Raw genomic sequence first — 287,418 nt, forward strand, 5'->3', positions numbered from 1 at the left:
TTTAATGCATGACTAAAGTCATGAGTGTCTTAATTTTTTCCTGTTTAAAAAGTGACACCCCCCCCATCCTGGAATCTATTTTACACTCCTAACTAAAGTACCCTTCAGAGCTAACCTTGGTCAAATGGTGGTGGTGCTCAGTGGGATCTGAATAGAAAAGGCACCCAACTTTTCTTACATCAGTGACAACTCCAGTTCTAGCTTTCTGATATTTGGGTGCAGGGGCATGTTGGCTTGTGGCAGTCAAAATGAGCTCACTTTGAAACTCCAGTTCCTTGTTTGATCTCTTATTTGTGTTGCTTGACGACTGTCAGTCCTAGAAGGGCCGCCTTTACATAGGGTGCAGGGGGTGTGGGACACCCGGGCACAAAATTATAGAGGGTGCAAGACACCCACCGCTGAAGCTGCCTAAGCTCTTAACCAGGGGTAGGAAAACTGAGGCCCAGGGGCCGGATCTGGCCCCATCGCCTTCTAAATCCGGCCCACGTACGGTCCGGGAATCAGCATGTTTTTGCATGAGTAGAATGTGTCCTTTTATCTAAAATGCATCTCTGGGTTATTTGTGGGGCATAGGAATTCGTTCATTTTCCCCCTTCAAAATATAGTCCACCCCCCCCCAAGGTCTGAGGGACAGTGGACCGGCCCCCTGCTGAAAAAGTTTGCTGACCCCTGCTCTTAACTATCTACCTGTTATGAAATAATAAATAATTTTGATCAAGCTAGAAAAAAACAAAATACATATATACCTAGGTATAAATGAAATGTGTACCTACTATTTAACTAAAGGGCTTTCGACTTTGTGCGCTCATTTACCAAAGTGACGGTGCTTGTCATTCACAACGGTGGCGCTTGTCAGACTCAACGACGGTGCTTGTCATTCACAACGGAGCATGCAAAATTAACTCTTACATCAAAATATTATGTTACTTATTGTATTGAGCTGCTGTGCAGCAGCAGGGTCAGCGGCACCTTTGACATAACTGATGTTTCTCCTGAGTAGATGCCTAAACAATACTTATACGTTTAAGTGTTGTGTTACAGTTATACCTCCGTTTATGACCACAATTGGTTCCGGGGAGCCGGTCACTCCCCGAGTTTGTTGCTCCCCGAGGCATGATTCTGCGCGTGCGCAAAGCACCGATAGAGTGCTTCTGCGCACGCATGCGCTGCGCAGATCGCTTCTGCACATCCGAGTGCTGCGGAACCTGGATGTAAACACTTCTGGGTCCGCAGTGGTCGGAAACCAAAGCAGTTGCAAACTGAGGCGGTCGCAAACCGAGGTTTGACTGTATTGTATACTTAGGTATAAGTGTATTGTAAATAAATGAACAAAAAAAATTGTTTCTTTTCCCTCCCTTCTTTCGTAAACAAGAGATAAGGCATAAGCATGGTTTCTGACATAAGCATAATAAAAGTTAATTTGGGGGCTAAACTAAATTTGGGGGGCGCTGGGTGGATCTTTGCACCCCGGCGGCGCATATGCTAAAGATAGCGCTGAGTCCCTGGATGTTCCTGGATCCCTGGATGTTCGTGTGGATGCCTGATTATAGTCTTCCAAAGCAACTACTCTATTCCGAACTTTAAAATGGAAAGCGGTCAACAAAAGAGGTTGAAAGACTCTCTCATGGCAAGTCTTTTAAAATGTAGTATAAACACCGACAACTGTGAAACACTGGCCTGCGAGCGCTCCAATTGGAGAACATCCTTTACCAAAGGTGTTGTGGACTTTGAAGACACTCAAACTCAGGACGAAAGGGAGAAATGTGCTTGGCAAATCCACACCATGATCAACTCCCGCCCGGAAACCAATGTCCCCACTGTGGAAGGACGTGTGGATCCAGAATTGGCCTCCACAGTCACTTACGGACTCACTGTGAAAACCATGTTCATGGAAGACAATCTTACTCGGTTACAAGGCGTCGCCAAAGAAGAAGACTTGGATTCCAGTGGCAGCACTGGGGCCAGTGTGTTGTAGTGGTTAAGAGCCGTAGACTCGTAATCTGGTGAACCGGGTTCGCTTCCCCGCTCCTCCACATGCAGCTGCTGGGTGACCTTGGGCTAATCACACTTCTCTGAAGTCTCTCAGCCCCACTCACCTCACAGAGTGTTTGTTGTGGGGGAGGAAGGGAAAGGAGAATGTTAGCCGCTTTGAGACTCCTTCGGGTAGTGATAAAGCGGGATATCAAATCCAAACTCCTCTTCTTCTTCTTCTTCTTCTTCTTCTTCTTCTTCTTCTTCTTCTTCTTCTTCTTCTTCTATAGCAATGATTCGAGAGGGGGCTTCTCTGAAGTTTCTCGTTTGAGTAGCTTCAGGCTTACTTGGCTGGGGTGGGAGAGAAGCAGAGGGAGAAAAATCACATCTGGCTGGCTCTTATCCCAGATGTATTCTCTCCCCTCCATTCATGTTTCCTGCGGCTTCAGGACCATCAAACTAAGGAATGTTTCCATGAGCGTACCTTTCAGAAAGCACAGTATGTGAGCGATATGCCCCAAGAGCACCCCTCTGTTTCTTCCTTTCCTCGGCTTCCACGCTCTGCACAGCTTTCTCCAGCAATTACGTGAAACACTGTCAACATCTTGGCAAGGCTCAACCCCTGGTAGGATGAAAGGCCCTGATTTCCAAGTCCTTGAAACTGAGGAGAAACAAGAAGCATGGTTTATCTATCTGGGAGTGCCAACCTTCACACACAGCTCTGCAACTTAAAAGACTGAGAGCCGTATTGTGAAGAAGAATGTATCTTTAAGATGGCTGTTCAGAGGGCAAAGGGCTTTGACAACAACAACAACAACAACAACAACAACAACAACAACAACAACTTTATTATTTATACCTCGGCCATCTGGCTGGGTTTCCCCAGCCATTCTGCGTAGCTTACAACACACACACACACAATTGTAAAACATTAGACATGAAAAAAATTCCCAATACAGGGCTGCTTTCAGATGTCTTCTAAAAGTCAGATAGTTGTTTATTTCCTTGACATCTGATGGGAGGGAATTCTACAGGGTGGGTGCCATTACCGAGAAGGCCCTCTGCCTGGTTTCTTGTAACTTAGCTTCTCGCAGTGAGGGAACGAGTAGAAGACCCTTAGATGAGGACAGTGTCCAGGCTGAATGATGGGGGTGGAGATGCTCCTTCAGGTATACTGGGCCGAGGCCGTTTAGGGCTTTAAAGGTCAGCAATAACACTTTGAATTGTGCTTGGAAACGTACTGGGAGCCAATGTAGGTCTTTCAAGACCGGTGTTATGTGGTCTTGGCGGCTGCTCCCAGTCACCAGTCTAGCTGCCACATTCTGGATTAATTGTAGTTTCCAGGTCACCTTCAAAGGTAGCCCCACGTGGAACGCATTGCAGTAGTCCAAGCGAGAGATAACCAGAGCATGCACCACTCTGGGGAGACAGTCTGCGGGCAGGTAGGGTCTCAGCCTGCGTACCAGATGGAGCTGGTAGACAGAAAAGCAGGGAGAGGAGTAAATGTTCACATTTGATACCAGAAGGACAAATCATTGGAGTTTAATCCTTGCAAACAGCCTCATTCCCCCACCCAAAGGTGTAATGGGGCAGCAGATCACAGCTTGGGGAGCAGCTATAGTTGAGAGAGCACATACTTTGCATGCAGAAGATCCAGGTTACAAGTGCAGTGGTACCTCGAGTTACAAACACCTCGGGTTACAAACACTTCAGGTTACAAACTCCGCTAACCCGGAAGTAGTACCTTGGGTTAAGAACTTTACCTCAGGATGAGAACAGAAATCGTGTGCTGGTGGCGTGGCAGCAGCCAGTGGCGGAGCTTCATGCTCTGGCACCCGGGGTGGGGGCAGGGCGTGCCTCCCGGAGGGATTAGGAGAGTCCAGGCATTCAGTATCTGTGGAGAATGCACATCAAACACCCCCTATTCGGTCCATCCAAATGCCAAAACAGAACAATCTTTCTTTCCCTATTTTTGTGCGACTGATTATTTGCTCATAAATGCCAGCAGGGTACAAAAATAACCATTGCCAACTAAGCCCATGAGGACCAATTTTGTATTATTTTTTGCACGTGCAGCCATGCTACATTTATTCCCCACAAAAAAAAAAATATATTTTACTCTAATTGGAGCCCTGTTTCTCATCTGTGACTAAGCCCTTCTAATTTTTAGCACCGAATAGTTCAAATTCTGGCATAGGATAAAGGATACCACTTCAGTGCATTACCCCTCCAGAAGAAAATAGGTTCCCTTTTTTGTTCATTTTAAATCAATGGTAAAACAATAAGGCAGAGGCATTAAGGTAAAACATTGTGGTGAAGCCAACTGACAAAGTCACCTTGGTGGGATATGGAGGTGAAACGCCAAATGCACACACCAAGAGGCCCATTTACATATTTAGGGTTCACTGAATAGAACCTGGGGTCATCTAGACAGTGTAAAAAATGGAAGTACCAGGGTAGCATAGGTAAAGGGGCCCCTGAACATCAGGTCCAGTCGTGTCTGACTTTGGGGTTGTGGCGCTCATCTCGCTCTATAGGCTGAGGAAGCCGGCGTTTGTCCATAGACAACTTCCGGGTCATGTGGCCTGCATGACAAAGCCGCTTCTGGCGAACCAGAGCAGCGCACGGAAACGCCGTTTACCTTCCCACCGGAGCGGTCCCTATTTATCTACTTGCACTGGTGTGCTTTTGAACTGCTAGGTTCGTAGGAGCTGGGGCAGAGCAACGGGAGCTCACCCCGTCGCGGGGATTTGAACCACCAGCATGCCCAAGAGGTTCAGTGGTTTAGGCCACAGTGCCACCCGCAGTGTGCTCCTGGGGTGTTGGAAAACATCACATACCAATGGTTTTTTTACTTTTACTTTTTTTAGTTGTTGAGCTTTTTCTATGGATTTTTTTTTAAAAAAAACATTAACCTCCTCTCCACCCCAATGCCACACATCCAGGTTTTCCCAGACATTTTGTCAATTTGACAAAAATCTGCCCAGACGTCATTCTGCTGCCCGAATCCCGGTTGTGTCCAGGAAAATCTGGGTGTATGGCAGCCCTGCTACTCAGAAATAAAAGAATGGTCAGTGAATCACCCTCTTTTCAGTGAACTGCCCTGAGACCTCTGTGTATAGGGTGGTATATAAATTCAATAAATAATAGTACAATTAAACTGCACTCAACTTTTTTCCCTGTCCCCCCTTTCCCCTCTCAAAACTGCTGTCCTCAAACTGCTTTTCTCCCCATACGGGTAAATGCACAGAAACCGATATGTTTTCCTTTCTGAGGGAAAAAAGAAGCTTTAAGTGACAGCTTTAAGAGACCTTCTTGGTTGTGAGTCGTGGAAGACCTGCTCCCTGGTTTGCTGGCCTGGAAGGCGAGGCCTTGACTGACTTTAGTCACAAAACCCGAGGCTGATCTTTAGTGGTTTCTGTCATTATTGATATTCACTTTTTGCATCTTTAGACCTTATTATGATTTAATGCGCTAATGGTTAATTTGGTTCCGTACTTTTTTGATGCGTTTTAGTTATTGTGTATTACCATTTTTCTTATATTTATTTGTAACTAGCTGTTCCCGGCCACGCGTTGTTGTGGCAATCACGCGTTGCTGTGGCAAATAAACAGAACACACGTGTTCTGTTAAATCACCCCACCCCACCCCGACCCATTCATCCTCCCCAAAGCCACGGCTCTCCCCCACTCAGCACCAGACGTCACAACACCTCTCTCTCGGATCCCCCCGTTGTGTGACATCATCTTCCTCCCGTGTGATGGCACCCGTCACCCCGACCCCTCTCTCTCTTCCATCTGCACCCCCCATGTGCATCCTGGGAAGGGCCTGGTCTGTTCCCCTGGCTGGGCAATGCTGGGCAATGCCATGTTATTGTGATGTCACAGATACTCTGTAGCCAATGGCAGCAGCTGAGACATCCTCAGCTGTGCTGCTTTGCCATCCAGCAGATGGTAATACAACTAACTTTGAAAGAAAGTTTTACTAAAAAAGGAGGTCACAGGTGAGACATCTATATAATCTAGGTATATAAAAACACTCGTGTATGGTGTGGCAACATTGTGTCAAATTTTTAAAGCAATCGGTCAAGCACTTTCGGAGAGCATAGATTACCGTAGTCACAAGGTCATCTTTACATTTTTATTTATATAGATTATGTGGCTTTTTTTCATGTTGTAAGCTGCCTCAAGTGTAGCATGAACTATGGAAAGGCGGCATACAAATGAAATGATTTAGGATTTATGCATTCTGTTTAATGATGGGTAAATGGTCAGTAGGGAAAGGGTTAAGCACCCCCTCCCCACCCCCTCTTTTTTCCCTTCCTGATTGCAACAGCTGTTTTTCATATTAAACAAGCAAACAAAAAATATGACTTTTTTGAAGAGCATTTGTTGACAGCCTAATCAGCAAAAGTCCTCTGGGCAGTTGCAACGGAGTAAAAACAATATACAATTAAAACTTTACAATATTAAAACATTAATTAAAACGTTAAAACCCAATCTATTTCCTGCCTAAAAACCAGTGTGTGCAGCATAAGAGCTTTTAGAATGCAGCTTAGACAATATGTCCCAAGAGCAAAAAAACAAAAACAAAACACAACCCATAGTTTTAAAAGGCAGGGCAGAATAAAAAAATCAAGAGAAACCTACACCGAGCTATGCCTAACATGTAGTCTGATCTTTAATCCCAAATGTTAATACATCCAGAGTTCCAAAATGCCATGCATGCTAGCAAAAGTTATAGAGAAATATTGGAGCAAGGAGATTCAAACTTTGATGGAAATCCATTCACCACCAAAAAATGAAACAAAACAATCAGCTGGGGGGGGGGGGGAACACACCCACTAATTGGTTCAAATATGACAAACATTACAATTCACTATAATGTTTCCAGAGACATGAGAAGCTTGCTTTTGGCATTGTAGATCAAATACTGAAAGGTTAAGGTTAAAGCTTACTGGGAAATGATATATAATGAATTGAAAAAGATGTTTAATATAACGTTTGTTTAAAAAAACAACAACCCAGAAGCCTTTCTCTTGGGAATTATAGGGATAGAACTACTGAAACTGTATAGAAACTTACTCATGTAGGCTACTACAGCGGCAAGAATGTTACTCTCCCCAGAATGGAAAGAAACAGAAGTCCCAGCAAAGGAAGAATGGATACAAAAATGTATGGAACATGCGGAAATGATGAAACTTACTGGAAATAAAATTAACAAACATTTTATAAAAGCATGGAAATGGTTTATTGAATATTTACAGATAAATTGTAAACAGATGAGAACATTAGCAGGATTATTGTAACAACCTGCAGTTTTATAAGAGTATATATTTAAAGGTGGTGCTGTGGTCTAAACCACTGAGCCGCTTGGGCTTGCTGGTCAGTGGTTCGAATCCCCGCGACAGGGTGAGCTTCCATTGCTCTGTCCCAGCTCCTGCCCACCTAGCAGTTTGAAAGCACGCCCAAAAGTGCAACTGGATAAATAGTGTAGGTACCGCTCCAGCAGGAAGGTAAATGGCGTTTCCGTGCGCTGCTCTGGTTTTGGTGTTCCGTTGCGTCAGAAGCGGTTTAGTCCTGCTGGCCGCATGACCCGGAAAAACTGTCTGTGGACAAACACCGGCTCCCTCGGCCTGTAAAGTGAGATGAGTGCTGCAACCCCAGAGTCGTCTGCAACTGGACTTAACTGTCCTTTACTTAACTGTCCTTTACCTTTACCTATATTTAAAGCAGATAAATAAATGAGAGCAAATTAAGTTAATTTGGATCTGCAGAAGATAATAATAATAATAATAATAATAATAATAATAATAATAATAATAATTAATACCCTGCCCTCCCCAGTCAAAACCGGGCTCAGGGCGGCTCACACCAATAAAATTACAATAAAACATAAAAAGCAATTGATTAAAATACAGTATTAAAATTTAAAATGCAGCCTGATTTTAAGTAGTCCATAAATCCAAGCCATGAGGGAGGAAAACACAGGGGTCAGACTAAGTCCAACCCAAAGGCCAGGCGGAACAGCTCTGTCTTGCAGGCCCTGCGGAAAGATGACAAATGCCGCAGGGCCCTGGTCTCCTGTGAAAGAGCGTTCCACCAAGTTGTGGCCAATACAGAAAAGGCCCTGGCACTAGTAGAGGCCAATCTAGCCACCTTATGGCTCAGGATCTCCAGAACATTGTTGTTTGTGGACCTTAAGGTCCTCCGCGGGGCATACCAGGAGAGGCGGTCCCGTAGGTACGAGGGTCCCAAACCGCAGAAAGAGGGGGAAGGAAGTCGAGTTTTGAAATGTTAAAATGATTGTAAAATCAGCAAAATGTATAAACCTGAAAAGTATAAATAAAAAGTTTAAAATAAAATAAAAATAAAGAACACCTGTAGCACTGAATATAAAATGATGGTTTTCTCTTCACTGCACCTGAGGCAGAAGGCCAGATCAGGTTGTCCCAGGACATACCATGGGACAAAACAGGACTAGCTAGGGAAGGTTTGGGATGGACAGCAGCTGTCCCTTCTGCATTTACCACCTGAAACAGTCACCAAACTAATGCTAATGGGAAGGATGGACCTGTGATTCCTCTTTCCTGAGTCTCAGGGTTTGAGGCTCCCCACGGCCACCCAACTCATTCTTGTTCTGAATACGGATGCAAATTTCCCAAGAAATTCCCAGCCATCCCAGCCTCTTCATCTCCGGCATATGATATGGAAAGCAAAAAAGCCATCCTATCTATTTCACGGAACTCTTAGAAACAGCATGGTGGGTTCGGCCAAGCCTTAAGCTGCGAGGGAGAAGCTGAAAGCCTATCCGTAGATCATCTGTGGCATGCCTGAACTTCTGCCAAGTTGGATAAAAATAAAATAAGAGAAAATAAGGTCATTTTAAAAAAAATTAAAAATGGGGGTGGGGGTAACATTACATTTGAAAATAGGAGTAATTGTGTTCTATATCTGAAATGGCATCTGAAAATGATTTAGCTGAACAATGTGGTTTCTGATTGGTATTTGAATTGGTTCCAGAACATTTTTAACAACCATCATAAAGATCCCAATTATCTGATCCTTCCCCCTCCCAATCCACCCCCCAGCCTGGTTAGAGAGTTAAGTTTCCCAGAGGGAGATATTTTTCCTCCTTTGCTTTCTGAACCTTCCACACAATTCCAGGACTACACAGGCACATTCCTGTCTAAGTGAAAGCTACTCATGTGCGCAGTAAACGCTTGTTAATGTGTTTGAAATAGCAGGGTTTGCAGACGAGCGCATTTTGTACTCCGGTCTGGTGAATGAGGCCGCCAATTCTAGGCCCACTTGCTATTCCAAGGGCTGCCCACGATTCATTTATGAAGCACTGTAGATCTCAACATTCCTCAAATAATTCCTTACTTAAACAGCACTGTAAAAACCCAACAGTTGCAAGAAATACGAACCAGGAAACCTTTCCTGCTTCAGCGGTATCAGGTCTGAATATCAGACCAATTTCTGATGTGCTTCCCCACAAACATCACCCCCTTTATGTCAGTACAGAGTCCTTAGTACCGATAACAAACCTTGAACATAAATCTGGGCTGGCTGGGAGGTGGAGGTTTTCTTTTCTGGACCAGTTGCCAGATTTTGTGTGTGTGCAGGCCAACGTTTGGGTCTGATTGCCATAATATGTTTGACTACAGCTGGAACTGGAAAAGTTGGCAGAATCGTGTTCACGTGCTTGAGCTATGTAGCTCACTAAGGCTGCAAGCCAAGCTCCACTTACCTGGCAGAAGACCCCCCCCCCCCCAAAATAAATTCAGTAGGATTACAGTGTAAGGACGCTCACAGTGCCGAGCTCTGCTACAACACACCATTGCATTGCATTTCGCTGCCCTCCCAGCTACACTTAACAGAGGCCAGCTGAACTGGTGGTGGAATCTCATATGAATGCTGGTGACAGAATAACATCCTCTACCACATGGGAGGGAAAACGCCAGATCATGGCAGGAGACAGGCAAGCCCACCTTCCCAGGGGCTACTTAAGACCTGTGTGTCCTGGGAAACAAATTGTGTCCTCCCTAAAAGAGGGCATGTGTTGCGGTGAGACCTGGAGACCGACCTCCTGTGTTGTGGGTGGCTAAGATTGCTCAGCCACAACACCCAATCCGTGGGTCCCTCAATGTTGGGTTCAATCTGGCCCATGGGGCGCAGTCTAAATGGATTGAGGGACCTATATATACCCATGCTTGTGACCCAGAACTTCCTCTTTTGGCGCATGCATTCGGAATACACACCCACCTCTCCCTACTTTTAGGGCTTTTGTGCTTGACCTTGCTATGCCGTAGTGTGTCGTCTGTCATTTGGACAGGGGCACGGCAGGAATTTTCCCCACGGCTGATTGGCTGGTGCCATTTGGGTTTCGTCTGCCGCATAGCAAATCGTCACAACTTGTAAGGTTGCGGATAGGCTCTGGTTCAGGTGATAGGGGTGGCAGAACGGATACAAAAACTTACTGAAAAAACCAGAAAATGGAAATGGTTTGTTGAATATTTACAAATAAATTGTAAACAGATAAGAACATTGGCAGGATTATTGTAATAACCTGCAGTCTTATAAGCATATATATTTAAAGTAGATGAATAAATGAGCAAATTAAGTTTATTTGGAATATGCAGAAAATTTAGAAAACCACATTTAAGGAACCGCAGAAAGAGGGGGGAGGAAGTCGAGTTTTGAAATGTTAAAATGATTGTAAAATTATTGAAATATATACAACTGAAAATCATAAATAAAATAATAAAAATGAAGTGTTTTGTAAGTAAACCATTTTATGACTTACTAAGCGTGTGGTCTAGCTTTGTGCTGGGGAAGTGGGATACTTTGGAGAGAAGTATTAAAGGTGGGTTACTTTCAGAGTTCACTGGAAAGGGCACATTTCAAAGATTTTGCATCCCATATTTCCATGCTTTTCTTTGCTGCATGTTTTGCCATGTTAAATCTCTGGTGGGGTTCTCTCACCAAAGAGCCGTTGCCCCCATACTTACTTGGTTTCCAAGGATTTCCCAGCACTAGTAGGGTCAGCCCTGCAGTGTTGCAGGAGAGAATTGCAGGGTAGAATCAGAATCAGATGGGTTCCCTTATGGCTCTTCTTTTCAAAAATTCATTTCTATTAAAGACTAGCTGGCCCTGCACATGTTGCTGTGTGTTAGTCTGTCAAATGGAGGGTAATAGCCCCCCTTCAGATCCCCCTGAGTCTCAGAGTCCCCCTGTTTTACAGGATCTTGTGGCGGAGGCGGGGTTTGTGGGTGTGGGCTAGACTCCATGGGAAGGGAGGAGGAGGAGCTGTGGGAATAACGCCACTTGAGGGCGCTGTTTTAGTTTGTGGAAAAGCAGGTTTTTACCTGCGCAGGTATGAGATGTGAGCAATCCGAGGTTGTGCAAACACTCGGGTAGTGGCATGGACCGTTGTGTCCAAATTCCAGGACAATCGGTCAAGTGGTTTCGGAGAAAAGTGGGGCCCACAGTTTCACCTTTTTAACATTTTTATATAGAGAGATTAAAAGTACATGCCAACGTTGGAAGTCTAGATTTTGGATAACTTTTTGAAACATGGCAACCCTAAAACAGGAGCAACTCAAGAACGTGGGCAGGTCGGTTGGTGGAAGCATGGGGAGGGGTTCTGTTGTTGTTGTTGTTGTTGTTGTTGTTGTTGTTGTTGTTACTATTTATTAAATTTCTATACCACCCTTCAGCCGAAGGTGACAAGATGGTTTACAACAGGCTTCCTCAACCTCGCCCCTCCAGATGTTTTGAGACTACAATTCCCATCATCCCTGACCACTGGTCCTGCTAGCTAGGGGTCATGGGAGTTGTAGGCCAAAAACATCTGGAGGGCCGAGCTTGAGGAAGCCTGGTTTACAATATAAAAACACAAAATACATACCAAAATAACAAAAGGGAATAGTACCCCCCCACACACACACACATACACAGTTTAAAAGGCCATAAATTGTCACCAGTCATCTAAAATTTCGAATAGTCTCCCCTCAGCAGGAGGGGAGCAGGGGGAGTTGAAGAGCCGTTTTCTTTTTTGCTCCTGCTGTTTCCTTTTAGATGGTTTCCAAAGAATGGAAAAAAGGTTCTGGGAGTGGAGAGATGGAAAAATGAATGCTGACCTCAGCATCCCATGTCACCCTCTTTTGTTCAGGGCTTTGCGCATAATTTATGAGGTGTCAGACCAAAATGGCTTTGGGCAGGGCCCATTTTTACACTTCAGTTGCGGTTTCTCTTTCTCCCGCATGGTCTGTCTCCTTAATCAGTGGAGCCTCGCGCCTTCCAGAGATTATTTGTACAGCAAAGTAACTCTACTAAGTTGCAGTTACACCAAGACATGTGTGATCCCCTCCTTTTTCCTTACAGGCCTTTTCATCCCTGATTAGATGGGAAACTCCCTTTTCTTGGGGCTTGGCCATGGAAACGCTCGCTTTGACAAATTGCTCTCTGTGTGTGTGTGTGTGTTTTGAGAAGAGCTGGGAGGGAGGGCACGATTCAGGATTCCTCCATATACTTGAAGAATCAGGAACTCGGGCAACCACCTTCATCAAACCGCAGCAAGCCAGATGCATCTGGATCCTAAGGTTTCTTTGCTGGGAATTGGCGGAAAAAAGGAAAGGAGAGAGAAAAAGAGGCCCCAGCTCAGCCGTCTCCTCCAAATCCGCTGCACGTCTCTTGTCTCTGTAAAAGCGTTCTTGGGACTGAAGCCCTGTTTCCCTTGGCTGGCATGCCCGGCCTCCTGGCTCCTCTTGACATGCAAAGCTGTAGACATTCTGCGGAGTATCTTGCAACCTTGCTTGCCAGGAAAACCCAATGTCTCCACAGAGAAATCTCAGTGGAGGCTCTTCGTATTAAACCTCGGGGAAAGCGTTTGTTCCTGCTTTTTTGGATTTTGGATTTTGGGCCTTTTGAGAGAGAGAGAGAGAGAGAGAGAGAGAGAGAGAGAGAGAGAGAGAGAGAGAGAGAGAGAAAGGAAGGAAGGAAGGAAGGAAGGAAGGAAGGAAGGAAGGAAGGAAGGAAGGAAGGGAAGGCCATGTCAATGGGCTAGCGGGTTTGGGAGCTGGGGGCACTGTCATACAGTGGTTCCGCTCCTTCCTCCTGGGTCGTGTTCAGAACGTGGTGGTGGGGGATGAGTGTTCAGACCCCTGGGCTCTCACTTGTGGGGCGCCTCAGGGTTCTGTCCTCTCCCCCATGCTTTTTAACATCTATATGCAGCCACTGGGAGAGATCATCAGGGGGTTTGGGCTGGGTGTTCATCAGTATGCGGATGATACCCAGCTCTACCTCCCTTTCAAATCAGAACCAGTGAAGGCAGTGAAAGTCCTGTGTGAGTGCTTGGAGGCAGTTGGAGGATTGAGGTTGAATCCTGACAAGACAGAAGTACTGTTTGTGGGGGACAGGAGGCGGGCAGGTGTGGAGGACTCCCTGGTCCTGAATGGGGTAACTGTGCCCCTGAAAGGACCAGGTGCGCAGCCTGGGAGTCATTTTGGACTCACAGCTGTCCATGGAGGCGCAGGTCAATTCTGTGTCCGGGGCAGCTGTTTATCAGCTCCATCTGGTATGCAGGCTAAGACCCTACCTGCCTGCGGACTGTCTCGCCAGAGTGGTGCATGCTCTAGTTATCTCTCGCTTGGACTACTGCAATGCACTCTACGTGGGGCTACCTTTGAAGGTGACCCGGAAACTACAGCTAACCCAGAATGCGGCAGCTAGACTGGTGACTGAGAGCGGCCGCCGAGACCACATAACACCGGTCCTGAAAGACCTACATTGGCTCCCAGTACGTTTCCGAGCACAATTCAAAGTGTTGGTGCTGACCTTTAAAGCCCTAAATGGCCTCAGTCCAGTATACCTGAAGGAGCGTCTCCTCCCCCATCGTTCTGCCCGGACACTGAGGTCCAGTGCTGAGGGCTTTTTGGCGGTTCCCTCGCTATGAGAAGCTAAGTTACAGGGAACCAGACAGAGGGCCTTCTCGGTAGTGGCACCCACACTGTGGAATGCCCTCCCACCAGAGGTCAAAGAAAACATCAATTACCAGACCTTTAGAAGGCATCTCAAGGCAGCCCTGTTTAGGGAAGCTTTTAATGTTTGATGGATTTCTGTATTTTAGTGTTTTATTGGAAGCCGCCCAGAGTGGCTGGGGGAACCCGGCCAGATGGGCGGGGTATAAATAAATTATTATTATTATTATTATTATTATTATTATTATTATTATTATTATTATAGAGATGATCATAGAGGTGCTTCCTTCTTGTTTGGTCGGTTTTAGGTAGGGGCTTCCTTGCCTCTGCAAAGCAAAATGTTGGGAGAGAGGGGAGGTTTCTCAATCCGAGCTCCCAAGCCAAAAGAAGGATTAGTGGAAGGAATAGCTCCTGATGGATAAAGTTCTCGCATGGATTTCTCTTGGCTTTTCACCTTGGCAGGCTTGGCTGGGGATTCTGTGCTACTGAAGTCCACACAATGCTGCCTCTGAAAAAGCCGACCCAAGTGCCTGCTGGGAAGAAGTCTCTGACACACCACCAGTGCCGAAATGTTTAGACAGGGATTTTGCTTGGGGTGAAGCTTCCAGTGGGCGTTAGGGATGCTCTCAGGACGCCAGCCAGTCCACAGGGAGCCATGGGCGCAGGCAGGAGGGCAGGAGGGGGCAGTTGCCCCCCCTAGAAGCAGGGACACTGGCCAGCCTGCCCCGCTGCCCGCCGCCGCCCGGTGCCGTCTCCCTTCTCCCTGGCTGGCTGTGGGGCGGGTGGAGGGAAAGCCCTAGAGCCGCGCAAAGCGTTTGGCTGGCTTTCCCTCCGCCCGCCCCACAGCCAGCCAGGGAGAAGGGAGATGTCCCTTCTAGCCGGCTGGCTGTGGGGCGGGTGGAGGGAAAGCCAGCCAAATGCTTTGCATGGCTCTGGGGCTTTCCCTCCACCCGCCCCACAGTCAGCCAGCTAGAAGGGACCCGCCCCGGCGATCGTGGAGGGGGAGGAGGGGATTGGAACAGCCCGATTTCGGGCTGATCCTGGCGCCCCCTCGCCCCTGAATGACCATGGCTTTCCTTGCCCCACTGTGGCCCCTCCCCCCGTGCCTTGCCCCCACCCCTTGCCCCTTGCCCCCCCTAATTTTGATCCTGGCTACGCCCCTGCAGGGAGCCCTGGCTGTTTCTCCCCATTTCACTGTCTGGGCTTCTTTCCAGCTCCCTTCTCTCTCTCTCCCTTCCCTGCAGCCCTGGGACACCCCTTCACCCCCAAAACAGGGAGCTCACCCAACCCCAGGAGGGAAGCACCGGTGCAACCCTTTGGAAAGGAGAAGGCAACACAGGCACACACAGCAATGCGGGACAGACACTGTGGCTCAGGCGCTGCAGGCCCAGTACCTCCCGTGGGGCCAGCGCATGCCAGTTATGCTAGGGTTACCAGATGTCCCCGTTTCCCAGGGACAGCCCCCGGATTTGCAAATAAGTCCCCGGACAAATTCCATCCCCAGAATGTCCTCGGATTTCATCTAACGTCCCCGGGAAATGCAGCAGCGGCAGTCTCAGCAGGCCGGAGCAGTTGACTCTGGCTGGCTTCAGGGGCTGCTCCCCATATGATAGTAGTGCAGGGGCTCTAAGATGCAGCTTCTGGGCTGCCTCCACCTTCCCTGACCCCAGCAACTAAGCTGTGAAGGGAGGCTTCATGCTGCCTATTGGAAGAGCCTCCCAACTCCTACTTGCATGCAAGCAGTAGCGGGGTGGGGATCTCTCAGTTAGGCAATGGGAAGCCTCCCTTCCCAGCTGAGGGATCCCCGCCCTCTCCTGCTTGCACGCAAGTAGGAATGGGATTGGGGCTGCTCCGATGGGAAGGGAGGCATTGCGCTGCCTGAGAGATCCCTGCCCGCTCCTGCTTGCACGCAAGTAGGAGTTGGGATGGATGTGGCTGCTCCGAAAGGCAGTGTGGCAACGTGTCAGGAGTATGGGCAGGAATCAGGCTCTGGGGCCTGTAGTGCTTTGCAGGACTGGGGCCTGCCTCAGCTTGAGCTGGAGAAGCAAGGAGTGGCCACTCAGGTGAAGACCTCAGCTTGTGCTGGAGAGGCAAGGAGTGGTCACTCAGGTGAGGCCACTTGATACCTCACTGCACCAGGTGGCAGGAGCTGGGAGGGATAAAAGCTCAGCATTTCCCTTCAGCTCTTTGCCACAGCAACGCTATCCCTGCCTGGTTGCCTCTGGCCTCTTGCTCCTTGGACGCTTGCCTTGCCGACGCCTTGATCCTCGACCCTTGGACCCTTGCCTTGCTGACGCCTTGCTCCTTGGACCCTCGCCTGGCCGACGCCTTGATCCTAGACCCTGGGATCTTTGACTTGCCGACACCTTGCTTCTCGACTCCCAGACCTTCGCCTCTGCCTTGCTCCTTGACCCTGCGACTGCCTGCTGCTGGACCATCAGCCCTGCACCTGTTCCTGCTTCTACATCCCCATCTTGCCTCTGGTCCTGACGTCCTCAGGGCTTCAACCGCCCGCCGACCGGACCGTGACACGCTTCCCCACCACCACCACCGAAGAACCAACAACTCAGGGGCTGCCCAGGCTCATGGAGAAAGGAGATAGAAGCCTCGGAGGAAGGGGAAACGTGGCGGTTGAGGTCAAGGCGGCGGCGGCCCCTCTGCCACTGCCATCGCTGCGGCATCAACATCCCGAACATGTAGTGTTTATTTATTTATTTTTCATTGGGAAAAATCTGGTAAACTTAAGTTATGCCCATCTCAGCCGCCCTCTGGCAGCTGGGGGGGGGGGCCACAGCAGCTCGGTGTGCTGCAAGCTCAGCCCTGGCCCGAGCTGCTTTGGGAAGCGGCACGTCGCTGGGCTCTGGGGCATGTGGACTTGCACACAACCTTGGGCTCCGGCGTGCTGCCCCCAAAGGTAAGTGCCACCGGGCACACACACACACCCCGGCTATGCTTACTGAAGCTGCCCCCCAGCCATGGCAGCAGCAGCAATCATCGGTAAACAAACCCCTGTGTTGCAATGTAGACAAGCTGAACAATATAATACAACACAATGGCCAATAAGAATGGCACTAAACCCTATAGACTAATACAAATGATCAGAAATTACAACCAACAACTCTCACCACCAAAGGAAAACAAATGCACAACAAGGAACCTATGCAAGCGTTGCTGACAACCCCCCCCCCCACACACACACACATTAAGTAAAACAGAAACATTGCCACACACACACACACCCTTCCCTTATCTACCACTCTCCCCCTTTTCCTCCCCAATGTCTCAACAATTGAAACTGATCTGTGAAAATGTTATGAGAGACATTGTACACGTCTTTGTAAACTGAGAAAACCTTCAATAAAAAATATTTAAAAGAAAAGAAAAGAAATTACAACCAAAGTCTCTAAATCTTCTTCACCAGTCGCAGTAGAACAATTCAAAAGTTCGATATATACATCATCTGTCACCAAATATCACCGGAACAGAGTGTGCAGGTAACTAATCTGTTTCGGTCAATCAGCCAATCTTGATCAATTCTTCATCAGCCAGACTTGTAAGAAATAATATGAGAAGGATGCAGTTCAATTTCTTAACAAGCCAATCTTACAGGTAAGCAAATATAAACACTGTAGAAAATACACTGTAGAAAATACTCGAGTTACGAATGCTTCGCCTTCCAAAGGTTTCGACTTACGAAGTCGACAACCCCGGAAGTCTTTTCGCCACGCGCGGTCCGCGTGCGCGTTCTGCGGCTGCGCAGAAGCGGCGCACGCGGTCCGCACATGCGCAGAAGCGCAAAATCACGCTTCTCGCATGCGCGGAATGGGCGCTTAGACATCCGAATACCTCGACTTACGAAGAGCGCCGCGGGACGGATTGTCTTCGTAAGTTGAGGGACCACTGTATACTGTACTCTGGATCAGTGCTCCTATGATACTGTACTCACTGATCAGCAGCAGCAACAACAACAGGAGGAGGAGCCACCAGCCACCAAAGGTGTGCTGCACCTGGCTTCATACCCCCCCCCCGAACAATTCACACTCCTAAAAACATTGCAGGGCCCAAAGTGCCTTGGCCCCTAGGAGTTGGTGCCTATGCAGGTTTCTATGGAGGGCGCCCTGTGTGTGTGTCTGTGTGTCCCTGCAAAACAAATCCCCCCCCCATCCTGCAAATTCCCTTCCTCTCTAGGAATCTTGCTCAGCTTATCTTTAACCCCTTGAAAGGAAGGCCATGCAGCACTGCCGTCTCCCTCGGGTGCTCAGAGGAGAAGCCAAGGAGGAAAGAAGCCCAGTCTGGGATGCTCTTGCCCACCCTACGCCCAAAGAAATGCACAAGCTGGTGCCCCTGCTGAGGGTCATCTCTGTGGGATGGAACACTGGGGCAGACAAGTCACAACAGTTCCTAGAGTGTCCACTAAGTGGAACTCACCTGACTAAGCTCAGTTCCTGTTCCTCCAGATATGCAGATGAGATGGATTAGCTGGCAGACAAAAGCCCCTAGCCAGCAGCCATTCTCTCTCTTAGCCATTTCTCCTTCAATGGGAACACATCTCCAGAGAATCTCCAGTTAGGATGGTTCTCCCTCTCGGCCTGTTGCCAAGAGAGAGACCAGATGGAGCCTCACTTTACTAAGAAAACTCCAGATGTATATATTTGTAACTTTTCTACGTAAACCTGCCTTTCTGAGATTATGCTGTTAACTCAGGATGAACCTGTAAGTAAACTCTATCTTATTTTATGAACACCGTGTTGTGTATGTCTTTTAAGAGGGACAAAGGGGATTTGTCAGGAAGTATAATATTGTTGTATAGGTTCTAACGAACCTAACACTCACGTTTTGCTGCGCACAAAAGGGGAATGTCACTCTGCTGATATTGGAAGCTTGCTAACACAAGCTTGGATAGGATCTAATAATATATCCTAATCCACATCCCTAACATTCCCACAATCTCACCCCATTCTGCTCATGGCAGCCCTGGAGCCTCAATCCCTCCTGGTCTCAATTGTGTGAGGCTCCAGCAAAGCCCTCCCCACCCCACTTACAGTGGGGCTCCCTCCAGTCTCCCTCAGGAGCATGGGTGGGTTGGTGTCTTGCGGAAAACGAATCCATGAAGTCTTTGAAGACAAAGTTTTGTTTTTCTATATAATAATACGTCACCTGCTTTTTATGCCCTTTAAGAACAAAAGTGTTGCGGTGTATGTGCCAAATTGAGTCTTTGCCTGGGTGAAATAAAGTCTAGTTTTACCTCTGTCCACACAGTCTGCAGTCCACCAGCAATTTGTCATCATGATCGTCATGGTTTGTTGTGACTACTCTTGAGTAACGACCGTCCACATGCTTGTCTTTCAGATGTTATTATTGGTGCACATTATTTACAGTGTAACGGATTGCTCATTTCATGTCTACCCGCTCGAGTCAGATTCCTGCACTAAACTCTTCCGTGTTTTTGACCAGCATAAAAGCCTCGGAACTGAGAAGCGCCTCCCTTTCCTTCTCTTTCTCAGTTCCGGCGTCGGAGGTACTGGTCTTCTGTCTGCCCTACTCCTGTCCACTCTTTCTGCCTCTCTCTCTTCCTGCCTATGGAGCAGGGGCTCTCTAGTGCTGCCAGAGCCCTGGCACTCCTCCTCCGCTTCCTGACTCACCTCTTCAGACCCCTCGCTCTCATGACTGCTTGGAGACGGGCTGTAATCCCTCCCCCTTACAATGATCTATGTGCATTGATGTATTATTGGTGGCAGGTAAATTGTCCTCAACCAATAGACCTTGCACAATTCCTCCAGAGAGCAACTCCATCAAGGCCCATTGCTTCAAAAGGGACTTGCTCTGGGGGTGCAATTTGACGATACAATGCTCTCCCCCCCCCAATAATTATTTCATGAAATGTGGATATGCTGTCACACAGTATCAAATCCTATGTTCTCAAGGTTAAGGAAATTAACGTAAACCTTCGCCAAGTGCCTCAACTCTTCTCTGCCCAGTGATGGATGTAAATGGTTACTCAGTTTCAGCAGCTTTCACATGTATCAGGATTGGGTCTGTAAAGATGGAAGCAGTTTGCAGGTGATTTGAGCGCTGAAAGAGACACCTGGAAAAAGCTGGAACTTATGTCTAGCCCATCAACACAGTTTTTATGTTGTGATGATAACTATTTTCCCTAGATGAAAGGAATTGCTTCAACCAGATTTTCCATTTATTTACCAGGGTTATGATGACCTTCCAAAGGAAGAAGGGAATGTTTGCAAATGACTGCAGTAGCCTTTTCTTGAGTTTATCACGCAATCATCAAAGGAGGAAAAGAAAAGGAGGGAATCAGCACAACTGGTTTTAATCACACAGTTAAACGCATCTGACAGAGCAACAGGAGATGCTTTATAAAGGAAACAGAAAATCATGACGATGGCAACACTAGTCAGGATACACATATCGTAGATGGCTTTATTACATTAAATGTGAGACTCTGGTTGTGCCCAGTTTGTGTGTCCAATACAAATAGCTAATTATTCCCATGGATACTTTACGTACGTTGTTGCTATAGTCACATTGAAGGCCATTAATTTGGCTTCATTTCTGTGTGCCAAGGAACAGCATGAGTTACATACAGTGGTACCTCTACTTACGAATTTAATGCGTTCCGAATGCACATTTGTAAGTCGGAAAAAAATGTAAGTCAAATCCCATAGGAATGCATTGGGAGAAAAAAATTGTAAGTCGAAGCAACCCTATCTAAAAATTCGTAAGTAGAAAAAAATCCTATCTAAACCACATCCAAGATGGCGGACGGAGCTCCATTCGTAAGTAGAAACATTCGTAAGTAGAGTTATTTGTAAGTAGAGGTACAACTGTACAATTTGCTACAGCGAACTCAGGCAGGCAGCAGACAGGTTTGGCCCATGTGGCCCAGTCCATTATCTCCTACTTGGACTACTGCAATGCGCTCTATGTGGCGCTACCTTGGAAACTACAACTAATCCAGAATGCAGCAGCTAGACTGGTGACTGGGAGCGGCCACGGAGGGCCATATAACACCGGCCCTAAAGGATCTTCACTGGATCCCAGTGCGTTTAAAATCACTGTATGCCTGAAAGAGCGTCTCCACCCCCATTGCTCCGAAGGTCTTCTGCAGGTTCCCTCACTGCGAGAAGCAAAGTTACAGGGGACCAAGCTGAGGCATAGCTGTCAAGTTCTCCCTTTTTTAAAGGGAAATTCCCTTATGCTGAATAGGCTTCCTCGTGAGGAAAGGGAAAACTTGGCAGCTATGAGCAGAGGGCCTTCTCAGTAGTGCCGCCCTCCCCGTGGAACACCCACCCTTCCGACGTCAAGGAAATAAACAACTAACTGACTTTTAGAAGACTTCTGAAGGCAGTCCTCTATTGGAAAGTTTTTGATGTTTGACCTTTTACTATGTTTTTATATGTGCTGTAACCTGCCCAGATGGACATGGTATTATGTTGTTGCTGCTGCTGTTGCTGTTGTTACAATTAGACAGTTCTGAAATGAAAAGAGCAAGAGATTAATATAAAATAGGCTTATTTAGGAGAATTCGTAAATAGATTGTGCCCTGTGTGCCTGCTATTTCGTACGCAAGGTTTTTATAGCTGAGGTGCCCAAATTTTGTCACCAAATCATAAGGTGTAATAATTTGTTTGCTATTTTTTCTGACAGTAAGACAACATGCCCCTGTTGGAATTCTCCCTTCCCTTCTGACCTGACATTTCACATGTCATGAGGATTTCTCATGACACCTGCAGAATGACATGTTTTGCTGGAGGGATTCAGATGCATCCTTCAGGTTTCCACATTTGAGGTGGGTTAAAGCAGCTGTGGCGCTGTGGTCTAAACCACTGGGCCTAGGGCTTGCTGATCAGAAAGTCGGCGGTTCGAATCCCCGAGACGGGGTGAGCTCCCGTTGCTCGGTCCCAGCTCCTGCCAACCTAGCAGTTCGAAAGCATGCAAGTAGATAAATAGGTACCGCTCCAGCGGGAAGGTAAATGGTGTTTCCGTGCGCTGTTCTGGTTCGCCAGAAGCGGCTTAGTCATGCTGGCCACAGGATCTGGAAGTTTTCTGCGGACAAACGCTGGCTCCCTCGGCCTGAAAGCAAGATGAGCGTGCAACCCCAGAGTTGTCAGTGACTGGACCTAATGGTCAGGGGTACCTTTACCTTTACCTTTTTTAAAGCACTCTAGCACAATAAATTAACATAGATAACTTTTTTTGTAGTGATGGGAAATGCATTGAAAAGTTTGGGATGGAGGAATGGACGAATGATTAACAAGAAGACATATAAACACCCTCAAGAAAATCTGGATGAATGCTCACTAAATCAGTTATTGATGAACTAGAGCTACTTTAATTGCTGTACTAAAGATGCAGGCAAAAGATCTCTATTCAACCAATAGGCATACATTTTGCTGTATGATCTTAGCTAGTTACTATATCTTGGGTTTAACCCACCTCATGGGACTGTTGTGAGAATAAAAGGGAGTGAACTACCCCAGGGTCTTTGGAGAAATAAGTTGATTACATGGAATAATTAACTAAAATTTAGCTTTAAAAATGGCTCCAACCACCTGCTTCCATTTATACAAAACTAGATGGGAAGGTTTGGCCTCTCTGGCCACCCTGGACTCATTGGGGAGGAATGGTGTGGTATAACTTTGATAAATTTTAAAATAAACCTACACTTAATGCCTAGGCTCCTACAAGTGCTTGGGTACAGAATATTTTAAGTGTCATCGTCAAAGAAATAACTAAATTCCTCATCTATTGTCAGATAACCTTGTAGTCATTTGACTGAATTTTCCTGAATATGTAGCATATGGACCATCCTATCAAAGCCAGAGGGAGCTAATCTAAAACATTTTCATTCCACATATTTTGCTTCTATTTCTTCTGTGTGTTGTTTAAAGTTTGAAGTTAAATGCGCATAAAATGCTGTGTTTGAATACACTGTATTTAAAACGCTGTAAAGGGAAGAGGCTCCGCTATGGCAAAAGCTTCAGGGAATACCGGTATTTTACCATTTCAATGAGCTAAAAACCAACTGAGGACTTATTGCCGGAAACAGGAGCTTGCAGGAAACTGAAATTTGAGAAGTCTATGTGTGTGCTTGTTGGGGATGGCTAGCAGCAGCAGCCATGGCGGAACAACTGCACATCTATGAACAAGCTTAGCATCTCTCTCCAGGACCAGAGAGAGGAAAGTTTACTGAACTACAGTGGTACCTCTACTTGTGAATTAAATGCATTCCGAACGCACATTCGCAAGTCGAAAAAAAATGTAAGTCGAATCCCATAGGAATGCATTGGGAGAAAAAATTCGTAAGTCGAAGCAACACTATCTAAAAATTCGTAAGTAGAAAAAATCCTATCTAAACCACATCCAAGATGGCGGACGGAGCTCCGTTCGTAAGCAGAAACATTCGTAAGTAGTTATTCGTAAGTAGAGGTACCACTGTAATTAAAGGGCTCCATCGCTTGTTTGCAACCTGTTACTTTGCTATTTTGTAACTAACATCCATCTTATTGTAACTAGTATTTAGGACTGTTCTGCAGTAAAGCTTTGGAGCTCATTTTGTGGTGGAGAGAATTTGTCTGAGGGGATAAGAAACTACGAACTCCCAATTGCATGCATCCAGGTTTTCAAGTGACAATTGCCTCTGGCATTTGATTTACTCATCCCCTCCGAATCTCAAGCTTTGTGGAAACACCGCAGAATGAATACCCTGAATACTATTCTAGATAATGCCCAACAGAAAGGAGCAGCATGTGAAGAAGAACAAAACAAACCAACAAAAATAGCTGTACATTTTCTCTTGCAGGGGAAAAAAATGCAGTTTAAAGGGGGCAGTTTAGAGCTGGGGGAAAAAACCCCAAAGGTGAACAGATCAAGCAGCCTCTTAAGTAACCTCTCCTTCTTCTGCTCAGATGTGAAGACTGCCCAAGCTGAGATGAAAACCCAAAGGAAAACCCAAAAGGAAATCATCACAAGGCTCCAGGTAACTCTGTCTTGGCCCTCCTAGCCATAATGAGATATTTCAGGAAACATGATCTGCACACTTCCAATCACAATCACATGTGCACACCAGCAGCTTAAAACTCAGGTAGTTTCTGCTGCCATGTTTCAAGTCCTTGTTGCTGTACACACCTGAGTGGGGTGTCGGCAACGCTGTTTGGAAAGAGAAGGGTTAATGGGATCAGAGTTGATTTCCAAGAGAAGAGAGGCAAATGACAGAGAAGGAAATGGCTAGAGTAGATGCCATTCCAGCCATTATCAGACTGCATAGGTTAGGATAGCTGTTTGATGGGTCCTCTACACCCATTCCGTTAAAAAGAACAACAACCATTCTCCTGAGCTCCGAAAACCGCGGAAACCGAAAAGGGAAAACACGGGAGTGCTGCTGCTGTTTTACAACGAGAAATCCAGTCTGGAAACACTACTTCAATCCCCCCCCCAACTTTGTTGCCCTGAATTCCAGCCGTATGTCAATGGCCCTTACAACATCCCATTTCTCACGTGGATGGGATTCCTCTGCATGGCTATCATCCAGACTGGTACACACTGCTCAGGGAAGCCCCCTTGCTTTTCCTGCCTCAGGATGGTGAGGCCGCTCTTTTCAATGAGACTGCTGAGGATGTTCAGATCTCGGATGACACTGCTGTCCAAGGGATCGAGGACACATCCCTCCCGTGCCACGTTGTCCTTGAGGATAATAATGCCGTTCTCCTTCAAACCATCCTGGCAGCGAATGAAAAACCCCAGTAAATCCTTATCTGTCAGGTTTCCTGCAGGAGGTCAAAACAGAACAGGGCTATACTTTTCATTGGAAAGGTGACTTCAGCCTTGCAACAGTATGGAGCATTGCCTTACATCTCTGATTTCTGTTTTTTTTTTTTTAATGAGAGCAGGGGGCAAGCTAGTTATCAGAGGAGTAGATTGCACACACGCCCTTGCTTAGCACCATCCATGAATGTCTAACAAATAACTATACTTATGCGAGGAGCGGTTACAGGGAACCAGGCAGAGGGCCATCTTGGTAGTGGCGCCCGCCCTGTGGAACGCCCTCCCATCAGATGTCCAAAAAAAATAAACAACTATATGACATTTAGAAGACTTCTTAAGGCAGCCCTGTTTAGGGAAGTTTTTAATGACTGATGTTTTAATGCATTTTTAATCTTTTGTTGGAAGCCACACAGAGTGGCTGGGAAACCGAGCCAGATGGATGGGGTAGAAATAATAATAATAATAATAATAATAATAATAATATATTATTATTATTATTATTATTATTAGTGCTGAATCAGAACATATGGCGGATTGCCATTTGTTCCAATTCAGCACTAAAGAGCGTGTTTTTAGGAGGAAAGCAGTGAAGCAGAGACAAAAGTGCTCCTAGCCATGCTTAGAAAGCAGACAACGAAACAAGCAGAAAACCACTTTGACCCATGCTTTCTACGTACAGGAAGAGCAGAAGCGTAGACAGCCCCTCGCTGCTGCATATCCTGTGTCACTCGCAAACATGACCTGCGATGGGCCCTTCCCATAGCGTCTCTTGCTCACTCGTTTTTACATGGGGGACCAAATGGCGGAACTGACCTGAAACCCACTGGATCCAGATGACGTCGTATTTCCTAGGCATTGGCGTGAATTCCTGGAGGCTGCAGCAATAGTACATGTCAACTTTTTCTCCCTGACCCTGCAAGTAGTTCTGAGCTTCTGTCAGGAAAACATCCATCATGTCCACCAGCTCCACATGCTTGAATAAGGGGAGAAGGACATGTTTGCTCACCCTCCCGATTCCTGAGCCGCAGTCAAGAGCGAAGTCGGTGCCCGCTTTGCCAGGCCCCTGCGGAGAGCATGAAAAACAATGCTTGGGCGCTCTGACCTCTCACATTCATTCATTACCTCAATAAACCTTACGGAAATCTTGCAAGGTCAGTCTTATCCTTCTGTTATTGTTGAAAGATACAAGGAAGAGAAATAGTGGATTGCACCAGATACAAAACCCTTTCCTTTTTTAAACAACAACAACAACAACAAATAAATTGTTTTTGCATTTTCTATTTTACAAACAATAACCAATTACAAACAATAACCAAAAAGCAAAAGACAATAAGAAACAGAATACAAACAACATATCCCAGGGGTCAGCAAACTTTTTCAGCAGGGGGCCGGTACACCGTCCCTCAGACCATGTGGGGGGGGGGGGCGGACTATATTTTGAAGGGAAAAAATGAATGAATTCCTATGCCCCACAAATAACCCAGAGATGCATTTTAAATAAAAGCACACATTCTACTTGTGTAAAAACACCAGGCAGGCCCCACAAATAACCCAGAGATGCATTTTAAATAAAAGGACACATTCTACTCATGTAAAAACACGCTGATTCCTGGACCATCCGCGGGCCGGATTTAGAAGGCGATCGGGCCGGATCCGGCCCCCAGGCCTTAGTTTGCCTACCCATGACGTATCCCCTTTGACTTCCCTCCCCCACCTTTTGTGGATCCTTATGCTATTATTTTCCCGCTGCATCTTCTCAAAAAATCCAATTATTATAAAGCCTTAATCAATCCGTAATTCAGTTTATTTACTACAAGGTTTCTGCCAATCCCACTAATGTGTGTATTTGTTTGCAATATTTTTTTTCAAATACATTATATATTTTCCCCATGCCTTATTCAAGGGGGTTGAAACCGTTTCTGCCCCCTATAGCTGGCACCCCTGATAGACCCTATGGGGATACATAGAATAACAACAGATTCACATGGAAATGGCTTCCCTGTTGCTCCACGATACCACAGGAACGATGAAGTTGAAGTCCCTTCCCAATCCCTGGCGCCACATATATAGGAGCTATCCCAGGGCAGAGTTTGGCTCTAAATAGTCTCCCTCTAACATTACTAATAGTGGTAAATCATGTCAGGTGCCCATATGCCATTTCTACTTGGGCTGTGCTTCAGTGATTAATTCAGCAGATTATTAAGGTCAAACCAGGGGCAAACAGACAGGGTCATAGCTATAAATATCCCTGGTTGCAAAGAGTAATTGTAGAAATGTAGCTCAGCATTCTGCACCTTCCCACTTTGCTCTGCCGATGGTACTGTCCTCAACATAAGCAAGCAACACAATTTAATTAACATTTTGGAGGAGGAGGAGGAGGAGGAGGAGTCCTTAATTCTTGCACAGATGTCATGGGACCAGATGTCAAATCCTGAGGCAGGTATAACAGGTGGTTTTCACACCCAGAGGCAACAATCGTAGAAACAACTGGCTGTTTTGAATATCTATTATCCCCTTTAGGACAAGATCCCATTTTAGAAGTACACAAAGTCTCTAACTCAGGAGTGGCTAACCTGTTCAATCAAAGAGCTGCCACCCAAAGTGGGCGTACGCACTTTGCATGCACACACTTATGGAGAATACACACAGACGCCACCTCCTCGACTGTTCTGTGCTGCAAGCGGAGCTGCGGGGATCATTCGGTGTGAATCCTACCAAGTTCAAGTTGTTGCAATACGATAAAACACCATATGAACAAATGGAAAGCAACTTTTAAAAACCAATCAAAACTCATAGGGCATCTATCACATGACAATGGCTACAAAGAGCCTCAGCAATTTTCGAGGCGTCTATGCGGGGAGAGGGAGGCGTTTGGTAAACTCTGATTTTGCCTATTCCCACATGGTTCCACACTTCCAATTATATTCATAAAGCAGAGTATTTTGTATAACATCCTGAATAGGCATGCAAATCCATCTGAATAACAGAGCACGTGGAGTCATTTTAATTTACACTTAAGCATACTCACTGAATAGACAGTGTTGGGAACGGGAGCATGCACCACTCTGGCGAGACAGTCTGCAGGCAGGTAGGGTCTCAGCCTTGGAAGGGATCCAAATGGTCCGCTTCTTCCAGGCGTGCCTGGAGTTGTTCAGCAACCACTCACTCGATCACCTTGCCCAGGAATGGAAGATTTGAGACTGGGCGATAGTTGGCCATATTGGCCGCATCTAAAGGTGGTTTTTTAAGAAGAGGTTTAATAACCGCCTCTTTCAGCGGGTCTGGGAAGGCTCCCTCACAGAGAGAAGCATTCACCAACCCGTTTTGGCTCTAAGGAATCATGAAATGACAACACAGCATGAGAACGAAATCTAAATATGTAAAATCATAAATGAGTACCCCTTTGGAATTTCGGATTGATTAAATTCGTAACTTTTTGCTGTACAAGCAACCATATAAATGTGACTGTTTCCAAGTCACTGAACGAACAGTTTGCTCATTGCTAAAAGTCACCGTGAACACGGTGACTGAGTGAAAGGATTAAGTACCACTTGAGAGCTGTTTAAGATAACCAAACAGCCCTGAAGTGGAATTTATTACACTTAATCCTTGTTCTGGCTCCAACGCCGCTGAGGAGTTACAAACCTCTACAACTAAATTATGGTTATTATTTCAGATATTTCTGATTGATATTGTAGATTGGGACCTTTTGACATCTTCTCAGAAAAGTTTTGTTACAGTGTTTTCAAGCAACTAAATTTGTTTATATTGCTACATGCTACCCCTGTCTCCAAGTGGTGTGAGATTTCAGGGGTTCCAGGCCCTTCATGTTTCCCTTTGGGAGTAAGGCACAGCAGAGTCTGCGGTGGCAAACCTGTGTGGCCCTCCAAATGTTGCTGAGCATATTATGCATTCCTGGCTGGGGCTAATGCAAGTCGAGAGTCCAGCAACATTGAGGGGGGGCACATTTCCCCCACTCCTGGTCCATGCTGCTCTGCCAGACAACTGCAGAATTTTGATACTGTTATCTGTGTGCATGTTTTCAGTTGTCGTTTTTAAAAAATCTCCTTTATATTTAACATGGATTGATTTCTATTCTGCAGTGTATTTCCAATTGGTTTTAAATTGGGTTTGTTTAAATCTCTTTTATTGGTTTCGTACATTGCTTTGGGGGCTAATTTTTTGCAGAAAGGCAATTGAGAACTGTAATAAAATACATAAATAAATCAACTGGTTGTCTGAGAAACATCTTTCCAGTCTGTTTAACTTTTCCTCAAATGAGTCCCAGGCTTAGTGGGTTCCCCCCCCCAAAAGTTGTTTTTCCTTCCTATAGGTCTATTCCTTCTTTAAAAATTAACGAAATACTGATAGCCAGACATCTCAGGGCAGCCAAATTATATTATTGCATTGCCACACCTAGTGGAAGGCATGAGAAGCGCACTGAAGGAACATAAAACTGCTCCCCAGGAAAACTTGCAACCAGTTCAAGTCTCTGAGATAAAGAGTTGCCGATTGTCATGGCTGACCGGAACAAATTTACAAAAGCTATCACTGCTTTCTTGCAAGGAGCCATTGAAATATCTTGTCATTGGGAAAAAGTGATTTCCTGTCCTTACCCTCAGCGAACATGTATACAGCCAGTTAAGACCAAATTCTTCTCACCAAGGCCAACTAGATTTGAGCCACACACTTCCAAATGCAAGTTTCAAATTTGTGGGCTATTTCCCCTCAAAGTCCTTTACACACACACATCCCTCGGAAAGACAAGAGGAATGTGGTCTCCATATTTTTCTTGCACAAAATGGAGGCACAATCATAAAACCAAAGGGGTTTATAACAAGAGATGTGAACTTCAAAGACAGACACAACTCACCCCTACAAAATTCTTAAGAAATTCCCTGGAGGACTCAACATCTGTGTTGGACAACTCGATGAAATCCCCCATCATGCCTTCTTCCGATGCTGGCACCTCTTTGTAGAAATGTTTGGCTCTGGCATAGAACTGCATCTCACCGTTGATGACTTCGCTTGTCAGAGCATAAAGTTTGACTACAAGGAGACAAAAGCAATAACTGTTTGCGGTCTTTCCCAGTTGTATAAACATATATATATATATACACTTCTTGTTAGAAGGCAGCAGAGCCGGCCCAACCATTAGCCTCAATGAATCAATTGCCTCAAGCGGCAGGTTGCAGAGAGCTGGGGGCAGGGGGCTGCAAATCTGGAAAGGATAGAGTGGGGTGTCCTTGCGTGCCTTTGCCACTTCTCTGGCGGCTGTGGCTGCAGAACCAAAGGGATTGACGTATTGGTGTCATACCCTCCAACATTTCTCCGATGAAAATAGAGATTAACAACTAAATAATGTTCAACTGTGGGCAAACAAGGAGTCTCAGTGCATAGAGAAGGCCCCTTTTCATTATGCTTACCCTGTACAAGTAACATATGCAGAGACAAAAGTCACTTGTCATGATACATATTGTTGGAAGTGCAACAGCAGTTTGTTATGTTATGTTGTTATGTTATGTTTTATATGGGTTAATTTCGTTCTTGGTGAGTCAGCTCACCAAAAGGAAAGGGTAGATGTGTTGTCTGGTAGAGTGGCAGAGTGGTCTGATCTTCACTGAGGTAGCATATACCCTGATTGGCTATGTAGTTTTGAGGGAATTTTCCCTCTGTGTTTTGGTTGTATGTCTCCCTGCTTTGTACAAGGTTTAAAAGTAAGAAAGAGGAAAGCCTCTCTGTTCCTTTCTCCTCAGATTGCATTCTTTTGTGTTCAGTTTCCTCAGTAAAATGTTATCAGGATTCCTTTTCTCTCTGGACTCCCTCTGCATTCTTCAAGTGATTTTGCTAACACATACATTGTGAGAAGGACTAAACTGCACTCTTAATTGGTCTTTATAGTTTTATTTTCTTTTACATTTGCTACTGACAGCAAATCCAGAACACAGTTTAACAATGACGACGTCTCTTGCAAGCATCAAGAAAATGTAATGGGAATAATTCACAGCAAGGCAGACTGTGAGAATAGGGCTCTTAAGTTTCATCTAAACAACATGCCTGGGCTGTTGCTCCTTCCAACAAAAGCAATGTTCCCAGCCCTCCTTGTCATCACCTGCTTAAGACAACTGCTGAGCGGATACTATTAAACCTTTAATCCATTACACATTTATGTTATGCCTGAGAGATGTATGCTGCAAGTGAGTGCTGAACTCAGCACAGGTCAGACCTGGGTTGTTTTTTTACACCCCCTGGTGATTTATTTTTTGCATCCTCCGCCACAAACAATTTTGCAAATGCAAACAAACAATGGCAGATGATCCCCTGGTTGTGGTGACTGGGCTGTAATGGTTGCTGTGCAATTCTGGGAGCTTCTCTTTCTCCTCTCCTGACACTTATATAGCCATATATGACCTGCGGAAAGAAAACAGCATCTGATATATTTTATCTGTATCTTGAGTAACCATTCCAGTGGAGTGGGTGTAGTAGCCTGGAGCACAGCTGTAAAATCCTCAAAGGCAGGAGAGAGAAAGTTGTGGAAATGGTATGATAGAGACACGATTGCAGCTCACGTATTTTGGGCCACTTTTGCCTCCACTCAAACATGCTTCACGGGTTTGTAAGCACTATCAAAAAATGCTGCAAAACTTGTTTACAGAAATGGACAGTGGAATAGGTGCGCAATGGACAGCAATTACTCTGCCGTGCCACTTTGCAGATGTAGTTAGAGCATTCTAAAATGTGTCTGACAGTTGTGTCAGATTTTTGCCCATGGCATAGACCATGGGTAGGTAAACTAAGGCCCGGGGGCCAGATCTGGCCCATCGCCTTCTAAATCCAGCCTGCGGACGCAGGGCCGTCTCAAGCCGGCCGGGCGCCCTGGCGCCGTGGGGCGGAGATCGCTCCGGCGCCCCCGCCCTGGTGGGCGGGCGCAGCGCGCAGCACGGCTTCCACGCGGCTTTGCCACGCAGCACCCTCCTGCCGGCCTGGCGCCCTGCCACCCCGCACCCCCGAGACTAACCCTAGAGCCGGTCCTCCGCAGACAGGCCGGGAATCAGCGTGTTTTAACATGAGTAGAATGTGTCCTTTTACAGTATCACAGAATCATAGAGTTGGAAGAGACCACGAGGGCCATCCAGTCCAACCCCCTGCCAAGCAGGAAACACCATCAAAGCATTCTTGACATATGCCTGTCAAGCCTCTGCTTAAAGACCTCCAAAGAAGGAGACACCACCACACTCCTTGGTAGCAAATTCCACTGCCGAACAGCTCTTACTGTCAGGAAGTTCTTCCTAATGTTTAGGTGGAATCTTCTTTCTTGTAGTTTGAATCCATTGCTCCGTGTCCGCTTCTCTGGAGCAGTAGAAAACACCCTTTCTCTGTCCTCTATATGACATCCTTTTATATATTTGAACATGGCTATCATATCACCCCTTCTCCAAGCTAAACCTACCCAGCTCCATAAGCCGTTCCTCATAAGGCATCGTTTCCAGGCCTTTGACCATTTTGGTTGCCCTCTTCTGGACACGTTCCAGCTTGTCAGTATCCTTCTTGAACTGTGGTGCCCAGAACTGGACACAGTACTCCATGTGAGGTCTGACCAGAGCGGAATACAGTGGTACTATTACATCCCTTGATCTAGATGCTATACTCCTATTGATGCAGCCCAGAATTTATTTAAATTATTTATTTAAAATGCATCTCTGGGTTATTTGTGGGGCATAAGAATTCATTCATTTCCCTCACCAAAATATAGTCCGGCCCCCCACAAGGTCTGAGGGACAGTGGACCGGCCCCCTGCTGAAAAAGTTTGCTGACCCCTGGCATAGACGTAGCATCTCAAATTATGTTACACATGAGGATACCATGATAAGCAAATACTGGACAGGGGAGCTGTTTCTGATACCAAGATGGAATGTCAGTCTAGACTTGCTCCACATTTCCCTGGTAGGCTGCTCATCTTATAAGGGAGGCGGGTGGCGCTGTGGTCTAATCTTATAGGTAGGCTGGTAGGCTGCTCATCTTATAAGGGAGGCGGGTGGCGCTGTGGTCCCAGTAGTGATGTATGGAAGTGAGAGCTGGACCATAAAGAAGGCTGATCGCCGAAGAATTGATGCTTTTGAATTATGGTGCTGGAGGAGACTCTTGAGAGTCCCATGAACTGCAAGAAGATCAAACCTATCCATTCTTAAGGAAATCAGCCCTGAGTGCTCACTGGAAGGACAGATCCTGAAGCTGAGGCGCCAATACTTTGGCCACCTCATGAGAAGAGAAGACTCCCTGGAAAAGACCCTGATGTTGGGAAAGATTGAGGGCACCAGGAGAAGGGGACGACAGAGGACGAGATGGCTGGACAGTGTTCTCGAAGCTACGAACATGAGTTTGACCAAACTGCAGGAGGCAGTGCAAGACAGGAGTGCCTGGCGTGCTCTGGTCCATGGGGTCACGAAGAGTCGGACACGACTAAACAACAGCAACAAATATAAGACAGTGTCTTATTTTCGGAGAAACATGGTATATGTTTATTTTTCAAACAAAAAATAAACGATTTTTTTTTTTAAGGCTGCAAAACTACCCTGACAGTTGGCGATATCGTAAGCCTCAGCCAACGCTAGGATGCCCACGACATGCAGATTTCTGCTGACACAAAAAAGGAGTCTTGCTGTAAACCTGCAGAAAAACCCACTCAGCCCCCCACCTGCTTCAAAGCTCATCCCAGAACAAAAGAAAGAAGTAAGTGGGTTTGGAGGACCGTGACAAGGTTGCCCACCATTCTCGAAGTGACATGTCTGCCTTTCAATTGAGAAAACTACCCCCAGTCTCCACCCCAGCTGAATGCAATTCTGGTGTTCTAGTTATTGTTTAAAATTGTTTGGTAGATGAAGTTTCTCCTTTGCTTGCTTCATGGTCGCTGCATGAATGACAGTTCTGTGCTTATTGCGCTTCAGATATTTAAGAGGTATGTGACAGCTATTGCAACCAAGCGCCTGGGTGTTTAGCTTCACGAGATCTTGCACCACAGGGGTTGCTCTGCAAATGTGTTAAGCATTTTTACTAGACAATGCGTCTGGTCATTCTCCCTGATGTAAGAAAACGGAACTTTACAGGATGTAGTACAGGCATCCCCAAACTTCGGCCCTCCAGATGTTTTGGACTACAATTCCCATCTTCCCTGACCACTGGTCCTGTCAGCTAGGGATCATGGGAGTTGTAGGCCAAAAATCTGGAGGGCCGCAGTTTGGGGATGCCTGATGTAGTAGGTACCACTAGTGGTATCTATCCATGTGGTGTGTATCCATGCAAACGGGGGGTCCCAAATGGGATATGTGTCTCGACCGTAGACCCTGTGGGACACCGTGTACCCCAGTCAATGCTACTACAGTGGAACCTCGGTTTATGAACACCTCGGTTTATGAATTTTCGGTTTATGAATGCCGCGGACCCATCTGGAACGGATTAATTCACTTTCCATTACTTTCAATGGGAAAGTTCGTTTCAGTTTATGAACGCTTCAGTTTATGAACAGACTTCCGGAACCAATTACACCCATGCTTCAGTTTATGAACACTTCAGTTTAAGTACTCCGTGGACCCGTCTGGAACGGATTAATCCACTTTCCATTACTTTCAATGGGAAAGTTCGCTTCAGTTTATGAACGCTTCAGTTCAAGTACTCCGCGGACTGTCTGGAACGGATTAATTCATTTTCCATTATTTTCAATGGGAAAGCTCGCTTCAGTTTATGAACGCTTCAGTTTATGAACAGACTTCCGGAACCAATTGTGTTCATAAACCGAGGTACCACTGTATAGGCAGCAGCAACAAATGCATCCAGACAGTAGTCCAGATGAAGGGAAGTCATAGTACCTCTCTATTCTGCCTTGGTCAGACCACACTTGGGAGTCCTGTGTCCAATTCTGGCCCCACATTTTAAGAAGGATGTGGACAAGCTGGAACATGTACAGAGGAGGAGGACCAAGATAATCAGGGGTCTGGAAACCAAGCCTGATGAGGAATGATTGAGGGAGCTGGGTATGTTTAGCCTGGAAAAGAGGAGACCGAGAGGAGATAGGATAGCCATGTATCTCAAGGGTTGTCACATGGAAGATGGAGCAAGCTTGTTTTCTCCTGCTCTGGAGGGTAGGACACGAGCCAATGGCTTCGAATTGCAAGAAAGGACTAAAAATCCTGGTCTCGCACATTCCCTTTGCTCTAGTAACAGTTTACACTGTGTACATTAGCAGATCTTAAAAGCGAGCAGCGTACAAGTGAATTTCAAACGCAAGACACAGCAGGATCATAGAATTGTAGAGTGGGAAGAGACCCTGAGGACTGCTCTCCGCAAATTCTCTTTTCTTCCTGGCGTTACTCGCTGACCTGGTCCATATGACACACTAAGGCAAACCATGTAGGTCCCCAGGGAGGAAACGGATGCTGCACTGTTGCCAGCTAAGCCATGGTTTGGCATAGTGTGTTATCCAAACCTGGGCTTGTGGTCTGCCTTGCCCGAGACAGGCCATGAGCTGTAACCAAAACTTGTTCAGTTTGTCTGGAGGAGGCAAACTACAAGCCCAGGTTCAGTTGACATTTGACGCCAAACCATGGCTTAGCTCATAGCAGCATAAGGGCTGGAGAGGCGCAGCAACTGCGATATCCTCTCTGGGGACCTGCAGGCTTGTGGTATGTTTGCTCTAAGCCAAGAGTTTGACTTGGGGCTCGTCTACACGTCCCATGCATAGAAAACATGGGTCTGAGTGGCCATCTGCGGAAAACCCAGTTGCTATTTGTTCTGATTCAGTGCTAAACTGGTGGCTTTCCTAGGGGGAAATAACAAGGCAAACAGAAATGTGGACGGCCCCTTAGTGTTATGTGAGAACCAACCCACTGCCTCATAGTACTAGCTAAAGCAGGCTGTGTACCTTTCCAACACAACCTTTCTAACCGTACCTTTCTAACACAACCTGCAACTATAGGGGCATGCAAGAGACAGAAGCAGGCAGGCAGGCAAGGGAAAGGGAACCTGGTCAAACCTTGGTGATGGATTCTGGGGGTGGTCCAATATTGATTTTTAATCTGTAGTCGGGCCATTAACAACTGGTCAGTGGCACTGACTAATGGATCTTACAGACACTTCCTTCAGAAATAAACAAACATGTGGAGACGTACCGCCAAGGTCTATTTTGCTGGTTGACTACCATCCATATCACATTTAAAGATGACTGCAAATCAGTATTTCAAGAGCAAACAAATTAAGTTCACCTCTGTGAAAACTTTCCAACCAATATGAAAAGAGGGTGGGGCTTCCAGGGCAGAGGTCCAAAAACCCCTGTCTGCTCTTCTTTTCAGAAGCCAAGCATACCCTGGCAAGCCACTCCACACTGCTGCTGCTTTTCAGCATACTCACCCAGAGGCAGCCGCTCCAGAAGGTAGAGGTAACTCTGGAAAAAATCGTTCCGAATTGCCTTGTGGAGGATGAAGGACATGCTATGTCGACAGAGTTCCTCGTCTGTCTTGTGCCAGCGCGATTTAAAGGCTAAATGGGCCCCCATATACTCCATGCTATTCACAATTCCCTGGAGGAAGTTGCCTGGGTGCCAAGTGGGACCTGTCTGCCCTCTCGGAGGGCTCCGGTGGTGTCATTTAAGCCACGTCCATCTCTGTCATTCTATATGTGGCTGTCTGTCTGTTTGCCCGAGTCTCCTGACACTTGCTCGGAATAATCCCCGAAGTGTCATGCTCTTGCACTAGCAGGTGCTGGGAAGTGATAAAAAGCCAGATTGCTTAGACAGGGGAAAAGTATATCTGCTCTTAGATAGGTCACTTTACATCCCATCTTAAAACTCGTTAGCTTCCTCTTGAAAGGGACAGAGACATTGTCCCATGGCTATTCCTGCACCCCTTAGCACTGTTGTTTCCCAATACAAAGGCCATGTCTTTAGGTTTATAACTCACCCGCAACCACTAAGGGCTCAGAGCCATACAAAAATAACATGATAATGCACTAGGGGATGTGGGAGGTCAGCTACATTAATGATAATGTATCTGTAGCATAAGAAAACCATAAGGACTTCTTCAGATTGTAGCTGCTTGCAATCCCATAAACTTTCCCCTGGAGGTTCACCAAACCTAAATTTGCACTTTCATTCATTCTGCACTGATGCAAGACCTTTTTTTGTAAAAAAAAAAAAAGCAAGCGGGCATTTAGTGGCCATGAAAAAGCATATGCTAGCCACATCCTAAATATCTGCATGGGCATAACTGCCTGTTGCACTGCTGCTGTTGTTGTTGTTTAGTCATTTACGGTAGTCGTGTCCGACTCTTCGTGACCCCATGGACCATAGCACGCCAGGCACTCCTGTCTTGCACTGCCTCCCGCAGTTTGGTCAAACTCATGTTCGTAGCTTCGAGAACACTGTCCAACCATCTCGTCCTCTGTCGTCCCCTTCTCCTAGTGCCCTCAATCTTTCCCAACATCAGGGTCTTTTCCAAGGATTCTTCTCTTCTCATGAGGTGGCCAAAGTATTGGAGCCTCAGCTTCACGATCTGTCCTTCCAGTGAGCACTCAGGGCTGATTTCCTTCAGAATGGATAGGCTTGATCTTCTTGCAGTCCATGGGACTCTCAAGAGTCTCCTCCAGCACCACTGCTACATGGTGAAAATGCTGACAACGTCACATCATTTTGTCATGTTGTGCGGACACAGTTGTTGACATGCCATCTCTTCCACCCCCCTCCCTTTTGCATTTATGTTAGCCTACGAAGCACAAAGTAAATTGATGGCACCAAAACATTGCCTCCCCCCCCCCCTGGCGCCTGTGTGATGCTGCAGCAAGACACAGGATGGGGCATTTATCAATAAGTTCTATTTATTGTTTTAGGGTATTTGGGATGTGTCTGTAATTTTTCACAACACTGCAAACTGGGGTTTTTTTTGGAGGGGGGGTTATACTTAAACTAGGAGTGGGCCACATTTTGGCCACATGGGGTGGTGAGTGAGTACTCAGGGGCCACATAGCAGAGGTGTGGCCATAACTGGTGGTGGACTTTGGGTGAACACACTCGCACTCACAGATACAGTTAGTCCTTACATTCAAGGTCCATTGTGGTGTAGTGGTTAAGAGCGGTAGACTCGTAATCTGGGGAACCGGGTTCGCGTCTCCGCTCCTCCACATGCAGCTTGCTGGGTGACCTTGGGCTAGTCACACTGCTCTGAAGTCTCTCAGCCCCACTCACCTCACAGAGTGTTTGTTGTGGGGGAGGAAGGAAAAGGAGAATGTTAGCCGCTTTGAGGCTCCTTTGGGTAGTGATAAAGCGGGATATCAAATCCAAACTCCTCCCCCTCTTCTTCTTCTTCTTCTTCTTCTTCTTCTTCTTCTTCTTCTTCTTCTTCTTCTTCTTCTTCTTCTTCTTCTTCTTCTTCTTTGTTGTAGCCAAGAAAGGCAGACTCCATCAGTGAGAGGAAAAACCACTTTGAAAGAGGGGATTCTGCAAATAATCTCCAACAGGACCCATTTGGTGGAATGTTCATTACCCGTCTTCTGGTACTGTGTACGAATTGTTTGTCCTCCAACTTGTAACTAATGCTGGATTACTCCCTATCCAACTGTAGTTCTCTGGATAATAGAAAACCAGCTGCTCATTATTGTACTGCCTTGGAAGGATAAAGAGTTTGAGGTTCTGAAAAAGGTATGTGCTGTATGGAAGGGCAAAAAATTGTTTGCTGAGTGGTGTATATTTAGAACATACATTTTATAATGAAAATCTCCCCCCCCAAAAAAATATGGGAATTGTTCAAAGTTAATATTGATCTCTTGCAGGGCGGCGGCGGCGAATTGCTTGAGGTCACTATAATATTTTTGACCAGAAATTTCAAGGAGCAAGAACTATTTCATATGGGCATGTGTTGCCCTCTGTTGGTTAGCTCCTATTCAAAATGGGGCTTGCTTGCTCCTCTAAGGTTGAAAACAGGTAGTAATAGCTTTTAGGTGTTATGTTAGAGCCATTATTGGTTCAGTCCAATGATTTTAGACCAACTGAAAACAATAGTCCACATGCCTCATTGATTTCAATATTTCTGCTCCAAGTCTGGATCCAAGGCTCCAAAGGGCATTCATCTCTTTTGTCCCATTTTTTATTCTGGGCAAACAGCATTCAGCATGGCAGATTTTTTTAAAAAATACCGGTAGTTGTTTTAATAAATAAAAACAACCAATTAAGTCGTAAATTCAATAATGGACACACCACAAAATAAACCATCATGCCAAATTTTATGGTATGCCACTTGTTATTATTATTAAGCTGCTTTTTGTATACTATATAGTTCTTTCAGACTCAATCCTGATCCTTGTGTTCATTCTTCCTTTACTTTCTGATGCCTTGCTATCTGCGTTCTTCCCTTGAATCCTTTCCCCCTCCCCTCTTTTATCAACAGACTTTTCCCCTTGCTCGTTCCCAGCATTCAATGCTTCCTCTTTATTAGGCTCACATTCTGTGACCTTGTAGGAGTTGGCATCACAGAACTCACTCCTCAGAGAGCCTTGCCAGATATGTTCCACTGAGGCCATTTCACGTTTACTGCTAAATCAATTACATTATATGCAGAAATACCAGAAGAAAGGCCTTGTTTCTTCAGTCCCAGGGTTTCAAGGTAGGATTGCAGATATGAAACCTGGAGCACAGAGCCTTAGGTCCTATCAGAGCTGTGTAGGTGATCCTTTCGCACAAAGCAATGCCCTATGTAAGAGCTCTCTTGACAACCATTCCAGTTCAGCTGCCATATTCAATCCATGACTGCACAGCCAGTGACCGACAAAGCCAAATGCAGTCCACCAGGCATGGGCCATGGCCTACAAAGGGCTTGACATCCCTTCCCAGCCTGTGCACTCCTAGACAGAGATCAAAACAAGACATTTACAGTGGTACCTCTACTTACAAATAACTCTACTTACAAATGTTTCTACTTATGAATGGAGCTCCGTCCGCCATCTTGGATGCGGTTTAGATAGGATTTTTTCTACTTACGAATTTTTAGATTGGGTTGCTTCTACTTACGATTTTTTTGTCCCAATGCATTCCTATGGGATTCGACTTACAATTTTTTTCGACTTACAAATGTGCATTCGGAATGCATTAAATTCGTAAGTAAAGGTACCACTGTATTGTGTTCCTGGCAGGCCATGTGATACAGCTAACTGAAGGATATTTTAGCCTGGTGGGTCACAAGTTGTGCATACAGTTTTATAATTTGAGAACTTGCCTTGAGTTGTTTTGGATGCCTGTGTGTGTTTCTAAAGAAAAGTCAACAAACTGTATATGCCAATACAGTGGTACCTCGCAAGATGAATGCCCTGCAAGACGAATTTTTCGCAAGACGAATGCATCTTGCGATCTGATGGTGACTCGCAAGATGAATTCGTTTTGCGAAAAATTCATCTTGTGAATCGCGGTTTCCCATAGGAATCCACTGAAATTTAATTAATGCGTTCCTATGGGCAAAAAAAAGAAATTTCAATGCATTCCTATGGGAAACCGCAATTCGCAAGACAAATTTTTCGCAAAACGAATTGACTAGTGGAACGAATTAAATTCGTCTTGCGAGGCACCACTGTAGATAATTTGTGTTGGAAGACAGTGGCTTTTTAAATGTTCTATCAAGTGTGAGGATAATTTTACTACTCATATGTATTCTATCAGACACTTATTTGGAGAGCCAGGTGGTGGTTAAAATAAATCCTCAAAACTTGATGGAATGTAGTAGAACACTACAAATGAACAGCTTTTGATATAGCTACATTTAGAGCTTGGGTTGTTATTAGTTGGTAAGTGGTCATTTGTACTTATTCACTGACCTTAAAAAAACATATTACAAACCATGTTATCTGCTTTTATTTTTAGTAGTTTACTATTACTGTATAATCATCATAATCAATAATAATAATAATAATAATAATAATAAATAAATAAACTTCTCTTCATTTGAGGATCACAGAGCGGTTTAGAGTATAAAACCACAATAATACATAACGTAATTAAAAATACTTCTATCTGTTCTTTCCTTGCATTGACATGACTCTCTTCAGCTCTGTTTAACTCAGGACTAGGAGTTAAAATACAACGCGGGTGGCGCTGTGGGTTAAACCACAGAGCCTAGGGCTTGCCGATCATAAGGTTGGCAGTTCGAATCCCCGCAACGGGGTGTTCCGTGTGCTGCTCTGGTTCACCAGAAGCGGCTTTGTCATGCTGGCCACATGACCTGTACAGCGGCTCCCTCGGCCAGTAAAGCGAAATGAGTGCCGCAACCCCAGAGTTGGTCACGACTGGACCTAATGTTCAGGGGTCCCTTTACCTTTAGTAGTTAAAATAACATTTGTATCAAGTCGTCCCCAGTAACTGAAATCATTGTAACATGAAAAGACTAAAGATTTCCTCCAGAGATTGGGGAGTCTGATCAAGTAACAAATGTAAATTTAAGAAAACCGCTTGAAGTGACCTGACAAGGGAAGCATACATTGTATTTTTAATGGGTTGGGTTGTACAAAGCTGTCCCAGGAGGGCTGTATCCCACTAAGAAAGCACCATGTTAAGTTTATCAAATATCCAACACCTAGATATTAAGCCTTGGGGACTCATAGTACAGCATTTCCCCTGGATTAGTAAAATACATATTAGTAAATTTGTATGGATACAATCTCATGTGCCAGAGCTTTTAAGGTAAACATTAAAAGTGTTCTAGTTACAATGGAAAGCTCATTGACAATCCCTGCTTCTTAGGTTATACTGCTTTTCCTTGAGAAAGTTTCCATAATTATGTTTTATTTTGAATCATTTCTTTGCAGGCCTTTCCCCCACCCAACCTAGGAGGGTGAGGCCGTGGATGACTACAACTACAAAAAAATGAATCTTGGGCTAGGATATGGTGGTTAGAGTGTTGGACTATGACCTGGGAGACCATGATTTGAATTCCAACTTAGACATGAAGCTCACTTGGATGATTTAGGGCCAGTCTAACCTACCTAAAACGTTTGTTGCAAGAATGAAACAAAGTCCTTGGAAGATAAAGATAAAGGTGGTTGGTAAATGAATGAATGAATGTTTAGGGTTTTTGTGGGAGGGGGGAGCTTGTTGCTACTGTTGATTTTTGTCATCTTTATTTGAGAACTTATTATGATTTATGTGGAAATTGTTAAATTTTGTTGTGTACTTTTTGACATTTTATTCTTTATGACATCTTTTATTGTGTTTGTAATTATGTATTTTTTCATGTTGTAATAGACCCTGAGCATGATTAGAACTATCAAAAGATAGCGTACAAATTAAACGATATATGATGTATGATGATGTAAGTATTTAGGGCAGCATTCAACATCACACCCCTCTCTTGCTGTTCTGAGGGTTCTCCTGACCCCCCTGAACAAATTTGGAAAAGGCAGAGGGGGAGGATAAGGGAGGAAGTTCCACTGCACTAGCAAGACTTCTTGTGCTGGCTTCCATAAGCACAACTTAGTTAAATCTGGCCCACTGTAATTAAAATGTTCCCTTAAAAATACATCCTATGTATAGGGAAGGAGGAGAATTTCATCTGGTTAACATTTTAAAGCAGATGGACTCCATTTAGATGAGTCAGAACATAATAATCATTTAGATTAAAATGTATCCAAATCTTACAAATTTGGCTGGAAAAAGGAGCAAAATTTGTAAAAATAAATAAATAAATGTTATTTTTAGGACAAAATATGTTTAGAGATGCATGAAAAACAAAACCCCAGAAAGACAAAGAGCACAAGTTAATGACCACTGTGACTTTCCTTTTCTTACCAGCAAGTAAGTCTGGAGTTATAGTGATGTCACAGTTCACCGGTCACTAAGATGCTGGGTTTCAGCAACACCAATGCCCTTTTCACTAAAGCTGCCTTTAAAGTATCAATTCAGGCACATGCTGAACATCATAGACCATCATGATGTGCGAGGTAGCTGGACATCAGGAAGCCTTGGATCCATTTTTCAGCATCGTAACTAGGTAGGACTGCAATAATTCCATTTTATGGGCAGAAATCCCTTTTATGTTCATTTTTACCAACAACCATTTGTAAGTTGACTTCTGTATTAAATTAAAGACTATCAGTTAAAGTAAATTAAACAAACACTACAGACACAAAGTAAGGTTAAGGTCTTATCTTGTATTAAGCAAACTTGGACATTCTCCCATCACTTGCAATGCAGATAAATTCTGAGTTGAATTCTAACACTATGCAATTTATAACTTCACACAGAAAGATGTCCCATTTAAAAAAATCATTCCTGTCATTCAAGTATCTATAATACTCCATTGACTAGCAGTGAGATAATGGATTTTTTTAATGGCCCACCCATCTTCATGGAGAACAGTTTGATATCTAGGGAGCCATTCCCAGAATATTCCAGATAATGAAAAATTGTTTGTCTTTTTGCATATATGAACTCATATGGACCATTACTGGCATGTATAGGACTGCTGTTTCAGTTTCCCAGTCTGTAAATGGAAATCTTTCATTAGAATGGGCACTGGGACTGCTCACTAGAAGGACACCAACATAACTTATCAGGATTACTTACCAAAGTCCCTCCAGTAATCCTTTACTCTTCTGTCTGCTAAAAATCAGAGCTGTACAGTACATCCGAATCCCAAATTAAAGATTAGACTGAAAGCTATGATAGCCATTTTCAAATATCTCAAGGTCTGTCACATGGAGCAAGCTTGTTTTTCCCCTTCTCCAGAGGGGAAGACCCGAACCAATAGCTTCAAATTGCAAGAAGGGAGAAGGTTTGCATTCGTGCACAGGATATTTTGCACCCGGAAACCCCAACCCAGCATTGGCATAGACAGGATTTTTGTGCTCCCCCCCCATTGTTGACCCTAACCTCCCAAATGTTGTTAATTGGGTGCTTTTAAAGCTCGCCCAAAAAGTTGTTGAGCTTTGGGATTGAGTCTTCAAAGTTTGTCCAAAAAGTTGTTGAGCTTTGGGGGACTCCCCCGAAAAGTTGTCAATTAAGTGTTTTCATTTTTTTTAAAGGATTTGGGGGGGGGGGTAGGCCAGTTGCCCTCCCTGCCCCCATGCATGCACCAGCCTACAACCCCCCTAGAAAATCTCCTCTATTATTATTATTTATTTATATATATATACCCCCCCCACGACAGGAACACAGAGCGGCTTACATATTAAAAACAGGAAAAGTTAAAAACACAGAGGAATAGAAACCCCGTCATTAAAAAAATAATATTGTTATTATTAGAATCAGAAAAATCTTTATTTGCATCAGCCACTAGCCATAGCAATAAAATAAAATGTACTGAAGATAGAGGTAAAAACTTTACTATAGAAAATACATTTTGGGGGTTTACATCAATAATCAAATATATTATTATTATTATTATTATTATTATTATTATTATATACCCCGCCTCCCCCCGCCCCCACGACAGGGACTCAAGGCGGCTTACAGACTAAAAACAAGAAAAGTGAATAACACAGAGGAATAGAAACCCCAACATTAAAAAAGCAACAACGAAGCATTAACTGAATTAAAACTCACTCACTCACAGAGAGACATAATAGGAACATATTCCAAAACTGACAGAGCTCGACCGCCTGAGAGCCCTTCGCCCCGCCCCCTCGTGACGCCTAGCGCGCCTGCGCAGTTCGGAGGCCACCGCCTGCGCCTGCGCCTTGCTGCCCTCAGCGTCCGCCTGTCGCTTCTCCATCCCTCGCTCTTTCCGTCTCCCTGGCAACGGCGCCCTCCCCGCCCCCTCTGGCCTCCCCCGATGTCCGCCGGCGACGGGCGCCCCTCGCAGCCCCCCTCGCGCTTCAGCACCGCGGCCGCCGCCATGCAGGGGGAGGACGCCCGGTACCTCAAGAGGTAGAGCGCCTCGGGGCCTGGTGTTTAGGGAGCGGCAGCGAAACGGCCCCACCTCCCCCCCCCCGGCCGAGCATCCTCCCCTTCTCTCCCCTCACCCCCCCTCCTCAGATGTCAACGAGTTGGGGGTGCGGGAGGGGCGCCGGTGAGGGGGTCGCGGAGAGATTTGGGGTCGGGTGCTGTGGGTCATGAGGTGGTGGGAGGTGGAGAAAAAGCCGGGGTGGAGGGGGGGAGAAGATGGCGGCGTGTTTGGGGAGAAGGTGAGGGTCCTTGGGGTGGGGTGGGGGGAGAGGGTGAGGGTGGGTTTGGGGAGAAGGTGAGGGCCCGTGGGGTGGGGTAGGGGAGAAGTTGGTGGTGGGTTTGGGGAGAAGGTGAGGGTGGCTTTGGGGAGAAGGTGAGGGTCAGTTGGGGTGGGGTGGGGGAGAAGTTGGTGGTGGGTTTGGGGAGAAGGTGAGGGTCCTTGAGGTGGGGGAGAGAACTTAGTGGGATGAAGGAAGCTCAGACCATTGGCTCATCTTGCTCCGAATCACCCCCCCCCCCCGGTGTTTGATGGAACACAACTCCCATCATCCTTAGCCAACTTCTTCTTTGGCGATCATGGTCTTCCATGAACACGGTTTTAACAGTGAGTCCGTAAGTGACTGTGGAGGCCAATTCTGGATTCATGCATCCTTCCACAGTGGGGACATAGGTTTCCAGACGGGAGTTGATCACGGTGAGCGTTTGCCAAGTGTGCCTTCCTCTTAGCACGTTTCTCCCTTTCATCCTGAGTTTGAGCGTCTTCAAAGTCCATGGCACCTTTGGTAAAGGCTCTTCTTCAGTTGGAGTGCTCGCAGGCCAGTGTTTCCCAGTTGTCGGTGTTTATACTACATTTTTTTTAGATTAGCCTTGAGAGCATCTTTAAACCTCTTTGGTTGACCACTGGCATTGCACTTTCCATTTTTAAGTTCAGAATAGAGTAGTTGCTTTGGAAGGTGATAATCAGGCATCCGAACAACATGAACAATCCAACAAAGTACATGTTGAAGAATCATTGCTTCGACATTGGTAATCTTTGCTTCTTCCGGTGCACCGGCATTAGTTCGCCTATCTTCCCAAGTGATGGGTAAAAATTTTCAGAGACACCGTTGATGGAATCTTACGAGGAGTTGCAGATGGTGTTTATAAGTGGTCCATGTTTAGCCAGCACAGCCAGTGGTCAGAGATGATGGGACTTGTAATTCAGGGACATCCAGGGTTTCAAGCAGGGATCTCTCCCAATCCTGTCTGGAGAGGCCAGCCCCAGCGTAAAAACTAGGTGCAAAAAACGGCTCTTTAAAACCAAAGGTTGCTGTCACCGAAACAGAGTGTCTGGTTGCTGTTTTGGGGGAAAGACAACTCTAAAGTCTTATTTTCCAAACGGTGGGCTGACCGCAATCGATTAACAGTTCAACGTCTGGCTGGTTCAGAGGACGACCTTGAGCTGGGTTAAGAATGCTGAGAACTTGAAGAAGAAAAGTCCCTTGATCCAATAACAGTTCACATATATATTGGTCTATTCTGAGCTCTCTCTTTTTAATGCTGACTGCTCCTGCTCAGGGCTCAAGCTGCACAGAAAAAGCAATTTGGTTCCAGAAATTTATTCTGATTGTGCAGATAAAAGATAATAATAATAATAATAATTTTATTATTTATACCCTGCCCATTTGGCTGGGTTTCCCCAGCCACTCTGGGCAGCTTCCTGCACATATATAAAAACAGATGTCTTCTAAAAGTTGATACCGTGTTTCTCCTAAAATAAGACACGTCTTATATTTATTTTTCCTCCAAAAAAACACACCATGGCTTATTTTCGGTGGATGTCTTATTTTTTCGAGCGGGAGCGGGGTGTGCAGTTTTGCTAAGCAACGGTAGAGATATCGCAAGGAGTTTGCTGCCTTAATTAGTTAGCTAGCGTATGCATAGTCAATAAGGCACTCAGGAGGCCAGGCATTTCTATTTTGAATCACAATGTGCAGAGTCGAAGAAAAAAAGGGCTATCAGAAAGAGCCAAGCACTTATAATTTCTTATAGTTTGGAATATGCAGAGTCAAAAATTAATCCTCAAGAAAAAAGACAGTCCGAAAGGCAATCCTCAGCTGATCGGGCGCCTCTTCTCCACCGCCGCAGCGCTCAGGGCGTTCGCCCCCAGTCGCCCACGCAGATCCCGGGCTTCACCTGCAGCCGCAGCTGCCTCTCACTAGGCTCTTCGCACTGCGCTGCGCTCCTCGAAGCGGCTCCCACCCCCGGCTTATTTTCGGGGGATGTCTTATATTTATTCTAGTAATTAAAAGCCTGACATGGCTTATTTTTGAGGACCGTCTTATTTTAGGAGAAACACGGTAGGACTTCTACAGGATTGGCTAGTAACTGATAAGACTTCTACAGGATGGGGTATTAGTGTGTGAAAAGAGTCCGGATCCAATGATCCCCAGGCAGACACCTCCAGATGGTGAGAGATTAAGTGCCATCCTGGCACCCAGACATCTTCACTTGATCGCAAGTGGTCGAAAGCTTAGTGTAAAATGTGCCTGGCACCTTGCTAATTTCGAACACTGGCCAGTGGGGGATTGGACCTAGGGGGACAATCTGCTCACAAGGCACATATTCTCTTCCACTAAGTGATAGGTGATAGTGCTTTTGGAAGCTTTTGCACTGCATCATGGCAAGAAGAAAGCAGACAGTACAAGGGCATCTTTCTAAGGCATGATACTTAGCAGAATAAACTTTAAATGTGAGGGCACTTTTCAGTGGCTGCTAACAAAGATCATTGTTAAACGGAGGATAACAGATATAGAAAGGCAGAAGGATTTGAGTAGAGTACCCCACTTACGCAGGAGTCAAAGAGATACTTACCCCGCCCTGCTGCATATTTTTGCCATTTGGAAATACCATCTCATAGAGGAGCTTTCATGTTAGCCCGATACCGCATAATGCCCTCAGCAGTTCTTCAAGGGAAGTACAAATGGACCCCAATGTGTGAGAGATGCTGCCCGTGTGGATCTGGGGAAGTGGAAACTATTGGCCACGTATTCCTGCGATGCAGCTTCTACGAGGAGGTGCAAGGCGAGCTCACCCCCCGATGCTGGCTGAGCTTCCTGGACACTCGGACAATTTCTATATAGAGTGACTCCTTTCAGATGCTAACTCCAATGTGACAACAAGGGCAGCCAAGTTCTGTGCTAGAGCCATAAAAATTTGGGCTGACCTAGTTAGTAGTGCTCATAAAATTACAGGACAGAACTAAAGATGCTCCTGTGCCACTATTAGATGTACTCTCCCAAATAGTGATACCTGCTTTTATCTAATAATTTTATAATGGTGAAAGTTTAGATATATTATTTATATGCGTACCCTCCCAAGTAGTGATATCTTCTGTTATCTAACAGTGTTTACAAAGGTTAAAGTTTATATTTATTGTATATATTTTAGATTGTCTTTTGGATTGTTTGATGTATAAATGTGTGTGCTAGTCGAGAACCATAACAACAAATTAACTAACTAACTAACTAACTAACTAAGTGGCTGCTAACATTCATGTCTCTGAATGTTAGTCCCTGGGGAACAAGCAACGGGAAGGCTGTGACCTTCATTCCCTGTTTGTGAGACTTCTTTCTGATCACTGTTGGGTTATGAGCAGTCTGGCAGTCCTTTTTATATTTTTATGATCTTGTGACTTGATAGTACACCTGGTAGATGGAAGGCCAAGTAGTGTGCTCAGCTTTATTTCTCATCCGTTACTGTGACAAATAATAGGTGCTGATTGCTACCTGAAGTGTCATCCATGTATACTCTGAGACAGCTGCTTGAAATAATCTCCTGTATCAGTGGTTCCCAAACAACCCCTCATGAAAATTGTTGAGGGTTTTGGTGGACCACAGTGCTTTTTTCTGCCTGTTGTAGTAACTGAAATGTGTTGGGCTAGATGACACACTGTGGAGCACGTCAATGAAGCTCATGGGTGATGCATGATGCAAATATGGCCTGGAACTGGTAGATACCATACTGCTTAGCTAGAAGCATCTGCATTTTGCTATCTCTCCATTTGCCAAAATGGGAATAGTAGTAACTGCCTCAGCTGACTATTCCGAGGATAAACAAAACAGTCTTGAGTACATTTTGCACTAATAGTTCTCTGTAGGTAGCAAACAATTCTACTCACCTGAAAAGGGTGGGGAGAATTGTATCTGCTTGTTTTGGTGATGGGAAGTGGTCATTGGCTCTGTCATTCTTTTTGTGCTAAGATCAGACAATGTTTTTCCTTACTGCTTTTTCATTAGAAATTGTTTTAATAGGAGTTAGTTGTATCCCACATTTCAGGAGCAAAAAATGAAAGTAAGGCTTTGTACTGAGAGATAAAGCCAAGAAGATCAAATATCTTGGCAAATATCTAGGCATTGTTTAAAACAACAATAAACTCAGCTAGAATATATATCACAGATACATAACTGTACCACCAGGGCCAAGAGGGTGTCTTTGTGGCTTCCTTCAGAAAACTGAAGTCTTACAAAATGAAGAGAACCAAAAGGAATATATACTTTGGCAAAAGAAATGCAAGCAAGACAATAAGGGATGCTAAAAAGAAAGAAAAAAGGATTTTAGGAGCATATTGCTTAAAACATAAAAGACCAACAACAAAACAGTCTTTAAATAAATACATTAGTAGCAGGAGACCGCTTAAGGAGGGCCGTAGGACCTTTGAATTTCAAGAGGGTCAAATATATGTTTTTCTTATTGTATCACGCAGCTAAATTGCTACACTTAATTTTTCTTACTTAACAGGAAGGTAAAGGGGGGAAATATTGATGTACATCCATCAGAAAAGGCACTTATTGTTCACTATGAAGTGGAAGCTACCATCCTTGGGGAGATGGGAGATCCCATGCTGGGAGAGCGAAAGGAGTGTCAAAAAATGTAAGTTCTTGTTAAAATACCTTTGATGTCCACCTTTTTCATTTTTAAAGTTTCAAAAAGTTTAAACCAGGAAATTTTCGATAACCTAAATCAGTTGAGACTTGATATAGTAAACCATATCAACTCTACATATTATATAAAAAATTGGGAGGAGCGTTATTGGTTTGGTTTCGCTTTTGTTCATTTTTATTATTTATTTTGTGTTCTCATTTTGTATATTAATGTTGTGAACCACCCTGTGATCTTCGCATGAAGGGCGGTAGACAAATTTAATAAGAATAATAATGAAATGTGTCAAAAATATTTTCAAAAACAGGAACAAAAACAAAAAGCATAATATTCTAACCCAAAATGGCAGGGGAGAGCTGGAAAGTCCTTATGGCTCACTAGGAGACCCTCCCCTGAGCCCAAAGAGGACACCAATGAGCCAAAAGTCCAGAAGAAAAGACTCTAAGGGCTCCAAAATGGCATGTGGGAGCTCTCGCTGCTGCTCTGCTACCCCACTCAACAGCTGGGGGGGAACTGTATGTAGTGCAGTGGGCTCCCCACAGAATGCAACCCCCACGTAAGTGGGGAGTCACCTGTACAGTGAGGGGGGGAGTATTTGATCCCCTGCTAAATTTTCCCGTTTGCTCTCTGACGAAGAAATGACCAGTCCATAATTTTAATGGTAGGTTTATTGTAGCTGTGATAGATAGAATAACAACAGGAAAAACCTCAGAAACCCACAAGACAAAAGTCAAGAGATTGATGTGCATTATAATGAGTGAAATAAGTATTTGACCCCTTTGCAAAAGATGACTTAGTACTTGGTGGCAAAACCCTTGTTGGCAATTACAGAGGTCAGATGTTTCTTGTTGTTCGCCACCAGGTTTGCACATATCTCAGGAGGTATTTCGTCCCACTCCTCTTTGCAGATCCTCTCCAAGACAGTAAGATTTCGAGTCTGATGTGTAGCTACTCGAACCTTCAGCTCCCTCCACAGATTTTAAATGGGATTAAGGTCTGGAGACTGGCTGGGCCACTCCAGGACCTTAATGTGCTTCTTCTTGAGCCACTCCGTTGTTGCCTTGGCCGTGTGTTTTGGGTCATTGTCATGCTGGAATACCCAACCTTGAACCATTTTCAATTCCCTGGCTGAGGGAAGGAGGTGCTCACCCAATATTTGATGATATGATTACAAAGAGCTCGATTTTGGTCTCATCTGACCACAACACTTTCACCTAGTTCTCCTCTGGGTCATTCAGATGTGCATTGGCAAACTGCAGACGGACCTGTACATGTGCTGTCTTGAGCAAGGGGACCTTGTGGGCTCTGCAAGATCTCAGTCCTTCATGGTGTAGTGTGTTACCAACTGTTTTCATGGTGACTATTGTCCCAGCTACCCTGAGATCATTGACAAGTTCCTCCCATGTAGTTCTGGGCTGCTTCATCACCGTTCTCCTGATCATTGCAACTACACGAGATGAGATCTTGCATGGAGCCCCAGACCGAGGGAGGTTGACAGTTATTTTGTGTTTCTTCCATTTGCAAATTATTGCACCAACTGTTGTCACCTTCTCACCAAGCTGCTTGTAGCCCAGTCCAGCCTTGTGCAAGTCTACAATCTTGTCCCTGACATCCTTGGACAGCTCTTTGGTCTTGGTCGTGGTGGCTACTTTGGAATCTGCTGGATTGATTGCTTCTGTCGACAGTTGTCTTTTGTAGAGGTGTCCCCAGCCACTCTGGGCGGCTTCCAACTGAATATTAAAAACAATACAGCATCAAACATTAAGAACTTCCCTAAACAGGGACCTCTCCCTTACAGCAGGTGATTCTAATCTCAGCTCATTACATACAGTGAAGATACCAGGTAGCCTGACATCTGGCTGGTTCATAGGGGATCAAATACTTATATCACTCATTATAATGCACATCAATGTCTGACTTTTGTCTTGTGGGTTTCTGGGGGTTTACCTGTGGTTATTCTGCCTCCCACAGCTACAATAAACCTACCATTAAAATTATGGACTGGTCATTTCTTCGTCAGAGGGCAAACGGGCAAATTTAGCAGGGGATCAAATACTTTCCCCCCTCGCTGTATATGAGATCTGCATCAGCTAAAAGTGAAAAATCTTGGATTATATTTTACAGCATCCGACTGAAGAGTCTCAATGCAAACACAGACATTTCTTCCCTGGCTCGGAAGGTGGTGGAGGAATGCAAGCTTATTCACCCCTCCAAACTAGCAGAGGTAGAACAGTTGCTGTATTACCTGCAGAACCGCAGAGACACCTCATCGGCAAAAGGTGGGCAAAACAAGATGAAATGCAGACTTTGAAACAGTCTGTGGTGTAGGTACCTCTCACTTTTATCTGTTTATTGATGGGAGAAGAGCAGTGGTGAAGGCAGCCTCTCTTTCCACCAGATAAACAACTTTCTGGGGAAAACATAACCAGCCAAGTATAAGAAAACTAAAATATGAATACATTTTTCATTAATCAAGCAATATCGCTGGCATTTTTGTTGTTTGAAAATTCTTTCCCAAATGTGCATTTATTGAGATAGAGAAAGATGTCGTATGATGCTTTCAACTCTGATCTGTGGTTTTTTTGGGGGGGAGGTGGTAGGGGTGGTGGAGAGGGAAGGTAGAAGGAAAGTCCCTAAGGTTGGGATCCTAAAAGATTGCATTAAATTGTAGCCCCCTGCAATGTCCTATTTACAGAGTATTTTACCCATGATTCCCAAGCTCAGCAATGGCCCCCACTAACAAAAATCCTGACTACACACATGCTGCCTTTCTAATGGCAAATACAGTGGTACCTCGGATTACGAACGCGATCCGTTCCGGGTCGCAGTTTGTAACCCGAAAAGTTCGTAACCCGAAAAAGGCCCGAACCGCCATTTTGCGCATGCGCAAAGCGCTAATTTTGATATTTTCGCGCTTTGCGCATGCGCAAAGCGTACACGCCGCTTCTGCGCACGCGTGCACGGCGAAAACACTTCTGGGTTTGCGCAGTTCGTAACCCGAGGTACGACTGTAATAACAATTGTAAAGTTATTTACTAGAAACTACTTCTCAAAATTAAATATAGTTTCTCATAATGTCAGAATCAACACCGTGACATAACATATTAAAATGTAGCTTATTCAGTTAAACACCAAGTCCAGTATGTACAAAATGCAATTCCTATTTTGTCAGCCCCGTAGTATGTTCATTTCTTAATCTTCTCTTGTATATTTCTGTCTGGCGGAAAGTACCATGGAATAGTCTTCTAAGTGTCTAACAATGATGATAAGGTTGGTAGACATAAGAAACTGGCACTGGTAGATGCTGGCACAGGCAGACAAGACAAGGATTCCTGGATATTCCCCCTGTTTCGCCCCATTCATTCATTTCAGTTGGTTTTGTGTAATATAGGCATTCTAGTGGTTTTGCCTTTCTAATGGCAGCTGCTCCTCTGGAATGTCATTCTTTAGGTTACAATGAGCTGCTGCTAGGAGGGATAGTGTCCCCTTAGGTGTGCCCAGAGAAGCAGGTTGTGTGCATTTTCTTTTGTGCGTAACCTAAGTGGTAATCTGTGATAATGGACTAGACTGATACCCTGACCTCAAAATACGTCTACCTAGAAATAAGTAAACTATGGATTTCAATGGAACTTCCCCGAGCATGCATAGGCCTTTGGCATGTATGGGTGCGACTGACTCAGCACTTTTCAGTTCTCCTGAGCTGAACATAAAGAGGCAGTTTAAAATAAAGCGAGAACATTAAAGAAGCCTTTATTGCTATGACTCTGTTTTCTTTCCATAGAAAAGAAGGAAAAATCCAATAAGCCAAAAGATCCACCACCTTTTGAAGGGATGGAGGTAGGCATTGTTAAAGTTAGAGGATTTTAAATACTGTGTAGTTAAACTTTTCTGTCATCTCATTGACTTGTTTGGAATGAATTCATCTATTCTATATGAATTAAAAAATTATTGCAAGATGCAGTAGTACATGATATGAATGTACTTCATAATCATTTTGTAAAATTTTAAAATGGTGATTTCCTTCCTTGAATGGGTTTTAAGCTGAGGTTGGGTGGCCATTTTTCATGGATGCTTTAGTTGAAATTCCTGCATTGCAGGGGGTTGGACTCCATGACCCTCAGGGTACCTTCCAATTCTACGATTCTAAGATTCTATAATGCTCTTGGTTGTTTTTTTAAAAAAATAATTCAAACAATGTTTGATATAATTTTATGCTGCTTAACTACTGTGTTTAATGATATGGAAACTGACACTTTACAAAATAAAATGACTAGTTTGGGTAGCACATTCATGTTCATAATGGCTATCTTCCCCACCCCTGAAGTTTTTATTCATACTTATCTCTCAATGTCTCATTTCAAACCTGTTTATACAAGATTTCATTCCTCACTAGCTACTCATACAAATTATCCTTTAAATGCAGTGGGGCTACTTATATGAAAAAGAAGGAATGAATTTAAGTACTTGCAATTTGTTTCCTGGCATGTCTGCAGTACAGTGGTACCTCTAGTTATGGACTCAATCCATTCTAGGGTGCCGTTTGCACCCCGAAAAGTCCGTAACTAGTGGCGCTTTTGCGCATGCGCGAAAGCGTGATAGAGCACTTCTGCGCATGTGCGCGGGGCGAAACCCGGAAGTAAACACTTCCGGGTTTGCCGTGTTCTTAACATGAAAAAACGCAACCTGAAGCGGCCGTAACCCGAGGTATGACTGTATTTTTCTTTTTCTCTGCTTGATATTTTCAGATTGATGAAGTAGCCAATATCAATGACATGGACGAATACATTGAACTACTTTATGAAGATATTCCTGATAAAGTGCGTGGTTCTGCACTCATTCTGCAGCTGGCCAGAAATCCTGATAATCTGGAAGAACTTCTGCTTAATGGTAATTTTAGGCTTATTTCTAACTTTCAGCTTGTGGTGGGAATTTTGCCTCAGTAAATGGAGCAGGCTTAGTAGTCAGATTTTCAAATAAGCTTTTCAGATTTTCAGTGCTAGCTGAAGGCCTTGGCATCATCCAAAGAAGGAAAACAAAAACAAGAATAGCAGTCACTACACATGCAATAAAACCATGATCAAATCCACCAAAATTTCTTATTACACAGAATAAAAAGTAATTCTCCACAAAAAAAGTGCAAATTAGTTCTCGGAGTCCCCTTTGCAATTGACCGCTAGCTCATCCAGTTCTTTCTTCCTAATCTTCCTAGCCAGTGCTTTTTTCTGGGGGGGGGGGATGACGCAGGGGTACACATACCCTTAAACATTTTGTGAATCTTAAGTTTGGCCTCATTGAGGGGCAGTATTTCAATATGAATAGGAATATGAGAATACCCCTAAACATTTTATAAGAAAAAAAGCACTGTTCCTAGATGCTAGGGCATAGACAGGCACCTTATAAGTCACAGAGTCATCAGTATCACTCAGCAGCCATTTCACCCTCTCCACCCTGGTTAGACTTAGTATGTTTGTTAGGTTTAGCTTAATTACTTATTTTTTTTAATAACAACAACAACAACATTTTATTTATACCCCGCCCTCACCAGCCGAGGCCGGGCTGAGGGCGGCTAACACCGGATATAAAACAGCTGAGACAGAGTGTTCCACCAACGTTGAGAAGGCCCTGGTTCTAGTTGAGGCTAATCTGATTTCGTTCGGGCCCAGGACCTCTAAGGTGTTACTGTTTATGGATCTTTTTTTTAGTAAACATTTTTATTAGATTTTCCTATTTAAATACCTAATCCATCTTCCAATTATACAAATTACAAAAATATCAATTAAACATTTTCCCAAATCTTCTGCCAAATTATACGAATTTATCGACTTCCCATGCTCCAGACTCAGAAGGCCTCTGGCCCTCTTTTTACGCTGCAATTCTTTCCTGTTGTCCAGATCTTATTCCATGATCTTGTTGTTTTCCCATTCCTGCTCTCTGTACCTAACGCAAACCCACTTGCCATTTTTGTGTGCCCAGATAGCATAGATTAAGTGATATTGTAAAGCAAGTTCTAGAGGGATACTAATCTGAAGTAACATGGCAGGATATATTTTGTGGCTAAGTGCATGTTTCAGATGGTCTTATGGGGCAAGAATGTTTGCTTCCTGATGCAATGTAATCCGCAGCTGAGACTGATCATGCTCTCTCCCTTCTTTAGAAACTGCACTGGGGGCTTTGGCCAGAGTTCTACGAGAGGACTGGAAACAAAGTGTAGAACTTGCTACTAATATCATTTATATTTTCTTCTGCTTCTCCAGGTATGTCACATAATTTAAAATGTATATGAATGTATTCTGAAAAATTAATATATATATTTTAAATGAGGAAGCTGAAGCATAGAGTAGAACCTCTCTTGTTGCAACATCACTGATCTGTTTGTGTGTGTGAGTGTTAGATTGGCAATAGAAGTTTTGTTTCAAAGCCAATCACACTGGTCTGATTTTTTTTTTTTGGTATTTTTCATAACATAGTTTTTCTCAGTTTCATGGACTTATCACACACTACAAGATTGGGGCTCTCTGCATGAACATCATTGATCATGAATTGAAGAGGCATGAGCTGTGGCAGGAAGAACTCACCAAGAAGAAGAAAGCTGATATCCTTTCTGTAATTTTATCTTAGCCCTCACATTAGCTTTGTTATCTGTAGTAGACAAGTGGGACATAATATTGTAGCATTTAGTGCTCCTGTTCAGAGTTCCAGCCAGTCAACCCCCTTCCCTTAAAAAAATCTAGCCATTACTGTGTGTTCCTTAAGCACGCTCAGTCTCCATTGGAGTATTTTGGGGTCCCCTCTTAGGGTTCCTCTCCTAAAGTTCTGCAGGCCATCAGACTGCTTGTACTCATGACTACTGAAGAGTTTCTGTTCTTTTTTTTCCTTCCTGATGTATTAAGAATATTCTTAACTCCCAATAGTCACTTGATGAAGATCCTGATAATCAGACCCTGAAAAAAGAATATGAAAAAACCTTTAAAAAGTACCAGGGGCTTGTTGTCAAGCAAGAGCAGCTACTTCGAGGTACAAATTCCTATTGTAGTAGTTACTTTCTCAGTTCTTTAGGGAAATGGTTGACAAGGACTCCAAGGTTCTTCATGTCCTTTTAACACTGAAGCTATTTGGGCTACTCAGAGCTGCTATTTCAGTGAAGCTTATTTTGGTTTTGCAGCTATTAATAGCAGGTGGGCACCTTTGCTGAACTGGTGTTTTTTTTTTTTTACACCTGTTAAAAACATTTTTATTTCAGCAAGCTTACCCAGACTTGTTACTTTGTTATTGGAGTGTCATTGGTTGTTCCCAGAGTTAGTGAGGCCCATGTGCTAACAACAAAAAACCAGAGCTGTGTCCTTGACCCAGTACTGCAGGCATCCCCAACCTGTGGCCCTCCAGATGTTTGGCCTACAACTCCCATGATCCTTAGCTAGCAGGACCGGTAGTCAGGGATGATGGGAATTGTAGTCCAAATCATCTGGGGGGCCGAAGGTTGGGGATGCCTGCAGTAGAGGTTCCGCAGGCGCTTTTTGTTGAAAATGTAAATGCCTGCTGAAAACTTTTCTATTCCACAGGCCTATGCAGGCAATTAAGGACACATTTTTCTGCAATAGCTAGTTGATTTTTTAAAAAATAAATAAATGTATTATTATAAACCGCTTTGTTTTGTAAAAAAGGAAATACCAGTATGTAAATATTTGTTATAAATAAATTACATTTATTTATTTTAAAAGTTTGATTATTTTATTGATTTTTAAAATAAATTTTTTAGACTCTCTTATGTAAAGTGCTTAATATACTTTTTCATTAAACAGTCTATGAATTTTGTTAAACAGCCAATCATTTCTATTTACAAATTCATCTGTTGAGAAAAGCCCCCTGCTTTCAGGTTACATGAGGCCTGCATAGAGCTAAGGTCCTAGCATACTACCAACATTAACTAGGTATCAGCTAGTGACCATCAGAAAATGAGAAATTTCTAGCATTTGTTTAAGAATTTGTGTACAGTACTGTAAGTGAAAAGGAAAGGCACTGAATTGATAGAATATATTGAATAGATAAAATTTTCTATGGAAATTTGATACTAGATCATGGATATTAATAGTACAGAAAAATGTGGACCCCAATATCCTCCTAAATATTGTTGGCACAGTCAAACCACTGTGTTAGCAATACCGAAGTGACCTTCCCTGGGCACTATGCCAAAAATGTTATTTGGAAGCATGTATACAATTTGGAAGCATGTATAATCTTTTGTGGCACTTGGTGGAAGTATAGATAAGGCTATACATCAATAGTTTATGAAATCTCTTAACGCTTTGTTCATTCATATAATTCAACTGGAGAATTGAATTTGCCTTTCCTTATGAGTTATAGATTCCATTGATTTCAGTGGGATGTGTAACACATAATACTGCCTGAGTATAGCTTATTATTATTTATGCTTATGGTAGAATGAACTTAAACCTTCTCCTATAATTTATTTGAAATGTTTCCCTTTTACTGTAGGTAGCAGGTTTAGAAAGAGAGCCCCTTTAAGACTAACAGCTAGTTTAGTCACTAGCCATCAAATTCCAGCTCAACTGAAAGGTGTTTCTCTGCCTCTGGAACCTCCAGGGAAACAGTTCTGAGCAACCACTCATGAAATGTGCTAGTCCACCTTTGCTGCTTAAATATGGTCCACTGATGATTCTGTAAAGAGATAGGTGTTGCCCCGGGGAGGGGGGAGGTCAACAACTTTGTCCGTATTTTCATTTTTGGTAATATGGCAACCCGAGGTAGGATGTCTAATATTGTTATGATGATTGGTGTAAATATTTGAGTTTATTTTTAAAAGGCCAAGGCACATTTTTCCAGTAAACTAAAACACTTGAAATATATGCAGTAGCTTACTTCCACCTTTTTGTTGTTGATATCATTTAAGTGGCTCTCATTTCACTGCCATACACAGGAGATGTTTGCAGTGTCCAAAATCCTTGGAAATATTTCACATTCTTAGAAATGATTGAACGCTACATTTTTTGTTTCTCAGTATTGTGATTTCTCCTCTCTCTCTCTCCCGCCCCCAATGTGCCAGTTGCCCTTTACCTGCTGTTGAATCTTGCGGAGGATACTCGTACTGAGCTGAAGATGAGAAACAAAAACATTGTCCACATGTTGGTGAAAGCTCTGGACCGGGATAACTTTGAGCTGCTGATACTGGTTGTGTCATTTCTGAAGAAACTCAGCATCTTCATGGAAAACAAAAATGATATGGTAAATCTTCTAGCATTTTGCTGAAACCATGTCTATGGAAAGCTAATCAACAAAAGGCAGTATCATTGCTTTCCTGTTCTCCATTTGTAACTAAGTCTACATTTGCAGTTTGCTTGAATTGGGATGGCATTAAATCAATTACGTGGTTCACAATGCCTAAGTACCTGGGAACTTGCACCTTCATGTACCTCACACAGGGAAATATAAAAGCTCACTGGAATGTGCATGTCTTTCATGTGGAGGAGCCCCTCACAACTCCAGGGCTTGGAAAGGTCTCTGTCTGATATGTTGAAATGCTATGACCAATCACAGTAGATTTCTCTGCGATCAACGGACAAATGGCTGACTTGGTGTATGCAGGCTTGCCTTTTATCTGAATATATTAGGTTATTCAAGACCAGCAATAGGAAGCCTATAGCCCTTCAGATGTTGTTTGACTGCAACTCCGATCATTTATTTCAGCAGTTAAATAAAGGCAACTCTCCTCTTTTATGGGGGTTACGTTCCAGTGCCTCACACACCTAATGGGGAGCACCCTCTAGACACCCTTTCAACGCCCTCCCTCCCGCACTCTTTCCACCTAGATAAAAAATACCGCACCCAAAATATCCACAACTGGAATTGAAGGAGACATTGTGTTTAAACTCTCTGTTTTTTGCATCATTCTGAACTTTATAATATTACTATGTTTAAAATTCTGCAACAGGTGCCTTGAATTCAGTTACTAAATTCTTGCATGTACGAAGAGATTCTGATTGTTTTCTTTCCGTTTTGCTTCTTCGATTAAAGAAATAGGCATGCTTTTGCATAAAACTAGACACAGTCTTGACATGTATCAGAGAAATGTTGCTGAGGAGAGAAATCTTGTTTACTACCAGTCATGATCAAATGTCTCTCTTTGCCCTGTCCTCTGTGCAGAAAACATGATATCAGGATATGATACTGCTCATAAGTCTTTGGAATATAGCTTTTAAAATGAATTAATTAAATCGTTGTGGCATTTAAAATGATATGCAGTTGAACATGACCTTCATACATCTGTTAAAGGGTAACATTTTGCTGCCTAGAATACACGCAGTGTCTTGGTAGTTATAGTTTCATATGGTTAATTGTTTCATCTCACTCCTCCACCCCAGTTTTTACTAATTCTTGAATTGCATTACTAAAGTTCTAAGCCTGTAGTATCACTTGAACAGGTTCTCTTTCCAGATTCTAAGCAATGCTGAGCTTTGACTTAAGTATTGTTTATGTTTTGGTAACCTTCAGTCAGAAGCTATTCATGAGGAAACTTCAGCAGACCTCTTTTTAGAAAAATAAAAATCACTGTATTTGAGGAGAAAATGCTTTGGAAGCCTTAAGCTTTTGACTGTTGTTCCATTGTATGAAATCTTTGCAAGAAGGCTTTCAGAATTCTTACTTTCCTATGCTTCTAACACAGGTTGAAATGGATATTGTTGACAAACTGGTTAAAATGGTACCATGTGAACATGAAGATTTGCTGAACATTACTCTTCGACTTTTATTGAACCTTTCATTTGACACAAGCTTGAGAAATAAAATGGTACAAGTTGGGCTTCTTCCAAAACTCACTGCATTGTTGGGTAGGTTTCAGTCTTTTTTTCACTACTCACTTTAACCCTAGAGCTACTGAAAGCATTTTGTTAGTGAAATATTTTCTGGAAAAATATGTATTTTTGCTACTGATCTCCTAATTATTACCAATTCTCTAACATCCCCCCCCTTAAATGAAGCTGTTTCAGAATATAGCAAGCATAGTTCAGGGTATAATTTGAGTTGAAGATCTCAAGGTAGGGGGGAAATGAAAATAAGATGTAGGGAATGGGAAGAAATTTGGTTTTGTTTGCCTTTTAATGAGAAGCAATCTAAGATGCACTTCTTGAACACAGCTAGCCTCTAAAATTTGCACTTCTCTGATATTTATATAATGTTTTCCAACCAAACAATCTGTACAAAAACATTTATTATTGTTATTAAAAATTGTATACTGCCCTTCATCCAAAGATCACAGAGAAGTTCACAGCATAAAAAAATGAGAACACAAAATAGTGTGTATAAAATGCATACATTCATGAAAATGACAAACAAAAATGCATTAGGTTGGAGGAAATTGCTTGCAAAAATGTGTACAGTGGTACCTCGGTTTATGAACACAATTGGTTCCGGAAGTCTGTTCATAAACTGAAGCGTTCATAAACTGAAGCGAACTTCTCCATTGAAAGTAATGGAAAGTGGATTAATCCGTTCCAGACGGGTCCGCGGAGTACTCAACCTGAAGCGTACTTAACCCGAAGCATGGGTGTAATTGGTTCCGGAAGTCTGTTCATAAACTGAAGCGAACTTTCCCATTGAAAGTAATGGAAAGTGAATTAATCCGTTCCAGATGGGTCCGCGGCGTTCGTAAACCGAAAATTCGTAAACCGAGGTGTTCATAAACCGAGGTTCCACTGTATATTGGTCAAACATGCATTCAAAAATCTATTTATTAAGAGAAATTCATATTTCAATTTAGACAAGTATCTCTCTAGACTGTAGTTCATTCATATATCTCTGTAATAAGCCAGCTTGAATTAGGTCAACATTTGGAAATAATTTCTTCTATGTAATGAAGTTGAACAGCACTTCTAGATGTAGTATTAGACATGATATGGCAAGTTCTTAAAGAAATGGGAGTGCCTGATCACCTCATCTGTCTCCTGAGAAATCTCTATGTGGGACAAGAAGCTACAGTTAGAACTGGATATGGAACAACTGATTGGTTCAAAATTGGGAAAGGAGTACGACAAGGTTGTATATTGTCTCCCTGCTTATTTAACTTATATGCAGAATTCATCATGCGAAAGGCTGGACTAGATGAATCCCAAGCCGGAATTAAGATTGCCGGAAGAAATATCAACAACCTCAGATATGCAGATGACACAACCTTGATGGCAGAAAGCGAGGAGGAATTAAAGAACCTTTTAATGAGGGTGAAAGAGGAGAGCGCAAAATATGGTCTGAAGCTCAACATCAAAAAAACCAAGATCATGGCCACTGGTCCCATCACCTCCTGGCAAATAGAAGGGGAAGAAATAGAGGCAGTGAGAGATTTTACTTTCTTGGGCTCCTTGATCACTGCAGATGGTGACAGCAGTCACGAAATTAAAAGACGCCTGCTTCTTGGGAGAAAAGCAATGACAAACCTAGACAGCATCTTAAAAAGCAGAGACATCACCTTGCCAACAAAGGTCCGTATAGTTAAAGCTATGGTTTTCCCAGTAGTGATGTATGGAAGTGAGAGCTGGACCATAAAGAAGGCTGACCACCGAAGAATTGATGCTTTTGAATTATGGTGCTGGAGGAGACACTTGAGAGTCCCATGGACTGCAAGAAGATCAAACCTATCCATTCTTAAGGAAATCAGCCCTGAGTGCTCCCTGGAAGGACAGATCGTGAAGCTGAGGCTCCAATACTTTGGCCACCTCATGAGAAGAGAAGAATCCTTGGAAAAGACCCTGATGTTGGGACAGATTGAGGGCACTAGGAGAAGGGGACGACAGAGGACAAGATGGTTGGACAGTGTTCTCGAACATGGGGTCACGAAGAGTCGGACACGACTAAACGACTAAACAACAACAACAACATCTGCAAAATTAGTTTCTGGATATTCTCAATCAGTGTTCGAAACTCACATTGTTCTAGGTGCATTTTGTGACAGGGAATTTCATTAGCACAAGCAGTTTCTGAGCTCTGGGTGCAGTACTGCGCCTAAGATTTCAGATTAAAACTGCAGAGTGGAAGGAAAGGAGGACCTTTTTCTGCCTCCCCACTTCCAGCTACTCTCTGAAGACTGGAAAAGAGACCCTCTTAAAAGGGCAGGGGAAGGACTAGACTATGTGAAAAATGAACATAATATTTTAGCTGCAGGTCATTCATTTTCAGCTTTGTATTCTTATTATTAAAAAAGCATGCCTAGACATTCCATTGTTGCCTTATAACCTCGGTTTAAGGTGCCATTTAGCTCCTAGCTTTCATATCTCAGTTTCTAACACTGTTCTCAATATTTATTTGTGTGGCAGTTCTTTAGTACAGGAATATAACAAGACTGCATATTTATTTCTCTGTCCAGATCATCACTTTACATAGTCATCCAGCTAAAAGATGTATTTTGGAGGGACATCCAATCTGATGAAGTTCAAACAGGTCACTGTTTGTAGTAATATTGAATTACCTATTGGCAAGGGCATAACATTTATAATTCTGAACCCTCACTTACATTCTGCTTTTTATATGATCATCATAACAGTTGCTTTAAGTGGCTGAAAGTCCTTTGGTATATTGACAAAGGCAGCACATATCACAAGGTCTCGAAAGACTTCTGCTGATATGCCCACACAGATATTTAGCACCTCATGAACCTGTTTGTCTCCAGAAAGAACCCAGCTTGCTTTCCGCCAGCCAGTTCTGTCAAAAACTTCTACCACGCATATCAGTTAGTTAGCTGTACTTTTCTTTTGTTGGCTGCAAGTTTTGTGCAGACTGTTGTGAAGCTGGGCAAGGCAAATCCTACAGAGATGGCTTTTTATTCCCCTAACAGCTGAAAACCCAAGCCTTGGGAGCCTGTTTCCATCTAGCCTTGTCCAGAGAGGTGTGAGCAACAAAATATTTCCTCATAATTCTCTTGTAATCCTGGCATGACCCTGTTTTGTGTTGGTTTGAAAATAAGAGGAATGGCTGTCGGCCTGTCTGAAAAAAGTAGGTTGGGATCTCAGTGTGCTTGAAACACGCTTGTGGATACTACACAGACAGACACTTGGGGTGGATTTTTGCATTCTGTTTCTTGATTTTTGCGTGGTGCCTTATGGGTGCTTTTTTATATAGAAAAAATTGTGTCCGTACCCACCACGAAGTTGTTCTAGTAAGTGCCACACTTTTAACATTTGGAAAAGAAGGTGCTGGTACTGTGTGCCTCAGAGTACCCCCATGGGAAAAAGCACTGGGCCGTCAAGATAGCAGGGGGAGCTAATGGGTTGCTCTCTAGAAGTTATGGACTACAGCTCCCATTACCACTAACCATTACTATGGTACCTCTACTTACGAATTTAATGCGTTCCGAACACACATTTGTAAGTCGAAAAAATTTGTAAGTCGAATCCCATAGGAATGCATTGGGAGAAAAAAAATCGTAAGTAGAAGCAACCCTATCTAAAAATTCGTAAGTAGAAAAAAATCCTATCTAAACCGCATCCAAGATGGCGGACGGAGCTCCAGTCGTAAGTAGAAACATTCGTAAGTAGAGTTATTCGTAAGTAGAGGTACCACTGTATATGAATCAGGTGGCTTGATAGTCATTGGAAGCTTAAACAAAAGGAACTGTAACAATCTAAGTGCACCATTCCATCTTTTGAAAGGACAGGAAGGCCTTTCTTGACAACCTTTCAGAACATAAAGAGGATTGTGGCAGAATGAATTGATTATTGTAAGTTAGTGCTGGGCCCAGATAAATTATGCTTGAGTGGTGTTATACCGTAGTCCAGGGTTAGAGAGCTGGCCAGTGGACTGGATCCTGATCTCCCCCAACCCCTGTGGGTCATTTTAACAGGTCATTTTAACAGGTGAGTGAGGGTTGTCCACCTATCATTCCCTGCTTCCTGCATCATTCTTTGCAGGTTTAGGGCAGGTGGTTTAGGGTTTAGGGCAGGTGGGTGTGGCTTGGAAGAAATGGCCTTCCCAGCCAAACCACAGAGCCTAGGGCTTGCTGATCAGAAGGTCAGCGGTTCAAATCCCCGTGGCAGGGTGAGCTCCCGTTGCTCGGTCCCAGCTCCTGTCAACCTAGCAGTTCGAAAGCATGACAAAGTGCAAGTACAGTGGTACCTTGGTTTAAGTACACAATTGGTTCCGGAAGTCTGTACTTAACCTGAAGTGTACTTAACCTGAAGTGAACTTTCCCATTGAAAGTAATGGAAAGTGGATTAGAATCATAGAATCATAGAGTTGGAAGAGACCACAAGGGCCATCCAGTCCAACCCCCTGCCAAGCAGGAAACACCATAAAAGCATTCTTGACATATGGCTGTCAAGCCTCTGCTTAAAGACCTCCAAAGAAGGAGACTCCACCACACTCCTTGGTAGCAAATTCCACTGCCGAACAGCTCTTACTGTCAGGAAGTTCTTCCTAATGTTTAGATGGAATCTTCTTTCTTGAAGTTTGAATCCATTGCTCCATGTCCGCTTCTCTGGAGCAGCAGAAAACAACCTTTCTCCCTCCTCCATATGACATCCTTTTATATATTTGAACATGGCTATCATATCACCCCTTAACCTTCTCTTCTCCAGGCTAAACATACCCAGCTCCCTAAGCCGTTCCTCATAAGGCATCGTTTCCAGGCCTTTGACCATTTTGGTTGCCCTCTTCTGGACACGTTCCAGCTTGTCAGTATCCTTCTTGAACTGTGGTGCCCAGAACTGGACACAGTACTCCAGGTGAGGTTAATCCGTTCCAGATGGGTCCGCGGAGTACTTAAACTGAAAGTACTCAAACCAAAGCGTACTTAAACCGAGGTATGACTGTAGATAAATAGGTACCGCAGGAAGGTAAACAGTGTTTCCGTGTGCTGCTCTGGTTTGCCACAAGCGGCTTAGTCATGCTGGCCACATGACCTGGAAGCTGCTCCCTCGGCCAGTAACGCAAGATGAACGCCGGAACCCCAGAGTCGGTCACGACTGGACCTAATGGTCAGGGGTCCCTTTACCTATGCATTCTAACACTGTGACACCAGATGGTGCTGTGGAGTTCTGTTTTTGCTAACTCGATTTCTCATACAAAGTTTGAGATGCATTTAATTGAAACACTTCTTTGATGTGTCTAGATCCAGCTTTTGTTTCCCTAGGAAAAATTTTCTTGACAAATATAGTGTAATAAGGCCTGTCTCTGAAGTCACTTGATCCATCTGCCTATAAAGTTGAATTGTTCATCAAAATTGGGGCATCGTAAAACTATGTTAACCAAGATGATTTTTAAAGTTAGTAAATAGTTTTTAACCTTCTTTTGACTGCAAAACCTTGTTCTTTTTCCTGAATCAGTTCTATGAGGGGTGGTGCCGTTGGTAAAAAAAATGAATGAGAAAATGTTTGTACAATCCCAGTTCAAAATGATTCTCCACCTCAGCTACATAGTTTCACATTTGTGGCATAATTGAATGGCCTTAACTTTGATTGTGGTTATTTTTTCTAAACCCCCTTCCGAGAAAGGCCTGGTCTTCAAAACCTGTTTGCTACTTCGGATTTCTCTGAAGGAAAGTATTGCAATTTGTTTCTTTAATAAGTGGTGATTTAGAACCTCGAAACAGATGATCATATTCAAATCTGGAGATAAACACGTTCATGGAGTGCCGAAGTGCTAAATATCTGTTTGGGCATATCAAGTTGTGCTTATACTGTAACTTGTAACTGCTGCCTCCTGTGCTTTTGCTGTACTTGCAACACTGAAGTGACCTCGTAGACGCAAACTTGGGTAGTGTGTATGGAGGTGCTGGGCTGCCCAAGACTTGCCCCTGCCTTGCTGTTGTGGTCCAAAGAAAAGGAAAGCAATACATTTGGTACCAGCTTGGTGGCAGGAGTTGCCCGAAGGAGGCATATCAGACACTATCCAACAGCCTTAGGGACTCCACTCCAGATTTGTGTAGGGTTTACTCCTTAGCCTTTTATTCTCCCAAAGATGTACTGCAAGACATTTTTCCTTGGGGTTTACAACCAAAGCCTTTTTAATGAATGAGTGTGTAGCCACAAGGCTGCAGTGGTTTAGGGCCTGAGTTTTCCTTCTCCTAGTTGGGCTACTTTGCCAGGTTGCCCATCTGCGCTTCAAGCTTAACTTGTTCACAAAGTTTAATTGATAGTCAAAAACAACTGCAAATAAACTTTGTTTTTATGTCTTTACACATGTATTGTATATGTGTAAATATATGCTGCTATTGTGTTCAGTTTTATCTTCAACTTTTAAAAAGTTGAATGCCTTCTTTGTCTACCAGAGCTATGATCTTTTTTCTTTTTTAAAATAAAGGTTCCATTATTTTTATGAACATTTATTTCCAAGAAGTTTTAAACCAACTTTTCCTTTATGCCCTGGCTTGGCCTTTTCATAATGAATTTAATATGCAGTTTCACACATTTGTTTGAGAAAGGACCTTCTTATGGGCTACAGCAATGTTGTTCTAATTTTAATAAGCCTAATTTATCCTATAAAGAAACATACATTTTCCAACCCGATTAAGTGAGCAAACAATTGGGGTTAGATGTGGCAGATCGTAACAGAAAGCACATGTCCTGCCCTGAGAGCACAGCATAGTCTCTTATCAGGATTGCTTGAAGTTATTCATGGTAGTAAAATGTTATGCTTCCTCCTGTTTTCCCAATTAAATGAGGAAACCTTTATTCCTATGGCAGTCCTACCACAGCTGGTTTCAATATTTTGTGTGTGAACATTGCCTAAGGTGTCCTTTTCTTTCTAGCAGTAACTAGCTGAATCATATTAAGAATGAAAGGGATTGGCCTTGGGAAAACAGTAATTATTCAGAGATTTATTCAGAAGGTGGGTTTTGTGCTATTTGCAGCATGCATGGCTTGGAAAAACATTTGCCTCCATAATCCATGTAGGTCTAGAGTTGTCTAGATAGAAGGCCCTATGGCAAAAGAGATCCTAGGCTATGCTTGCACTGAAGTTTCAACAGTGCTAGATTACGTCATTCAAGGGTGGGTGGGATTACAAATTGCAGTTTTGCCTGTTTTTGAAGGGAAGCTCACCCATATTGCAGGATTTGGTTCTAGTGCTACTTGGATGGTCATTTCCAGAAGGTGATGCTTGGGGCCCCATCATAGCTGCCAAGTTTTCCCTTTTCTCGCGAGGAAGCCTATTCAGCATAAGGGAAAATCCCTTAAAAAAAGGGATAACTTGGCAGCTATGGGCCCCATGGAGCCTTCAGTTTGGGGTTCCTCGGGGTTTAATTTTATTCCCTGTGCTGTTTAACATCTACATGAAACCACTGAGTGAAGTTATCTGGAGTTTGGGAGTATATTGTCAACAATACCGGTATGCTGATGACACACAGCTCTACTTCTCCTTTACCCTTTCTGGTGAGACAGGGATGAACGGGGACCATGGCCTTACCTCAGTAATGAAGATGAGAGCCAACAAACTGAAACTTAATCCAGATAAGACCTAGGCCAGGCATAGGCAAACTCAGCCCTCCAGATGTTTTGAGACTACAATTCCCATCATCCCTGACCGCTGGTCCTGCTAGCTAGGGATCATAGGAGTTGTAGTCCCAAAACATCTGGAGGGCCGAGTTTGCCTATGCCTGACCTAGGCACTGTTAGTGGGGTGATAGATGAAAGGTTGCTTGCTCTTGATGGGGTTACACTTGCCCCTGAAGGAGCAGGTATGCAGCTTGAGGGTATTCCTGGATCTTTTGGTGTCACTTGAGGCTCAGGTGGCCTCAGTGTTGTGGAGTGCCTTCCATCAGCTTCTGCTGGTGGCCCAGATGTGACCCTTTCTGGACAGGGATAGATCAACTTCTGTTTTCTTTGTTCTGGTAACCGCTAGGCTGGATTACTGCAACACATTATACGTAGGGCTACCTCTGAAGACGGTTCAGAAACTTCAGCCTGGTGCAGAATTCTGCTGGTTAATTCCACCGTATCTTATGCTTTGTCATACAGTCAGTGAGAGGGACGTTCCTTGTGTCTCAGTTCCAGGGCTGGTGTAAAGTTGCCCCATTGACAGGGCTCATGGTCTGGAGAGGTATAGCATATGTGTGTGCCTCCCTGTGTTGTCTCCCACCCTGTCCCACTTTAAGGTGTTTTCAAAGGCATACTTTTGCCAGCAGAACTGCTACACTGATGAAGTTTTCCATTGGCCTATCTGCCATGGTGGCAGCATATTTCATGTTCCATCGGCATAGTAGGACTTCTGCCATATTGCCTCTTGGCCAGTGTGACTTTTTTTGCGGAATTCCTCTGTTAATCTAAAAATTATTACATGTGGGAAATAAAACAAAAAGTGGAAAAATAAGCTCAATAGGGTACAGGCATTGTCTTGTTCTGTGTGGGAGCAGGCAAAGGTGATAGGATGGTATGCAAAGGAAGGCATACATTTCGGGGTTTCATGTAGTGATGTGCACATATTCTTTAGCGCAGATGCGTCACATTGGTTCTAATGAGTAGGGCGTACAAGTCACAAAATGTAGAGAGAGGATTAAAACCTCAGTGTTGCATTGCAGCCCTAGCATGGTTAGGGATTGTGTACTAATGAGCAGAATAGAGTAGTTTTGGTCCATAATTGCTGCTACATGGCTTGCTTAATGTTCAAAAGCTTAAAATAATTTTGAACTTTGGATCCATCATATGTGTAGTTGGAGCTTTTAATTTGTTTAAAACTTGTTGTGAAAACAGCCCAAGGGACACAATATTTTTCCACCCCAGCTGTTCCAGATGAACTGCAGCTGCAAATTTAACGGTATTATTTCTATAAACCACTGAGTATATTTTATAATGGCAATAATTTCCACAGAAAAACCAGTTATTGCTGCTAATGACTGGGTTGTTGAGCATTAACAGCCTTCAGCTGGGAATGACCAAGTGTTCTGGAATGGTAGTATAAATGCAAAGGACAATTGAATAACACTTTGGAATAATGATTTGATTAATCAATGATAAATTCCTGTGGGAATAAATTCAAAGTATTTCTGACCACCCAGTTTATTAGCCAGTGAGCTCATCATTATTTAACCTTATTACCATAATACATAATGTCCAGGCTGTTAGTTGCTAGAGCTGTCCTTAAGTGTTTTGGCCAATGCACTGTTAGTCATTAAATGCTGTTGTTTTTAAGCAGCTTGTCTCTCTGCAAGGCATCATATGACTATTTTTATCCTTGTCTTTTAAAAACCTTTGCATAGAATTGGCATTTGTGTTTGTATCTGAATTGTTGCCTTGCTACGACTTTCCCTATGAAACATCATGTAATCTTGCACTCAAATTGGGTCAATATGGTGTGCTGTGCTTCTCCCTTCTCTTTGCCTATCTGCCTTCCAACTTTGTCCACTCATAGTGCAAATAACTGGCAGATGCACAATGACATCAAAACTCCTTGTGATAGAAATTGATGTGACAGTTATTCGTGCTCTCCGAATGTTGTTAGTACAAAATGAGTGTTGACCACCCATAATGTCTTGGTCTACTTGACCAACTGCGTAACAAACCAAAGAGCTACCAGTCCCATAACCTTTTTCTTGCTCTTCCCGTGCTTTCAGCAACCTGCTGCCTCTAGCATATTGCAGTGGTTGAGAAACTCACTTTCAAATTGAGATTGGCAAAGGGAAAATAATCAACATTGGACTGTTATATGGAACGTGCCCGTGATTTATATTAGAGCAGTGTTCCTCAACCTTGGGCCTCCAGCTGTTTTGGGACTACAACTCCCATCATCCTTAGCTAGCAGGACCAGTGGCCGGGGATGATGGGAGTTGTAGTTCCAAAACAGCTGGAGGCCCAAGGTTGAGGAACACTGTATTAGAGGACACAGACCTGCGTAAGGAATGACAGGGTGTATGTATTCCTCAAGTTCTGGGACAAGGTCTAGAGTGGGCAAAGATGTAGGTTGTACAACTGAAATAGCCTCCTTTTCACACTAGATTTGGAGGAGGAATGCGTTGATGCTGTAGTGCTTATACTAAGCTATATTGCTGTGTGCAATATCATCCCCCTGCTTTGTTTTTTATTTTTTTATTGGGAGCGGGGCAAGAGAAGGATTTGCCACATGATTCGGTGGAAGGAGTGAGTGTGGGTTTCTAAGCACTTTGAACTTAGATTGGACTTGCAGTAGGATCTTTACAGATTCTCTTGCCAGTTCCCTCTTGCTCTTCACCACGAAACCATTAACAGTACTAAGGAAATTTTCTTTAAATGGTATGCATATTGGTAAAAGGGGTGTGCATATTGTTAATTGCCCCTATAATAGAGCAATTCTCTCTTATCTTCAGAACACAGTGGGCATGATTAATCTAAAATTAAGTACTTTTCAGTTTCATTGATTTCCATAGGAAAAATCCATTACCTATGCAGCTAGACTGTGCTAAATCTATTTTTGATTAGATCTTTAATATGGAACGAGTTGCCTACTAATACTCTAAAAGCCTTCATCCCCAGTTCTTTGTTGAATCTTCAGAATCAACTGTTAGAATTCCCATGATAAATGGCAGCTCCGTAACACTAAGCTTATCCTTAGCTTACTGAGTTGAAAGGGTTGGGACGGGCAGGAAATGGCAAAGACAGGGGAACAGTGGGAGTGAAGAGACCTGGTAGCCTGACATCCTGAAGTATTAGAACCTAATACTAAGAGAGAAATACTTGGGAGCATGAAGAATAAATCAGGAGAGACAACAACTGGCTCAATGTGCTATCAAGGTGTATCCAAAATGATTCTTTCTTTGATTCTGCCTGGTGTTGCATTTACTTCAAAATGTTTTCTTTGTTCCTTTTTTATTTTTAAAGGGCAGTAACGGTGGAATAGTACAAATGCTTGTCTCCGAAATGGTAAACTCTGAAGTCTTTTAAAAACCTGGTTAAATGTGCATTAATGCCAATTCAAACATGATGGATTCATCTAGGTTATCCTTTTTGTCCATTTCTTTTTCCGTAGCTAATGAAAATTATAAGCAAGTGGCCATGTGTATTCTCTACCATATAAGCATGGATGATCGCTTTAAATCGATGTTTGCATACACAGACTGCATACCTCAGGTAGGTGTGTTTTCTTTTCAAATGGCCTTTTCACCCATACTGGATTAATCTTCAGTTTCCTTGTAGCAGAATTCATAAGGACATTACAGTAAAAGTGACAATATTTTCTCCCTTGCTAATGCCTTTCAATGGCTTTTTTTTGGGGGGGGGGTTAACCACCCATTTTTCTTCTAGGCAATAGGATTTGCCCATTGATTTAGCAGGGAAATGCTTCGCCTCTGTTTTGTTGCAGTGCTGCTCATTATCATTTTTAGAAATTGTAACGGCAAAAAGCTGCTGCTGCTTCAGAAAAATCTCAGTGAGCAGGAAGGTTTTGAAATTTATCTTTCTTGTATGGTCTTGGGATTTTCTGCTGTTTTCAGGCAACTTATGTAGTTTTGGATTTCTATACTTTTGAGCTTTCACTGATCAGTGGTAACAGGTTACTCTCCTTGGTTCAGGCCATTCATTAGTAACTTTCCTGAAAAAGGAATATTTAAAAGCAAACTAAAATTTGTAGTAAGATATTCATGTTTATTACGTCTTTCAAGCCATGGTATTTCAAACTGGGTTCACCTAACTTAGACTTCTTTTATCTCCTGCATAAGTTTATTTTGATATGTTAGTTCTCCCAAAGTCCGCATCCTTTTCCCTGTAAATTGGACCTAATTGTTTGGGTCTTACTTTCTGTTGAAATTGATATTAAACACCCCATAACCTACTTAGACTCCAGTTATATCTAGGTCGGTTCTTACTGCACATGCCAGTGGTTTGACATGGCAAAAAATAAAGCTGTTAGCGAACAGCCTTGATGAGTTCCTGAAGAGCCTTTAATAGTCTGATTTTGTACTGTTTGTCATCACAGAGGTACTACTTACCTTTAGTATTTATATTCCGAACTGGTTACGTTCAATTTTAAAAAGTTAAGTCTGCCTAATCAGCATTTTTCTAGGGCAATAAAGAGTTGTGATTACTGTTCTATTTGTTTGTAATCCTGCTAGTTGTTTCGGCATCCAAATACATATGCAGCTGTGAGAACTTGCGTCTTAAAAGAATAAATTTGAATTCTCAGGCTTGTAACTGGAGGTTATACAAAAGTGCTACATGGACTGCAAATCAACTCACTTTTGTGAGTTAGACGCTTCTGTGGGTTTTTGGTTTGCAGCCTGTAGGTTCATTGGGTTGCTATCTTTTTTAAAACCATTTTTAGTGGCTGAAAGGAATGCAGTATCACTGGAAGGCTCTCATGCCTTGCCCGAGTTAATGGGTGCTATTGTAGTAAGAGTTAAAAGTGAGCATTAACAGTCCATTCTTGTTTAGACCCCAGCAGTGCATGCTTTATTTAAATAGGTGCAAATGCCATCCAGATGTTTATAAAAGCATTTATAGGTAATAGCCTGGCCAATCAAAGGGCATGGTTGCACTGTGATGTCATAGTGATATTCAATATTCCTCCACAGAGCAGTATGCAAACTCCTCTGCAGCTTACTTATCCACATGTTTTTCCACCACAGTTGTCAGTTGGGCCTCTCTTTGATCTGCAAGCTTCTTTTTAGCTTAATGCTGGTAAACGTTCTCTCTTGACAGCCCCCTTTGCTTTTGTCCACCATTATCTGCTGAAGTTCAGAAACCAAAGCATCACTTCAAACATTAAGAGTGAGGGAGTAGCCAGTCAAGAGAGATTCTTGAGGCATGCAGTTCTTGAGGCATAATCATTCAAAGATGTTTGAGCCGGGGAGAGGGAGAGGGCTGGACTGAGGTGTATGAACGGAAAGCTGTGGGGGTTGGCCTCTGGTCACTGGTAAATAAGTGAAGTCAGGTGCCAGAGAGTCTAGACACAGTGATTTTAGTCCTGGGCTGTGGTATCTGATACTCAATATGGGACTTGTCTGATTGAAAACTACTGCCTCTTCATTGCACACGCTGCAGCCCTTTTACTGCTTTCCTGCTAAATGAAGAAAAGATGACAATGGACATAGTAAAAGCAGAACAAATTTAATTTTAATATTTCCTATTTGGCAGCAATTACACTCCCCTTTGAAGTGGCATGAGTAGCAATCAAATTAAATGAAGACATAATGGGAAACATGGAGCTTGTACCAAAGGATTATTCTAAAAACTTGAACTACTTTAGATAAAATTACAGGACTTCCCTCCCTTTCTACAGGAATGCAGTTCAGCGCTGGCAGCACACTTTAACTTCAATTCATTTTTCATTTAATTAAGAGAGGACAATTTTATCTTCTAAATACAATAGATAATTTACAGACAAACTACAGGTGAGCTTTAGTCATAGTCAGAGAAGACCTATTGAAATCATTTAATTCAGTGGGTCTGCACTGTGTATGACTTAGTTGGATTCCCTTTTGCAATTTTAGATTAAGTCCTTTGCAGATTCAAGTAGGTAGCCATGTCGGTCTGCCATAGTCAAAATAAATTAAAACAATTCTTTGAAAAGATAGTTTAAAAGAATGTTCTTAGAAGCCTAAAAACTCCCTTAAAAGAATCAAGTTTTCAAAAAAAGTTATATGATCTAAGAAAGTGTTTAAAAGAATCCTTCCAGAAGAACTTTAAAATTATAAAGTAGCACCTTAGAGACCAACTGAGTAGTTTTAGGTATAAGCTTTTGTGTGCATGCACATCTCTTCAGATACATCCTTTGCAGATGTTTTGTTTAATTCCTGCTCTATAGCATTACCCATTCTTGATATGAAAACCAAGCATCAAGGACAGGTAAAAGGAAGCCCTCCTTCACACAGTACATTGTGAAATTTGCTGCTACAGAAAGGTTTTTCTGACTTCCTAAACTCTCTTCTGTTGCAGTTCTTTATTACATTATCTTTTTCTTCATTGCTCCAGTACGAGTTCACAAATATTAAACTGCTCTGGCAGTTGTGTAGCTGAAAAGCAGTATATAAATGCTTAAAATAAAATAAAAATATAAGGTGTTGCACTCTAAGAGACTTCTGGGCATACTGAACATTAAAGGAGTATTCCAAGCATGTGGAATAGTAAGGAAGAAAAGACTTGAGGGCAGGTCTGCACCATACATTTAAAGCATGTGACACCCACCCCAACCAGATCTTGGGAACTGTAGTTTCCCCACCCAGAGCTGCAATTCCCATCCCATAAAAACTACATTGTTGGGTGGGGGGAAGCTATATGTGCATTTCAATGTGCATTGAATGTGCCTTAATATATGGTTTGGATCTGTTCCCACGTGTGTTACAAAGTCTACCAGCAGCTGAGGATGGCAGACCTGCAGGAGCATAAGGGGGGGAACAGGGCTACTGAGGGTGCCAGAGGTAAAAACAAAAGCTATGTGTTGGATATGATATAGAACAGGCACCCCCAAACTTCGGCCCTCCAGATGTTTTGGACTACAATTCCCATCATCCCTGACCACTGGTCATGTTAGCTAGGGATCATGGAAGTTGTAGGCCAAAACATCTGGAGGGCCGCAGTTTGGGGATGCCTGATATAGAAAAATAGGGGTGGTTGGCTTTTGCTGCCCAACTGAGTCCCCTAAGTCCATGTTCCGTCAGAGATGAATTGACGGAGGCAAGATGCAGGGAAAGCAAGGCAGATCTTTATTTTTCTGTTGCAAAAGAGTTCCCTCCCCTCCGTGCAATGAGGAAAGAGAGACCCAGAACCAATAAGAAACATCTCTTTTAAGGGTTTGCATCCCCTCTATGAACAGTCAGAAATTACATCACACATAAGGTGGAGTTACTGTGGCTCAGGCAGGCCAAGGAGTGATATTCCTGAGGATCCTAAGTTTCACATGGTTCCAGACACAGTTTACACAAAACTTTAGCGTGTGAGACATCCCTCAGTGCAGAGCATCTGGGCAAACAATGACAATTAATGCCAAGGAGGTTCATAGATATAGGAGAGGAATCCCTTCAGGAACTCCCCCTGACTGCTCTCTGCCTGCGTGTTCTCAGGCAAGGGGGATTAAAGGAGGCAGAGGAAATATAGAGAGTCTTTAGGAGAGACAAGATGGCTTTTGGCTTGCTCTCATGTACTATTTTAGACATGTGGGTTATATACCGTACTTATGTATGCGTGTTTACCTTGTGCAAGTATCAACATTTATTCTATATTTGATTATTCTATATTTGAGACCTTAGAATTCCTATAACTGATAGGTGACTGGATTGAAGCTAGCGTAGAAATCATAGGAGTGTCACACAATGTGAACTCTTTGAGAGATGCAAATGTTTCTGGTGGTGAAATTCTGTATCTAGGTAAGAGGGACGAGATGTGACAATGAAAGGCCAGAGTGGAGAAAGTTGCTGTAGAATGAGAACACGAACCAAAGGTTTCACCAAGGAGATGGAGAGGTAGGGTGGTATAGTGTTGGACTAGGACCTGGAAGATCAGGGTTCAAATCCCTGCTCAGCCATGAAGCTTATTGGATGACCTTGGGCCAGTTGGCTTAACGATCTCACAGAGTTGTTATAAGCATACAACAGAGTAATGTACAAGTTTGTACAGTACATTGCCTGAGCTCCCTGGAGGGCAGGTGGGAGATAAATGTAGGAATAAATATGGCAAATAATTTTTGTCACTTTCTACAGAAAGAAACAACAGTATTTGGCAGCAAACGGAAGGTCAGTTAAATTTTAGAGAGTGGGTTATCTTTAAGGCATTTAGATAAAGATAAAATCAGTCCTTTAGCTGGGAAGATTAAAAGCCCTCCTTTTATGTATCTTTGCAAAAGCCCTTAATTATCCATATTAATCAATGAGTCACAGCCTTAATGATCTCATTAGGAGCATATTATGGATGACAATTTATCTTGTAAAATATATGTGTTAGTTAAACCAGGTTTAACCTCATCACTGTGAGGCCATAATATAATTACGGAGCCAGAACCCACTTTAGCAATCTAACTGATGACATTTTACAGAACTGTGCCGTTTTCATTTCTTCCTGGAGGGAAAAATACTCTAGCCCTCATACTGGAAGACAAAAGGGTAAATACCACATTAACATTTTTGATCCCTTAGGATTGGGAAGCAGAAAGGATCTGAGCACTGGAACTCATAAAGGAAATATTTACGTAAACTGGATTTGTAACGCTGCTGAAATGCTGCTTGTGCTGATAGGGCACAGAGGATGTCCATGTTACAGAGGGGAAATAGGTTGAGAATTATTTTACTGCATTGTAGTGCAATGCAGTGCTGTGCTGTATTGTTGGAGGAGAAGGTGGGGAAATGCAGGGCCCAATTAGGGGTTGTGGAGATGGGTTAGTTGAGAATGTTTATGTGAACCTGCTTCCCTGTATTTATATGGGGTGTCCAAATCTTGCAAGATTTCCTGGGTCAAATCAGAAGCAGATAAAAAGTCTTGAAATCACATATTCATTGTCTAGAAACAATAATATAATTCATGGTTCTGTTTGAGACCATTTCTCTCTTGCAAGTGACAGCTGCCTCAAATAGAGAAATGCAACATTTTAGCATAACTGTGATCGGGCAGCGGTTTTTCTTCTTGCAAACCAAGTATGGCAACGAAAAGATACTCATCATGTTCTTTCTGACCCCAGCCTTTTTGCAACTGAAATATGTGGTGTTAATTTTGTTAAGGATGAAATGCTTTAAAAACTGCCTTGCCAATGCAAAGAAGGTCTATCATTGTGATTCCCATGATCGGACAGAGAAGAATGGATAGAGGCAGGATCCAGTGAAAGCAAGGCAGATCTTTATTTTTCTGTTGCAACAGAGTCTCCCCACTGTTGGGCTTTCTTTGCCAACCGAGTTTGCACAGTGACTGGGGCAATGGAATAAAAACTTGCCCGCAATATCTTTGCTTACTTTATTTTTAAATAATAATCAAACAGCTGGAACTCACCACTCTACACCAGCCATACAAAGACCATACAAAGCATTTGGTCAACTTAAATACAGTTTTCAAAATAATCAGTTACCCTATCACATCGCTGCATCACATAACTCCACCTCTAATTAGTTACATTGTTAAGATACAGGTGTGCTGAAACGTTGGTAGTTCACAGGTGTGCTGCCATGCAAATCATTATTACAATCAAACACATTCCACTGAGTAGCACTGTTGACCACATCAATATTAAGAAATATTAAGAAAACCCAACACTCAAGGAGGTAAGAGAGACCAAGAATGAAGTGTTCAGGAACCTTTAAGGACTTTTGACATTGCCCAACCCCATCCTGTACTGGTTGTGTTTGATCATTTATATTGGCCTATTACTCTGTCCATCTTCCATATACTTTTTTGTGCTAGGACTAGTTTACTGCCTTTCTTTCCCTGCCTAAAAGTTGTCCAACAACACCATCCACAAAGAGCTGCTGCACAACTTCCACTCAGGTTTTCATTGGTGACCAAGGTCTGCCACCATATTTGAGCAATGCATGGGGCAGATATGTTGAGATGATGTGGCTGTCTTCTTCTTTGGCTATCACTCGTAGCTGAGTAAGATTGTCTTCCATGAACACGGTCTTAACAGTGACTGTGGAGGCCAATTCCTGATCTACATGTCCTTCCAGAGTGGGGACATAGGTTTCCGGGCGGGAGTTGATCACGGTGAGAGTTTGCCAAGCGTGCCTTCCTCTTAGTACATTTCTCCCTTTCGTCCTGAGTTTGAGCATCTTCAAAGTCCATGGTACCTTTGGTAAAGGCTGTTCTCCAGTTGGAGCACTCACAGGCCAGTGTTTCCCAGTTGTCAGTGTTTATACTACTGTACTTTTTTTAAAAAAAATGTGCCTTGAGAGAGTCTTTAAAGCAGGCATCCCCAAACTTCGGCCCTCCAGATGTTTTGGCCTACAACTCCCATGATCCCTAGCTAACAGAGGTCGGTGAAGATGGGAAATGTAGTCCAAAACATCTGGAGGGCCAAAGTTTGGGGATGCCTGCTTTAAACCTTTTGTTGACCACCAGCATTACACTTTCCATGAACAACATGACCATCTAACAAAGTTGATGTTGACGAATCATTGCTTCGACACTGGTGATCTTAGCTTCTTCCAGTACACTGGCATTAGTTTGCCTGTAATATGGGTTTCATGTAAGAGATGGGTTCATTTCTATTGCTGATAATGCAGTTGCTTGACATTTATGTGTTGATAGTTAATGAAGATGTTGTTTGAGTGCCCTGATGAACGCGTCGACCTCGAGCTCATTTCGTTTTGCATTAACCTGGCAGCTAACAAGAGAAATGTACAACTCATTTGTGAAGGTGAGTATTACACTATGGCTGAGGAACTGCTTAACTATGAATAATGTCATGGATCAGGATTGGCTCAACCCTGACTTGATTTAGAAATTGAACCAGTTCCAATACAGATCTTTAAATAACCTTACTTCCCTTAGTTGAAGGAGCAGCCAGCTTATGTCTACCTTCTTGTTCCATGTTTCAGATATGCAACAGAACCTGTTCTCATACCCCATGACTGCTAAGTTTATTCAACAGCATTTAGTTAGTAGGTTCTGTCAAAAGCTTTTTGGAAGTCCGTGTGTACAATGTCTACCAGATTAGCCCTGTCTGCATACTTTTTGACACTTGAAAATTTCCAAAGGCTGGAAAATTAGACTTTCCTATGCAGAATCCATGATAATTCTTCCTTAGAAAGATGTAGTATTCTGTATATATAAATATGTAGTTTATAAGATAATAAAATTGTTTAATATATTTTGTGTATAAGATGCTTGTTGTTGTCATCTGCCCTGCAACCCTGGGAAGAAGGATGGGATATAAATCTCAATAACGAATGAATGAAGGGAAGTTTTCTACCAAATTACTAAGCCAGTCTTTTTCCTTTCTTTTTTTAAAAGAGTCTTCTCCCCCCAAAAACATTAAGAAAATAAACAACAAAACATGCTGTCATTGATAGCAGCTTACAGGAGAGCAATCTAATCAAGAGTACTACCTTTGCCATAAATGGACTGCTCAGTAGGTCTACTCTGAGTAGGACTAGCATTGAATACCACCCTTTGTTGACTACTTATAGCAAGCCCCTACCATGATGTGATGTTGTTTGTCCTACATAACCAGAGTAGGCATCATGTACAGTGGTACCTCTACTTACGAATTTAATGCGTTCCGAACGCACATTCGTAAGTCGAAAAAAAATGTAAGTCGAATCCCATAGGAATGCATTGGGAGAAAAAATTCGTAAGTCGAAGCAACCCTATCTAAAAATTCGTAAGTAGAAAAAATCCTATCTAAACCGCATCCAAGATGGCGGGTGGAGCTCCATTCGTAAGTAGAAACATTCGTAAGTCGAGTCTTTCGTAAGTAGAGGTACCACTGTACAATGTAAATGGATTGGATGGTATCTTTGTTAATGTTGTATACAAAATGTTATAATCAATTAGTTCATACATTTCTCTCTCTCCCCCCCCCCTTTCATTTGGGTCGTTTCTTTTCAGGAAATGGACTGAAGATGCTGATGAAGAGAGCACTGAAATTCAAGGACCCATTATTGATGAAGATGATTAGGAACATCTCTCAGCACGATGGGCCAACCAAAACCTTGTTTATTGTAAGCATGCCTTATAAGTAATTTCTACCCTTCATAAGGTGGGGGACTTGTTTCATTTTAATGAAATTGAATAATGGATAAAATAACTTCACGTTGAACACCGCACTTGATCGTTTGCAGCTTTGCAAATGTTTTCACTTCACATGACTTAATTATGTTGGAATACTATAGTAAACAGTGTAAACTCACTTCTCTAGTTGATATTACCGCATGCCAGTATTTTTTTTTAAAGATAATTTCTTCTGTCCTTCCTGTTTCGTGTGTGGTAGCTGATTACTGAGCCTACAGATCTCAGCATCCCTGCCATCATCTGTCTTATAACAATATCTGGCTTGCCTTTATAAAGCTGTTACCATGTGTATGGAGTGCTTTGAATACTGGGAATGTATTTGAAAGTATTTTTGAAAGTGCAGTTGACATTCATATAGCACTTTTTTCTAAATTTAGATTTTAATATATAAAAATGTGTCTGTTGGACTGGATAATTAGTCTGGAACTGAAAATGTATTTATTAGCTTGACACAGTTAAGGGTTTCTGTTTGATGTTGGATCCCCAATATTGTCTGTGTGTTGTCTTTCTAATATAACCAGCAGTTCGGTAACCACCTAGACACACCTGCTCATTCCAGATCACCAGCATTATAACAATTTCAAAAAGTGGGGACAGACCATATTAATGGGATGGCTGTCATTCACTGCTCCAATGTCTTTTCCTTTATGCATGCAGTGTATTTGTTAAATGTTTGCTTTATTTCTTTGTTTAGGATTATGTTGGTGACCTAGCTGCCCAGATATCAAATGACGAAGATGAGGAATTTGTGATCGAATGCTTAGGAACACTGGCCAATTTGACATTGCCTGATTTGGATTGGGAACTTGTCTTGAAAGAATACAAAATGGTTCCATACCTCAAAGATAAATTAAAGCCAGGTATATATTATGAATGCCTAGTAATTCAAGATACTTTCTTTTGCAGTGTGGCATGGTAGTAGGTCCATTAATTGGCATGGGCTTTACTTTGAATTTTGGGAAGTTGAAGAACATAAAGTAACACTTCAGCAAACTTTCATAGTTGGGCTAAAATCCCAAATGACAATCCAGGCACGGTCTATTTCTCAGTCAGATGAAAACATCAGATATCCTAGTCAGGTTTTTGAGACTATATAGGGGCTTTTCACCACATCCAAAAAGCAAGTTTTCTAGAGGTATAAACCAATAATCATATGTTTTCATTTACTACCCAGATTTCACATTTCACATCTTTAAAATATACTTTTCCTATGAATAGCCAGCGGCTTCCATGCTCAAACTCTTTCTGACCAGAAATCCAAAGAAGAGTCTGATGGTGTGTGTTTTATGACACATGTGTGCTGATTTTCTTTGCTGGTGGCAGCTGTTTACACCTTATGGATTGCCATTCCAGAGGGTCTCCTGACCTTTAGGGGCAGCCTTTTAGAGGTTACGATAGAAAGGGTACAGCTCTTTAAATCCTGATTTCTCTGTTTAGCTAAATAAACCAAGAACGCTGACTTTACTTTGCCATATGATTAACAAGACCCAGGTGGCGCTGTGGTTAAACCACTGAGCCTAGGGCTTGCTGATCAGAAGGTCGGCGGTTTGAATCCCTGTGACGGGGTGAGCTCCTGTTGCTTGGTCCCAGCTCCTGCCAACCTAGCAGTTCGAAAGCACGTCAAAATGCAAGTAGATAAATAGGAACCGCTACAGCGGGAAGGTAAACGGCGTTTCCGTGCGCTGCTCTGGTTTGCCAGAAGCGGCTTTGTCATGCTGGCCACATGACCTGGAAGCTATACGCCGGCTCCCTTGGCCAATAATGCGAGATGAGCGCGCAACCCCAGAGTCGGTCACGACTGGACCTAATGGTCAGGGGTCCCTTTACCTTTACCTTTATGATTAACAAATACAGTAACACCTGTGGGTTATCTAGACTTCCTTCCCTTTCTCCAGTAATAATGATTGTGACACATTACAGTAATGCACTTGACCATGCATGTGCTCTCTTGAGCTCTGTCCCTCTTGGCTAATCAAATGTAGCTGCCAAGGTTTAACCAGCTGGCTCCAGGAGGTGGTAATTGTGTCTTTACCTAAGGCAGTGATGACCAAACTTGGCCCTCCAGCTGTTTTGGGACTACAATTCCCACCATCCCTGACCACTGGTCCTGGTCAGCTAGGGATGATGGGAGTTGTAGTCCCAAAACAGCTGGAGGGCCAAGTTTGGTCATCACTGACCTAAGGGGATTGTCCCCACTGCCCTTGAAGAGGAAGCAATACAGCCACTCCTAAAGAAGCCCACCCTGAACCCATGGCTTTGTGACAGCTTTCGACCAGCCGCAGATACCCTGTTTGGGGGGGAAGGTGCTCAAGGCGGGGTTGGTGGTGCAACTGCAGACATTCTTGAGATATACCAGTCATTCTAGACCTATTCCAGTCTGGTTCAGCACTGACTTTGGAATGGAATCAGTCAACGTTGCCCTGATTAATGACCTTTATAGAGAGAACAAGACAAGTAAAGCATGACCTTACTGCTTCTCCTCAGTCTCTCTGCAGCTTTTAATATCTTTGAGGATGGCATTCTCCTGGACCCAACTGGGTAGGGTGGGTACTGGGGGCATGTTTTACAGAGGTTCCACTCCACTCCTACTTCCAGGGTCAGCATAGTATTCAGGAAGTGCTCTTCTGCTCTGTGGCAGCTAGGCTATGGCATTCCGCAGAGCACAATTTTGTCCCCAATGCTATTTAACATATATATGAGGTCATTGAGAGAAGTCATTGGGGGATTTGGAACATACTGTCGTCAGTACACTGATAGCATTCAGCTCTATTTCTCCATAATATCTGGATAATGTGTAGTGGTGCAGGAACTGGACTGGAGTGTGGATGCACTGCTGGGCTGAATGAGGACCAATAAACTGGTAAGACTTCTGGTAAGATGGGTGCAGAGCTGGTGAAAATGCTCTGATGGACCCATGGATCTTACCAGTGCTTTTTCGGGGGGGCACGGGGTACACATACCCCTAAACATTTTGTGAATCTTTGTACTTTTGTCCATTTACTGTATTTATTTTTCCCGATTTGAATTATAAAATGGTGATTTTCTTGAGTCAAAATGAGAGTACCCCTAAACATTTGTTTAGAAAAAAAAGCACTGGATCTAACAATCCCTAACCAGATACTGTGACACCCAAAGCAATGGTTGTCTCAAAAAACCTGTGACATAGGTCCGGTCCTAAAGCCTTCCTGGCTATTAGCCCACTGCATCAGTTAAAAAAGAGAGAGTCTAGAATGGGGCACAGGAGTTACGATCAGCGACCCTGTTGTACTTTGTTGGGGCTGAAGGCTAAACAAGGATGTTGCATCAGTATAACAGCCACCTCAAATGCTTGCTTGCTGCTAAAAAAAGGAAGTTTTATTGAAAGATTCTCTCTGGGTGTGGCTTTCTTCCAGCATGAATTCTGGTGTGTGTCTGTGGGATTCAGCAATACCTTCTTTCTTTGTTAAATTTATCAGGTTCTGCAGAAGATGACCTTGTTTTGGAAGTGGTGATAATGATTGGCACAGTGTCCATGGATGATTCTTGCGCAGCGCTACTAGCTAAATCTGGGATTATTCCGGCACTAATTGAACTACTAAATGGTATGTTATTAAGTATTTCCTATGGATGTTGGAGTGTGTGTGTGTGTGCGCGCACACACACACACACACACAGTTCCTAGTTCCACAAGTCTGTAAGCACTTTATTGAACCTATGTTGTGAATGCTTATTTAATGTTAGAATTGTTTATTGCCCTCTAATGCTCATCCAAGACAAATCCTATCAGAGGTTATACCACTTAAAAAAAACAAAACAATAATATTCAAGGGGTTGGGACTTGAAATGCTAACTTTCCTCTGCCCCTTCTTCAAGAAGGCCGGCTACTACTCATGTTAGGATCCATCTACTTTTGACCTTGGACAAGCTAGAAATGGGGCTTGTACCGTCCCTCCACTATGCCCCATCTCTTATCCTTCCCAACCCTTGCCTTTCCCCAAGCTAAATAAGTTTTCCCTTGGCAAAGGAGAAGGGGTAATGATCTACAGAAGACTCAGCTGTAATGAAAGGGTGCATTGGTGAAAAGCAGCAGCTCACATGCGGGGCATGGCTTAGAGCTGAGAAAGGGATACATGCTCTCTGGAGAGCTGTTGTCAGTTCAGCTCAAAGGAGAGCGGACCACTAACCCAGAACTGAGCTTCAGATGGTTTTGACTCGGGAATTCAGTCTGACTTTCAACAAAGGACCAGCCCCTCTGAGGTAGTAGGGTCCTGGGAACCACATATTTCAGGAGAGTGACTACTACCAAGGCTGACCAGAATTTGAGGACCCCACCCTTCCACAATTTATGGATTGTTTTAATTTTTTTTTACTTGAGGAAGAGGGGTGTCTAGTAGTGAAAAGGGTGTGGTGAATAAATTGGATTTTTCAAGTCTTCCAGATGAACACTCAAAAATCCCTTGAGATTTTTTTAGTTTTGAATTGGAACACTTTAAAAGCCCAGTTTATTATCTTCAGGCCAATCTGGCACCGGTTCACACATTCCTGACTTTCCAGATGTGAGGTGGACATGTAGATTAAGCCTGAAAACTGCACATTCTGTCTACTTCACGTCTTGAAACTTGTGACTGCTACTTTCCCTCTGCAAAGTGGTATCAGGGCATGAGTGATTAACAGGAGAGAAGAAATTTAGGAGGTGGGGGTGTCTAACCTTTTCCTTGCCTACCATTTTCCACAATTCTCTTCTTAGTGGTTTTTATTCCATCTGTGGTACCTGTGCCTCCGTCACTAACACAGCTCTGGTATGCCAACTGGAAAGTAAGTGGCAGGGGTGTGGAAAGTTTGCAGGAGCATGATTAAATTCCTTTCTCCAAACTACCCCTTCTGCCTACATATTGCTTCTCTTTGGTGCTGCTTTGCTCAGGAAAAGTGGTGCCCAGATTTTCAGGATGTGGGGTTGGAACGCAATGGGTAGTTCTGTCCTAAAGGCAAGGAGAGTTGTGCTCCAAAGGCCTGCCTTCAATCCTTAATGCAGGCAACCACCTCTATTGTCCACCTCTTCCTCCTTCAGAACTAGTTTAAAAAACAAACAAGGAGTCACTTTTTATTTCAAGGAGACCAGGGGCTCCTAGTGTACAGTGGAACCTCCGTTCTCGAACATCTCTGTTGATGAGCAATTTGGAACCCGAATGCCTGAATGCTTCCGTTTTCGAGCACGCCTCAGAAGTCGATCAGCTTTCTCCATTTTTCCAATGGATTTTGCTGACTGCCTTTGATCTTTGGTTTTCGAACGTTTCGGAAGCCGAACGGTCTTTCGGAACAGATTATGTTCAAAAACTGAGGTTCCACTGTATTTGCTTTGAGCTAGGCTGGGTAGCAGAGCTATTTGGATTTAGAGGGTGGGATTTTCACTTTTGCTTTTTTATGGAAGTGGCCTGAGCAAAGACAATTCTTGGGGTTAAGTGGGTGGAGCAAAGCAGTGTGCTAACTCAGAGTGCCTATCTTCCGAATCTCCAAAAGTAAAATGGGGTGGGAAGATTGGTGGCATATTCTGCCCTCTCCCCACCCCCCAAAGCAAGAAGAATATGTAGAAAGATGTAGAAAGTAGTGGCGTTGGGTTCCTTCCAATGAAGGATGTCCCTTGAAATAATAAGCACACGCTTCTCCCCTCCTGTAAGTAACTCTGGAGGACCTTCAGACAAATGCCACTCCTGAGCTTTGGTTAAAACTGGTGTTTTTAGTGTATATGTTCATGTGGATTATGATAATCTAGTAAATTTAATGCATCATCTTCATGATTACAAGTCGTTGGGGATTTAAAGTTTGACGGAGCAATTTTTCCCCCTTTTGTATAGCTCAGCAAGAAGATGATGAGTTTGTGTGCCAAATCATTTATGTGTTTTACCAGATGGTCTTCCATCAAGCCACTAGAGATGTCATAATCAAGGAGACTCGTATCCTTTTGTAGATCAAATAGTCCTGCTGCAGTGCTTTTATTGGTTATACAGAATATGCAGAAGCTCTTATTTCAAGGTAGCATCACTATAGGTTCACTGCAGACCATGCATTTCTATCTGAAATTGAATTGCTTGATATTTTAGGCTCAATCTTGGTGTTTTTTTTAAAAAAAATTAAATAACCAAACATTTTCTAGAGGTGCAGTGAAGCAATTGAAGCTAATATTGATGTTGTATCTTAAGCTGCTATTTATTGAGGAGGAGTAACTCCTTTGTGACGACAGAGGGCAAGATGGCTGGACAGTGTTCTCGAAGCTACAAACACGAGTTTGACCAAACTGCGGGAGGCAGTGTAAGACAGGAGTGCCTGGCATGCTCTGGTCCATGGGGTCACGAAGAGTCGGACACGACTAAACGACTAAACAACAACAACAAACTCCTTTGTGGGGTTACTAGTTTGGTCCTCCAAGGATTCCTGTGCCTTCCCAGGGGCAATGTAATGACGGCAGCCATGCCTACCAGGGAGATGCAGTGACTGTGAAAGTGTAATTGCTACTCTTCTGTGTGTCATGCAGCTTTCTTAACAACGGGAGCTCTGCAAAAACAAAAGGGCTAGCAATTCCATTCTTCCGTGTTGCCTTCAGAAATGGCCCCACTTCACAACTGTGTTTCTGTTCTTATGAGGGATAGCAAACAAAAGAACATGCCTCCTCTTCTGTCCACCCCCATCACTGTCACTAATCTTGGATGTCTTCATTCACAACAGGAGGAGAGGCAGTAGGTGGTCAGTTTCAAAGGATGATGGCAGGAATAGCTGTGGTTTTTGATCTGTAGTTTTTGTTTCAAAAGCTGCTGCTGCTCTTCTGTGAACTCTGCTGCTGTCGGTGCATGGGATCATAGCAATGTACATTTCATTGAGTCTGTTCTGAGTAAACCACAGTATGTTATAACACTCATTTTTGCTCTGGAATAGAAGTTGTTTAGTGTAGTCAGATCATAGAATGAGCTTATTAGCATGTGTGCTAAACTATCTCCATAACAACTGTATATATATTTTTGTATCCATAAACGTTTACATGATTTTGAGTAAGGCTGCAAGCTTTAATAAAATGTTCATATGATCTTATTTAGATTAATGGGTGGCGCTGAGAACATGTAAATATGCAAAGCAAATGGCTGTTCTTTCCGTTTTGCATGTGATGCTAGCATATCTTTATGCTTTCAATATCAGTTACTATGGGCGGTAATGTAATAGGGGATTAGGGAATGATCTGTATTCCCGCTTTCCAAATGTGATGAAAAGAAACACCTGAAGGTTGTTTTTCCTTCTAGCATTGTTAATAGCAAGTCTATCTCACATTTAAAAAGCACACTCCCTTTTCTTTAGAGTTCTCAGTAAGGTGCCTCAATTAATGTTAACAGATGTGTGTTTCTTCCAAGCCTTATGAAGATGGTTGAAGGAGCTGGGGATGTTTAGCCTGGAAAAGAGGAGACTAGGGGGAGATAGGATATCCCTCTTCAAATACCTTAAGGGCTGTCAGGTGGAGGATGGAGCAAGCTTGTTTACTCCTGCTCTGACAGGTAGGACTCAAATCAATGGCTTCAAGTTACAAGAAAGGAGATTCTGACTCAACATTAGGAAGAACATTCTGGCAGTAAGAGCTGTTAGACGGTGGAACAGTCTCCCTGAGGAGGTAGTGGACACTCCTTCCTTGGAGGTTTTAAGCAGATGTTCGATGGCCATGGATGCTTTAGTTGAGATTCCTGCATTGCAGGGGGTTAAACTACTGGATGGTGCCTGGGGTCCCTTCCAACTCTACGATTCTATGATTTATTTAAATGATTTCTTACCTACCCTTCACCACAACGTTCCAGAATGAATTACAGTAATTTAAAATGCTACATTAAAATAAATTTGAAACAGTTTCTTCACCCCTGGCATACACTGTTAACACCAAAATTGTATAGAACACAGTTTGGAGGCATCCGTAATTGGTTTACGTCCTTAACTATATCTTCGTAGAGGCTCCAGCATATCTTATAGACCTGATGCATGATAAAAATGCTGAGATCCGTAAAGTCTGTGACAATACACTGGATATAATAGCAGTAAGTGACTTTTGTCTTCCTTCCTTCTGAGTATTCATGAAAATGACATGCACCTTTTTTTCTGAAAAGCAGTTGTATTTTCTGACGCGTGACAGTGAATACTATGTCAATTATATTGCAAATATGTTTCAGTAAAATTTGTTCCTCATATTTTACTCAGTTATTTTTGTTTCCGAAATTATAGGTGCCTTCAGAAAACACAGGATTGGTGGGATGCTTGTATTATGTGTTTTCTTTTGAAACTTCTCTGCTAAGTTATATGATTTAAAAAAATAATTCAGTGTGTTTATTTTAAGGCACTTTCTCCATTCTTATATGGTGAATATTTTCTTATAAAAGAATAATTGTTATACCATGTGGATCAGATCAGATTGAAATATTAGGCAGAAACATTAACACATGTGCACTGAAACACTGCCCTGAATGTTTGTGTGCATAAAAACTAGTAATTTTTTCCCCCAGATTATTATTTTTAAAATGCAAGTGCGTTCTTCAAATGACTGTTTACAGTATTTTAAGACTTGGATATTTTAATGCATGCAATATCATATTATAGTCCTAAAAAATACCTAATTTACCCATGTGGGGAAGTGGCAATCAGTGGTGTTTTGTAACATTTTTGCATGTATGTATGCAGTTCCCCACACCTGGATTATTTCACCTATTTTGTACTATGATATATTTCATGAAAATAAATGTTTCATATTTAGTAAGGCAGAGCTGTTTCTCCTAGACTTTGGATTATTTCTGTAGGTCATTCCTGTGTAAGTATTTGCACATAGCATGGTCGCATCCCCTCTGTGGCTTCTCCGGGCCTCCTGGGTCCCCCAGCTTCTGGCTCCAGTAGCAGCTCACTGAGCCTGTGGCGATCGCTATCTTGCCAGCATTTTCTCTCTTCAGAACCTGGATGTTCTGCTCAAATCCGCTCTGCGGCGATTAATGCAGTGAAAGCTTTGGAACTGATTTTAGGGCTGGGGAAAAAATGGGGTGCGACTAATATGCAGTAGCAACAATTCTTTGTCTCTCCATTTCAACTGTACTTTATTGCCACATGGCAGATAATAATACTACATCAGCCTAATTTGTTGGACAAATTGTGGTTAGAAGCTATGTGTTGACACAGTTTTAAGAGAAATAACCCCCAGAAGTAAAATTCAAGGTGGCAGTTTTGTGATACAATCCTAATGGTTTCAGGGATATTGTACCTTGTCACAGTAGCTGTGAGCTTATGTAATGTGCATATATATGTATGGCTGTATAACATTTCAAGTGAATATTTTTTTTGCTGTGCTTCCAACTTACTGCATTGCAGCTTTAATTTAGTTGAGCAGTTGTCTTTAATGAACCTTATTACTGACCAGATTAAGGACCTGCCACATTAAAGAAAAAAGGGGGATCTGTTTTCCATCAGACACAGCGAAACACAGAACAGATTTATACAGTTCTCTCTTAGCACCGAGTATTTTAATTAGATAAGAGGTGTGACGGAAACCAGTGACATAGGGGACCCCGATGGATAGCACCCAGATTTTGAGAGGCTACTTAATGCTTCGTAATGTGTTAGTGGTTTAGTACTTTAAGGAAAGGTTTAGTCGTTCAAAAAGAATGGCACATATCATGCAGAAATAATTTGTGTATTTTCCACAATGAAGGCGCTAATAAAGGTAGAGGACAATAACAAGAACTGACTAAACTTGCAGCAGGGGGAAGAACAGTATTTTCACTGCTATACATGCTCAAACAATGGTCTTGCCTCCCATGTTCCTATCTTCTGTTTTGGCTATTTGTCAGAAATCCCCACACATCTGATTCAGACGGGTTGAAGTCACCCCCCCCCCTTCAACCCTGCTTTCTGCAGGAATGATCTGTGTCAGAGATTTCCAAACTTATTTGGCCTACTGTCCCCTTTTCAAAAAAAATTACTCAGCATCCTGCCCCATAAATCTACCTTCTTTAGGCGAACCAACAGAAATAGGCAGTAACAAATTTGCGTTCTTTTATGTATCTATATTTCTACCTACATCGTACAATACTAGGTCCTATGTCCTCCATGCTTGATCTGCACACACCCCACCTGCCAGACCTCTGTGACTGCTCCTTTCTTTATCCCCATGACTGATCTCCATTTTCAGACATTGTGATATATCGGAATATCGCAATGTTTAACTGCTGATATATCACGATGTTGAAAACCAGATATCGCTCAGCCCTAGTCTTTTTTTTTTAGTATGCCTAAAATCTTTTGCTTATAAGGGACTACCCCACATTTTGTCCATAAAATTGCTTTGCAGAGGTAACCACCATAGAGCTATCAAAAATTTCAAAAGTAGGGTGTCCGTGGCTTGGCTTTTGAAAAATAGGGGGGCCTCAGTAATTGGCTAATTGGGAACCACTGTCCTACAACATAGGACGTGCAGGTGAAACAGGGAAATCCCTCCCTCCAGCACAATCATCAGATCCAGGGGGAGGAATTGTTGCCATCTTGCAACAGCGCCTGACCTGGCAGTAAGTGTCATTACACAACAGGCGAAACATGTACAAACAGTTTTTCAAAATTCTTTCTTTCTGCTTCCGCCGCCCCCTTATTTTTATTCAATGCCCCCCAATTGCACTTGAGGCTTCTACCGCTCCCCTGGATTGTTCCAGAGCCCCCCAGGAGGCATTATTGCCCACTTTGGGAAACACTGATCTTTGCGATCAAGTTCCCCATGGGGTACTCAGCTGCACAGCCAATCCAGCCACTTCTGTACCTTCTCCAAACTGGACAACAAGTTAGGGGGAAATGGGACAAATTTGGCCTAAGGGCTGGAGGTTCTCCTCCCCACGCTTTAAACAAACTGCAAGCAGTAAGCTGAGAACAAAACATTGGCTTTTCCTCATGATTTGTTGGCAGAAAAGTAAAACCTGAGCCCTGGGTTCACACAAAATTACAAGCCAGACTCTTGTGGGAAGCATATTGATTTTAGCTTTTAAGGTGCCTTTTTTAATTACCTATCCAAGAAATTTAATTGCAAAAGTGAAGAACTAATAACAGTTTTTACTTTAAGGCTAGCTAGTATTAAAGCCTTTAAATCTCCCTAACAGGAATATGATGAGGAATGGGCCAAGAAGATCCAGAGTGAGAAGTTTCGATGGCACAACTCTCAGTGGCTAGAAATGGTGGAAAGTCGGCAGATGGATGAAAATGAACAGTACTTGTATGGGGATGACCGCATTGAGCCGTATATTCATGAAGGGGACATTCTTGAAAGACCTGATCTTTACTACAATGCTGGTAAGGCTGATACAGATAACATAAAATCCCCCACTGCACAAGCTCCCTGCAAGCATTTCATGGAGTTGATTCCCTGTACACCCAATCTCACAGAGAGGTTCAGCTAAAGTTATTTTGCTGGGAAAGAAAAAAAGTTGGCTAACTTTAAGTTTGTTATTATAGGTAGCTGAATGCATGTTTAGCAACTGGCATAAGTTCAGAATTCACATGGTTTTTACAGTGATGAAGTTAAATTAATACATGCACCGTTATTGTACGATGCAATCACGTTGCTTTTGATATGCATGTTAATGTATTATGGGTGGCACTCGACTATGCTTTACTTTGAGTAGAACCACTGAAATTAATGGACCATGGTCACGTTCATTAATTACATTAGGTCTGCTCTGCATAAAACTTAGTTGAATACCACCCTGAATCTCTAATAAGGGACCCAGGTGGCGCTGTGGGTTAAACCACAGATTCTAGGGCTTGCTGATCAGAAGGTCGGAGGTTCGAATCTCTGCAACGGGGTGAGCTCCCGTTGCTCGGTCCCAGCTCCTGCCCACCTAGCAGTTCGAAAGCACGTCAAAGTGCAAGTAGATAAATAGGGACCGCTCCGGCGGGAAGGTAAACGGCGTTTCCGTGCGCTGCTCTGGTTCGCCAGAAGCAGCTTTGTCATGCTGGCCACATGACCCGGAAGCTGTGTGCGGACAAACACCAGCTCCCTCGGCCTATAGAGCAAGATGAGCGCCGCAACCCCAGAGTCATCCACGACTGGACCTGATGATCAGGGGCCCCTTTACCTTTACCTGAATCTCTAATACAACACGTTAAAATGATTAATTTTTAAGAGCGATCAGTTTGGTAGGCAGTGTTTGTTTTTCCCCCCAAAATGTATTTTAGTATATAAAAGAGGCATTGGATTTTCAATACATTCTCAAAAGCCTGTGGAAGGAGATCTTGCTCCTCTCTCCCCCCCCCCCCCCAGGAATGGTATAATAATAGTTTTGTCAGCTGCCTCCTGCAAAACACTCCTGCCAGGAATGGGTCCACAAAGCTGCCCTATTGACGGTGGAGTTGTATCACTTAACTGGGATGGGGCACGGCATGATGGCAGTGACGGGGTGGTACGACTGCAACAGTGGGAGCACTGGATTGGCTGTGCAAGTGTGCCCTTGCCACCTCACCTGCACCTCTGCCCTACCCCCCCCCCCTGATGTTGGTAAGCACGTTGTGTATGCCCCCCCCCCCCAATGCTTGCTTTGATTCTGAGTCCTAGTTGTGAAAGAATGCAGTGGTAGGATATTGGACCTGCAGGTAATTGATACGCAAAAGGGATTGGGACTCACTGAGAGCAAAACTGAGCTGTGAAGACACCCACCTGCTACGTACTAAAAGCCCCAACTATAGCATTGGTCAGTTCAGTTGAAATGAGATGGTACTGCTGCGAAAAAATATATTGTCTCTCAGTTGCTCCCTCTTACTCACCACCTTCTTTGTCACACCTTGTTTATGCTGAAAGCTTTCTTGGGGATTTCTTGGGTATCTGAAGAAGTGTGCGTGCACATGAAAGCTCATACCAATGACAAACTTAGTTGGTCTGTAAGGTGCTACTGGAAGGATTTTTTTTAAATATTTTGTTGGGGATCTCTGCGTTGCAAGGGAATTTGCGTTTTTTTACTACAGTGTTCATTTGTGCTTAATTTAGGGTAGTAACCATGTGGATCTGTTTATCTACTGCTTAGTAATGAAATTGTCACCATGCCCTGTTGGCTTGTTCCTTAGATGCAAATTGCAATTGTGGAAAATAACAGTCTAATGGGAATTGGTTTAAATTGTTTATATTGCTGGGACTGAATTTACACAAGTTTGCTAAGACTTCCTAGGGTAGGGTAGGATAGGATAGGGTAGTGGTCAAAGGATCAGACTAGGTTCTGGGAGACTAAATCTCCTCTCAGGCTTGAAGGTGACCCCAGGACAGTCCCTATGTCCCAGCTTAACCTACCTCACAAGGTTGTTATGAAATGAAGATGCATATACACCACCTTGAGCTCTTTGGAAGAATGGTGGGATAGAAATGTAATAGTAAATAAAAATGAATAAATAGCACACTCAGCTTTACCTCTTCTCTTTATATAGAGGGACTGATAGCACACGATGGAGCAGTGAGTCCTGATTTCTTCAGTGATTACCACCTTCAGAATGGAGACCTTGTGGGTCAGCATCATTTCTCCAACAGGTAAATTGATTCTGCAAAAGACTAATCTTATATTAATTCAAACATTATCAATGTCACATCTTAAGCTTTGGATTTGTACATTTTCAAACACGTGTTTCAGGGTAGGTGCAATTCTGTACTCGATCTCTGCTGCCTGAGGGGCTGTAGGATTTGGTGGAAGCCTTATGTCAGGAGAATATGGCAGCCATTCTCTTTCTGTATCTCTCCAGTCACCCAGTGCATAACGGAGTATAACTGTCAAGTCAAGCCACTTTTACAAAGCATAATATGGGAACAAAGCTGCAAAGTATAAACCATTCACCAAACTTCACCATTTTGTTATGTTGGAAATCCCAGCTGTCAGTTGAATCCTGGGTTTCTTCTAACAGATTGGTATTTCTGATAGCTTCCCAAAATCAATAAAATAGAACATAAAACCAGACCACACAATTATTTCCGTGTTGTGACAGGCATTGTTATTTGGAAACTGGTCTGTAGATATATTTGGAGTTTTGATTTACTTAACAGAGATGTTTTCAGTAATTTTAAATGAGTTGTTAAATGTAAATTTCTCTACTGCCGTTATTATTATTTTAACTAAAATCTTCCTACCTAACGGACAGCAATATTGCTGATGCCCTGGGATCCAAAAAAAGCCACTCAGAGTAATTTTAAGCATTGAGCTGAAATGGGTGATAGAGGCACGTTTTCTTCTACAAAACGACCCTCCCTTTACTGATTTTCCACATCCTTTTAAGAGAGGCTCTTTGCAAGAGTGTGTCAAGGAAGAGAGGGTGGGCTTTGTCATTGATGGTGTGCTCTCCCGACCAGCCACACACCCGATTAAGTTAGGTGAGTTGTGAATGAGAAGACACATTCAGAAGTGCATCTCCCTGTGTATATCTTAGCTCGTGTAGCCATGTGTGTTATATGCTTCTAGGTCAAGGCAGATGCTGTTGAGTACAATAAAACAGCAACTGCAGTGTGGCAAAACAAAATGTTTCCCACATGTCTGTGCAATCAGTGGGAGGGCTTTTTTTTGCCCTTAGTTGGGTTATTGCAATATTAGATCTGGCTGGCTGTGTACTGCCAGGAAAAGTGAACCTTGATTGGCTGAGATCACAAGAAGCAACGTTTAAATGATAGAAAAGCAACCATATACATCACTGAAAAGAGATGCAAAAGATCACTAAGGTAGGGCTATTTTCCCTAGGGCTTTAAAAATCACTCAAAAGCACACTTTTCATCTTGAATATTTAATATCATAAAAATCCATTCCCACACTAGTTTTTTCAGAAATGTATGTCTGCACCTCTCCAGTCTCTTCCATTCTGATCATGCGCCAACTTTTCTGGGAAGACCAAGTAGGTGAACTTTGATTTTGCAAAAGATTTGGCATTGCTTCTTTGCTGGAATTATGGAACACCTTTTATTTAGGAGACATGTTTGTGAAATAAAGAGATGGGTTTGGAAGGTATCCCGTTGAACAGTGCATAAAGAAACGGTAGTATTTTCTCCAGCAAGGTAAGTCAGGGAGAAGTGCATTGTATGTGAATATTTCCTAACAAGAGAATGTCACACAAAGGAAGAATCTGGATGGTAAGAAATGGCACTGGAACTTTTTCCTGGAATACTACAACCTGGAGGTGCTTTAAAATTTTGGTATAGAAGTGTGAAAGCCCTGAGAGCTGAACTGCCTTCATGTGCTTTATTTTAGACACCTAAATTGCCAACCAAAGAAATATTTACTATTTACTATTACTATCTTATGGAGTCTGAAAGTGAGATTCACAGATCTGTATTTTTATTTATGGCCCATTGAGATGACAGATTTCAGCAGGCAATAATCCATCTCGATCAGCAAGGTCCCTCTTGGCTGTATATTCTTATGAAAGATGATGATGGCTGCAATCAGGCTGTGTGTGTGTGTGTGTGTGTGTGTGTGTGTGTGTAACATCTTGTCTGTTTGCCAAATGACGCCTTTTTCTTCAGCTGTGAAAAAGCAAGTTGTCCTCACACGATAGTTACATTTGCTTTCAGGACCTCGAATTCAAACGTATATATATAAAAATGAAAACAGGTGCATTTTGGTCCCATGCACTGTAGAGTCCAAGTAGCATTAGTGCTGACTGAGGGCCCTTTTCACCAAACCTTTTACATTCTACAAAAGTGCCTCACTGTTTTGGTAGATTTAAGGAGGTATGTGAAAAAAGGCAAAATGTTTCTCTCCATTCCAGTGGCTGCTTAGAGCTGTGTGATACACACTTTGGCCCCTCCCCTTCTCTTGCTTGCCAAGTGGAAGAGAGATCGTGATGTGCATCGTTCAGAATGAAAAGCTGGCGTCTTTTGGCAAAATCTCTCCCCCCCCCCGGCTCTTAAAAAACAAACAAACAAACAAACAAATCACATGGCAGCATTTGCACTGTAAAATGAACCCTCTGAAAATTCAGTGCAGTGCTAAATCTACATAGCTAATATTTTGTGTAATTAATTAAAAAAAATATTTCAGAGATCCGGATTGATTTAGAGTAAAATGGAACATAAAAATCAAGAGTTGACACTCCCTTTTCAAATGTGGCCTGGGGGCACTCCCTGCACTGTTACTTTTTCAAAGGATTGAACACAATGTGAGGGGCAATTGCAGGACAAGAACTTTGGGTGCTGCCTGCCGAGCAAATTTTTGTTCATTTTATGGTGGTGGGTATTGCTTTAAACTGCTTTAGGTGCTAATTTTGCAAGTGTCACATGGAGACCTACCTTAGAGGCATTCACACAGATTGCTGCAAATATTTTTAAAGGGTTTTTAGGTATCTGATACATAATTATTCGGATACTGTGTTATATGGAGGCCTCTCGTGTGCAGAAAAGAGTAATGCAAGAAGCACACCCAACTCAAGTCAAAACCAGTCAAACACTTGCAAAACATCAAGGATTTTTGCAAGTGTTCAACCAGCAATGCTCACAAAGGAGCTGGTCGTTTTTGTGGGTCTCTTCCTTACCCTGCCAATTTTTTCTCCCTTCCTCACCTCCAAACAATACAACATTGTTCTGTGTATATTTAGGCATCATTTCCTGCTTGTAAATTATTATCATTAAATTTATTTACCACCCTTCATTCGAGGATCACCTGGATTACTGAATTTGCAATACAGTTTGTACTGTAGGAATGACAATAAATTGCCCTCTTGAGCACCCTCAAAAGCACCATTTCAAGCTCAGAAACTGAATAGGTAACCCCATCAGTGAGCCCTCGCTGTTGCTGGTTTCCCCTTCACAATGTATCAGCACACAAATGTTTCATATGGGATTGACAAGTTGTGATGTTATGATAATTATGCTGCAATATTGCTAATGTACAATAATATATGACTTACAGATTGTAGCTTTTCAGCCAAATATTAGAATTGGGGCAGCATAGCAGGAGATGTGCACAAAACCTGTGTTATGATTTTCCAGTGCATTCCTTCTTTCTGGGAATACTTCTTATATGGTTATCCGCAGAGCTATTTGTAAGACAAAAACTACCTAATTGAAAACATGTTCTGCTGCAAATATTCCGTTTCACATAGCAAAGGAGGGGGAGACAGTGATTTGCTTGAAAGAATAGACAGCAGCATTTGAATAGTGAATCCCAGTTTTCAGACATGTGTCATTACAGTTTTGAACTTCTTGGCGCCAGAAGCCAGGATTTCCTGATGTTTGAGCTTGATGTAAAATGCATTAGTGCTCTGGGGCATGAACAACAGAATTGCTATTCCCTAGTGTTCGGAGTTCAACTGCCCATCTCTTCAAATCTGAGTTGGTGTTGGAAGTTAAAATCATACTTAATAGGATGGCTAATTAAAAATAATCGCAGAAAGGCGGGGTTCTCTTATGTAGTGTGCATTTCATTCATTCCATATCATTCTAGGGCATTTTAATGCTTAACTGTTTACAACCTAATAAGAATCATATGTTACTGTGCTTGAGGCTTCCCCTTCTCAATTTGAGAAACACTTTCAGCATTTCATCAGCTGTTACTGCATTTAACACAGTACTACCACACACATGTTTCTCGCTGTCTTTTGGTTCTTTATTAGATAACTTCCATAAAATAACTTGACCCAGGAGATTGTAACTTTGGGCTGCCCTTGTATCCAAGCCAAATATTTTAGCCACCACCTCTTAACAGAGTAGTATAGTAGCAAATTCAGAAGTTCAGGGTTCATGATAGTCACACCTCACCCCCTGCCAGCCATGCCCCCTTCTAAGATTGTGGAACCTTCTAGACTACAATAAAAATGAGCTTTAAGTCTCTTACTTTGTTTGGAGTTCTGTTGAACTCCGATGGAGAATGAGGGTGGTATTTCTTTCTGAGCTTCAGCAATAATAAGAGCAAGTCTCACAGACACACTCAGAGCAAACGTGTGTTTTGCTTTATTTTGCAAAGTAATGCAGGTTTCAAAAGTTTTACTAATGCAGCCCCCAAGTGAAACATACAGGGTAGTGATATAAATGCGCATAAATGAAAAGCCCTGCAATTTCAGAATAACAGGGTCCTTGCCGAAGTAATAGCAATTTTGCTTTCAAATGAATCCAGTTTCCAACACTTCTCAGGAGAATGGAGGGGGAAAGGAGAAAGCAGAGAAAAGAATTTTCAGGTAGCTCAGGAAAATCATAGCCAGAGTAGTCCATTGTTCTAACTAAGTCATTGTTTGATGCTTCACACAGCTAAAACAGGCTAACCATGTACAGTAGAACCTTGGGTTACGTACCGTCCTCCTTATGAACGCTTCGGGTAACGAGCTCCACTAACCCAGAAGTAGATGCTCCTGGTTGCGAACTTTGATCCGGGGGGCAAGCGGAAGTCGCATGGTAGCAGCGGGAGGCCCCATTAGGAAAAGCGCTCCTCATGTTAAGAACGGTTTCGGGTTAAGAACAGACCTCCGGAACGAATTAAGTTTGTAACCGAAGGTACCACTGTACTAGAAGGGAAAATGTAGGAGCCACAGCCACCCCAGTAGTAGGTGAAAAAGCAAATAAAATAAATATGCTTAACCCAGGCCTTTCAGCACAAATGGGTAGATCCATTTGAGAAGCAGTATAGTGTAGCATTTAGTGTTGGACTGGGACCTGGGTGGTATTTAATTAATTTGAAATGCTCATTGCCAAGGCATTGTGTTCCATTTGTGAATGGAGGTTTTAAAGTAAAGTTAGTGGTTTGTGGGGTGGGGTGGGGTGGGGTAGAGTATTACAGTTTCGAGATGGCAGATGTGTCATAAAAATGTAAGGCTGTCACAAAGCTCTTCTGTATGTACAATTTATAAGCTGGTAGGTTAAGACCGGGACCCAGGTGGCGCTGTGGTTAAACCACTGAGCCTAGGGCTTGCTGAACAGAAGGTTGGCGGTTCGAATCCCTGTGACGGGGTGAGCTCCCGTTGCTTGGTCCCAGCTCCTGCCAACCTAGCAGTTCGAAAGCACATCAAAATGCAAGTAGATAAATAGGAACCGCTACAGCGGGAAGGTAAACGGCGTTTCCATGTGCTGCTCTGGTTTGCCAGAAGCGGCTTTGTCATGCTGGCCACATGACCTGGAAGCTATACGCCGGCTCCCTTGGCCAATAATGCGAGATGAGCGCGCAACCCCAGAGTCAGTCACGACTGGACCTAATGGTCAGGGGTCCCTTTACCTTTACCTAGGTTAAGACCAGGCTTCCTTAAACTCGGCCCTCCAGATGTTTTGAGACTACAGTTCCCATCATCCCTGACCACTGGTCCTGCTAGCTAGGGATCATGGGAGTTGTAGGCCAAAAACATCTGGAGGGCTGAGTTTGAGGAAGCCTGGTTAAGACGTTCTAATAAGGAAAGCTGGTATGTCTTAAAAACAACACAGGACATAGAGTAAAAAAGTGAAGACTTTGCCACACATCCTTTATTATATATTTGTCACACTTCTATCTATCCCCAGCTAATGACAAGTTGTTTGTGGTTTGTAAAAGCTGCTGTTACCGTGGTGGTGTTTCCTTACCTTTTCTGGCCATAGTAGAACAAGATATGTCACAGTCTTTAAAATTACTGCAGTTGCTTTTGTTTCAAAACCAACAAATTATTTAATATTTGTAGATAGTGGGAACCTAATCCCAGTATACAGTGGTACCTTGGTAGTCGAATGCCTTGGCTCCTGAACAAATCAGCCCCCAAACGCCACAAACCCGGAAGTGAGTGCTGCGGTTAGCGAACATTTTTTGGAAGCCGAACATCCAACGCGGCTTCTGGTTGAGTGCAGGAAGCTCCTGCAGCCAATCGGAAGCCGTGCCTTGTTTCGGGAGTCGAACGGACTCCTGGAACGGATTAAGTTCGAGAACCAAGGTACCACTGTCCTGTATTTGCAGTGGAGTGTTGTCATGCAGGTGGGCAGCCCAGATGGGCAAGCAGATGGGCAGGTGACCCAGGTGACCCACATAGGAACTGTCAGGACAGACTGACTACCTTCCCAGCAACTGGCTTGCTCTGCCACTACCTATCTCAGACTGATGCCGCTGTTCCAGCCTCTACAGTGGCAATGGCCAAGGAGGCCTATGCAAGCCACAGAGGAACAGGCAGAACAGAATAACTCCTCAGCACCTCTCCTCTTCTGCTACTGTCATCGGCCACTTTCTCCTTCCTCGTCCTCCACAGCTGAGGCTGAAATGATCATTGTTTGAGGCAAGCAGTAAGGAGAGGGGGGGTGAACTGTTTTGGGGTACTGTTATTGCCCAGTGATGTAACATGGGAGCTTAGCATGGTGCATGGAGGCAGGAGCTTTGGATTGGCTCTACCACCATGCACTGAGGTCCATGCCCCTTTTGGTAAGTGGTAGGGGCCCGCAGTGTTGGCAAGCTGGGAGAGTAACTGAACCCCACCCATGCCAGCTCACCAGCCACTACCAGGATCGGGCAGTGGCTTGGACGAACTGTAAGAGGGTGGGGGGGGGGGCTTTGGGTGAGCTATAAGGGCAGGGTTGGCAAGATCTAAGGGAAGGGGGCTTGGTGAGGGCAGGCACAGCCCATAGTATTCATTTACTAGTACTATATCATTATATAGAACCATGTATGTGCCTTTATTCAGATAAGGAGAACTTTAATGGGGAAGCAGACTCATGTTTGCAGGTCAGCAAACATATAGGTATATCAGATGCATGTTTCCATGTGCATTTGAAGATGGATAATACAATCCACACTACAGCACTTTTAGCTGGTTGCAGATTTTGATGCTTATCTGGAGTTGCTGGCCATCATAACTTCACGTAGCCAGAGTGGGATCCTGGCGGTATGTGGCTATGTTGGCAGTGACTCTTAATCATTGCAATATAATGTGCATTTTTGTTGAATGTCCTTAAGACACTTCTGAGTTCCCTTTAAGTCCAGTGAAATGAAGTGATATTCAACTTATAGCACTTGGACATCATTCATTTGCCTACCCTCTCCAGGAAGAACTGAATTAGATTTTATTAGCAGATTGGGCCTATAAACCAGTAGTAACGTTTTATTAGTTTATCACACATCAGCATTAGCAAACTGTAAATCTACTTCAGTGAACAAGAAAAGGTCTCTAGAGGCTTTGAAAAACTGGTGTTTCCAGAGGAAAGAATGTTCTAATCTGAAAAAAGGTATGACCTTAACAGGCAAATATCTTCCTTCCCTCCATTTCCAGTGCCCAGGTTGGGAGTCCTGTTGCATTCAGAATGCAACCCCCACATACAAGGAGGTGCTATTGGAGGTTTTGAGGGAACCCAAATTCAGCAAAAATCCAAAAAATATATTTAGACAAAAGTACCCTAAGGAAATAACCCCCCCCCCCAAAAAAAACAGCCTAATGAGGATTGAATCATAGAATTGTGGAGTTGGAAGAGACCCAAGAGTCATTTAGTCCAACCCCCTGCAATGCAGGATCTCAACTGAAGCATCAATAACAAATGGCCATCCAGCCTGCTTAAAAACCTCCAACGAAGGAAAATCCACCACCCCCTGAAGTGGTCCAGTTTACTGTTGAGCAGCTCTTATCGTTAGAAAGTTCTTCCTGATGTTTAGTCAGAATCTCCTTCCTTGTAACTTGAATCCATTGGTTTGGGCCCTGCCCTCCAGAACAGGAGAAAACAAGCTTGCTTCATCATCTGTGTGACAGCCCTTCAAATATTTGAATATATTAGATATCCCTTTCATGTTTTCCCCCCTTCAATTCAGGGCAGAGCCTGTGGGGGCTCTTTCTCCTCCTCCACCAGTGTCTTATCAGTGGCTCCCAAGCAACACCGGCTTCCTATCTCCCTTCCACTGCTGAGGAAGAGCTGTAGCTTCTCAGGAAAGCATCCAAACACACTTGCAACACAACTTTCAAGTACCACCCATGTCAATGGCAACAACACCAGCTTGCCTGCTTTATGCCCAGGTCTTGCTGACTTAATACAGTGGTACCTTGGTTTGCAGACATTTTGAATCACAAACAGGTCAAACCCAGAAGTGCATGTCCCGGTTTCCAACCTTTTTTTGGATTACAACCCTTTTTTTTATTACGAACAAAAAAAATTTGGGGGAGGCCCCATTGGCGAAAGCACGCTTTGGGTTACAACCTGTTTTGGTTTACAAACGGACCTCCGGAACGGATTATGGTTGTAAACCAAGGTACCACTGTATAACTAAGACAGTTTTATTCTCATGCTATTTTTTAACACGTCACATTTTATCAAGGATCTTAACTTAATCCTTTGTACCTACTACTTAATCCATATTACAAAACACATTGGATTGTGTCCATTGTTAGTTATACTTTGTGCAGACCTATTGAAATTAAAGGATCCACTAACTTGGATCCATTAATACCAGTGGTTCTTCTCTGAGTAGAATTTAGTTGGATGCAGCCCCTTTCTTGAAAGTGAAGGTACCTGGCAGTGAGAGCAGGCAGTGAGAGCAGGCAGGCATACCACAAGAAAAGACAACACAGTGGGTTGGAGGTCAACTGATGCGCTGCTTGGCTGTAGGTGTAGGAGTTCATTTTTTTAAAAAAAAAGTTCAAAATTCTATTCACTGTCTGAAATGCTTGCAAAAAAACAGGACCCTTCTCCGTGATTCCAAATCTAAAAATAAATGTTGGAACCTTATTATTTAGTGAAACCTGTTTGATCATCATCAGGACATTTACAGTACTTATTAATGGTATCAAGCCTATTAGTCAAAATTGCTGCCAATGTTTTTTTTATATCACGTATGGCATAAGATAGTATTGGCATTCTCCAGGAGTTCTGGGGTGGGGTAGTCTTTACTTCCAGGTCATCTGGCCTCTTGGCTGATGGGCAGGGCCTCTAGCAAGAAAGCCACACATAAAAGTGGGACTTCCCCTTAATGTCCAGCACAGCACTGTTTGGTTAGCAGGCAGCAGGGTTCTGACCATTGTTGTTGTTTAGTCGTTTAGTCGTGTCCGACTCTTCATGACCCCATGGACCATAGCACGCCAGGCACTCCTGTCTTGCACTGCCTCCCGCAGTTTGGTCAAACCCATGTTCGTCGCTTCGAGAACACTGCCCAACCACCTCGTCCTCTGTTGTCCCCTTCTCCTCGTGCCCTCCATCTTTCTCAACATCAGGGTCTTTTCCAAGGATTCTTCTCTTCTCATGGGGTGGCCAAAGTATTGGAGCCTCAGCTTCACGATCCGTCCCTCCAGTGAGCACTCAGGGCTGATTTCCTTAAGAATGGATAGGTTTGATCTTCTTGCAGTCCATGGGACTCTCAAGAGTCTCCTCCAGCACCATAATTCACCATACACCTATCTAAGCCATTGTGACTCCACTCCAACTGCTTATTCCTTTTGCAGGAAAGAGGCGCTTTCCTGGACATGGAGTTGGGTCATGGTTTACTCGCATTCTGACCTCAAAACTTGAGGAAACACTGTACCTATGGAGATACGGCCTTTTGTATCTCAGCTTTTCTCCTTCCTTTGAAAAACTAAACTCATCCAGATTCAGCAGTGCAATGTACAAGCGTGCTCAGGGATCTTCATTAAACAGAATCAAGCAGAAACAGAATGCTGCTTAACTCTGAGAAGTTATTGCTATTATCATTGGTCAATGATGCTGACAACCAAGAGGGCTGGGAGCAGCTAAGCTCTTGGGAGAGTTCAGCCTAGGACAGTTCATTTATAAATCCTCCCATTTCTGAAACGCTTCTCTAGCCTTACTCTCAGTTTTTCCGTTTGTGTCTACAGTTGTCCAAAGACTGTGAAACCAGAGATCTGTCTGCAGAGTTCTCGGTTTAGATGTTGTTTCTCCAAAGACCCTCCCGCAGCTTATTTGGTGGTACCTCTGCGCTTCTAATAACTTTTTTTAATTGCTCATGTATATTTTCTGCACTTCAGCCATGTCGGGGTGTGTGTGTGTGTGTATGTTTGTAGGTGGGAGGCAAACGTAGTCCTGGAGTGGCCACATCATAGGTCTGTTCCTGTTAAATTGTGCTTTTAGTATTGAACTGTGGTGAAAAAACGGGGAGGTGGCTGTGCAACACTGAATGAAACCTGCCAGGTTTGGGTTAACACGTTTCCAGTTACATGCAGGTCCAGATGCTCATTATACAAAGATCCACTTATCCGAACACAAGGAGTTAGTACCCAAACTGCGCTGTATACAATACAGATTTAGATTGTCAGCCAGACTTGTGTCTAGTACCGTAAGCAAATAAGCAGCCTTAAACAAGACTTACTTTGGGTGTTTTGCTGGTCCACAGCAGCGATTCACCAGATCCCATGGTGGGAGATGGGGAGGAAGTGGGAGAGATCAGACCAATAAGAGAGTATCCCCCCCCCCCCGTTTGCCTTTTGCAAGGTTTCAAGAAGGTTTTCCCAGTTTTTTCTTATCATATGGGAGTCAAAATTCTGCGGTTGGGAACACATTAGAAATGTTCTCATAGGAAACAATGGAAATGGTCAACTCATGTGAATTGTCTAACAGACAATTTACTGAGAATGCATTGTGTTTGGATAGCAGGTCCTGCATTTAGGCCTTGTAGCAGTGTGTCTTTGTGTGACTGAGTGACAGATAGCTCTGACAATGAATTTTGCTAAGAAACTAGCAGTTTGTAGAAGTTTCATGATTGCTTCAGCAATTAGTTTTTAATTATTTCATAAAATATCTGTGAACTGTGTAGTGAGTGATGATAATTCTGAGCAGAATATTTATCTGATGCTTTTTTCAAGGAGACTCTGTATTCAGCTGTTAATCTAGCTCAAGTATTTAGCTGCATTGTTTTCTCACATGTGGCTCTTTAACTCACTCACACCTGCAGTCTGGTCAGCATTAATACATACCAAAACTGGGTCTTGAATGTTGGTGCAGTAATTTCAGGTTCCTCCATGTCCTACGAGTGAACAAAAAAATTGTCAATTTCTGAAACTTAGTATTAATTAATTCCCATGTTCTTTCTGCTCCCTGAACTTCCTCCAGATGTGGTGCTTGGAAAAGACCAGCTCCTGGGTTACAAGCCATCTGGGCTGTGTAAACTGATTTGTGCCTATATTAAACAATAATTGAACAGAATGCGGAAGACTTAATAAAGAAAATGTACACTGCCTGTAAATCCCAAAAATAAAATATTAAAATGTAGTAAATGGGCATGGAATGTGCAAATGAAGACCTGCTTATTTTAATGTGTTTAGCTGTGACCTTCTCAATTTCAGCCCAGAGGAGGGGGGGAATCTATTTTTCTCTTTTTAAAATAAAACTCTCCTATAAAACTGCTTACAGAAGTATGTGAGACAGAAACAAGGAAATATAATGTTCTGAACTTGACTGGTCCAAACCACTTGAGCTGCTGTGACAGCTCATAAAACAGAACAGTTTTTAGGTGGACTCTGTTTTAGTTGCCAGAGTGAATTTTCTTGCAGGAAGTAGCCTGAAGGTTTATTTTAGTTTCCAGACTGCAGCTTTGATCTCTCTGTTCTGTCGCTTCTCAGGTTACATAGCCCTTTTTCACTGCAGTAAATCTGCAACAGTTAAATGGAATAAAATTTCCTCCTCCTCACTGATCACATGCTGTTAAATGCCAAGCCACAGCCAGCAGAACGTTTGCAGAGCTCCACTGCATGGTACAAAAGCAGTACAAAAGGTTTAATCGCCTTGACTTTCTATTTTCCCTTCACTACGAGTTCACAAATTCACTTCACTATAGAGATGCACACAGTGGAACTCGGATTTGCTGTCTGCCTGATGAAAGGGCAGCTATGTGCATGCTTTACACATGCGTAAGAGCAGGTTTGACAGTGAGCCAAACCACAAGGACAGCAAAACGTCTCACCAGGGGCCCAACTCAACATAAAGGCTTAAAAAGAGGATTGGACAAGTTCATGGAGGCAAAGTCTATTGATGGCTACAAGTCATGGTGACTCTAGTGTGCCTCCACTGTTGGAGAGACTGAGCTTCTGAATATCAGTTCCTGGAAACCACAGGACAGGAAATTGTTTGGGTTCTGCTTATGGGCTTCCTATACGTATCTGGTTGGTCACTGTGAGAATGGGATGCTTTACTAGATGGGCCATTGGCCTGATCCAGTGGTCTCTTCTAATTTTTTTATAATGCAATTCCATGTGTTCATGCCTAGTTAGCGCTTTCCCAGCTTTCCCGGGGTTTGGGAAGGCAGCATGAGGACTTCCTTCTGAGTAGACATGGTTTGTTGTTTAGTCATTTAGTTGTGTCCGACTCTTCGTGACCCCATGGACCATAGCACGCCAGGCACTCCTGTCTTGCACTGCCTCCCGCAGCTTGGTCAAACTCATGTTTGTAGCTTCGAGAACACTGTCCAACCATCTCGTCCTCTGTCGTCCCCTTCTCCTAGTGCCCTCAATCTTTCCCAACATCAGGGTCTTTTCCAAGGATTCTTCTCTTCTCATGAGGTGGCCAAAGTATTGGAGCCTTGGCTTCAGGATCTGTCCTTCCAGTGAGCACTCAGGGCTGATTTCCTTCAGAATGGATAGGTTAGGATTGCAGTATTAAATCAGGATTGGGAAATGTGTCGCCGCCGCCCCCCCCCCCCCAAGTTGTTCATGCCTGTCTACCAACCCTGCTGGTTGGGGAGAGTTGTAGACCTGGAGGGTCAAAGGTTCCCCATTCTTGATCTAAATAAATTAGGTGAATTGAGGTTCTTTTTAAAAAAATAAGTGGAGGAAAGAAAAACTATTATTCCTAGAGCTTACTAGAAAGGCTTCTAGCCTGTTACCTTAAAGAGCACCTCACACCTTATAGACACCTGAGGCTCTTTTAAATGTTGTGAAATTATTGGGTTTCTGCTTTTGTTTTTATTATGTATTTTGTGTTTTTTATATTGTAGTTTTGTGTTGTGATCAACCCTGAGATTTATAGGGTGGTATACAGATTTAATTAATAATAATACTTAACAGTGTTGGAACTTAGCATGTTTTGATAACTAAGGGATGCAGGGAGGATGATGTTATTGTTACACCTATCAGTAGTTGCAAGAATTCAGCCCATTGCAAAATTTAGCAGGAGTCTTAAGATGTATGTTGATGGAAAAATAACAGCTGAGAAATAGGCTCAAGTTCGGTGTGTATTTATTATTGCATAATGTATCAAATAGTGTAGAGACCAAATTCAGCACTTTAGGAAGCGTTCAAACACTAGGTGTATTTATCTGTAGCAGAAGCTACAAAACTAATGATGATTGATACTTCCTCTTGTGGATGGTTTTGTTGGTGTGCCACTTATTTATTTACTTTTACTGTTGCTGGCTACTTTACTTTTTATTTATGTATTTATTTAGAAATTTTCTAGACCACATCTTCATCCAAACATGAATTCCAGTGTAGTGTATGTCATAGTGTTTTGATGATTTAATTTATAAAACAAAAACTGACAATCAAAGCAACAAAATAAGATTTGAGAAGTAGTAAACCAAAAACCATACAGTTAGCTAAATTAATATGGTGAATTCTTAACAGCCTAGACAAATAAAAATGTATTAACCTGGCAGTGTCAGCACCTCCCTTTACTTCCTCTGGGAGGATATACCAAAGAAGGCCCCCTCTCCTTCCTGGATGCATAAAATACAGCTCTCCTACAGAAGGAACTCAAAGAAGGGCCTTGTCTGAAGATCTTAATGCATGGGTAGGCAAACTAAGGCCCGGGGGGCGGATCCGGCCCAATCGCCTCCTAAATCCGGCTCACGGACGGTCTGGGAATCAGCATGTTTTTACATGAGTAGAATGTGTCCTTTTTATTTAAAATGCATCTCTGGGTTATTTGTGGGGCATAGGAATTTGTTCATTTTCTCCAAAAATATAGTCCGGCCCCCCACAAGGTTTGAGGGACAGTGGACTGAAAAAGTTTGCTGTTCCCTGTCTTAATGCATGGGCAGGTTAGTATGGGAGCAGATACTCCAGCAGGATTTGGGTCCAAAGCTGTTTAGTGCTTGAAATAACAGCAACAGCACCCCAAAATGGGCTTGGAAATTAATAGGCAGCTGATGCGGTTGCTTTAGAAAATTTCAGACTTGAGTGGATGCGGCTGTGCAGAAACAGAGCCCATCCACGATCCACTTTGCAGCACGTTGGGTTTTGCTTTCGTTCCTGTTTTAGACTCTGGTTCTTTTAGGCTTCAGCATCAGTCTGCTTTCAAACTGAGCAGGAAGATGCCTGCCCCAGCTCCCTTGCGTATGTGCCCCGTGGTGCTAGGCCAGGCCTTTGCACCATGAATGTTGTTCTGTGCCAGGTACAGAACCAATATAGGTGACAGGTGAGCACTCACATAGCCGCAGTCTCAGGTAAACAAGCTCTCTTTCCCCTACTCTCTTGAGGACTGGAAGAAATTAGATTTTGTGGGCCACAACGAATTATTGTAATTTATTGGTGTAATACTCTCCATTTTAACAGAATCATAAGAGTTGCAGTGCAGGAATCTCAACTAAATATCCCTGGAGAGTCCACCAGTCCTTGTGGGAGTCTGTTCCACTGTCAAACAGCTCTTGTTGTCAGAAAATTATTCCTGACATTGAGTCAGGATCTCCTTTTTTGTCACTTGAAGCCATTGGTTCAAGTCCTACTCTCCAGGGCAGGAGAGAAAAAGCATCTTCCCGCCTCCATGTAACAGCCCTTTAGATATTTGAAGATGCCTATAGTATCTCCTCTCAGACTCCTCTTTACTACTTTGATGTGTCTCAGCTGATTTAGGAATCCTGAACATATGTGGTATTTTTATTTGCTCTGAAGCAGTGCAAGTCCCAAGGACTTTATAAAATGCATCATGTATTTTTGGAACATTTCCTCTTTTGACAAGTTCTCACGAGCAAATTAGAAAGCTCAGCTGCCATTCTGAAGAGGTCCTAGATCATGCTAGCAGCCTGAGTTCTCCGAGAGGTTTTTAAGTATTGGCATTTAGTTTACAGTGCAATTTGCTCTTGACAAGGCTGGCAGACCAATAGGAAAAAGAAATATTTGTGCTCAAGGGAAGTGCACATGTAGAGACCACAAGCATAACTGATGGCTGGAAATGATTTCAGACTAAAAAAACAAATCATTAAGAGTGCAGAGGGGGGTAAAGTATACAGTCCTATTTTAACGGATCTCAAAATGATCGAGCAACTGAAGTTAGTATTACACAGTAATTAGCTAAGCTAAGCTGTTCACTACTTTAACTCCATGTCTCCCAGTCACTATAAAGGTTCCAGGGTGCAACTAGACCTGAACCTGTTTTGCTTGTCAGTATATTCCACCAGTGGCAAGAAGCTTGTGAAACCTAAACTCATTGATACGTACTCTAAAAGATGATGATAAATTACTGTTTTTTTCCTCTATTTATAGCTTTTTGTTGGATTTCACAGAAGTCCAACTGCTGTTCTGAACAGCAGGAATTCTTACATCCAAGACCAGTAATTTATCCAAGCACACTTTGGCAGCTATATAAAAATTTGCATGTCTGAAAGGTGGTGATTGTTGAATATTAACTTTGAATTAGATTGCTAGCTTGTTAACACAGTGTGGAGGAGGATGGGGCTTGAGTAGCCTATGGTTTTGAACCATGAGCATGATATTGTACAAAAAAGGGGGAAACCAACAGAGAGGAATTCAAACAAATAGCAAGCACGTGTAGAGACAAAGTCAGAAAAGCTAAAGCACAGAATGATCTCAGGCTTGCTAGAGAGGTTAAAAGCAACAAAAAGGGCTTTTATGGGTATGTCCGTAGCAAAAGGAAGAAGGAAACAGTGGGGTCAATTAGAGGAGAAGATGGTGAAATGCGAAGAGGGGATAGAGAAAGGGCAGAACTCCTCAATGCCTTCTTTGCCTGTCTTCTCCAAAAAAGAAAACAATGCCCGACCTGAAGAATATGGAGCAGATGATTCAGCAGGGGAAACACAGCCCAGAATAAGTAAGGAGGTATACAAGAATACTTGGCTAGTTTAGATGTATTCAAGTCTCCAGGGACAGATGAACTACATCCAAGAGTATTAAAAGAACTGGCAGAGGTGATTTCCGAACCACTGGCAGTAATCTTTGAGAATTCCTGGAGAACAGGCGAAGTCCCAGCAGACTGGAGGAGGGCAAATGTTGTCCCTATTTTCAAAAAGGGGGAAAGAGAGGACCCAAACAATTACCACCCAGTCAGCCTGACATCAATACCAGGAAAGATTCTAGAGCAGATCATTAAGCAAACGGTCTGTGAGCACCTAGAAAGGAACGCTGTGATCACTAAAAGTCAGCATGGGTATTCTGCACTGGTCAGACCTCACCTGGAGTACTGTGTCCAGTTCTGGGCACCACAGTTCAAGAAGGATACTGACAAGCTGGAACGTGTCCAAAGGAGGGCAACCAAAATGGTCAAAGGCCTGGAAATGATGCCTTATGCGGAACGGCTTAGGGAGCTGGGTATGTTTAGCCTGGAGAAGAGAAGGTTAAGGGGTGATATGATAGCCATGTTCAAATATATAAAAGGATGTCATCTAGAGGAGGGAGAAAGGTTGTTTTCTGCTGCTCCAGAGAAGTGGACACGGAGCAATGGATTAAACTACAAGAAAGAAGATTCCACCTAAACATTAGGAAGAACTTCCTGACAGTAAGAGCTGTTCGGCAGTGGAATTTGCTGCCAAGGAGTGAGGTGGTGTCTCCTTCTTTGGAGGTCTTAAAGCAGAGGCCTGACAGCCATCTGTCAGGAATGCTTTGATGGTGTTTCCTGCTTGGCAGGGGGTTGGACTGGATGGCCCTTGTGGTCTCTTCCAACTTTATGATTCTATATTCCTTACCATGTGCACGTTTTGTTAGCAAATTCTCGTACTGGTGTGGATCCATTGCCTGTTGGTCCAATTGTCTTGTCCCCATATACAAAATGGGGATTATGGTGTCACTTCTATCTGCAGCTTTAGAAAAGGAATCGTTAGCTGAACAGCTTTTATAATTATATTTTCTATTCCTGTAACACACCATGGGACCTTAGCTGAAGGACAGGCAAGAAATATTTATAAATAAATAAATGAAACCTTCAAATAATTCAGCGATGATGATGATGATGATGATTATTATTATTAAAAAGAAAATTAAGGAGATCTACAACATGGAAGGGCATTGGTGCAGAGACAATGAGTGATCTTGCCATAGCTGCCAAGTTTTCCCTTTTCTCGTGAGGAAGCCTATTCAGCATAAGGGAAAATCCCTTTAAAAAAGGGATAACTTGGCAGCTATGGATCTTGCTGATTTCTTTCTGCCACTTCTTTGTAGTTTTTAATGCGTTACTTAAATATTCATTCTGGAGTTCCAGCTGCAGAACACATTTTTATGTTCATATAAACTTATTTTTTAAAAAAACAAACCAAACCAAAGCTTAAATTCTACCACATCATGGAGGCCTCAGAATCTGCTTTTATGACCCTGGGACATGCTATGATATAACCAAATTTGCAACTACTCTGAGCACATTAATTGGTGGGGAGAGTAGAAACATTGAACTTTTATTGTACAAATTCTACTATCCCTTTTAGAAGTCAGAATTTGTGCTGATAGGCATGAAGAGATGAAACCTTCATTAGTTTGTAGAATAACTTTTAAGGCCTCACTGGTACTTATTTATTAACTGCACAAAGGCTTATTCTTTGCATGGAATAGTTTAAGGGTTTCTGCTAGTCTGTTGCCTGGAATGTGTATTTTTCTGCTTCTGTCTGAAGCTTAAAGATTCTCTTGTGTGGGGAAGAAAGGCAATGAAGAGCAAAGGCAACACATTTTTAGACAAGCACCTCCGAGGTGTATTACAGATCTGGGCTGATTATCAGGGTGTCCCGCAAATTAGTGACAGTCTTTACTATGCTTGTCCCCAACCAGCCACGAAGTTATCTATGAGTTATGTATGAGGGTCCCCTAATTTATATGTTAGTGTTTGGGTATGATTGCTCCTCCCTCGTTGTTGTTTGCCACACAGACTAAGAAATGCCTAAAAAGTTCTGTACCAGCGCCATGTCTCCATTGGATTGCTGACACTGGCATTAGAACTATCCTTACATTTAAAACTTTAGACACCAGCATTTCAATGTGGGAATTTACCATAAGAGAGCAGCAATTGTGCCACAAAAGTAACATGTAAATTAGGCCAGATTCACAGCCTTCCCAGTGATCTTCCGAGTGATCTGAATGTTTTAATATTATGTTGGTTTAATGTCTCAAATTGTCATAGTGGAGCCATCACATACGCAAACCATTTGGAAATAACCAAAATGTCTTGAGCTCTGAACTGTAAGGCTCTGCACCTAATTACTTTCATGTTTATTGAACTAAAGGAGTTGATTTGATCGGAATGTAATTGAAACCATGATTTCCCCTCCCTTACCTAATTAAAAATATGTTCAGGAGTAGTTTTGAGTAGGTTGAAGTAAATTGAAAGTGACTGGAAGCAGCTTACAGCATCCAGAGATGAGGAGAGAGTGCCATCTACCGGTTCAAAAGGGCTTCTTCTGGCTTGACACCCTGCTCCTCTGCCCCTTTGTACCCAGCAAAGAAATGCATGGAACTGGGCACAAAAGGTTTTGCCAGCAGGGCAGCTTCTGTTCAGTCTATGGAAGATGCTTCCAGATGGGCGCTTAATTTGCAGACGGGGTGTCACGATATCACCCATGGGCCACTGGCTATCAGGTTGTCCTCCAGAAGGGTAAATCCAGATTAAAAGGAATGTGTGGAAGTATGGGCTGGCCTTTTGATGATAACATGTGGATGCTGCAAAAGCTTGCACGTGTGAGAAGCACCAATTCCACAGAGGGCCATCATTTAGCGGAACCAACATTAAAGATTTTTGAAGCCAAGATTGTGTCTCACCTCTTATATGGAGTTACCCATTGCAGGGAGGAACTTGATGTGCTACTTCAAAATACAGTCATACCTCATGATATGTCTGCTGCGGGTTGCGTCTTTTCAGGTCACGGACGCGCCAAACCCAGAAGTCCCGGAACGGGTTACTTCCGGGTTCGGCGTGTCTGTAACCTGCGCGCATGCACAGAAGCGCCGCATTGAGTCATGCACGTGCACAGATACAGCGATTCAGGGTGCGGCCTTTTCATGTTGCGAACAGGCCTCCGGAACGGATCCCGTTCGCAACAAGAGGTACCACTGTAGATTCCTGTGTACAATATTGGCAGTGCCACATAGTACACCTGGAACACTACCAAGGACTGAATCAGGCCTTCCCTCTATAAAAGCTCGTACAGTATACACAAATCCATGTTTCTGTATTGGGGAAAAATATCATTGCAGCCAGAACAACACTTAGCCAAAAGATGCCTTTTGGATATGCAGAAAAGAGAAGGCTTGGTAAAATCTCGTAGAGATCTGGTGCAGAGTTATTTGATCTCCCCAATATTGGTAGTTGCTCCTGGTCACAAGAGATGAAATATCGTGTTTAGCAAAGATGCAAAAAAAGATATTGAATATATAAAGAATTAAAAAGGTAAAGGTAAAGGGACCCCTGACCATTAGGTCCAGTCGTGACCGACTCTGGGGTTGCGCGCTCATCTCGCATTATTGGCCGAGGGAGCCGGCGTATAGCTTCCAGGTCATGTGGCCAGCATGACAAAGCCGCTTCTGGCAAACCAGAGCAGCACATGGAAACGCCGTTTACCTTCCCGCTGTAGCAGTTCCTATTTATCTACTTGCACTTTGACGTGCTTTCGAACTGCTAGGTTGGCAGGAATATAAAGAATTACCACCCTGCTATTTGGTACACTAAAATTAAATCAGACCACAAAAGGGTTATATGTACTTGTGAGAATTAACCTTTTCCCCTGTTATACGAGCTTTCACTCAGCTTAGATTTCAAACAATGCCTACTGAATATCTGGATGGGAGATTTACTAACAGATCTGTAAAAGAGTACCTTTGTATATGTGGATCAGGGCTTATTGAGGGTCTGATACTTTATATTGTCCATTGTATGATTCACTCTCCCCTTTTCAGATTGCCTTAGAACAGTGATGGCCAAACTTGGCCCTCCAGCTGTTTTGGGACTACAACTCCCATCATCCCTAGCTAACAGGACCAGTGGTCAGGGATGGTGGGAATTGTAGTCCCAAAACAGCCAGGTTTGGCCATCACTGCCTTAGAAGGTCACCCAGATGATTTGAAAATTAAATGGCTGCTGGCAGATGTTGATAATTGCACCAGCTCTAAGGTGGCACCATTTGCACTCGCAGCAAGAAAGATAAGGGCAACATTTCCAGATAGTGCAACTGCCAAACCCCAGGGATGCTGACCAGAAGGAACGTTTTTACATTTTGGACATTTGGTAGATTTGTCCTGGTCTGGTACATGAAATGCCTTTTGCTTTGTAGCTGTGTGATTTGTGATGACTATTGGCTATAAACAATAATATCTGATGAATTTATTGGGTATGATGGACCAACGGTTTGATTGAATATAAGGCAACATTTTCCATGCAACTCCAGCTACGCCTGTGTTAATTGCTGCTTCCATGTTACACTGGTCACCCAAGTAGCCTTAATTTGCTGGAGAGATTTGAACATAAGAACCAGTTCTCTAAGACCAGCATATGCTTGATACTAAATAGGTACATTTCAATATATTTTTGCATTCTGGAAAAAGTCAGAGGGACCCTTGCACTGCGTGATGTCTTTTTCAAATGTCAACTCAGGTGTTTTTCTTTTCTGTATAGCGTTGCCGTGGATGGATTTGGCCAGCCCATGGGTATCCCAAGCCGCCCCACCACTGCTTACGGATATCGGCCAGATGACCCGTACTACTACACCTTTGGAGCCCGATAAAACATCCTGATGTATTAAACTATTGCCTTCCCACATTCTTGAACTGTAGTTAAATTAAGACTTTTCTCCGTCTTCTTAGTGCATGGTTATACAGTTTACAGGTATTTGTGGTGCATTTTCTTCTGTATGTGTTGCAAAGAAACGTTAGTCGTTCTGTGACTCCCTTTTTGTACAGTTTGTGCTGTATGTTGAAATCTATTAACTGGAATGTCAACACTGTTATGTATATTAAGCAACTAATTTAATTGCTATTAAATGCAGGTCCTGTAGACTGTGGTACTGAATACTGAGGCTCTGTGAGTTTTTAATTAAGCTTACTACTGTTTATGATCAATAATTTTAACTAGCTTCTGAAAAAGTAATTGATTTATCCTTTTTAATGTCCTTGAAGAAGGCTGAATAAGACCCTTAAATCCAGGGTTGGCCACCTATTTTCCATATTCATATTCTAGAGGAAAGCCGTTGCTGTAGGCTAGAACTTTCCAAACTCTTCACGTTAGTGACACATGCTTTGGACATGCATCATTTCGCGACATTGTAATGCAGTTTTACTAGCAAACTGGAGGTTAAACTAACCCCTTCCAGCCCCAGGAGAAAGTTCGTGTGACACACCTACACACTGCAGCCGACACACTAACATGTCGCGACACACGGTTTGGAAAGCTCTGCTCTAGACAGAATGTGCCTTTCAAAGGACAGGTGTATCTTTCTGCTTAATTATATATGCAAGGAGCTGCTTTGCCAAGAAGCCCAGCTTATGCTGCATGGAACAATGATGTGCGAATCAGGACTGACTATATAGTAGACATTAACAGAAAGATTCATATTTGAAACCCAGACCCTCCACCTTCATTTGTGCCAGGTCTCTCTTAACTATGCTGCACTTTGTATATCATTAATATGGCAAAACGATACTAATCCTGTACTCCATTTTATAAACTGCAATGGACATTTTGACTTCTCCTGTATTTGAGCTTCAAAATGACTTGGCAAACCACATCCTAATGTCTCCATATCGTATGGAGCAAGGATAATAGTTGAAATGAAAAATGTGTGCTGGAAGAAAAAAAAACCCAGACCTCCCACTCTGGTAATTTCTTTCCATGTTCATTTTGCTATCCAAAATACTCCCAGGAAATACCTCCCCAGAGTCCTTTTACTACATTTAATGGAGAATTATTTGTTTTAATGACTGTAGAAGCTGTCTGTTTGTGTTGCTTTTTTTGTTAAAATGCTGAAGCAATTGAGTTGGGGGGCCTTAGAAATATGCAGACCACCTGCCTTGAGTGCTTGGTTCTCACCTCAGCGGCTCACACTTCAGACCCCAATGTGCATCGGGACTGAATACACAAATCCCACAGAAAGGAACTATGGAAATAAATTTTAATAGCAGCTAGACTGGTTTAATCTGATCCTGGATTCAGTCCCATAATATATGAAGCAGGAGGGTTTATTAATTTCTGTAGTACTTTGGCACTATATTAAAATGCCCCGGCTCATGCTAGCTTTCGCCAGATGCTGGTGGCATTATAAATGTTACTGACCCTTACATGTTGTCCCACTACACAGAATACATCCTTCACCTGGGCTTGTGTCTGATACTAAAAGGAAAGATGGATTGTCCATAAATTACTAAGATGCAATGCGACAAGCACACAAGAGTTTATGTGTGCAGAGTTAGACCAGCATCTCCTAGAATCTAGGGGCTGGATTATGACTTTCAAATACTGGCTAAAAATTCATTTTAATACAGACACTAACTTCTTTATTGAGAGATACACATAATTCTACATGGTGTTCTGATATTACCCTCAAACTCAGGCAAATAGGGATTGCAATAGGTTCCCTTCTTCTATTGGATGACTCACAAATCTCTCTCATCAAGCAGAGGCTGCTTGATAATGAAACCCAAAAACTCTACCCCTTCCCAGCCTTTTTATGTTCATCTGGTTATTTAGGATTGCAGCCCCCTCATAGAGTAATGCCTAATTACTTTTATAATTTAGAAACTCCATTGCAGAACTTTTATGCTAGCTCGTCTAAATACATTACCCTATCATCTATATTGTTTGGAAGGTTTTAAAAAAACCTTCCAGAACAGATTCTGTCCCTGTAATAAGAAAACACCAATTACAATACATCACCTAATTTTGGATTGCCCTCTTCTCTACATCCGTTGCAGAGATATCCTAGTGACTCCCTTACAGCTCAAAATATTGATTTCCAAAGAGTCTAATCCAATATTTGCTGAGAGAGGATACTCCCGAAACCAAGATTATTTCTGGGTACTTAGCCAAGATCTTTAAAGCTAAAGCTAAAGTTGCCTGATTTATTCAGTGGTGGTTATCTAGTCTTCAATGGCTTCAAGTTGCAAGAAAGGAGATTCCGACAACATCAGGAAGAACTTTCTGACACCAAGAGCTGTTCGGCAGTGGAACAGACTCCCTAGGAAGGTGGTGGTCTCTCCTTCCTTGGTTTTTAAACAGAGGTTGGATGGCCATCTGTCATGGATGCTTTAATTGGGATGCCTGCATTGCAGGGGGTTGGACTAGATGACCCTTGGGGTCCCTTTGAACTCTTAAGATTCTATGCTTCTGTGATTATCCCTTCAGGAAAGAGAACTTGCAAGACAATACTTCCTAATATGTCTGGTAAGTTGCTGCTCGGAGCAACAGTTCTTAGGAAGAAGGGTTGAAACCTGTGCCAAAGTTTTGCAGTTTTTTGCAGTAGAAAACCCTGGGTTTTGCAGCACCCCAAAAACGGAATCTGATATATCAAACACGGGGCTCATACTTAACAACTATGAACCCCAACATTTGAGATCCCCTGGAAACCAGTGCCAAAGTTTTGCAGTTATTTTGCAGCAGGTTTTTGTGGGGTGTTTTTTTTTTGACAATTTTATTGAAGGTTTTAAATATATTGAGCACTGAAATCCAAACTCATTTCTAAAAAGAAAATAGAAAGCGATGTATCAAACAATAAAGAGAAAGAAAATATAAAATGGAATACTCATGATCTTTGCAAAACTCAATTATATAAAAAGAAAAAGAAAAAAGAACAGAAGAAAATAACTAAAAGGATAGAGAGGCAGGAGTTCTTCTTTTTATCTATCTGACCATTATCTGTAACAACAATTATTTAAATAACTTCATGGCATCCATTCAGGTGTTATTCAAATTTTAAAGGCAGCAAGATTTAAATAATGTCATCTTTACAGAGGTAAGAGGAATTCAATATATTTCCTGAATGCCTTCAGGGAGCAAGAAAGCTCTTCATGGAAGGTCACCTGTAGGATTTGAATTATGTCAAGAAAAATGGAGACGGAGTTTATTATGAAGGATGTAAACTTGCCATCTTGTCCCCCTTTATCCAGACCTGTTTCCCCCCCCAAGGGGGCACATTTTTGTTGTGGGACGTCATGCCTCATGTGACCTCCCCTTCCCAACACAATTATTCTGCTGACATGCATCTGGGGAAGGAAAAGATGGCACCTGCATAGCCAATTGTTCTTTAATGGCCCTGCACTGGTGTTTTTTTCCATTGTGACCTGTTATGTACTAAGCTTGGATCCTAGAACATTAGGCTGGTAGCATTGTAGAATGCTTCAACTGATTGGCCTGCAGGAAAAGACCAATCAGGCTCCAGGAGGGAAGCAGAATCAGCCAATCAGACGGGACTCATTGTGTATATAAAAGCCTGGTGGTTTTTTTTGGGGGGGGGGTGCGGTTCCATTCACTGTTTTATGAGCTTCACTAAAGAGCATGAAGTCACTCCAGGACTCTTGAGTATTGAGTATATTTCATGTTTTTAACTGCATCGCTATCAGCCACCTTCTGAACAGGAGAAATGGTCCAGCCTGTGTTTTAAATCTAACACCCGGCACATTCCCTTCAAATTGTGCATTTATTTCTTTGCAACATCCCCTTACTCTAGCAGTTATGGGTGTGCCCTTGCAACACCCCCCCCCCCAAAAAAAACCTTACTGCAGATCTGTAACCATCTAAATAATGGTAATAAAAATATACAGTACACAGTTGTGGGGACAGAGGTGCCCTCTCTGAGAAATGCAGAACATTCACTGAGAGTCATTTGGGGGCTGTCAGTAGATTGAGGACAGGCTTCTTATATATTCATTGATAAGAATATTATTATATCCCCACCCCCCACCCCCAGACTGATGGGACACCTGATCATGGCAGGATTACAGATTGAAAACAAGAAGGTGTACACTGTACAGTATGTTGGAAGTGTAATGAAATTGAGGGATTTTTATTCATGTGGCAGTCCTGTAAAATAATTAAGGAATATTGGGAAACTATATATAATGAATTGAAAAAGATACTTTAAAAAATCTCCCCAAACCACGTGAGATTTTCCTCTTGGGGATGGTAACAATAGAGGTCCCCCCAAAACAAAAGCATTTGCTTTAATACGCCACCGCTGCAGCTAGAATCTTATTGCCACAAAGGTGGAGAACAAGTCTAGTAGCCACCAAGGAAGAATGGCTGTGTAAAATGTTCAAATATGATGAACTGGCTGGTCTGACGAGCAGGGTAAGAGAAAACGAAGATGAGAAACGTAAGGAGGAATGGATAATCATTGAATATTTCAAGAACCAGTATAGACAAAGTCATAGAGTATTTAATAGATAACAAATTGGATGATTAAAAAGATGTGGATTACGTGGAGCAGTAGAAAAGCAAAAGGAACCAGGAAAAGGATGGAAGGGAAGTCATATGGTATATGTCATATGGGAAGTCATATGGTATATGCTGTGTATTTGGTATGAAGTTGTAAGTGGGACAGCAGGAGGGGAGGGGCGCTCAAGATGCTCTCTGTTCCTGTTTTTGAAGATGCAAATAAAAATTAAAGGAAAACGAATCACGGGAAACACCACGTAGAATCAAAACCATCCACGTATTAAACCCGTTTGAAACGGGGGATATTATTGGATTGTTCTTTTATTGTTTTTATTATATACATACACATATATATAATCTCTCTCTCTCTCTCTCTCTCTCTCTCTCTCTCTATATATATATAGTGGTTTTTATGTTGATCTTGTTCTGCAAACCGCCCTGACACCTCTGGGTATAGGGCGGTATAGAAACCCAATACTGCAAATAAAATAAAATAAACAACAACAATAATAATAAAATAAAAATTAATAATAATAAAACATGCAGATTAATTGCAATGAAAAGAACACGGCACCAGTCCGTTCATTTAAAGCCAGCCCAGTTCCTAAAAGCCCGCTCTCCTTTTTTCTTTTAGGACAACGTACAGACGGGTGAGGGGGAGGAAATAATATTTTTTTTAAAAAAAACAACCCGAAATAGTCCCGGGAAGGGGGTTAGCCGGAACCAATAAGCGCGGGTTATGTGTTGCTACCGGACGCAATCAGCCTGTGCTATGTGTCGCTGTGCCCTGTTGCTATCGGATGCCAAGACAGGAAACACGTCACCCCCGCAACATGGCCGCCCCCTGGCGGCCGCTTTCCGCCAAGTGGGCGGCCGCGGAAGCTCTTCTACGCGGCTGCTGTGGTGTAGACTCTATGGTGCTCATCGGACCGGAAGTCCGCCTCCTCGTCTCGCAGCGGGAAGCGCTTCTGTGCGGCCGCAGTGGAGACTTTATGGTGCTCCTCGTCCCGGAAGTCCGCCTCGGAACTCGCATTGACGTGAGAAGCGGCGGTGCGGGAGCGGAGAAAGGAAGGGCGGAGAAGGGAAGGGCGGCACGGGGGGCGCCCCCCGCCCTCGGGGCAGCGGCGGCGGCGGCGGCGGCAGGTGAGCTGAGGGGGCGGGAAGGGGGGCGTCGCCCCTCCAGGCCCAGTCCGCCTTGGGCCCCGACGAGGGGGCTGCTCCTTCCAGCTCCGCTCTCGGGGGAAAAGGGGGGTGGAATTGGGGTCGCCCCCCAAAAAACAAACCCTTTCGATCACTGTTTGTGGGGATCTAGATCTGAGTCCATTGGAGGAGCTTGTGTTGCACGTGTGTGTGTGTGTGTGAGAGAGAGAGAGAGAGGTGGGTTTTTTCCCCGTAATTGCAAGGTGGTTGTTTTTGTTTTGGTTATGTATTTCGTGGTTTTGGTTTTACTCCGTGGACCGCCGTCAGACCTCCGGGTAGAGGGCGGTATATAAATTCAATAAATAATAATAATGATGATGATGAAATGGTAAAGAAAAGGTAATAATGATAATGACGATAATGATAAAAGGTAAGAAAAATAAAAGGTAAAGAAAAGTTAGTAATAATAGTAATAATGGTAAAGAAAAGATGATAATAATGATGATGATGATACACGTCAGTTGATGCTGCTGCCTGTCAGTGTCGTGTTGGGGCTCTCCTTTAAGGCCTGCTGGAATGTAACTTATGGTAGATATTCCCTTCAAACACATCCGTTCACATTCGTTTGCTCCAGGAAAGAGCTGTGACTGGAAATTGGAGAAAAACACCAAAGTCTTGCAAGACCTTAAACATGGGACAGCTTCATTATGGGAGAATCCCTTGCAGAACAGAGCCCAATCAGACGCATAGTGCACCCTGAACTATATGCGCAAAAAAATGTGTACGTACCATGTTGCTGTTGGTGGTGGGAGTTAAGAGTGGGACCACAAGGCCGCAAAATGCAATAGGCAGCGGTAGGTCTGTGACACAGAGATGCATCTCCTGTGTCCAAGAGCTGCTGTTGCCTCTGTCTTCATAGCAGCTGTGCACTTGCTGGCTTAGAACAGCCCTTCCTGCATCTGAAAAGTAGCTCTTGTCCTTTGAAACTTTTATTACAGAAGGCCTGTTGGTTTTTAAGGTGTCGCAAGACGTATGAGTGTGTGTGCCTGTTAACTGAAGACTTCTCCCTGATGACACAGTTTGGCCAGAGAACAAACGCCTTCCCATCAGATGTCAAGGAAATAAACAACTATCTGACTTTTAGAAGACATTTGAAGGCAGCCCTGTTTAGGGAAGCTTTTAATGTTTGATTCTATTTTTAATATTCCATTGGGAGCTGCCCAGAGTGGCTAGGGACACCCAGCCAGGTGGGCGGAGTATAAATAAATAAATAAATTACTACTACTACTACCACTACAAAGTAAAGAGTTGAGAAAATCAAGGGTTGTCAATGAGGTGTTGTTGTTTTTGTTGGGTAGGGTAAGCAAAATAGCGCAAATGGTGGTAAAACCTCTGCAGTGTGTCGACATGAGTGGCAGATTTTCTTACCTGGGTCTGATATAAAGCAGCACGTAATTACTGGCGCTAAATTCCAGGTGCTCATCAAACTTTGCTTAAATGACACACACGAAAATATCAATGGCTTAACGTAATACTCTTCTGTCTGATTTTGTCCGCACACAAAAAACAGGTGGGGGTGGTGTTGTGTAACAAACACATTTTTCCGGGGTATTAAAAAAAAAACTCATTTTACAAGCTTAAGGCTGCAGAGGAAAACCAGAAAATACAGCCGTGTTCCACACCTGAAACCTGGTGCTCTAAAGGCAGTACTGTATAGAAGTAGTAAGCCCCCAGGGGGACGTATGCTGTCTGGTCAGTGATGTTGCCAGGACTTTAGAGCAGGCAGAAAAGAAAGACTGCTTCATACCTGAAGTACACAAAAGTGCTTAGAAGACAAGAGGCCGCCACTAGAAGTAGGTTGTTTCTGTATCCTTCAGAGCCAAGGACAAAAGAAAAACTTGTGCAGCCTTTAGGGATGGTTAGAGGTTTCAACATTAGACTCAAGGGGCAAATCCACAAGTGATTTACCTGTACATAGCCTGTTGCAGATGAACGCAACCGAGTTCTTTATTTCTTAATACAGCGTGTAAACCGTTTTCTTATTGATTTGCTTTTCTGGTTCTCTTCCTCTCTCATTGGCACAGGTTTTTGAAAGAATTCAATTTCAAAATTGTAAATTTTTCGAGGTGTCTGTGGATAGCTCAGTCAGTAGAGCAGGAGACTCTTAATCTCAGGGTCATGGGTTTGAGTTCCACGTCAGGCAAAGGTTTCCAACTCCACAATCCTATGATTCTGTGAAATTCTTTGGATACATTTATAAACCCCGAATACATGATGTTAATGGGGAAGTTTAAAGTGGACTTCTCGCCTTTGCTGCTTTTGATTGAACACCCCGCCCTCCCCCCCTTCAGCAATATGGGCTGGGCAGTGAACACAGCTAATCTGCTTCCAGAGAATGCAGATTCTGGTGCTTTCCTCTGTACATTCCCACTTCTGGCTTTATGTTTTAGCATTAACTGATAGAAATAGTGTGGCTGTTTCTTTAAGATGAAGAACTGTTAAAAGTTGATGATGTCTTTTGAACCTTGGAATCTGTGCTTAACACGCTGGATTGGAATTCGAACCCTTTGTCCCAAGACTGATTCAAGGCAACCCTATGCATGTTTACTTGAATGTAAGTCTTATTTAGACTTATTTAGAATTGCATTGTTTTGTGTGTGTGAGAAAAACCAAAACAATATCTAAAATTATTTATTGTGTCTTTCATCTTTGTGCAGAGAATGCTATGAGGAATTTACAGTAACGTCTCTTGGGACTAATTTGTCTGGAAATGCTTCTCTTTAAAGTTGCTTTGACACTAGAAAACGCCCGCTGCAAAACGGCTTGAGTTTACAAGGTGATGGGCTCAGAGAACAGCGCTTTAAAGCGTGATGCGTTGCAAGAGCCTCCATTTACTTTACCCTCTGGAGTCAATATTTACCCAGCGGTACTGCAGCGTGGCAAACTTGCTTCTGTGTTTGTGTACAAGAGAGAAAATGAAGACAATGTTAACAAAGCTGCCAAGGTATTGTATTATATTTGGTGTATTATTATTATTAAAAATTAGAACTTGGTTCACCAGCAGTTTCCAGGGTGGTTCATATAAAAACTGCAGAGACAATGATAACTCTCGGGTTGGGAATGGTACAATATCCTCCTTTTGCAGCAGGCTTTCTCTCTCCCCTACTGACCCAACTTAGAGCAGGAGCCAAACCAAACTAACAGGAATTCTAGCTAATTCACATCGCCTTGAGCTGATATGACTCAGCTTCTTTCAGATTTGGCTAACCAACGCAGCTCAAACTCACCAGTGCAAAGCATGAGCCGAAACTGGTGAAAACTAGAAATACGTTATTGAGCTGTCAGCCTTGGACAAGGGTACACAGAGCAAGAAAAGAAAATGGCAAAGGAAGGAAGAGCTGAGAGTTGAGAAAGGCCCTTTCCCCATCTTCTGGATCCCTGGGAAAACTCAGCCAACGCGCTGCACCTGGAACTGGGTGTGGAGAATGGGGCACAGCTGTAGGCAGCCTGAGCACCACCCACTTGGGGCCTGTTTATGAAAAGCAGATATAGAGTGATAGACCTATGGCGATGTCTGCTGCTTCCAGAAATTCTTCTCATTGTGCGGCTTTTGTGGGTGGGGGGTTTGTTTGAACCCGGGGTGAGAACCTGGAGGCTGAGAGGGGAGGGTATGTCAAGGAAAATGAATTGATAGCGATTTACATAAGTAACTTTGTATTAATGCAACTTTTTAATATGTAACTGTATTTTTGTAATATTTTCTTTGGCTACTGTTGCTTCAGGGTGTTGTTGTTTTTTTGTACACTGCTTGGATATATTTTAAATATATTAAGCAGCGTAGAAATTAAATAATCAAATCGTAACATGCAAAAATCAAGCTGTGCCAAAAAAGCAACGTAGACTGCTGTTCCTTTTCACTATTTTAATGTGTGATGCATAAGCTGATGCCCCATATACTGAGTGGCTTTATCTTGCGTTTTGGAAGCACCTGAAAACTTTACGCCACCCTTGCCTCCTGCGCTTCCTTTCTTGTACTGTGGAAACAGATGGGATCCACCTGGTTACAGAGCGCGTTCAGCCACTGGAGAAAGTACTGGAGACCCTCTCTTCTCCAGAGATATGTGCTGGTATCTATGATGTTTTGCAGGCGCTTGTCTTCCTCCATGATAGGGTGAGTTTTTGGTTTGGTTTTCTCTCTACTTCTAGGAATAGAGGTGAATGTTTAGGATAGGAAAGCCTTGGGGCCCTCTAGGTAGTTTGACCACAGTTCTCATCAGCCCATGGTTAGATATTATGAGAGTCCACAACATCTGGAGAGCACCACATTGATTGGCATGGCCTAACCAATTGTAATGTATGGAGGGAGCTTTGCTTGAGGAACTGGACTTGGTCGTTGCTACTTTGAATGCAAGATATTGGACCTGTAAAATCATATGTCTTCAGTCTGCTTGTTTTTGTTTTCCAAATGAGCAGTTTCAAAGCTAAATTAATTAACTTAATGCTAACTGTTAGCAAAGCTACTGGGCTGCTTTCAGATGGCAAGGAGGATTGATGAGTTCTTCGGAGGCCTCATTCAGTCTTTCAGGTTAATATATTGATGATTGTCACTGTCTGGTTTTGAAACGGCATATCGAGAAGACCCCTTGGATATGCATGTTGCGTAATACGTTCCAAAAGTAAAACAAATTCTTTATTGCAAGACCTCCTTTGAGCACACTTTTTTGCAGATATAATAAACTTCTACTTTTGCATAAACTTGTTTTTTATATGCTTTGTTTTGAACTAGAAATGCGATTTTTAAAATAATGCATTGAATTTCGGCTGGTGTGGGAGAACAGCAAGAGGAGGAGGTTTATATGTATGTGACATGTAAAGCTATGCTAGGTGAAATTAGTAGCATAAAGAATTGTGTGATCTTCCTATGCTCCTGGAGTTGGGAGTTCTGGGTTTTGCAGTCGAAAGGAAATTCATTTCTGCTAGGCAGTTGGCAATATTACAGTCATTGGGGTCGGAATAAGGGAAAATGCCTTTTGAAATGCACAACAGATCATGTGCCTTCTGAGGCTGGCTTTGTATTTTTCCAGGGTTTTACATGATTCATTGCAATGTCTCCCATCTGGTTTGTTCAGCGGTTGTTTTGTGCTTCTTCTGCAGATTTGAAGGGAGCACACCCGGAGGCAGCATAAATTTCTCTCCTTGCCCAGATATGGTGTGCTGGGAGTAAACTGAGTTATGCTAGTTAAATTTGGCCTGGCATACAGCTCCTCTCCTTGCAAGAGCTCTCTGGTGGCATATAAACCTCCTCTGTGGTTTTGGCAGCTCTCCTCTGGAGTCTCATGACACCCAATTAGTACTAACAAGCGTTTTATGCCTACAATTATTCCCAGTCTTATTGTATGTTTTCCCTTCCTTTCAAAATGTATTCTAGGGACACCTGACACACAACAATGTTTGCCTATCTTCTGTATTTGTGAGTGAAGATGGGCACTGGAAACTAGGAGGCATGGAAACTGTCTGCAACCAGAGTGAAGCAACAGCAGAGGTAGAGTTGCATAGTCCACTCCTTGGCCATGCCCAAGGAGGGCATTCCCTGACTTCTGGGTGGTCTTTGCTATTGAGCTCGCTGTGTCGGGTAATTTAAAGTTTCTCAAGCTGAAATGTGTGTGGGCTCATTAGCAAGCCTTGTTGCCTTGAAAGAAAGGGTGAAGCAAGCTTGCAGATTCCCTGAACCAGTAGTAGCAAACATGGACCCCACAGATGGCGTTGGACTGCATCTTCCAGCAACCCTGACTAGCTGGACTAGAACATTGTCTGAAGGGCCCCACATTGGCTAATGCTGCCTTCAGTGATGGTGTTCAACAAGACTGGGAGCTAATGATCTTTTAGCCAAAAGTTCACTAGCTCCTGTTAGGCTGCAATGAACAAGCTAGTCATTTTCTTATTTGGGCAATTTATATCCTGCTTATATCTGAACAAAGCAAGTGGGTAACAACATAGGTTATACCAGGCATAGGCAAACTCGGCCCTCCAGATGTTTTGGGACTACAGTGACGCCTCGCAAGACGAATTTAATTCGTTCCGCGAGTCAATTCCTTTTGCGAAAAATTCGTCTTGCGAATCGCAGTTTCCCATAGGAATGCATTGAATTTTCTTTTCTTTTTTGCCCATAGGAACGCATTAATTAAATTCCAGTGCATTCCTATGGGAAACCGCAATTCGCAAGATGATTTTTTCGCAAAACGAATTCATCTTGCGAATCACCATCAGATCGCAAGACGCATTTGTCTTGCGAAAAATTTGTCTTGCAGGGCAAGAGTACAACTCCCATCCCTAGCTAACAGGACCAGTGGTCAGGTATGATGGGAATTGTAGTCTCAAAACATCTGGAGGGCCGTGTTTGCCTATGCCTGGGTTATACAAACAATACCAGGGAATTTCTACATTTTGTAAAAGTACGACTAAATAGAGCATCTGCTTTAGTATCAACATAAAGTTCAAAAGCACGTCAAAATGCAAGTAGATAAATAGGAACCGCTACAGCGGGAAGGTAAATGGCGTTTCCATGTGCTGCTCTGGTTTGCCAGAAGCGGCTTTGTCATGCTGGCCACATGACCTGGAAGCTATACGCCGGCTCCCTCGGCCAATAATGCGAGATGAGCGCGCAACCCCAGAGTCGGTCACGACTGGACCTAATGGTCAGGGGTCCCTTTACCTTTTAAACATTACACATAAAATCCCAAGGACAAAAATACAAGAAGAGATTGACAATAAACATAGTAAAGAAGTATACAAAATGTTTCATAAATGTGAAGTAAAATATCATAAATGAAATCAACTCAACCTTTTTTAATAACATGGCAGACCTGAGAGTAATGCTATTGCCATTTGAGTTTTCTGGATTTATTCTTGGCTGCAGCTCATGGTTATTGGTGACAGAGTTTAATCAGTAATCCTAGTTCGGTCCACCCAATAAGGCAAATGTTGGTTTAGCTCAGCACAGCACGAGAGCACAAAGGAATGTAGAGGCACAGTGCTCTGCTGTTGTGTGGAGCAATTTTCCTCTGGTGGAGCCATAAAAGGAAACTTAACTCCACAAAATAGAGGCAACCTGAGTGGTTTTGTTCCCACTTTAATATATCCTGTTGCAGAATCCATGCTTCTACAGAGCACAGATTGAAAAGCACTGTGTTGGGCAAGGCATTCTGCATAGCCGCTACTTCAGGGGTGAAACAGAGGAAAGACACAGCTTCTTGAATATTTGATCAGTGTATGGCCAAGATGATACGGATGGCAGCTGACGTGTGAAGACTTCTGTAGTATATGCTTTTCATAGTTTGTCATGTTTCAATCCTCCTGAGATCTACCAATGAAGGGTGGTGTGCAAATTCAATAAGTAATAGTGTTGCTATAATCACCATTCATTGGCTCAAAGGCTTCTTCTCTCTTTATAGTTCCTGCATAGTATCAAGACAATACGGGAGAAGACTGGCATTCCCCCTGAAGAACTGGTAAGTTTTCTCCATTGTTTATGTGGGAGATCTGAAAAATAAGCTCAGAAAACTCTCCATTTTTAATTTGATGGGTGGAGCCAATAAGCAGCTAACTTACCGTTGTCTTCTGTGGGGAAGATACTTTAAAAGATGCTAAGATGAAGTTGCTGTTAAATTTCTAGTTTGGAATTGCATGGGGAAACCCTCAAGAACGTTGTCTCTGGATTTTCTGTCTGTAAACATTTTTAACCAGAGTCCAACTTTGGCACCGCAAAATACCTGCTTGCCTTTTCAAGTCATATTTTAACATGTAAAGTGTATTTAAAATTCAATATCGTGTCGTTGTTTTTCCCAATTTGTGACTAGACTTTTACGCTTTTGTATTTTTTAGACTCCTTGCTGCTATATAGTCTCTGATATTTTCCATTGTTTTTGTATTTTGTTACGGTATTGTTCTTAGTTTTTGTAATTTGCATTGAACACCTTAATGGAAAGGCAGGGATATAAAACAAACTGTGTACAAACTGTCTGGAGTCAGGGGTGGGAAGTATTTTCAAAGGGACTAAGCCAGTTTCTGCTGTGTGATCCTCTTTCTATGACTCTAGTCTGAAGACTTCCAACTTCTTCCTGACGGCCAAGGGCATTCCCGCGATGCCTACTCGTTTGGTGTAATGGTTGAAAACCTGCTGACTTTTTTAAATGAAGAGGGTAAGAGTTCTTGGAATTGAAATGGCATCATTGCAAATAAGCAATCCCAAGTTTCCTTTGTGACTGAATCTTCTGATGAGCTGCTTTTGGTATGGAAAATACATCCTTGCAGTTAAAATTGTTGCCTTAGATTAGAACATTCACTCTGGAGGAGTTGAGTTGTCTATTATTTCCCCGATAGAATTTGGTGATGTTGTTGAACAGATGTTCTGGTTCCAGATAGGAAATGACTTATTAAGTGGTATGATGGTTTTGTTTGCAAATTTCAGGGACAACACGCTGCCTCTTAAAGATGGTAATGAATGGTATCGAGGGACTTTAATATACAAGGTTCCTCCATGAGAGATTCTACAGTGGTACCTCGGTTTGCGACCGCAATCCGTTCCGCAGAGCTGGTCGCTCCCCGAATCGGTCGATCCTCGATGTACGCTTCTGCGCGTGCGCAAAGCGTCGATAGAGCATTTTTACGCACGCTGCGCAGATAGCTTCTGCGCACCCGAGCGCCGCGGAACCCAGATGTAAAAACTTCCGCGTCTGCGGTGGTCGGAAACCGAAGCAGTCGCAAATGGAGGCGGTCGCAAACCGAGGTTTGACTGTACTGTAATGAGTCTGAGAAACAACTGTCTTAAATGCAAGCGCTGTGCAGTAGCTAACAGTGGTTTGCTATTTAAAATGGTTTCTCTAGAACACATGCAGAGTGCATACATAGCAGTAGCTTAATTACCCCCTCTGCATATATTAGCTAAGGGTTTAGATAAATAGCATGGTAATCTGCATTGAGGTCCTTATGGCATATTCCTTTTATTTTATATTATTGGCCCACTTGGCGGAAGAGAATCTGCCCTAAATATTCCCGGGCATTGGTGCCACATACCTGCGGAAGCTCCACCAGCTAAATGGCATGAGGAATGACTTCCTTAAGAGTACTTCCCCGTAATTTATCCACTAGGACTAAGTCCTAAAGTGGAAGCCGATATTATTTTTAAAGGGTTTTCTCTCCTTGTGTTGGTTTGGAAGGCTATTTCTTAGCACACTTAGTGCTTGCATTGCCATCTGGCCAAACCTTGTTTTCTGCATTTGTAAATCACTGCAGGAAAAGTCATTCCTGTTGCTAAAATTGTTGCTGTTATGGGGCAGAAGAACGAACCTTAACTGCCCCCACTATTGCTTGAGCCTGTCTTTTTGCCCTGAGTTTCTAACATAGATTTGATTGCTAAACTGTCTTTCAGTTTCAGAGGATGTTATATCAAGCTTTCACGACACCTTACGGTCTACTTTGCTGAACCCAGATTTTATGGGCCGCTCTCCGCTGTCCAGTTTATTGTTGCATGAATTCTTCAGGTGAGCAGACTCTTAGAATGTGTGCTGATGCCTTAAAAGCTTACCTGAGTATGTAATTCAGAGGTCATTATCAGAGGTTTCTGGAGTGTGGGTAAAAGGAGCCATACAACTGGGGATATGTAACAAGTGTACTCCTTAAAAGAATTTCATTACGGATTAGGAGCGGGGGAATAAAGTTACCATCATATTCTACAAGGGCAATCACTCCAATTTTAGTGGTGTGATAGGAAACGATGCTCTTCGAAATCCCGATTTTCTAAGTTACATTTGCCGACATTTCTCACACCTAGTAGTCGAAATTGCCTAAATATTGGCCTCTGATAAACAAAATATACTTTCCAACCATAATTGCAAGAAGTTATGATTAAGAGAAATGTCACAGTATCTTCTTATTAGAATTGTTGCGTAATTCAGTTCTGTCAGTTAATATACAGTGCTCTCTCAGGTTGTGAACGTGATCCGTGTGGGAGGCACGCTTGCTGCCTGCAGTGTTAGCAACCCGCAGCGACGCGTCTGTGCACGCACAGGTCGCGATTCGGTGCTTCTGCGCATAGTGCGATTTAGCAATTCTGTGCGAACGGCGAAACCCAGAAGTAACCCCTTCAGGTACTTCCGGGTTCACGCGGTGCGCAACCCGAAAAGACGCAACCTGAAGCGTCTGTAACTCAAGGTATGACTGTACAATCTAAAGTTTTAAGTAATCATCTGAAGACTTAAGTAGGCTAAGGCCAGGTCCTATAATTTCCTTCTAAAGATAAAAGAGTTGTATCCACTGTTGGTTGTACTTTTCCTAGACCCAATTGAAGTTAATGGGCATGACTAACAAAGGTCCATTGTGCTGAGCAGAACATCATTGGATACAACCCCAGATTTTAATTCTACAGTGGTACCTTAGTTGTCAAACTTAATCCATTCCAGGAGTCCATTCGACTCCCGGAATGGTTCGGAAAAACAAGGCGCCGCTTCTGATTGCAGGAGCTTCCTGCACTCAAGCGGAAGCTGCGTCAGACGTTTGGCTTCCGAAAAACGTTTGCAAACCGGAACACTTCACTTCCAGGTTCGGGGTGTTCGGGAGTCAAATCATCCGAGTACCAAGGCGTTCGACAACCAAGGTACGGCTGTACTAAGAATGTAAGAAAAGACCTGCTAGATCAAGCCGTATGCCCTTCTAGGCTAGCATCCTGCTCTCGTATTGGCCAACCAGATGCCTGTGCCAAGTCCCTAAGCAGGACCTGAGTGTGGCAGCCCCCCCCTCTTGAGATTCCCAGCAAGTGGTATTCAGAGGTATACTGTCAATGCAGGTATCATGACTTGCAGCCTTTAATAAGCTCCTCCTCCACGAATGTCTCACCCCCTTTTAAAGCCACCAGGGATGGTGGGGGCCATCAATCGCTACATCATGTAGAAGTGAATCACATACAAAGGCGCCAAGTCACATTGGTGGGGGGGGTGCATCACATGACGCATCCGCCCCAGTGGGACGTGCCGCGGGGAGGAGGAGGGGTGCAGTGCTGGGCTCTGCCACTCGCCCTCACTTGCCCCACCCCCCTCTTGGCTTCTGGTGTGGAGTGGGGTGCCTAGCGGCAACAGGGATGTCGCCCCCCCTTAATATTGGGGGGGGCTGGACCTCCTGGAGCCCCTAGCACCCCCTATACCTGGCGCCAGTGATCTCATACCACCGTGTGAAGAAGTACTTTTGTCCGTCCTGATTCTTCCAGCATTCAGTTTCATTAGATGACCCCTTGATTTCCAGCAGCATGAAATGAGAGAAACAAGTTTACCCTTCTTTCACTATCTCGACTTTACTTAAGCGTTTCTGTTCCTTTGTGGATACTGAATTCCTTTTGCTTCTGCTTCTCAATTCTTGATGCATAGTGACTTTTTTTTTAAAATTATCAGAAATGATTTCCTGGAAGTTGTGAGCTTTCTGAACAGTCTAACGCTGAAAACGGAAGAGGAGAAAACTGAATTTTTCAAGTAAGTGAATTACTTAGGTTAGCTTGCCACTATTCTTAAAAAGTCTTCTTTCCCATAGTATTTTAATTAGTATTTTTTCTGGTCACTGTGGGCGTCAACTGTGTGATTTGGTTTTAATGCAGATTGAAAAGGGGTCCTTTTAACTCCCAAAACGCTGTGGTAACATTCTTGAAATACGTTCTGTTTTGTGTCTGTCAGAGCAGTAGTGTGTTTCAGAAAAATATCTTCCTTTTGCAATGACTGCAAGTGCTGTCTTGTCTAATTACTAGTTCCCATGTATGTTGTTGTTGTTTAGTCGTTTCCAACTCGTTACCCCATGGACCAGAGCATGCCAGGCACTCCTGTCTTCTATTTTGCCAAGAAAACTCCTATGTATATGAGGGTGCAAATGAGAATCGCCGTCTCAACTAGTTCATTTTAGGACTGTAACTTAGTGGCAACAGAGCCCCCACTTTAGACATTCGGGTATTAGTTCAGATGTGAAGCATGCAGTGAACATTTCTCTCCCCCATGCCCATTCCATATTTTCAACATAAACAATAAGCACCATTTTGTTGCAAAAAAGAGGATACTACATTTTAAAAGTAGAAATAACCAAAGGTTGGGGAAGTTAGCTGGTTGAGTGCTGGTGGTCTGATCATGCAAATAATCGTGCAGTACTCAGCTACGATATGTAGGACCGAAAGAATTGCACTCTGTAGATGTTTAGAGACACTTGATGTTCCTCACTTCAAGCACGCCAGTACTGTGATGTGTAGGCTTACACAGCAGGGGCATAGAAATCTTTTGCTTTTGAGGGCTACATTCCTTCTGGAGAAATCACTCGGGGCCAGCATGGGTGAGACTTAAGCAATCTTCAAGAATGCAGATGAATCAGAACATCTAGGAGCTATACATGTGACCAAATAACAGTGATACAAACTTCAGTGTAACAAAAAAAATGAAAATGATCTCTTCAAATGCCTTTATGGTGCAATCGAATGCATGTTTATTCATGAATAAATCTTTACTGCATTCAGTGGGACTTACTCCCCGGTGTGTGGATTGCATCCTTAGTCCCTGAAAAATGTGATCAGGGCTGCAAGCTGAGAATAAATAAATGGCAAGTACAGGGTAACGGAAGGAAATTCCTCGAGAGAGGGCATTGGGCTGGCAATGCCAGCAATAGATTTGCCATTCCCAAAAGGATTGTGTCCACTGCTCTATTGCCATAGCCCTGGGCTCCCAAGTCACTGGGCATTTGTACAACTGATACACTCCCAGTGTTTGGGTTGTAAATGGGCGAGCAAGAAAGGAGAGGGGAGGAAATTGGTCCGGCAATTGCATTGCGAGGCAATAATGGCGAAGGCTGAGCAATTTCTCTCTCAACACAGATTCCTGCTGGACAGAGTGGCTGGCTTGTCAGAAAAGTTGATCGCTTTGCGGTTGGTACCCCTGTTGCTCAATCAGCTTGTGTTTGCTGAGCCAGTAGCTGTCAAGAGTTTCCTTCCCCATCTCCTTGGTCCAAGAAAAGGTGAAATTTTTTATTATCTCTTCAGATTAAGCGCAACACATTAGAAGTGTGAGTGGATGAAGAATTTCAAGCTGTGCTGAAGGGGACAGCTGTACTATATACCTGCCCACAATACAGCCATTCTTCCCTGTTGCTGCCTCTCCTTCTCGCTTGATGCTCTAACTCAGGGGTAGGCAACCTAAGGCCCATGGGCCAGATGCGGCCCAATCGCCTTCTCAGTCCAGCCCACGGACGGTCCGGGAATCAGTGTGTTTTTACATGAATAGAATGTGTCCTTTTATTTAAAATGGCTCTCTGGGTTATTTGTCGGGCCTGCCTGGTGTTTTTACATGAGTAGAATGTGTGCTTTTATTTAAACTGTATCTCTGAGTTATTTGTGGGCCATTGGAATCTGTTCATTTCCCCCCCCCCAAAAAAAATAGTCCGGCCCCCCACATGGTCTGCAGGATGGTGGACCAGCCCATGGTTGAAAAAGATTGCCGACCCCTGCTCTGACTCTCTTGTAGAGATTAGCTTGTCCTCTGGCCTAAATTTACCAGGCAGAAGAAAGGTACTCTGCTTCTCACCTACTGATGCCGTTCCTTTTCCCGTAAGACTCCAGACTGCTTTTCCTAAAGTGCCTGCCCACCTACAACCACGAGACGAGTCAGTAGGTCAATGCAGAGCACTTGCCGCTGCTTCGTCATTTATTTGTGTCCCATCTTTAGACCACGATTCTCGAGGTGGCTTGCTGTAACTCTCGCAGAGCCCAGCAGCCCTTAGTGCCCTGGGCAGTGTGTGAGACCTGAGCATGCTTTCCTTCAGTTTTAGAAATCCCAGGCCAACTGGGAGTTTGAGGGCAGAGAAGAAGCATTCCCTGCAGCAGACGGAAGCGCTAAACTTCTGCTCCCAGCTTGCAGCATCACTAGAGAAAAGCTACCACACATTACTGTAAGATCGAAGGCTTTGTGATAGTAAGAGGCATTTTCCTGTCCGTGCTGGCAGTTTCAAATCGCTAACTTCCGCAGACCCCCCTGTTGACCCTCCCAACCCTTTTTGCTTTAGATAAAGTGGGCGAGAGCCAAATCAATGGCCTGCTGTCTCCAGCTGTGTTCCAGGCGCACGTCAGCCCCGCGTTGCTGAAACTGTTTGAGGTGCATGAAGAGCATGTTCGGATGGTGTTGCTGTCTCACCTAGATGCCTATGCGGAGCTGTTCACGCAGAAAGAGCTGAAAAATGTAATATTGCCACAGGTGAATATGACAAGGCAGGAATCTGGGACTAACGTATCAAGAAAGCACTTGTGGGGTTCCCGACAAAATAAAGGCTGTCCAGCACTGGCAGAAGTCAATCTTATTATATCCACATGTCCTATCTCCCCCCTTCCGAAGCTTTGCTACTGTGTCCGTGTGTCCGTGTGTGTGTGTGTGTGTGTGTGTGTGTGTAACCGCGGAAACAAATGTGCCCTTCTGCTAAAGCAGGGCCAGGAAACATAGGCCTCCATCCCTGTTTATTGGCCATGCTGGGAACTGGATTTGAATCACACCTGAAGGGCTACAGATTTCCCACCCCTGTCGTATAGCCCATGCTGTGCAATCATAACCCTATTTCCCGTTTAGACGACACATCCTGCTTATTGGCATGTTGACTCACACTGAACCTCCTCCTCCAAACCCTTATGTCTGTGATCAGGGTTAGAATCCACCATAAGCAGATGCTAATTAGTGACTCATTATTACTGGTTTTGTGAAGAAGCCAGGGTGTTGAAGGGAGGTGGTGCTTGCTCACAACCCACATTGGTTTCAGAAGGAAGTTGGCTAGAGGAATGAGGCATGCCACAGGGACTTTTCTCCCAGATGGTTGGGCTGTCAAGAGAGGATTAAGAACCTGCAGCAAACGGTTCCCCAGTTGAATGGGCTTGTGCTTGATAGCCTGTCCTTATTCTAGGTTTTACTGGGGCTGCGAGATACCAGCGACTCTCTGGTGGCTGCAACGCTGCAAAGCTTAGGCGTCCTGGTTTCACTGCTCGGACCAGAAGTTGTCGTGGGAGGCGACAGGACAAAGATCTTCAAAAGCTCGGCACCAAGCTTCACGAAAACCACAGACTTTTCCCCAGAAGGTAAGTAAATAGCAGCAGCAGGTTTCAAGCTCTCCTACAAACCAGTTGAGCTGCACATAGGCCTGCTTTGCTCCTCAAACCAGAGTAGATTGTAACTGGAGCAACAGATTAATTAGTGAACTATATTTCCTAAAACACAAGGCATTGATGCTCTAATGAGGAAAGCACCAGGGCTGATGGTTAGCTCTCAGCTGGGAATAGGTGCTGAACCCAGTGATTTTCTCCTCAGGGTTAGGATGGTGTTTAGGCAACCAGTTCTAAACAGAAAATTTACTTCTGGCATGTGAGTCAAAAGTGCACTGGGTGACTAGTGGTCATTGCTGCCATCAATGGAACAAGCCTAATAAAAAATACAATGCGCTAATTGTAATAGGCTCAGCTGTTCATATTTTGTGTACATGCCAAGCAGCTGATCATCCCCCCCAAAGCTCCTGAATGTCTATTTTGAATGGAACCGATACTTAAAATTTAAGTGCGTATGGGTAGAATCTCTCTTGGGTCGGGGGGAACAAACTCTCATTTAGTCTTCCACAATCTTGAAATTGTCTCTGCAAATGATCCTCCTTTCTATAATCAAGTTAATTGAGTTGAGTCTGGTGTTCAGTTTATAGTTTATGCAAAAGGTTCGATGCCTACCTTCCTAAATTCATGTTTGTGTTGTCACTTAACACTTTTTAATGGGTTTATGACAACATAAGTGCCTAAAAGCCCAGCCTAGGTATCTTTCATTCCACCGAGGGCACATGGACTTTGGGCAACAATGATGAACAGCTTTCATCCCTCTCCAGCTCTCACTTCCGTCAGTTTGGAGATCTTTGCCCAAACTACAACACAAAGGAAATAAATCGGCTCCTGCTCCCCCAGCTAGGCTTGCAGTATTTGAAGGTTTTTTTTAAAGCATAACAAGACTCTGCTGTTTCTTACTGTCTTCATAGCCTAACAAGTGTGAGAAAATCATGTCTTTCCCCAAGACCTGTTTGTGGGAAATCAACGCAGAATAATCAAATGTGCTTGGTATGCTAAAAAGTGCAACTGACAAAAATAAATTCCAGTTAAGAGTGCAAATACTAAATGTATTCGGCTTGCTTGGCTTCATTAAAGCATGCCAGAATTCGAAATAAATTTAGCTATACTTTAAACTGCTTAGAATTATACCTTTGCATATGAATAGGTAGACGTTTTGAAAAGCAAATATTGTTGATAATGATTTTTCCATATTTTGGTTTGTGTATCCTTGTAGACTCTCCTAATCATGTAGTAAGTTGCCAGAGAAGGCTGATTTATCAGCCCTTGCAGAAGAATAACTCTATGTTTCTCAAGTGCCCAAGCTCTGGGAATCTTCCCTTCAGTAGCAGGAACCATGTGCCAAGGCAAGATTCTAATGTCGCCTTAAGGGAAGGTAATCCTGGTCTTTCTTTTTTATTGCCACAGTCCTTGCTTGTAAAAAGGCTCTGAAGATTCTATAATGCCTTCTGCCCTATGGAAAAAAATCTAGCATTTATAGTTCTTAGCCACTTTAGACTGCAGGCCTTTCCTATCATTGAACTTAATATTTTTAACAGGTTAGCTCAGGTTGATAGCTGCAAAGGGATGTCAGACTAGATTAATATGTTCTGATCTGGTGGACTGTTCTTCAGCTTGGATTACTTTTTATGTCTCTTCAGTGCAAGCAGTCATGCATGTTGGTGTGTTTTAAATTTTTATAATGCATCCTTCCTCAAAACAGACATATGCTCTGTGTCTTTCACAGGAGAACAAGACTCTCTGCACTCAAGCAATGTTCCTGGTGGATTAAATATATTGAGGAATGGTGGAAATTACCAGCATGCAGTTGAGAAGATAGGAGAGGAATGGCCAGACTGGAGCGAGTGTGAAAAGCCAGAGGCTGACAAAAGTGTAGTAGAGAGCCAAAGGAAAGAGTTTTGTGTCAACAGCAGCCCCTGTCTTGCCGGTCATGATGTAGACGGCAAATCTTGGGACGGTGCAGCTGATAGCTTTAAACTCCCCTCAGGAAAAAGCCTCACTGCTGTAGGGTTAAATGATATCGCAGAGCTGCAGCTGCCTCCAACTATGTTTGAGATCAGAAAAGAATTCAGAACTCTCAAATGTAATCCATCTCCGGGACCCAGCACCAATAGTGGCAGCTACGGCCACAGGGACCACCAGGAAGACAAAATCGGTTTGCCCAAAGCAGCACTTTTAGAGAAGCCTCCCAAGTTGGAATGTGGTTTAGGGGAGGAGTATATGATCCAGGTGAAGAGGAAAGAGTCGCATGACACAGAGCTGGACTGGTTTGCTGACATGGTCCCGGACATCAAACCTCCGTCAGCACTACTGATTCTGCCAGAGCTAGGGCCCCATCCTGTCATTCAGAACAACTTTAACACAGTCTCTGGCAGCGAATGCGATGCACAGTTCTCTTCTAAATTTGCAGCAGCTGAAATTACAGAGGTGAGAATTTGGATACCTCTGGTATCAAGGTACTGTTTGTTTAACAGGTTGTATCAGTTTAAAAAAAAATATAGACTGTTTAGGATACAGCCCTAAGTCTTTCTCAAAGTAATGCTAGAAAAAAGGAATCGTGAGGTTTGTGAGCAACACTGTGTTGGCCGCCAGGACTGCCTGGCTTGGAGGAGAGGGATGGAGTCTCTGCCTTCAGCATCCTTTTTGTACTACTCTTCTACATAATGTGTATAAACCCTGATAGCCAATAAAAAGTAATGGCTCTTAGCAGCTTAGCTGTGCAACATTTATTACAGAGCTTGCGGTTAGAATTAATGCATTTTACCTTTATTCTAGGTGGATGTTGGCTGGGAACAAGATGAGCTGAACTGGGAAGATGATGCCAACTGGTGACAGATAAAAGACATTGAGCTGTGTTCTAAGTTAGATAGCTGCTTCTGCAATGCCCTGGACAAATCTTGCCCCTCCAAAGGCACCAAGGCCTCACAGGTATCTTCAAAGTCCGTTCAGGTGCTTGCCTTTTCCACCTGCAGCATTTAGGCCACAATGACAATTCATGCAGCCAGCCCTGTGCGCTTGGAAAGAGGGATAGGCTGTGTGGTCTGATATATTTTTCCACCAACCATTACTGTTTATGGAAAACTAGGAAAAATAAATGGACAATTCACTGGTTAAATGCTTGTGTAAGCTATTTTTTATGAGAAATCTAGACTTTAAAAGTGCTTACATTGATTCAACAGGTAGAGGTGCGAGAGATTCTAGGCTGTCTTTTACAAAGCTATGTTTTTGTACCGTGTGAGAAGCTGTGAACTTAAATTAGGGGAGAGTAGCATCACAGCAAAAATTAGTTCTCACAGTTTAGTTTCCATTACATGTTTGTAATGCTCTTGGTAACCAAAAGAGGCAGGCTGAAGTCAAAGGAAATGGCATAGAAAAAATGTATTTTAATTCTGTGTTCAATTACTTAAAGCTTCGCTCAGTATCTTCACTCTTCAAGCCAATAAGACCCTGTAAACCTTTACAAACCGACTATACAACATGCTTACTCTAAAATTACCACTGGGCTGCACTTTGTTTCTTTGGCTTTGAGCTGTGAATCTGGTGGGACTGCAGTCTGCAGTACTGAAGTCACGCAAAAGGTTGCATTAAATTATCAACTTGTGCTGTTCTTCAAACTGTTCAGCGTCATCTGTAGTGTTTCCAGTTTTTTTGCGAACCAAATAGGGGGTGGGCCCTTTTGTAGTAGCGCTTTCAAAGCCTCCAGTGTCCTTCCGGCAGCGTCGACTGCAGACTTATATTGCTCTTCACTGGCTGAGTAGCAAATTCTTTTTGCGAAGGGCTATAAATGGAAAACAGCAGTTTTATAATCCGACACTTCTGAACCCAGTCACTGCTCAACACACAAGATGGAATCTGATTTTCAAGATTTTGATTCATAGCCATTAAGCATGCTAAGTAGTGCTGCTTAGTCAAAAATGAAAATGATCCACTTTCAAATTGTATGGAGACTGTCAGGCACTATCTTCTTGGCCTGTAATTGCAAACTCCAAAGAAAAGTTGCAATATTAAGAGGAGTCACTTCTCATGACAGTGCTTATTTTTAAAAGCAGCTCTCAGACTACTAGTTAGTTACTTGTCACTCCAACAAACAAAAAGCCCCAGCATGGACTATTATATACATGCAGGTTGTGTTTACTGAATATAATGCATTCCTGGAAATAAATAATTACACAAGCTTTTGCATAACGTGTCAACGATTCCTATGAGGAAATTTCTAATGCGTTTTCGGAGCATGGAGTTTTGACCCCAAAACGACAGGAAAACCCTCTAAAAACATTGCAAAAGGCAAGCAAGGAAACAAATGCTCTCTTATTTGTCCACTCTCCCCCTCCCTCTCATCATGGTTTCCGGCAAAATGGCTATTGCAGACCAGCAAAATGCAACAAGGCTTGTTTAAGCCTGCTTATTTGTTTACTGTACCACACACAGGTCCAGCTGTTTGTCTGAATCTGTGGCATATACAGCACTAATTCCTCATATTCATATAAGTGAAGTTTTGTATAACAAGCATCTGTAGAGAAAGTTCTAAGTATACCAGCAAGACTATAAAAGCAGCTGTGGCCCCATCACTTACAAACTCAATTACAGCAATATGATTGAAGTTCAGTAGTCAAAAGAATGGGTCTTAAAACCTCTTGCCTTGCCTAAAAAAGGCTCTGCCTAACATGGCCCTTTAAAGTCTGCAATCCAAGCTACACTGAACTCAGGGGCACTTATGTCAGAGTAGACCGGGTATAGTTAGGCAGCTATTGTTAGAGGGAAAAAAATCTCTTCCCTGTTCTGGGGGGTAGGACAGACTGAGAGACTCTTTCTCCCCATGAATTGCAAGGGTTAGAAATGTTTAGTTTGTATCTACAGTAATAATAAAGAAGTAGGGCTTGAAGGTAAGAATATACTGCAATGCAGAACTATCCTCACTTCCTAATATCAGGATAAAGTGTCACTGCCTGAACTGGGAGCCCACATGTTCCAGACTGCCTTTCCTCAACAGATGAGAACGATTAGCAGGTGCTATCTTCCCTCCTTCAGCCAAGAGTCCCTTTCTTCCTTATACCAAAAGCTACATACCGGGATATAAAATGAGGACTAATAAACCCCAAACTAGTATTTTTGTTTACCTGACTAGTGACTGCCTCTGGGTCAACATTCACATGCAAACTATGAACTGGAAAAGAAGAAGTGTGCATGCACATGAAAGCTCATACCAATGACAAACTTAGTTGGTCTCTGAGGTGCTACTGGAAGGATTTTTTTTGTTTTGTCTGGAAAAATACAGTTAGGAAGCAGCAATTCCTATAAACTGCTGTGATCATGTGATGTGACTATTGCTTATATATACTGGTAGTTCACACAATAAATGTATTCTCACGAGCGCACAGACTTGCTCAAGTTAACAACAAAAATGTACGTTTTAGCCCTAAATTTGCTGGCACAAATTTAGCACCATCTTTGGAACTCTGTGAAAATGATAGCAGGAATCCCTTAAGACACGCATTCCCAATTCCGCAACATACCTCCAAGGTCAGGCTCCTTTGTCTGTCTGCTGTGGCTTCTAGCAAGTGGCACTTAAGACGAACATTTTCCTTTTTTATTCGTTCTGCTCTTGCTTCTGCTGTCTCCTCTACAAGGCGGGTCTGAGAGAAAAGCCAGAACAGAAATAACCTACGGGAACTATGCAGTTAAATTCATAGCTGCTGCTACTACTGTCAAGAGTTTGGAAGAAAACTGTTTCTAACATTACAAGTTCAGTTTTCCCTTAGTTAGAGCTTGGGTAAAGGGACCCCTGACCATTAGGTCCAGTCGTGACCGACTCTGGGGTTGCGGCGCTCATCTCGCATTATTGGCCGAAGGAGCCGGCATACAGCTTCCAGGTCATGTGGCCAGCATGACAAAGCCACATCTGGCGAACCAGAGCAGCACACGGAAACGCTTGGAGCAGTACCTATTTATCTACTTGCACTTTGATGTGCTTTCGAACTGCTAGGTTGGCAGGAGCTGTGACCGAGCAACGGGAGCTCACCCCGTCGCAGGGATTCGAACCGCCGACCTTCTGATCAGCAAGCCCTAGGCTCCGTGGTTTAACCCACAGCGCCACCTGCATCCCACTACCGGTAGTTAGAGGTTACTGGGTGCCTTAAAGAAGGCCCGTTAGGCTGAAAGGTGTGATCTAACTATTTCAAATAGATAAGCACAGGTATGACTGCAGAGACCACAAAGAAGTGATTTAGTGTCCTTACTTGTGTAAATAAACAAAAGTCCATCTTTTGGCACACGCACAAGCTTTGTCGTCTACATATCTTTGTTTCAGGTTATGCCTTTTGTTTCGATAAAGGCTCAGTTTAGTTGTAAACTCAATATAACTGTATTAACAATGTGCATAATTTGTTCAGGAAACATTAAATTTCAAAATGGAAAATCTGGCACTAGCAGTATACCATCCATTTTATATTTTAAGAAATACCTTTGATAGGAAGCCAACAACTTTGCTTTTAATTTCTTCAGAATTAAGGCACTGGGAAAGTATGGCTTCATGGCTCGTCTCCTTAATACAAATACAAAAACAAAACAAAAAAACAAATGGGGATAAGAGGGTTCATTCCTACCACAACCTGGTTATGTTAACACAATAATCAAGCAGATTTGTGGAATTTTTGCTAAACAACTGGAAATGTTCAGCACTATTAGAACTAACAACAAAAGAGCATGTAGTTTATTCAAAGTCAGGTGCTCCTAAATCTTTCTGCCCTGAGTGAGGTTACAGGGAACCAGACAGAGGGCCTTCTCGGTAGCAGCACCCGCCCTGTGGAATGCCCTTCCATCAGATGTCAAGGAAATAAGCAGTTATCCTAATTTTAAGACATCTGAAGGCAGCCCCGTTTAGGGAAGCTTTTAATATTTAATGCTGTATTGTTTAAATATTCAATTGGGAGCCGCCCAGAGTGGCTGGGGAGACTCAGCCAGATGGGTGGGGTATAAATAATAATAATAATAGTTGTTGTTGTTGTTACTATTATTTTACAATTCTAAGCCCTAGTCTTTCACTGTACCCAAGTATTTTATGAAAGCAGAGCTAAAATTACAACTAAAATACCAATCAGTAGAATTTACGCAATTCCTTCATCAGCTCTTCAGTTGCGTTTCTCTTCTCTTTAATAACACAAACATCTACAGATCCAGAAAAAACTAATCTGTAATATGTTGTGACTTAACACTACTTATCCAGCCAAAGAGAAGCATCTTATCTAATCTAGCTAAGTACCACTGAATGTGATGGGAGTTAAGCAGTGGTCTGCAGACCCTAGCTTTGCTTACTAGGGGTGTTTCTCATTTGGCCTGGAACACGGAGAAAGCAAAGGGATAGATAGTGGAAGAGACTTTAGCTTCTTTTGGGGTTCCCCCCCCCAAAGAAAAAAACAACTTCACCAAACCTCAGAACGAAATAAATCCCTACAATCTTTTCAGGTTGTCCTACTGCAGGCACCCCCACCCTGCGGTCCTCCAGATGTTTTGGCCTACAACTCCCATGATCCCTAGCTAACAGGACCAGTGGTCAGGGATGATGGGAATTGTAGTCCAAAACATCTGGAGGGCCGAAGTTTGGGGATGCCTGTCCTACTGTTTCTCATTTTCTCTAAACTCCAGAAGACAGTGCATCTTCCTGAAACCATGTGGCAAGGTTTTGGAAGAGTTGTGGGCTCTTCTCTCGCTACACTGCAGTTTGGATAAGATAAGAAAAAGTCAGAGAGACTTTTTGCTGCTTCTCGTTTCTCAAAACTGCAGTGCAAATGAGAACTTGAGGGAGGGAGTGTGCTACTGGCAGTTCTTTCCACCAGAGGACCAGCACACTTTCCTCTGGAATTTCTGGATGCCAGGAGCTCAGTTACTTGTAGCCAAACTTAGCTGGATCGAGCCCTTTACAGACACCAAGAGTGTTAAGAGTGAGCTGAAAACTAATTAATTTTAGCGGGATCATGTGCATTTCTCCCCCAAACTGGAAACCACAGCTGGACTTCAACTTACCTGTGCAAACTGTGTGAATGCCTCTATGGCGTGCTGATGAATCAACCAGCTACTGTTGGCCAGCAAAGAAGAAAACAGGTAGGACAGCTTGGACAAAACCTGCTCCTAACAAGTGAATAATGCAGTTATCATTTGTGTTTTAAGCCTATATATTTCCCTCCTCTCATAATTTCCCTGGGAATCATAATTAAAGACAGCCCAGATACCCCACTGAGAATGACAATAATGAAAAGCTCATGGCAGCCTTTACTGAGAAAACGTATCGAAGAATCTTGTAACAATTTACAGGCTGACAATTTTATTACAGTTTATGCATCAGATAGAAGACAAGCACTTAAGTCAGGCATCCCCAAACTGCGGCCCTCCAGATGTTTTGGTCTACAACTCCCTTGATCCCTAGCTAACAGAACCAATGGTCGGGGAAGATGGGAATTGTAGTCCAAAACATCTGGAGTGCCGAAGTTTGGGGATGCCTGACTTAAGCCATAATACATGTGTCAGTCTCTTAAGATACCAAAATATTTTTTGTTTGCTGCAACAGACTGATATGACTATTTCTCTGGACTCTGCTGACGAATAGGCATGTCCAGCCCTCCAAATCAAACCAGCAAAACGTCCCACAACATGCCAAGTCCAGTTGTCACACTGACCCACTTCCATTCAACAGAAGCGTCAAGAAAGTGACTTAAAAATGGAAAATTCCAAGTAAAAATGCATTTCCAGGCTAAAATAAACTCAGGGGCAAGAACATCACCAAGTCCAGGGATAATGTAATAGTGATATATTTCTACCCCTAGGGGACTATCAAGGAGTCCCTGTACCTTTCATTACCCATGTAGGCTTTCCATGTAGGCTTTCTTAAAAGTATTAGGAACTTGACATTCTCATGATTAATGTACTTTGGGCCTTAGCTACTCAGTGGCCACCACTGAAAAACATTGTCTCAATGTTCTCGTACTACAGCCATTATTTTCACCCGTAAATGACACCTGCAGAAGGTTAATGAAAGAACAGAATCTTGTTCTAGTGAATTTACCTGGAAATCTGGTGGAATAATGGGAACCCCCATTGAAGAGAGACAATCTAAGATTGCAGTGAGAACATGATCTGGGGGATTAAGTTGAAGGAGGGAAGTTTGCAATGTGAGTATCTGCAGGAAGAGAAAACAATGAAGAGTTTTGTCACATTTTAAGATTATGATATACGCTCTTTTGGTCCGTTTCATCCAGTGAGATACAGCTACATACACACATTGGTGGAGTAAGGTTTAGAGGGGTTTAAAATGCAAGAACACGAAGTGACAATTCATATAACCTGGCCTGCATGCAAAAGAAGCACAGCAACCTTTTATAACAGAAATAATAGATTAAACAATCAACATAGTAGTGGGACAGGAAATCTTGTAGTTTAAAGTATGATCAGGAAATTCTGTTTCACTGACCAACCCTGAAGGCTCCTGGCACTGTTTGCTTCTCCCAAATCCGTCAACCCTCACCAGAGTAGCATTGTTTATGCAGTATGCACAGGTGCTAAATATGCTCAACCTCAACTAATTGGCAAATTCTAGCCTTGACAGTAGATAGGCCAATAAAGGATGGAAGTGGGGGAAATTCAGGCCAGAGGTGTTGTGGCAGCATTGGGCCTGGGCAAGAGGTATGTGCCTCCAAATATAAAACACTGTTTGAAGGCCCTTAAAATCATGTAGGGGGCAAAACACTCTTCCTCCCTCTCACTATACTGTGAACATCTGTGAGTGAAGATGCAGGCGGTTGTTTTGTGAGTATGTTGCAAACCAGCTGTAACTTCATAATTACACCTTATGAAGCAAACTGTAGCTCTGCTTCATGAGGGCTAGGGTTTCTAAATAGCCAGGAACTAGGATCATGACATTCTTGTACTACTGTGGCTTATGCTTACCAGGATCATTCTCTGGTAGAAAAATTATGTGTGGATACACCTGTCATAACTAGCAGCAATCAGCTGTGAAAAGTACCTTGCTAGACACCCACCTGTGTATGCAAGGCAAGTCTGCTCATCACACTATTTCTTACCTGAATTAGCAGTTGAGGCTCCAATATTTGGATGAAGAACTGCATGAGTCGAAGCACCAAGCTAAAGGTCTGCTGCAGACAGGGCAGACTGGAGACCTTCATTGGACAAAAAGAGCATATTATAGCCTCACAGTGTCCTCTATTTCTGGCTCGCTAAACTAGGTAAAGATCCACTGCAAAGTGAATGTTTAATGATTCTGCTGTGCCCTGCCTCTGTCACGGCAGCATGAAAGGCTGTCTGGCTAAGGAAGTCAGTGTTGTTGATCTACTCAAAACTCAAGCTGACAGAAGGTGCACTCCTCTCACAGACGGAAAGTGTGAAGTCAGCTTCATCTAAATATGAGGACTGTTACAAACTACCACAAACTGCTGCCTCCTAGCCCAGTTCCCTTTTGGGGTCTTTGCCAGATGAGAGTAAAGCACAATGTTTGGTGATTGTAGGTACCAAAAATCTCACACATGATTAGCAAGTGTTAACAACAATTCATATTGCACTGAAGTATTATTAAATTCACCCTGTACTGTAAAGTGGTACCTCAGGTTAAGTACTTAATTGGTTCCGGAAGTCCGTACTTAACCTGAAGTGAACTTTCCCATTGAAGGTAATGGAAAGTGGATTAATCCGTTCCAGACGGGTTCGCGGAGTACTTAACTTGAAAGTACTCAACCTGAAGCGTACTTAACCCGAGGTATGGCTGTATATCAAAGCGGAAACACTTCTTTGCCCGTTTCTATGGCTATATGGTACAAGGCAAAAATACCCCTCTCTTTTGGCACATAATGGAACTAGTACTATTGCAAGAGTCAGCAACACCTTAAATGTTGTCATTTGTATGGCAAGAAAGATGCAAACTGCATGTTCCTGCTCCTGTAAAAAACACCGTCGTTGTCATCATCTTCTTCTTCTTCTCTCTCTCTCTCCTGGAATTCTGCTTTCTCCTCCTATAGCCCTCCCACAAGAACAGGAAAACTGCAGCTATCTCTGTTCTGACATATTATTGGACTTGTGGAGAAGGGAGAACTAGACGGAGCAGCAGGAAGTGAGAAATGAATTTCCTCACCTGTGTGGCAGGTAGAACTACCAAGAACTGGCCAACAATTCCAACAAGTGCTGTTTGCTGTCCCACCTCTAGTGACTTCCCAGCAGTTTGGCACAAGGACAACAAGGCAGAGAGAGCAGTGTTCTAACGGAGAAGAAAGAGCTGTGAGGAGCTAGGAACACTTCTTGTTGTATCTCTGATCACTAGAAACACCATCTAGATCTGCAAGCATTTAGACACAGGGATGACTAGCCTGTGTCTCTCCAGAAGTGGGACTCCTGTCAACCTCAGCTAACCAGTAGTTTGCGGTGGTGGGAGTTATAGTCCAGCAACATCCAGAGAGCCACAAGTTAGCACCCTTGTTTTAACAGAAAAAGTGTGTGCACCTTCAGGCTTCCCTCTGCAACTATAAAGGCAAGGAAAAAATAAATGCATTCTCTCTTTAAAGTGCAAGTCTTGAATCTCAGGAATCTGAAGCCCTGCATCCTTTGCACCAACACTTGATCCCAGTCATGCAAACTATTGATAGACTCGGCACAAAAAGTTATATCCCTCTAAATTATACTATTAGCACAAAGATGCAAAAAGCTGGGCTTACTTGTGGGTATCCCCATAACCAGGGGTCAGCAAACTGTTTCAGCAGGGTGCCGGTCCACTGTCCCTCAGACCTATAAGCCCACCGACTCTCCCCTCCCTTCTCCACAGCACTGGACGAGCCCTGGTGGCTGCTTACCTGTGTCTTGCGAGCAGCAGGGGCTGGCGGCACGATGAGCAGCGCGCGAAAGGGCTCCGGAGAGGGGCTGCTTAAAATGGCGGCCGCTCAAGCACTGCTGCTGCTGCTGGCGCCAACAAAGCCCAGCCCCCTTCCTCCTCTAGGCAGGGTGCGGAGAAGCCAGGAGGAGGGAGGGAGGAGGCGGTGCCGCCGTGTGAGGGAGAGGGAAAGAATGTGTGCGCTGGCAATCCACGCGGCAATTCCCGGACCGTCCACGGGCGGGATCCAGAAGGCAATTGGGCCTGATCCGGCCTGCAGGCCTTAGTTTGCCGACCCATGCCCATAACAGAACCAAAGAGGACAAGAAAATCCTCACCAGAGTTTTTCATCCGGAAGTAATTCATTCAAGCCTTTCCTTACCACCTGTGGAAGTTCCTCCAGAGACCTTTTGCTGCTCAGCCACTCTTGACATTGTGCAAATCCGGCCACAAAGAGCTCATGAGCAACTTGCTGCCTGAGGGGAGGGATCAGGGCCTGGAGAGAAAGATGCTGCCACAATATCAGGTTGTCTGTTTCTCTGGAAGGAAATTGTTGGGTGAACCTCACCTGCAAGGAGGTGAAGGCAACATCAGAAAGAGCACAGGAGAGTTCAATAAGCTGTTTCCCAAATATAGGAAAGTAATAAACTAAACAGAATATCCTTTCTGTCGAATGACAGAGTAAGATGGCAGGCTAGAGGAAAGTATTTCTCCCTCTCAAAGGCAAGGTTTAGACTCTGAAACCATCCCAGCAGCTTCTCCAGTCCCCAAACCAGAATGTGACTTCAGCCACTCTCTTTCCAAGACAGACAATTAATTATTATCATTATCATTATTATTGAATTTTTTATACCAAAGGTCTCTGGGCGGTTCACAGAAAACCTTAACAATACCCATAAAATATGTCTACCCTTTAATTACATAACAGACAGGTGCACAACTTCAGTTAGTATTGAGGGAGATTCCTGAGAGGTTTAATTGCAAAGACACTCCACACAATGATTCCTCTGGGCTAAATTCAGGTAGTACGGCTCTCACCAAAATGTTTTCACAGAACACCAGGGGTCAGCAAACCTTTACAGCAGGGGGCTGGTCCACTGTCCTTCAGACCTTTTGGGGGCGGGGGGCTATATTTTGAAAAAAATATGAACGAGTTCTTATGCCCCACAAATAACCCAGAGATGCATTTTAAATAAAAGGGCACATTCTACTCATGTAAAAACACGCTGATTCCCGGACCGTCCGTGGGCAGGATTTAGAAGGTGATTGGGCCGCATCCGGCCCCCAGGCCTTAGTTTGCCTACCCATGCTGTAAGCCTTTTACCATGAGGAAAAACTCTAAATGCCTGGGCTGCACATTCAGTGCAGCAGTTGAAAGGGAGACCTTCTGGATGGTAAGATTAATCTAATCGCACAAAATGAGTGGAGGCCACTAAAAAGAAACATCTTTGACCACCTTCCTATGGTGAGTGTAGTATTTGAATGAGCCCTAAAAAATTGTTCTGGTTCTAACAAAGCAAGTTGAAACATATGGCTCATCTTTTACTAAACAAAAAGTGCTTACCACCTTGAGTTCCTTGAAGGAAAGATGGGGTACAGTTGGAATCAATAAATAACCTTTTTGGCAGTACTTGCCTGGTGATCAGCAGTCATTAGGAAGAGCAGACGCCTCAGCAGGACTCCAAGCTGAGAAACTTGAAAATGCTCTGCAGGACAAGCTTTTATCTGAATAGGGCAAGAAATTATTAGGTCACAAAATTCTAACAATTTAGCAACATCTAAGCATGTTTGTTTGGTTTTTTTAGAAAGAAAACAGTTTTGATGCAGAACCTATAGCTATACGTACCCCGGGTCCTATTTTAAGTAACAGCAAGTCCAACATTACTTACATATTCCTTTTTTAACATTACTGATTCTCCACTTGACCACAGCCAGATGTCTGTATTAACGAAATACCATTTGCACCCATTTGTGTGTCCCTCCTAAACTACTTCAGAGTAGCCTGTACCACACAAATTATTCTGTTACAACAAGCCTAAAATTAGGAATTAATCAAAGTGGCACCATGTTAGAGTGGCATATCAAGGCCAGCATTTGTTTGTTAAAACCATCCAGATAGCTCAAACAAATGAGCCAAACCACATACTAAAGAGGAAGGTAAAAATAAATAACAAATTAATTCCCCGTCACTAGGTAATCAGACCTAGAGAAAAATGCTTATCAAAATGAAGCAAAGCTGAACAACCAAGCATCTCCTGAAGAAAGCACCATGAACATATTTAGGCTTGTTTAAAATGATTGAATATGACATGATTCCCAGATTTTATTGTGCTATTGTTTATTTTAAAACAGTGTTGATAATTAATTTTGTATGTACATTTCCTTGGAATCCATGTTTGGCTGAAGACATGGGGTGGAAATATTTCAAAATATATAATGAGAGAATCAAGCTGGCAAAAGAAAGAAAGAAAGAAAGAAAGAAAGAAAGAAAGAAAGAAAGAAAGAAAGAAAGAAAGAAAGAAAGAAAGAATATAATCATCCCCTAACTTCACTGCATTTTGACTAAATTCAAACTAAATTTGACTAAATACTGCTATATTAAAGGTAGAGGTAAAGGGACCCGTGACCACTAGGTCCAGTCGTGACCAACTCTGGTGTTGCGCGCTCATCTCGCATTATTGGCCGAGGGAGCCGGCGTATAGCTTCCAGGTCATGTGGCCAGCATGACAAAGCCGCTTCTGGCAAACTAGAGCAGCACATGGAAACGCCGACCTTCTGATCAGCAAGCCCTAGACTCAGTGGTTTAACCACAGCGCCTATATTACAAAACTAATATTTAGCCCTTATTATACAAAAGAACCCAGGTGGTGCTGTGGTTAAACCACTGAGCCTAGGGCTTGCTGATCAGAACGTCGGCGGTTCGAATCCCTGTGATGGGGTGAGCTCCCGTTGCTTGGTCCCAGCTCCTGCCAACCTAGCAGTTCGAAAGCACGTCAAAATGCAAGTAGATAAATAGGAACCGCTACAGCGGGAAGGTAAACGGCGTTTCCATGTGCTGCTCTGGTTTGCCAGAAGCAGCTTTGTCATGCTGGCCACATGACCTGGAAGCTATACGCCGGCTCCCTCGGCCAATAATGCGAGATGAGCACGCAACCCCAGAGTCGGTCACGACTGGACCTAATGGTCAGGGGTCCCTTTACCTTTACCTTATACAAAAGAAGGCTGATCACCGAAGAATTTATGCTTTTGAATTATGGTGCAGGAGAAGACTCTTGAGAGTCCCATGGACTGCAAGAAGATCAAACCTATCCATTCTGAAGGAAATCAGCCCTGAGTGCTCACTGGAAGGACAGATCGTGAAGCTGAGGCTCCAATACTTTGGCCACCTCATGAGAAGAGAAGACTCCCTGGAAAAGACCCTGATGTTGGGAAAGATGGAGGGCACTAGGAGAAGGGGACGACAGAGGATGAGATGGCTGGACAGTGTTCTCGAAGCTACCAACATGAGTCTGACCAAACTGCGGGAGGCAGTGGAAGACAGGAGTGTCTGGCGTACTCTGGTCCATGGGGTCACGAAGAGTCGGTCATGACTAAACGACTAAACAACAACAACAACAATACAAACACATCGGGAAATGGGGGGTGGGCTGAGCATTTCCCCTGTTTTGTAAAACAGATTTTCCCATAGTCTTCAAGAGGCCTGGGGTCACAATCTGCAGCTATGTAAACTTCATGTTGTGCTATGTTACATTTTCTGCTCTGCTAAAATACCTCTGCTTATAAACAAACCACGTTCTGCTTACCAAATGTGCTATTATAAAAGCATGATGAGCACACAAGTCCGCTCTTCCATACCTGGGAGAAGAAAAAAGAGCAAGATGAACAAGTGAGGCAGCAGATCTCTCCTTGGGGTGCTAGTCTGTGTTGACCTTGAACTGGGAAGGCCTGGGTTCAAATCCCTGTTTAGTCATGGCACCTATCAGCATAGCTCTTGCAAGTCATTCTCTCTCAGCTTAAAAAGTTTACTGTGGGGAGAAAAGAAATTCCCTGTATGATACTCTATCTTTCTTGAAGAAAAAGTGGTATCTGTACGTAACGTAATTTTTTTTCTTGTCCTACTGCCTAGGGGGCGGGGCCCAGACTCATCCAGCCCTACTAAAGAGGCTCCTCATGAGTCCGGAGGAACATTGCCCGGCTGTTGTTTTATTGTTTTAATATGCTGTAAGGATTTCTTTTTTTCTTACCGGGCAAGGAAGCACCAAACATCCATAGCCAGGAGATCAGTGATTGTGTTAGAACCAAGTACAGCCTCCAGCAGAGAGCATTCCTGAAAGAAAACAGACACATGTATACACAGGCAAAAAGTTGCTTAGAAAGAAGTTACAACTGCTGTTTATTGTCATCCCACCAACTAACAAGAAAAAACAAAGCTGTCCATGGAGGCACAGGTCAGTTGTGTCCGGGGCAGCTGACTACCAGCTCCATGTGGTATGCCTGCGCACTGTCTCAAGATAAGATCACCAAGGCAACTATCTGTAAATAAACAATAAGCATCCATAAAAATGGCAAAAGCAGTTTCATTACAAAATAGGTTTTATCTTAAACAATTGCAAATGCAGTAAAAAAGAGTCCACTAGTGGTTCAGTGCTCTGACATCGTTCCGGTCATCAAGACGTTTCATTGCTAAAGAGCTTAGTCATAGAGCAGTCAAAATCAATCGTAACGTTACTGTGCTTACAATTGTTTAAGATAAAACGTATTTTGGAAAGTAAGTACATTCACCATTTTTATGGACGTTTATTGCTTGTTTACAGATAGTTGCCTTACAGATAGTTGCCTTTGCCCCTTGCAGACTCTCCTCCCCACTTCCTTTGCCCCTCAACAAACTCCCTTCCCACTCCCTGTGCAACTCCACCAACGCACCCCTTCCCACAGCTCGAACTTCCAGAAGTGGGGAGGACAAACCCCTCATTCTCTTCTTTCCAGGGTAGAGACTCTTAAGGCAGTAGTGTGGAAGAATGAATGGACAAAGGGAGACTTTCTCCCCCATTCCATGGCAGTGGCAGCAAAGATGGAAAGGCAGGAGAGGACCACCCTGGACTGATCCTCTGTAGCTAGCCTGTGGCAGCTACACAAACAGAGGTCATCTTAAGGTTTTATTATATGGTAAGATATGCAGTGGAGAAGAATGACTTATATTGGAAATCTTGGTTTTAAAATCCACCAGCTGCTCCAAGTCAGCAGATGGGGCTTGTCTTACAATACTTCTCCTTACCAGTAGATGGAAATGTGAAACCGAGAGGGATGTGATAAAGGCACACAAATGGACACAGACATAGTGGTAAAAGGTGACATGATCCTCAGCTTGCCCTGTCCCCATTGCTGCTGGCAAACAAACAGGAAGAAAAAGCTCTCCAGGACATTGCTGAAGACTGAGGAAGAGGGCTGCAAACAAGGAGACTCTACAGAGAAATGGAGAACATCAGGATTACTTCCTCTTACCTAAAGCTAACTCTTTGCAACAATCCAACATGCATCACTAAAACGAATAATATAGAGATAGTGCAGCCCTAAATTGTGCTGGGTGGATTTTATGCTACTGACTGCTAGATTTCCAGATGTTGCAAAAGTCTACTCTCAGTGATGTATGCCTAACAGAAGTAAGCATCTTAAATCTGGCAAGAACTATCCATAATACAGTCAATTGACAATACTGAGGAAATTCTATTTAGAATTAATCATGCTGACCTTCACTAAACCCTTCACTCAATACAACAAATCTTTTTATAAAACATGTTCAAAACAACCTGAGGATGGCAACACCAAGTATGTTAATCACAAAAATGCTTCCCTACTAATATTAATTTACTACAGCAGCAATGAATTACCTGGGAATCTCCTCTGGTAACTGACTTCCAGTGTTCCAAAGAGCTTGCACATCTTGGGGCTGGGATGGCAACTTGTCCATTACAGAAAGCAGAAGACGACATTGTGGAAAATGCAGCTCAGGAGAGAGATCTGAAGTCATTTTTAAAAAAAGAAAAAACGTTTTTTAAGTGAAAACTTTTAAAGCAAGCTTACATGTATATGGAGCTCTCATGTCTGAATAAATCTGGAAATCTACAACCATGTACTTAAAACTCATTTGTCTTTGTAATTTTTATCTGTTTTATTTATTTAATGTTTATACATTGCTTATATACTACTTGATTGTAACAAAACCTCAAAGCAGTTTGCAAAAAGCATTAAACAATAACATTATCAGTAAAAATAGTTAAAAAACAACTATTCAAAATGAATGAAAACCAACAATAAGCTAAAATGAATGATAACACATGGAACACTGCACATGTTGGAAAGGTTTGCCTAAACAAAAATGTCTTCAGAAGGTGCCAAAGAAGAATACAGTGGTACCTCGTGTTGCGTAACCTCCACGTTACGGAATCTTTGGGTTATGGCCGCGGCAAACGCGGAAGTGGGTTTCTCGCTCAAGCGTGCACAGAAGCAGTCCTCCAGTTACGAAATTTTCGGGATACGGCTGGGCCTCTAGAACAGATCCCATCCGTAACCGGAGGTACCACTGTACAGTGAAAGCAGCTGCCTGATATTAATAGGCAGGGAGTTCCAAAGTGAGTGCTGCCACACTAAAAGATCAATCTCTTACAAATGCCAAACAAGTATTATGGGGCACCTGCAAAAAGTTTATGGCTTATAACTAAACAAATAAAAATGTTATTAAGAGAAATTAAGCCTTTAATAAGAATATAAAATTTTACATATGAAAAAGAAAGATTAGCTTTTAAAATTAGAATGGGAAGAATATTCTAAAGCCATGAAATGAATCTAATAATAATAATAATGTTTATGACCTGAACAAAGCTGAGTTATTAATAAGTACAGTGGTACCTCTACTTACAAATTTAATGTGTTCCGAACGCACATATGTAAGTAGAAAAAAAATGTAAGTCGAATCCCATAGGAATGCATTGGGAGAAAAAATTCGTAAGTCGAAGCAACCCTATCTAAAAATTCGTAAGTAGAAAAAATCCTATCTAAACCGCATTCAAGATGGCGGACGGAGCTCCATTCGTAAGTAGAAACATTCGTAAGTAGAGGTACCACTGTAACTTTGGTCTGATTGTGCAGTATTGCTACTGTGGAATTTTTTTATTCTTGCAGCCGACTAGTGGGAAGAAACGCCTGGCTTGCAGGGCCCATCAGAATTCTCCACCCAGTTCTCTGCTGCAAGAGAATGCAGTACTAACCTCGTCAGGGCCTTTAAGCTTACCTGAAGTTTTACTTAACGCCACTTCTAGGAAAGGCCTAAAAGAGAGCAGGTGGGGTAGGAGAGAGTCCAGCGTCACGAGGAATTCCCTTGCTATTTCATCCTGATGAGACTTAGAAATCGTTGGAGCATAAAGACTTGGAGGAAATTTGCTGTCAGGAAAGAATACAGAATGCCTCATGTATCACTTGTACTCTGAAGAGCACTAAACATGAATTCCTAAAGTTCAAAATAATGCAGAAACTCTGTGGAGCTAAGACAAGACACACTTTAATTATGTTCATATAGTATGCGTGACATTCATTTAAGAGCTGTTCAACAGTGGGAACAGTATCCCTTAAGAGGTTGTGGACTCTCCTTCCTTGGAGGTTTTAAAGCAGAGGTTGGATGGCCATCTGTCATGGATGCTTTAGCTGAGATTCTTGAATCGCAAGGGGTTGAACTAGATGACCCTAGGGGTCCCTTCCAACACTACGATTCTATGACACTGTGTGGCACAGACCTTGATACAGAAGGAAATGGGGCTATTGCAGGTACATGCTGTCACGGTCCGGGCTGTTTACGAGCGAAGTCCCAGCAAGGAGCGTCGGGACCGGGGGCAAGATGGTAGGCACAAATGTCCAGGGAGCAGAGGTCCAAGGGTCAAGAAGCACAAGGGAAAAAGTCACAGTCCAAAGGTCGAAGCACAAAGTCTCAGTCCGAGGGTCTAAGCACAAAGTCACAGTCCAAGGGTCTAAGCACAAAGTCACAGTCCGAGGGTCAAAGCACAAAGTCACAGTCCGAGGGTCAAGGCACGAAGTCACGGTCAAAAGGTAAGGAGGCACACGGCGAGGCAGAGAGTGCTGTGGCAAAGAGCTGAGGAGAAATGCTGGCCTTATATCCCCTGCCGGCTCTTGCCACCAGGTGCAGCGAATACCAAGTGGCCTCACCTGTGCGGCCGCACCCTGCCTCTCCGGAACAAGCCAAAGAGGATCCCAGTCCTGCAAAGCCCCGCTGCTCCTGCACAAACTCCTGACAGTGGCCTCACCTGTGCGGCCGCACCCTGCCTCTCCGGAACAAGCCGAAAAGGATCCCAATCCTGCAAAGCCCTGCTGGTCCCAGGGCCCGGCTCCTGCACGAACTCCTGACAGATGCTAGGACATCAGTCTTCAGTCATCATGAGTTTGGAACCCACTATTTGCAAACTGCCATACCAGGAAGGCAGCTTTCAAATTACTTCCAAGCTCAGGTACAGAAAACACTAATGACATAATAATTATGCCAAAAAAACCAAATTAATTATCGGGTACCACTTACCTGTATATTTGAAGGTATGTTTGATGTAGCTGACAGCAGGATTCCGCCAGGAAAGGAGTGAACTCCTGTAAAGCCAACAATTTAAAATACTTTTAAAATTTAAAATTCATTAATATATAATTATATCTCCACTGCCTTTTATTCCCTTGTATAAGCTGAAACTTTGCATCATTCTGGATAGATGAGATAATATATTATTATATTTTAGTCATTTTATCTGTATCTTTATTGTAGGTTCAGACCTTTTGGGGAATTAATGTTGCAATTTTTTAAATATACTTTTTAGCCGCACTTTACATACAATTCTTGCAAGTAAGCAGAGCCTTTAAACAATCTAGGAGCATAATTCAATTTTTTTACCCCTGCAACTCATGTATATTTTATACTTTTCTTTTCTTTTTGCTCTGTATGCACATACAAGGATATTAAGCAAAACAACTTACTTGAAATAAAAGGCTACAATTACTTTTGTGTATAGGAATGTGCTGCAATGCTACAATCCTGTCTATACACATCTGGAAGTCCCTCTAAGCAGAGTGGAACTTTGTTCAAAAGATAATACACACTAGTACAAGACTTACTGTACTGTATAGGCTACAATTCTGTACTCACTTTTGGGGTATAAACACTTTTTAATTCAATTGGATTTACTTCTGAATGGATATTTATAGGATGCACAGTTGTGCTTAACCCCATAAGTGATATACAGTACCACTCTTGGTTATTTTTTTACCTGGAAAAGCAGCCTTTAATTCAGTCTCATGGATACCCATTGCTCAGCTTTAAGACACTAGTGTGGACTAAAGCGCTTGTATGAAATTCAGATCTCCTTTTAAGTCAATACATTTTTAAAAGAGATGTTTGCTTTAAGTAAAAAATCAAAATAAATTAAGAATTAAAAATCTGTTTTACATATTTTTAAATCAAATTTAATTCACTCTTCTAAGTGGATAAAAGTAGGGTGAAACAGGCTAAAGTTACTAAACCCAGGGCAAAACTGATAACCTTAAACAAAACAAAAAAACATTTATTCATGAAAAAAGGAAGCATAACATGGGATATAACACAAAAATACTATGCTGACTTAACTAAACTCTTAACAACTACAGATGGACAATGCAATCACAGCAAATACTTGTGATTTAAGAACCAAATAAATTCCTAAAGCATTTCAGACAAATGTTAAAACTTTCTGCAAAACACCAAAAACAAACTGCTCTTCCAGGAGTTGCCGCTAAGGAAGGAAATTTGATTCAGATATCATTAGTGAACCATTTTATCTGTCTGTGGTACAAGGGCTGTTACAAAACATGGGAACAGTACAAATACCAACAATAAAAAATGGGTAGCAAATCTAAATTCCTTCTGGGACAAACACCATTTTTGATTCTGTACGTCAAGTGATGTTCTTCTCAAAACATTTGCAAATTGACACAAAGGATGTAGGGGTGAAAAAGAAAGATGATGTTCACTCACTTAATAGAAAGAGACTTCTATAACTGCAGACTAGAAGAGTTGTGCAATTTGTACAATACAAAGAGGACAGGTATGACAAACGGAAAAGGTATCGTTCTTTAGACACAGCTTTGAGCACAAACTTCATGGCTAAGTAGAGTCTGTAGTTAACAATATCTAATGTATAATATAGACAGCACAAATTAAGCCCTACATGACAAGCAATGATTCTGATGAATACAGATGGAATATTGCCAATTACTTTTTACATATGGTATCACATTTTCCAAGTTAGACAGAATATTTTACAGTAAATAAGGCATATTCAAGTCAAACATATATTTTGCATCAGTGAACCCAGTTTCTATCTCTCACCTTGGTGTAGTGCACCAGGGAATTGGCCAAGAATCTACACAGCTTGACTGTCCTTTGGAACAACTTGCAGTCAATGCTCTCCTATTTGAAAGGGAAGAAATCAAAGCTCAAATGGACAGCATTCAACAGTGTTTTAGAACACTTATACCAGAAATGCCTCACCTCTCTGCCCTATCCCAGCACTGAAAGGCCAGTCCAGTGAGGTAACGTTCTGGCTATTTTATTCCCTGGCCTGTGCTTCAATGGACGTTCAACATAAGGGGGGGGAACCTGTTTATACATAGAAGCTATGGTACAATTGCCAATAAATTTACAGTGGTACCTCTGGTTGCGGACACGATCCATTCCGGGGTGTCATTCACACCCTGAAAAGTCTGTAACTAGAGTAGCGCTTCTGCGCATGCGCGAACGGCACAGAACGCTTCTGCGCCGGCGCTGAAACCCGGAAGTAAACACTTACAGGTTTGCCGCGTGCTTAACCCGAAAAAACACAACATGAAGAGGTATAACTGCATTTTAGCTGCATGTATAATTTGAGATGTGTCCTTGGGAATTCTGAAAAACAGTTAATTTGGCTTTCTGATGTTTTACTCGCCTTCCATTTTCAGGCATCTTACTGCCTGCACAACAGATCTTATACCAGTGCTTACTCGACACGATTGGCTTCCATCCAGGAATCCTCCCCCCCCCCCAGCTATGACTCTATCAAATTTTCTCATCAAGCCCTAGATACATTACTGCACTGGAGAACAGCAACAAGCTGTGTGTAGCCCAATAAAGTGACAGTCTACATGATGCTCACCATTAGGGGAGCAAGTGTTCCTTTAGCTCCTGAGATAGAGATATCTGAAGAGGTTTTTGTCCATCCCTGCCATTTACTAAAAAGTGGCCAAAAGGAAAGCTAGGATTCTATGGTTCTAAATAGTTTGTGTGCTGCCCAAACATAAACTATGGCTGTGGCCTGTCTAAAGCTCTCAGAAGTTCACGTCCTTGCAACTTTAATCACAATACTATGGAAGTCAACTTCATCCCAAGGTCAATATGCCTAAAAGTCATATTCACCTCTGTTCCAGACCGCTTCATCTGCTCAGCCAGCTGCAAACAAGACTGGAAAGAAAACAGGATATCCTCACAAAGGCCACTGAGTATATCGGAATGCTTCAAGCTGTTCTTTATCAGAGATTTGTGCTTGAGACTTTGCCTGAAAGGGACAAACTTGTGACAATTCTCAAATTGTCAACAGGCTATTAGAACCATCACACACACACACACACACATCCAATTACTCTCATTAACTCAGATGGTGGGTATCAACTGAAACAGTCAACACAGGACCTCTGAGAAGCAAACGGGGCACTCCCACCCCTAAATCAGTAGTCAAGAATGTTGAGAATCCGTTGGGGGAAAATCAGAATTGGAAATGGAGTGCTGTGGAGGAGGTTGTAGCTGGCTGCCACAGTGGCCTGTTAGAAGTTACAAATGGGGAATGGGGAATATGTGGCACCTGCTATAGTGCCACCTTCACAGGTAAACAGGTGCAATCTTCACAGGTAAACTTGTCCCAAGTAGTTAAGGGCTTTATATACTTGGCCCAGCAGCAAATCAGCAACCAGCGCAGACCTCCAAGCCCAGGTGTTACATACTGAAAGGTCACACTCCTGTCAGCAATCATGCTCCAGCATTCCATACTAACTGCAGCTTCCAGCTCAAGTGCAAGTGCAAGGGAAACCCCACACCAGTACATTGTTGTAATCCAGTCTTCAAGCAACCAACACATGAACTACCATGGCAAGGCTTTACCAGTCCAAGAATGGCTGTAGCTGTCAAACCAACTGCAGTTTTTAAGAGGCACTTCTAGCCACTGAGGCTACCTGAGCCACCAGTGACAGAGCTGGATCCAGAAACAACCCCCGACTGCAAACCTGCTCCTTTGCAGGGGGAGTGCAACCCCATCCAGGGTAGGCAATTCACTAATTTCTCAGACATGATAACTACTCGCCCACGGTGCCTCCACTTTGCCATGATTCAAGCTTAGCTTGTTTTCCCTCATCCATCTCACCACTGCATTCAAGCAATACAATGGCTCAGTACTCTGTTGTATTTTTTAATTAAGTATTTAAATCTAAATGATTCATTCCTTCTCAGATTTTAAAGCCATGATCTCAGTGTATACTGTAAAGGAGATATTTTGGGGCTTAATAGCCCTTTAGTGTGATCATGTACCGTTTAACTAATTTGAAACTAAAAATTCATTTTTATTATATTGATCCGTTCTGATCTATTGTTTCTAATTCTGCAGAGCATTCTGCACAATGGAGGGGCTGCTGTCAGTCCAATCTGAGTCCATATTATGTGTAACAAGCTGGATTAGATATAGAATTTTCAATATCACAATTTGATGCAGAGCTCATATAATCTACTTAGATTATATAACAGATAGCAATAATAGAGTAAAAACATACCTGATTATGAACTTCCATGTGTTTGCATGAAGTGCATGATCTATGCTGGAAATAGCAGAACAGATCTCCAGCAAAGTATGAACAGCTGTAGAGCAAAGGACAAAAAGTAAATGCAAGGTACGTTCAGCATATAACATAGCGAACCGTTCAATACAATGAAGATCATTCAGTTCAACAAAGACCACCATTTCCCTATGTTCACAATATAGTAGTAAAGTGATAGCTGCACTTTTAATTGCTTTCATCTCACATTTAGCCCTGAATTTGAGAAGCAGATCATCCTGGACTGATGAGGAACACCAACTTTAACAGAAGGGAATAGGTATGTGGTAGGAGTTTATACATTTGGGAGAGTGGTTTGCTTTAAAGTGCATGGTTTGCATACACACCTGATGCTATAATTGCTATGCTGTCTTCAGCAGCACAGGAGTTCACAGATACCATCTCAAGCAGTTCCATAAACTGCTTTTGCAAAGCATAGGCCTCCTTAAACAGAGACTGGAGTAAATCCGAAAACAAGTGGAGACACTCGCTGTACAATGACTCACTATTCTGTAGCAAAATAAAAAAACAAACGGAGAGAAAGTGAACACATTGCATAGATCAGTGGTGGGAGTAACTAATTCATGAACCAGGTCATTTCTCTATTCATATTATCTGTAGCTGCTAAGCACTAAATACCAGATCTCACTACATACTATACAAGATGTATTCCAGAATTTATCCCAGATAAAACAACAGAGTTTCTTGCGACACCTTATAGACAAGCAAATGCCTTACTTTGGCATAATATACATTTTGGGTGTTTGGGTTTTTTTGCTGCAGCATACTAACACCAGAGGTTCTCCCCTCTGGAAATTATCCTTAAAAAGTATTAGTGCGTATTAGGATAGTATTTATTGAACAAAACTGTATTCAGGCTTTTTCAATATCGATTTCAATGGAAACAGACAAACACTGGAAAATTGTTTGCACCAAGTTACTAATTCTCTAATAACCTTGTTATACCCTGTGAGAATATAGTTGGCAATTATCTAAAGGGTTGTTTTCCACTGACAGCACAAGGCTATCAGGGCAGTATAGAAATTTAATTAATAGTACTAACTATGAAGTTCACCAACCTTGCAGTGTACAAATGTGTTCTTGATTACATGAAGAATGGAAGAGGGAAGACTGTAGACGTGTTCTAAGGGCACAACATCCTGTACAGTACAGATGTGGCGCACAGACCCTGTTAATGCTTCCAACACATGTACCAAAGTCTGTACGACAAAAATTTTATTATTGTAAGCATCAATGGAGGTTATATAAACAACAATTCAACACAAATCAAAACTGGCTTCTTTCCCACCATTGCAACCAGCTTTTCAAACTGTTTGAAAAACTGGCCTGGCTTAAGCTCAGCAATCAAGTGGCTATGGCATTGCAGCCTGCCTTAATACTATTGCTGCCACAGGTCCAAAGAGAGGGAGGGGAGGGGAGGCAAGTCGCACTGTGTCCACAGACACTCCTCTTCCTCTACATGGCAATAGTGACAGCAGTAGAATGCTTTTAAATTTCTCCTGAAAGTCAATAATGAGGGAGAGAGACAACAGTGAGGGCAATCCACAAAGAGAACCATAACAGAGAAGGCTCTGACAACGCCAGAGGCAGCCCCCTGTCGTGGCACTACCAACAAGGTCTTGGATCTTGTAGGGTCCAAGATGGTTGATAATAGGGGAGGTATTCAGGTCCCAAGCTACTCAGAGCTTTGTGTCTTAATACCCTGAAATGGGCCTACCGTGTTTCCCCTTTTTTAAGACGTAGTCATTATATAAGCCATAGCAGGATTTCTAAGCAATTGCGCGATACAAGCCATACCCCGAAAATAAGACATACTGATAGACCCTTCACCCACTAGCAATAACCCCCCTCCTGCCAGCCAACTCCCCCCTTAAAAATCTCTCCCCATTTTGCTGTCGCTCCACAGACACGTATTTCCTTTAAAAGCTTGTAAAAATGCACCGAACAGCCGTAGCTGCTGGCTGCCGAAGCCTTGTGATTTCCCTTCCCCGTTTCTGAGAGCATTTTTTTAGCCAAGCTGTGTAAGCTCTACTTGGTGAAGGGGAGAAAAGTGGGGTGGGGAGGAGATGAAGGCACGAGGAAGAAAAGAGGGGCGATTGAAGAATGCAAAGGCTGTTTTCCCTTTTAGGGAGAGACCTCCGTGCGCGCGTCTGTCTCTCTCCCCCCCCCCTGCGTCTCTCTCTCTCTCTCTCTCTCTCTCTCTCTCTCTCTCTCTCACACACACACACACACAGCCCACCTCTCGCTTCCCCCCACCTTTCCCTAAATTCCCTTCCATTCAATGCACGTTGATTTCCTCTTAACGGGAATCTCCCGTGTCTGATTGTTGTCTCATTGCTTTTACCGGGCATAAAGCAGCCTTTTAAAAATCCTGCTGCAGTTTTCTTTCTACCTTATGCTGCTTGGTTGTCTGTGGAGCTGCCCCTTTAAGGATTTGTAAGTAGTCTGGATCGCAGTCCTTGCCTTGGGGACTTTTATTTATTTATTAAGGACTTTTTCCTTCGCTGTTTGCGAGCTGCTAAAAGGAGCTGCTAAACGCTGCTTTACACAAAAGTTAAACTGCCGGTCCTAACAACACGTGCTTCCTCACCTCGCTGGCTCAATTGCTTCTCAATTGCTACCATTTACCAAGTCAGCAATCTTAATTGCTGCTTAGCTGGCTTCTTTGTTCTCAGCAGGTAGCTTCTTTGCTATCAGTGATAGCACTGCAAAGTGCTATGTTGTTGGAACTTCAGACAGTCTTGCAGTCTTGGGCAGCTGGCTGGTAGAGATCCTTACTTGCTTTAGGTATAGGCTACTGCTAGGACTGTATCACACAGATAGATTCCATTATACTGGTTTAGATTTAAGAAGCTCCAGTGTAGCAGATTGCTATTAAGTGAGTCCCCACCTTGGAGGAGAGAGAGAGCAGCCCTTCGCGAACATCCCAGGGCCGGGGAGAGAGGGCTGCACCAGGGACGCACACACCTCCCTTCCCTCAGACTCGTAATAAAAATACCGGTACCAGTAAGACATCCCACCAAAAATAAGCCACCCTGTGGTTTTTTGAGAAAAAAAAGTAATAAGACGGTGTCTTAAAAAGGGGGAAACACGGTAATAGCTCACAGGCAGCCTGTTCAGTACTTTCAGGAACAGTGGCACATGTTTCTATTAGGCTTCATTTAAAAGTCTAGCAGCCACATTTTGCACTAGCTGCAGCCTCCAGATCGTCCTTAAGCGTAGCTCCATTACAGTATTCCAGGTGGGAGGGCGATGTGTTTCAAACGCATGGGTCAGACTAGAAACAGGGATGATGAGAGTGGAGGCTTGTATCTGCCTAACATCAATCTACAAATGGCTGACATTGAATCTGCTCCCCCGAGGAATAGCCCCACTGATCCTCTGCGACCAGTTCCAGTCAGGCTGGGAGACAGCAGTCCTGAACTGGGTTTTGCCCCTCAAGCCCTTCTAAGTCTGCGGTTGGGCCAAACAAAAGTTACGGTTAGGCAAAGAATCAGACACCGAGAGACAACAGGACTGCTCAGGGTGCCCCAACTATAAAATTGGAGAAATTGAGAGAGATATAGCCGCACCGGCAGCATATCTCTTCTTTCTTGTATCCAAAAATGCAAGAAGGGCTTTTACTCTCATCAGAAGCTCGGCTCTGCCCTCGCCTGTCCTGGAAGGATCCTTTTAAAAAGTCCCATATGCTCAGAGAATTTGCGCCTCTTCATTGGGGGAGATAGGAAGCCCAGAGCACTTATTTTTTAGATGTCCCTTTTATAGAGACCATTGATCCCCTGCTGTCGAGGCTCGCTGACCTCCCAGAGAAGCAAAATTTTGATCTTCTCCTGTAAAGGCAAAGATCAAAAGACGACCTGGATGGTCGCCAGATTCTGTGTACAGATCTGTAGGCGCAGACCACCCCACGATCCAAACTAGTTCATTAAGAAAACCCCCAAACTCAGTTCCTCGGGTGATTCTGGGTCATTTCTCTGCGGTAGCTTATCTCAAAGTTTTTAAGTGTCTATACGCTTATCACATTTATAAATTTTAAATTTGCTGTTGTACAATGTTTGTTTTCCTTCTGGGATTGTAACCCCAAGTGTGTTTTATAAGCTGGTTTCGACCGTAATAAACTATCATCATCATCAGGTGGGAGGTCATCAGGGCATGGATAACTGAAGTCAAGCTATCTTGGTTCAGACATAGTCATTGCTGACAAATCTGCCTAAGCTGGGCATAAGCGCTTCCTGCCACAGAAGTCACTTGGGACCATACTATTTTATTATACTAACAAGTTGCAATCCAAGGATATTCCAAAACTACAAACATATTCTTTCAGTGGAGTGCAACCCTTTCCAGAACAGGTCTTACACCTAATTCCTGGACTTGGGTACCACCACCCACAGTACCTCTGTCTTATCAGAATTCAACTTCAGTATATTGGCCCCCATCCAGTCCATCACTGCTTCCAGACACCAGTCCAACATCTTCACAGCCTCTCCTGATGCCGATGGAATGGAGAGAGAAAGAGCTATCTGCCATCAGTATACTGATGGCACCAAGTTGCAAATCCCCAGATGACAGCTGCTAGTGGTTTCATATAAATGTTAACTAGCATAGGAGACAAAACGGACTCTTAAGGGACCCTGCAGCCCCAAAACCATAGACCTCGTAACAATCTCCTAGTACTGCTTTCTGATAGTGATTCTGCAGGTAGCAGCTGACTCAATGAAATACAGTACCTTCCACTCCTACCCTCTTGAATCACTCCAGAGGGTTGGGAGTCTCACTGTTGCAGGTGCTGCCGACATCCTTGGCACTGTAATTTGACCATGCTATAGGGCAGGCATCCCCAAACTGCGGCCCTCCAGATGTTTTGGCCTACAACTCCCATGATCCCTAGCTAACAGGACCAGTGGTTGGGGAAGATGGGAATTGTAGTCCAAAACATCTGGAGGGCCAAAGTTTGGGGATGCCTGCTCTAGGGATCTCCAACAAACCTAAACCAGTTGCAGCATCAAGTTCAACCTTTGTAGAATAGAATCAAACATATGCTCACAAATCCTCAAATGATTTACCATGTATATGCTGGTATACTGCCTCCCAAAATATTGCCAACAATGTGGAAAATATATATAATTGGTATCATTCCTGTTGTTAGTTCTAATTCCACTTGATTTACCTGCAGATGGTTTCTTAATGTCTCACGTAACTCTACATTCTGGCTTGTTACTCTTGTGGCTTGGTGGGATAATTCATATATCAAAAGATCAAATAATTGTACTGTCTGTTAGGGGAAAAATGCAGATTTCAATTAAAATAATACAGTGGTACCTCGGTTTATGAACACAATTGGTTCTGGAAGTCTGTTCATAAACTGAAGCAAATTTTTCCATTGAAAGTAATGGAAAGTGGGTTAATCTGTTCCAGACAGTCCGCGGAGTACTTAAACTGAAGCGAACTTTCCCATTGAAAGTAATGGAAAGTGGATTAATCCATTCCAGACGGGTCCGCGGAGTACTCAACCTGAAGCATACTTAACCCGAAGCATGGAAGCATGGGTGTAATTGGTTCCGGAATTCTGTTCATAAACTGAAGCGTTCATAAACTGAAGCGAACTTTCCCATTGAGAGTAATGGAAAGTGAATTAATCCGTTCCAGATGGGTCCGCGGTGTTCATAAACCGAAAATTCATAAACCGAGGTGTTCATAAACCGAGGTTCCACTGTGTTCTACGGTATATATTAAATGCAACCAAATTGCACAGCATTGTCATATGTTGGGATGGTTATTATTAACTTTGATGGCTTTTAAGAAGTACAAGAGAAAATCTGGGAGTATAGTGTGATTAGCCATGGCAGTCAAATACAGAACCTCCATTTAAAGAGATAACAGACACCCCTGGAGAAATCCAAATTCACAATGCCTTGCAAATCTTCCAAGATAACTGAGCATCTTTTCAAATCTTGCTTAATTCTTCTACTTCCATAATCTAACCACACAGAGAAGCATTCAAAAATCCATTATGTTTGTAATGACACCATCCTATGAGTAGGGACTAAAGAAATCACCATAGAATGGAGATTTTGTAATTATTTTGACATTTCGTTCAAACTAGAAGTGCAACAATTTCTGGATCTGGCAATCATACCCCTTTTCTTCATTGGTTAACAAATCCCCCAGATTCAGAAGTTTATTTTTATAGATAGCTAAGGTAATCGCAGATTGAGGCCTTTTTGCTAACTTAAACAAGCCAATGCTAAACTCCTACCAAATTGCCAAATCATTTATCAACCATTTATAGACCCATTTCCTCAACTAAAATGGGGAAAAACAGTGATAAAATCTAGTATCTGTTAGCTCCACTGTTCAAAGCAAGCTGCTCACTGACACAAGCCAAGCTCCCATTAAACAAGTAAATAAAAAATGTATCTTTAAAGAAATGACATGCTTCTGGAAGATCAGCTCAAGCATATAAATAACAGTAGGTGAATAGTCAGCAGTTCTTAACACACACTTGCTGGTTCAAAATAGTGTCATACCTTTGGTAGTATTTTAGAGAAAAATGCTTGCTCCAGCTCAGAAAGATTGATTTGGGGTAGAAATTGCTCTGTCAAGATCCTTAAGACACCTGGGAATGAAAAAAATTAAGAAAGTAAACCCATAATACTAACAAAGGGGGGAGTCATTCTTTTTTCTTTCTTTTTAAAAAAGACCCATTAAAAACATTTAATATTAAAACAAATCATTAATTTCCCACAAAATCAAGAGTTACACAACAGTTTTATCAACTGCCATAATACCACAGAACAATCACTCCATTCTCATTATTCTGCGGCATTTGTTTGCACAAAGCCTTGTCTGTACATACACAACATACTGTAGTGAGAACTGAAACTATAGCCATAGATCTTTATAGCGTGCAAAAAAAGAGAGTAAGGTATCAAAGATGGACCCCAAGGATGCAGTTTCCGAACACCTACAAGCAATAACTGCTAGTTACTGGTGCAGAAGGATTGTGGTGGGAAACTAGGAAAAAAGCTGTAGGTGCCAAACCAAGTCCATTGCCCTGCTCCACAGCATGACGTAAAAAAAACTGCCATGCAACGTTAGTGGGGCTTCTTCCTTGGGGCAAAACTCCTAACTAACCAAGAGGCACAATTTCAGTGCATTTTGCCAACCAAGGTGGATGTGACTAGGTTGCATCCCATGTTCATGTCTGCAGGAAACATTCCTGGACAATCACCACCAAACAGGGAAGGAAATCCAATGCTTTTTTTTTCTAAAACAAATGTTTAGGTATACTCTTTTTGACTCAAGAAAATCACCATTTTATAGTGCAAATTGGGGAAAATAAATACAGTAAATGAACAGAAGTACAAAGATTGACAAAATGTTTAGGGGTATGCGTACCCCCAAGAAAAAAAGCACGGAGTAAATCTAACTGAAGTTTGCACAACATTTACTTACCGATACGTTGGGTCCAGCTATCAGATGTCTGATACATAGAGTACAAATACTAAAGAAAAACTCCATACTTATGCTGGCAGATAAAAGGCTGGCTCAAAATCAACTTTCCCTCTGCTGCGAAAGATTACAGAACAAAGGTATTTGTTGAATTCGCACGGCACGCCAATAGCTTTGTTTCCTATTGCGTTCCAACTGTACAGAATGGTACTCTAAAGTTGTTGCTGTTATTAACTAAATTTATAGATATATATATGTAGTAGTAGTAATAATAATTTATTATTTATACCCCACCCATCTGGCTATATAGATATGGAGAGATACTGCCCTTCATCCCGAAAAACACAGGGCAGCTTTGTAGAGTGTGTGTGTGTGTGTGTGTGTGTAAACAAGGTAACAAAACACGGCTGCCCCAGGAGGAGATTGGGTCTGAAAGGACGCAGTACTTACCTTGAGAATCCTTGGGGTCAGATTCTTGGATTTTTTAACTACTATTTTTGATTGCCTCCCCCCTCTACGTTTATAAGCTGTTCTTATTTCTAACCTGAGTCTGAAAGTGTGTGGTTGTGACCTTGAGCATTTTCCTTGGAGTCATATTTTGGATTTTTTAATCATTATTTTTAAGCGATTGCCTCCCCCTTTATGTTTTCAAGCTGTTCTTAATTCTATCCTGAGTCTTAAAAGGGCACAGTAGTGACCTTGAACATTTTCCTTGGGGGTCATATTTTGGATTTATTTTTTGTAAGTGATTGCCTTCCAACCCCCCCCCTTTACGTTTTCAAGCCATTTAAAGGTAAAGGGACCCCTGACCATTACGTCCAGTCGCGGATGCCTCTGGGGTTGCGGCACTCATCTCGCTTTAGTGGTCGAGGGAGCCAGCGTTTGTCCACAGACGGTTTTTCCGGGTCATGTGGCCAGCATGACTAATCCGCTTCTCGCAAACCAGAGCAGAGCATGGAAACGCTATTTACCTTCCCGCCGGAGCGGTACCTATTTATCTACTTGCACTTTTTGACCTGCTTTCAAACTGTTAGGTTGGCAGGATTCCAAACCATTTAGGGAAGCTTTTAATGTTTCACAGGCTATTGTATTTTAATATTTTGTTGGAAGCCGCCCAGATTGGCTGGGGAAACTCAGCCAGATGGGCAGGGTATAAATAAATAATAAATAAATAAATACTCCTTTCTTTTTATTAAATTTTTATTCCATTTCTTTTTCAATTATTTACAAACATCACATATCCATAGCATTCATATTATGATCCCCTCTTTCCCACCCCTCCTGGGCTCCCCCCCCCAACTTCCACTTCTGATTTATTTAAATAATAATAAAAAATAAACTATTAAATATTAAATAAATTATTATTAATTATTTCTAACCTGAGTTGCGGGGGCGGGTTTATAAATACATTAAATACATTTTAAAAAGGATGAGGAGGATGCCCCGCGGGAGTCCCGGGGCCACGAGGAGCAATAGAAGGACGCTACAGATTATGGTGGGCGGGATGAGGGGAGTTTATGAGGGGGGGGTGTCTTTCTCTCACACATACAAACTCCGCTTCTTCCCCGCAATGAAAGGATATGATGAGGCGGGGCAAGGCCGTGGGGAGTTGGCCCAGGCCCAGCTCCTCGGCCCGGCCCTCCGCTTCCGATAGCAGCGGCGGCGGCAGCGTCTCCGGCTCCACCTGCGACATGATGGCGGCGGCGGCGGCGGCGGCCTGGGATTCCCCTCAGGCGGCGGCTTCGAAGATTCCCCTCAGGCGGCCGCGGCAGCGACGGCGCCGCTCGAATCCGGCGCCCTGGAAGCGGAGGCCCCGCCCCTTTCTGGGCATCCCGTCAGGCTTCGCGAGGAAAGAAGGAAGGAAGTAGGGGACGACGACGACGGAGAGGGCAGCGCGCACGCGGAGCTGAGGCGGCAGCGGAGCCAGGCAAGGCCGGGAAAAGTGGCGCCTGGGAGTGAAGGGGAGAAATTCCGGCGGGGCAGGCCTCGCCTCAAACCCCGCTTTCCCGGCGCTGCGAGTCTTCCTCTTCCTTTTTCTTTAAAGAAGTCCAACCAGGACCCAGACTGTGAGCAACGACTGACTGGCAAGCCAACCCCCGAGCCTCCCTCCAGTTGCCAAAATGGCAAGGGGTGGGAAATGAACAGCGCGAAACCTTGAAACGCCTCAGTTTCACGTCCTTGCCTTTTGGTTGCTTTCTGTGCCCGCCGCAGAAAAGGTTATTTCGGGAAGGTAGCCCTCTCTTGTTGCTCTGCTCCCCCCTCGCGTTGAACTTTTCCTAGAAAAGAGCCCTCTAGGAAGAGGAATATGCATTTTCTAAATAAGGTGCAGCTGTGGCTGTAAGGTATCTATGTACTGTAGGGTTGCCAGACTCAATAGAGGACAGGACTTCTGTGCCTTTAATTGCCTTGCTCTCTTTTGAGTCTGGAAACCTTAAAGAGAAACCAGCAGACCCTTTGTTTAATTTCCAAGCAAAGGGTCTGCTGGTTTCTCTTTAAGGTTTCCAGACTCAAAAGAGAGCAGGGCAATTAAAGGCACAGAAGCCCTGTCCTCTATTGAGTCTGGAAACCCTATTTCTATGTATCTATATATGTATATAGATAGATTTTTTTAATTTATGGTTTTCAGTTATATGTAGCCCTAACATTTCGACCCTCGACTTCCTCCTCTTTCTGCGGTTCCTTAAATTTATTCATTTTTACATTTCCGGCGCATTCCAAATTAACTTGTTCATTTATTCCTCTGCTTTATTCCTCTTAGGAAACTGCAGGTCATTTCGACATATGAGATATAAATGTAAGTGCGTTTTCACATGCATGGCATGTATCTACTGTCTATTTCATAGTAATGTAATAATAATAATTCTAATGTATGGATTTGCTTCAAAAATGGAAGCTCTTCAAAATATAGAAGATAATTGATCCACTTTGCATATTTTTCTATATAGCAACTTTTGCAGCGGCTTTCCTGGATTTCAGACACAGCCCTTTAACAATCTTAATGCCTTGGGATGTCTGAGATTTGAACTTGAGACCTTCTGCATGCAAAGCTTGTGCTAAAACCCCTGAGCTACACTCATCCCTCTACAAATCTGATGCCAAATGGGTTAACAGCATGCTTACTATTGCTCTTTGCTGTCCCCATAAGCTGAAACGTAATACTTCTGAAAGCAAAGGTGGCGGATTAAAGTTGGTTTGGACAAACCTGTCCTCACAAAATAAAAGGACATATTCTGTCTGTAATAGTTCGTCTACTTTGAACAGGGCTTCACTAAATTCCTCCAAGCTGGAGGGAGAACAGCTAAGAGCAGTGTTGGGTACTTTGGGGTAAATTTAAACCATCCTCAGGTATCCCATCTCAACATTGTGAAAAACAGTACTGTAGTAGTATTTTTATATATAGTAATTGTTTATTAATTTAATTTAGACCTCGCCTTTCTGAAGGAGCCAAACAGGGTACACAATATAAAAACAAAGCAAAAACATTCTAAAACTCTTACAATATTTTTTTTAAAAAATGCTATTACCTGTATTTCCTTACTCTGTCAAATACATTTCTTTTTTCTTTTTAAAGGAGGCTTTTATTCAAAGAAGTAGTGGAGTCTTCATAGTAGAAGATCTCACAGTGAAGACTGGACTGGCTTGGAAAACAATCTACTTCCTTTGGAGTGTCTTTGCGCTTCATGCCTGGCATATAAACTGTAATTTTACCTGCTTTACAGGAAAATGGAATTTCAGTTCAACTTCTCTATTGACAGTGCAGCAGAAAACAGAATAGAGGCAGATGGGAATGGAATGCAGGGATTGGTACAGGAGTCTTTAGTCTTTTTGGACAAGCAAGAGAACACTACAGGAAAGAGTAAAGAGGTTTCCTCAGAAGAAACAATATTAAACCAGGAACATTTATCAGAAATCTCTTCTAATGTGGCAGACAACAGAATTTTGAGTAAAAGCAACATTATGCCTAAAGAAGGCTTGTGCCTTAAATGTGCCAAAGAGCATAATCTCCCTGAAGATTTCCAGAAATTGTTTAAAAACAAAGTCTTGGGGACCCTCCCCCCAGATACACGTTGTGTAAATATTTCTATGGTGGAGACAGCACCCTCTGAAAATGCTGTTGGGGAAGACATTGTGTCACAAAGTGTTTCTTCTCATTCTGACCTAATCTCGGGTGTCTATGAAGGAGGTCTGAAGATCTGGGAGTGCACCTTTGATCTCATGGATTATTTGTCAGAAGCTGAAATTCAGTTTGCACACAAGTTAGTTTTGGACCTTGGCTGTGGGGCCGGGTTGCTGGGAATAGTTGCATTAAAAAGAAATGCTGAACAGGTCCATTTTCAGGACTATAACAGCACTGTGATTGAAGAACTAACCATGCCTAATGTATTGGTCAACTGTGGTAATCAGGGTGATGATGTTGAAAATACTGAGCTTTCTCTAAAACAATGTCCAAATACCCAAGACTTGTTTTCTAAATGCAAATTCTTTTCAGGGGAATGGTCAGAGTTTAGTAATCTTCTATTAAATGGCAGTAAGCCTTTAGCAAAATATGATCTCATACTCACCTCTGAGACTATTTATAATCCAGATTACTATGAGGCTTTGCATGAAACACTTTTAAAATTACTGAGAATAAATGGGTGTGTTTATTTAGCCAGCAAAGCACATTACTTTGGATGTGGAGGTGGGGTCCACCTTTTTACAAAATTCATTGAGAAGAAAAATGTATTTAAGTCTAGAATTGTTAAAGTTATTGACAAAGGGCTAAAGCGTTTCGTTATTGAGCTGGTCTTTAAGAAATCCTGTTAAGGTGCTCAGTGTGTTAGTACTGTAAATGCTTTTTTATTGTTTTGCTTTCATGCAGCTCTTAAGTAAATTGATAGCACATTTTTCTTAATTCATGGTTGTGAATTTGTCCCCTGATTCTATTGCTTCTGCATCTACAGAGTCTTTGCTAGAAATTATATTCTTTTTTTGAAAAAAAGTTTTCAAATAGTTTGTTCTGAATACACAATGCTAAGTCTTATCTACAGAGAGAAAGATTATTCACAAGTAGAAAACATTCAAAGCAGTCGCCAGTCTTCGGAGGAGTGGATGTCTCAGCAAATTCACCCCAAAATCAGACACTGCAATGCTCAGAGAAATTACAAGAAACCCAAGAGTTATATCTCAGGCTGTACAGGCCTCGGCGTGTTAAATTTTAAAACAAAAGTTTAAAAACTTCCAGTAGCACCTTAGAGTAGCAACTAAGTTTGTCATTGGTATGAGCTTTCGTGTGCATATACACACTTATTCAGGTATCTGAAGAAGTGTGCATGCACACAAAAGCTCATACCAATGACAAACTTGGTTGGCCTCTAAGGTGCTACTGGAAGGAATTTTTTTATTTTGTTTCGAGTATGGCTTGTCTGGAAGGACTGTCGGGAGAAAGCCTCCTCTAAAAATAACATGGCAACACTGCTTTGGTTTGCAAAGTTGCATCTGAGCAAATGGCAAGACTTCTGGAACAATGTCCTTTGGACAGACGAGAACTCGGCCATAACGCACAGCGCCACATTTGGCAAAAACCAAGCAGCATATCAGCACAAACGCCTCATGCCAACTGTCAAGCACGGTGGTGAAGGGGTGGTGATTGTGGCTTGTTCATAGCTGCCAAGTCTCCCGTATTCCCCGGGAAACCCCCGTTTTTCCCGCTGTTCCCAGCCGAAAAAACTGATTTTTTTTGTTTCCCCCGGTTTATTCTGGTGCGGCGGCCATTTTGGAACTGGGCGGAGCATGCTCAGAAGCGACTTTTGATGCAGCTCTGCCCAGTTCCAAAATGGCTGCAGTGCGATTTCTGGCACGGTGGCCATTTTGGAACTGGGCAAAGCAGCATCAAAAGTCGCTTCTGAGCATGCTCCGCCCAGTTCCAAAATGGCGGCAGCGCTACTTCCGGTCCGATCCCTTATTTCTCTGACAGGAACTTGGCAGGTATGGGCTTGTTTTGCAGCCGCAGGACCTGCTGGGAACCTTGCAGTCCTTGAGTCGGCCATGAACTCCTCTACAGTGATACCTCTGGTTATGAACTTAATTCGTTCCGGAGGTCCGTTCTTAACCTGAAACTGTTCTTAACCTGAGATACCACTTTAGCTAATACTCCCGCTTCTGCAGTGCCGCTGCCGTGTGATTCTGTTCTCATCCTGAGGTACTATTTCCGGGCTAGCAGAGCCTGTAACCTGAAGTGTCTGTAACCTGAGGTACCGCTGTATACCAAAGTATTCTAGAAGTTTGGCTGAAATTGGGTCATGCAACAGGACAAGGATCCCAAGCACACCAGCAAATCTACGACAGAATGGCAGAAAAAGAAAAGAATCAAGGTGTCACAATGGCCCAGTCAAATTCCAGACCTCAACCTAATTGAAATGCTGTGGTGGGACATTAAGAGAGCTGTGCATAAATACGATGGTGCAAATCTCATTGAAGTGAAGCAACTTGAAGAAGAGTGTTCCAAAATTAATCCACAATAATGTGAGAGACTGATAAAACCAGGCATGGCCAAACTCAGCCCTCCAGCTGTTTTGGGACTACAACCCCCATCATCCTTAGCTAACAGGACCAGTGGTCAGGGATGATGGGAATTGTAGTCCCAAAACAGCTGGCGGGCCAAGTTTAGCCACCACTGGATAAGACCATACAGAAACCGATTCCTTCAAGTCATTGCTGCTAAAGCTGGTTCTGCAACCTATTGAATCATAAGGTGTACGTGGTGTCTCCATTTTTGGCTGTATTTCTGTTAAATAAATCATGGCACAGTGTGATATGTGTTGCTGTTCATCCGAGGTTGTATTTACCTAATTTTAAGACCTGCCAAGGAACAGGTAATTGTTATGTAAAACCACATGACTGTAGTTTTTACTTTGTACTGTGTGGAGTACTTTGTTGTCTGTTCCAAATCCAATCAGTTTGCACTCTACATCTGGCTCAGAGATGCACATTTCTTGGAAGAAAGCCAGCCTGGTTTCATTTTATTTCCAGTAACCAAACAGGACACTGAAGAGGTATAAGCTTTATTGGAAATTAGTGCAGGAAGGAAGAGGGGCATAGTTCAAATTGGACAAGCATTTGCCTAGTTTAGTCACCTGGGCTGGGGTGTGTTAAGTGTTGATATGCTGATGGCTGGAACTGAATCTAAATTTAGATTGAACCACTGAGGCATTTTAACAGCTACTTTTACAGTTGTCCCGGATAAAGTACTGGAGCAAGACAGTGGGTAGTTGGAAATGCATTTAGTGCTATTATCTTAGAAAAACTTTTTATTATCCAGTGTGACTGCCTAATCCCACTTTAATTATCACATGAAGAATATATCCAGAATTCAGACAGTTGAAGGATTTTGCATTTTTGCATTCATATTTGTTTTAAATATTTGGATGCCAGTTTCTTGTTCCGTTGTTGATGTTTCTTTGAACTGCGCTTCAGGTGCCTTATGGGCACTCTCAATTTTTGCAATTGGGCAGAACAGTCCAGTTTGCCAAACAGGTATCAAGATATAACAAGCATCTCACATAACATAAAACATGGGGAAGCTTATATTGAAACAGTGCCAATTAAGATAGTATCTTCAAGCCCAATTCAGGAAGAAATAATTGTTGAAGAAGCTACACTAAAAGCACATTCAGACAGGAGCCTCATGAGCTCTGAATTGAAAGAATATTTCAGAAGAAAAGACAAATCCCACCCAGTCATTTTCTACAACCCACTCCTTTTCTATCCTCGTTACAAGTTGACTGCAGTCTGCAGTGGTTTCTGCTAACAGAGAAGTCATGGGGGTTTGATAACTGGTTTGATGTGATCAACTCGGCTGGGATAAAGTCATTTCCCGGGTCCTTACTGCTCTTCAGGTTCCTAATTAATACACAGACTTCTACCATAACTGGACTCAAGTGGAAGCTTTGTCAGCTCTGCATAATAATCATCACAAATAGGGGCAATCGTCAGTAAATACTGTTTTAAAATGGTCCTCCCATACTTGGGCTAGGAAAATGCAGCTAGGGTTCCAGGCAAAGATCCTTTGGTTCCTACTTCAAGTTCCAAACTGTGTTTCTAATTCAATTCTATTTTCACTTTTCATCAAAGTGTGGTGGGCTGCCTTGAAATACTGGTTAAAGATTTTGATATTCGACCTGGGAAAGGGATTACTGTGGTGGGAAGGTAAACAGTGTTTCTGTGCACTCTGGCTTCCGTCATGGTGTTTCGTTTGCCAGAAGTGGCTTAGTCCTGCTGGCCACATGACCGGGAAAGCTGTCTGTGGACAAACGCTAGCTCCCTCGGCCTGAAAGGAAGAGGAGCACTGCAACGCCCGTCGCCTTTGACTGGACTTAACCATCCAGGGGTCGTCTACCTTTTACTTTTAACCAATGGAGTCTTATCAGCTCATGGCCAAAAACTATAGCCTGAAAAGCCTTATCAGCCGAAAAGCTAAGCAAAATAAGACTCCTTTGTTCTACACCAGGCATCCCCAAACTTCGGCCCTCCAGATGTTTTGGACTACAATTCCCATCTTCCCCAACCACTGGTCGTTAGCTAGGGATCATGGGAGTTGTAGGCCAAAACATCTGGAGGGCCGCAGTTTGGGGATGCCTGCCCTATAGCATGGTCAAATTACAGTGCCAAGGATGTCGGCAGCACCTGCAACAGTGAGACTCCCAACCCTCTGGAGTGATTCAAGAGGGTAGGAGTGGAAGGTACTGTATTTCATTGAGTCAGCTGCTACCTGCAGAATCACTATCAGAAAGCAGTACTAGGAGATTGTTACGAGGTCTATGGTTTTGGGGCTGCAGGGTCCCTTAAGAGTCCGTTTTGTCTCCTATGCTAGTTAACATTTATATGAAACCACTAGCAGCTGTCATCTGGGGATTTGCAACTTGGTGCCATCAGTATACTGATGGCAGATAGCTCTTTCTCTCTCCATTCCATCGGCATCAGGAGAGGCTGTGAAGATGTTGGACTGGTGTCTGGAAGCAGTGATGGACTGGATGGGGGCCAATATACTGAAGTTGAATTCTGATAAGACAGAGGTACTGTGGGTGGTGGTACCCAAGTCCAGGAATTAGGTGTAAGACCTGTTCTGGAAAGGGTTGCACTCCACTGAAAGAATATGTTTGTAGTTTTGGAATATCCTTGGATTGCAACTTGTTAGTATAATAAAATAGTATGGTCCCAAGTGACTTCTGTGGCAGGAAGCGCTTATGCCCAGCTTAGGCAGATTTGTCAGCAATGACTATGTCTGAACCAAGATAGCTTGACTTCAGTTATCCATGCCCTGATGACCTCCCACCTGATGATGATGATAGTTTATTACGGTCGAAACCAGCTTATAAAACACACTTGGGGTTACAATCCCAGAAGGAAAACAAACATTGTACAACAGCAAATTTAAAATTTATAAATGTGATAAGCGTATAGACACTTAAAAACTTTGAGATAAGCTACCGCAGAGAAATGACCCAGAATCACCCGAGGAACTGAGTTTGGGGGTTTTCTTAATGAACTAGTTTGGATCGTGGGGTGGTCTGCGCCTACAGATCTGTACACAGAATCTGGCGACCATCCAGGTCGTCTTTTGATCTTTGCCTTTACAGGAGAAGATCAAAATTTTGCTTCTCTGGGAGGTCAGCGAGCCTCGACAGCAGGGGATCAATGGTCTCTATAAAAGGGACATCTAAAAAATAAGTGCTCTGGGCTTCCTATCTCCCCCAATGAAGAGGCGCAAATTCTCTGAGCATATGGGACTTTTTAAAAGGATCCTTCCAGGACAGGCGAGGGCAGAGCCGAGCTTCTGATGAGAGTAAAAGCCCTTCTTGCATTTTTGGATACAAGAAAGAAGAGATATGCTGCCGGTGCGGCTATATCTCTCTCAATTTCTCCAATTTTATAGTTGGGGCACCCTGAGCAGTCCTGTTGTCTCTCGGTGTCTGATTCTTTGCCTAACCGTAACTTTTGTTTGGCCCAACCGCAGACTTAGAAGGGCTTGAGGGGCAAAACCCAGTTCAGGACTGCTGTCTCCCAGCCTGACTGGAACTGGTCGCAGAGGATCAGTGGGGCTATTCCTCGGGGGAGCAGATTCAATGTCAGCCATTTGTAGATTGATGTTAGGCAGATACAAGCCTCCACTCTCATCATCCCTGTTTCTAGTCTGACCCATGCGTTTGAAACACATCGCCCTCCCACCTGGAATACTGTAATGGAGCTACGCTTAAGGACGATCTGGAGGCTGCAGCTAGTGCAAAATGTGGCTGCTAGACTTTTAAATGAAGCCTAATAGAAACATGTGCCACTGTTCCTGAAAGTACTGAACAGGCTGCCTGTGAGCTATTACCGTGTTTCCCCCTTTTTAAGACACCGTCTTATTACTTTTTTTTCTCAAAAAACCACAGGGTGGCTTATTTTTGGTGGGATGTCTTACTGGTACCGGTATTTTTATTACGAGTCTGAGGGAAGGGAGGTGTGTGCGTCCCTGGTGCAGCCCTCTCTCCCCGGCCCTGGGATGTTCGCGAAGGGCTGCTCTCTCTCTCCTCCAAGGTGGGGACTCACTTAATAGCAATCTGCTACACTGGAGCTTCTTAAATCTAAACCAGTATAATGGAATCTATCTGTGTGATACAGTCCTAGCAGTAGCCTATACCTAAAGCAAGTAAGGATCTCTACCAGCCAGCTGCCCAAGACTGCAAGACTGTCTGAAGTTCCAACAACATAGCACTTTGCAGTGCTATCACTGATAGCAAAGAAGCTACCTGCTGAGAACAAAGAAGCCAGCTAAGCAGCAATTAAGATTGCTGACTTGGTAAATGGTAGCAATTGAGAAGCAATTGAGCCAGCGAGGTGAGGAAGCACGTGTTGTTAGGACCGGCAGTTTAACTTTTGTGTAAAGCAGCGTTTAGCAGCTCCTTTTAGCAGCTCGCAAACAGCGAAGGAAAAAGTCCTTAATAAATAAATAAAAGTCCCCAAGGCAAGGACTGCGATCCAGACTACTTACAAATCCTTAAAGGGGCAGCTCCACAGACAACCAAGCAGCATAAGGTAGAAAGAAAACTGCAGCAGGATTTTTAAAAGGCTGCTTTATGCCCGGTAAAAGCAATGAGACAACAATCAGACACGGGAGATTCCCGTTAAGAGGAAATCAACGTGCATTGAATGGAAGGGAATTTAGGGAAAGGTGGGGGGAAGCGAGAGGTGGGCTGTGTGTGTGTGTGTGTGTGTGAGAGAGAGAGAGAGAGAGAGAGAGAGAGAGAGACGCAGGGGGGGGGGAGAGAGACAGACGCGCGCACGGAGGTCTCTCCCTAAAAGGGAAAACAGCCTTTGCATTCTTCAATCGCCCCTCTTTTCTTCCTCGTGCCTTCATCTCCTCCCCACCCCACTTTTCTCCCCTTCACCAAGTAGAGCTTACACAGCTTGGCTAAAAAAATGCTCTCAGAAACGGGGAAGGGAAATCACAAGGCTTCGGCAGCCAGCAGCTACGGCTGTTCGGTGCATTTTTACAAGCTTTTAAAGGAAATACGTGTCTGTGGAGCGACAGCAAAATGGGGAGAGATTTTTAAGGGGGGAGTTGGCTGGCAGGAGGGGGGTTATTGCTAGTGGGTGAAGGGTCTATCAGTATGTCTTATTTTCGGGGTATGGCTTGTATCGCGCAATTGCTTAGAAATCCTGCTATGGCTTATATAATGACTACGTCTTAAAAAAGGGGAAACACGGTAGGCCCATTTCAGGGTATTAAGACACAAAGCTCTGAGTAGCTTGGGACCTGAATACCTCCCCTATTATCAACCATCTTGGACCCTACAAGATCCAAGACCTTGTTGGTAGTGCCACGACAGGGGGCTGCCTCTGGCGTTGTCAGAGCCTTCTCTGTTATGGTTCTCTTTGTGGATTGCCCTCACTGTTGTCTCTCTCCCTCATTATTGACTTTCAGGAGAAATTTAAAAGCATTCTACTGCTGTCACTATTGCCATGTAGAGGAAGAGGAGTGTCTGTGGACACAGTGCGACTTGCCTCCCCTCCCCTCCCTCTCTTTGGACCTGTGGCAGCAATAGTATTAAGGCAGGCTGCAATGCCATAGCCACTTGATTGCTGAGCTTAAGCCAGGCCAGTTTTTCAAACAGTTTGAAAAGCTGGTTGCAATGGTGGGAAAGAAGCCAGTTTTGATTTGTGTTGAATTGTTGTTTATATAACCTCCATTGATGCTTACAATAATAAAATTTTTGTCGTACAGACTTTGGTACATGTGTTGGAAGCATTAACAGGGTCTGTGCGCCACATCTGTACTGTACAGGATGTTGTGCCCTTAGAACACGTCTACAGTCTTCCCTCTTCCATTCTTCATGTAATCAAGAACACATTTGTACACTGCAAGGTTGGTGAACTTCATAGTTAGTACTATTAATTAAATTTCTATACTGCCCTGATAGCCTTGTGCTGTCAGTGGAAAACAACCCTTTAGATAATTGCCAACTATATTCTCACAGGGTATAACAAGGTTATTAGAGAATTAGTAACTTGGTGCAAACAATTTTCCAGTGTTTGTCTGTTTCCATTGAAATCGATATTGAAAAAGCCTGAATACAGTTTTGTTCAATAAATACTATCCTAATACGCACTAATACTTTTTAAGGATAATTTCCAGAGGGGAGAACCTCTGGTGTTAGTATGCTGCAGCAAAAAAACCCAAACACCCAAAATGTATATTATGCCAAAGTAAGGCATTTGCTTGTCTATAAGGTGTCGCAAGAAACTCTGTTGTTTTATCTGGGATAAATTCTGGAATACATCTTGTATAGTATGTAGTGAGATCTGGTATTTAGTGCTTAGCAGCTACAGATAATATGAATAGAGAAATGACCTGGTTCATGAATTAGTTACTCCCACCACTGATCTATGCAATGTGTTCACTTTCTCTCCGTTTGTTTTTTTATTTTGCTACAGAATAGTGAGTCATTGTACAGCGAGTGTCTCCACTTGTTTTCGGATTTACTCCAGTCTCTGTTTAAGGAGGCCTATGCTTTGCAAAAGCAGTTTATGGAACTGCTTGAGATGGTATCTGTGAACTCCTGTGCTGCTGAAGACAGCATAGCAATTATAGCATCAGGTGTGTATGCAAACCATGCACTTTAAAGCAAACCACTCTCCCAAATGTATAAACTCCTACCACATACCTATTCCCTTCTGTTAAAGTTGGTGTTCCTCATCAGTCCAGGATGATCTGCTTCTCAAATTCAGGGCTAAATGTGAGATGAAAGCAATTAAAAGTGCAGCTATCACTTTACTACTATATTGTGAACATAGGGAAATGGTGGTCTTTGTTGAACTGAATGATCTTCATTGTATTGAACGGTTCGCTATGTTATATGCTGAACGTACCTTGCATTTACTTTTTGTCCTTTGCTCTACAGCTGTTCATACTTTGCTGGAGATCTGTTCTGCTATTTCCAGCATAGATCATGCACTTCATGCAAACACATGGAAGTTCATAATCAGGTATGTTTTTACTCTATTATTGCTATCTGTTATATAATCTAAGTAGATTATATGAGCTCTGCATCAAATTGTGATATTGAAAATTCTATATCTAATCCAGCTTGTTACACATAATATGGACTCAGATTGGACTGACAGCAGCCCCTCCATTGTGCAGAATGCTCTGCAGAATTAGAAACAATAGATCAGAACGGATCAATATAATAAAAATGAATTTTTAGTTTCAAATTAGTTAAACGGTACATGATCACACTAAAGGGCTATTAAGCCCCAAAATATCTCCTTTACAGTATACACTGAGATCATGGCTTTAAAATCTGAGAAGGAATGAATCATTTAGATTTAAATACTTAATTAAAAAATACAACAGAGTACTGAGCCATTGCATTGCTTGAATGCAGTGGTGAGATGGATGAGGGAAAACAAGCTAAGCTTGAATCATGGCAAAGTGGAGGCACCGTGGGCGAGTAGTTATCATGTCTGAGAAATTAGTGAATTGCCTACCCTGGATGGGGTTGCACTCCCCCTGCAAAGGAGCAGGTTTGCAGTCGGGGGTTGTTTCTGGATCCAGCTCTGTCACTGGTGGCTCAGGTAGCCTCAGTGGCTAGAAGTGCCTCTTAAAAACTGCAGTTGGTTTGACAGCTACAGCCATTCTTGGACTGGTAAAGCCTTGCCATGGTAGTTCATGTGTTGGTTGCTTGAAGACTGGATTACAACAATGTACTGGTGTGGGGTTTCCCTTGCACTTGCACTTGAGCTGGAAGCTGCAGTTAGTATGGAATGCTGGAGCATGATTGCTGACAGGAGTGTGACCTTTCAGTATGTAACACCTGGGCTTGGAGGTCTGCGCTGGTTGCTGATTTGCTGCTGGGCCAAGTATATAAAGCCCTTAACTACTTGGGACAAGTTTACCTGTGAAGATTGCACCTGTTTACCTGTGAAGGTGGCACTATAGCAGGTGCCACATATTCCCCATTCCCCATTTGTAACTTCTAACAGGCCACTGTGGCAGCCAGCTACAACCTCCTCCACAGCACTCCATTTCCAATTCTGATTTTCCCCCAACGGATTCTCAACATTCTTGACTACTGATTTAGGGGTGGCAATGCTGGCTGGGGCTGGTAGGAGCTGGGAGTACAATAACTTCTAGAAGTCACAGGTTCCCCACCTCTGCTTTAGAGACTGGAGTAAATTAACCAGAACTCCCTTGTGTACTTGAGGCACAAGAGTACTTGAGGCACAAGGTAAACTTTGCAAAGTTTACCTTGTGCCACTCCTTCAGGTTCTGAAATGCAGATGAAAAGGGGGGAAGATCAGCTGATTCTATAGGTGAAGTTAATCTTAGGTAGAAATTGACCTCCTGGATTTGGGAGACTTCACCTTGACTGGCAGCATGGACTGCATCTTCAAGACATTATTTTTGGAAAGCACCACCTTTTAGAGTGAATTTTGAAAAGTATTTTCTGCAATCCATAAAGTGGGAAGGCATTTGCTCAGACCCATTTTTAGTTACATTAGCTTTTTAAAAAAATCTCTTGGTTCAGCTTTTTACCTTTGAAATACTCAATTCTTTTAATAAATTATCTTTACTGCTATAAGGCTCTGCTATGAGAGGTTAATTCCACATTCTATCCCTACCCACACTAGTTCTGGTTCATGTTACTAGGGATTGAACCTGTCCTAAGTTTTAAAAAAACTGTTTTAGACTTAATAATTATTGGAATATCATCTGGACCTTTAAAAAGAGGTACACAGTATTGGTAGCCCCAATGCCTAACTTAAGTCGTAGCAGCATGTTGAGTTAATGTGTTTTGTGTCCTTTTAAGATGGATTGGTGATTGCCTCAAGGCCTCACCATCAATTTGCAAATCCATTAATAGAATTCTTAGGCTTTGACCTAATATGTCCACCATGCCTAGTGTAGTTCTTATGTCATTAGAAATCAGAAACTGACCAAGCTTTGCTCCTTGGCTCTTAGTGCCCAGGGGATGTTCTCCCATCCATGATGCTTCTCCTCTCTGTAAGAAAGGCAGGGTGAAGTTGGATTCTTGTTCTCTGTCCAAGCATAAATAGTTGTTGATACTGCGGCCAATTAAGCCACAACCTTCCCCCTCTCCTTATCTAATCAAGCAGATAAGGAAAAGTTGATCTCTGCTCTATGATTAATAGAGTTCCACCAAATGAAAAGGGCTTCCACAGGAAAGATGTAGACAGAACTCGTGAAAGTACTGTACTGTACTGTATCCCCATTCACTAAGAGCAGATTAAGCTCTACATTGTTTTTAAACTGATACCACCACTTTAGGTTAGGTTGTGGGCAGAAATTGCGTCTTACAATATTTGAAATGCTTATAGCAGAATTTCACAAGATCAGAAGAACTTTTAAAACCAATTTTGAATCAAGCACCCACAAATTCACAGTCAAGCTTTTTATTCAGCATTAAGCTAAATTATACATTTTGGTGGAAGTTTAGAATTATGTTGAAAAGAACCAAGAACAAACTGACTTTAAATTTTAGACTGCAAAGCAACAGTTCACTAGTCATCTGAACAACTAATGTCATAATCCTTAAAGGTTTTCTTCAGTATTGCCACAGTCATGGAATGATCAGCTTTACCATATGCCTGTAGGAAAGAAGAATGCACAAAATTATTACTCCTAAAGGGAAAATGTGTGCGCTAAAGATTCTTGCTAGAATTTCTTCAAAGCAAACATATGATTATCAATCTCATTTTTCATTTAATAAGTACCTAAGTACACCACATAGTTTGTATCAATTGGGATCTTTTCTTTCTGTTCTCTACCCAAAAGGCCAGATTACTCCCCCCTATGATAGTAAGACATGCTTGGGAAACGAAAAGGAAAATGAGGGCAGAAAATATCTACTGTTCTTTCTCCAAGAACAGTGGGGAAAACAAAGGCAGTAAGAATATATAACAGTTCCTAAAGGTAAAGGTAAAGGGACCCCTGACCATTAGGTCCAGTCGTGACTGACTCTGGGGTTGCGCGCTCATCTCGCATTATTGGCCGAGGGAGCCGGCGTATAGTTTCCAGGTCATGTGGCCAGCATGACAAAGCCACTTCTGGCGAACCAGAGCAGCACACGGAAACGCCGTTTACCTTCCCGCTGTAGCGGTTCCTATTTATCTACTTGCATTTTGACGTGCTTTCGAACTGCTAGGTTGGCAGGAGCTGGGACCAAGCAACGGGAGCTCACCCCGTCACAGGGATTCGAACCGCCGACCTTGTGGTCAGCAAGCCCTAGGCTCAGTGGTTTAACCACAGCACCACCTGGGTCCCTATAACAGTTCCTACACCACCCTAAATCCTTATTAGGCCAATCAAAATTTAACAAAACCATTTGCAAGCTTTTAAGATCTCCAGAACTCTTCATCATACTAGATATTAAAGCGAGAAGGGTTTTTTGAAGCTCTTTTAAAATTGTGATGAGAATGGCTCTCCCTTGGTTGTGAGAAGTTTGGACATCTTATTAGCAACCTTTAAATAGCCAATATAGTTGTAGATGCTGGACTTCAGCAAACCAGTCTTGATTGATTCTGTGGCTCTTCTCACAGGTAATTATACTAGCTTGTTTTAGGATGCTGTCACCTGCCTGAGCTTTTGTAGCAACTTAATTATAAAATTTTATTTTCATAGGGATTTTATTTTATTTATTCATAAAGCTTTAAAATAATACAAGTCATTTCTTGTTTCTGGTAAAAGTAAATTTCTTAGTGGATTATGCAATGACTGATACATTCACATACTAAACAAATATTCAGTTCCGTCAATATTATGTAATTCATAATTGTGCTCCTTCTCAGAGACCAATATGAAATACATTTTTGTGACATTATCATTAATTACTAGAACATATGTGAAGTGAATTGTCATATTTAGATACTGGATGTATACAACACTTACTGAATTACCAGATACATGGATTTTTTTGTCTTTGCTATTGTGATCAATTTTTCCTCCTCCAAGGCACTTGCACATACAGCCCATCTTTTCAAGTTCACAACATATCTTTTCATACAGCTGATCTGCAAAACAATAATAGCACTACGAATACTTTATAAAAATAAAGGTGTAAATACTTGAAGTACAAAAATAATTCTGCCTCATTTGAGCGTTAGCATTTAATACGTTGCCTCTGTACAGATTTGGAGCATTTTTAACATGGGTGTTTCAGGCCTAAAGATGTCAGGAATTATCACAAACAAACGGTGCTCCTCATCTTTTGATTTATCAATTGAGTGGGGGAAATCCACTAGAATAGAGAAATCCAGTGACTAGAGTTGTACTTGAGTCTGGGAGAACTGCATTTATTATTGGATTTCACTGAATGGCCATGGGCAAGCGTACAGTATTTTATTCTCAGTCCATCTTTTGTAAAATGGCATTAGCAGTGTCTTACTTCCTAGGATTATCAGAAGAATAAAGTATGGTTGTAAAGGACTTTTGAGTGATTCAAGATGAGTGTTCAATGTGGGATTAGTGCTACTCATGCATTAAGTTTTCCACAGTATCTCACTGTCAATACCATCAAAATCCCAGTCTATATCTCCCTCCCTCCCCAATTTAGTCCAAATCTACCCTTTCTAGGGGAAGGTTCAGTACATTAAACAAAACCTGTTATTTATGACCCATTTGTGATATTTCGTTGACCCATTTTTACAGTATTACACCCGTTTAAAAGCACCTTTTTGAGATCTTGTATTGAATGTCCTGGGAGATTGAAGTGTTCTCCTACTGGTTTCTGTGTCTTGTGATTCCTGATGTCAGATTGGAATCACAAGACAGAGAAACCAGTAGAACACTTCAATCTCCCAGGACATTCAATACAAGATCTCAAAGCAGCTGTCATTACAAAAGAATTTCAGAAATAGACTTGAAAGATAAGTTGCTGAATTACAACTTATTACTAAACTGAAATACACTGGTGACTTCTATTTCAGTGTATCTGAAGTAGTGTGCATGCACATGAAAGCTTATACCCAGAAGAAAATTAGTTGGTCTTTAAGGTGCTACTGGACAATACTTTAATTTTTTAATTTATTTCTACTGCTATATGTAATACTCTGGGCAGCTAAACATGCATATTCAGGCTGGCTCAAAATAAGGAAAAATATCGGGGGGCTCAAATGGTTTCCCATCCCCACCCCTTTAAAAAAGAATTTTAGGAACATATAGGGGGTTGCAAAGGCATCTTAACACTTTCCTTTAGGGCAGGATTTTCAAACTTTAATAATATATTACTTAAACCCCACCCATCCGGCTGGGTTTCCCCAACTTTGTATCTACACTAGTTCATACTCTTGTACGTGAACCATACATATGGCCTAGTATTTAAGTCTTCTAACTGGGACTACAAAGCAAAATAAAAAAACTCCTTCATTTTATTTTGCTTCGACTCAGACCAACACGGCTACCTACCTGTAACTGGGACTACAAAGTTTATCATATTTCAATTTATTTTGGGATCTCTCCCCCACCCTTAAAACAAACTATCATACTTCCCATTTTCTAGTGTTTGTAGTACCCTGCTGGACAGTGTATCAAATTTCATTTTTCTAGGTGTCGCAGAAGTCCTGAATTATCCCTAACCAAGCCACTGGCAAGTGTATTTTTGCAAATCTTAAGCAAGCAGAAAGAAGCCCAGCCGTGTTCCCTTTTTCCCAAAAGCGAGACAAAGCAACAGAACAAAAATTGCTGGTGGCAACACACATTCAGTTTGCATTCTTCTTCCAACAGACTTTGGGAAACTAACACTTTTATTTAAAGGGTGGGCACCATGCCATTTTTATTGTAACTGTTTGGGGGGTGGAGTTGTTGATCTTTTTTGGGGGTGGGAATGTCCCCAAAAAGCACTTGAGTTCTTGCATTTAAAAAAAAGAGGACAATTATGGGGCATGTGCACAGGCAGAAGTTTTGTTAGGTGGGGGCAGGCCTTTTATTGGGGGGCCCAAACCTGTTAGCTGTGCATTTTTATTGATATAAATATCATTGGCTACACCCATGTACCCAAGCTTTCATTTGGTGCTCAGGATTCTGCTGGGGCGGGGCGGTACAGAACTTCAAGTTAATTACTTTTAACACTTTTCAGTACTTTTTGAGGACTGGGGGGGACCTCTTGGCAATGACCATATTTGCATGGTTTAAATGGATCCTTTTTTAATTATTGTCCCCCCCCCAAAGAAAGTTTGCAGCTGTTATTTTTATCGGTGGTTTTTAAAAATGATTGTTCCCCCCTCACCTCTCCCTCCCCGCCAAATGTTTGGGTTTTTTTTAAAAAAAGAATTGTCTCCCCCGCTCGACCTTTCTCCCCTGCCAAATGTTTCTAGCTATTATTTTTATCTGTGTGGTTTTAATGATTTCCCCTCCCCCGACCTCTCCCCCCCCCAAATGTTTCTATTATTTTTATCTGTGGTTTTTTTATGATTTCCCCTCCCCCGACAAATTTCTAGCTGTTATTATTTTTAATCTGTTAAAGAGTCCCTATCTGTCTATCTATCTAATAACAATTCGCCAAGTGGTGGATTGAGCGAGAGACGCCTATGTCCTATTTTCCAATCTGTGGGCCGCCTTGGGGCGGGGGTGCGAAGGCGGCGTGTAAAATCTCATCTCTCACTGTGCAACTCGGCGGAGGCGGATCCCCTCACGATGTCTCTGCACTCGCCGCCACGGCTTGGGCTGCCGCCGCCGCGGCTTGGGCTGCCAACACGGCCTGGACTGCCGCCTTGGCTTTGGCCACTGCCTCCGCGCTGCACCCGCACCAAGATGTACTTAAAACAGCCGTCGGAGTCGATCTCCACCTCGGCCAACTCGCCCGCAAAGCAGCCTTTAGGCGACGACGACGACGCCATGGCCAAGCTCTGCCCGAAGGGAGAGTAGCGCAGGATGCGTCCCGCCCCCACTAGCCCCGCTTGCGCGCAGAGAGAAAATAGCGAGCGAAGAGAAAATGACGCCTCGCTCTCTCTCACTCCCCTCAGGAATGGCTTCGCTCGGGATGGAGACAAACGGCCCTCGCAGAACGACGAGCGCTCATTGGCTCACGCCTTACCGCGCGCGAGGCCCTGGTTGGACAGAGAGCGCGTGAAGGGCTGTTAGAAAGACAGGAATAACGGTCAGCGATTCTGTGGCGGTTTTTTTTTGGCGGGCTCTCGCCTCGTTGCCGTTGGCGCGTTGGTTTTCTTTTGCTTTTTTTGTCATTTCCCCCCAAAATTCTCTTTTTTCAAAAAAAAAAGTATTTACTTTCTACAGATTTTGACAGTTAACAAACAATTATCTAACAACCAAAATAAAAAGAGAATCTCGAAGAATTTCTTGAACTTCCCTCCTCCCCTTTGTGGGTCCTTATATGAAACTTTCCCTCATGAATCTTTTCTGTTCATCCAAATCTTTTAAAACGCCATCATACGCAGAAAACAACAACAACAACATTAAACTACAAGTGTCATTCCAATCCTACTAATAATTTCAATTGTTTGCAATGGTTTTTAAGGTAAATTATATATTTTCCCCATTCCTTATTGAAATTTTGGTCTATTTTTAAAAATATATTTTACAAGTTTATACATTTCACTAATCTTACAATCATTTTGACATTTCAAAACTTGACTTCCTTCCCACTCTTTCTGTGGTTCCTTAAATTTATTTTTATTATCTTCTGCTTATCCAAATTAACCTAATTTGCTCATTTATTCTTCTTCTTTAAATAAATACTCTTTGGAAACTGCAGGTCATTACAATAATCCTGTCAATGTTTTTATGCGTTTACAATTTATCTGTAAATATTCAATAAACCATTTCCATTTTATTTAAAAAAGTTATCTTGATTTCATGTTTTTCCTGTAAGTTTTGATTGGCATAGTCCATCAACTTTGAATCTGCTGTTCTTCTCTGAAGAAGAATGGTTTTGTTTTGCTTTGCTTTGTTTTTTGACACTGCAAGTATTAGATAAATAAATAAATGCATAAATGAATGAATGAATAAGCAAGCTCACAGAACAGGCTGCCAATTCAGGTATCCTGTGCAGTGTGGCACATTTATTTACCTCAGAGTAAATAGTGCTTAGAGCTTAAAATAAATGAAGGAATGGCTTCCTTCACCAAAATTTTGAAAGTTTTGCACCATTATGTTACATAGACCGTAAATACCATTTAAAAAAACCACACAAATGACCTGAGCTGGTTTGATGAAATTCTGAAGTTGGTTCTGAAGTTGGTAGTTTGCAGATCCTTTCAGCGAAAAAAGCCTGAATATCAAGTTTCCACACTTTTGCTCCCCAAAACAGACCCTCAAAGTGTCCCTATTTCCCAGGGACAGCCCTGGATTTAGAGAAGCCGTCCCGGCTTCAGAATTGACCCCAGAATGTCCCACTTTTCCTTAGGACGTCCTTATTTTCATCTGATAAATGTGGTGGTGTTATCTGCCTCCCTAGCCATCTGAAGGCAATCCTGTATTGGGGAAGTTTTTTTTTAAAAAAAAGTTTCATGTTTTATTAGGTTTTTATATATGTTGGAAACTGCCCAGAGTGGCTGGGGCAACCCAGTAAGATGTGTGGGGTATAAATAGTAAAATTATCATGACATCCCTATTTTCAACAGAAAAATGTTGGAGGGTATGCCAAGATAACTTTGAGGACATCCCAAATCATACATCCCTACCCATAGCATTTTGTCAAGCCCTTATGGTAGGTTGGAAGGGGAACCCTTTTCTATGAAGGGCTATAAACCCATAAGGAAAGTCACCCAAGGGCCAGAGTCATGGTGGGTGAAATTGCAGTGAGAGAAAGGTGGGAGATCCCGAGAAGAGAACAAGGGTGGAAGGTGGTGAGCCTGAGAAAAGGAGGTGAAGTTCACTCATAAACAGGACTTGTCTGGTCATTAATGCTCATAGAGCACAATCTTCTATGGGCCAGTGTGTTTATGGTTTTGGGTGGCCCAAGACTGATGTGCAAGGCTTCAGTTCTCGTTTTATTAGTGTATGACTTAGGTGCCCTATGTCCGAGGACGATGGAACATAAAAACAAAACTTTGAACCGGACACCGTGCTACAGCACCCAGAAAAGAGTCTTCCAGAAAGAGGGGTATAGGATTTGGGTGATCCAAAATTTATGCTTTAGTATAGTAATGTGTAGGGACGCGGGTGGCGCTGTGGTGTAAACCACCGAGCCTTGGGCTTGCCGATCGGAAGGTTGGCGGTTCGAATCCCCGTGACGGGGTGAGCCCCCATTGTTCGGTCCCAGCTTCTGCCAACCTAGCAGTTCGAAAGCACACAAGTGCAAGTAGATAAATACAAGAAAGAAGATTCCACCTAAACATTAGGAAGAACTTCCTGACAGTAAGAGCTGTTCGACAGTGGAATTTGCTGCCAAGAAGTGTGGTGGAGTCTCCTTCTTTGGAGGTCTTTAAGCAGAGGCTTGACAGCCATGTCAAGAATGCTTTGATGGTGTTTCCTGCTTGGCAGGGGGTTGGACTGGATGGCCCTTGTGGTCTCTTCCAACTCTATGATTCTATGAAATAGGTATCGCTCCAGTGGGAAGGTAAACGGCGTTTCCATGCGCTGCTCTGGTTTTGCCATAAGCAGCTTAGGCATGCTGGCCACATGACCCAGAAAACCTGCGGACAAACGCCGGCTTCCTCAGCCAGTGAAGTGAGATGAGTGCCGCAACCCCAGAGTCGTTCACGACTGGACTTAACTTTCAGGGGTCCTTTACCTTTTTATAGTAATGTGTAAACAGTTCCTTCCTTGCTGAGGTTGCTTCTAAACCTCTGGGTTGATGGATAGTCTCATAACCCATGACAAAGTGGATAGATGGAGGCATTTCGAATGATAGCTGGCTTTGCACCAATGAATAATTCCCCTCTTTGAGAAAAATTATGAGCAGACCATTTGTGGGCAATTTTATATCTCTGTTCTGTTGCCCAAGTAGTCTGAAATATATGCGGATATGGGTATGGGAAGTACATCTGGTACCAGAAAGATAACATGGCTTTAGAAACCAGCTTCCAAACATGCAAACTGTCTGTCTATAGATAGTTAATATTTAGTCACTTGCCTGCATTTCTAGAGGCATTGTTCTTTTGTTCATTATGCCCAGGAGACTTCTTATTTGCTCAACAGGACATCTAATGGAACGTTTCTTCAAAGAAAAGGAAGTGCTAATGGCTCATATACGGTCACAGCACTTCAGCTGATTGTTCAGTAGTGACTAAGGGCCAATCTGCAGAGAAACTTCTCAAAGGTGCCCACTTATGGCTCACAAGGCATGTATACGGTATCACACAGAGACAGAGAGAGGAGTTGTAAAATTGAATTTCTACTTTTAGTTATTTCACTGCCTAGGTGAAATGTGCGTTTAAACAGCATTGAATTTCTTTGCTCTGGGGTCTGAGTGCTTTTTCTACTGAACCGTGTCAGTAGTGTCCCACATGGTGAGCAGGGTGGGAGACATCAAAATGATACTAAAATACATAGCAAGAGAAGGCCAGCCATTCTCTGATATCTTATTTTTCTATGTGCAAAAGATTTGCTTTGTCTGGAGGAAAGATCCCCTTGGTGTGCTCTTTTTACTCACAAGAAACAATCCTCGCTTGAACCCAAGTATGGTGTGGCAAACAGGGTTCACTCAAGGGAGAGGTACTTCTGACGAATCACTCACTACTGCCACCATCAAGATCTCCCTGCCTTTGAAGTCCAAGAAGCTTCGTTCAGAGCTACAGGGCTGCATTGCACTTTTCAAACCTGTCACTCACCAGCCTTTTTTTAAAGACTCCAGACAAATGCATAGAGCAGGGGTCGCCAAACTTTTTCAGCAGGGGGCTGTTCCACTGTCCCTCAGACCTTGTGGGGGGCTGGGCTATATTTTGGAGGGGGGGGAATGAACGAATTCATATGCCCCACAAATAACCCAGAGATGCATTTTAAATAAAAGGACACATTCTAGTCATGTAAAAACATGCTGATTCCCGGACCGTCTGCGGGCCAGATTTAGAAGGCCGGATCTGGCCCCGGGCCTTAGTTTGCCTACCCCATGGCATAGAGAAATGGTAAGTTGCATTAAAAAGAAAAAAAGATAACCAAGGAAACTTAAGGAATTGTTGATCGTTGGTTTCAGTAACTCACATACCAGCAAAACATAGGCCTCTACAGTATCCTTGGAAGTAAACTGGTATGGGGTTGTGTGGAAACGAGATATTAGCACTTTCTCAGCACTTCCCATAAATACATCAGAGGTAGACCTGGGGGGAAACTGGGCAGCTAAGATGGGGGGAAATTCCTCTTTACTCCTGGAAGACAAGACACATCAAAAGGGAGGAATTCCATCATATGTGTTTGACCAGTGCTTTAATATTTAGAGCACTTCCATATATATGGGGGTTTAATATTTCAAATAGGCCATTGACAACAGTTAAAAAACGATAATCGGGTATTTTTATTTTCAAGCTCTTCTGCACAGTGGACAACCTTTGAAAAATCAGTGCCGGGGGGGGGGGGGGCAAGTCGTGTGTTTGATCCAGTCTGACCAAAACAATACCACATTAGTGCTAAATATATATTTATATATAAATCTGACGTACAATTTAAACTTTAAAAATGGTGCCTTTGCTGGAATCTGCCACAGAAGCAGAGTAAGACTGCTGGTTTAGCATTTACAGTCATAAACGAAGCACAACTAAATACTCTTTCAAGTGTTTACTGGACCCTTTGCAACACTTACTAATAACTTTGCAATAACTTTGAAGAACTGGGATTCAAACAATGGATTTGTGGCCTTGAGTTTATCTTGAAATGTCATAAAACACATTTTAGACATGTGAATGTAAACTTTGTAAGGAAGTGCAGCATTACACCATTGTCTGCAGCAGTGTAAAAGTTACCGGTATAGCTCTGGTACAGTAGCAAAAGATCTCCACTGGTGCCGTTTTCATTGTTTTTGTTGAGATTTATTTCTACAAAGTGATGGCCCACTTTTTCTAGTGCAGTTGTGTACTGTAGGTTAGAGGTATGAAATGCTGTTCCAAAATTTTAAAAAAACTGCATGGTGTGCAACTTTTGAACCACCCTCTGGAAGTAACATTATGCTGTTTGCAATTGGTGATTAGCCCAGATATGTTTGTCCTGAGCCCTGGATTCCCTCCCTCTATATTTGACACTTTCATTTATTCCTTCCTCTACAGTTCCATTCAGATATTCAATACTCATTGGTACTGAACTTGTGAAAAAACCTGTGGTAAGATGTGCTTTGATGCCACCCTGCATCAAAATACCATTTATGATTTGATTTTACAACACCTGCAGTCCAGTCCTATGCAGGTCTGCTCCAAGTTGCATCAAGATCAATGTGGCTTGCTTACTCCTATTTAGGAAGGGACAGAATGACAGCTTAACGATTGTAATTGTTGTTTCTGTTGAAAAGTAAAATTCTGTCTCGTTGGCCTAAGTTTAGAGTTCTCTTGCATCCATATATAAACAAAAGGTATTAAAGAGAGCTAGCTGCTTGCGATGTGTGAACACATTTCTTCCACTTGCCTCATGTAAACAAATTTTGTATTGTTTCAAATCTATTGGAGCAGAGGCAACAGAGGGAGGAGAAGAAAGTGTAGATACAGCACAGGAAGTGACACTTCTTTCTTTCAAATCAGTGTGTCTCCAGCCATATAAAAAAAAAACATTGTTCTTTCCCTTGAACTGAATGAGGCAGCCTGTATGATTCAAGCACAGAATTCCAAGTTCTGACAATAGAGAGTGCCAGACAGATTGGAGACTTGAGTCAAAGAAAGAAAATTTCCCAGCCCCTTGGGGCTGGCAGGATCCACAGCTTCCTCACTTTCCACTAAACGTAAAACCCGGGCAAGAACAAAAAGATGTTTCAGCATCTTCTTATTTCCATACCCAAAGGATTTTTTCCTAGTAGAAATGTCGTGCCAGACATAGATTTCAATTCTTCTTTTCTATACACAAAGGAGTCGTTTAACTTAATACCAAAAGATTAAAGCAACACTCTCATACAAGCACCACAAAACAGGAAACATCTTAGGTTGGCTGCTGCCACCTCTTCCCACTTTTCCATTGGTAATCATTTCTGCCTTGAAACGGTAAACATTTCTATTTTATTTCTCCATGTTTCTGAGCTTCGTTCAGATCAGGAAAAGTTTTGTTTTTGGGTCTTCAGGATATATATATTTGAGCCCATAAGGTAAAGGTAAAGGGACCCCTGACCATTAGGTCCAGTCGTGACCGACTCTGGGGTTGCGCGCTCATCTCGCATTATTGGCCAAGGGAGCCGGCGTATAGCTTCCAGGTCATGTGGCCAGCATGACAAAGCCACTTCTGGCGAACCAGAGCAGCACACGGAAACGCTGTTTACCTTCCCGCTGTAGCGGTTCCTATTTATCTACTTGCATTTTGACGTGCTTTCGAACTGCTAGGTTGGCAGGAGCTGGGACCGAGCAACGGGAGCTCACCCCGTCACAGGGATTCGAACCGCTGACCTTCTGATCAGCAAGCCCTAGGCTCAGTGGTTTAACCCACAGCGCCACCTGGGTCCCATACCTACCAGTAAATAATAAAAAAGAATACTTTTCAGAAACGTAGCTTTTTCTCCCTACCAAAATGACTTCAATAGTAATTTTAGGGAAAAATTGTGTGAATCAAGTCCTAGTATATCCTTTGGTCTGTGCATGCACACACCCCTTGCCAAACCTGTCCCTTGATGGTCTCCCTAGGGTTGCCATATCTTGAAGATCACAAAAGAGGACATCATGAGCTGCTGCCAACCCAGATGGGCATGTTGGCCCCCAAAAGGAGGACATGTCTGGGTTTTTCTGGACATATGACAACCCTACTCCCTTCTCTCCAAAAGAACTCACATGTAGGGCTTATATTGCTTTTATGTTAGCATGCATGTGTGCCAAATTTTGTCCTCACTCACAGCACCATATTACCCACATCCGCCCTTGCTAATACTATATAAAACGATTTCTGCAAATGATATTTTTTTTGGTAGAAATATACATACTATATTTTAAAAACAATCACATAGCAATACTCCTCTAACACTCCTCCCTCAACATGCCCCTACCAAAGACTGAGAGTGACTTTCATAGAAATATCAATGGTAAGTCCCTGCTTACAATCTAAAATACACAACACAAAAAGAAAAGGAATGAAAGAGAGAAGGGAAATATCATAGGGGAGAAAAGGGGTTTAATGGAAAGGATCAGATCTGAACAATAGGATTATTGCTAATAAACTTAATTACCCACTTTCCAGTGAAGCTGGGTAAGCAGCCAAAACAATCAACTTGGTGGAAGTTTTACAGTGACCTTTTTCCTGATTATCAGCAGATGTAAAGTCTTGTTTGGACACTGGACAGGAAAGGTATTTCATAACCAACAAGCTTACAACCTGGTGGAGTTTCCTTCCTTTCTGGAACTTTACTAATGATGTATTATTCCGGTAAAGTTCCAACATGGCATTTTAAGAACTTCAGTCAATAAAAGTAGGTTTCAATATTAGTGATGCCTAGTAGGAAGCTCATAAAATCCACGAAGGGGAAAATATCAAATCATAATAAAGTGTACATTTCAAATCACAAATGAATTTTCAAATTTGGGGGTATGATTGAAAACATGTCAGAGATTATTAATGCTACATGATTTCCAACTGCAAACTACAAAGGGGAACTTATATTGGTATACCTATAGAAATGATGACTACCACAGGAACAAACTCCTAGGGGCTAAGGTCCCTTTGGCCCCCCACCAATAAAAGTTGATGGACATTTTCATTCAAATGCTGTGTGTGTATGTGTGCCATGTCTTGTGATTGATTGTGCGGGGTGGGGTTTACCTGGGCCCCTCTAATACAGGTGCTCAGCCTGAGAGTCAATTCTCTGCCTGGACGCGCAGGTCAATTCTGTGTCCAGGGCAGCTGTTTATCATCTCCATCAATTAACTTGCACGGTTTTAACTGCACACGGTTGAAATTGCGCAAGTTAAGTCCAAGCAAGGTGGAGAGCTTAGAAGCTCTTTACACCCTGGGTCTACTTCTGGCAAAGAAATATATTTCAAAATCGCCTCCTTCTTTGCTGGCCAAGACCCGCTTGGCACATGCATACCCTCCAAGTGCCCCAATTTTCAAGGGACACTCCTGGAATTACAAAAAAGCCATCCTGGCTTCTGATTTGATCCCAGAATGTCCCTATTTCCTCCAGTGCTGCCTCCCATTGCTTCTCCGTGGCTGCCTCCCCTGTTGGGCAGCTTGTAGCGGCTGCTGGGGGCCAGGCAAGGAGGAGGAGAGGCTGCCACTGCCGAGGCCTAGGGCCGAGGGGCAGGGAGAGGGCAGGACCACTCTGGGCGGGAACAAATGGGGAGTAGAGCAGAGCACAAGGTGTTTCAATTTTATTTTTATTTTTTAAAATGCTTTGTGCGTCTGTGTAATCCTGCCCCTTTCTAAAACCGATTTATTGCTGTGGGCTTTTCTTTTTGTAACTCTGCCCCCCAAAAATTAAAAAATCCGGATTAAGGGGTTTTCTCCATGGCCAGGAAAGGAGCGGCAGGGGGCTCACTTCTGAATATGTAAAAAACATTGGCAGTTGCTGAAGTCCTGGGTGTGGCTAGGGGTTGTCAGAGATTGCCTTGTCAATGTAGATGATCACAGTGGCGTAGTGGAGGGGGAGGGGGATCTGGCAGGGCTGTGGCCCTTGGCATATTTTTTTCAGGGGGCGCACAACCAGGTGCCCCCACGACAGGTTCCCTCATCGAGGCCGGAGCTGCGGGTCTTTGGGGCCTGGCTAAAGCGCGCAAGGGAGCTGCCGAGGCAGCTTTCTCACGCAATGGCCCAATGTTGCCAGCCGGCCCCAGCTCCACTCCCGGGTCAGGCTTGACCCCGGGGCGGAAGCGGTGGAGAGGGGGCAGCAGCAGCAGCATTGTTTGTGTGAGTGTGCCCTCCCCCCTGTACCACTTTCCAAGGCTGGAATTGGACCGTTCAACTGTAATCATGTGTTGAGTTACATTTTCCTCTCTTACAATTTTATAACTGTAAACTGCTTAGAAGCCATTTGGGCATCTAAGTGGTATACAAATGTAACAACAACAACAACAACCCAGCCCAAACCTGAGCAACCTACATAAACCATTTCCCCCCTAGCCTCTGAAACCTATTTATAAAAAAAAAGTTTGAAAATTTGGATTTGGAAGAAAATAACAAAAAGAACAAAAACAAATTATTTGTAAATTTGATTCACTGAAATAGCAGATTTTGATTCCACCATGTGAGTTTCCTTAGTTTAGAACACAGAACTTGCTTATGAAACAAACACAATTCCATTTGCAGCTACAGCAGCAAAGAAACTTGAAGCCCCCCCCCCTTTTTTTTTACTGTTAGGACTGATTTCTATGTCCAGGAATTTTAAAAATAGCACAGATGCTCGCCAGTGTTTTGAGAAGGAAGAGGCAGGGAGGCTGTCTGACTAATTTAGAAACGGATATTCCGGGCAAATCATTTTTTTCCTACCTAGGGAAATTCTCATTCCCCGCCTCCTCAGTAACCTTTTGCTGGACACAGTATAAAAGACACAGGGCTCATGGCTCACAGTTAAGTGTATCAGCAAGTGAAAGCTGTAAGACAGGTCCTTGGCCAAAACCTAGAATACTGACCTCACCAAGGATACAGGCTCTACATCAAGGCAGCTACACCAGCATACTTCTGAGAATCAGGATTCTGCAGCTATTGTTGGTAAGTAAACAAGGTTCTGCATGCATGTTTATGTATTTTTATTGCATATTAATAAACAGATAGTAAGCCATGTATTTATTGCACCATTGCTGAAATGCAAAAATGTAAAAGGTGCCGAACTCAAAATAATGATTCTTGCCCATAATGAAACAATATCACTTGGAAAAGAATTCCATGTGTGTGATTTGTCCATTTCTTCTAAGAACCTATATTCAGGTGGGTAGCTGTGTTGGTCTGACGCAGTCGAAATAAATAATAATAATAAATTGTCCAGTAGCACCTTATAGAACAACTAAGTTTGTTCTGGTATATAAGCATGCACACAAAAGCTTATACCGGAACAAACATACTGTAGTTGGTCTATAAGGTGCTACTGGACAATTTTATTTTTATGTCTAAGAACCTGTTCATTGTTAGGTACATTCATTACCGGTATGTTATTTGCGGTGTAATCATCCTATGCCCATCTCCTCAGGACTTAGCCAGATTTCCTCTTGTCCTGCTGCTCTCAGAACTGTCATCTACTCCAATTTAAAGCTAAAAAAACAGGTTTTCCCTGGGAAAGGAGTGGGGCAAGGGGAAAACCACTCAGGCCCGTGTTTTCTAGACACAGGTCAAGCTGAAGTGTGGGTGAGCCCTAAGTCAGAAGTAAATCCTATTTAATTCAGTTACTACCAAGTAATTATGGATACATAGGATTGTAGTCTCAGAAAAGTGCATCAAACCTCACAGCCTAAAACCATGTCCCAGTGTTCAACCTCAATATGTTTTCCCCCTGCTTAAAAACCCATTCCTTACCATAAATGTGCTGTGCTTCCTTTTTTCTTTATACAGCAAATTCTGCAAAGTCAACTCAAGGGAGGGAAAAAAAAGATTTATAGTCAGTTCCTGCCATAATGAATGCCCTTTGGTTCCTGTCTGCTCTCACCTATGGTAAGTAATGTCTTTCAAGAATGGGAAATCCTCTAGAAAAGGGACGGGTGGAGTTCAGCTTTCTGGGAACTCCTTTGGTTTTTAGTAGAGCCCCAAACAGAATTGTTTGCAGCCTACAATTCTTGGGTGAATTATTCAGCTCACTCTTATTTGGCTGCCTTATTAGCCCAGGCAGGCGCATTATGTGGCCCATGAGAGCAGCAAAATAACCAGACCATACAATGGTGATGGATTGAAATCAGGCCAAATCTTTATTGACAGCAGCAGGCAGGGCAAGTGTTGGCATGGCATTGGGTCCCAGGATCAGTTCATCCTTCCTCCATGTTGATGGGATGGATCTGCTGGGTTTGGACGTCCCATGGGAGTTGGCCTGTGTTGAACCTTGTTGTGGTGCAAACCAAGCAAGCAAGGCTTCCTGGGCGACCAGGCTGCAGATTCCAACCAGGTAGAAATCCAACCCATGCTTGGGTTTGCCGTGGTCAATCCTCCCCTTAAGCCCATAGCCCCCTGCCCCCCATATTATGTTGATCAATACCAATACCATTTCTGCCTTCATACAAACAACGTTCTTCTGCCTAACAAAGGAAGGCCACAATTTCACTGAGGGAGAGGTGGGGGGAAAACCAACCAAGTGCCAATCAGGTTGAGAGAGAAAAAATCCTTTCTGGCCCGGTCAACCAGTGACCCAAAATTGCTCAGTGAAGGCTCTAACCCTTGCCCAGCATTTTGCTTCAATCTATGAGCCACAGCACCACCAAGCAAAGGTGCCCCAAGCTCATAGGGCACGGAACGGGGCTTAGATGGGAAAAGTAATTTTGCTGTTGCTTGTGTTAGAAAGCTTGCCAATTTAATGAACCAGAGAGCTATTTCCATTTACCTTTTACCCAGTCCTCCTGGCTCTTTTAGTTGTATTGCAATTTGGTATTGTATTAATGTGGCTTTTATCGAATTATTATAAATGAAAATTAATAAAAAATATTATATGGGGGTGGAGAATAATTCAGGAATCGACATTCCTTGTTTAGTTTTTCTTTCATCTGTAAGCGGCAGCCTAATTCTGCAGATATTATTTAAAAGTATACTGAAAAGCCAGAAACAGACAGAAGTCATATTTTGATTTAAAAATGAATACAGTGTAGCCTCTCCTTCTTGACTGCCTTGACCAGTTGTCCAAAGTCATGTTATTCTCTTTGTCTTCCACCTAGCCTAGAGAGTTCAGGAGACCTTTCCTCCTTGACTTCTCACTGTTTTTTTGGCGCTTATAGGCCAGTCTCCAAGCTCATTTGCTTTCCTCCACCACCCATCTTCATAGCTATGAGTTTTACCTTGTTTCCAAGTAAGCTCTTTACTCCCAAAGGGCCTAAAGCTTCTATTCCTGGTTGGGAGAGCATTTCTGGCAGTACTGCTGATGGATTTGTGCTCTCTGCCTCTCAGGTCCACCACTGGGAATGACATAGTTGTCCACCACTTCTAGAGCCAGGATGCTGCTCCTTCCACCATTTACCACTTGATTTGGCCCTCTCTCTATTTTGTTTTCTTACTCCAGCATAAACCCTGTTTCTGAACCCTTAAGGCTTGGAGAGTTCTTTGAGCAACATTTTCTAAATAAATAGACATACATAGCAACTTGATGGTGTGTTCTTTTTTCCCCAGGACTTTTGTTGCTTAAGGAGAGCACCTGCTGGACATATCATTATTCACTTGAAACCATGAATTATATAGAAGCTGAGAAATGGTGTAAAACCCACTTTACCCACCTGGTTGCGATTCAAAATAAGGAGGAAAATGAGTACTTAAACAAAGAGATCCCTTACAATGGATCGTACTACTGGATTGGGATCAGAAAAATTGGCAATGTGTGGAGGTGGGTGGGAACAAACAAGGCATTGACTGAAGAAGCTAAAAACTGGGCTAAAGGTGAACCAAACAACAAAGGGAAAAACCAGGACTGCGTGGAAATCTACATCAACCGAATACAAGATGCAGGAAAGTGGAATGATGAACGTTGCAGCAATAAGAAAAGGGCTTTGTGCTATACAGGTATGGGATGGGATCCATTTGACTAATATATTTGCCGCTAAAACAGCTAGAAACTTGTTTGGCAGATCCTACTGGCTTCTATGTAAGAGAGCATCTTACACTTTTTTTAAAATTTACTTTACTTCACTTGTTCCGTGCCCTGATTGCATGGGTCTGAGTGGTTTCCCGCTTGTTCCGTCCTGTCTAGGCGCGGGTCCAAGAGGTTTTCCGTTTGCATCACTGCTTTCCCCAGGAAAACCCACTTTACTGCTGAATTGGAGTAAACGTCAGCCGCTAGGAAACCCAACTGATATTTGCCTCTGATTCAATGGTAAAGAGGATGAACCCTAAATATTCGCAGGCTTGCACCACAGTTCCACTGTTCTCTATTCAGTCTATTTACTCTTCAATATCAGCACTATAATAATACTACCAGCCTATGGTGTATAAATGTAATATGGATTAGGGAAATAATGTCAGTAAACGCCTTTTGATCATCAGCGTTGTCTTTCAGTTTGTTTATCAATAAACTAAAGGTAAAGGGTAAAGGGACCCCTGACCATTAGGTCCAGTCGTGACCGACTCTGGGGTTGCGCACTCATCTCGCATTATTGGCCGAGGGAGCCGGCGTATAGCTTCCAGGTCATGTGGCCAGCATGACAAAGCCGCTTCTGGCAAACCAGAGCAGCACATGGAAACGCCGTTTACCTTCCCGCTGTAGCGGTTCCTATTTATCTACTTGCATTTTGACGTGCTTTCGAACTGCTAGGTTGGCAGGAGCTGGGACCAAACAACGGGAGCTCACCCCGTCACAGGGATTCGAACCGCCGACCTTCTGATCAGCAAGCCCTAGGCTCAGTGGTTTAACCACAGCGCCACCTGGGTCCCTTATCAATAAACTAATAAACTGATAAAGTAATAAAAAATAATAGTATGTTTCTTGCTCAAGCAGTTGTTGGTGCCTGTAAGCCTGAGATCGCTTCAAGAGGGCCAGTTAGTTAAGTTTTCCATTTTACTCATTTGCACAAAGTTTGCAAGGGGGTTGTGCAAAGTCAGTTGTTCCTTGTTCTGATTTATTCACAAGGAGGTCTTACAACTGTCAATTCCACACTGCTGTTAATTCCCTTATTTCAAAAAAAGTATGATGTTTATTTTTATCTTTGGTGGTGGGAGCAGGTTTGCTGCACAAGAGCACATACCGTACATCCACCTCAATTTTGGATATATCCATCTGATTTTGCCGGTGTGTGATTGAATCCCATCTGCAAACCAGCAACAGCATGGAAGTGGGCTAAGCCGGGAAAATAATCACAGGACAACTATGCCAATGACACCTTGTGATAGCCAAGTGATATGCAGTGGTGCAGTGCTCTATAGGGAAACCATATCAAAGACTGGTGAAAATAAAACTTTTTGCATAGAAGGAAGATGGAGAATCCTCCAGTAACTCCAAATTGTGGATTTTTGTGTTGTTTGCTGCCTTGTGGAACATGTTCCCCCTTGGATCCACAGAGCAGAAAAAGATGGGCAGCACCCAAAGGTCATGAGGCCAAGAAAGAGGATGTGAAGCCTGAAGATGTGGCCTACATATGATGCAATATTAAACCCAAAGTGGTTTAATGCATCAATGTCTTCAGGGCCAAGAGCCTGTTCCACTCACTTGTTGTAATAGTTCGTTTAAATCATGTTACATATGATGGGGTGATTTATAGCCTGTTAATTGTCTTGCAGCCTCCTGTAATCTGCATTCCTGCAGCGGCCATGGCAAATGTATGGAGACTATTAATAATTACACCTGCCAGTGTGATACAGGATTCTACGGGCGCAATTGTGAACATGGTAGGATTAATCGTATAGTTCTTTTCAAACCAGGCAATTCATCTCTAACCCTGTAGCTTTAATGCACGTTGCTTGAAACAACGGCCTTGCCTAACTCCTTGCTTGTTGTGTTCCTTCTCTATAGTAATTACTTGTGACACACTGAAAGAACCAGATCATGGTACCTTAGAATGCAGCCACCCAGTGAAGGATTTTAGCTACAACTCGTCTTGTCACGTTCAATGCACCGAAGGCTACAAATCTACTGGTCTGGAACCAGTATTGTGCACCGATTCTGGGAACTGGTCGGCACCCACCCCTTTGTGTAAAGGTCAGTGAACTGAGCGAGTCCTAAATGAATGAAAACTACCGGTAATGCAGAACCCCTTAGCTGAACCCTATAAGCGAAAAGGGAAGTGAGTCTTCATTAGCCATGGAGCATCAAAATCTTTGCTAAGTTGGCAAAGGACATTGTTTTCTGCTAGATTCTGTGGGAGTTATGACAATAAAGTCATACCTTGGATCCCGAACGCCTTGGTACTCAGACGTTTTGGCTCCTAAATGCCACAAAGCTGGGAGTGTTCCAGTTTGCAAACGTTCTTTGGAACCTGAAACTCTGATGGGGCTTCTGCAGCTTCCGATGGGCCGCAGGAGCTTCCTGCAGCCAATCAGAAGCCATGCTTTGGTTTCCGAACGTTTTGGAAGTCTAAAGGACTTCTGGAACGCATTCCATTTGACTTCCAAGGTACGACTGTAGAACCCAATAGGACAGCCCGAACCACCTTCAGATCCCAAGTACAAATAGCATACTCTTTCTCCTGGGGGGGAGGGGGGTTTCCCTGAGACAGCAAAGATGGCACCAGCCATGCTTAAGAGGGGAGGGATCAGGCAGGCTTGGGAGATCCCTAAGGTTTGCAGCAGTACAAACAAAAGAAAACAACCCACATTTTTAAAAAAATTAGGGAATACACTTCTTCAAAACCGGCCCAGAGTATGTTAAAAAGCCACAGAATGATGACTGACTGTAGGAAGGGAAGAAATACAAGCAGTGAATATGGAATGGAGTATCTGAAAACTCTGTGTGTGGGGTGTGTGTGTATGTGTGTGTGTAATGGAGTAACCTAGAAAAGTGCTTGGCCAGCTGGAACCCTGAACAGGAGCACTCCACACGGCAACAATTTGTTTCAGGTCCCACTTTTAATTTTGTAATAGCCATCAAATTGGGGGAAAAATTGTCACGCCTTTGGTAGTTAGGTGAAGAATCCATGTTCGGCTTCAGGTACCGTGTATCTTGTGGATTGGAGAACAAAGACAAACCTAAAGCATTTTGATTGCATTTCTAGTTGCGGAATGCCATACGCTCCAGACACCTGCTCACGGTTTCCTCAACTGCTCCCACCCCTCTGGGAATTTTGCCTGGAATTCGTCATGTGAGTTTGGCTGTAAAGCTGGCTTTGCCTTGAGTGGCTCCAGCAGGCTGCAGTGTCAGGCATCTGGAGAGTGGGACGGACAACTGCCAGTCTGTGAAGGTACTGGTTTTGTTTCATTGCCTTGCTTACCTTCACATAGCCCATTATATTTCTCTGTGCACACCCAGCCCCCCAGCGCTCTCCTGTAATGTATCTGGATTAACCAAGGTCACAATCTGTGTCTGTTTCAGCGGTGAAATGTGAAGCAGTACCTTGGCCTGAAAATGGCTCCGTGAGTTGCTCCCATGTGGACGCAGAACTAACCTACAACTCAACCTGTGATTTCGTGTGCGAGCAGGGCTACACCTTAAGAGGATCGCCTCAAATTCAGTGCTCATCTGAGGGACGCTGGTCACAGCCAATCCCTGCATGTGAAGGTAAGATTTCCTATCCATGGGAAAGAAAATGTTCTGAAAAATCTGCAGTTATGTCTTTTATTCCATTGGTTTAAATGAGCTAAATCCCACTCATTTACCTGTTGATCTGTTAAAATCATCTGTAATGAAAGCTTTCAACACTTATCTCTGGGAATAGTTGTTTTGAAAGAGCTGGAAACAGGCTGGCTGGCCTGCTTCTGTTCTTACTAACTGATTCTGGCCCCTGGTGTTTTCAAAAACCAAATCAGAAAAAGGAAGAAAGCCTTGTGAAGCACCATTCCTTTACGCTTCTTTCAAATAGCAGTCATGGGAGGGGCAATCCAGATCAGAACCACAAGGTGAGGCTTTTTTACCCTTTTGCCAGTGGGTAAAGGCGCCTTCCTCCCCAAAGCTGCTATTTGTCCCAGGTTAGAAGTCCCACTTACACATCTAAAGGCTTATCAAGACTTTCTACTGCTACATTTCAGCTCTAACTATTATAAACAAACAACAACAGGTATTGCCTTTCACATGGCAAGATATATTCATGCATGTCAGTGCTAATGTGTAGTTTACCCCAAAGAAACATGGGAATATATTTTCCCATAACATGCAGGCCCTTCACACTCCCTGCCCATAGTAGTGACAACTGACCTTTCATTAATGCAACCTTACAATTATGAGCTCACCACCACCACCAACTGAATTTCAGAGTGAGGAAATCTTGCTGCTCTCTAGCATCTTGCCTCTAACGGTAGAGTCTAACACTTTGAAACCTTCAAGCCTGACCCAGTCCATTCACCTGCAGCTCCCTTTCCCATCCACAAAAAGCCTAAGCCCATCTCGTTGCCAGGTGTATTTTTTCTTGTTAACTCTAAGATAACCTCTAATGCAGATGAATATGTCATTTAACAGCTGTAGCGTGTAGTGAACTGAAACCTCCGGCTCATGGCTTCTTGAACTGCTCTCACGCTTCCGGGTATTTTTCCTGGAATTCAACCTGCAAGTTTGCTTGTGCAGAAGGGTTTGCTCTGAGAGGGTCCAGTGAGCTCCAGTGTGGTGCCTATGGAGAATGGGATGGACAACAACCAGAGTGTGAAGGTACTACCTCTTCTGGGCCATTGCCTTTGTCTGCATTACAGGATTATTATTTTCTAATTTCTGGTGTCCCAGTGACATGCAAACTAACTGTAAGTTTCAACTGTCTTTTACAGCAGTGAAATGTGAGGTGGTACATCAGCCCGAAAGGGGCTTTGTAAACTGCTCCCAGCTGGATACAGATCCAAGCTACAATTCAATCTGCAAATTTAGTTGTGAGGAGGGCTACACCTTGAGAGGATCATCCAAAATTCAATGCACATCCAAGGGACGCTGGTCAGAGCCAATTCCTGTTTGTGAAGGTAAGACTTAAGCCCATCTCACCTCATTTCCAAAGCAGTTTGCAGATCCTTTTAAATAAAAAGCCCTCAGGAAAATCCATCAGCATTGTAGTACCGGTGTGCATTTCTCCTAACATACACATGTTTGTGTACAATTTTGCACAATGTATACAAGAACCAATAAATGCACATATATTTTCACTAATATATGTTTTTATAAAAAAAATTATGGGAGAATTGAATCACAAAATATAGAGGAGGGGAAAGGATAGCTTTGTTTCAGTTTGGGTCTTGTTTTGGGAAATGCAAATGATGTAGGTTTGCATTCAAATCAGAACCAAACCAAACTTCTCCCCTGTCTGTAGCAGAGTTGTATCTCAGGCCTATTATTTATGTTTCTATATTTATAGTCTGCTCTTTAATTATATTCCAAGTGGCTAGTTCATACAAGTAGCAAGATGAGCAGGCGATCCTCTTTTTAGACTACACTACTTTAGTTTGCTGTTACATGAGAAATAGATCAGTGTTCACTGAAATTCACAGTTTACTAAACTTGGGTAGAAACTGCACACTTATAAAAAAAACCACTGTGAAAATGCTTCTTATAAAACATTTTGGAAAATGTATTGAATTTGCCATAACTTGCTGTCACCATCTAGTGGCACATTTGTATATTGCACTGTAAAATCCACTTTTATTTGCTGAGTCCTTAGGTTAATATCTGCATCATTGTATTTCAGCAATACAGTGTGAAATACTGACACCCCCTGAGAATGGCTTCTTGAATTGTTCGGACCCTGATAGACATTTTGTCTACGGCACAATTTGCGAGGTCAGCTGTGCAGAGGGATGGGTGCTGGATGGTCCCAACAGACTCCATTGCCTGGCTGCAGGAAACTGGACGTCAAGTCTTCCTGCATGTGGAGGTACAGTATCCACTCATTTCATTGCTATCCTTTCTTGTAGTGCCAGCAGTATAGAAGAGACTTTTGAGTGATCTTGAAAATCAGGGTGGGAAAAGGAAGCATTTTTATAAGCACATAACGGAGGGCCTCTTCCAATGTTGCTTTCTGAAGATGGTTGGAAAGGGGAAACGCTCATATGAATTATGGGAGATAAGGAACCAGTCGTAAACAGGAGTTCATCCACGAGGGGAAATACTGGTAACATTGTCCCAGGCAAAGCACTGCTATGGAGGAACCAAGGAGAGACTACAGAGGAACAGAAGTGCTGATTTGAGGCCTCCTGTGCTATAAGCTCTGACAGCTATAAAGTATTATAATAATAGTGATTTACTACTGATTTTATTCAAACTCCTTTTTCCAACTTCAGCTCCTTCAGCATCTTCAAGAAACATGACAATTGCAGCTACAGTCACTTCGGCCTCATTGCTTTCAATAGGATCGTTCCTTATTTGGCTCATGAAGCGTTTTCGGAGGAAAGGTGAGATATTTCCCTCATCTGTTTGTTACCAGGCTACACCTAGGACTCAGGTGCACAGTTTTAAATGCGTAGCAAAGTGCAATACACAAACGTGACACCAGATGGCGACAGTGTGCTGTGCCAAATTCAATATCGTTTTCAAAACGATTTTTATATATATAAAAAGCACTTTCACAGCTTTTTTTAATGTTTGTGTAGATTCCACCATAGTTGCACTTAAAGGGATGATGCAGAAATACGGAGTATCATAGAATCACAAAAGTGTGTTGTATAGTTGGAAAGGACCCTGAGGGTCATCCAGTTCAACCCCGCCTGCCCCCAATGCAGGAATCTCAACTAAAGGTATTAACATTTACCTAAATCAGGAGTTGCCAATGCACCTGCTGGTATCTCCTATGACACCCAATAAAGTACTCAGTAAATATCCCCTCAATAATCCACACTGCACAAGAGGCAGGTTGCTCGTCCTGCTCAGTAATTGTTTGCACACACTTAGGCATCCTTGTATTAAACACTCTTCCTTAAACTTGCCCACATTTCATGGGATGCCATTCTGCACCGAGGAGAGGTGCAAAGAGTGTGACAGAAGCAATGTGATGGCATGTGTAGGGACCTAAGAAAGTGGAATAGTAGCAAAACGATGTGGAGCCATCTCCTGTGAATGTGGAACTTTCCCCCTAGGTACTTATGCCCAATGGGTTTGCAGCCTTGGTTTCCAAATACTAATACTTCTTCTTTTTCTTTTGCAGTGAAGAAATTTTCTCCTGCCAGGTACATTACGTTCCAAAACTTATGTGGAAAATTCAAAGTAATATTTCATTGACATCACACTGTTTTATGGCAGAGTGATTTATTAATGCATGCATTTTTAATTTGTGTTTTGCAGCAGTTGCTACAGCGTGAATTCCGAAGCTGCTTTTGGTCACCTGATTTAACTCACTCAGGTAAGACATCAGAACGTTCATTTGGAAAAGACATATAAAGCTGAGAGTAGGGGTCTTTTTATTTTTTATATTAAATCTGTTTTTATTGATTTTTAAGTTTTTACAGATTGGTCACTAATTTAAGCAAATTAAATTAAATTAAGACAAATTTAACATTTTTCCAAATCTGACTTATCGCACACCTTCCTAGATGTGTCAACGGTTCTCCTTAGTGCTACATCATATTCCCCAATTAATTCTAGTTTAACTTCACACACTACAGATAACCTTACATTACAATATACTTGCCTTTTTGACTTAATTCCTTTTCAGACAGCTATCCATCAATCAATTCCTGCACGTATATTAAATTAACATTTCCAGTTTCAACAAGTGAGGTCACATCACATTTTCAATCCCTACTAAATCATTGATTAATATTAATGAACATAGAATAAAACTTCCTCTCCAGCCCTCTGTGTGTCTAGAAACATAGCAATTTTCTTATTGCTCAGCTCCTTTGTCCCACATCGGATGTAGCCTGTGCTCTCTCTCACTCTCACGCTCACTCTCTTTAAGATAGGAACTCCAAGGTTGAGCATCTCACTCAGTATATTTTCCCACCAGTACGGTAACATCATAGCAACCAGCCCATGATATCCAGGGATGCTAACTTATATTCTCCTAGATATTTCAAGTTCTTGTTTCAACCTCTCCCCCAGATCTGAGCCACTTGGCCACAGAATGTATTTGTAATAAGAATTTGTGGTTGCGATCCTTATACACTTACTTGGGAGCAAGCGCCACTGAATTTCGGTGGGACAGAAAGGTGTAAATATGCATAGGATTGTACGTTGTACAGGGTTCCTCCTGAATCCACCTCTTTTAAATGTCAAACATTGTTATTTTTGTAGGATTTCAAGCTGTCTCCTCTGGAGTATGTGAGGAAGGAGAATGAAGAATGGCCCTAAGCCAGGCATCAGAAGTTCTTGTGTTTTATCAATAAGAACAGCCTGAGCTAAACATTTGCTTTTTGCAAGGGAATACAGTATGGGAGTGCCAGTGTCCATCAGGCTTCTGAGAACATGGGCAAAGACCAAACATGGTGCCTCTGGTGGAGAGATCTGTTATCCTGGAACTGAAGAGAAGGTATCACAGCAACCTGAGAAAAATCTTCCTGCTACACCAAAGCCACCCGCCACCTATTGGGCATCTCTATTGATGAAGCTGCGTCAGATGAGGAAGAGCACTGAATAGCCAGTGTGGAAGATATTTGTTGTTTGTTTAAAGTGAAACCTAATGGCCTTGGGCACAATCCACCAGACTCTTCCCATGTCCCATTCCATGAACAGCTAGTCTCCTTTCATTTCAATCCGTCTAGCAGGGAGAATTTTCTAGTGGATAATTACCCACATTTCGTGGGATAAAATAATTATTTGTATAATGGTTAGAGTTCAAATGCAATAGTGGGAAAATTCACATTCCGATTCTTAACTTTTAAATGCATCTGTTGAAATCTTCACCCAGAATTTTGCATTTTTATTGCCATACAAAATAGTTGATCTATGCCAAAATCCAAATATATACCGTATATAAAAAGACAGCTATGAAAATGTGCTGTTTTGATTTTAGATTCAGCTTGGAGATGGGTTTTAGGTTCGCACCTTTGAATAGGAAACATTTTGTTTCATATCCTAAAAGTGTTTTTTGAAACCCAGACTTCAAGTACTTTGCCAAAAAATAAATGTGGATGAGTTTCACCTCTTCCTCCTGGTGTGGAAGATATTATTTTGTTTTCAATGAACTCTATTTATATATTTATTAATTTCTATTTATTAAACTTATTAGTTGCTTGTAACCTGAATATCTCCAAGTAACTTACAGCAATATTTATATATATATGATCTAGCAAGCACTGAAATTAATTTTAGGATAGTAGAATCTATTTAATTTCTTAAATGCTGACTTTGAAACATTTATGAAAGCTATCATAACCTTAATTCAGTTATAACAATGTAGATCCCCCCCCTTTTTTGGCTGCTATGTTTTACAGAGCATTTTCACTATCAGAGCCTTCTTTGTGAAAGCAAAAGTGTAATTACATCTAAGGCATTAGCAATTTTTCATCCCCATGGGATTAAGTACTGTAATTTCAATTTTATTGATTATATTTATTGCTTGGGCATTTTCATTTCAGGGCCAAAAAAAAAAAAGATTATCTACAGAAAAAAGTAGTAAAATTAATTATATTTACTAAAAATCTTCCTAATAAATAGCAAAGCTAAAAAGTGTTGAAACAAATGGAAGCATATCTTCCTTATTGTGGCTTATATCCACAGTCTTGGAATACCTTGATTTTACTTAATTTGTTCCAATTCAATATTGTTTAAATAGTTTATATACTTGTATATCCGGCCAACAGCACAAAGGGTGCAGACGGTTATGTCCATCCCCAGAAATTTTGTCACTTCTTAATTCTGAGTTTTCCTTTGAAGAGTTAAGTTATATATTTTTAAATTAGGGGGGTGTTTGGGGGGTGTTTCAGTACTATCAAATACAGTTAAAAGGCACTGCTAATTTCTGGAAATGATGCCCATGTCCTGTCCTGGGCTTGCCTGATCTTATTTTTCTCTATAAACATTCCATTTTTTCAGTCGTTCAGGATGAATATATCAGTCGCATCTAAGGAGTACTTTGAACTACCTTATAACTGCACCTGCACAAAACTCTCTACTAGAAATGATACCCTGTTATATGTGAAGTACAAAAATATGCAAAAGCTATTCTGAGTATCTGAAATGTAGAGACTGAAAATTTAACAGTTATTTGGTATATGTTCAGACATTTGGGATATAATTTCATTAGCATGTTGATAGGTAGCTTCCAGTAAGATCCTGGCAGTAACCCTAAGCATGTTTCCCTTAAAATCAGTGACACAATGTACTGTATTTCCTAGTAAACATGGTTAAAACTAGGTTCCTGGGCATACAAATCTTTTAAATCCTGATCCAAGTATAGACCATGAATGAGATTGTCGACCAAGCAATGTGTTTCAGATCAGGGTATTAGTGTTTACCCCATCAAACAGAAGCATGGGGTTTCCTTATATTTCAAATCCCCCCCCCAGCACACAAATAGTTTAAATCTAAAACATAATAAAATATGGTATTTATTTAATTTATTCAAAGTTATGTATTAAAATTGACCATTGCCAGAAGTTTATTGTGCTTTTTTGTTTACGTACTTCCCAATAAAACAGTTCTGAATTCAAAGCATGTTGAAACTTCGCATTATTAAGTCTGAACTGCCTGAGTCTGAATTCACAACTTTCGTTGGCAGCAGCTACTTGGATTATAATCTTGTTTTGCTCATCCGCCCACAAGGGCGCACTTCATGGAAGGAGTGCTCTCCTCCCGCCACAGAGCTTCCACGGAATCAAACTCTTGCAGCGATTGTTCCCTTGACATATTAAGAGTGAGAAAGCACTGTGACCGGCAGATGGTGACATTTGCACAAGACTCCGTGTCCGACAGATGGAGAGGGTGCTTCAGTCACGGTAGAGCTGAACACCCCAAATTATCAAACAAGAGCAACGAGGGGCCAGGGCCCTAGCCAGCCGCTGAATCCTCCCTAAGTGGGGCCTTCCCCATTTCCAGGAGGGGCTTGAAAGAAGCGGATTCCTTATAGAAACCCTGTTGCTTCTGCATACGTTTTTCGCATTTATGAATTGTTAGCCTCCGGAAATTATTTTAAAATATGTCTATGCCACTATAGTTCCTTGGGGTTTACAAGGATTGAAATATCACACACACACACACACACACACACACACACACCAACAACAACAGCTCAGCAATTGAAACAGCAGAACATAGATGCTGAATAATAATAATAATCTTTTATGTTCAGAAGCACTAACATACAGCCTTCTTAAATAAGTCATAGTTTTCTCAAACAACCCTACACCCGCTTTAAAACACCTCACCATGCTCACAGTCCCAGGAGTGAAATCAGGGGGGGGGTCCTTCCCTTTTCTTGGCTCAAGAGCTGCCTTCACTTTTTTGGGGGGGTTAAATAATTTTTATTAATTTTCAGTTCCAAAAATCCAATATGCACCATATGATATCAACACCAAATAGCAATAACAATTCAAATACAAATCAATTGCATAGCCAACTGTAAATTTTGTGTGGCTTCCCACGTGCTGTACTTCAAGGTCTTATTTCCTTTCATTCTGCCTCTGGACTATTGCTCAAACCAAATACCATCCATTCTTGATAAAAACCCTTATACCACAGCTACAATAATTAACTTCAATTCGCATTAACACGTAAAGGTAAAGGGGCCCCTGACCATCAGGTCCAGTCGTGTCCGACTCTAGGGTTGCGGTGCTCATCTCGCTCTATAGGCCGAGGGAGCCGGCGTTTGTCCGCAGACAGCTTCCGGGTCATGTGGCCAGCATGACAAAGCTGCTTCTGGCAAACCAGAGCAGCGCACGGAAACGCCGTTTACCTTCCCGCCGGAGCGGTCCCTATTTATCTACTTGCACTTTGATGTGCTTTCGAACTGCTAGGTGGGCAGGAGCTGGGACCGAGCAACGGGAGCTCACCCCGTTGCAGGGATTCGAACCGCCAACCTTCTGATCAGCAAGCCCTAGACTCTGTGGTTTAACCCACAGCGCCACCTGGGTCCCCGCATTAACACATAGAGTTCGGTAATTTGTAAATTCGCAAGTGAAGTTCTCCTTCCTGTGTGAGGTTTTAATTTCCATCAATTGTTCCTTTAATTCTTTATCAAATATTATGTCCATATTAGTTATTCCTGATCCCTTTGTGCCTTACGGCTTTGTTGACTCGATGTTACTCTGGAGAGGTCTCTCTTTGTTCTCAACTCTTCTGATTGCAGCTGTAAAATTCCACCTTCGCTCTTGACCGTGCCCCAGAGCCTCTCACAGGCCAGCAGCCCTTTCCTCAGCTGATCCACACATGTCAGGTATGAAGGGGTGTCATCGTCGTCTCTGATCATCAAATGACTGACCTGATGGCCAGGGAGGGAAGTTCATATCAGAGCATTGCCAAAATTAGCAGGGTCTACAGGGAGTAGGACGGGGGCAAATGCTTGGGTGGTTGGATCAGGCTCCCAAAGTAGGGATTCACCACCTCTGAGGCAGAAGCAAGCCCCCCCCCCAAGTTCCCCTTGCAGAATTAGTGCTTCAGATGGGGAAGGAATACCCTGGAGGCACCCCTTCTAGCTTTCTGCCTTTATGAAACATCTGCAATTGAAACAGTGCAGGGGACTGGGCTTAGGGCAAGAGGTTCTGCGCTAGAAAGTTACTTAGCTGAAGGGCCGGCCCACCCAATGAGGCAAGGTGAGGCGATTGCCTCGGGTGGCAGGATCCACGGAGCAGCAGATCACGGAGCAGTAGATCCGTATTGCCCGACCTGGTCTCGCTGCAGATCATCACTCACCCCTTCTTCCCTGACCAGGAGGAGAGGCGGCCTTTTGTGGTTCACCTCAGGTGCCCAAATGTCTTGGGCTGGACCTGCTTAGCTGATACTTAGCACTCCTTGAATTCCTGCCTATACAAAGCCAGAGGACGCCAAAAATCCTTTGTAAGAAGTTGCAGGTTTTATTTATTTAATTTTATATCGAGGTTTGATGTTTGTGGTGGGTTTTTTTTTAATGTTATATCTTGCCTTTCCTCTCAAAGGAGACCAAAGTGGCAAACAAGAAGAAATAGAAAAGGCATTGGCAAACTCGGCCCTCCAGATGTTTTCGGACTACAATTCCCATCATCCCTGACCACTGGTCCTGTTAGCTAGGGATCATAGGAGTTGTAGTCCCAAAACATCTGGAGGGTCGAGTTTGCCTATGCCTGAGATAGAAACAATAAAAACATTAGAAACAGCTTTAAAAATTTTTTTATTATAAATAATTCTAATACAGATGGGGGACAGGAGGAGATCTCATCTTAACCAGCTTGTCCCAAGAACATGATTAAACGCAGGCATGGAAAATAACACCTGGCTCCACACAAAACGATTGTCTGCCTCTACGTGTCCTTAAAGGTCCATGAAATAAACCGCTTTGTAAACACTGAAACCTCAAGGTATTATTGGCGTGCTATTCCACCCTGATGGGGCTTTCTGCTTAAAATAGGGAGGCAGACAGGGAGCCAGGGCAGGGGGCAAGGATGGTCACAGCATGTCTAATGGGAGCGTCACAACAAGGAATGACCTCCGGGACAGAGATCTAAGTAGGTACTGCTTATGACTTAGTGATTATCAACTAAAGAGTAAGCAATAAATTGCCATTCCCCGCCACACCACCCTCAAGCAGGATGGAGCCCCCACAGGATGATCAGATGGAACTTGTTAATCCCACCGGTTCCCTGAGGTGCCTTGCGGATTAGCCCCACGTGCCCGATGAAAAATCCCCACTGAATCTGTTCTCAAGACTAAAGTCCCTCCAGAGCTTACAGTTGCTGTCCCTTCATCAATTTTACGCATTATTCGAATACTGAAAGCTCCGTGGACAATAAGGAGGAGATAACATGATGGATGGCAATCTGTCCATTTTTGCGTTTGAAGGCAGAGTCCAAACTTTCGGTGCATCAAAAGGATGCGAAGAGAGACTTCTGGAGGCGGCAAAGAGCGATACCAAACGTGGTTCGAAGCAAAAGGTAAATTGTTTTGCAGCAGCACAATTCATGGTTGTAATTTCATTTGCCCCACACACTCTGAAAACTGAGGTTTTGCTGTATATTAAAATGTTTGGCTAGGCGAGGAGAATCTTGTCATTATACACTTTACTATTCCATTGTCCAACTCTGTATTTAATAGTTAAGAGAATTAAAACAGCGTGACTAAATGCCCAAGATTGTATGGTGGTGTAATAATCCACTGGAGCTATGGATGTCTAGACTGTCTATAGCTTGCCAGATTAAAAGGTGGCAACCCTACATGAGCTACCCAGCAGCTTTGTTTGCTAGTGCTGCTACTTTTAGGTCTCCACAGCTGTAGAAACATCTGGCGGAGAAGAGGAAAAGAGCAAGACGGAATCTTGATGAGAAAAATGACCTCACTGACATGTCTCTGTTTATGAGATCGGCCGTGCCATTTTAACAAACCTTGAATGCGCAGGTGCCAAGTTTTCTGATCATGTAATAATTTCACAAACGTCTCAATATAAGAGTGGTTATTTCCTATAAATAGTTATAGTCAACCTTTCCTCTGTGTAGATACACAGAGCTCAGGCAGCTCTTTAACAGTTGTCTAGAAGAGGGACTTTCCATTGGCACAGCTTTCTGCATGTTATACCTGCTAAAAAATTCCTCTTCTGCAAGGTATGGAAATCAGCACAACTAGAAAAACCGACATATAAACTGAGAGCCTCTAGAGGTCAAAAAAGGACAAATTTCTTTCTGTCTGGCATGGTTTTATTGTTTAGATTAATAATAGAGAACAGAACCAGTCTCTCTCTCTCTCCCTGCCCAAAAAATGGCTGGGGATGATGCAACAAATGGCAATATTTTCTTTCTATATATTTTGTATATATATTTTTTGCAGAAGCCCTTCTTGGTAGTGGCGCCCGCCCTGTGGAATGCCCTCCCATCAGATGTCAAGGAAATAAACAACTACCTGACTTTTAGAAGACATCTGAAGGCAACCCTGTATTGGGAATTTTTAATGTCTAATGTTATGACAATTTTTTGTGTGCTGTAAGCCGCCCAGAGTAGCTGGGGAAACCCGGCCAGATTGGGGAGGAGAGAGTATAAATAATAAAAGTGTTATTGTTATTGTTATTGTTTGAGCTTTACAAACTAAGGTTCACTGGAAATGCCGCTCGCCCCACTGGAAAATAAGAGATCTCCAAGCTCATTGTGTTTTTATTTTTATAGACTTGTTATCAGGAGCACCAACTGCTGGGGACCCAACGCTTTTGCCCCCCTCCTCTATATATATATATATATATATATATATATATATATATATATATATATAGGGGGCAATCCCCAGTGTTCCAAAAAATCAGGGCCAAGCAAGGAGCTCTTCAGTGGCTGGCTCCTCTTCCTCCTGAGAATGAGGGGGATGCACAAACACACAGCGCCTTCTGGCGCCCCCCTGCCTATGGAGGGGACGCTGTGAGCTCCTCAGCGGCTGTTGCGAGTGAGCGAGCAAGCGAGCGAGCGAGCGGCAGCAGTAGCAGCGCCCATAGCTGAAGGCAGCAGCAGTGCCCATAGCTGAAGGCTTCAGCTACAGGCGCTGCCGCCGCTGCCACCACCACCGCTCGCTCACTCGCTCGCTCTCTGCAGCCCCTGAGGAGCTCACAGCGTCCCCTCCATAGGCGGGAGGAGCGCGCACGCCGTGGGAGGGCGGCGGTGGCCAGCGCCCCCTCCATTTACGCACCCTAGGCAACCGCCTAGTCTGCTTAAATGGACGCACCGGCCCTGCAAACACACAAACACCATGAACCATGTTCTCTCTGTAATTCTATCATCACATCGAGGCCCGGCTTATGTGATTTCCTCATCCCTTATTTGGAGGGAGAGAGATCATTCCAACCAGGCCTTGATGTGATCAGCTTCCAGAGTCATTCCAGGTTTAATGACAAACGCGTCCTCTGCTGAGACCCTTCCTCCATCAGTGCGCTTACCTGGTTGCAGTGGTAGTGCTCTAAGCGGGGACATGGGTGACTTTGTGGTCTACTCTAGACCATTGAGCCTCTTGAGCTTGCCAAACGGAAGGTCAGCAGTTCGAATCCCCGCAAGCGGGTGAGCTCCCGTTATTCTGTCCCAGCTCCTGCCAACCTAGCAGTTCGAAAGCACGCCAGTGCAAGTAGATAAATAGGCACCGCTCTGGCAGGAAGGTAAATGGCGTTTCCATGCACTCTGGTTTCCGTCACGGTGTCCTGTTGTTGTGCCAGAAGCGGTTTAGTCGTGCTGGTCAGATGACCCGGAAAGCTGTCTGTGAACAAACACTGGCTCCCTCGGCCTGAAACTGAGAAGAGCGCCGCAACCCCATAGTTGTCTTCGACTGGACTTAATCGTCCAGGGGTCCTCTACCTTGACCGCTTTTTGTGCTCTAAGTCGGGGCTGGGTGTAGCCTTCTTTTGGATAATCCACAATATCCCAGAGGGATGCCAGTTGAGGGGATTGTGGGATATTTAAAGGGTAGCCATATCCAGTTGCCTTGTGTTGCTTGGAATGGTGCGCCAGGAAAACATGTGGGGTGGGCCTTGCTGCCCCCCAAAGGGTACCTGGTACCAGCTCATGCTAGGAATTTTGCCCATACAGGAAGTGAGCTGCATGGCGAAGAGCAGAGGTTTGCCCCATTCCACCTTGCTATCCTCCCCTTCTTCTGCCCCAGCCAAACATGTGAGCCAGGCCCACTTTTCCACCCTCCCCATATTCTTTCGGCATGGTGCAGAGAAGAGCCAGTGCTCTTTGATAGGTGTCGCACGGCGTGCTTGAGAGGCGAGCATGCACTGCTTGATGCTCTGACCTCTGCAAGCCGTGAGTGACATTAACTGGGAGGCATGCTTGCCCTTTCACACAGCCAGTCACCTGCAAGCAGAAGATGAGATTTCTGCAATGCTTTCTCACATAGTCCAGAATGCACAGTATTTTGATTATCGTGACCTAGTAAGCAATTTGCCTTTCTCCTTCTTGATGTCCCTACAGTGGGAATTCCCATTGCATCTATATCTGCAGCAGTAATTGTCAGTGCCTTTCTTGCTGGGTAAATGAGGAGCTGCCTGTTCTTTTCCCTCATGGGACACGAGCTGGGATTAGGAAGTTTGGGTACTAGAAACTGGTGCGCTGCCTCCACCTGAGGGCTCCTGCACTGGGAGTTAACAGTACAGTGGTACCTCGGTTTATGAACACAATTGGTTCCGGAAGTCTGTTCATAAACTGAAGCGAACTTTCCCATTGAAAGTAATGGAAAGTGGATTAATCCGTTCTAGACGGGTCTGCGGAGTACTCAACCTGAAGCGTACTTAACCCGAAGCATGGGTGTAATTGGTTCCGGAAGTCTGTTCATAAACTGAAGCGTTCATAAACTGAAGCGAACTTTCCCATTGAAAGTAATGGAAAATGAATTAATCCATTCCAGATGGGTCCGCAGTGTTCATAAACCGAAAATTCGTAAACCGAGGTGTTCATAAACCGAGGTTCCACTGTATATTAAAAGGGAACCCCAGAACCTTTGGGTACCAATTTTTTCCTAGTGTGTTCCTTTACAATGTGCTTTCAATAAACATTGGCTGAGATGGCCAAGTTCGTAAATTATGCAAAATTCATCAGGAAGGTGAAAAAGAAAGCTGGGGTCCCTTTCCAATCTGGATGAATAAGTGTACACACACAAAAATCTGAACTGGTGGTGATGTGACGGGAAAGATCTTGAGATCATTGTGGGTAGTGATCTAGAAAAATAGGGGTGGTTGGCCTTTCCTGCCCAATTCCCAAGGGATGAGTCCCCCTAAGTCCATGATCGGTCAGAGATGAATGGATGGAGGCAGGATGCAGTGAAAGCAAGGCAGATCTTTATTTCTCTGTTGCAACAGAGTTCCCTCCCCTCCTAGCAAGCAGGCAAGAGAGACCCAGAACCAAGAAGAAACAACACTTTTAAGAGTTTTCATTTTGGCATGGAGAAGGAGGACATCCCCTCTACAAACAGCCAGAAATTACATCATATATAAGGTGAGGTTGCTGTGGCTCAGGCAGGCCGAGGTGTGATATTCCTGAGAATTTAGCAAGTTTTACATAGTTCCAGACACAGTTTACAGAAAACATTCGCATTTGGGATGCCCGCCAGACATCCCTCAATGCAGAGCACCTGGGCAAACGGTGATAATTAATACCAAGGATATAGGAGAGGAATCCCTTCAGGAACTTTCCCTCATTGCTATCTACCTGCCTGTTCTCAGACAAGGGGGATTAAGGAGGCAGAGGAAATATTGAGAGTCTTTAGTACCGCCAAGATCAGGGGTCCCCAGACTTACCGGGCTTCGGGCCGGTGCCCGCCGCGCCGACTGCGCGGCGGGCCGGAGGGCGGGGGAGTGCGCGCCCGTGTGCATGCACACACGCACACGGTCGGGGGGGGAATCGCCGAAAATCGCTTGTGCGCATGCGTATGGGCCTCCCCCGACCCGGAAGTGCACCGGAAATGACCTCTTCTGGGTCGGGAGAGGCCCATACGCATGCGCACAAAGGATTTTCGGCGTTTTTTCCCCGATTTTGAAGATCGCCGCTGTGCCGTAAGAGCGGGCGGCGGCAGCGGGCGGCGGGGGTCGTTGCGGGCCGGATTGGGAGGCCAATTGGGCCGCATCCGGCCCGGGGGCCGTAGTCTGGGGACCCCTGGCCAAGATGGCTTTTGGATTGCTCTCCTGTACTATTTCAGACATGTTGTTTATATACTTGCGTATGTGTGTTTACCTTGTGCATTTATCAACATTGAGTCTATATTTGAGACCTCAGAATTCCTATAACAGTAGCCTCGTGGAAACGTTAACCCTGCGTGCCACAGCGCTGGAACAGCAAGCCCATTGCCAGGGAATAAAAAAGGAAGAGGAATAAAAAAAATAAAACTGGTTTGCCACAGTAGCAGGGAACAGGTTCCTGGGCCAAATGGATCTTTAGCCTTTTCCAGCAAGATCCTTCTCCTGTCCTTACAACAAGGAAACAGAGAAGCCTGAAGAAAAGGTCAGCTGGATATATATATAGAAAACAAATTGCCCAAGAGTAGCCGTGCTACAGATTCCACTTGTTAAAAGATTCATGCATCTTGCTGGCCACATTACCCGCGGGAAGAGGGTGAATGCAGGAACTGGTTGGGTAAGAAGCCTTGGTTGGTTCCCACTTGGAGCATTTAAATGCACAGCCGCCATCTCCAGGAGGGCCTAGTCATCCTATAGTATTTCCAAACAATGGGTGGAATAGCAGTGGTCTCTTCTTAGCAACAAAACCACTGCCCACTGTTTTCACCAGCTCTTTGCTGTGTTTTCCCAGAGCAGGATTTTTGCGTTTTGGTGAGAAGTAACTGGATGTTCAAGTTCTTTGGTTCCCATGGCAACCAATTTCCTCCCTGCTCCTCCACCCTCCACCCTGCAGAATTGACCTTTTGGAATGTGCTGCTTTCAAACTCTCCCATCTCAGATGAAAACATCGGGGGTTTTTTCCTCTGAAACCAGAGCTACTTGACATATGAATGCTTTTAACAGTGCAGCTCCAATTGCCGCTCCGTAGAAGAGAAACTATTAGAGAGAGACTGCGAGGACGAAGCAAAGAAGCAAAACCACCGCAGGCTTGGCTAGGAAATGATGTTTACTAAGAAGGGAGGGAGCTTGTTATTGCTGGGGGGTCTCTGGTTTCATAAAAAAAGTTCTGAACCAGGCAGGTGTCTGCTGTCCAAAGGATACTCAGTCTATATAGCTCATTCATTCACAGACTAATATATAAGATCCAACCAATGTTGTGTGTCAAAGCCCCCCAGAAATCCCAAAATAACTCACAACAGACACAATATTTAAGGTTTGGGTTTTTGGCATTAATTTTCGGACACAACTTTATTCAAAATACAATTTAATTCTGAGTGTTGGCTTAGGCTTTGGTTAATCCACCTGTCCACCCTAAGGGACAGGACCATTTCCATCTGACCCCCGTTGGGTCGGGACCATACCATCTGCCCTGGTTGGGCAGGACCAATTCCATCTGACTCATTTGGGTCAGGACCAGCTACGACTTACCTAATGGTCGGTAAGTCAAGTAAACACCCCAAGGGATTGGAGGTGCGGTTTGCAGGCACTCTCCTTCCCCCAAGGAATGTTCCCCAAGGCTCGGCTCTGTAATGGCTGCACCATCCTTGCCTATGGCAGGATGAATGGACTAGAGCCCCTGAGCCCCAGGATTCCTTTAACGGAATACTTCTATAAGGAGCAAGTAAGGGGGGGTAGGCATTTTTATGCCATGCCCCTCCTATACCAATTTTTAACCAAAGCCTAACGGCCAACCTAACAAGTTGTGGCGATTTGCTTGACAGTAGGCAAAAACCAAATGGCAACAGCCAATCAGCCAAGTGGCAAAATTCCTACTGGGCCCCTGAATACAGGCGACCCCCCACTAATCGGTGTCGACTAAAGCCTAAAGGCAGCGGTGGGTGGGTGGGAGATTCGCAAGCTTTTCAAAGAGTGGGGAAAGCGAAAGCAACGTGGTCGTTAAGTTAGAAGTGGCTGTCAATCAAACTCAAAGGCACGCCCCATGACTCAGCCTGACTACAGCCCACCCCCTCCCAGATTTCTTTTGGGCTCGGCCGCAACCCCCACTACACTCCATGAGTGTAATGGGCTTTGCCATCTCCTCCAGAACAAGGTTGTGTCGGGTTTTGTTTTGTTTTGTAACGTAAGGAAATGAAGCAAACGGTGGAGTTTGGGCATCCGCAGCCATAGCTTCTCCAACAGCATTTGCTCAAGATATTAGACTTGGTGTTTCCACAGGGATCATTTTATTGGCTCTCTGAATAATCTATTTTTTTTAAAAAAATAAAATAAAAATACTTTACTGTTTAAAATACAAAACATATCATAAATATGACATAAGTACAACATAATTTTTCCTTCTCGTCGAGTTGTATACAGAAAAAATACGAAAAACAAAATACATAATTCAAAATAAATTCTTCTTCGCAATGTGAACTGTATGCCATCCTTGGATTTCACCCTATTTCTTCCCTCTTAGATGCTTCCCGTCCTTCTAATAATACAATAGCAGATTCTTTACTTTCCACGGGCCTGGATTACGATTTTCTTCTTTTCTTTTCTTAGTTTTTTCCTGATCTCACTTCATATTTTCAAACGTTATTCCATATCTGCTAGTATGGAATTATTAGGATAATACATTTTTAAATATTTTTTTGTAAACACTCCATTCTTTGGATACATTTTGTGTTGATGATCCCCTTACTGAGTCAGTAAGTTTTGCCAGTTGTACATATTGTAACATAAGTGTTTGCCACTCCATTACAGTGGGTAAGTTCTCACTCTTCCACTTTCTTGCCACTAATACACCTGGCCGCAGTCATTGCATACAGCAATAAAGATTTTAATTTCTGGTGGTAACATATTTAATAAAAATAGAATCTAGTGGCTCTCTGAAAAATCCAGTGGCTATTTATTTCAGAGGTAGAAGCGGGGGTGGCCTGCCTTCTCTTACCACTTGGGGTGAAAGGGAATTGCCATCTCCTGCCCCCCACCTACGCTACTTATCTCAGTCTCCCCTCCTCTCAGTCTCCTCTTGTTTAGTGTGTCAGTGCCTACACTTTGGAACTCACTGCCAATTGAGATCAAGCACTGTACTCTTTCGGTGCCTGCTAAAAACCATTATTATTTAGACAAGCCTACTCAGCTGCTTAGAAACTTGAAGTAGTTTTAATCTGTTTTAGTATTTTAACTTAAAATAGTAAAAATAAATAAATAAAAGGTCGCTATAACAATTTTTTTAAAAAAACCCAACCCAGGAAATGAAACGTAATTTTAGGGAATATCATAGAGGCTGAATGTATAAAAAGGTATTAAAATGTTAAAAAACACGTTAAAAAAATATATGGAAATTATCTGTAGCTCACCAGCGCCATCTAGTGTCACGTTTGTATAAAGCACTTAAAACATTACATTTGCAGCTGTATAGGTGAGTCCAGAGATTCTAATTAACTCTTTGCCAAAATAATAATATGTTTTACCTAGGAGACAATGCGTTTGTCAGACACTGTCTTTCTTGTGTTAGCATAGAGAGAGGGAGAGAGAAAGAAAGACCCCCAAAGCAGGTATATCCACAAACTATTCCAGGCAGGTCAAGGTCTGAAAGATAAATTTGTAACTTGGATGAGACCTCTGGGGTGTGTAAACATGCCATCATACTCTTTGCCCTTCCGTCAGCGTTGTCTGTCAGAGTGGTTTTGGTCCAACACAACTCTAAAGAAGGGGCAGATTGAAGATGGAGACCCAGCAGCAATACACCTGGATGAGCCACTTCACGACGTTTGACCGGTTTCCTTGTTTCTGTAAGTTCTTCTCACAGTCTTTGAGTTTATGAAAGGTTATGAATAATTCCCCTTTCTGCTGAAGTTTTTGGCAGAGAGAGATGCATTTGCAAGGTGACTCGGGGAAAAGGTAGCTGCTTGTGAAAGCAGCCGGAATTAATTCATGGGGGGGGGGGATTTCTTTCCTTCTTTCTTTTTATTGAACTTTGCTTCTTACATACATCCACAAGAAAAAAAAACACAGCCCAATATTTGAACCACAAATAAAGATAACAAAAAACATAAAAACACGTATTAACTAAAAAAAATTTCCTCCGCCAATTACCAATAATTGATATTCTAACTTACCAATCATTAACGTTCTATTCTTTTGAGATGACTCCCGTCCACCTCAATTTGAGTCATACTTTTCCGTAATCAACTGCCTTCTTTAGATGGTTCTCATTTCTTGGTACTATATGATTTAATTATAGTAACTGTTCTGCATTTTGCAAAAATCAATCAAAGCATAATAAAGGTTTTACTTGTGAACAATTATTATTTTTAAGTAGATTTTATAACACTCCCATTCCTTACTGAACTTTTGGGTTGTTTGATTCCTAATTAATTCTGTCATTTTAGCAAGCTCAATGTATTCAAATAATTTTACCTGCCACTCTTCCTTTGTTGGAACCTCCTCTCCCTTCCATTTTCTGGCAATAAGTATTCTTGCCGCTGTTGTGGCATATAAAAATATCCTCCTTTTAAAAAAATTTTTAAAAAATCATCTTTATTTAATAACATTAAAATATTACAGAAAAGAGAGAGAGAGAGAAAAGAAATAAGTAGCCCATGACAAAAAACAACAACAAATCAAACACAAATTAAACACACAATATAAAGCAATATAAAACATAAACAACACATACAAGAACAAAAAAAGATATAAAAACAAAAAATTGACTCCCTATTGTTTGTACATCGCTTCCTTTTTTAAATTTTAGCTTAACTTGCTTATCTAAACTGTTACTGTGGTACCTCGCAAGACGAAATTAATTCGTTCCACGAGTCATTTCGTATCGTGAAAATTTCATCTTGCGAAGCACGGTTTCCCATAGGAATGCATTGAAATTTAATTAATGCGTTCCTATGGGCAAAAAAAAAAAAAAGTGCAAAAAAAGGGCGCCAACTCACCTGCCACGGCCGGAAATTTTAAAGGCTCTGGGGAGGGGGAAGCAGGAGGAGGGCCAGGGAGAGGCTCCTTCCCTCCTTCCCCAGCAGCCAGACCCTCGCGCCCAACCAGAGAGACAGCCCGTTCGCGCGCAGTCTGCCTGGTTGGCCTGTCCCGTTTGCACTCTTCCGTGCACGGCAGCTTAAGGTGAGAGTGAGTGGAGATCCAGCTGCTGCTCGGCTGCCAGCAGCCATTTCGGTGCAGCGGCACCAATCACCATGTCCCTGCGGAAGCCGGGCGATGGCGGCGGCGGAAGCACGAGGCGGGCGGGCTCCCAGGAGGAGGCTCGGCCTGACTTTCTCATCCTCGTGGCGCCCTGCTTCGTCTTGCGAAGTTTTCTATGGCACGGCCATAGAAAACTTCGTCTAGCGAGTCTGCCAAAAAATCGCAAAACGTTTTCGTCTTGCTATTTTTTCGTTGCGTGAGGTGTTCGTCTAGTGAGGCGCCACTGTATTTTAACTTAACTTGCTTATCTAAACTATTAATTACATTGTTTCTATACACTTCCCTGTATATGTTTCCGTTTAAGCAAATCACCAATTCGATATTTATACCTTCTTTAATCAGATAATCCTCAACATATTTCCATTCGGCTTTTCATTTCTGCTTAGCGATTACATTACATTACATTAATCGCATAGAAATATAGAAATATCCTTCTTTTCTTTTATGTGATGTTAGTAAACCCAAGAGAAATGCTTCCAGCTTTTTAACAAATGTGTGTGTGTGTGTGTGTGTGTGTGTATGTATTTCAATTCTTCATAGATACTGTCCCCAAAGTTTCTGATTTTCTTACATTCCCACCACTTATGCAACATTGTCATGGGGAAAATATCAATCAAATGTTCCCAGTTTGAATTTGTTTGCAAAAATTTCTAATCTTCCTAATTTGATTTTGTACCGACTGTTTGTTGGATATAGTAATAGCAGGTGGGAAACAGGATATGAAAGTACCAAGTCTGGCCATCTGATCTGTACAAATTTTGCTTTAAGGTAAGTCGTCAACGAGAATGGAAAGTTAGGGTTTCAAAAAAGTACCTCCCAAAACGTAAACGGAGGAGTGTCAACTTTTTCCAAAACTGAAATACTTTAATTTTACTGCATCTCAAAATCAAACCCTTTGCAGATTTAAGGTGAGTTGCTATATTATTGTGGGATGGTCATCAGGGAAACATCTAGAAAAATAGGGCAGGTTATATGTACTGGCAGTTCTCTGCTCATTTAACAAAGGAAATTCAACATTCCAAGCCTCAAAATCAGGGACAGGAAGGCTGGAGTGAGACTTCTGTTTTTATTCCTTATTATCAGTATTACTGTATGTTAGTATCCAGTCCACCTTTTTACTAAGGAGCCCAAGGCAGCACCCATGAGTCTCCTTTCCCCCGTGTTATCCTCCTAACCACCTGGATGAGGTAGGTTAGGGAGATGGATACTTAATAATAATATTAATTAATTAATTAATTAATTAATTAATTTCCTGCCCATCTGGCTGGGTTTCCCCAGCCACTCTGGGCGGCTTCCAGCAAAAGGTTAAAATATAATAATTCATCAAATATTAAAAGCTTCCCTAAACAGGGCTGCCTTCAGATGTCTTCTAAAAGTCTGGTAGTTGTTTTTCTCTTTGACATCTGTTGGGAGGGCGTTCCACAGGGCGGGTGCCACTACCGAGAAGACCCTCTGCCTGGTTCCCTGTAACTTGGCTTCTCGCAGCGCGGGAACCGCCAGAAGGCCCTCAGCACTGGACCTCAGTGTCTGGGCTGAAAGATGGGGGTGGAGATGCTCCTTCAGGTATACTGGACCGAGGCCATTTAGGGCTTTAAAGGTCAGCACCAACACTTTGAATTGTGCTCGGAAACGTACTGGGAGCCAATGCAGGTCTTTCAAGACCGGTGTTATGTGGTCTCAGTGACTCCCAGTCACCAGTCTAGCTGCTGCATTCTGGATTAGTTGCAGTTTCTGGGTCACCTTCAAAGGTAGCCCCACGTAGAGCGCATTGCAGTGGTCCAAGACCCATACTGATGGGTCCAAGGTGGCAAAGTGATCTTCAACCCAAATTTACAGGGGGAAAGCATGAAGACTGGTGCTGTTTGAGAGTAATGGCATGTAGACAAATGCAATTTAAATGGGAACGCCAACAGCTGCAGAAACACAATATGCTCCAGTGTGGCAAAGCTCCATGGCACTGGGGATCTCTGTAGATCAGTGATGGGCAACCTTTTGAGCTTGGTGTGTCAAAATTCGCCAAAAAACTGAGCATAACTCGGGTGGTGTGTCACTCCAAGAACAAAAACCGTAATTTTGCGATATTTATAGTTTAAATAACAAAAATGTATAATTGTAATATATAACTGTACTTAATAAACCAAAAACTAATTATTTAATCAAACGAAACCAAAAACTCCTTATTTATCACAAAGTGCCCAGAGTTGGAGGTTTTTTTGGGGTGTGTGTGTGCAAAAGTTGTTTTGCTTTTGGGGGGTGCCCCAAAGTTGCTGTGCTTTTGGGGGGGGGAAGAGAACAGAAATAAATGACGAATAATACCTTCTCTGGAACTAACACGCAGCACCGGCATAGTCTGCCAAAGCGCAAAAACCCCAGCACAGAACGGGTTAAAAACGAACGCTGTTACACCCAGTCATCGTCTGCCAAAGCGCCAGAAAAACAGCACAGAAAGGGTTAAAAACAATATCTGGCTACCAGCAACAACAACAACAAAAAAAAAAACAGCACGAATGGGCCAATGGGGCGCGTGCCAGAAGTGAGGGCTCTGCGTGTCACGTCTGACACGCGTGTCATAGGTTCGCCATCACTGCTGTAGATGAAAAAGCAGTCATAGAATGCTCAGCTTGAACATTTTTATATGCTGGTGTTGCTAAGTGTGAGACCATCCCAGCCCCTAATGTTGTCCTGCCATGACCAGATTCTCACACTGCGTTTATGGAGCACGTTGTTGTTCTTTAAGCTGCTGTTTGGACAAAGCCTAAAAAACACTACATAGCCGTAACCCCAAACGAACAACTGAGAGTTAACCTGACATTTAGATCTGGAGCACAAATCCCCCTTTGTCAATAAAACCGTGTCTTTTCAAGACTGACTTTTATCAGATAACCTTTCCCCATAATTTTAAGTTGTGCTCACTTCGCCATCTGCAGGTCTAAAGATTTGTTTAACTCATGGGTAGGCAAACTAAGGCCCGGGGGCTGGATCCGGCCCAGTGGCCTTCTAAATCCGGCCCGCGGACAGTCCGGGAATCAGCATGTTTTTACATGAGTAGAATGGGCCCTTTTATTTAAAATGCATCTCTGGGTTATTTGTGGGGCCTGCCTGATGTTTTTACATGAGTAGAATGTGTCCTTTTATTTAAATTGCACCTCTGGGTTTTTTGTGGGAATTTGTTTGTTTGTTTTTTCCAAAATATAGTCTGGCCCCCCACAAGGTCTGAGGGACAGTGGACCAGCCCCCTGCTGAAAATGTTTGCTGACCCCTGGTTTAACTGGTAGATATTTATTTGTGTTTCTGTGAATTTTTTGTTTTTTGTTTACTGCTGAAGATGGAGTAGAATTGGATATACCCTGTTGAGACTGACTGATATGCCTTGTTTATTGTCCGAGAGCCCAGTCATGTTTAAAAACACTGCAAGGACAAAATCAAACTAAGTGGCTTAACCAAGAGATGAGAAGCAAAATAGATCAGATGTACTCTTGAGGAGGAAAGGAGACTGCAGAGATGCTGAATGAAGTCTTTGTAACTGGATCACTGGAAGCAGGCTGCGTGTGAGGGACACAGAACAGAGGGGATCCATCTGCTCAGGCAAGGCATGTTCTGGAGGAGGTTGTCATGGAGGACCAGGTTTGTAGTTTGGAGGTGCTCATTGCTCAGGGCTCAAACAACCTCTGTGGCGTGGAACATCTTCTATCAGCTTTTCAGCTGGTGCCCTCCCAGTTGCCCAGTCCCAGGTGCGCAGGAGGGCGGAGCTGGCTGGCCGCCTCAGCATCTCACTGGCTCCGTTGCCCCCGAACTCGTGGCGCAGAGCAGAAGAGCCCACTGCGGCGCTCTGACCAATGGGCGGGCTCTTCCCTGGACTCAACTCTTGGGCCCAAGACTCTTGGCCTGGCGCCCCTGAGAGCCTGGCGCCCGGGTGCCCTGCACCCCTAGCACCTATGGGTAAGACGGCCCTGCTCCCAGTCCATTTCTGTGCCCAGTTCAAAGTGCTGGTTCTGACCTTTAAAGCCCTTTACAACTCTGATGTATCTGAAGGAACACATTTTCTCTCGTGTACCTCCCTGACCCTTGAGGCTGTCATCTGACAATCTTCTCTGAGTGCCCTTGCGAAGTGGGGTACAAATCATGAGAGAAAGGGTCTTTCCAGCAGTGGCCCCTCCATTGTTGAATGTTCTCCTATGAAAGACCCATGTGACACCATGGGGAAAGATGCTGACAAGTTCAACAGGAAGGAAGGAAGGAAGGAAGGAAGGAAGGAAGGAAGGAAGGAAGGAAGGAAGGAAGGAAGGAAGGAAGGAAGGGGCTAAAATGGCAGACATTTCAATCCATCAATCCCTGGAAATGTTGGCTTCAAACCATTCCAGAGATAATTGTTAATGAGCTCATGTATTCCCCAATTACTATGACTCTAATAGCAGCCACACAGGGATTGTGAAAGGGTAAATGATAAAAAGAAAATATTATTATCTCCCCAGTTATACAACTATATTTTAATCAAAAAATTTCAAGACGGCTATTTTGCCTGCAGCTTGATGTTCTCTCTGTAAACGATGCATCTCCAGCAGCAGCAAAATAGTTAAATCCAGATTCAAATGGCCAGATAAATCAATATAACTGTTATGCAAAAATTAATTATCACAGAGACATTTGTGTAAGTTCCTTCCAGTAACAAACTGTGAAATAAATGAAGCTATTTCTGAATCTAGATTAACTAGATTAATTCTCCTACCACCATCCAGGAAAACTGTCCAGAAAGGGAACTGTAGTTAATAAATCTCTGCTTAGGAAGCAACTAAGGGGGTGAGTGGGTGCAAAGGTCCAAATGCTGATTGAAATAGCTCTTAAATCCAGCTCTTTCTTAGTAGTTGTTCTCTGCTGTGCTTGGCATTTAGCTTTCTTCCTGAACGACAACCGGGTGCATGGCTGATTTAGCTCTGCTCTGCCACTTCTCTTCTTTCCGATTATCCATTCATCTCTTCGTTCACTTCTAATTACAGTATAGTGCTGTATTTGTTCCTCCTGCTTTTGTTGCTCTTGTTAGTTTAGCTGGGCAATGTAGTTCAGCCAATTGTTAAACCCATCCATGAGGCCACAGTGAAGGGCAGATGCACAGAAGCTGGCGAGCTGTGGACGCACTGGCTGAAATCAAACCGTAGTGTTCGAAGCTGTGGCACAGTACAGCCATTGTAGCTTCAGTGGGTACAACTCTGTTGTTGTTGTTGTTGTTGTTGTTGTTGTTGTTGTTGTTGTTGTTGCTGTTGCTGTTGTTGTTGTCCTACTATCATCTCTGGTCAGGCAGGTTTGCACAGTCAGGCGGAGTCCCCCCCCCCCAGTCCCCAGGGCAGCCCCAAGTGGAATAATGACACAAGACCACGTTTTATGGGATTTAAATTGACCACAACTTTATTAAAATTCAGATGTAGGAATACCTTGGCGCAGGCATTGGGCATATATCCCTCCCAGCCCCCAGTCGGGGGTGGGGTAATCTTCAGGGTTGTCCAGCATGTGTGGGGGTTGGGCTAACTCTGGAGAACATATGTTCAAGCAGATAGCCTGCCACCCTCGATCGCCGCCGCTGGAAGGGGAGGGCAATAACAGCCAATTGGCATCGCCAAATGCCCCCCCTTGTGCCCCATTTACGGGAACCCTGTTATCGCCGCCGCAATAGGGCAGGGGGTCACCGCCCCCACGCCCCTCCCTTTTATGTAAATGACTAAAGGATTCCGCCCAAGGCCTGCATCGCCAAAGTTGTGGCGAATTGCTACGGGAAAGGCGAAACCTGCCAATGCAGGGAAACTCCTTTCCAGCCCTTTAACAGCAGCCGGTCGTAGCAGCGCCTGCGTGCGTGTACGCCTGTGGAAGTAAAACCTGTAAAGCAAGCAGCCTGTGGAAGTAATAACCTGTAAATCAAGCATAAAATTAGGGAGTGGAGGGTGGGAAAGCTCTGAATCCATCGGCTGCTTCCCAGGAATGGCTCCTCTTTTTTGTGTGCAGGTAAGCCTACCTGAATCTACCTGGCCAATCCCCTTGGCACACCTCCCCTTGGCTGGATTGGTCGGCTAACTGAGTGGGCGGCGACTGCAGCCTCCAGCCTCAGGTAGGCAGTGCCAGCCTCCAATATCCAGAACTGCCTCAGGGATCCCAGGGGGGGCTGCACGCGACTGCGCAAAATGCGCCTCCCCTTTATGTTGGGGAAACGGTCATTATGCAATCCTCTAAAAGCCTGTGGATTGCTCTTTGGTCAACTCAGTGTTATAAAGTGCCAAGGCAAAAAAGAAAGAAAGAAAGTTGCTCAGACATGAACCTGGAAAGTCTGAACCTGTACCTAGAAATGCGGAGGAAAGGCAAGTGTGGATGAGCCCTCCAAGGAGGTTCAAAGTCTTTGCTCTGCCTTGTTTCCTGCTGTGGAAGGTCATCATATTTCAGCTAGCATTTTGTGAACGTTGGCTGAGTTTGTATAAAACAGGAGTGTCTCTTAGATTTGTGCCTTGCTGAAAGCACCTGTAGCAAAAATCCAACCGGAGCCTACATAAGGGACACCAGAGTTCACATGAGGTTCCGCTGTCTTTCTTTGGTGACCTTTCTTTCTCGGTGACATTCTGAGTTGTTCTCGGAGCCCAGGCGGGATGACTGAGTGCTGCTTCTGCAGCAAGAGAGGCCAGCTTCCTTTCCTTTGCGTAACCGAGGGTGATATGATGGCAGTGTCATTTCTGCCAATAACCATCTCCGCAGACGTCTCTAATGCTGGACGACACTTCCTTACCTGTGTGTCTTCATTCAGACACGGTCCAACTCACAGCCACTTGCATATTGATTGCAGCAATTGACCTTTCCTTACTTATTGCTCTCTACAGAAATGGGAAGAATGGGCACTCAACAGAAACATCTCTCCATTATTTTCTATTAGGAGAAGAGTATAAAAATGATCTGGAATCACTGGCCCCGTTAAGATATAACAGCAAACAATGGTTCTCTGGTGTTGAATGAGGTGCAGAACGCCTTGCAGGACCAGGCATCAGGTTCTCCTAACCCAACCCATGCAAAAAAGAGACCAGTGAGGTTGTTTTTTGGGTCAAAACAGGCCACAACTTTATTGAATACAGATGAAAGAGGTTTGGCTTGGGCATGGGGCAATACTTCCGGCCCACTGGAAGTGATGCGTGGTCAATCCAGGTGGGGGTTCCTAAGACTTACATCAAATAATAGGAACAAAAAATAAAATAAAATTCCTTCCAGTAGCACCTTAGAGACCAACTAAGTTTGTCATTGGTATGAGCTTTCGTGTGCATGCACACTTCTTCAGATACACTGAAACAGAAGTCACCAGACCCTTATGTATAGGTCAGAGGGTGGGGAGGGGTATTACTCAGAAGGGTGGTAGGAATGGGTGATTGGGTGATAGGAATGGTGAACCTGTTGACGACTGTTAACGACTGCAATTGGTCTTGCAGGAAAAAGCAAGGGGTGAGATAGCTAAAGAAAGCTTTATCATGTATAATGAGATAAGAATCCAATGTCCTTATTCAGACCAGGTCTCTCCATGGTTTTAAGCTTGGTAATGAGTTGCAATTCAGCAACTTCTCTTTCCAGTCGGTTTCTGAAATTTTTCTGTAATAAGACTGCTACTTTGAGATCTTGTATAGATTGTCCTGGGAGATTGAAGTGCATGCACACGAAAGCCCATACCTATGACAAACATAGTTGGTCTCTAAGGTGCTACTGGAAGGATTTTTTTTTATTTTTTGTTTCGACTACGTCAGACCAACACGGCTACCTACCTGTATCAAATAATAGGGTGACCTCCCTCAGGGACCACCGTCTGAGGGAGTGCCTTCAGCCCTGCCCACCCCAGACATGTGGACATGGCCACTCTCCCTGGATCCCTTTAACGGGATACCCCAGAGTTTGGAGGGGCAGATGGAGACTACAACCACCCTTCCATCCAAAACAAAGGATTGCCCCTATGCCCAACCAGCTGTGACGATTGCTATGAGGTAGGCAAAACCACCGGGTCACAGTGCCAATTAGCCCAGTGGGCAAATTCCCACCCGGCCCCCTTAAGGAACAGCAAAGTCATTGACTATCAGCTTAAACCGAGGGTTGGTGGGCAGGGGGGAAAACCCGGTGAAGGAACGAACAGGTAGTGCCCCAGGTATGGGCTGCTTAAATGGGCAAGCGGTGGATCTGAGGGAAGCCTACCTGCTCTGTCAGTGACGCCCCCTGGCGCAGCCCAAGTCCCCAGCTGGATCCCCATTAGCCAAAGCTGGGTGCAGGCCAGGATCCAGTTCCTGATAGGCGGAGGGGGCTTAAGCCCCCCCCCTATCAGGAAGGGCACTGCTGTTCCAGTTCCCTTGTTGGGGCCCTGGTGAAACCTTTGACGTCCTGCAATGCTGCGGCAACAAAAGGGGTGAGTGGACGGGCTTGAATCCTTCCCAGCTCCTCTCTTCTTGGGTACACTAGAGGAGGGCATCAGAAGCATCCACTTCCAGTTTTTAAGCTAACCACAGTTGTCAAGCCATAGTTTGCAAAGCTATTTCTGATTCTAGTTTGCCCGTAAATTGGAAATCATGGTTTGTCAGTCCAAATACCATGCTGAACCATAGCTGACCGTGGTGTGACATCTGAACTGAGCCACTAGGGCACATATTATGATCAAATCTGCAAACAACGTAGAAAATAACCCCCTAAAATCCTATTAAATGGAAGAGCACCAAAGTTCCAATGCGATGTTGGCCAACCTCAGGTTTATGCATTTGCCTTATGGTACCTGAGTGGGTTCATGGACCAGTTCCAGGTGCTCTAGGAGGAAACTGATTTTTGATCTATTTCAGTTGTGGTTTAGGCCTGGTTTTGGTAAGGAAACTGCTTTGGTTACCCTGTAGGATGACCCCTGTCGGGAGAAAGACAGGAGACATGTGTCCCAGCTAATTCTCCTCAACTTCTCATTGGCTTTTGAGACCATCAACCATGGTATCCTTCTGGAGCAGCTGTCCAAGTTGGGTGTGGATGACACTGGTTTGTAGTGGTTCTGCTCCTACTTGGATGGTTCTTCCCAGATTGAGTGTTTTTCAGCCCTGTGGAGCTTTCAATGTGGGTTCAATTCTATCCCCTATGCTGTTTGACATCTACATGAAACCACCGATTGGGGTCCTACCTGGAGGGACGTTTCCAGAGGGTGATGCTTCGAGAGTGCTATATAGCCATTTTGACTCTCCCAATGACCTCAGATATATGCATGCACACGAAAGCTCATACCTATGACAAACTTAGTTGGTCTCTAAGGTGCTACTGGAAGGATTTTTTTTATTTTGTTTTGACTACGGCAGACCAACAGAAAAGCAATGACAAACCTAGACAGCATCTTAAAAAGCAGAGACATCACCTTGCCTACAAAGGTCCGTATAGTTAAAGCTATGGTTTTCCCAGTACTGTAGTGATGTATGGAAGTGAGAGCTGGACCATAAAGAAGGCTGATCGCCGAAGAATTTATGCTTTTGAATTATGGTGCTGGAGGAGACTCTTGAGAGTCCCATGGACTGCAAGAAGATCAAACCTATCCATTCTGAAGGAAATCAGCCCTGAGTGATCACTGGAAGGACACATCGTGAAGCTGAGGCTCCAATACTTTGGCCACCTCATGAGAAGAGAAGACTCCCTGGAAAAGACCCTGATGTTGGGAAAGATTGAGGGCACTAGGAGAAGGGGACGACAGAGGATGAGATGGTTGGACAGTGTTCTCGAAGCTACGAACATGAGTTTGACCAAACTGCGAGAGGCAGTGGAAAACAGGAGTGCCTGGCGTGCTCTGGTCCCAGACCAACATGGCTACCTACCTGTAACTATTCCTCTGCAGTAAGGGAGGCAAATGGAGAAAGCCTTCCCATTGTCTTTTCCCTTACAAATCCTATCTTAAGGGCTTCTTTGTGCATGAATAGGGTGAGCCTGTGACCTGGATTCAGGAACTAAAGTATGAACCATCACAAAAGAATGGCCAGGCTGCCCAGGTAATGCAACCAGTGATCATTATCATGTATCCTGGCAGACAGGATTTCTGCTGTAGACCTGCCTCCTGTGATGTATGCATGATGATTTTGGGGTTGGTCTTTTGCTAAGAGGATTGGGAAATGTCCAAAGTCTTTAAAGGTTCCTGCACACTTTTGTCCAGGGTTCTCCCTCCCTTGGAAGGAGGGGAGTGAACTCTGTTGCAACAGAAAAATAAATACCTGCCTTGCTTTCCGCTGGATCCTGCCTCCATCCATTCTTCTCTGACCGATCATGGACTTAGGGGACTCAGAGCCCCATGGGGAGTTGGGCAGCAAAAGCCAAACCCCAATTTTTACATCAATACCATGGTTGATGGTATCAAAAGCCACTGAGAGGTCAAGGAGAATGAACAGGAACACATTTTCCCCGTGTCTCTGTACTGCTGTTTAGAACAGTTTATGGCAGTTCCATGGTTGAACATTGTCCAAAACCTTGCTCTGGCCTTGATACTTATCTGGCCAAAGGACCCTGCCTTTTACGCCTGGGTTGTGATATTTCCCATGCCCATGCCTCGAAGAGGTTCACCCATCCCATGACCCCCTCCGAAAGCCAGGAAGTGGAGGCCTTTCCCCCCCAGAGATCTCACTTGGCTATTTTCTCCTCTTCTTCCACCCCCCCCCCCCGGGAAAGTTTGCCACACGCTTTTCCATTACATGCCTGTTCATGACCTTTCCGCTCCAACAAGAAAGAGTTAGCAAAGCACATAGGCTCCGATTCTTCTGCTAGCACAAAAGATGGGATTGTTGGCAGCCCTGTGGCACAGAAAACATCTATTTGACTCAACTTTCCCTGTTTGGGCTCTGAATGTGTTTTCTGCCCGAGGGTATATCTCAGCATTATAGTGGCCCTCTATGAGGAGGGGGAAATGCCTTGTTCTGTCACAGGCTAGGACTATGTCAATGTGCAGGGCAGTCTCTGGCAATAGATGGGATCATTTTCGGAACAAGCGTCCCTCACACGGGGCTGGAGAGCAAAACAGGGAGTGGGTTAAGGGGACAAGAAGCCTGGCACGAAGGACTGTTTGATGAGTCAGAGAAAACCAAGATGGCCACACTCCCTTTCCTCAGTGGCATGAGCCAAAAGAACGGAAAGGGTGGCACACCAGTCTCCAGAAAGAGCTTTCAGATGTCAAGGAGATACAGAATTACACAACTTTTAGAAGACATCTGTATCGGGAGGTTTTTATTGCTTGATGTTTTTATTATGTTTTTAGATGCAATGTGGACCTTGCAAGGTGGCTGGGGAGACCTGGCCGGATGGGCAGGGTATAAATGGTAGAATTATTGCTATTATTATTATTATTATTATTATTATTATTATTATTATTATTTCAGATAAATTTGGGATGAATGGTGAAAAGGGGGACCCAGACTACCTAGCCTTTCATCTCACGTTGCTACCTGCATTTTGTGACAATGACAGCAATGTCCCTCTAGACCAGGGGTTGGCAAAGTTTTTGTGGCTTGGGCCGGTCCCGCATGCGCAAACACTATTTCTGGCACTCCGCGGAGCAGGCGTGCGCAGCTTCCCATTGGCTGCAGGAGCCAGCCAGTGTTGCGGGAGGTGGTCCCCGCTCTGCTCTGCGCCGGTTTAGCGCGGTGTACGGGAGCCGACCAAGTGGGCGGCGGGGGTCCCTGAGTGGGTGGCGTGGGGTCCATGGGCAGGTTAAACTACAACTAATCCAGAATGCGGCAGCTAGACTGGTGACTGGGAGCGGCCGCGAAGACCACATAACACCGGTCTTGAAAGACCTACATTGGCTCCCAGTATGTTTCCGAGCACAATTCAAAGTGTTGGTGCTGACCTTTAAAGCCCTAAACGGCCTCGGTCCAGTATACCTGAAGGAGCGTCTCCACCCCCATCGCTCTGCCAGGACACTGAGGCCCAGCACCGAGGGCCTTCTGGCGGTTCCCTCATTGCGAGAAGCCAAGTTGCAGGGAACTAGACAGAGGGCTTTCTCGGTGGTGGCGCCCGCCCTGTGGAACGCCCTCCCATCAGATATCAAAGAGAAAAACAACTACCAGAATTTTAGAAGACATCTGAAGGCAGCCCTGCTCAGGGAGGCTTTTAATGTTTAATAGATTACTGTGTTTTATTTTTTTGTTGGAAGCCGCCCAGAGTGGCTGGGGAAACCCAGCCAGATGGGCGGGGTATAAATAATAAATTATTATTATTATTATTATTATTATTATTATTATTATTATTATTAAATGACCCCCATGGGCCGCTTGTGGCCCATGGGCCTTAGGTTGCTGACCCCTGCTCTAGACAGCTGCCATTCTTTTGACCAGATGAACAACACAAACATCCCACAGAGGAGGAGTTTTGGGGTGTGGGTGTGGAATGGCAACTGCTAACTTGTGACCACAGAGAAAAGTGTGGGTGCTGCCTCCTCCTTTAAAAATCACCCAGACACTTCCGTTTTCATTGCCTGTGGTTGAGTCAGTTAAGGGGAGGAGCGTTTTGATCCCGAGCATTTTCAGGTTTGTAAATTGATTATTGTGCACTCTGCTCCCATTGTTTTAACTGCTTGCATTTGTTTGATTATTTTAGTACACTTAGTATATTTATTTCCTGATCTCGTTAGCTTGAGCTGTCCAGGGCTGGGCCGCCTACGAGGTGGGCTGAGGCAGCTGCCTCAGGTGGCAGAATCTAAAGGGATGGGTTTCCTGCCTGCCCAATCACAGCAGGGAACTGTGGAAGCATCTTCCAGCAAAATCTTGTGAGAGCCCCTGTGAAATCTCACAAGAGCAGTTTGACAGCAGAACAGGCTCCTTCCTGAGGTGGTGGACTCTCCTTCCTTCGAGGTTTTAAAGCAGAGGTTGGATAGCCACCTGTCTTGGTTGCTTTCGTTGAAATTCCTGCATTGCAGCGGGTTGGACTAGATGACCCTTGGGTACCTTCCAACTCTATAATTCTATGCAGGATTATTTGGCATCTGTAGAAGTGCCAGATATACTCAGGGCCGGGTTTAGGTCTGATGAGGCCCTAAGCTACTGAAGGTAATGGGGCCCTTTATATGTCCAGCTGTCCTTTGTCAACAACAAATTGGTTTTTTTTTGGTGTCGAATACATGCTATATGGTAATTTATGGACCTAATAGGTATCTAAAGCCATTTGCACCTTATGAGCAAACCAGTGATATTTTAGCAAGCTAGCAGGCGGGGCCCATTACTTACATCATAGGAGCCTACACAACACAAAACACTGCTGCTATATGTAGGTTTTATTTTATTTGCTTTTTATCTTATATTTTAGAAATGTACATCCAGTTGTTTTTTTCCTTTAATTTTTTTTGGGGGCCCCCAAGAGAGTGGGGCCCTAAGCTATAGCTTGTTTAGCTTATGCATAAACCTGGCACTAGATATACTGGTCCCAAACCATTTAAGGCTTTACAGGTAGCAAACAACAACTTTCCAAGCCAACTGGTAACCAATGCATATTGAACAATATTAAAACCTAGATTCTAAATTTAGCATTTAAAGGCAACGTCTTACCATCTTTTGCTTTAAGTTGGTGTGCCTGTGTGTGTATAATTTTCAGTAAAGATTTTCTTTGGTTACAAAAGTACGTGCATTGCCTGTCTCTTTTTGATATGCTTAGCAGGCTGCCAGCATTGGATAGCTCTGCCTGTTGACTTGTGCTGTCCGTGTACGATAGAAAGAAGAAAAATCACATACAGTGGAACCTTGGCTGTCAAGCCAAACAATTTGGAACCCGAACAGCGGCAACCCGGAAGAGAATGCTTCTGTTTTCAAACGCGCCTCGGAGGTCGAACGGCTTCCAAGACGCGTTTCTCCATTTTTTAAAAAGGAATTTGCTGACTGGCAATTGCACCTCGGTTGTTGAACATTTCGGAAGTCGAACCGTCTTCCGGAACAGATTACATTAGACAACCGTGGTTCCACTGTATGTATTAGCTGGATTCTGTGTTATCAGGTTTTGTGGTAAATATAATAGTAAGATAACTATAAGGACAGCAGGGAGTGACTACAATTTAAAAAAAAATTATGAAGGAAAAAGGTATCTTTTCTAGTTGTTTCAAATACCTGTGGAGCTTCAAGTAAAAAGTTGGCTAGCGCAGGTAAACGTTGCAGCCATGGCTTCTGAGTCGAAATTGCCTTATAGCACCACCTGTGTCATTTATCATGGAGATAATTTGCTGGAAATAATAGGCAGCTGCACACACAATGGGGCAAATCTGCTGGAGGTTCTTAGGCAGGTATAAGACGACTCAGTGACACAACTCATTAGCTCCCTGGGGATTCATTAGGGAGTTAGTATTCTAACCAAAGGTCCCCTAAGGTTTAAAGAACCTCTGAATTATCCGGCTGTCTTTCTTGACGGAATGGATGCATTTTGCAAGGTAGGAATTTCCCTACATCTTCATGGAATCTTGCTTTGTTGATGTGCTTATAGAAAGGAAGGGACTTTGCTCTGAACGGTGGTGGGGAGTCAAGCAGATGCTGTATTATTTTCTGAAAGCAGGATGTGTTTTAGCAGATGGGGACTCTGGGAGAAGCAGACTCCTCCGTTTACAGGTAGTCTCAGGATGCCCTTGGTTTAACATGCAGCACTTGGTAATTGAATTAGCTCCTGGGGTTTCTGGTGCTAATTTCATTAATTTCTTTCCGAGCAGGTATCTCTTTAACACCCATGTCCTAAACACGTTCAATAGAAGGAAGGAGGCTTCCTTGAAATCAAACTTGGAAGCACAAATAAACGCCAGACCTTGCTTGCTACTATACCAGGTCCTGTAGCATATGGGCATCTAGAATATCTCTGCTCTTTTCTGTAGGTTCCAGGATATTTTTAATTAATACATCCCCCCTTTGCATACCTAGGACTTGGAATGGGTAATATAATAATAGGGTGTGTACTGTATTGTCGGCATAGCTATCAGGTTTTCCCTTTTCTCGCGAGGAAGCCTATTCAGCATAAGGGAATTTCCCTTTTAAAAAAAGGGAGAACTTGACAGCTATGATTATCGGCTTAAAACACAGCTAGGTCGTTCTTTTCCTCAATTCTGATGGAAGCTGTTTTGGGGAGAAATGTATCAGAATACAGTACAGACAGCAAGCGATTAGCATGGGAGTTACGTTCCGGACCCCTGCACGTGTTGGCGGGGAGCATGTAAGGCCCCTTTCTGCTCTCTTTCTGTCCCCACTCTTACCCAATTCCACCCCTTTTGTGACGTTTTCAGATCACTTCTGGGTTTCACGGGATGCTTGTGTTTGCGGTTGTGCACATATCAGATGTGCCTTATACGGTCACTGCCTGTATTTCATAAGAAATGACAGGATAGAAACAGGAAAGCTATGGATTGTGGCTAACCATATAACACCAGTACTGAAAGACCTACATTGACTCCCAATACATTTCTGAGCACAATTCAAAGTGTTGGTGTTGACCTTTAAAGCCCTAAGTGGCCTCGGCCCAATATACCTGAAGGAGCATCTCCACCCCACTGAGGTCCAACTCCGAGGGCCTCCTGGCAGTTCCCTCACTGCAAGAAGTGAGGTTACAGGGAACCAGGCAGAGGGCCTTCTCGGTAGTGGCCCCTGCCCTGTGGAACGCCCTCCCATCTGATGTCAAGGAAATAAACAACTATCTGATTTTTAGAAGACATCTGAAGGCAGGTCTGTTTAGGGAAGTTTTTAATGTTTGATGTTTTATTGAGCTTTTAATATTCTGTTGGGAGCCACCCAGAGTGGGCGGGATATAAATAAACAACAACAACAACAACAACAACAACAACACATCCCAAACAGTGGTGGGAGTTCACTGAGATCCAGCACCGAGGGCCTTCTGGCGGTTCCCTCACTGCGAGAAGCAAAGCTACAGGAAACAAGGCGGAGGGCCTTCTCAGTAGTGGCACCCGCCCTGTGGAATGCCCTCCCACCAGAGGTCAGAGAGATAAACAACTACCTGACATTTAGAAAATACCTAAAAGGCAGCCCTTTACATCTACTTGACCCATTTTCCTCATTGGACTCTTACTCTGCATACTAGATTCAAAATCTGTGTTCCACACAGCACTCTCCTCTAGATCCCTTACTCGTCCCTGGGAGACCTCTGGGCCTTCATTATGTCCACCAAGCTGCCTTTATTACTTTGAGTTATCGCCGGTTCCTAGCTGCTATGCGTTTATGCTCAGTTACTGAAAAGTAGTGCGAGGGCAGGACAGTGGTCCGAGGTGGCAGATCAGATGGCGGCAATGGAAGAAGTAGCCTCTCAAAGCTGTAGTTTTGATAACTCTGTAGAAGTTATTTGTGATCTGCTAATCGTTTTAGAATATGGTCAAGGAACACATCTGAAATGCAAAGAGCCTGATGCCATGGAGTGGCTGATGGGAGGCACCAGCTGGGGAACCCCCAAGGGAAGACTGACCGTACCCAAAGAGTGGCCATCAATGGTTTCTCATCATCCTGGAAAAAAGTGACAAGTGGGGTGCCACATAGTTCTGTCCTGGGCCCATCGTTGGATGAAGGAATTGGATAAAGGAATTGAGGGGATGCTCATCAAATTTGCAGATGACGCCAAACTGGGAGCTGTAGCTAATGTTGCACATAGCTGCCAAGTTTTCCCTTTTCTCGCGAGGAAGCCTATTCAGCATAAGGGAAAATCCCTGTAAAAAAGGGATAACTTGGCAGCTATGATGTTGCAGAAGACAGAATCAGGATTCAAGATGACCTTAATGGATTGAAGAACTGGGCCAAAACTAACAAAATGAATTTCAATAGGGACAAATGTAAGGTTCTGCACTTAGGCAGGAAGAACCAGATGCACAAATATAAGATGGGGGGGGCACCTGGCTTACTAGCAGTACATGTGAAAAGGATAGTTGGCTCTTAGTGAACCAGAAGCTTAACAGCAAAAAATGGTAATACTATTCTAAAGGTAAAGGGACCCCTGACCGTTAGGTCCAGTTGCGGACGACTCTGGGGTTGCGGCGCTCATCTCGCATTATTGGCCGAGGGAGCCGGCGTATAGCTTCCAGGTCATGTGGCCAGCATGACAAAGCCGCTTCTGGCGAACCAGAGCAGCGCATGGAAATGCCATTTACCTTCCCATTGGAGTGGTACCTATTTATCTACCTGCACTTTGACATGCTCTCGAACTGCTAGGTTGGCAGGAGCAGGGACCGGGCAACAGGAGCTCACCCCTTCGCGGAGATTTGAACCGCTGACCTTCCGATCAGCAAGCCCTAGGCTCTGTGGTTTAGACCACAGCGCCACCCGCATCCCTAATACTATCCTAGGCTGCCTCAATAGAAGCATAGTGCCCAACCAATGTAAGGAATAGAACTTGGTCAGATCATATCTGGAACATTGGTTCAGTTCTGGGTGCCACAATTTAAGGAGGATATTGATGAGCTGGAACATGTGCAAAGAACCAAGATGATCAAAGGTATGGAAACTAAGCCTGATGAGGAACAGTTGGGCATATTTACCCTGGAAAAGAGGAGACTGAGAGGAGATCTGACAGCCATCTTCAAATATCTTAAGGACTGTCACATGGAAGATGGAGCAAGCTTGTTTTCTCCTGCTCTGGAGGGTAGGACCTGATCCAATGGCTTCAAGTTACAAGAAAGGAGATTTCAAATTATATGGAACTTGCTGACCTGACCGGAAGACTACGTGACCGGGGAGAAGAGAAGGTGGAAGAGGAATGGAAGAAATTTAGAATTTATTATAAAAAATATTGTAGAATTGAGGTATGAGGAGAATTATAAGCAATTGTGAAGTTGCAGATAAAGAAATTAAGTGAGATATAATTGAAAATAGGTTGAATATTATAATGAGTTGCAAAATTGAGAAAAGGATATTGTAATTAGATTTGGATAATAAGATATAGAATTTGCCAAGAATGATATGCAATGAACCGTTAGAAGGGGGACCCGGGGAAGTCTAAATGAGAAAAATGAGAAAAAATGGAATGTATATGCTGATTTTTTTAAAATCTTTTTTATTTTTATTTTCTTTTTTAATTTTTCTATTTCTGAATACAGATGTTATAACAATGTTCAATTATATGGATGTTATTCCTTTCTTTTTTTATAAAATTCAATAAAAAATTATTTAAAAAAAAAGAAAAAAAAGAAAGGAGATTTCAAGTAAATGTCAGGAAAAACTTTCAGCCAGTAAGAGCTGCTGGATAGTGGAATGGTCTCCCTCAGGAAGTGATGAACTCGCCTTCCTTTGAGGTTTTTAAGCAGAGGTTGGACAGCCATCTGCCATGGATGCTTTAGTCGAGAGTCCTGCATTGCAGGGGGTTGGAGGAGCTGACCCTCAGGGTCCCTTCCAACCCTACCGCTCTAATATGCTGTTCTATGAGCTAATGTACAAAGGCGTCATATTTGTTAAAATGTGAATATTGGGCAATATTGCCTACAGAGATGTGTAAGCGCTAAAATGCTGCTTCATTTTCAGGCTGACCACAAAGAGCAAACTGAGGCAGAAATGGGGCAAACTGAATGGAAAAGTGAGAAATGGAGAGAAACCAAAAGCGACAGATTTATCCATCCCAGTGAAGAGAGAGGAGAGGGAGGGAGAATTAATTAATAGAAATAGATTCTGCATTGGACATAGAAGCCCGCAAATTGTGGATCTAGTTCATTTTAGGTGACCAGTTTTTAGTCGCCTGAATAAAACTGAATGGTTTTGACTTGAAATGTATTGTAATAAGTGCCTGATTTCTGCAGCATTCATGATGTCATGGAGCTGGAGTAACTTAATGGAGAGGAGGAGGGTGTTGAATAATTATCAACCATATTCGATCTGGTGCAGCCAGCCTTTCTGGATGGAGGGCAAATCCCAGCGCCTTAAAGAGGCTGATGTGTCAAGGAAATAAGTGGATTACACTGGGCTGCTTTTTTTTCTTTTTAATGAATCTAGGTTAGCATCTGCTTAGTGCCCTGCACGCTCTCTCTCTCTCTCTCTCTCTCTCTCTCTCTCTCTCTCTCTCTCTCTCACACACACACACACACACACACACACACAGTGAACAGGACATTGTTGATCTAGGTTGGACTGCCCAATTTATATAAGCTCTATGCAGCTGACCCCTCCCCTTCCCGCCACCCCCACAATAAATTCAGCAAACAAGTGATGAGGAAGTAGGAAGATGTCTGCTTCCCAAACCAGCTGCAGCTGTGCATTTGCAAACTCGGCCCTCCAGATGTTTTGGGACTACAATCCCCATCATCCCTGACCACTGGTCCTGTTAGCTAGGGATGATGGGAGTTGTAGTCCCCAAACATCTGGAGGGCCGAGTTTGCCTATGCCTGCTATACATGCATGCAGAGTACTTGCATGTGAGCAAGGACCCTGGGTTGAGCACTCTACATATTTAGAGCTCGCAGGTCAAGGAATAAAATCTCTTGTCAGCAAGAGGCAAGCTACCGTGTTTTTCTCGAGAGCCTATCCCCTTTGCAACATCACACTTCCAAGGAGGTGAACCGAAAGAGCATTGGAATCATGCAATACTGTTGGGCTTTTTGGCTTGTGCTCTTGGTTCCACCTCCTCCAGGCTCCGTGCCTGTCTAAATTGTACCCACTCACTGCCCAGCCAAACGCTATCCCTCAGGTCCTGCACTAAAGTCCTTGTCTAATGGTCTTAACACCTGGAAACCCAATTGAATGAACACGGGTCACATGCTGCAGAGCACTCGCTCAGTTAAATTTGGGGTGGAATGTAAAAAGTCCAAATTCTCACCAGGCTTCCTTAAAAAAAAATAGTCATAGGAAACAACATGAAGCAATGCCTTGCTGATGCCGAAATGATTTTTAGGAGTTTATATGCGTACAGATCAAAACAGCGGTTTCAACCATTTTTTCCTCTACTTTCCCTGTTCTCTCTTTCTCCCCCTCTCTGCCCCACCCCACCCCGGGACTATTGTAAGATACAGCATAGTTTATGCCAATTTACTATTGGTAGTCAAGGAAGATGGGATGGCTGTGCCAGGTTTATGAGATTATAATGAAGAATTTGTTTTGACACAAGCAAGTAAATAGGAAGACAATGACCATAGGAAGCTGATGTTCACCGGTCCACCTAGTTCAGCATTGGCTATGCTCACTGGGTGGAGTTATGGTCTAAAACCATTGAGCCTCTTGGGCTTGCTAATCAGAAGGTTGGCGGTTTGAATCCCCACAACGGGGTGAGCTCCCGTTGCTCTGTCCCAGCTCCTGACAACCTAGCAGTTCGAAAGCACGCCAGTTCAAGTAGATAAATAGGTACCGCTGTGGTGGGAAGGTAAATGGTGTTTCCGTGCGCTCTGGTTTCCGTCACGGTGTCCTGTTGCGCCAGAAGCAGTTTAGGCCTACTTGAAATGAGGCTGCATTTTAAATTTTAATACTGTATTTTAATCTGTATTTTAATTAATTGTTTTTATGTTTTATTGTGGTTCTGTTGGTGTCAGCCACTTATGGCCTACTTGAAATGAGGCTGCACTTTAAATTTTAATACTGTATTTTAATCTGTATTTTAATTAATTGTTTTTATGTTTTATTGTGGTTCTGTTGGTGTCAGCCGCCCTGAGCCCGGTTTTTGACTGGGGAGGGCGGGGTATAAATAAAAATTTATTATTATTATTATTATTTATTAGTCCTGATGGCCACACGACCCGGAAAGCTGTCTGTGGACAAAGACCAGCTCCCTCGGCCTGAAAGCAAGATGAGTGCTACAGCCCCATAGTCACCTTTGACTGGACTTAACCATCCAGAAATCCTTTACCTTTTACCTTAAATGAGAGACTTTAACAGGGATTGAATCTGCAACCTTTCGCTTTCAAAGCCTGTGCTCTACTTGCCCCTGCCATTGTCGTAAAGAAAAACGGCTCTTAGCTCCAACAATTGAGGCTGGAAATGACATATGAATGCAGGTAGCAATGGGATATAGGTATTTCCCTAATTTTGATGCTAAATGAAAATTGTGAGACGCCCCATATTTTTAAAGCACAAACTGCTCCCCCCCAAAATATTGGGAACTGTAGTTTATCCTTCACAGAGCTACAATTCCCAGCACCCTTAACAAACTACAGTTTCCAGGGTTCCTGGGTATGGGTGGGTGGGCTTTAAATGTATGGTGTATATGCAGACTTTAGTTGGAAAAAATATCTCTTTGATTTGGGATACAATCTTTGGAGGGTATGAATGATAATGGCACTATCTTGGCAACTTTTTTTAAAAATAGATTTTATTAATTTCTTTCTTTAAAAACATAGACACACAACATATATACATGCATTTGATTTTCTTCTCTCTCATAACATTTTACAAAACAGAAATAGAAAAGGCAAAAAGTTAAAGTAAAGGAAGAAAAATGATAAAGAGGAAAAAAAATACTATTACAGAAAAAACAAAACACTCTGACAATCTGTATACAAAAAAACAACAAAAACCATTAACATCTTCTTTGTGATGACTTCCAATTATTCTCTCTGTAATCTATATATTAACATTATTTTATCGCACAATTCTAGATTTCTGCTTGCATTTATTTTCTTTAAATTCAAATTAGGTTCAACTTTAGTCTGCCATTAGGATTTTGGGTATACCGTTACTTTTTATATACTCATCAAATATCCTCCATTCCTTCCGTGTTTTTTTGTTTCGTTTGTCCTCTTATTCTTCCAGTGGTTTTTGCTAACTGTGAATATTCTATCATAAAAGTTTGCCAATCTATTATGCTGGGTGTGTTTTTGTTTTTCCAATTTCTCGTGACCAGGACTCTTGCTGCTACAATTCATTAACAATATTCTTTTTGTGGTTTTAATTTCCTCTGGTATTATATTTAGTAAAAACATTTCCGGCCTTTTTTTTATTGTACATTTTAACATTTTTTAAAAAGTTCTTCATAGATGTTATTCCAAAACTTACATATTTCCAGACACTTCCACCACATATGTATTAGAGACCCCTTTTCCACATTACACCGATTTGTTCTTATACATCTTGGCTAACTTTTCTGGTGTTTGGTACCACCTGTACATCATTTTTAGGACATTTTCTCTTAGATTATATCAGGCGGTAAACTTTAAATCCACCCTCCGCAGTCTTTCCCATTGCTCCATCGGGACATTATAGCCAAACTCTTGGGCCTACTTCACCATTACTGATTTGACCTGCTCCTCTTTGAGTTCCCATTCCAAGAGCAGGTCATAGACTTTAGTTGGAAAAAATATATCTTTGATTTGGGATACAATCTTTGGAGGGTATGAATGATAATGGCACTCTCTTGCCAACTTTTAAGTTTTGGCAGATGGGATTCTTTCTCATATTAGGAAAAATTACATTACTTGCAAGTTTTTCTTATATTATTTGCTTATTTCAACAATTTATTCAACACTTAACTTAATTTCTAAGTGGCTTAGAAATGAGGTTACAAAAGAGATAGAAAAGAAAATCAGTTAAAGATGTAAGTTTAATATGCATAAAGTGCTGTGCTTGAATGCACTGTATTTAAAAATGCCTTGCAGAGAGGTTTGCATTGTCACTGGAATCCTGAGGGATCTCTCACAGCGAAGGTGAAACCCGAGAACTCAGCACCTTTGTCAGTCAATTGAGCTCAGCTCAGTGCTCTAACAAGCAAATTGCTTAGGATCTCTGGTACCAGAGAGAGAAAACAGTATTGAACTGTATTAAGGACTAAAAAGAAGCCTGGACTGCATTGGTTGCTTGTTTAAGAGTAATGTGTTACTTTGTATTTTGGAACATTTATTTTTACGTAACTATTTTAAGACTGTTTCCAGCAAAGCTTTGAAACTCATTCTTGTGGTGGGGAGGAAATTCATTTCTGCTCTGCACGAGGTCCAGATCAGGGACTCCACCTGCAACATCTGTAACAATCTGCAATCCTTTGGTATCCTACACCAAAGTTGTTAAGGGACTAGTAACTAGTCCTTGTAGTACATCAATCCAAGAACTTTGAACTTGGCCTGGTGGCAGGGCCGTCTTAAGCCCATCCAGCGCCCTGGTGCTAGGTCCCTCCAGCGCCCCCCTCCAGAGCCTCTCCAAGGGCCCAGGAGTGCCAAGCGGACCGCTGGGGAAACGAGAAGGAGGCGCAGCGCGGAGTCCTTGGAGAAGGAGCGCAGTCCTGGCCAGATCGCCGGAACCCTGTGCTCACTTGGCGCCCTTCCAGCGCCCTCCAGCGCCCGGCGCTGTGGTTCTCCGCGCCACTAGCCTCTATGGCTAGGACGGGCCTGCCTGTCCTAGCCGGGCGCTGGAGGGTCCTGCTGATAACAAAATGTGGACTGCACGGTTTTGGAGACTCCATCAGCACTCATTGTTGCACGACATTTCGAAGCTACTTCTCCCAGTTTCAATTATTATACATTTCTGATAGGTGGTAGCATCAAATCTCTAGGGAAGAATATAGAGGTTTGGAATAAGGACTTTAATAAGGCCATTCATCCTAATCAATGGAGGTAAATATTACTGCTGGTGATGAAAGTCTTGATATAAGACTGCAATGAATATAGCTTGAAATTATCCACAAAGCTTATTGGATGCCTCAGAAATGCATACTGATGAAATTACTACAGTTGGAATTAGAAGTATATATTTGGATTATTAGACCATTTCTTGGTTATTTTGGCAAAGGATTGTCATTTCCCTTTTTAAAAGACTTTTCCATTCATGTTGTTATTATTTATTTTATGTTTGTTATAGTGTATCATTGATAATAATTTATCTTTGTAACATGTTTAGGGTTTTTTTAAAAAAAGTTTTTATTTTTTAGGGTTTTTTGTGGGAAGGACTGAGATTGAGTAGATTGGCATAAATTGCCTAGAGATGTTAGCCAGAATATATTGCTTGATATATAACCATTTGAAAGTTATTTCTGTAAACTTGTGATTAACTTTTTCTCTACACTTGTAACTCTCCAACTGTTTGACTTCACCCCTGAAGGCGTTACTCTTCCGTGGTCTCCCAAAACAGATGGATGTCAACCAACCAGACAATGGCATTGTTAATAGGAAAAAAAAGTTAAGAGGAAGATAAGGAAAGGAGCCAATGGGAGAGCTAGCCAGGAGTTGTGGCGGTTATGTTCTGTCCTTTCACCTGGGACATTTGCAAGGAATAAGCATGTGATCGCCCTGGTCTCCAGCAGCAGTCAGGTCAACTGACTCAGAAAAGGAGGGACCACAGAGTGCTGGTGGTTTCTCTTGTCCTGCAGGATAACTGGGCAGCACAGCCGTAGTCCTGTTTTTCACAGCATGAGAGATGACATCATTTGTTGAAGTGATATTTGTTTGCTGTTGTAACCTTTAGATGACGGAGGACAAGTTTGGCATGACAAATGATCCTTGTGTTATGCTTTTGAAGCAACAGGTTAGGGTATGGCACCTGCATTTCTTGACCCATTATTTCATCAGTTCCTTATCCCCCCCTTTCCTCTCCTGCCTCCCATGGGGCAAAACCGTTGCCCTAAAGCAGGGGACAGCAAACTTTTTCAGCAGGGGCCCGGTCCACTGTTCCTCAGACCATGTGGGAGGCCGGACTATATATATATATATATATATATATATATATATATATATATATATATATATAATGAACGAATTCCTATGCCCCACAAATAACCCAGAGATGCATTTCAAATAAAAGCACACATTCTACTTATGTAAAAACACCAGGCAGGCCCCACAAATAACCCAGACTTGCATTTTAAATAAAAGGACACATTCTACTCATGTAAAAACATGCTGATTCCTGGACTGTCCGCAGGCCGAATTTAGAAGGCGATTGGGCCGGATCCGGCCCCCAGGCCGTAGTTTGCCTACCCATGCCCTAGAGCAGTGGTGTCCAAAATTTTTCAAAGAGGGCCAGATTTGATGAAGTGAAGGGCTGTGAGGGCCGACCAAAGTTGTTGAACTTTTTCTAGGGTTGAAGTTGTTGAGGGTTTTTTTTTAGGATTTTACCCTGGGAGATATAACTGCCACAGGGGCCAGATTAAACCGACCGGCGGGCCGGATTACGCCCCCGGAACAGGCTTCAGACATGCCTGCCCTAGAGGATGAGCCAGATAATCAAAGAAAAACCAGCACATTCTGCCCTGGTGCCTGAGATGTTTAAAGCATAGGTAGAGATCTCCTGGTTGAGAACTTTGATGTTACCGACATCTCTGCCACATGGGGGAAGGTAACTTTCTAAATGCAAATGTTTTTAAATTGCTTCAAGCATAGATCATTAATACTACAAATACTTACAATACACCAGCCAGCAGGCTTACTGATTTCTAAATATTAGCAGCTAATATTGTAAACCAAGATCATGGCCACTGGTCCCATCACCTCCTGGCAAATAGAAGGGGAAGAAATGGAGGCAGTGAGAGATTTTACTTTATTGGGTTCCATGATCACTGCAGATGGTGACAGCAGCCACGAAATTAAAAGACGCCTGCTTCTTAGGAGAAAAGCAATGACAAACCTAGACAGCATCTTAAAAAGCCTACAAAGGTCAGTATAGTTAAAGCTATGGTTTTCCCAGTAGTGATGTATGGAAGTGAGAGCTGGACCATAAAGAAGGCTGATCGCCGAAGAATTGATGCTTTTGAATTATGGTGCTGGAGGAGACTCTTGAGAGTCCCATGGACTGCAAGAAGATCAAACCCATCCATTCTGAAGGAAATCAGCCCTGAGTGCTCACTGGAAGGACAGATCCTGAAGCTGAGGCTCCAATACTTTGGCCACCTCATGAGAAGAGAAGAATCCTTGGAAAAGACCCTGATGTTGGGAAAGATTGAGGGCACTAGGAGAAGGGGACGACAGAGGATGAGATGGTTGGACAGTGTTCTCGAAGCTACGAACATGAGTTTGACCAAACTGCGGGAGGCAGTGCAAGACAGGAGTGCCTGGCGTGCTATGGTTCATGGGGTCACGAAGAGTCGGACACGGCTAAACGACTAAACAACAACAATAATATTGTACTCCTTCTTAGATGAAAATGAGCTGCATATCCAATAAAATCTATTTTTCTTGTTTGCATTCTACCAAATTTTAGATTTCTGTGCAACACTTTTTATGTAAATACACAGAGTCACTTTAATCCCCACTTTTTTTTATTTGCACTTTAAACACCTGAACAGTATATTAACACCTCCAACAGGTCTGCCTTTCCCCCAAAATGGAGATGGCACAGGAGAGGCTTCTCTTGTTCAATTTGTGCCTTTCCAGGCGTGTGTTAAGGACATGGAAATCATGCCAAAATAGAGCCAGCAGCCCCAATGTAGGTGGAACTCACACAATGCATTACACGAAGAAAAGTTGGGTTTAATCATAACTGATAAATATTAGCAATTTGGTATGACAGTTCTCTGACATCAACACAGAAACAGCTGCCTGTAAGTGTAGCCATATGTCGCCCCCTCAATTAATTACTCCACACAGCATTGATTTTTTTTTATTAGTACATACTTCAAATAATAGCCTCCCCTTCCCCTTCCCCATTTAATTCCCCCAGCTTTTGATTTGTGACCTATACCAGCGCTGTGATGCATTGATTGGTCTTGTCGCTGATGGATTAGCTACCAATATAACACACTGCAAGTTTGCAGGGAACACACACACACACACACACAGAGAGAGAGAGAGAGAGAGAGAGAGAGAGAGAGAGAGAGAGAGAGAGAGAGAAGCCCTGCCCATAACAGAATGGGAAAGGAGCAGCAGCTGAAAACTGCCTGATTCTTCCAGCTCCTGTCTTCAGGGCGAGCAGAGCTTCTCTACACGATTTCTTCTCCACTTGAGGAGGCAGCTAGCCTGGAATTGCTGGAGAGAGTGTCAGGTTTGCAAAGCAAAACGGAACACTTTACGGATCTTGGAGGCACCCTCTGCCATTGCAGTGAAGAGATGAACTGAAGATTAAACATGTACGGGAATTATCCACACTTCATTAAGTTTCCCACAGGCTTTGGGAGTAAGTATTTCGCGAATGGTTTCAGATTTCTGGTTTTTGATGCAAATAGCAATTGAACAACCTAGGCACCGGGGGGGGGGGGGGATGCAGAAGTGGGGTGTGGGGGAGAGGAAGCACTTGCCAGAGGTCTAACCCTGCTGATGAGAAGAGAATTAAATTTATGCATTGTTAAATCAGAAGCTGCTTTCTAACTGGGAAGGCACTGCACCAGGGTGGGACTGGTGTGTCTGTGGGATTTCTTTAAACTTTGAGGAGAGCTTTTGGCTTGTATATGGTGAGTTTATTCAAACAGTCAGTGTGATAGAATGATGATGCAACATCTTACAGCGATTTTACAAAATGCTTGCTTGTCAGAAACAGGTGGATGAAAACTCTCTCTTAGCTTCTTTCATGCTAAACAGTCAGACCGGGTGGGGGCCCGGGCAGCCTTTCCTCCACCCCCAAGAACCACAACCGTCTCACGGAAATAGTGAACCAGTGCACCGCTGCTCAGATTGTATATGGGAGCCCTCAAAAACTTACCTTCACAAAGAAAACTAGCATGTGGCAAGAGAAGGGCAAAAAGCCTCGTTTTCTATGTACAGAGTTGCTGTTACTGTTAAATGGAGGAGCCCGTAATCTTGCGAACGCCAAAGGTGGGCTGGGCTAAGTACACATTTATCCCCTTATTGAGGACTAGACCTGAGACTTTGGGCAAAGTAAGAGAGCGTCCCATGGATTTGTTGCATTTAGATTTAGTGAGGTAAGTAAAGGTGCTATATTTGTATGTGACCTACTTGCCACAGGAAGTACATAGTGGAGCACTAAATATAATATGGAGAGAGAGAGAGAGAGAGAGAGAGAGAGAGAGAGAGAGAGAGAGAGAGAGAGAGAGAGAGAGTATTTTTGGACTGAGACATCCAAGTCCTGTGTCTGGATGCTGCCCAGCCTTCCTTCTATGGGCTTACTCGGACAATAGGAGAGATGTGGGCTTGCTTCTCCACCATGTGTCTCCGCCTCTCTTTCCTCATAAAATGTGATCAAACTTACTAGGCGATATCCAGCTAACACGTTCTGTCATGCATAGGGTTCTGTCTGATCCATTCTGTCCGTGCAAGGATTCCTGCATGAGCAACAGAACTTTCCCACCTCTCACATCGCCGTGCACTCTCAAAATATGCCCCGGAGGGTTGTGGGAAACCCCAGAACAGATTTAGGTGGTGTGCAGGGGGAGGAAAAAGGGGGAGAGTTCCACTGCACAAATAGAAATCCTTGCGGCGACAGAGCGTGTTACTTAGCGCTATCTTGGATACAGCCCAATGCATCATTGCGCCGTGTGTTTCCCCCAGCCAACAAATGAGGCGACAAAGCACAGTGATGTCACATACTGTTCATTGCATTTACATTTGGGTTTTATGGGGACCAGAGGGCAGAGAGGCCTGGAGCTGTGGCAGGAGTGCCTTTCAGGGGATCCTTAAGCAGCTTGGTAAAGTGACTTTTGGCTCATCTCTGTCCTGTCCTGGGGCCCTGATGTCGTCTCCATTGAGAATGCTAATGACCTGCCTCAGATGGCTGTTTGGAGGAGCATGTGCTTCATAAAATGTTAGATACTCAGTGCTTTTCCTGCATACCAAGGTGAGGGCCTTCTCGGTAGTGGCGCCCGCCCTGTGGAAAGCTCCCTGAAAAAGACCCCCATGCTGGGAAAGATTGCACCAGGAGTAGGGGATAACAGAAGACGAGATGGTTGGACAGTGTTCTCGAAGCGACCAACATGAGTCTGACCAAACTGCGGGAGGCAGTGGAAGACAGGAGCGCTTGCCGTGCTCTGGTCCATGGGGTCACAAAGAGTCAGACACGACTAAACGACTAAACAACAACAAGTTGCATGCGATGTTTGGTTCTGGCTGGGTGAAACCCACCTGCCACTATGTCTTCGGAAATGAAATTAAAATATGGGTCATTTGACATTCAAATATTCTGGTGCCTGGGAGTTTTGGAAATAAATGTCTGGTAGTTTCAGGTAGTTGCTGGCTGTTTGGGCGTAATAATAAACATTCAATCATTCATTCATTCAGATAGTTATATTGGCATGGAGGCAGGTAGTATGCTGAGCTATACCTCCTGCCCTGTCCGTCCTCTTTTCATCACCTTCCTCCAAGTTTGACCCTCAGCTGTTGGGAGCTACAGCCATTGTGGCCTGTCCTTCTGGGTACAGTAGCTGCAAGTTCCCTAGTTTGAGAACTAGCCCCCCTTCTTTTTTTTGTTAGAGGCACAGAAGTACTGGACGGAGCATTCTGATATTTGCTTAAATACAAATAAAACATTTTGCAAGGCCGCTTGCTCCCAGTGTTACTCTGGGAGTAACACTGTGATCCAAAGGACCACACTCCCTGTTGCTCAGCTTGTGCAATGCTTCAGGATTTCACTGAGCTCTTCCCTTGGCTGCAAAAACTTGCTGCCATCGACCCTGGGAAATAAGTCACATCGACTCCGTCGCGTCTTTGTACTGTTCCTGTACTCTTATCAGCAGACCGGCAGATGCGGAGATTCAACAGGTAAAGCTTTTCTATGCCTAAAACGGCGGAAAAAGCTATGCTTGCTGAATTTCTGCATGTCAGGTTTCCGTTCAAGGCACAAGAACAGGACCAGTACATAGAAGCTGCCGGTCCTAAAACTGGGTAGGTTGAATCCAGTGCTGTTGTTGAACACGGAGAATAGGCTTCTGCTTGCGGAACAGGACTTCACCTTTGTCTCTCAGGCAATGTTGGATTCTGCCCTATGTGTTTTTGCGTGATGACGACCTGTTTAGTGTTTTCCTTTAAGGCCTTTTCTCCTCCTGTTTGAACGTGTAGCAGCTAGATCATAGAATTGTAGAGTTTGAAGGGATCCCAAGGGCCATCTAGTCCAACCCCTGAAATGAAGTACTCTTTTGCCCAACGTAGTTGTGGAAGTGCTTGGAAAAAATATCTCTCTGGTTGCCTTTTTCAAAAACAGAACAAAACATTCCAACGCCAGCGCGGCTACTTTACTTTATTAGATATATTCCTTACAGAATGAATAATCATCACCCTCTCTAATAGCAAACTCCAGCGCCTATCAGCTTAGAGGCCAAATGGGGCCAATAACAAAATAGTGTTTCCTTCATTCTTAGGGGGACTCCTTAGACAAGGGAAGTCTATCTGTTTGTAAATTAATTAATTAAAAAACAAACAACCCCCAGATGGTGTGACAAGTGTCTGCTTCTAGTGACTTGCCAGATTAATGGAACGCTGGGGGTGTCCATTGTGGGGATGGGGAGGACAGGGTTTTTTGGGGGGGGGAAGTGGCTGCCATTCTTGAGCCCCTAACAGCTTTTTTTTGACCAATACATATTTATTGATTTTTTTTTTTACAATTTATACCATAAATTATTAACAAGTATACAACAAATAGCTTTTCCCAGCTTTGACTTCCCTCCTCCCCCCAGCAGGTAAATTAATTCAATCTTCTCGCATATTATCCAATTAAATCCTATATCTTTGATTTTAAGTTAATCTCATAACTGCTAGCGTTTTCATTCCTTTATAATTATCCTTAGCATAATCAACAAATTTACTCCATTCTTTATGAAATTTCTCATCATCCTGATCCCGGATTCTGTAGGTCTGTTTGGCCATTTCCATAAGATCAAGCAGCTTCGTTTGCCCCTCTATTATTGAAGGTATTTCTTGTGATTTCCATTTTGGGGCAATTAATATTCTGGCCACCACCGTGGCATAGATGAAAAACCTTTGGTCTGATTTTGCAATTTCATTGTCCATCAACCCTAATAAGAAGGCTTCAGGGTTTTTTTGTTTTTTTTGAAAGTGTACCTGAATGTCTTTTTGAGTTCATTATACACCGATTCCCCTGTGTTTTGGTGGGGGCGTGGCCCTATGTGGCCGTTTACTCTCCCCCGTGCGATGCAGGGCTATTTTAGGAGGAGTGGGTAGGAAGGGAAAAGAGGCGTCATTTTCCCTTTCTCATCCTACACCCTCACCCCCCGCACATATAACAGGAAATTGTTCAGGTCTAGGGTTACCATATCTTGAAGAGCAAAAAAGAGCACAGCCCAAGACGCTGCCAGCCCGTGCCTGTGTGCCTCTTTCCCCGGCTCGGGCTGGCAGCGGCGTGCAGAACAGCCCCTGCCACTTGCACCCAAGCCAACCCCCTAAATAAATAAATACTACCCCCCCCAAAAAAACCAGACATTTCCTTTAAAATGTAAAAACCCACCTGAACGGGGATGTTGGCTCCCAAAAAGAGGATGTCCAGGATTTCCCAGACCTACAGCAACCCTGTTCATGTCCGATACTGGCAGACGCATATTTAGGGCAGCGTGACAGCTTCCCCCAAACTTGGGTGCTGAGCCAAGTGGGGCACCACAGGCCATTGCCATTATGACATAGTGCATGGGTAGAACAGAGGGCGGGGGGCGGGGAGCACTGAATTTTGGCTCTGCACAGGGTGTCATTGAATCCGAGGCTGTAGTTATGGGAGAAGCATGACCTTCTTGGGGTGTTAATACTGTCAGCCCCCTCCATCATAGACTCAGGTTGTAGGTAAAGGTAAAGGGACCCCTGACCATTAGGTCCAGTCGTGACCGACTCTGGGGTTGCGGCGCTCATCTCGCGTTATTGGCCGAGGGAGCTGGCATAGAGCTTCCAGGTCATGTGGCCAGCATGACAAAGCTGCTTCTTCTTCTTTTTTTTTGCATTTTAAAATTTTATTGAAGTTTAAACCAAAAACAAACACGCCAAACATTTAAAACAAATAATACAATAAATCCGAGAATCTTAACTCGACTAACAATTAACCTTCAAACACAAAAATAACAAAATTATTTATACTGTTGTTGTGGTGTTGACTTCCCATCACCTCCCGTAGTGCTTCTCATCTTTTTTTGCAAAGCACATACTTTCCTCTTCGTCTTCTTATAATTTCTTTTGTACATCACTGAATCCAATCATACCCACAAATCTTATACTCTCTAATACAAAGCCGGTCATTCTATGGCTGCCATGGAAATTACGTTATAATTATTTCTCTCTTGTATATATCTCCTAAACACCTCCCATTTTTTTGCAGACAACTGTTTGGTAGTTCCCCTTAGGTTATCTGTTAATTGGGCCAAGTTTACCATATCTGACAATTTATTTTGCCACTCATTGACAGTTGGGACGGTGTCCCCTTTCCACCTGCCCGCAATTAGCAGTCGAGCGGCTGCTGAGGCATATAAGAAAATCTCCCTGTACTTAACCGGTATATCTTTGTTCAGAACCAGAGCAGCGCACGGAAACGCTGTTTACCTTCCCGCCGGAGCGGTCCCTATTTATCTACTTGCACTTTGATGTGCTTTCGAACTGCTAGGTGGGCAGGAGCTGGGACCGAGCAATGGGAGCTCACCCCGTTGCAGGGATTCGAACCGCTGACCTTCCGATCAGCAAGCCCTAGACTCTGTGGTTTAACCCACAGCGCCATGAGACTCAGGTTGTAGCTATGGGCAAATAAACCATATACGTATCCCAAAGACGACACAGTCTCCACTGTCCCTCATTCTGAGGAAACCCAAGTGGCTCAGACCCCTGGAATCTTGCACCACTCAGAGATTGGGATAGTGTGCAACAAGGCAGAGGCATGAATGAATTCCGGGCACTTCTTTTTCTCTAGCAAAATAGCAATAAAGCTATTTGGCATTGAAACTGAACTGAACTCTCCTTGTTCTACTCTAACGCTGAGGTCCTACAACCTGGTGATTGGAGGGGACAGTGGACCATGTAGCATACTTACCTAAGTGTCTCCAGGGCACAGGCAATGGTGAGGTTTCATGGGGCATGGCAGCTTGAATCAAAATAGGATTGTGAGTCTAGACTGAAGCCAATGAGCAGGTCTGAAATGAAGCCCAAACTCCATCTGCGTGACGGTAGAAAGACCAGCCGCCGTTCTCAATGAAACCGAAAGAAATGTGGAAGTCGGAGGATGCTTTCGGAGCATAAACAGTGACGGCCTGTGAAAGAGCTGGCTTTTTCAGTTCCTCAGATCAGGTCGGTATAATTTGCGTACTATTATTCGAGTAGTTTGCTAGTTATGAAAAAGAAGTGGGGGGTTGGAAGAGTTAAGCGATCGCCCGGCCCCTTGCTTTTCCTCTCCAAATTCTCCCTTCCCAACGCGGCTCTGCAGCAAGTAAATGGGTCACTGGGCTTTCCTTGCACACTCTTGCATGTGATGTGTAGTTGAAACATCGAAGCTTGGATAAAAATGGAGGCAATTGTGTACTATGAGAAACCGGAGTCATTTATCAACCTTACGTCTGCTTAGAGAGGCTGTGATAGCCTTCATAACCTGCTCTTCCTCTTCTTATGTGCAAACATTCCTTACTGTGTGTCCCCCTCCCTCCCATGTGCAGCGTGGCGCACTCTTTTTGTCAGCCTTCACACTTTTATAGATGGATTTACAGCTTCGATTCTGACATTTAGCAGATAAAAATAAGGACATCACTTGGGAAAACCTCTACTGTTTACGTCAGGGTCCCCAAACTAAGGCCCGGGGGCCGGATGCGGCCCAATCGCCTTCTAAATCTGGCCCCTGGAAGGTCCGGGAATCAGCATGTTTTTACATGAGTAGAACGTGTCCTTTTATTTAAAAGCACCTCTGGGTTATTTGTGGGGCCTGTCTGGTGTTTTTACATGAGTAGAATGTGTCCTTTTATTTAAAATGCGTCTCTGGGTTATTTTGTGGGCATAGGAATTCGTTCATTTTTTTTCCAAAACATAGTCCGGCCCCGCACAAGGTCTGAGGGACAGTGGACTGGCCCCCTGCTGAAAAAGTTTGCTGACCGCTGCCGTCTTGCTGAAGGCTCTCGACTGCTTGGTTGTATGCTGCGTTCACCCTTTAAGCTGCTCTCCACAGAAATAAAAGTTAAGAGGGTGGTGGTTCTTTTGCCTAAAAAAAAAAAGTTAAGAGTAATACGACTGCCCTACAAAAAAAAAGTGTTTTATTTAAATTTCAATATACTGTACATATTGGCAGCTGCGGCGTGAGACCCGGCAAGCTCCTTGAAGCCTTGGTATTAATCTGCATCTACCTGCATGTGAATTATTATTTTATTTCTAGACCACCCTTCATTTGATGATCACAGGGTGGTATATAACACTGCATAAAATCCTATATGGAATAATGAAAATATATAAACGCCATGCAAGCAATCTTTAAAGTTCATAAAACCTCTTATGCAACGGGCTCGCAACAGTCCTCTCAGTAAGTTTTGATTGTCACTTTTGGCCTTGAATGAATAAATTTGCCTTCAAGAGGTGACTTGTGGGGGGGGCACTATTGCCTCCAAGAGGAAGGAGTTCCACCACTGGGGTGCCATTACAGATAAGGCCCTGCTCCATAACACCACACACTACAAAAATGCAAACGCAAAACGCTGGCTAATTGTTGTTGTTGTTTAGTCGTTTAGTCGTGTCCGACTCTTTGTGACCCCATGGACCATAGCACGCCAGGCACTCCTGTCTTCCACTGCCTCCCGCAGTTTGGTCAAACTCATGTTCGTAGCTTCGAGAACACTGTCCAACCATCTCGTTCTCTGTCGTCCCCTTCTCCTAGTGCCCTCAATCTTTCCCAACATCAGGGTCTTTTGCAGGGAGTCTTCTCTTCTCATGAGGTGGTCAAAGTATTGGAGCCTCAGCTTCATGGATCAATGCCTTGTTGTGGCGAAGGGGCTTGAATAACTCAGAGAAGCTATGAGCTATGCCATGCAGGGCCACCCAAGATGGACAGGTCATAGTGGAGAGTTTTGACTAAACGTGATCCACCTGGAGAAGGAACTGGCAAGCCACTCCAGTATCCCTGCCAAGAAAACTCCATGGACAAAGGCAACGCTGGCTAATAACTGTTAGCAAATATATAATCGGTATGATGTCATTGAACTATTCTGGATGCACTGTCCTTTGGAGACTTCGGAGAGACATCTTCCTTTGAGACTTTTGTGAGATGTCTTCCTTTGAGAGACAGTTTGGCGTTCCTCGCTATTCATTGGTTGTTTGAATCTTTGTTTGACTCTCGATACATATAGCAACTTGCAGTTACTTGCATATTTTGTGAGATGTGTTGTATGATATATATATTGTTTTGAAATGGCTTATTCGTATATTTTGAATGACATCATACCGATGATATATTTACTAACAGTCATTAGGCAGCGTGTTGAGTTTGCATTTTTGTAGATTGTCACATTTTGCAACACAGGGGTTCGTGTTTGTCCAGATCACCACACAGCAGGCACATAGCTGTCAAGTTCTCCCTTTTTTAAAGGGAAATTCCATTATGCTGAATAGGCTTCCTCACGAGAAAAGGGAAAACTTGACAGCTATGAGCAGGCAACCCCTGTTGCTGGCACCACCAACAGGGTCGCCTCCTCTGCTGATCCAATGAGAACTTCTTACACTAGAGCAAAAACCACAAAGTCACCCACGTCCCCACTTAGAGCACTACCATAGAATCATAGAATCATAGAGTTGGAAGAGACCACAAGGGCCATCCAGTCCAACCCCCTGCCAAGCAGGAAATACCATCAAAGCATTCTTGACATATGGCCGTCAAGCTTCTGCTTGAAGACCTCCAAAGAAAGAGACTCCACCATACTCCTTGGCAGCAAATTCCACTGCCAAACAGCTCTTACTGTCAGGAAGTTCTTCCTAATGTTTAGGTGGAATCTTCTTTCTTGTAGTTTGAATCCATTGCTCCGTGTCCGCTTCTCTGGAGCAGCAGAAAACAACCTTTCACCCTCCTCTATCCTTTTATATATTTGAACATGGCTATCATATCACCCCTTAACCTTCTCTTCTCCAGGCTAAACATACCCAGCTCCCTAAGCCGTTCCTCATAAGGCATCGTTTCCAGGCCTTTGACCATTTTGGTTGCCCTCTTCTGGACACGTTCCAGCTTGTCAGTATCCTTCTTGAACTGTGGTGCCCAGAACTGGACACAGTACTCCAGGTGAGGTCTGACCAGAGCAGAATACAGTGGTACTATTACTTCCCTTGATCTAGATGCTATACTCGTATTGATGCAGCCCAGAATTGCATTGGCTTTTTTAGCTGCTGCATCACACTGCTGACTCATGTCAAGTTTGTGGTCTACCAAGACTCCTAGATCCTTTTCACATGTACTGCTCTCAAGCCAGGTGTCACCCATCCTGTATTTGTGCCTTTCATTTTTTTGCCCAAGTGTAGTAACTTACATTTCTCCCTGTTAAAATTCATCTTGTTTGCTTTGGCCCAGTTGTCTAATCTGTTAAAGTCATTTTGAAGTATGATCCTGTCCTCTGGGGTATTAGCCACCCATCCCAATTTGGTATCATCTGCAAACTTGATCAGGATGCCCTCAAGCCCATCATCCAAATCATTGATAAATATGTTGAATAAGACTGGGCCCAAGACAGAACCCTGTGGCACCCCACTAGTCACTTCTCTCCAGGATGAAGAGGAGCCATTGATGAGCACCCTTTGGGTTCGGTCAGCCAGCCAGTTACAAATCCACTGAATGGTAGCCTTGTCTAGCCCACATTTTACCAACTTCTTTATAAGAATATCATGGGACACCTTGTCAAAGGCTTTGCTGAAATCAAGATAGGCTACATCCACATTCTACTCCTTTGGAATATCAGCTACAATTCCTAGAAAAGCCTCTGATTTTTTATTTTTTATTTTAAATAAAACATTTCCCCCCCCCAATTCATTATATATCATTTCCCAGAATGCTTTTATTACCTTACAAGACCACCACATATGATAAAGGGTGCCTTATTTTTCTTTACATATCCAGCAGATATTTGTACCTGTCTTATACATTTTTGCTAACTTAAAGGTAAAGGTAAAGGGACCCCTGACCATTAGGTCCAGTCATGACCGAATCTGGGGTTGCGGCACTCATCTCGCATTATTGGCCAAGGGAGCCGACGTACAGCTTCCAGGTCATGTGGCCAGCATGACAAAGCCGCTTCTGGCGAATCAGAGCAGCGCACGGAAACGCCGTTTACCTTCCCGCTGTAGCGGTACCTATTTATCTACTTTCGCTTTGACGTGCTTTCGAAAAAGACATTGGTTTCTTTCTTTTTTAATAAGGGAAATGTTTAAATAAGGGATTTAATAAGGGAAATGTTTGCAAGCTTTGTGTATAGGTTTTTACATGAGTTGAACTTTTAAAAGTCACTTGTAATAAGACGAATAAGGTTTAAAAATCAGATTGTTAAGAATATAAGATTTTAAGGACATGTGTGAATAAGGGTAGCGCTGTGGGTTAAACCACAGAGTCTAAGGGCCTGCTGATCAGAAGGTCAGTGGTTCGAATCCCTGCAATGGGGTGAGCTCCCGTTGCTCCTGCCCACCTAGCAGTTCGAAAGCACATCAAAGTGCAAGTAGATAAATAGGGACCGCTCCGGCGGGAAGGTAAACGGCGTTTCCGTGCGCTGCTCTGGTTCGCCAGAAGTGGCTATGTCATGCTGGCCACATGACCTGGAAGCTGTCTGTGGACAAACGCTGGCTTCCTCGGCCTATAGAGCGAGATGAGCGTCGCAACCCCAGAGTCGGACACGACTGGACCTGATGGCCAGGGGCCCCTTTACCTTTACCTAATGGAACCAGGAAGGGGAGAGGAGGGAAGCCAATTAAGATTTATGGTTTAAAAATTGTTAAATGCGAATATTATTATTGTTTTTTATTTTTGTTATTTTTTTGGAAAATTAATAAAATGTTATCAAAAAATAATAACAATGCACCTAATAATATTTGATGAGATCTAATGTGACACAAGCCACCATCCATGAGTATCCATGAGTATACGCAAGAACTCAGCCTCTCCCTATTCATTCCACACCCAGGGCAACTCAAATGCTCATCAGGGCCCTGTTTTAGTTTGTAATCCTCCAGTGACGATTTAACCAATAAGTAGGTTCCCTGGTTAGGTTTAGTCATGGGTGGATTTCAAAGGATGATTACTTCGTTCCAACTGCTACCATCCCCTTTGGTTCCCTTCCTTCCCTGATTCCAGGATGTCTTTTCCTCCTCCATCTTTGTTGGTTTAGTTAGCATTCGTTCCGAAGGCACACCTCCCCAAAGGATTCCCTTCCTAACTCCATTTAAGGAAGCCTGCAGAGCTGAGCCAGCCTTGGCTCCACAGAGGTAGCATCTGAAGGACTTTCAAGAAAGTTTGTACCAAGGTTGGTCTTTTGACTCTTCTCTCAGACTCTGGGAGAGGTGATATTGGTGCTTCTCTTAACTTCTTCAACCTTGCCTGTTCCTGCCTCTTTCTGAGTTTAATCATGTTTACCAAATTCCTCTCCTTACAAAAATTAAGTTCTGCTTGCTTATCTTACATCTTTCATTGCCCTTTTTTCTCCGTATTTGGGCAGCCAGAACTTTTGTTGCGGGGGGGGGGGGGGCAGGACTTGGTTGAGGGGGCAGGACTTCTGTTGTGTGGGGCCAGAACTGACGGACGTGATTGGCCACTTATTTAAGTACTTTGCTTCTCGAATGTCTCCACTGACGAACGTTTTAGAACCCGAAGGCTGAAAACCCAGAAATAGATGCTTCCCTTTTCGAACGCGCCTCGGAAGTCGAACAGCTTCCGCTGCGTGTTTTTCAATTTTCTCAATGGATTTTGCAGACCCCCCTTTGCACCTCGGTTTTCGAACGTTTCAGAAGTCGAACAATCTTCTGGAATGGATTATGTTCAAGAACTGAGGTACCACTGTATTTTTATGGTTTTACTTGATTGGGGGTGGGGGCAGTTGCCCCCCTGCCCCCCCGGCTAGAAGTAGCTTAGCCTATCTCACACTGCCTCAGGTGTTTGTTTAACCAACCCTTTTTCATTCTATAACAACCTGTGTGTAAAAACAAACAAACAAACAAACAAACAAACAAACAGCAAACTGTATGTTCTTATTGGAAAATAATATATATATGATAAGAATAATATTGGAGAAAACTGGATATTGAAACCTGCTTAACCTAAATCATATATCCCAGTTTTACAGCGGCCCTTTAAAGTACGCTTCACACAGAGTATACGCAGTCAGAAGTTGACCTGGCTAAGAAAACACCACCAAGAGTGTAGGGAATTATCTCCCTTATATGAAACCCCTTACTAGCTGCACACTTGTAAAAGTATGCAGATGAAAATACAAATGGTTGGGTTTCTTTAACTGAAAAACAAACTGAATCTAAAGAGACTTTAAACTAAAGATAAATGCTTTCTCCCACATTCCAAACCTCCCACAAACCTCCCATTAAACTACCCGAGAATTAACAGCATTCTAGCATTATAACTAAGCAATCATACTAAGATTCAACTAAGGAATCTCTTAAACTGAGAACAACTGAGAGAGTGATCTACTTAGAGATGAATCAAACTGAAAGATCTATCTAAGAGATGTTGTTGTTGATTAGTCGTTTAGTCGTGTCCGACTCTTCGTGACCCCATGGACCATAGCACGCCATACAGATACAGAAGGCCATACACGCCATACAGATACAGAGATACAGAAGGCTTTCTGGCAGAGCCTTTTATATAAGAAGCAGAGCCCACGCCTGTGAGCAATTAACAGAAACGCCGGTACCTGTTTCTCTTAAACAGACAGTATTTACATTAGACCGGCTCTAAAGTAACTTGACTATTCAAAAAATCCAACAGTTCTTTCATTCCAAGCTCTGGTCTAATGCCTTTACTTGGGTGCTAATTACCCAGTTAACCCCATGTATGTGGAATCTCCATGTGATGCCCTTTGACTCTGAGCTAAATATATTGTTACATGCGTCTCTACAGTAGAATGCATGTGCATGTTTGTGTGCAATTTGTGATTAAGGGTGTGCAATAATAGCACAGTGCTGAGACCAAGCCTCTCCGGAGCCCATTAAATTCCCATTCACAGATGGGAATTTAAAAGTTTGTCCCCATGAAATGCAAGACAGGAAGTGAAACGAATCTTGATTTAGTGAGAGAAACTCTCCCCCCCTTTTGTGCTGATGCAGTGCACCAGGAACCGGATTCATCTGTCACGTTGCATTACTTGACAGGTACTAAGAATGTGATAGCCCGTTTTTAAATGTCATGTGTGCTGGAGTCTTCTGCAAAGACTAGATTTCAGTTCCTCTGGGCTGCTGCTGTGGATGGTGAAGAGGGCTTCTGTTCGCTCTCAGGATAACAACATCGTTATCTGCCAAGCAAACATTCCAAGAGAATTCTTATTTAATAGAAAGGTCTTTCTCTACCTGTGGTTTGTTTTAGATACATTGCAGTAACTACAAGGAGCACGTTGACATTGCAAGGCATGCAGTTAAATGGAACATAAGGGGTAATATAGCCACATGACAGTCTCTTTTCTTTTGAGAACTATAGTTCTTGGAAGTGGGGTTGGTGAGCTCCAACATAATTTCCACTGGTGATTACTATCCCACTCCCAGAACAATGGTTCCCAAGAGAAGTTACAGGTGGGTAGCCGTGTTGGTCTGAGTCGAAGCAAAATAAAAAAATTCCTTCAGTAGTACCTTAAAGACCAACTAAGTTTTTATTTGGGTATGAGCTTTCGTGTGCATGCACACTTCGTCAGATACACTGAAACAGAATCCACCAGACCCTTATGTATATTCAGAGGGTGGGGGTGGGTGGGAATGGGTGATGGGCTGATGGGAGTGGTAAACCTGTTGATGGCTGTTAACGACTGCTGATGACTGCAATTGGCCCTGCGGGGGGGGGGGAGCAAGGGCTGAGGCGCTTTCTTTAGCGCCTCAGCCTATGATCTAGCTTTCTTTAGCGCCTCAGCCCTTGCTTTCCCCCCCAGCCCTTGGTTTCCCCAGCCACTCTGGGCGGCTTCCAACCGAACTGAAGCTCCATTCTCCAATAAGGTTCCCAAAGCACACCTCTGTTAATCCTTAGAGTAGTGCCGTGGTTGTCTTCTCTCTGGCTGCTAACATGCCACTCTGAGTAGCATCACCTTTCATCTCCCTCAAATGAATCTGCCCTTAGTTGCAGCCCTGTGCTTGGAATTGTCTCCCAAATACCCACGTCATGCTAGGCCCTTCAAATCCTTCCTCAAAACCCATCTTTTCTAGGAAGGTTTTGTTCAGCTCATGTAACTGGAAACAATAGTATATTCCCATATGCAGAAATGGCGAAACTTTCCAGAAAAACATGAAATCAAGATAACAAACTTTTTATAAAAGGATGGAAATGATTCCTTGAATATTTACAGATAAACTGTAAACAGATAAGAAAATTGGCAGGATTATTGTAATAACCTGCAGTTTTATAAGAGTATATATTTAAATATATATATTTAAAGTAGGGACCCAGGTGGCGCTGTGGGTTAAACCACAGAGTCTAGGGCTTGCTGATCAGAAGGTCGGCGGTTCGAGCTCCCGTTGCTCGGTCCCAGCTCCTGTGCTGCTCTGGTTTGCCAGAAGCGTCTTTGTCATGCTGGCCACATGACCCGGCCTATAGAGCGAGATGAGCGACGCAACCCCAGAGTCGGACACGACTGGACCTGATGGTCAGGGGCCCCTTTACATTTATCAATATTTAAAGTAGATGAATAAATGAGCAAATTAAGTTACGGTAATTCAGATATGGAGAAGATATTAAAAAATATATTTAAGGAGCTGCAGAAAGAGGGGAGAAGGAAGTCAAGTTCTGAAATGTTAAAATGATTGTAAAGTTAGTGAAATGTATAAAACTGAAAAACATTTAAATGAAACAATAGCATATTCCCTGTTTACTCTTGTTTCAGCGCCTTCCTCTGCTGCTTTTTCTGTGTTGAATCTGTGAAGCCTTTGTGCATGCATATAATTGCAGTTCGACATATCTCATTGTGATGATTTGTGGGTGCCGGGGTTTGTGGGTGCCCAATTTCCCTAAATTCCTGGGTCTGATAGGTGTTAGAATTTAATCAATTCTTGGAGCTGTCAGACATGGGTTTAGCAAAACGTTAAAATACTAGCCAAACTGCCTTCCGTTGTTCAGGGAATGGCCTGGGAGGCCAGCTATTAATCAAAGGCAAAGGGAAGCTAATGGGCCATTAGGCAAGACTTTGTGCTCTTCCCTCCGCTTTAGGATGATTAGCAGAGAAAAAGCAAATTGGAGAGTTTAGGGTTGTAGTTGGGGATGATGTGAGCTGGAGGAAAACAGTTGCAATTTGTAAAACTCGGCAAGCTGGAGTGAAGCCGAGCCATGACTGGTGTCTTTTTGGCTCCAAGACTGCTGTGGCTAGGGGAGAAACAAGAACATATTGGGGTGTCAATGCTGGAAGTCCCTCCATCATAGGCTCAGGCTGCATATATGTGTAAATAAACCATATATCATAAAGACACCACAGTCTCCAATCGCGAACCCTGGGTAACTGCCTGGACCCCTGGAATCTTTGCTACTTAGAGAATGGGGTGCTGTGCAACAATATTTATAAAGAGAATTGATTCTTCTAAGAGGGATGGGAAGCTGGTGACCCATGGGCTGGATCTGGCCCTTGAATCCTTTCTAACCGGCCCAGTAGTTTCTCTGCCCTCTTTTCAGTCCCATTCCCTTCCCCCAGGTTTTTCACAGCAATCTTGTGGCAGCAGTGAGAGGAAACCCAAGATGCTGTTTGCTGCTGCACCCACAATCCCCACCTCCCTGTCTTGGTCACACACCCCCTCCATGCCCTTCTGCAAAGCTTGGCAAAGACGACTAGGCTTTTGGGGCACTCTGTGTTCATCGGCAGCACTTGTGCAGGATCAAAGGGGACCTGCTGCCCTCAGGAAAAGGGATCTTTGGGGTAAGGGAGACTTGCACAAATTGGGAGATTATGGAGATATTTCTGCGTGGAGAGTATAGTATTTTTCCTTGTTGGGGGGCTAGATGTAGAGTTGTTAAATTTGCCTGTTGAACTGGTATTCACACAAGTATGTATCCAGGCTGGAGAATGTCTGGATGGAAAATGGAGAACTGCATATAATGTGGGTGGGTTTGGCTCCATTTGGGGCAAAAGTCTAGGGAACGTGAAACAGCAAATGCCTGGATGCAGAAGTGAAAAATTAATGAAAAAAAAGTGCATTGGGGTTGTGGGGATCAGTTTTGTTTTTGTCTGGCCAGTGGCCAGTTAGATACGGTAGGTTTGTATTAATTGTGTGTGTGTGTGTGTGTGTGTGTGTGTGTGTGTGTGTGTGTCGTTGGATGTGTGAGTGGAGGGTGGCTCTCCTGGTATGAAGTCTAGTCATTCTTAAACAAAAGACTTCCATAAGGATAGAAAACTTCCTCAGAGTTCTGCACATTGATGTATTGCTGCATTTTGCATAAGGAGAAATTTAAAGGAAACTTTGGGTTTCCTTCTCAGGCAAAACATCTGAGGAATTCAGAGGGACACTCGCGTTTTATTAAGACTACGCAAGATCTTTTCTGAGGAGAGGGTGCTGTTTTCAAAATTGCTCCTCCTCTCAGTGCAAACCTCTTGAAAGCTAATAGAATCATGGAATTGTAGAGCTGGAAGGGACCCCACCTTGCAATGCAGGAATCTCAACTGAAGCATACTTGACATTTGACCATCCAACCTCTGCTTAAAAACCTCCAAGGAAGTAGAATCCACATCCTCTCCAGGGAGTCTATTCCGCTGTCAAACAGCTGTTACTGGCTGAAAGTTCTTCCTGATGTTTAGTCGGGATCTCCTTTCTTGTAACTTGAATCCATTGGTTTGTGTCCTACCCTCCAGAGCAAGAGAAAACAAGCTTCCTCCATCTTCCACATGACAGCCCTTTAGATATTTGAAGATGGCTGTCATATCCACTCTCAGTCTCCTCTTTTCCCTCAATCGTTTCCAGAACCTTGATCATTTTGGTTGCCTTCCTCTGCACATGTTCTAGCTGGTCAACATCCTTCTTAAATTGTGGTGCCCCCAGAACTGGACGCAGTATTCCAGGTGTGCTCTGACCAAGGCAGAATAGTTCCCTAGACTATTTCGTCCCTAGACTTCTGTTGATGCAGCCTAGAATAGCATTAGCTTTTTTTGCTGCTGCATCACACTGTTGGCTCATGTTAAGCTTGTGGTCTACTAAGAGCCCTAGATCCTTTTCACATGTACCACTGGTAATCCAGGTGTCTCGCATTTTATGTTTGTGCCACTGGTTCTTCATGCCTAAGTGCTGAACCTTAGATTCCTCCCTATTGAAATTCATCTCCCCCCCCCCCCCCGAACATAAAGGCCTGTGTCCTGCCCTGGAAAGGAGGGGAGGGGAGCTAGGCATATTAAATACAATTACACATCTAGCATGTTGTCTAGTTTGGTCTGCAGAGGTGAAGTTGCTCAGCAGAAAGGTCAGGACTTGCTATCTGTAGCTGCCACAAAGTTGCTGCGGCTCCACGCCAGCCCGTTTTGCCTCTCCCCCCCCCCTTCCCCTGCAACTTCAATATTTATTTATTGCAAAGATGGTTCCTGTGACAGCGTTTGTTATTTTACCTGAAGTAGCAGTCAAATCTGATTCAAAGGGAAGATGCAGGATAAGAGATAACAAAAGGTCAGCTTCTTGAATAACGTTAAAGAGATTTGTCAGAGTCAATGGAGTCCGGATTCTCCTGCGATCAACCCGTTTCAGGTTTAACTCTGCGCCTGGAATGGAAAAGGTCCTTGTCTGTCTGTCTGTCTTTCTCCCTTTGAATCAGCTCTCCCACTAGGCATGGAATGGCAAAGGAATCGGACCACAATGGCCTTTCAGAGAGCCCTGTTATTTTCACCATTTGGGCTGTTACACGCAGCAATGCTTCTTTGTAATAAACTGATGTTCGCAGGGTTCTGCAAACTTCACAGGGTGCTCTCTCTTAACTTGGCGACTCCAATTAAGATGCTTGTTTTAAACCTTTGAAGCCATAGGCACCACTGAGATTGAGACTGAACTGAAGGGGAGTAGTGGTGGATATAACCCTCGCCTCTCACATTGTTTTCTAGCTGGCAATCCTCCTCTTTCCCCAAGGTGCTACTTGGCATTGGAGGGGAGAGTGGCTGCCATTTTTACAGCTGCACTTTGGTGGAAATTCTTCCTCAGTGAAGTTTGCAGATAACCAGCAATAGTGAACGATAGAAAACTGATCAAATCCTCCTTATCTGATAAACCTGTTTAATGGTGACTGGTTTTTAGAGGTAGAAAATAGCATTATCTTCACGATGAGCCATGGTGCACAAATGACTCGTGAGGACACATGCACCACAAGAAACTCATCTTTTTAAAAAAAAAGTGACTTCTGCATGGCAACTGTTTTGTACAGTCCTTGCAAAGTGTCTTTTTTTGTTGGGGGGGCAGGGGGAAGGAAGGACTTATCCAGACTTACCTTTCCTTTGCACTTTCCAGGCGCATAGTCTGCACTTAAAGCTTTTTTTTTTTTTGCTCCAGAGCTTTCCCTGTGAAAACTCGCTCTTTAACGCTGAATCGGAGCAAATGGGAACCCCCAGAAAACCTGAATTGCTGTTTGCTGTGCTTCAGATTTAAAGAGCAGGTTTTCGTGGGGAAAGCTCTGGGGTGAGAAAGAGAGAGAGAGAGCACTTGGACATGGAGCTTTAAAGAGCAGACGTGTGCCTGGAAAGAGTGGGGGGAAAGGTAAGTGTGTCCGAAAAGGACAGAGAGGACAGAGAGAAAAGGACAGAAAAGGACAGAGAGACAGCTGGAAGAGTTTGCAGTTTTGAATTCAGACACACAGAAAGAATGGTAAAAGCTATGCGTTTAAGCTGTAGTTAGGTGAAAGCTGGCGTGCAGTTGCTGCTGTTTGGGAATCTTTTGCAGGATTAGTAGTTGCGCTGCCTCCTCCAAAGTGCTCTGCATTTACCTTTTTGTCACCCACCTTCATGGAGTCTCTCCTTTTATTTCAGATTCTCCAGTTCACAGCAATTCTGCACCTGGAAATCTGGGATCGGGCCTTCCCACAGGGAATTCCTTAGATGGCACGTCCAACTATCTTGAGTCTCCCCTCAGTGCTTCAAGGACTCTCTCTTCGCCTATGAACTCAGTTAATACAATGAGCTCTCCGTACAGAGTGCTCACGTCCTCTATGGGATCGCATCCCGTTCCTTTGTCTTCACCAGCAGGCGTGAATTTTGCTGCACACACTAGCCCCCAGGTCCGTATCAACTTATAATTCTTTTTTTTTAATGCAGTTTGGTATACTGGAGTTTTCATAAATATACCGTATGTTAAGGCCCAGTTCTCAATTATTTGTGGAATTCCTTGCATGTAGCAGGAGGCTTTTTCTGAAATAGATGACTAAAGCAGTTGACTTCCCTATTGTGTTCCGGACAGACAGATATTCTGCTCCAGATATTCCAGAACCTTTCTGCTATGTTCTAAAACATGACTAGAGACTTGTGGACCTCCAGATGTGGTTAAATTCCGATGCCTCAGCTGCAGACAGCATGACAGAAAAGCAGTAATGACTGGAGCTGTAGTCCAATAAGATCTGAAGGGCTATAGATTCCACATTGCTGTTCTACAGATTGCCCCAGTTTGAAATTTTGAAATAAAAGCTGAAGAAGTTCAGCTAGCGTAAGGAGTTTTAGCTGTGCAGTGGAACTTGCCCACCCTCTATTCTCCCTGTGCACTATGTAAATCTCTTCTAGAAAGTCAGGGGGAATGGCTGGAACAGATTTAGAAGATTTAGAAGTTTAGAATAATAATAATAATAATAATAATAATAGCAACAACAACAACAACAACAATTTATTATTTATACCCTGCCCATCTGGCCGGGTTCCCCCAGCCACTCTGGGCGGCTTCCAACAAAACATTAAAATACAGAAATCCATCAAGCATTAAAAGCTTCCCTAAACAGGGCTGCCTTAAGATGCCTTCTAAAGGTCTGGTAATTGTTGTTCTCTTTGACCTCTGGTGGGAGGGCGTTCCACAGGGTGGGTGCCACTACCAAGAAGGCCCTCTGCCTGGTTCCCTGTAACTTAGCTTCTCGTAGCGAGGGAACCGCCAATTCCACACACCCCACTTAAGCCAAGATTAAGCAGTTTGCTGTTGGTTGTGAGTCCTGTAAGAACAGCTTCCCTGTCTCTTGGTCTGGCAACTGGCCTTTTCTACCTGGCCTGGAAGGACTGGGCCCCAACTGGTTCCTGTTACAAAGAGTGCTGCTTAAGATGGGCTTTGCAGGAGGGTGGCTTGTATTGTGTGGTCTGAAGGAGTATTAAAATCTTTGCCTCCCCAGGTGAGAAAGGGAAGAAGTCCGGGTTGAAGTGTCTACCTGCCTTTCAACAGGCCTCCGTGATATATCTCAAATGTTGGCTGAATTATTAGAGCTCATCCACACTTCCACTTGTCCCAGGGCCAGAGAGCTTTCCCTGGGAAAATGTTGCCCTTTCTCACTGAATCAGAGCAAACAAAGATACGCAGAAAACCAGATGGATGTTGGATGCTATTCAGCAGTGAAGAGCGTGTTTTCCCTTGGAAAAAGCGGCTGGGGTGAGCAGAAGTGTGAACAAGCCCTCGTTCTTTGCGTGGTTTGCGAAGTGGGAATTAGAAGAGGTGTTCAAATGTTGCTTTTGCTGCCCCAGTATCACCTGGCTGGGGCAGATTATCTGGTAAAATGTGAACAACCCCCCCCCTCCAAATCCTTTTGCAAAACATGGACTCTGAACAGGGGCGGCAGTTCCAAGCTGTCGTGCTGAGTAGCTTGAAGGAGTGCGGTTCACTTGCTTTCCTGCTAATGGGATGAGGCAGCTGGTCCTTGGGGATTAGCAAGCAGTCAGCTAATGGATTTGGGTTCAAGCAGCTGTCCCAAGTATCATACATCACTGAGCTTGAAATGTGCAGGAACCAAACTCCAAAGACTTTTAAGGAGACTCCAGTTCCCCCTACCCCGTACTTTGGCTGGGGAATATGGGAGGGGAAGGTGCTAGACCTGCTTACTGAATTCTGCTTTCGTTTGTGAAGGAAGCCCTGCCTGAATTATGTGGCCCTTATTCCCCCCCAACTTGCAAACGGGTGGCGGGATTGCAGGCCTACTCTCATAGTGTGGAGATGTTGTTCCAGAAGTCTCTGGAGCTAAGAGGGTGGTTGGCTGGGTTTTTGCATTTGCTTTTACAACTCAGAGCGCTTGGAGACAATATTTCCTCCTCCTCCTCCTCCTCCTCCTCCTGGAACAACGAAATGCTTCCCAGAAACTGTGCAGCGAGGGGGCAGCAACCCAAACTCCACAAAAATTGACCGGGTTTCAGCGCTGGCCAATTGCGCGTTTCCTTAAGGCAGGTGTCACGGTCCTTGTTTGGCTACTTCTGAGAAACTAGTACCACAGCCATTCTGTCTTTAAGGCTTTTATTCTGCCTGATATTTACCATGTGATTCAGTATCAAGAATACACGTCCGATCAGTCTGACGAAGATTCTCCCAATGCCTGGCGTCTGCTCCTCCCCCAGCATAGTAAGCATGGGATTCCTGCCCTCCGCCCTTTGCGCCTGCGCACCTTGGAATGTCTTAAGTCAGGCATGAACTTAAAAGGGCGAGGCATCTCCCCGCTGGACACTTCCCCTGATCCCTCCCCCTGATATCCTGTCTGAGGTTGCAGTAAGGGCTCTAGGATGCTGCCTGAGCCAGGGTGCCTCTCTTCTGCGATTGTCAGGGAATGCTCACTGCTAGAACAATCCCTCACATCAGGCATCCCCAAACTGCGGCCCTCCAGATGTTTAGGCCTACAACTCCCATGATCCCTAGCTAACAGGACCAGTGGTCGGGGAAGATGGGAATTGTAGTCCCAAACATCTGGAGGGCCGAAGTTTGGGGATGCCTGCCTTAAGGCAATGCTCAGAAGGTTAAAGTGCCTCACATCACTGAGCTGCCTCAGGTAGAAGGATTATCCTCCTTCAGTGGCTGCCGATTCTGTGTCCTGCTCTGGAAACTGGAATGGGTGGTGGACTCGTGAGGCAGCTGCTGGTCACTTGAGAGCTCCTGGTAAGAAGCTGTGGTGCAAAAAAACCCACAACCTTCTGATTGTTGTTGCTCTTCAGCGTGATCTGTCTCTGAACCCCCCCTCCAAACAGCAACACCTAATGAGTGCAATTGCAGTCCAAAGACAATGGCAATGCGCTCTACGTGGGGCTACCTTTGAAGGTGACCCGGAAACTACAATTAATCCAGAATGCAGCAGCTAGACTGGTGACTGGGAGTGGCCACTGAGACCACATAACACTGGTCCTGAAAGACCTACATTGGCTCCCAGTACGTTTCTGAGCACAATTCAAAGTGTTGGCGCTGACTGGGCCTTGGCCCAGTATACCTGAAGGAGCGTCTCCACCCCCATCGTTCAGCCCGGACACTGAGGTCTAGCTCCGAGGGCCTTCTGGCGGTTCCCTCACTGCGAGGTTACAGGGAACCAGGCAGAGGGACTTCTCGATGGTGGCACCCACCCCGTGGAACGCCCTCCCATCAGATGTCAAGGAGATAAGGAACTACCTGACTCTTAGAAGACATCTGAAGGCAGCCCTGTTTAGGGAAGTTTTTAATGTTTGATGTTTTATCGTGTTTTTAATATTTTGTTGGGAGCCGCCCAGAGTGGTTAGGGAAACCCAACCAGGTATTAATAATAATAATAATAATAATAATAATAATAATAATTTGCACTGTACAGAGTTAACCTGCAGCACAGCATAGTTGTGTCAGTCTCCCGAAGCTCATTGCCCTCACTGGGGCTTCTGAGCAAGCTTTCTCTGGCCTTTTAATCTCCCACCTTGCACACACATTTAACTGTTCCGTACCAAATATGCCACAATAATTATTTTTCAGATAACTACATTGCAAAATTGTTGTCATTTTGTTTCCCTGCCCAGGCTGTGTCCAGACTTCCTATTTTGTGGGGTGTGTTTTTTTTTTATTCAGCAGCCTGTTACCTAGAGAACCTATCTCTTTAGTAACTAATAAACTTTTATAATAATAATAATAATTTATTATTTATACCCCGCCCATCTGGCTGGGTTTCCCCAGCCACTCTGGGCGGCTTCCAACAGAAAAATACAATACAATAATGGATTAAACATTAAAAGCCTCCCTAAACAGGGCTGCCTTCAGATGTCTTCTAAAAGTCTGGTAGTTGTTTTTCTCTTTGACATTTGATGGGAGGGCGTTCCATAGGGCGGGCGCCACTACCGAGAAGGCCCTCCGCCTAGTTCCCTGCAACTTGGCTTCTTGCAACGAGGGAACTGCCAGAAGGCCCTCAGTGCTGGACCTCAGTGTCCAGGCAAAATGATGGGGGTGGAGACGCTCCTTCAGGTATACTGGACCGAGGCTGTTTAGGGCTTTACTGTTCTCATCAGCCTTTCTCCCCGAAGAAGAGCTTACATCTTATGTGCAACAATGATTTCTGCTTCCCTAATTAAAAAACAAAAAGGGCACGCCCTGGAATGTGATCTTCCTTGGTTTCCAGAAATTAACCAGTACATGAATTCATGTAAACCCCCACCCCGCCCCGCTTTATAGAAGAGGTTAAGCTAGGGGAAGTTGGAGTAGCCATGTGTTGGTGGTGGGGGCCTCATCTTTCCCCGCCTGCTGTTTTTTCCAGTCCCCTTCACAAGACTTTCTTTTAGGTGGGTTGCAAATTGCACCTTCAGACCCGGGGCATTTTTGAGCCCTGCTGAGCGAGGGGAATTTCCTTGGGTCGGCCATTTTGAGCAGAGACAATGGGCAGGAAGAGGAACGAACACCCATTCGCCTAGAACACATTACCTGATTAAAATCTCTTGCAAGGTTCTTTTAGGGACAAACTACCGGTAGATGTACCTTTAGTTCCTTGACTTGCAACCACTTCCTAGGCAAGAGGAGTAGTCCCATCTTCATTAGGGCTGTAAGATGCAGGAAGGGGAGGTTTAACCCTTCCCTTCCCAGTCACTCCACCCCTCCTTGCTTCAGTTAGTCTCAGAATAAAAGCTCCCATGGGTGTCAGCAGAATTCTGAGGGGTGGTTTTTCTAGGGATTGTGGCTGTGTGCTGAAGTCCAGATAAAAGCTCCCAGAATAAATGCTCCCACTGGTGGAGCAGAATTCTCTCCTGCCTAATCACAGGGCATGGGGTGTGGTTTTTCTTGGGATTGTGGCTGTGTGCTGAAGTCCAGATAAAAAACAAGGGCCACACAACTGCCCAGGAATGAAATGTTAAAACCTTATCCGGCTGCTAGCCAAGCTATCAACATAACAAGTAGTTGCCCCCCGCCCGCCCCGCAGCTCTCCCACCATCCCTTCCAGGAATAGGAAATGGAAAATGGAAGAGTGGAAAGAACTCTCAAAAAATTGAAACTCACGGCTGCTTGGGAGACAATGGGAGAGTATACCTTGCAGGGGTGGGGGGTGAAGTCAAATGTACATGTAAGGGGGAAGGCTTACAGAGAGCAGCCTCCCCTCATCAGGAGCAGCTCGTCTCCGAGCAGCCACGAGAGCGAAGGGTCTGATGGGCAGAGCCAGGAAACGGAAAGGGAGTGCCAGCCCTCTAGCAACATCCAATAGCCCTTGCTCCATAGGCAGGGAGAGAGGGAGGGAGAAAGAGGGGACAGGAGTCAGTCAGCCCGCAGACCATTCCCCCCGACACCGGAATTGAGGAGGCGGAGAAAAGGGAAACGCTTCACAGTTCCGAGGCTTTTATGTTGGTCTAGAACGCGACGGTCGCCAGTGCAGGAATCTGATTCGGAGTGAGCAGACATGAAACCAGCAGCTCGTTACACTGTAAATAATGTGCACTAATAAAAGCTTCTGAAAGACAAGCATGTGGAAGGTCGTTACTCAAGAGTAGCCACAACAACCCTGACAGTACAGGAAAGGAATTTTTTTTCTTTGTTAGAATTGGTGTTGAGATGCTAGATCTTTTCCAAAGGGTCAATAAAAGTTTCTCGATGAGCTGCTACATGCTTGGATGTAGGTTTTGATGTTTCATGGCTTTGGCTTTTAAAAAATACATGAAAAGCACCAAAATGTACCATATTGCTGTCCTTTGTTCTTGAGAGGTATGTGTGCAAGCCTACAAGAGTAGTTTATAGGGCTGAAATAATGTTAGGAAACCAGTTGAAAGGCAAATGCCACAAGATGACGCTTGCCCCAAACCAGCAAAGGGCAATAGTTTTGGCTAGACTTCTAGACTTCCCTTCTATTGGTGCTTTTCAGTTAAAAACCCCACACGACACTTTTCTGAGCCCAAAGGAATACACTAGTAAAAATGGGAGATGCGCCATTTGGAGACATTCACGGTCATTTGAGTGTTGAAAATTGTCAGATTGAGCATTCTGGAGCTGACCAAAGTGTCTAGAAGCCTTGGGAACTCCCTTTGGCTTACTTTCATACCTTGATCATTGTTGTTCAAGGTGTGGTGTAGTGGTTAAGAGTCTCGTAATCTGGGGAACCGGGTTCGTGTCTCCGCTCCTCCACGTGCAGCTGCTGGGTGACCTTGGGCTAGTCAGACTTCTCTGAAGTCTCTCAGCCTCGCTCACCTCACAGAGTGTTTGTTGTGGGGGAGGAAGGGAAAGGAGAATGTTAATAATAATAATAATAAATTTTTATTTATACCCCGCCCTCCCCAGTCAAAAACCGGGCTCAGGGCGGCTGACACCAACAGAATTACAATAAAACATAAAAACAATTAATTAAAATACAGATTAAAATACAGTATTAAAATTTAAAGTGCAGCCTCATTTCAAGTAGTCCATAAATCCAAGCCATGAGGGAGGAAAACACAGGGGTCAGGCTGAGTCTAACCCAAAGGCCAGGCGGAACAGCTCTGTCTTGCAGGCCCTGCGGAAAGATGACAAATCCTGCAGGGCCCTGGTCTCCTGGGAAAGAGCGTTCCACCAGGTTGGGGCCAGTACTGAAAAGGCCCTGGCTCTAGTAGAGGCCAATCTTTGAGACTCCTTCGGGTAGTGACAAAGTGGGATATCAAATCCAAACTACTACTCCTCCTCCTCCTCTTCCTCTTCTTCGCCGCCTTCTTCTCCTCTTTTGTGCTTCACGACCTATGGATTGATTAATGGGTTAATTGGTGCATGAAGGATCTTGCATTAAAGCAGTAGATTGATCTTAATACCACTCCCAGCAGTATAATTGGATATTAGTCACGAGCTTTTCTAAAGTTGCATCTGGCCCCAATTTGGAAACGTATTAGGTTGGAGCAGTTCCGGGGAATGCTGGGGTTCCTTGTAAGCATGTCAAAAGTTCTCTCAATTCTTGTCCGAAGTCAAACTCTGAGATTCAGCAAAACTCCCAAGGAATTCCAATGGATGTGTTTGGAGATTTCATATCAAGGATATTTTGCAGGAGGCTTCAGCAGGCCCCTATAGGAAACATGTGTATGAGTTTTTGAACATCACATGATTATTATACATTACTAAGTATTTGGACGACCAAATTCTGTTACTGGCTTATACATACAAAATCAAACATAGAAGGCTGGTGCTTTTACTACCATATAAGGCTATTTGAAGGATGCACAAATCAAGCACACAGCGACTAGCAGCACACATAGCAAATGAAGAAGTATAATGGGAAAGTGTGCAGAAATGTCAGAAGTAAAGCAGATACGATCAGCAGAAGAAGCACGGCCTTAAAAAGAGATATTTGCACATGTGCATGGGGGTGTATAGGCAGAATCTGAAGAAATTTCACTTCCCAGAGTCCCCAGATATCAAGGTTTGTAAATGAAAGTTTTGGAGATGGTGGGTACCAAAAGAGGGAAGGATGCCTATCATTTTCTGTTCTTGGGGGGGGGGGGATGATTCTAAGACACAGCTTATAGTTGGTTGCAATTCAGAAGGCCAGAATTTCAGGAGGCACTCAACCTTCTGCCAAGAAGCACTTTCACCAAGAGTCTTATGGAGAAGTGAGTCATGCTATGTCCCCTCCCCCCACTTGTTGTTATGCATTGAATCTGTGGCAGCTGCTTGGCAACTTGGCTTAGAAATGCCTGGTTGCGCTGCCTCAAATAGTCACTCAGGTGCCTTGAGCATGTGCTTGCACAGCCAGACTCTGCTTCTACAATCTTACTGGTGAACGGGCAGGCACTTACACATGGACATACGGTAAGTGGCTGCAACCATAGCTGCCAGGTCTCCCGTTTTCCCCGGGAAATCCCCATTTTTCCAGCTGTTCCTAGCTGAAAAAAACGAATTCTTTTGTTTCCCCCCGGTTTATTCTGGTGCGGCGGCCATTTTGGAACTTGGCGGAGCATGCTCAGAAGCGACTTTTGATGCTGCTTTGCCCAGTTCCAAAATGGCTGCAGTGCGACTTCTGGCGCGGCGGCCATTTTGGAACTGGGCAAAGCAGCATCAAAAGTCACTTCTGAGCATGCTCTGCCCAGTTCCAAAATGGTGGCAGCGCTATTTCCGGTCTGCTATTTCCGGCCCGGTCCCTTATTTCTCTGACAGCAACTTGTCAGGTATGGCTGCAACAGCTTCAGAACTTGCCACCTGATCATGGAAAATCAGGGTGGTCATGATATAGCTCCCAAGTGGAAGAGGTGCTGGCTGAATACTTCCCATGAGGACTGTTAACATGAATGTTGGGTCCCGGTCATAGCATCAACCGAAAGAAGCATTTCTCTCTCTCTTTCTTTCTGTGTGTCCACCTTCTCTTTTTAGCTTAATGTCATGAATAGTGTCAGCAGTTCTGAAGACGTCAAGCCTTTGCCGGGCCTGCAAGGGATGGGAGCCATGAATTACTCATCCACAAGCCCAGGATCGCTGACCAAGCACATCTGTGCGATTTGTGGGGACAGATCATCAGGTACCCAACCTGTTTTAAGCTCTTGACTGCAGCTTGTATATGAAGATACTTGGCATCTTTAAGGATATTGTGTCCACCCCTGCAAAATAAGATTGCTTTGATTGGTTTTGGTGTGGGTGGCGCTGTGGTCTAAACCACTGAGCCTCTTGGGCTTGCTAATTGCAAGGTTGGCGGTTTGAATCCCCACGACGAGTTGAGCGTCTGTTGCTCTGTCCCAGCTCCTGCCAACCTAGCAGTTCGAAAGCAGGCCAGCACAAGTAGATAAAAAGGTAGCTCTGTGGCGGGAAGGTAAACTGCATTTCCGTGTGCTCTGGCTTCCGTCATGGTGTCCCGTTGCACCAAAAGCGGTTTAGTCTTGCTGGCCACATGACCCAGAAAGCTGTCTGTGGATAAACGCCGGCTCCCTTGGCCTGAAAGCAAGACACCACACCTCATAGTCACCTGGACTTAACCGTCCAGGGATCCTTTACCTGTTACCTTTTTTACCTTTATTCCTAATCTGTAGTCAGATATACCAGGGTATTACAGTTCTGAGCACTGTCATTCTTTATGGAATTGGGTGTTAACATGGGAAGTTGAGAATCTCCTACTAAAAATTTTGACAAGGCAAATTTCAGGCTCCCTCGAGTATGGAGCTGTGTAAGACATGGAAGCAGCCAGAAGACTTGGCTATTCCATGCTATGTGACCCTGCCTCATTGATTTTCTAGTCGAGGTCAGTAATTCCTGCTCCTGGCCTTTTAAAAGATCTTCTCCCCAAAGACCAAACTCTTTGAAAGCACAGTATTCAGCAATTGCATATTCAGCACGTTACACACAAACTTTCTGCCTGATGGATTGAGGACAGACAAATAAGCGTCCCGTCCCGTCCCCCCCCCCAACAACAACAACACAATTAATTTATTTATTGAATTCACTGCCACAAGGCAAGGTGATAGACATGGGTGTAGCCAGGATTTATGTTGTGCCCCCCCCCCAAAACTGAGCTATCTGTGATGCAATTGGTCAGTTAGTTAAATATTTTTATTTATTTGCTTGATTTAGGGTGGCAGCTGCCCCCCTGCCCCCAGGCTACACTCATGGCAACATAGATGACTTTATAGTAGAGTCCTACGTGTCTCTACTGAAAAGCAAGTCCCATTGAGTTCCATGCGATTAAACAAACCCATTGCTAGATGGAGTCAACATGTTCAGGGGCTATGGCCTCCAGGCCTTGCTTTTAGCAGGCTAGTTAGAGACATCTGGTTGGTCTCACTTTGGGAAACTGGAGTGGATAGATCTTTTTGTTCAATCCAGCAAGGGGAGGGTCCTTAATTTCTTAAGTCTCTTAAAAGCTACTTTCTGTCTCCAACCTTTGTGTGGCTCGGCAGACAGGTTGAATGTCGCCAGGAATTGGGGTTTCTCAAGATGAGAGAGGGGACCTCTCTCTCAGAGGCGGTTTTAGGATGGCGGTTGCGCTCAACACCGTAGAACGGAGCAAGAGAGGTGAATTTTAGCGTTGCCCAGGGCACCGCTTAAATTTGAGAGCCCAAAGTCTACCACTGCCTCTCTGCCCGCCCCACACCCATCTCGAACCACTAGCTCTCGTCACCTGACTGGGACGTGCATTGATTGACATGTGCTACTGCCTTCTTGCCAGGGAAGCACTATGGGGTATACAGCTGCGAGGGCTGCAAAGGCTTCTTCAAGCGGACCATCAGGAAGGACCTCATCTACACATGCCGCGATAACAAGGACTGCCTGATTGACAAGCGTCAACGGAATCGCTGCCAGTACTGCCGCTACCAGAAATGTCTAGCGATGGGGATGAAGAGGGAAGGTACGTCCGGATGGGGAGGCACAACACACACGCTCCATCCTTGGTTGCGCTGGCAGGAATAATCTGGACAAGCGGTAGCCCAGAATCCCTGCTCTATCACTGCACTGGATGAACCAGACTTACAGCAGTTGGGAGTGAATTCACTGCAGGGCAAACACATTTATGTTTATGTTTATGTTATTTAATACATTTATTTATTTGGTTTTTCAGATTAAAATTTTACAGTCACATATCAAACATAGAACATAGATACAAGATTCCAAATAATCTCCTGGACTTCCCCCCTCCCTTTTGTGGGTCCTATTGTTAATCATTTCCTCCTGCATCTTTTTGTTGTTTAGTCGTTTAGTCGTGTCCGACTCTTCGTGACCCCATCTTTTATAATAATCCAAATATTTTACCTCTCCATTGTGTCCAAAGGTCACCATTAAACTACAAATATTACTGTATTCCAATCCTACTAACGATTTTAACTTTATAAATTATAAAATTTCCCTATTCTTTATTGAAATTTTGGTCTTCCTGATTTCTGATTCTTCTGGTCATTTTAGCCATTTTGGCATAATCCATCGACTTGATCTGCCATTCTTCTCTGGTAGGGACTTTATCTTCTTTCCATCTCTGGGCCGAAGATTTTTATATTTCTATCCTACCTTTTCCCCTGTCAGGGACTCAAGGTGGCGTACAGCTAAAATAGAAACCAACAGACACTTCAGTCCTCAACACTGTCTGTATAGAAGAGAACAGGAAAGATAATGGATGTCCCATCTTAGGCTATTCTCTACTAGTAGCAGGAAACGAAATGCACATTGCAAACCAAAAATCTCATTCCAACCAGAGCACTCATTTTTTGCAGAGCGCAAAGTGATTTGCTAGGCGTTAAACCAATGCTGGTTTCTTCAAATAAAATAAAATAAACAGTTCCGCTCAGGGCTTCCGTGAGCCCAAATAATCAGCCCAACAACAACAACAACAACAACAACAACTTATTTATACCCCACCCAGCTGGCTGGGTTTCCCCAGCCACTCTGGAAGGCTCCCAACAGAATATTATTATTATTATTATTAGTGATAAAAGATCAAATATTAAAAACTTCCATAAACAGGGCTGCCTTCAGATGTCTTCTAAAAGTCAAATAGTTGTTTATTTCCTTGACATCTCATGGGAGGGTGTTGATGTTGAAGCCACTGTAACATTTCTCATGGTAGGGATTTGGTGCTCCTTGAGCTGTACTGCATATGCAAAGAGAAAGGGAGAATGTATTGTACAAGCCATGAGGCTGTCACACACCCCACACACCCTTTCTAATTGTGTTGGTTGAATTCCTCCCAAGGATCTGACATGGAGAAGAGCTTGAGATTTGCTTTGAGTTTTAGCTTTGGTACAACCTCAGGACCCAGGTGGCGCTGTGGTTAAACCACTGAGCCTAGGGCTTGCTGATCAGAAGGTCGGCGGTTCGAATCCCTGTGACGGGGTGAGCTCCCGTTGCTTGGTCCCAGCTCCTGCCAACCTAGCAGTTCGAAAGCACGTCAAAATGCAAGTAGATAAATAGGGACCGCTACAGCGGGAAGGTAAACAGCGTTACCATGTGCTGCTCTGGTTTGCCAGAAGCGGCTTTGTCATGCTGGCCACATGACCTGGAAGCTATACGCCGGCTCCCTCGGCCAATAATGCGAGATGAGCGCGCAACCCCAGAGTCGGTCATGACTGGACCTAATGGTCAGGGGTCCCTTTACCTTTACAACCTCATTGAAGCATTGCTGCACTCGCACGGTGGCGATGGCAGCTGAGCCGTTCAATCTCCAAGCCTACTAGTGGACAATGGGGGGTTGCATTGCTATTTCTACCTTGTCTTTTGCCTACCCTCCCTACATTCAAGTGTCTAGCTAGACATTGGCAGGCTTGTCGGTGAGTTTTACATATATGTCAACACAGATTTCCCCACAACTAGCAAACAGGAAAAAATTGTGCGAAATAACCAAGCTATTGTGAATTTGCTTGATTTACCGAACTGATGCGGGTTTTTAGAAATCTACTTTTCTCTGAGTCAAAAAATATATATATTCTGCACTTAGTGCACATTGTCCTGGTCCAGGAAAGGCTTTGTAGAAGACCTGTTTGAAGACAGAAAGGGAAGAAACACGACTGTTCTAGGCATAAGGCAGTTCATGGCACAAGCTGAAAGGGAGGAGGAAAAAGGAGCAGATGAATTTGGGGGCACAGGGGCGTGGGATGCCTGAAATGTTTGGACTGCGGCAAAACCTGGGGTTTTGAAATATATTTATTTTTCCTACTCAGCGGTTCAAGAGGAGAGGCAGAGAAGCAGAGAGCGGAGTGAGAATGAAGCTGAGTCTACAAGCAGCTGCGGCAGCAGCAATGAAGACATGCCTGTGGAGAGGATTTTAGAGGCTGAAATGGCTGTTGAGCCCAAAACTGAATCTTACAGTGATATGAACGCTGACAACTCAGTAGGTGGCTGCTTGGGACTGGGCTCTTACTTGGGCAACATATTATTATTATTATTATTATTATTATTAATGAATGAATGAATTATATTTATTGCGGCCATTGGCCCATCACATAAAACACATTTCCCAGAACTACATACAAATAATTGTGACTTCCGTCAGGGGTTTACACAAAAATTAAGATGAAAAAGTAAAATAACATACAGTAAAATTTTACAACATAAAATGTCACCCTCTGTTCATTTGCTGGGTAAGTTGACCAGAATGTCATCAATTCTAGTACAGTATCATATTGTGATTCATGGTTTAAAAGGGTTGTCCGAACCATACAGAAGTCCGTTTTTCTTCTTTAGAGATAGGACGCTGATCAGATACCTAGCAACAGTGAGTGATCTAGAAGGGTCTTCATCGTTCAATAGGTGTCTCAGTTTGGCTTCGTTAGAATCATCAGCAATTCCCATTAGATATGGAGCAAGAAACTTACTCCTGGACGATGAATGAAGGGCGCAACTAAAAAATATGAGGTGCAATGATTCAGGTGATCCGCAGTTACAATCACATAAGAGTGATATCTGTCATAGTATTAATTCAATTTCTATCTATCAAATTTGTGAGTGATTCATAATGAGAGTGATTCATACATGCACGCCCAGAGGGCCAAACTACACATTTTGCTAAAAAGGCTTTTTTAAAAAGTGCTCAAGCTGGCCCTTTTTTAAAAAGAAAAGAAAACCGCTGGTCCAAATTGGGACACCCCCCCCCCTGCTGAAAATCACACACCCCTGACTTTTGTTTGTCTCAAAGGTACTGTTTGCACTCAATTGCACCCTTGTGGTGGGGAATTATTATTATTAGTAGTATTATTTCTTCAATTTTTATACAGTACCACCGTTAGGTCTCAGGGCGGTTCACAAAATAAATAGCAGGCAGGGGGATTTTGGGTTCTTTTGCATCAGCATAAAAGCGGTCAGATTAAGCACACACTTTTTAAAAAGCTTGTTTAATATAACATGCCATTGGCCTGATCCTGCCAGCGCAAAGCACAGCCCACCTAATGCTGGGGAGCTTTAACCTGCAGAGCCCATCCTCTGTCAATGGCAGAAGTTGCCTCAGTCCAGATCTATGGTGGGTTTGATGAATATGCAGCATTCGAAGCATTGTGCGCAGACCAGACTTGATTCAAGCTGGGCAGGGTGCGAGCAGTCCGATGTTAAGTGCCTGCTGAGCTTTACAAAGAAGAAACACTTCCGGCACGGCCTCTTTTGGCATATGCACTGCAGATTTGCAGTCTAAAGGGGAGTTGGTTGATCGGTTGTGTTGAGAACTTTGGCTGGGGATAAATGGTATTCTTTGGCAGAGAAGGGAGGTCTGGTTGTCTTTCAGAGAATTCTGACCATTTTGCCTCCAGTCTTCTCCCCGAGGAACCAACCGACTGGATGAGCGTTGGGGCGGGAGAGGGAGGACTTGGAGGACAACAGTCGTGCGGGTGGCAGTTCAAGGGTGACACCTTGTTTCAATAATAATAATAATAATAATAATAATAATAATAATAATAATAATTTATTAGTTCTACCCCGCCCATCTGGCTGGGTTTCCCCAGCCACTCTGGGCGGCTTCCAACAGAAAAATACAATACAATAATGGATTAAACATTAAAAGCCTTCCTGAACAGGGCTGCCTTCAGATGTCTTCTAAAAGTCTGGTAGTTGTTTTCCTTTTTGACATCTGTTGGGAGGGCGTTCCACAGGGCAGGCGCCACCACTGAGAAGGCCCTTTGCCTAGTTCCCTGCAACTTGGCTTCTCGCAACGAGGGAACCGCCAGAAGGCCCTCGGTGCTGGACCTCAGTGTCCGGGCAGAATGATGGAGGTGGAGATGCTCCCATGATGCCTTTGTTGCCAGTGTTGGCTGTCAGCCGCCGCAATGCAGGGCCTTTAATCCCGGCGTCCATTATGACCTTTTCTGAGGGGGAAGAGAGTTCACAAAACATAGGCAAACAAAAGCCCAAGTTCTTGCTTCAGGTTCAACCAAAAGCCACCATCGCTGCCTGAATATGTGACTCTCTGGGGAGAGAGATGACGCTATGGGTACGCGCCCGCTTTGAATTCCAGTGGAAACAGAGCACTCTTGGGTGTGCAGAAGAGCAGGCGGTGAAAGCCAAGGACATATTTCCTTCTCCCAAAAAGGACCTTTCAGAACCATCTTCCTTCAAAGAACTCAAATAGTAGCACCCAGCTATGTTCACCTTAGAGCTAGGCACTGAAAAGTGCCTTCAGTGGTGTCTAAATTAACCCACATATTCAGTCTGTATTGCAAATGCAATATGCACATTCATCTACCCAGGTCAGAATTACTTGATTGAGTTGCAGGATTATTTAGCTTTGCTGGGGTTACCAACCATAAATGGTGCGTACTATGAAAACAAAGGCCCTAGCAGCATACCTGCCAAGTTCCGGCCTGAGAAATAAGGGACTGGACCGGAAGTAGCAGACCGGACGTAGCGCTGCCGCCATTTTGGAACTGGGCGGAGCATGCTCAGAAGCGACTTTTGATGCTGCTCTGCCCTGTTCCAAAATGGCCGCCGCACCAGAAGTCACGCTGCAGCCATTTTGGAACTGGGCAAAGCAGCATCAAAAGTCGCTTCTGAGCATGCTCCGCCCAGTTCCAAAATGGCCGCCGTGCCAGAATAAACCGGGGAAAAACAAAAAAAATCTGTTTTTTTCCGGCTGGGGACAGCTGGAAAAACGGGGGTTTCCCGGGCAATACGGGAGACTTGGCAGCTATGCCTAGCAGGTGTGCATTAATTAAAAACAACCACTAGATTTAGGATTAACACCAGTCATTTCTGGTTTGCACAGTCTCCATGTATAGCGTCTTTTGCCTCCAAATTATTAAATGGCCATTACCAAACCATGGTCGTGAATGACACCTACCAATACCCTGAGGGGTTGCAGCCTGTGTTGCTGCTAAAAGGGATAACAGAGAGGAAAGCTTCCCCTGCTGGTCACTGCCCGTAAAGTCCCTGAGAGAAAACGCCCCGCTATTGTCCAATAAACGGAGGATGAGGAAAGTGCAGGTAACTTGAACCAAAGGTGGCAACAGTTAATAGTTTTAAACGAGAGCAAAAAGTGATAAAATGAAAGCATTCCTCCCTGTGTTGTGGACACAAACCACTTTTGTTCTACTGCCACTTTTAGTCAAAGAGGTTTTGTGGGTTTTTGAAGCACTGCAGAAACTTGCAGATGCTG

General features: G+C 43.4%; 9 protein-coding genes across 22 annotated transcripts in view; 6 read left to right on the forward strand and 3 right to left on the reverse strand.

Moving 5' to 3' along the window:
• Window positions 1-20,255: 20,255 nt before the first annotated feature.
• On the reverse strand, window positions 20,256-36,614 carry NTMT2 (N-terminal Xaa-Pro-Lys N-methyltransferase 2). The gene is made up of 4 exons (XM_035123458.3): window positions 36,134-36,614; window positions 29,607-29,782; window positions 25,547-25,796; window positions 20,256-24,735 (listed from the first exon to the last, which is right to left on the reverse strand). Exons 1-4 carry the CDS (start codon window positions 36,285-36,287, stop codon window positions 24,446-24,448), a joined length of 870 nt encoding a protein of 289 aa, XP_034979349.1. The 5' UTR covers window positions 36,288-36,614; the 3' UTR covers window positions 20,256-24,445.
• A 7,785-nt stretch (window positions 36,615-44,399) lies between these two features.
• Window positions 44,400-115,217, forward strand: KIFAP3 (kinesin associated protein 3). The gene is made up of 20 exons (XM_035124014.3): window positions 44,400-44,621; window positions 49,419-49,550; window positions 51,684-51,838; window positions 53,341-53,396; window positions 54,305-54,446; window positions 55,714-55,813; window positions 56,027-56,151; window positions 56,475-56,573; window positions 58,621-58,799; window positions 60,238-60,400; window positions 71,490-71,590; window positions 78,680-78,788; window positions 79,982-80,094; window positions 80,859-81,024; window positions 83,620-83,745; window positions 85,996-86,094; window positions 88,121-88,206; window positions 91,291-91,480; window positions 93,602-93,701; window positions 114,825-115,217. The coding sequence occupies exons 1-20, from the start codon at window positions 44,527-44,529 to the stop codon at window positions 114,931-114,933; spliced, it is 2,445 nt and encodes an 814-aa protein (XP_034979905.2). The 5' UTR covers window positions 44,400-44,526; the 3' UTR covers window positions 114,934-115,217.
• A 5,390-nt stretch (window positions 115,218-120,607) lies between these two features.
• Window positions 120,608-138,979, forward strand: SCYL3 (SCY1 like pseudokinase 3). 8 transcript variants are annotated; one of them, XM_088673720.1, is made up of 15 exons: window positions 120,608-120,716; window positions 123,201-123,327; window positions 123,431-123,717; window positions 124,699-124,884; window positions 126,142-126,255; window positions 128,165-128,221; window positions 128,809-128,911; window positions 130,141-130,252; window positions 132,152-132,229; window positions 133,603-133,742; window positions 134,787-134,974; window positions 135,669-135,840; window positions 137,081-137,239; window positions 137,591-138,291; window positions 138,640-138,979. In XM_088673720.1, the coding sequence occupies exons 3-15, from the start codon at window positions 123,553-123,555 to the stop codon at window positions 138,694-138,696; spliced, it is 2,232 nt and encodes a 743-aa protein (XP_088529846.1). In that variant the 5' UTR covers window positions 120,608-120,716; window positions 123,201-123,327; window positions 123,431-123,552; the 3' UTR covers window positions 138,697-138,979. The 8 variants fall into 8 exon arrangements, with proteins under 8 accessions (XP_088529846.1, XP_034979906.1, XP_034979911.1 ...); XM_035124015.3 differs by lacking the exon at window positions 123,201-123,327; XM_035124020.3 differs by lacking the exon at window positions 123,201-123,327 and having other exon boundaries at window positions 124,760-124,884.
• A 248-nt stretch (window positions 138,980-139,227) lies between these two features.
• Window positions 139,228-169,828, reverse strand: FIRRM (FIGNL1 interacting regulator of recombination and mitosis). 2 transcript variants are annotated; one of them, XM_088673719.1, is made up of 24 exons: window positions 169,695-169,828; window positions 168,116-168,155; window positions 167,188-167,276; window positions 165,828-165,932; window positions 161,719-161,859; window positions 160,987-161,149; window positions 160,598-160,682; window positions 159,198-159,336; window positions 158,136-158,216; window positions 156,306-156,370; window positions 155,013-155,161; window positions 153,613-153,742; window positions 153,000-153,186; window positions 151,969-152,051; window positions 151,528-151,579; window positions 149,360-149,449; window positions 148,107-148,292; window positions 146,996-147,118; window positions 145,935-146,030; window positions 144,920-145,033; window positions 143,884-143,982; window positions 142,325-142,405; window positions 141,378-141,497; window positions 139,228-139,642 (listed from the first exon to the last, which is right to left on the reverse strand). In XM_088673719.1, exons 1-24 carry the CDS (start codon window positions 169,803-169,805, stop codon window positions 139,457-139,459), a joined length of 2,715 nt encoding a protein of 904 aa, XP_088529845.1. In that variant the 5' UTR covers window positions 169,806-169,828; the 3' UTR covers window positions 139,228-139,456. The 2 variants fall into 2 exon arrangements, with proteins under 2 accessions (XP_088529845.1, XP_034979461.2); XM_035123570.3 differs by having other exon boundaries at window positions 143,884-143,988.
• A 144-nt stretch (window positions 169,829-169,972) lies between these two features.
• Window positions 169,973-173,006, forward strand: METTL18 (methyltransferase 18, RPL3 N3(tau)-histidine). 4 transcript variants are annotated; one of them, XM_035124011.3, is made up of 3 exons: window positions 169,973-170,342; window positions 170,871-170,906; window positions 171,684-173,006. In XM_035124011.3, exon 3 carries the CDS (start codon window positions 171,836-171,838, stop codon window positions 172,916-172,918), a length of 1,083 nt encoding a protein of 360 aa, XP_034979902.2. In that variant the 5' UTR covers window positions 169,973-170,342; window positions 170,871-170,906; window positions 171,684-171,835; the 3' UTR covers window positions 172,919-173,006. The 4 variants fall into 4 exon arrangements, with proteins under 4 accessions (XP_034979902.2, XP_034979903.2, XP_034979904.2 ...); XM_035124012.3 differs by having other exon boundaries at window positions 169,973-170,328; XM_035124013.3 differs by having other exon boundaries at window positions 169,973-170,178.
• A 6,991-nt stretch (window positions 173,007-179,997) lies between these two features.
• LOC132592479 (FIGNL1-interacting regulator of recombination and mitosis-like) lies at window positions 179,998-181,715 on the forward strand. Its single transcript, XM_088673561.1, has 4 exons — window positions 179,998-180,009; window positions 180,357-180,497; window positions 181,067-181,229; window positions 181,534-181,715. Exons 1-4 carry the CDS (start codon window positions 179,998-180,000, stop codon window positions 181,653-181,655), a joined length of 438 nt encoding a protein of 145 aa, XP_088529687.1. The 3' UTR covers window positions 181,656-181,715.
• Window positions 181,716-184,032: 2,317 nt separating this feature from the next.
• Window positions 184,033-188,618, reverse strand: LOC118089152 (14 kDa phosphohistidine phosphatase-like). Its single transcript, XM_060277514.2, has 3 exons — window positions 188,254-188,618; window positions 185,544-185,665; window positions 184,033-184,243 (listed from the first exon to the last, which is right to left on the reverse strand). The coding sequence occupies exons 1-3, from the start codon at window positions 188,486-188,488 to the stop codon at window positions 184,157-184,159; spliced, it is 444 nt and encodes a 147-aa protein (XP_060133497.1). The 5' UTR covers window positions 188,489-188,618; the 3' UTR covers window positions 184,033-184,156.
• A 9,607-nt stretch (window positions 188,619-198,225) lies between these two features.
• On the forward strand, window positions 198,226-211,980 carry SELE (selectin E). Its single transcript, XM_060276635.2, has 14 exons — window positions 198,226-198,368; window positions 199,203-199,301; window positions 200,955-201,341; window positions 203,052-203,159; window positions 203,284-203,469; window positions 204,482-204,667; window positions 204,799-204,984; window positions 205,879-206,064; window positions 206,178-206,363; window positions 207,083-207,268; window positions 207,675-207,785; window positions 208,535-208,556; window positions 208,672-208,729; window positions 209,623-211,980. Exons 2-13 carry the CDS (start codon window positions 199,265-199,267, stop codon window positions 208,718-208,720), a joined length of 1,830 nt encoding a protein of 609 aa, XP_060132618.2. The 5' UTR covers window positions 198,226-198,368; window positions 199,203-199,264; the 3' UTR covers window positions 208,721-208,729; window positions 209,623-211,980.
• Window positions 211,981-222,339: 10,359 nt separating this feature from the next.
• Window positions 222,340-287,418, forward strand: part of RXRG (retinoid X receptor gamma) — an 81,421-nt gene continuing 16,342 nt past the window's right edge. Inside the window, exons 1-6 of one of the 3 annotated variants that reach the window (XM_035123682.3) lie at window positions 223,693-223,764; window positions 251,916-252,138; window positions 271,016-271,263; window positions 279,741-279,885; window positions 281,524-281,703; window positions 284,003-284,172. In XM_035123682.3, the coding sequence (XP_034979573.2) occupies window positions 252,090-252,138; window positions 271,016-271,263; window positions 279,741-279,885; window positions 281,524-281,703; window positions 284,003-284,172 (792 nt within the window). In that variant the 5' untranslated portion in view covers window positions 223,693-223,764; window positions 251,916-252,089. Of the gene's footprint in view, window positions 223,765-251,835; window positions 252,139-271,015; window positions 271,264-279,740; window positions 279,886-281,523; window positions 281,704-284,002; window positions 284,173-287,418 lie in introns of those variants that run through there. The other 2 variants (XM_035123681.3, XM_060276636.2) reach the window with 2 other exon arrangements.

This window comes from Zootoca vivipara, chromosome 7 (assembly GCF_965207765.1).
Source record: "Zootoca vivipara chromosome 7, rZooViv2.hap1.1, whole genome shotgun sequence".
Lineage (NCBI taxonomy): Eukaryota > Metazoa > Chordata > Lepidosauria > Squamata > Lacertidae > Zootoca > Zootoca vivipara.

Bases quoted from the DNA above. Each gene is read 5' to 3' on its own strand.
- KIFAP3 (XM_035124014.3), top strand. From the start codon at position 44,527: ATGTCCGCCGGCGACGGGCGCCCCTCGCAGCCCCCCTCGCGCTTCAGC. The intron at 56,574-58,620 runs GTACAAATTCCT...CCAATGTGCCAG, and splicing joins GCAAGAGCAGCTACTTCGAG to TTGCCCTTTACCTGCTGTTG. The intron at 58,800-60,237 runs GTAAATCTTCTA...CTTCTAACACAG, and splicing joins TGGAAAACAAAAATGATATG to GTTGAAATGGATATTGTTGA.
- SCYL3 (XM_088673720.1), top strand. From the start codon at position 123,553: ATGGGCTCAGAGAACAGCGCTTTAAAGCGTGATGCGTTGCAAGAGCCT. The intron at 133,743-134,786 runs GTGAAATTTTTT...TTTTTGCTTTAG, and splicing joins TCTCCTTGGTCCAAGAAAAG to ATAAAGTGGGCGAGAGCCAA. The intron at 137,240-137,590 runs GTAATCCTGGTC...TGTCTTTCACAG, and splicing joins TAATGTCGCCTTAAGGGAAG to GAGAACAAGACTCTCTGCAC.
- NTMT2 (XM_035123458.3), bottom strand. From the start codon at position 36,287: ATGGAGTATATGGGGGCCCATTTAGCCTTTAAATCGCGCTGGCACAAG. The intron at 29,783-36,133 runs GTGAGTATGCTG...GTCTCCTTGTAG, and splicing joins TCTGGAGCGGCTGCCTCTGG to TCAAACTTTATGCTCTGACA. The intron at 24,736-25,546 runs GTCAGTTCCGCC...GACCTCCTGCAG, and splicing joins CTGGATCCAGTGGGTTTCAG to GAAACCTGACAGATAAGGAT.
- FIRRM (XM_035123570.3), bottom strand. From the start codon at position 169,805: ATGTCGCAGGTGGAGCCGGAGACGCTGCCGCCGCCGCTGCTATCGGAA. The intron at 153,743-155,012 runs GTAAGCTTAAAG...AAATGACTTCAG, and splicing joins GGCGTTAAGTAAAACTTCAG to ATCTCTCTCCTGAGCTGCAT. The intron at 149,450-151,527 runs GTAAGCAGAACG...TGCCCTATTCAG, and splicing joins CTTTTATAATAGCACATTTG to ATAAAAGCTTGTCCTGCAGA.
- LOC132592479 (XM_088673561.1), top strand. The intron at 180,498-181,066 runs GTTGGTGAACTT...ATTTTGCTACAG, and splicing joins ACACATTTGTACACTGCAAG to AATAGTGAGTCATTGTACAG. The intron at 181,230-181,533 runs GTGTGTATGCAA...TTTGCTCTACAG, and splicing joins CATAGCAATTATAGCATCAG to CTGTTCATACTTTGCTGGAG.
- SELE (XM_060276635.2), top strand. From the start codon at position 199,265: ATGAATGCCCTTTGGTTCCTGTCTGCTCTCACCTATG. The intron at 199,302-200,954 runs GTAAGTAATGTC...TTTTTTCCCCAG, and splicing joins CCTGTCTGCTCTCACCTATG to GACTTTTGTTGCTTAAGGAG. The intron at 206,065-206,177 runs GTACTACCTCTT...TGTCTTTTACAG, and splicing joins ACAACAACCAGAGTGTGAAG to CAGTGAAATGTGAGGTGGTA.
- LOC118089152 (XM_060277514.2), bottom strand. From the start codon at position 188,488: ATGGCGTCGTCGTCGTCGCCTAAAGGCTGCTTTGCGGGCGAGTTGGCC. The intron at 185,666-188,253 runs GTGAGAGATGAG...ATTGTTTTGCAG, and splicing joins CGCCTCCGCCGAGTTGCACA to ATCAGCTGTATGAAAAGATA. The intron at 184,244-185,543 runs GTAAGTGTTGTA...TCTTTCCTACAG, and splicing joins TCCATGTATCTGGTAATTCA to GCATATGGTAAAGCTGATCA.
- METTL18 (XM_035124011.3), top strand. From the start codon at position 171,836: ATGGAATTTCAGTTCAACTTCTCTATTGACAGTGCAGCAGAAAACAGA.